The sequence below is a fragment of the Mus caroli genome, unplaced genomic scaffold, assembly GCF_978045245.1.
Source record: "Mus caroli unplaced genomic scaffold, Mus_caroli_1 scaffold_5, whole genome shotgun sequence".
NCBI lineage: Eukaryota > Metazoa > Chordata > Mammalia > Rodentia > Muridae > Mus > Mus caroli.
In genome coordinates this window covers 64,548,713-64,824,460 of record NW_028227260.1, presented here as the reverse complement: position 1 = coordinate 64,824,460, position 275,748 = coordinate 64,548,713, and the positions used below count along the sequence as shown (strand labels likewise).

At 40.1% G+C, this 275,748-nt stretch overlaps 2 protein-coding genes, 2 non-coding genes and 1 pseudogene across 8 annotated transcripts; all 5 read right to left on the bottom strand.

The window, feature by feature from the left end:
• Positions 1 to 9,878: 9,878 nt before the first annotated feature.
• Positions 9,879 to 10,235, bottom strand: LOC110287512 (small ribosomal subunit protein uS5 pseudogene; annotated as a pseudogene).
• Positions 10,236 to 43,748: 33,513 nt separating this feature from the next.
• Rlim (ring finger protein, LIM domain interacting) lies at positions 43,749 to 66,190 on the bottom strand. Of its 3 annotated transcripts, XM_085838070.1 has the most exons (7): positions 65,995 to 66,190; positions 64,182 to 64,243; positions 63,443 to 63,534; positions 57,460 to 57,506; positions 52,050 to 52,239; positions 50,741 to 50,827; positions 43,749 to 49,524 (listed from the first exon to the last, which is right to left on the bottom strand). In XM_085838070.1, exons 5-7 carry the CDS (start codon positions 52,213 to 52,215, stop codon positions 47,972 to 47,974), a joined length of 1,806 nt encoding a protein of 601 aa, XP_085694196.1. In that variant the 5' UTR covers positions 52,216 to 52,239; positions 57,460 to 57,506; positions 63,443 to 63,534; positions 64,182 to 64,243; positions 65,995 to 66,190; the 3' UTR covers positions 43,749 to 47,971. The 3 variants fall into 3 exon arrangements, with proteins under 3 accessions (XP_085694196.1, XP_085694195.1, XP_021008393.2); XM_085838069.1 differs by lacking the exon at positions 57,460 to 57,506; XM_021152734.3 differs by lacking the exons at positions 57,460 to 57,506; positions 63,443 to 63,534.
• Positions 66,191 to 85,432: 19,242 nt separating this feature from the next.
• On the bottom strand, positions 85,433 to 85,536 carry LOC147004610 (U6 spliceosomal RNA). Its single transcript, XR_015047206.1, has one exon. It is a non-coding gene; the product is annotated as a U6 spliceosomal RNA (small nuclear RNA).
• A 69,138-nt stretch (positions 85,537 to 154,674) lies between these two features.
• Positions 154,675 to 154,806, bottom strand: LOC115030182 (small nucleolar RNA SNORA17). Its single transcript, XR_003835802.1, has one exon. It is a non-coding gene; the product is annotated as a small nucleolar RNA SNORA17 (small nucleolar RNA).
• Positions 154,807 to 161,621: 6,815 nt separating this feature from the next.
• Positions 161,622 to 273,246, bottom strand: Nexmif (neurite extension and migration factor). Of its 3 annotated transcripts, XM_021153470.3 has the most exons (6): positions 273,044 to 273,246; positions 183,650 to 183,705; positions 173,745 to 173,870; positions 168,708 to 173,082; positions 168,006 to 168,135; positions 161,622 to 165,950 (listed from the first exon to the last, which is right to left on the bottom strand). In XM_021153470.3, the coding sequence occupies exons 3-5, from the start codon at positions 173,821 to 173,823 to the stop codon at positions 168,042 to 168,044; spliced, it is 4,548 nt and encodes a 1,515-aa protein (XP_021009129.1). In that variant the 5' UTR covers positions 173,824 to 173,870; positions 183,650 to 183,705; positions 273,044 to 273,246; the 3' UTR covers positions 161,622 to 165,950; positions 168,006 to 168,041. The 3 variants fall into 3 exon arrangements, with proteins under 3 accessions (XP_021009129.1, XP_085694194.1, XP_029329277.1); XM_085838068.1 differs by lacking the exon at positions 161,622 to 165,950 and having other exon boundaries at positions 166,555 to 168,135; XM_029473417.2 differs by lacking the exons at positions 161,622 to 165,950; positions 183,650 to 183,705 and having other exon boundaries at positions 166,555 to 168,135.
• Between the last annotated feature and the right edge of the window lie 2,502 nt (positions 273,247 to 275,748).

Sequence of the window (275,748 nt, the reverse complement as noted above, 5' to 3'; positions counted from 1 at the left end):
CTCCTCACCAAGAACACTGTCCCCCTGAAGCAATCCAAGGCTGTCAATGCAGCCCTAAAAGATGACTCTTGCTTGGTATGAACCCAACAATACCCATACAGCTCTTTATCTTTAATTCCTCCTGTACTCCTGTGGGGGCCCTTTACCAACCCCAGGATGTGTTGGAATGGCTCCACACCCCAATAGGTGGTGCACCTTGAATTTTAAATGAGGTGGATGTACTCATTAGTATGATTAAAAGTGGCAGGGACAGAGCCCTACAAACACTAGAAAAAGAACCTGACATTCTTGTCAACCCCTTTTCTACTCTCCAATATTCAATTTTTTTTTTAAATGAGTTTTGGCACAATCTTGCTGTTCTTTTTTTTTAAGATTTATTTTTTTTATTTATATGAGTGCACTGTAGCTGTCTTCAGACACACCAGAAGAGGGCATCTGATTTCATTACAGATGGTTGTGAGCCGTCATATGATTACTGGGATTTGAACTCAGGATCTCTGGAAGAGCAATCAGTGCTCTTAAACGCTGAGCCATCTCTCCAGCCCCCCAATATTCAATGTTAATCAAAAATCACTCCCACTTTGCTGTCAGCTTAATAAGATTCCCAGGATGAATTGACACCCGTTATACGAATGAAACTTGGGCCTTTGCCCTCCCTCTGTTGTGATGGCTGCCCCTCAAGTACTATTTTCAAAAAAGCCCATAGTTGGAATCCCTCATTATCTACTAATGGGGGAAAGAGAGGAGCTGCAGCTTAATATACTACTCCCCTGGGATGAACCCCCTATTCTAAAATTCAGAGAACTGCCCCACCACTGCCCCCAATACAAAGAATTATATGCTATCTGTTTAGCTCTATGAGAAGTCAAGAGCCCTCATAACCTCTTTTCAGACAGTGTATATGCTGTCAATTTGCTCCCCTGACTGTCAAGATCCTTTGTCAAACTAGATGCCAATCCACTTTCCCCTCTACTCATCCAGGTCTCCACACTCCTACAGGAAAGAGACTCCCTCATCTACATCCAGCATGTCAGATCTCACAGTCCACTGCTAAGCCCAATATCTGAGAGAAATGCTCTTGCTGACCAAACAGCCTCAACAGTAACATTCACAGCTTCAATTGAGCAAGCAGACCAATTCCATCACAGACACACACAAATATAAAGGGACTTCATGCCCACTTCCCTGACATCTCCCTTGCTCAACTCCAAAGGATAGTCCCTCATTATCCTCGTGCATCCCTCATTACCACCCCAGCCTTACAAATGATGGATGCCAATCCCTGAGGCCTCAAATCCAATGCCTTATGGCATATTAATGCCACCCATATTCCCCAATTCGGTAGACAGAAATATGTTTTTGCTACCATAGATGCATACTCGAATTTTATATGGCCTACTGTCCAAACAGGTGAAAACTCAAAAAGGTTAATTCACCAAATGTTCTCCACTTTTGCCACATGGGCATTCCTCAACAGATAAAAACTGATAATGGCCCTGCCTTCACTAGCTCTCAATTCAAAACCTTCTGCACACATTGGGAAATTGCCTATCATACTGGGATTCCCCACAACCCTCAGGGTGATGGAATAATAGAAAGAACACATCAAATCCTAAAAGCCCAACTTCTAAAACAAAAGGCAACCACCTACCCCCCCCCAATGTACAATTAATGATGACTCTGATTACACTAAATATATTTAACATCTACAAAAACTCCAAACACCCTCTTATCTCCCTTTACCAGCACACACCAAAATTAATCTCCAATCCTAGTATGATGGTGTGATCTTTTATGTGGAATTTGGAAGGAACCAGACCCTCTCCTTATAACTGAGAGGGATTTTGCTTGTGTTTTTCCACAGGACAAGCCTAAGCCAGAAATGTCTAACATCACCTCACCAACCAAGAAGATGGTCTGCCTCTCACTGGAAGATCAAGGACAGGGGAGGAGGAGGAGGAAGAAGAAGAGGAGGAAGAGGAGGAAGAGGAGGAGGAGGCAGAGGAATACCACATCCAGAGCACCTGGTGACTGCTGGCCAGGCCATGTGCCATCCACAAGCTCCCCTCTCCTCTGTTCTCTTGGCTGTTTTTTTTTCATTCTTCAGACTAACTCTGCTACTGCCCAGAATTTCCCTAACCTTCCCAACACTCACCACTGGAGATTCTTCACTAGGAAGACCTACAAAGGATACAGTAAAATCATAGGAACCCAGGATTGCCCACTTGAAGGATATTGGACCAAGACTGAGATCCCCCTACACCTGGATTCTATCTCCACTACCCCTAGCTCTTTCTTCTGCTTTCCTTACTGAAACACAGGTGAAGGTCTCCAGGAGGTCTCCACATATGGAGGTTGCAGATACTGGAGCTGCAGAATGGAATCCACTAGCCACAGTGGCACCATGCTGCTAACCTTAAAACTCATTTTCAGCTTTCCATAAACGATCCATGGGATGAACATTGTCAAACCGGAGTCATGGGCAAACTCTACCCTAATGGCTATGCCAAATACTCCATAGCTGACCTACATGTCTCCCATTAACTTGTTACCACCTCTAAATCAGTCTTTACCCATGTTAATATTCTTCAACAGGAAAATCAATCTCAGAAGTAACTCCAAGCTACCCTTTCCTTGCTACAATAAATCCAATATCCAGCTGACCTTCTTCCATTAACCACCCATCCCAACTCCTCCCAATGTTTTTTCAGTGCTTCTCTCTCCTGACCACTATTAGCAGCTGTTCCTATTAACATTTCCCTCCATGACCTCCATGGAACCCTACCCACAAGGAATGCACAAGACATTCCTCTCTTCGACCTACACCCTCCCTTTGCCTTGTAGGACCCTCCTCGAAAACCCTTCTTACATGTGCCTGTGACATCACCATTGCCAAATCAGTATGTGTTAACCCTCTTGCTCTCCTCTGGTTAAAAGGCACCCCATTCCCAAGGCTCCTGCACACACACACCCCGTGATAATTGTTCCCCAGGCTTATCTCTATGAACCTGAAGAATTCAACTTGCAGATGAGAAGACAAAGAAAGAGAGAGATCTTTATTCCTCTGCTCATTGGACTATGCCTTGGTGTCTCACTGGGGGGCGACAGAAACCATTGGAACAGCCCTTGTCCAAATACAACATCTGGCCAGCCACTTCCAGGCAAGCTTGATTAGGCAATGGCCTCCACTGGCAGACAGCCTTTAGTCTTTTCAATGCCAGATAAAGTTATCTTAGCAGGAGTTGTTCTCCAAAACCAGAGGGTCCTGGACTTACTGACTGCTGAACAGGGAGAGACACTGCGTTTTCTTGGGAGAGGAATGTTGTTTCTATATCAGTGAGTCTGGACTGGTAGAACAAGATGTACAAATATTCAAAGAGCTCTGGAGGAAACTCTGGGCACACTATGCTCCCAACACCCCACCCCCTTAGTACTCTAACCCTTTGGTAGCTTGGCTTCTTCCTCTCCTTGGCCCTGTACTAGCCATTGGGAGGCTTGCTTCTTTTGGCTCCATGCCTCATCCAATTTATAAAGCAGCAGGTGAGTAGCATTACAAAGATCACTACCAATCAGGTCTTGGTTCAATATCAAACTGTTCCCAACATAGTAGACAGTTATTCTGATGACATCTCTCCTTTTTTAAAAAGAAAAGAAGGATAATGGACCATGAGAGGAGGGCTGATAATGTTTAGCTGGGTTGGAAGCCCCGAGTACCCAAAGGGACAGTAGAAGTTTTGCCTGCTTCTGACGCTAGGCCCCTGTCACATAGCCATAGCCCCCATAGAGAGAGTTATGGCCATCAGTCACGTAGGGGCAGTGCCCAAAAGCTGTTCCAATTGTACATGAGGCATGAGGCATTCCTAACATCTCAGACCAAGCCAATAGAAAGCACCTGCTCTCAGACCCCAACCCATTCCAAAACTGTATATAAGATCCTATCCAGAAGGAATAAGGGTGTGTGAGATTTCCTCCATCATCTGAGAACATCTGTCATATATATAAGAGCTGTAACACTTCCTGGGAAAAGAACCTTCTCCTGAAGCTTTCACAGTTAGAAGCTCTCCTGCACCCCACTCACTAGCCAGCCCTCCAATGGCTCAGCTCAGCATCCCTAAGCAACAGTGGTAGCCAGGGCAGCAGTGGCACCAGAGTAGCAGCAGTTGTTGTACTTGCCCTCCCTGCTCGTACCCTTTCCCCTTTACTTGAATGTTCCTGCCGGGCTGGGCCAGATAACATCCAGTGCACAGATCAGCATCATATCAGTCAACAGCCTAAGCTTCCCCCACCTACTGCCTGTTCCTGAGTGGGAAGTGTCAAATGTAAGATTTTCCTTTAAGTTCTTAAACTTTATTCTCTGTCTGTAGGTTATAGCTCTCCTTACACATTTCCAGTCAGCTGATGGACACCATTCTATCCTAGAAACTACTCCAAAAATGGCCATTTGCTGAAAGCTGATGTGAACCAGATGTTTCTGACAGGATTTCCTACCAACTTGAGCCCATGCTTTGGGCCATCCTTTCAGACCACTCCAAAGTTGACTGTACTTCACTAACTTCAAATGGTCCAACATGATCTAGACAGCAAACCAGATGTACCCTGCCCCCTCCTGACCTTTGACTGGCATTCCAGCCTTCCAGGGTCTGACAGTAATATCTTAATTTCAGCTGAGAAGCAGTTACAGAAGAGAGGACACCATCCCTTATCATTAACAAAAGGCTGCGTCATTAAATCCAAAGGAAACTAGTTCCCCTCCACCAAAAGGAATTCCTTCCCTTCTCTCTGGCAAAAGGAATAGCTGTCTATGATGCCTATTACTATAGCAAAGCTCATGCTGTCCTCCAGGCTCCTTTGGTGTCACATTAACTGTTAAAAACTAGAGTTACAAAACTTGCAAAAAAAAAAAGGGGGGGGTCAGTGCTGGCGAGATGGCTCAGTGGTTAAGAGAACTGACTGCTCTTCTGAAGGTCCTGAGTTCAATTCCCAGCAACCACCATCTGTAATGTGATCTGATGCCCTCTTCTGGTGTGTCTGAAGACAGCTACAGTGTATTCATACACATAAAATTAAATCTTTTTTTAAAAGACTTGCAAAAAGGACTGCTCAAGATGAAGTCTGGGATTTGACTTCCTCCTTACCAAATTTTACCTGTCTCACTGCTCTGTGTATCCTAATTATCATTCATAGGTGTCAATATCAAACACTATGGATATTAGAGTTCTCAAAATTAAATTCCCAAGAATCTATTCATTCTCCTATGGCCAATGGGCAATATACTGGACTACTAAACTATAGTTATGTAAACTCAAAATAAACTCAGCTCTGTTAATATAGCCCTTCAGACTTGGTATCAGCCTCAAAACAAATCAGTGACTTGATGCAGATGATCTAGAGACAACAGAGAATGCAAAGTCTAAGGAAAACTTCATTTTATGCTAGGCATTTGTCTTAGGGTTTTGATTGCTGTGAAGAGACACCATGACCATAGCAACTCTTACAAAGGAAAGCATTTAATTGTGGCTGGCTTGAAGGTTCAGAGATTTAGTCCATTATCATTATGGCAGAAATCATGCCAGTATCCAGGCAGGTGTGGTTCTGGGGGAGGAGCTGAGCATTCGACATATTGATCCACAGGCAGCAGGATGAGAGAGTGAGCCATTGGACCTAACGAGCTTCTGAAACCTCAAAGCCCAACTCCAGTGACACATACTTCCTCCAACAAGGTCACACGGTACTCCAACAAGGCCATATGTCATAATTGTTTCAAATTGTGACACTCTCTGTGAGCCTGTTGGGGACCATTTTCATTCATACCACCACAGCACCATTCTATTTTATTTATCTATCATCTATCTATCTATATATATATATATATATATATATATATATATTTATTGTTTTTTTTCAAGACAGGGTTTCTCTTACACAGCACCATTCTAAATTCTCAAAAGATAAGCTCCTGGAGACTCGTCTCCTTGCCCTCATCCCCCAAATTGCAAACTATGAGATAATTAACCACTTGACACCCCAGGTACATGTACAGCAGGTGACATTCTCCCCCCCCCCCAGATATACCACTTCTTGAAGGGCTGAAAAGAGAGCCAAATCTTGAATGTGAATTACTTTGTAAGTTTATACACTTGAAGGAAGTACTAGGCGTCTTTTTACCAGTCTTTTTGGCATTTTAAAACTGCAATTGTTTTCTAAGTACCTTCCCTGTCTTAGAATCAGCTATAAGGTCTCTTGTATGCCAGACCATAAATTAAGCATAAATTATTTTTTTCAGGCCCTAGAAATTTTAATTAAGGACCTTGGACCTTAGTTAAAGAAAGTCCGTTATTGACAAGGGGTGAGGTTTTTTTGTTTTTTTTGTTTTGTTTTGTTTTGTTTTTTCTTTTGGGGGTTTTGTTTTTTTGTTTTTTGTTTTGCTTTTGCTTTGCTTTGTTTTGTTTAAATAGTTAAATTGCTGGGATAATTAAGTCAGATTGCACAAAATCCAGGTGGCAGTCAAAGCTGTCAAGATTTCCCCCTCTGGCTATGTGACCCTGTCAGGGCTACTCCTAAGAGCCAAGAGACAATCAACAACATCCAGGTGTTCCTCCCTGGCCAGGTGGCAGCTGCAGGAAGCTGCCATTGTGGCTCCTGGGGAAGCAAGTAAAACTACTTCTGCCTTTCCTGTAGCCTTTCCCATAAACCCTGCTTCTGGGCCTGGTCTCTGAGACTCGCAGTGTAGGCAGCTGGAAAGGAGCCACATGGCTTGTCTATGCTCCCCTATAGATCTAGGCTATCTAGACTGACTCCAAGGGGACATAGAGCTTGACTACTGTGTGTCGTTTGCTTGTATACTCCCTGAAGACCAAGTTTGTGCTTCCTGGCTGTGATGCGCTTTTTTTTTTTTTTTTTTAAATCTTAGTGCTACAGGTTTCCAAAAACTCCTTTTGTGGAGGTGCCTGCAAACGTGGCTGCCAACAGGAATGATCCATGAGAGGCAAGAATCAGATTCCACATGGCTTAGCTGGTGCTGACCCTGAGCAGTATGCTTTTTTGACATAGTTCAGCACTGTACAACTTTAAGAAAACTTTCCTCAGTACAAGGATCACAACAAAGTTTAAAGCATGACTACGCCAAAACTCCTTGGCAAAGTATCTGTACCATCTTCCAAAAGAAAGGTTTCTTTCTACTGAGAAATGACACTTAGAATAAGGGTCTAGGAAGGAAAGGTTTGTAATAAGCATTCTAGTAAATTCTTTTTGTAAATTACATGAGACCTCTTTCATAAGAATGGGTAATATTGCTGAGAAGCAATGCTCAGGAGTCTAGGATAAACATAATAATATGGGGGATTAAAGTGAAGCCCGGCCTTATAGATAGGACCCTCTACATCTCCCCATTTCTAAGTTTATTTTAATAGTGGCTATAATATAGAATACATTGCCTCTATGGGTAGTCTAGTTAATATAGACAAGCATAAGAGAATTGAAAGGATAGCTATTAGAGGACCAAGGGAAGGAAAAAGCCATCTTAACCATGATGGCCATTCAAAGGCCACTTCAGAGAGTTTGTCTATCTGTTTTTGAAAATCATTAATTTGACTATTAATAGTATAGAAAAGTCTGACAAATTAAAGCAACATATATCAGTAAGTTGTTGATAACCAAGATTATGCTTGAACAACAAATAACTTTTGGTTCTCAATTCACCCATTTCTTAATTTCTGCTAGTATCTTTGCTGTGGTATTAGTAATTTTACTACTCACACAGGCCATCTTTGAGACCTCTCTTTGTATTCCAGTAACCATTCCAGGGATAAAATTGTGGCCACAGCTATTACAGGATCCGATGAATTAAAAAAAAAATCATCACAATTTTCAGAAAGAGTTCTCTTGATTCTATTAATTGATTGAAAAGCAAAATGACTGTAGTTCAGCCTACCCTGCATAAACCTTTATATAACGTAGAGAAATTTGCACTATAAGTAACATTTTCACAAAAAATCCATCCCAAAGGCAGTTGTTTACATGAGGGAAGGGTATGGTTAGAGGTGGGATTGCAATAAGGAGGGCTATGAGTACATTTAAGGCATAAACAATGTGATAGAAAAACACCATCCACAGGAAGATCAGAAGACCTAGGAATATGGGTAAAAGTAGATTCTATTTTGTCCCATTATTTGTGCATAGTGCTTATGAGTGACTCCTATGCCAAATAAGCTTATTTTATTTTTTTCAAGACAGGGTTTCTCTCTGTGGCCATGGCTGCCCTGGAACTAGCTCTATAGACCAGACTGGCCTCAAACTCAGTGAGATCTGCCTGCCTCTGCCTCCCACGTACTATGTGTTAAAGGCATGCACCACCACTGCCTGGCATAAATTTATTTTTAAAAACCCAGGAATAGACAGGTCTCCTCTAATATGAAAAGATTGTTCTTGTTGACTGCCATGTGCCAAATGAAGCCAGAGGGTTTTTTTTTTCTTTTTTTCTTTTTAACAGACTTACTTCATTGTTGAGAACAAAAAAAGTGGGGCCCTGGGGAAAAGTGGGGAGGAAAAGGGGGCTAACGTCTGGCCAGAGTTCCTGTGTTCTGGGAAGGTGGGCACAGGCAGAGCTGCTGGACGCTTTTCCACTCAGCCCCAGGTGAGAATGCCTGACCCACGCAGTGCGGGGTGAAAAAGGGGCAGCCCCTGACCGGGGACCCTGGAGCTACCTTGCTAAAGCCCCAGGGTTGTAGGAGAGAGGGAATAGGGGAAGAAGTTCCCAACACTGACCAGAGTGCACAGAGGGTCTTGAAGGAGCAGAGACTCTCTATGGTTTAAGAGCTTTATTATAGAAATGCAGGGGGGGCAAAGAGAGAGAGGGGGGGTGGAGAAGAGGAGAAGAGGAGAAGGCAAAGAGATAGGGAAAAGGAGAGAGAAGTGAGAGGTAAGAGAACAAAGGAGTGAGAGAGCTAAGAGAGCAAGGTGGGGCTGAACAGCCCTTTTTATGGTCTTTACTGTTGCTAGATAACTGGGGAGGAGTTTAGCCTGAAGTCAGAAGCTTGGGCCATTGTCTACACAACTTCTAGCCATGCTTCTCTTGTGGAGAATTGTTGAACGTGCTCATTGCACTCTGAAAAAATTGCTTTTAAAAACAAAAAAGAGGGAATTATACCCCCCCAAGGTAACCAAAAGCACACTTTGCTTTTGTCTTACTTGTTTTAAATTTAAATTTTTTTTACAAACTGATGCTAAAGCTCAGTCTGCAGCAGATCGCCAGTAGCATCCAGTTACTTCTAGTGCATATGCCAAGAGGGCGTGTATGTTCATAATAATACCAAAAGGCTGTGTTTGCGCAAAAAAAAAAAAAAAAATACAAACAAGCTGAACGTGTTCTCCAGGATGTGTCAGAAAGAGTCCAATAGATACAGTCCTAAGACAGACATGGCCACCAGTCTGTATAATTCCCAGGCAGGACCATAAGTAAATGGAACATAAGTAAATCTTATTCCCCAGTCGAGCTAATTTTTAATAAATAAAAAGGGAGTAATTGTGCCCTGCCCCAGTCTTGAGCGGGCTGATTTAGACCTTGTTTATGCCACAGCCAGATAGCCCACCTACGGTGGAGTCTGACCTAGGCAAAGTCTATTGTCCCGCCATATCTGCTGTTTCCTTCAAGACACTGTTACCTGCTGAGAAGCTGAACCTGTTTTCCTGATGAAATCCTGACAAAACAATGAGATTCTGGTGTGGTGGGGGATGGGCTTCCCCCCTTTTAATTCCAGATTCAAAAAGTAAACTTTGGGCCTTGATCAGAAACTTTGTCTTGGTCTCATTCTTCTCTCATTGTCTCTCCCATACAGCCCCAGCTTTCCTCTCAGGAACCCAGTTCATGTAGCCGCCAGCGGCTATAACACAGAACCACAGTGGCCTGTCACTTTGCATAAAACAGTGTGTAGCTTGCCAATCTTGTTCCTCCAGTAGCCTCTCTTCACAAGGACGATGGAAAGATTGGCCAAGATGATGGCCCCTGAGATGGTAGTGGCAACCTCCTTGGAGCACTTAACACCAAGACCAATGTGACCATTGTAGTCCCCAATATCGACGAAAGCCTTAAACCTGGTCTGCTGGCCAGCCCGAGTCTGCTTCTGCACTGGCATGATTTTCAGAACCTCATCCTTTAGGGATGCACCCAGGAAGTCAATAATCTCAGATGCTTTAATGAGCAGGGAGAACAGGTAGATCTCCAAGGATTTGATCTTCATGTCCTTAACCAACCATTTTCAAAGTGAGTTCCCTGTCACTCAGATGTTTACTTCCAGGTCCTCGTTTGCAAACTACTTGCTGATACCCAGGAGCAGCAGTTCTCGACCAACCAATGGGTTGTGACCCATTTCAGGGGTCAAAGAACTGGTTCACAGGGGTTGTCTAAGACCATCCCGCATATCAGGTATTTATATTATGACTCAAAACACTAGCAAAATTAGTTATAAAGTACCAACAAAATGATTTTATGGTTGTAGGGGTGGGTCACCACAACATGAGGAAGTATGTTAAAACTTTACAGCATTAGGAAGTTTGCCCAAAAGGCTTGGGTACCCAGAAAGAAAACTGACAATAGATGGTAACGAAGTGAAGAAGAACAGACACACAAACACACATATAGTGAAGTTGGGATCCATCAGAGTTCTCTAACTGCTAACATTACCCCCACAATTTACAACTTGGTACAGCACAAGAGGAAATGGTTAGCTAGTCGCTACAGGAGGGCTCTGTAGATGAGTAGTCTGTGACTGTGTTAAAATACACATTTGTTCAAGACTTTATTCACTCAAGACTTCCTCTGATCCATACAACATCCTACTACATAGATACTTGCTCAGCCATGTTCATTTCTGTGTTAGTTACAATAGCTAGGAAATGGAAACAACCTAAAAGTCCTTCAACTGATAAATAGACAACAAAATTATGGTACATATACACTGTGGAATACTATTTCTGCTGTAGAGAACAATGAAGTCATAAAATTGCAGGCAAATGGGTAAAACTAGAAAAGATCATATTGAGTGATGTAATTCAAACTTTGAGAGACAAAACCACTCACATTGGAGTTTGTAACTCACAGTCTTCATATGTGAGTATATAGCCTACAGTAATTGTCAAATCCAGGAAAGTAAAACGGGACCATGGAGGTTGGGGGTGGGGAGGAATGGGGGGAGGAGAATATCAGAGTGAAGTAATTTAATGAGAAAACTAAGAAAAAAAGTAGAGTAGTTAATAGAGAGAGGGAGAGAAGGCAAAGGAGGAGTATGGTGGGCGGTGCTATAACAGTAAAGGTGCCCGAAGAAGTCATTGAAATCATATATTTTCCTAAATTACATATTGTAGAGTAAAGGTGCCCGAAGAAGTCATTGAAATCATATATTTACCTAAATTACATATTGTAGAGAGGATCTCTTGTGTACTATGTGAAAGCATTACCCGTCAGTAAAAAGCTGATAACCTATTGGCAAAAGGCAGTAAATAAGAGATAGGAGTTCTGGTCGAGAGGCTGGAACACTGGAAGGAGTCACATATGGGGAGTTTTTGCCCTTGATTCAGAGGAGAAAGAGAGATGAAACTGAGGAGAGGTAACTAACCAAGTGGCAGACAGTCTAGAATAAACATGTATAAGTTACGAGCTACTTAGGGAATGAGCCAAAGCTTATGGCCTAGGCATTTATTCATACATAAGTAGCCCTCAAATTATTATTCAGGAACTAGGGTGAAAAGCCCTTAGTTACAACACATAATATGTATAAGATGTGTTTACATACATAGTTTAAATGAAAATATAACCACCATGGTTAGCAATGCTCCTTCTAAAAGCCATAGACTAACAAAAAATAAGTGCCAGGCCTGAGAAACCTTTTTGAGTTGTGGTCAAGGAAGTCAAAGAGACTCCCAAAATAATGTAGGCTTCCATCTCTGGCTCCTTAAATAACTGGAATCTCAAATTAGCCATGAGGGAGAAAAAGACAACTATAAAACTCGTTCTTTATTATAAAAAGGAAGACAAAAACCCAGGAGCTGATATGCAGGGTAGAGGCTACTCCATTTGTCAGTGTGTTGTTGCCCTTGGTTTCCTCACAGAGGCTGAAGATCAGTCCCTTTTGCTGAAGACATGTATTGCAGAGGCAAGACTCAGAAGATTTGAGCTGTATCTGACAAGTTTTCGTGCTCCTAAAAGATTTTATGAGAGCTGCCAAAGTGACACAATCAAGGTTCCTACACAGCTGTGGTGCCAGCAAACCACAATGATCAGCATGGCAAAGCATTCCTAAGGATGTAATAGTGGCACTCATATCTTGACATCCACCAGAAGTTGTCTAATTGTATAAAGACCTACTCAACAGGAAGAAAATCGTACCTGGTAGTGGAAACCTAACCTCTGCCCAGGGCTAGTGTGGCTATGGATCTTAGAAGAGAGCTTACTACTGCCACTTGTCTGGATGAACTCAGTTCTTCCTAACCACATTCTAAATACTTAGCTTTATACCCACAGCTAAGTGCAGTTCTCACTCCTCAGCAATGAAGCCTCTCTTTGGAGCAGACAAAGACCAATGTAGAAAACCACAACTACTCAAAATACAACAGCAACAACACAAAACTGATAGTGGAGTGCCAAATGAAAACATCTGCACCACAACTCCTGAAACTAAGTGGTAGGTCCAAAGGAAACTCCATTTCCCCAAACTCCAAACCAGAGCCCAAATACCCAGAAATGGATTCAGTCTAGACTATAGAAGGATTTCTGGTGGTTATATAAACGCCAACATTCCTCACAACTCGTGAAACTGATTCTTATTTGCTAAAAGGAGCAATTTCCCTTACCTTTGGCAGAAGGGACAAATGGTACCTATCACCATATCAAGGCTTATGCTGGCCTCCAGGCTCCTACAGCATCACAAGTACCTGCTACATATTTCAGAGTTTAGCCCTTCTCATCTCCTGCATACCCTAAACTCCTTCCAGCTCATAGGCTTCTCTCCTGCCAGCTACTCATTCTCCTTATATCCCAGCTATTCTTGCTATTTTTATCTCTCTTCTCTGCTCCTGCTTTTCTCACTATGTTGTCTCCATTATTCACCCCCTGCTATTCTCCCCTCTCTCATGGATAACCATGTCCATGTCCGGTTTGCTGGCCTTATTCAGTCTACTTTATCTCTCTGCTCTGGACTCCTCCAGATGTCCCCTGGCTGTATTCTTCCTCATATCTACAATAAAAACATTCCCTCAACCATACCTTGGAATGGTCATCTCCTCAACTTATACATCTGAGAGCTACAATAATGAACTTTTTGGCAAGATATGCCCACTGAAGAAATACTAACAAGAATGCTATAGAGGTATCCAACTACTTTCTGAGTAAATTTAATACCTGCTACATGAGAGGGAGCCCATACCTAACTGTTGATGAGGCCAAGAACATGTATTTATATAGGTCAAGAGTCCTAAGGATAGCTGGAGAGATTGCTCAGTGGTTAAGAGTACTGACTCGCTGGGCGTGGTGGCGCACGCCTTTAATCCCAGCACTCGGGAGGCAGAGGCAGGCGGATTTCTGAGTTCGAGGCCAGCCTGGTCTACAGAATGAGTTCCAGGACAGCCAGGGCTATACAGAGAAACCCTGTCTCGAAAAACCAAAAAAAAAAAAAAAAAAAAAAAAAACCAGAGCACTGACTCCTTTTCCTGAGTTCCTGAGTTCAATTCCCAGCAACCACATGGTAGCTCACAATCATCTGCAATGAGATCGTGCTCTCTTCCGGTGTGTCTGAGGACAGCTACAGTCTACCCATATACATAAAATAAATAAAATGTTTTTTTAAAGTTTTAAAAATTAAAAAATGAGTCCTAAGGGGAAACTCCCTAGTATTATTCTGGTAAGTGAGCATAGCATGAAAATGGCTTCTAATGGATTGGAGGATCTCTCAACTCCCATCAATAAGCCCCTTCGTGTAGCAGACAGCAATAAACACAGAAACCCACAACTGGTCGACATACAGAGAATAAAAGATTTACAAGTGCTCATTAGATAGAATTTCTACATTACACCTATCTCCTCAAAGCTCAGGGATCATTGAAGAGGAAGGATGCAAAGATGGTAAGAACCAAATGTGGTAGATGACTTGGGGGGGTGTGCTGGACAGAGCAAAGCAGATATATGTATTAACCCACAGAGATTGTGATAGTATACAGAAGTTCACGCCAGAAAAATATCCTAGCTTAGAGATGGAGGGGGGTGGGGGGAGTTGGCCTGAAGTCTTACTCCTAGATGAAAAAACTATTGGCATTTGATAGCTGCTGGGGAGAGAGTCTGCTTTGTTTAATGCTGTGACTTCCAGTAGTTCAACTATACTTCATGGCAGCCTCTACACCCAACAGTAGTTGGCCAAAATGAACATGACTCCAAGGTTTTTAGGAGAGAGAACATGAAGGTGAATAGGTAGGGAACATAAAGGGAGGTAGGGGTGGATCTAGGAGGAGTCTGTCTTAGGAGTATATTACCTACTTTAAATTGTACTTCATGCCAGGAAAAATGATGTACGTCTTTAATCCCAGCACTCTGGATACAGAGGCAAGCAAAGTTCGAGGCTAGCTTGGTCTACAGAATGAGTTCCAGGACAGGAAGAGCTACACAGAGAAACCCTGTTTTGAAAATATAAGGAATTTAAATTAAATGTTGAATCCTAAAATGAATCCCTCTTAAAGGTTTTATGCAACTAGTGACACTGTCTGAAATGTACTTGTTAATATTAAATGCAATACTGTATAGTTTCTATTCTATAGTATAGAAAATCTAAATTATCTGAATATCATTTCAAAAATTGCAGTTATAAATTTAAGAAGACACTGATTCTATAAAAGGTATCTATATAATTGCACAAAAAATTATTTTGCTCTAGTTATTCTCAATAAATAATAGAGGAATAGGCAAAAAGAGACTATTCAGCTCCTTTGGTTCCTTAGCTAGGCAAGCCTGCCCCCTAGAGGTACAGTAAGGAAAAGCCAGAGCAAGGATTTCCGGCTAGTGAGAAGCTTGTTAAATTTTTTATTGTGATAATAGATTCCTTGATCTGAGAATGTCCTCAATGCTGACAGGAAAAGATCACCCGAACCACATTACACTAAAAGAACAAATAACCGTGCTGTTGTGCACACGAATCACACGAACCAACTTCCTTAGGAAAGCAAAGAACCCTGGGAAGAGAAATCAAAAGCCTAGGGCACTAGGTCTTAATCCAGGAGCCCTACAGCCATCCTCTCAACGCTTCCACCTGGACATAGAAAAGGATAGCTAAGGGAGGGGCAGTGCTTTTTCCATGGTGTCATTCGGCGGCTTTTGTGTCAGATATGTCTTCTAACCCTAATTTGATATTCAGCAGTTCCTGAAGTTGGAGCACTCTAGTCCCATTCATGTTTAAGGCACTCCAAACACCTCGTTTCAGAATAAACTTTTTTTTTTACTTTTTTTTAAAGATTTATTTATTTATTTTATGTATATGAGCACACTGTAGCTGTACAGATGGTTGTGAACTTTCATGTGGTTGTTGGCAATTGAATTTTAGGACCTCTGCTCACTCAGTTCCTGCTCCCTCCGGCCCAAAGATTTATTTATTATTATATCTAAGTACACTGTAGCTGTCTTCAGACACTCCAGAAGAGGGCATCAGATCTCATTATAGATGGTTGTGAGCCACTATGGTTGCTGGGATTTGAACTCAGGACCTTTGGAAGAGCAGTCAGTGCTCTTTCCTGCTGAGCCATCTCACCAGCCCCAGAATAAACTCTTACCTCTTCTCCCTGACCTGTGAAACCTCACAAACTGCCACACACCCCACCCCCCCACCCCACCCCGCTTTAGATTTTATTGATTTTCCTCTTCAGTCCACTCCCCTTTCTTCCTTCCAATTAAGGAGTCAAGCTCATTCCCAGAGGCATAGATGTCTTGTCTCCTTGGATTCGGTTAGATATCAACTTATGTCAGTTCAAAAAAGGACCCATCTCAGTCACTATAATATCACATTTTATTTTCCTTACCTCACTGTCTGAGTTTGTACTTACAAACTTGCTTGCTGCAGTAGAAATACATTCTATTGAAGGCAAAGGCCTCTGTTTGGTTGTTTTGTTTTGTTTTTCACCATATTACTCTCTGCACCAGTGGCAGTTCTGGGAACTTAGATTCTGAATATTTGTTTGTTTTTGAGACAAAGTCTCATGAAGTTGATTATGTAACCAAAGATGACCTTGAACTCTTCTTGATCCTCTTGACTCCAGTGTTTCAAATGCGGAGATTATAGGGGCATATCACCATGCTTAGATCTCCAATGTTTTCCTCAAGATCAATAATTTCAGGGAGACATGTTGCTTAACCTTTAATTTTATTTTGCTTATAGAGTACAAATATTCAGTTGCCTCCATTTTATTATGAGTGCTTTAAAAATGGCTGTGAAAAGACCCAATAGCTAACACACAAGTATCTGATACATTTCAGGATATGGCTCATTTACCAGCCAAGCCCCATCTCTCTGGCTCCCTTTCTCAATCAAGGCCACTCAGGAAGTTATCCTTCAATAGTAGTAAGATGAATCTGTCTTGGGGTGGTGAATGGAAAGAGTATCTGCTTTATATCATAGAATGTTCTCTATAGAACTCTTGTGGGTAGATATTCGAGTCATCCCCAAAGGCATCAGCTGGGAATCCCATCACTCAAGTTTCCAGGATCAAAACTTATATGTTTTTGTTGATTTATTAAGAGGGAGTCTTTACTATATAGCCTTAGACTGCCCTAAATTTGCAATCCTCCTGCTTCAACTTCCAAGTGCTAGAATTACAATGCTATGCTGCCATAGAACATGATCCCATGATCTGGGTTTAAAACTGGCGTTATTTTATCGGGCAATAGAGCCTAAACTAGGCAAATGGATAATGTATGCTAAACAATTACTTTTTATTTTTATTTTAATTTTTATTTTATTTCATATATGTGAGTACACTGTAGCTGTCTTCAGACACACCAGAAGAGGGCATCAGATCCCATTACAGATGGTTGTGAGACACCATGCAGTTGCTGGGAATTGAACTCAGGACCTCTGGAAGAGCAAAAAGCCAGTGCTCTTAACCACTGAGCCATCTCTCCAGCCCTACTTTTTTAAAATTAATTATTCCATTCATTTACATCTCAAATGATATTCCCCTTCCCAGTTACCCATCCACAACCCCCCCATCCTACATCCACCCTCCACCCTCCCCTTTGCCTCCATGAGGGTGCTCCCCCATCCACCCACACTCTATTGCCCCACTGCTCCAGCATCTCCCTACGCTGGGGCATCAAACCTCCACAGGACCAAGGGCCTCCCTCCTGTTTCTGTTAGATAAGGCCATCCTCTGTTACATATGTATCTGGAGTCTTGAATCCCTCCATGATACTCCTTGGCTGATGTAGACAATTACTTTTAAAGCACTGAAAAATCAAAGATACCATTAGCACGAACTGAAAATAACATGAGGGGAAGATGGAGGAAGACAACCAGGGCTTCTGCAGCTTATTTTCTCAGTCTTTCAAAAGGCAGAGAATGGCCTCAATCAGTGCCCATGTGTGCACAAGAGCTGGTAAATAGTCTGACTATAGCCCACCATTCTCACACTCACAGGCCTAACTGCAGACCCATGACCTACAAACTGGCTCTGCCTGATGGTCCCTTTTCCCTACTCCTGTTTCTCGCCCTTCTCTCTACCCTACTGCAACTTCCGCACCCACAGGCCTTTACAGTCCCAAAGGCTTACACAGCAGCTGCGCCTGCTGTAGATCCAATCAAGCAACCTACGCACTAGTTTTATCTGGCCTAACCCCTGTCATGCAACTCCTGCACTGGTCGAATCTACGGCATCATGGGTATAATCTCACATCAGGCACATAACCAAAGAAAGAAATCTATATGGCCAGGTCACATGGCAAACACAAAATTAATATGAATGTACAAGACAGAATGTCTTGAACCATTTCCCCTAGTCCTATAGAAAAGTTCTTTAATAAAAAATAGCAAGATGAACCCCAGGACACAGAATTTAAAAGAAGAATCATAAATTTTTCCAGAGAATAAAAAAATTAAAGCACAGTAAGAGAACATACAGAATATGTAGGACGCCATGACTATCAACCTAGACTACAGCACCAAACAAAAGTACCTGCCATAATGGAAAAAAGAAAAACTTTCCGTGATCTAAAGAGGCTAAAATAATTCATGTGTAGAAGACCAAACCTAAGCAAAATACAGGAAGCAACAGATTGAACAAAAGAGAGAAAAAAAGTATAGCCAAAAGCCTGTAGAAATGTGACGATGTGACGTACAAGACAGTGCAGAGGTCATCCACCTTTTGCCATTGCTGACGTCAATTCAGGTTTAACTAGGATTTCATCTCCTAAAGAACCCCATGGAAAATTCCCAAACTCTCTTCTAGAAACCAAAGGTCAAGCTATCTTAGCTACGTATCTCAACCTGTTTGCGCAGAAACCCCTCCAGCTAAACCATTACCTTAGCTTCTGTTAAATTGCTTGCTTCTGGGAAGCCCACAGCAGCTGCCGTGGGAGAGATATCCTGACTTGATTTTTGCCTTAAAAGTCATGTGCTCTGGTCACTCAGGGCCACACCTGGCTCTCCAGATACTTGGGTGTGACCCCAGTCATCTGGAATAGAGTCACTTGGTTATAAACTGGGTTGAACTGACCATCTTTGGTGGGGTCTGCACAACAGAAAAAAGACAAACGAAGTTGTAATTACTGAAACACAAACTATGACTAAGAAACATTAAAAAAAAAAAAAAAACTCCAATATCACAATGGCTACAATTGAAACATACCTCTCCATAATGATTTTAAATTTGGGGGAAGCTTTTAAATTTTAAAATTATAATCAAGGCTTTTATTAATTTTTACATACAAAAATACACAAAACGGAACATTCAGAATCTTGATTTGTTATGCTGGCTTTGAGGAAAGTCAAAAGATTTAATAGGGCATACTACGTTTTTAAAATTTTTTGAGATTATAATATAATTACCTAATTTCTCCCCCTACCTTTCCTCCATCCAATTTCTGTCATGTTCCTTATTGCTGTCATTAATTCATAGCCTCTTTTTCTTTAATTGTTGTCACTTCTATGTATAGGTATATGTATATATGCACATACATACACACATATATAGATATCTTGTTCAGTCCATATAATGTTACTTATAGGTATGGTTTCAGAGCTGACCATTGGCTATTAGATAACTAATTGGCATGCTCTTTCCTGAGGAAGACTATTTCTCCTACTCAGAGCACTCCTTGCTTTCCTGTAGTTCTTTGTCTAAGATTGAGGCCTATCAGTTTTTCGCCTTCCACATTATTTTCTCCTGAAGCTTTCAGTACCCTTTCTTTTTTTTAAATTTTTTCCCAACTTTTAATTAGGTATTTACTTCATTTACATTTCAAATGCTATCCCCGAAAGTCCCCTATACCCTCCACCCACCCCACTCCCCTACAGTACCCTTTTTTTGTTCTGTATATTTAGTGTTTTAACTTTGATATGCTGTAGGATGTTTCTTTTCTAGTCTTGTCAACTTGGTGTTCTGTGTGCTTCTTGTATTTGTATACTTATGTCTTTTCTTAGTTTGGGAAAGTTTGTTTTTTTCTTTGATCTTTCAGAAAAGCTGGTCTATGTCATTGACCCGGGACTCTCTCTGTCCCTTTAACTGAAAGCTTTGGTCTTTTCATTATTTTGCATATTTTATGTATGTACCCTATCTGTATTTAAATTTTTTATATTCTTTGCTTATTTTGCCTTGACATTCTACTTTGTCATTGAGTTCTGACATTCTCTTCTGCTTGATTAACTCTAATTGTAAAACTTTCCTTTGAGTCCTCCTTGGTTTTTTATTTTGTTTTTGAGACTGTCCTAGAACTCATTCTGTAGACCAGGATGGCCTGGAATACAAATATCTTCCTGCCTCTGTCTCCCAAATGCTGGGATTAAAAGTGTGTGCCATCACCACCTAGCTTTCTTTTAAAAAAAAAAAAATTATTAGCCAGGCAGTGGTGGCGCATGCCTTTAATCCCAGCACTTGGGAGGCAGAGGCAGGCAAATTTCTGAGTTCGAGGCCAGCCTGGTCTACAGAGTGAGTTCCAGGGTAGCCAGGGCTGCACAGAGAAACCCTGTCTCAAAAAACCAAAAAAAAAAAAAATTATTGATTCTCTGTAAATTGCATATCATGTACCCCAAACCCATTCATCTTCCAGTCCCTTCATATTTGCTGTCCACACTTGCAACCTCCCCCATAAAACAAAAACAAACAAACAAAACCTTGTCATGAAAGCTATAATGTGTCACACACTATATACTTTTGCTCACACTTCTTTCCTTGCAAATGTTCACTGCAATGAGTCATTGGTCTGGTATGATGCCTCTGGCTTCTGCTACACTATCAATACTGGATCCTCATAGGAACTCCTCTCAGATATCCTGTTGTTACTCTGTGTCATGGAAGTCCTGCAGCTTTGGATCTGTTGGAAAAGCCCAGCACCTTCATGCTCCAGCAGTTCATAGATGAGGTAGATGTTGGGGTAGGCCAACACAAAGCCAGGGTAGAATCTTGGCCTGGGTAGAAGCTGTGTTGGTCAGCTCACCAGCTCTTCTTCACCTCCATGCCACCAGGGCCAGCTCTCTTGCTTTGCCCACGGGAGGGACAGGACCAGCTCTCCAGCTCTCACAGCCTTGGGCCTGGCTCTCCTGTGTCCACATCACTAGAACCAGTTCTACTGTGCTGCCCAGGCACAGTGTGTGGCCTGTTCTTCTGAGTGTTGCACCTGGCAAGGAGTGGATTTTTAAATTCCTTTTTCTTTTCAGCTTTAGTTAGTCCTATTTGATGTTTTTATTGAGACCTAGATTTAGACAAAAGATAGAACTATTGAGGAGAAATCAAGCTGAAAATAAGATGGAGTTGATAAACTCCATGAAGAGTCCAACTACACAACTTAGGGAATGGTCTTAAATGTGGAGTGAATCATGTTGAAGATACAATATCAGAACTTGAAGACAAAGTGGAGGAATTGAACCATTCAATCAAAAAATATGAACAGGTTTTTTATAAAGCACAAAAGGAGTGTGCAGGAACCGTGGGATCATGAAAAGACCAAATCTTCAAATTATATAGAATGAGGAGAATTCAGGTCAAGGGATAGGCAATATCTTCAACAATATCATAGAGGAGAACTTCCCCCAAATTAAGAACAGATATTCCCATATAGATACAAGAAGCACACAAGACCCCAAACACACAGGACTAGAAAAGAAATTCCTCTCAGCATATAAACAGCAAATATATGAAACAGATAGTGCTGAAAGCAGGAAGAGAAACATCATAAGGCACACAGTACGGGGCACTCGGGGATGTAATGTTGGAGCCAAGGCTGGCGCTGAAAGAAACGAGGAGAGGTTGCAATAAAGGGAGTCATCAGAACAAGAACCCACCCAGTTAATACCGCACCTTGTAAAAAGAAAAGGCCTAAGGAATTATCTGTTACTGTGAGCAATAAACAAGGGAAAGTGCATGGAAATGTAATTCAAGGGGGTGGGGTCCAGGCTCCATCCTAAACAGACAATAGAACTTGGCAGCATCAGCCATATGATTCTGGCTTTGGAGTCATGAAGGATACAGGAATAAAGGGGTAATCTTTTGTGGTTTAGGACAGCATCTGAGTCCAGATGTGTGGCAGGGGAGACCCTGCATGGAGGCCTACAAAGGCTACCAAGTGAAGCTGTGACAGTGAAGTGTCTTCAGCATTTGTAACCCCAAGGTATTGGAGATGCCATATCTGTCTGGTGTCTCCTGAGGAGAGCTACAACATGAAATGGAATCAGTTCAAGAAAGAGAAGTGTGTTCCAATCAACAAGTCAGGAAGAAATGGGAGATCCGAAGAGCCATTTAAGCCCTTGGAGATTGGCCATAGAGCAACAACAGCTGGAGTTTGCCCAGGTGGTTTTCGGTCTTGCTTTGGTCCAGTATTTCCTCACTACGCTTCCTTTTCCTCTTTTGGAATGGTAATGCATATTCTATGCCATTGTATGTTGGAAGTACATAATTTGCTTTTGGATTTTACAAAAGAGTACAATGAAGCCGGGCGTGGTGGCGCATGCCTTTAATCCTAGCACTCGGGAGGCAGAGGCAGGCGGATTTCTGAGTTCGAGGCCAGCCTGGTCTACAGAGTGAGTTCCAGGACAGCCAAGGCTACACAGAGAAACCCTGTCTCGAAAAACCAAAAAAAACAAAACAAAACAAAACAAAACAAAACAAAACAAAAGAGTACAATGAAAGAGATTGCCTTGAGTCTCAAAAGAGACTTTAAACTTTTAAACATATTGAGACCATGAAAGACTATGTGAACTTCTGAAGGTTGATTAAATGCATTTTGAATTGTGCTATGGCGATAAGACTGTGGAAGCCAGGGAGTGGAATGCGCTGGTTTAAATAAGAGTGGCCCCCATAGGCTCATATATTTGTATTCTTGGTTTCCAGTTGGTGGACTGTTAAGAATGACAAGGAGGTGTGCCATGGGGGTGGGCTTTGTGGTGTCAAAAGTCCATCCCAGACCCAGTCTCACTCTCTCTTTGCCTTGTCCTTTTAAACTCACAGCTACTGCTCCAGTATCATGCTGGCTAGACTGCCATGATGTCCACTGTGGACTCTCTGAAACTGTAAGCGAAGTACTTGAAATGTCACCAATATTCTTGGATGTTTGATTATTTGACCTTTAGGTAGCAGTTGTTTGGGGAGGCTTTGGAGGTTTGACTCAGCTGGAGGAAAAATGTCACTAGGGGTGGGCTTTGATGTTCCAAAAGCTTGCACCATTTACAGTGTGCTCTCTCTGCCTTCTCCTTGTGGATCCAGATGTGAATGCTCAGCTTGAAGCTTGAAGCTTCAGCCACCATTTCTGCTACCTGCTGTCCCCACTATTAGGCACAGTAACAGTTTGCAACTATAACCCCAAAATAAACTTTCTTCTTTAAGTAGCCTTGGTATTTTCACAGCAATATAAAAGTAATTAATACAAGCCAAGAAAGACAAATGCAAATGTTTTGTATTATCCTATGTGATTCCTAGCTTTTTTTTTTTTTGGTTTTTTTTTTTTTTTGGTTTTTTGAGACAGGGTTTCTCTGTATAGCCCTGGCTGTCCTGGAACTCACTTTGTAGACCAGGCTGGCCTTGAACTCAGAAATCCTCCTGCCTCTGCCTCCCGAGTGCTGGGATTAAAGGCATGCGCCACAACTCCTGGCTTCTGAACCTTTTTTATAAGAATGTACAGGAAACATTATATTTACTACAAACACATACATAATGTATACACTAATGTATGTGTATAATACTCACACACATACACACACATACAAATGAAATTACACCTGTAGTGAAAATTTGGGCATTTTATTTCTTAAAAAAAAACACAAAAATATAAGAATATATTTTCATTTTAATCCCAGGTGTAGCTGGTTCTATGTGGCGCAATAAAAACTACTAATTCATTATGAGCCTGTCCTGGTCTCTGGAGAGAACAGCCCAGCTACACCAGAACTGACCCAGAAGCCTTCTCCCTGGGGTCTAACTCTCATAATATCTAAAGGTGCTGTGCAAGCTGCCAAAGGATAAAAGCAATCATTACTCCTACCCAGCTGTAAAACCTGAGAACCACAACAAAGACCAGCATGGCAAACTATCCCTAATGGTGCTATTATGGTTGGCTTTAATACCAACTTGTCACAAATTATAATCACCTCAGTAGGGAGTCTTAATAGATGCAAGATGACTCACCACAATTGTGAATGACACCTTCTAGTAGCAGTCCAGATAGAAAGTGTACAGAAGAACGATCCCCCTTTCGCTTTCCTTACCTTCCCTCTTCCAATGACTTGATTTACTCTTTTGCTGCTGTTGATTCTTTCACTGATATGAGAGCTAAGGACCAGTGGCTTTCTGGGAGGAACCTGTGCCCTTCCCCCAGCCTTGAGTAGGCTAAACAGACCCACAATGGTTTTACAACCTAGCTGGAGTCTCTGGGCTCCTAGGAGGACTTAAGACTCTGTTCGATATTCTCAAGGGGAATGCAAATTCTAATTCCTCTAGGCAATTAACTGGTGAGGGACAAATAGTTTTACAGAAAGTAGAGAAAGCATTAACCAACAACAGATACATTATATAGACTATAGATCAATTGTTGACTGTTTGTGTTATTATTACTCATATTCCCACAGCAGTTCTTTGGCAAAAGGGAGCATTAATGTGGATTTATCTTTCTTCATCTCCAAGTAAAGTTTGAACACCCTATTATAAAGCTGTTGCTGTGTTAATACAGAATTATAGGATAGAATCATGAAAATATTTTGGAAAGAATATCTTAAGAACCTGTTGAAACATTCATTCCTTATTCCAAAGAGCGATTAAATTGGTTATTGGATAATACTGATATTTGGCCTATTGCATGGCAAACTTTTTAGGCAAAATTGATAATCATTATCCAAAAGACAAGTTGTTACAATTTGCTTCTATGCATGCTTTGAATTTCCTGTAACTTTGTGTATATAACCAATAGAAAAGGTGCTCATTGTACTTACAGCCAGCTCATCTAATGGGAAGTCTATATATATATATATATATATATATATATATATATTCAATTGGATCACATGTTCATTCTCTTTGAGTTTACCTCCACTTCAGCACAGATTATTGAATTACATGCTGTAGCCACTGGTTTTGAAATGTTAAAAAATCAAGCTTTTAATTTGTATATTGATAGCCAATATACACCTCATGGTTTACATTTGCTTGAAACTGTTCTGTTTTTAAATACTGCTAATTCTCAATTTTTTGCAATTATTTATGCAAATACAACTCAATTTAAGGGAATGTACTGTTTCTTACTTTATAGGACATTTAAGAGCTCATACTGGATTGCCTGGATCCCTTAGTGAGGGCAATGCCACAGCAGATTTGTATCCCAGGCAGATTATAGGCCTTACACAAGGTATTGTGGAACTTTTAAAGACAATATCTCATAAAAAGGGGGATTATATCCCCGTGTAAGACTCCGGGGAGCCTTAGCTTACTAGGGACCCCCTGAGTGAACCATATGGAGCCAGGATCGATGCAAAAAGCAAGAGGAACTTACTGTTCCAGTGCACTGGGGTCGTCCCAGACCCGAAGGAGAGGCGGCAACATCCCAGCACCCGTTCGTTGAGTTTTTATAAGGTTTCCAGGGGCAGAACAGAGCACCAGCAACTAGGCACAATATGATTTGCAGAACAGTGCACCCTTTAAACTGATTGGTCTTTAGGGAATGAGGTAGCAAGGACTTCCCTTGTCTGAAGGTGAGCAATGGTCAGTCCTATGGTATGCGTCCCCACCCGCAGGTCAGTTCCCACCCTGTGGTCAGAGAAATGCTAATTAGCCTCTCCCTTCCGGAGGAGGGAGAGTGTTTCATGACCTTCCCAAAGTACCTATGCTGACCTTTTCACTCATACACCACATTATTTAAATCATGCCCTTTTTATTTAAAAATTTTAAAATTTGGATACCAAGGAACTCTCTGCTGATTGTCTATGGTACCCTACAACCAGGCATATTTATGCCTAGGTGAAATGGAAGGATCCACTTACTGGCATATGGTATGATCCCGATCAGGTATTTAATATGGGGAAGAGGACATGTTTGTGTTTTTTTTTCCACAGGATGCTACAGGAGTATGCTAGCTGCCAGAGTGATTAGTGTAACATGTTGATGCTGGGACAAAGAATGATGCTGACCTATGAGCTTGATGAATGCCCTGACAATGGTGACAGAAAAGCTTTATTGGATATATGTTCTTGACCCACCTTTGCTTGGACAAGTCCCAGATTGGACAAGTTGCCTTGATTCAAGCTTTTAGACCTTATGGGACAGAGAACATGGAGACTGTGGGAACTGACTTAAAAAAATTAATCAAAAGGAGAAGTTATAAGGACTTTTCTCTCTTTCCTTTAATGTGATCAGTTATTCTGACTCAATCATGGAATGGTCTAGAAATCAATCCAATATTGGAAAAAGGAAATGATAGTCTTCATTTGGAAGGCTGGTTCCGGACATTTTCAGAGACATGTTCGGAAGTTAGTTACAGTTCTGTATGAAGTTTCATTTGCAGTGGACACAATTGGACAGGATCTGGATTTCAAACAAGAGTTAGTGCATGTGCTTAAGCTCCTAATCTTTTCTTCCTTCAACAGGGAGGACTATGTGCAACCCTCCATGAAGAATGTTGCTTTTACAGCAATCATTCAGGAATAGTAAAAGGTTCTGTGGCTAAAGTTTGAGAAGGACTAGAACAAAGGAAAAGAGAAAAGGAACAAAATATGGGATGGTTTGAATCCTGATTCTCCACTTTCCCATGGCTTATAACTTTAATTTTTACACTGCTTGGACCATTAATTATAATCTTGTTGCTTTTATCTTAGATTGGTTGCCTTCAGACAGGATTGTTTTCAGCAAGCTCAGCTATTCACCATGGCAGTTATTCATCATTATGAAGAAATGCATTGAGTACATATTCATATGTCCTTTATGCCTTTGGTCTGAATGGGACAAAGTGTGCTTTTGAAGATCAGTACCAGAGATGAGTAAGAATGTTCTTGAGCTCCTATTGACCTAAGACAGAGACATACATCAAAAGACATGTTTGTCATCCATGACAGGTAAGAAGGAGCAATATAGACACCAGCCTAACACAAGCAGGGTCGCCTAGCTACTCTTTACCCTAGATGGGATTATGGAAAACAAGTAAATCTTTTGTCCCTATACAGCCCATCTTTAAAAAACAAAAAACGGGGGAAATGTGTTCTTTCCCCAGCCCTGAGTAGGCTAAACAATCGCACAGTAGTTTTACAACCTAGCTGGAGTCTCTGGCGTCTCTGCATCTGCAATTCCCTAGGAATTGACAACTCACTGAGCTTGCTTTGCAACTCAATCCAGCTGAAACAAAGGATGGCGTCTTTGGAGCCTCCCTATATAAACACAGTGCTAAATATTAAACTTTGAGCCTTGATCAGAAACTTTGTCTTGGCTTCATCCTTCTCTCGCACCCTGTTCCATTTTCATTTTCAGCCCCCCCTTTCAGGTAGACCCAGTTCATCCATGGCTGCTGGACAGCTATAGGAACCTTCCAGGTTTTCATTACAAGGTGAGTCAGTTACTGATGTCTGATAAGGGTCATGGTCACTAGAGGAGAACATACCTCAGTTCCTTCCTTCCTCCCTTCCTTCCTTCCTTCCTTCCTTCCTTCCTTCCTTCCTTCCTTCCTCCCTCCCTCCCTCCCTCCCTCCCTCCCTCCCTCCCTTCCTTTCTTTCTTCCTTCCTTCCTTCCTTTAAAGAAAGCTCAACTATAAAAATATAAAGTAGGACACCCGCCAGCTACCCACGACCCCCGCCGCAGGATTTTGGGACTGCTGGGGAGTGGAACACAGCTTCTGCTCCAGTCCAATCACGCGGGACCTGAGACTGCTCTGGTTGGGGAGAGAGAAATCCGGCCTACATAGGGCCACAACCCTCTTCCGGTCAGAAAAGCACCGGGGCAGCTGGGGCGCAGGGTCGGCTGACACTCGCCAGCTACCCACAACACCCTCCACAGGATCTTAAGACTTCTGGTGAGTGGAGCACAGCTTCTGCTCCAATCCAAGTGCTCGGGACCTGAGACTGCATTAGTTAGGGAAGCAGAAACCGGCCTGAGTAGGGCCACAGGCCTCATCCGGCCGGATCAGCGCCAGGGTAGCGGGAGAGCAGGGTTGCCTGACACCCGCCAGCTACCCACGACCCCCGCCGCAGGATTTTGGGACTGCTGGGGAGTGGAACACAGCTTCTGCTCCAGTCCAATCACGCGGGACCTGAGACTGCTCTGGTTGGGGAGAGAGAAATCCGGCCTACATAGGGCCACAACCCTCTTCCGGTCAGAAAAGCACCTGGGCAGCTGGGGCGCAGGGTCGGCTGACACTCGCCAGCTACCCACAACACCCGCCACAGGATCTTAAGACTTCTGGTGAGTGGAGCACAGCTTCTGCTCCAATCCAATTGCGCGGGACCTGAGACTGCATTAGTTAGGGAAGCAGAAACCAGCCTGAGTAGGGCCACAGGCCTCATCCGGCCGGATCAGCGCCGGGGTAGCGGGAGAGCAGGATTGCCTGACACCCGCCAGCTACCCACGACCCCCGCCGCAGGATTTTGGGACTGCTGGTGAGTGGAACACAGCTTCTGCTCCAATCTTTAAACAGTGACAACGATAACAACTAACCCCAGAGATTACCAGATGGCGAAAGGTAAACGTAATAATCTTACTAACAGAAACCAAGACCACTCACCATCATCAGAACCCAGCACCCCCACTTCGCCGAATCCAGGGCACCCCAACACACCGGAAAAGCTAGACACGGATTTAAAAGCATATCTCCTGATGATGATAGAGGACTTCAAGAAGGACTTTAATAACACACTTAAAGAAATGCAGGAGAACACTGCTAAACAGGCAGAAGACAATAAAGAGGAAGCACAAAAATCCCTTAAAGAATTGCAGGAGAACACTGCTAAAGAGTTACAAATCCTTAAAGAAAAACACGATAACATAATCAAACAGGTAGAAGTCCTTACAGAAAAACAGGAGAACACATCCAAACAGATGATGGAAATGAACAAAACCATACTAGACCTAAAAAGGGAAGTAGACACAATAAAGAAAACCCAAAATGAGGCAACACTGGAGATAGAAACCCTAGGAAAGAAATCTGGAACCATAGATACCAGCATCAGCAACAGAATACAAGAGATGGAAGAGAGAATCTCAGGTGCAGAAGATTCCATAGAGAACATCGGCACAACAATCAAGGAAAATGTAAAATGCAAAAAGATCCTAACTCAAAACATCCAAGAAATACAGGACACAATGAGAAGACCAAACCTACGGATAATAGGAGTGGATGAGAAGGAAGATTTTCAACTCAAAGGACCAGCAAACATCTTCAACAAAATTATAGAAGAAAACTTCCCAAATCTAAAGAAAGAGATGCCCATGAACATACAAGAAGCCTACAGAACTCCAAATAGACTGGACCAGAAAAGAAATACCTCCTGACACATTATAATCAGAACAACAAATGCTCTAAATAAAGATAGAATACTAAAAGCAGTAAGAGAAAAAGGCCAAGTAACATATAAAGGCAAGCCTATCAGAATTACACCAGATTTTTCACCAGAGACTATGAAAGCCAGAAGATCCTGGACGGATGTTATACAGACACTAAAAGAACACAAACTCCAGCCCAGGCTACTATACCCAGCCAAACTCTCAATTAACATAGATGGAGAAACCAAAGTATTCCACGACAAAACCAAATTCACACATTATCTCTCCACGAATCCAGCCCTTCAAAGGATAATAACAGAAAAAAACCAATACAAGGACAGGAACCACGCCCTAGAAACAACAAGAAGGTAATCCCTCAACAAACCTAAAAGAAGACAGCCACAAGAACAAAATGCCAACTTTAACAACAAAAATAACAGGAAACAACAATTACTTTTCCTTAATATCTCTTAATATCAATGGACTCAACTCCCCGATAAAAAGACATAGACTAACAAACTGGCTACACAAACAAGACCCAACATTTTGCTGCTTACAGGAAACTCATCTCAGAGAAAAAGATAGACACTACCTCAGAATGAAAGGCTGGAAAACAATTTTCCAAGCAAATGGCATGAAGAAACAAGCTGGAGTAGCCATTCTAATATCTGATAAGATTGACTTCCAACCCAAAGTCATTAAAAAAGACAGGGAGGGACACTTCATACTCATCAAAGGTAAAATCCTCCAAGAGGAACTATCAATCCTGAATATCTATGCTCCAAATACAAAGGCAGCCACATTCATTAAAGAAACCTTAGTAAATCTCAAAGCACACATTGCACCTCATACAATAATAGTGGGAGACTTCAACACACCACTTTCACCAATGGACAGATCATGGAAACAGAAACTAAACAGGGACACAGTGAAACTAAGAGAAATTATGAATCAAATGGATCTGGCAGATATCTACAGAACATTCTATCCTAAAACAAAAGGATATACCTTCTTCTCAGCACCTCATGGTACCTTCTCCAAAATTGACCACATAATTGGTCACAAAGCAGGCCTCAACAGATACAAAAATATTGAAATTGTCCCATGCATCCTATCAGATCACCATGGACTAAGGCTGATCTTCAATAACAAAATAAATAATAGAAAGCCAACCTTCACGTGGAAACTGAACAACACTCTTCTCAATGATACCTTGGTCAAGGAAGGAATAAAGAAAGAAATTAAGGACTTTTTAGAGTTCAATGAAAATGAAGCCACAACATACCCAAACTTATGGGACACAATGAAAGCATTTCTAAGAGGAAAACTCATAGCTCTGAGTGCCTCCAAAAGGAAACTAGAGAGAGCACACATTAGCAGCTTGACAACACACCTAAAAGCACTAGAACAAAAGGAAGCAAATTCACCCAAGAGGAGTAGACGGCAGGAAATAATCAAACTCAGGGGTGAAATCAACCAAGTGGAAACAAGAAAAACTATTCAAAGAATCAACCAATCAAGGAGCTGGTTCTTTGAGAAAATCAACAAGATAGATAAACCCTTAGCCAGACTCACTAGAGGGCACAGGGAAAGCATCCTAATTAACAAAATCAGAAATGAAAAAGGAGACATAACAACAGATCCTAAAGACATCCAAAACACCATCAGATCCTTCTACCAAAGGCTATACTCAACAAAACTGGAGAACCTGGATGAAATGGAGAAGTTCCTAGACAGATACCAGGTACCAAAGTTGAATCAAGATCAGGTTAATGATCTAAACAGCCCTATATCCCCCAAAGAAATAGAAGCAGTCATTAATAGTCTCCCAACTAAAAAAAGCCCAGGACCAGATGGGTTTAGTGCAGAGTTCTATCAGACCTTCAAAGAAGATCTAATCCCAGTTCTTCACAAACTATTCCACAAAATAGAAACAGAAGGTACTCTACCCAACTCATTCTATGAAGCCACAATTACTCTGATACCTAAACCACAAAAAGACCCAACAAAGATAGAAAACTTCAGATCAATATCCCTTATGAATATTGATGCAAAAATCCTCAATAAAGTTCTTGCTAACCGAATCCAAGAACACATCAAAACAATCATCCATCCTGACCAAGTAGGTTTCATCCCAGGGATGCAGGGATGGTTCAATATACGGAAATCCATCAACGTAATCCAGTATATAAACAAACTCAAAGACAAAAACCACATGGTCATCTCGTTAGATGCGGAAAAAGCATTTGACAAGATCCAACACCCATTCATGATAAAAGTCTTGGAAAGATCAGGAATTCAAGGCCCATACCTAAACATGATAAAAGCAATCTACAGCAAACCAGTAGCCAACATCAAAGTAAATGGTCAGAAGCTTGAAGCAATCCCTCTAAAATCAGGGACTAGACAAGGCTGTCCTACTCTCTCCATACCTATTCAACATTGTACTTGAAGTCCTAGCCAGAGCAATTCGACAACAAAAGGAGATCAAAGGGATACAAATTGGAAAAGATGAAGTCAAAATATCACTTTTTGCAGATGATATGATAGTATATATAAGTGACCCTAAAAATTCCACCAGAGAACTCCTAAGCCTGATAAACAGCGTCGGTGAAGTAGCTGGATATAAAATTAACTCAAACAAATCAATGGCCTTTCTCTACACAAAGAATAAACAGGCTGAGAAAGAAATTAGGGAAACAACACCCTTCTCAATAGTCACAAATAATATAAAATATCTTGGCGTGACTCTAACTAAGGAAGTGAAAGATCTGTATAATAAAAACTTCAAGTCTCTGAAGAAAGAAATTATAGAAGATCTCAGAAGATGGAAAGATCTCCCATGCTCATGGATTGGCAGGATCAACATTGTAAAAATGGCTATCTTGCCAAAAGCAATCTACAGATTCAATGCAATCCCCATCAAAATTCCAAATCAATTCTTCAACGAATTAGAAAGTGCAATCTGCAAATTCATCTGGAATAACAAAAAACCTAGGATAGCAAAAACTCTTCTCAAGGATAAAAGAACCTCTGGTGGAATCACCATGCCGGACCTAAAGCTCTACTACAGAGCAATTGTGATAAAAACTGCATGGTACTGGTATAGTGACAGACAAATAGACCAATGGAATAGAATTGAAGACCCAGAAATGAACCCACACACCTATGGTCACTTGATCTTCGACAAGGGAGCTAAAAACATCCAGTGGAAGAAAGACAGCATTTTCAACAAATGGTGCTGGCACAACTGGTTGTTAACATGTAGAAGAATGCGAATTGATCCATTCCTATCTCCTTGTACTAAGGTCAAGTCTAAGTGGATCAAGGAACTTCACATAAAACCAGAGACACTGAAACTTATAGAGGAGAAAGTGGGGAAAAGCCTTGAAGATATGGGCACAGGGGAAAAATTCCTGAATAGAACAGTAATGGCTTGTGCTGTAAGATCGAGAATTGACAAGTGGGACCTCATGAAACTACAAAGCTTCTGCAAGGCTAAAGACACCATCAATAAGACAAAAAAACCACCAACAGATTGGGAAAGGATCTTCACCTATCCTAAATCAGATAAGGGACTAATATCCAATATATATAAAGAACTCAAGAAGGTGGACTCCAGAAAGTCAAATAACCCCATTAAAAAATGGGGCTCAGAACTGAACAAAGAATTCTCACCTGAGGAATACCGAATGGCAGAGAAACACCTGAAAAAATGTTCAACATCCTTAATCATCAGGGAAATGCAAATCAAAACAACCCTGAGATTCCACCTCACACCAGTCAGAATGGCTAAGATCAAAAATTCAGGTGACAGCAGATGCTGGCGAGGATGTGGAGAAAGAGGAACACTCCTCCATTGTTGGTGGGATTGCAAGCTTGTACAACCACTCTGGAAATCAGTCTGGCGGTTCCTCCGAAAATTGGACATAGTACTACCGGAGGATCCAGCAATACCTCTCCTGGGCATATATCTAGAAGATGTCCCAACCGGTAAAAAGGACACATGCTCCACTATGTTCATAGCAGCCCTATTTATAATAGCCAGAAGCTGGAAAGAACCCAGATGTCCCTCAACAGAGGAATGGATACAGAAATTATGGTACATTTACACAATGGAGTACTACTCAGCTATTAAAAAGAATGAATTTATGAAATTCCTAGCCAAATGGATGGACCTGGAGGGCATCATCTTGAGTGAAGTAACACAATCACAAAAGAACTCACACAATATGTATTCATTGATAAGTGGATATTAGCCCAAAACTTAGGATACCCAAGATATAAGATACAATTTGCTAAACGCATGAAACTCAAGAAGAATGAAGACCAAAGTGTGGACACTGTGCACCTTCTTAGAATTGGGAACAAAACACCCAGGGAAGGAGTTACAGAGACAAAGTTCGTAGCTGTGATGAAAGGATGGACCATTTAGAGACTGCCGTATCCAGGGATCCATCCCATAATCAGCTTCTAAACGCTGACACCATTGCATACACTAGCAAGATTTTGCTGAAAGGACCCAAATATAGCTGTCTCTTGTGAGACGATGCCGGGGCCTAGCAAACACAGGAGTGGATGTTCACAGTCAGCTATTGGATGTATCACAGGGCTCCCAATGGAGAAGCTAGAGAAAGTACCCAAGGAGCTAAAGGGATCTGCAACCCTATTGTTGGAACAACATGATGTACTAACCAGAACCCCGGAGCTCTTGTCTCTAGCTGCATATGTATCGAAAGATGGCCTAGTCGGCCATCAATGGGAAGAGAGGCCCATTGGACTTGCAAACTTTATATGCCCCAATATAGGGGAATGCCAGGGCCAAAAGAATGGGAATGGGTGGGTAGGGAAGTGGGGGGCACTATGGGGGACTTTTGGGATAGCATTGGAAATGTAATTGAGGAAAATATGTAATAAAAATATTAAAAATCAAAAAAATATATAAAGTAGATAGCATTTATTTTACAAAGTCATGTTATGACACAGATCCATCTACATAATGAACAGGGAATAAAGAATTAGTGTCCGTGAACAGTAAAATATCCTATCTCCACTTAGAAAAATTACAGCAAAGGTGTTAGTGGTAGTTTAATTGCCAAGAACCATTTAAAAAAAACAATGGCTTTTATGAAAGACTTCAATGGAGTAGTACATGTTTTCAGCACTTACAGAATATCCCTATAAGGAGTTAACTGCCCACATGCTGCCAATTTCTCTGTGAAGATATAAGTTCTTTGGCTATAGCAATAAAATTGGCTGACCTTACTTTCTTAAAGTAGTAAAATTTCTAGTTGTATTATACCTACAGACAAGTGTAGCTATCACTCATCAAATAAGCCTTTTTTTTTTTTTTAGAAACCATTAAAGTCAGCCACAACTGATAAAAGTACAAGGAAGAACTGAGCATGTAGTGCCCAACTCCAGTTGACAGAGCTACAGCACAATCCATGGAAGAAGGTCCAGAAAAATTCTAAGAGCCTGAGGACCAGGATACCAAATAGCATCTTCCATATATAATAGGAAAGCTGCACCCATGAGCTTGAAACAATATGATCAACTAAACAAGACCTTCACAATGATAACACCCACTGACATGGACAAGGAAATCTCACAAGGCCCCACCCCTATGGATGAAGAGCTATAGACAATTAATGGCTTCAGAGAGAGGGAGCTTTGGCCTTTTCCAAGGACAACTGCTCCCTCCACCCCAACCCCTCCCCCACTAAGTTATCCAATCCCAAATTGTCATATCTAAATATATATACTTATGAACACTAAATAGACTCAGTAGATTGTATTTATATATAAATGTTGAGGTTTGGTCTTTTACTATGTATTATAATGCTAAATACTAGCTACCAAGGCATGGTTGCTCCCAGGGACACAAGAATCCTCACAGACACCAAGGGATGCTATATGGCCTTGCTCCTTAATTTAAAACTATTGGTTGAATTAAGATGCTGACAGCCTATAGCTGGGCAGAAGAGAGGTAGGTGGGGTTTTGGTTTCCAGGCTTAGGGTCTGAGGAGGACCATAAGAAGGAGAGAAGAAAGTGGAGAGGGGGAAAGACACCATGGGGTGGGTGAATCATGAAAACGTGGCCATGAGAGCTGGCTAATTGGTGTTAAGAGCTGCCCAGATGTAACATGGAAAGTCATAACTCAGGGTTATTAAGAGGGAAGTAGATACTAGTAGCTTAGAGGGTATCTGTCCAGCTCTAGTGCTTTAAAGGCTTGTCATAAATATAAAGATATTGTGTCTTTTATCTGTGAACTGAATGATATAAGGTGGGATATAAAGCCCTGATTAAGATTAAATATTTACATATATATGTACTATATATTGCAGTACGTATATATTTGTTTTATCATATTACTATATGTATTACAATATATTATAATATAATATATATTGTAGTAAATATACATGTGTGTGTTACTTTGAATATGTTTGGCACAGGGAGTGACACTATTAGGAAGTGTGACCTTGTTGAAGGAAGTATGTCACTTTGCTGGTGGGTTTTGAGACTCTCCTCCTAGCTGTCTGGAAGCAACTGTCCTGTTTGCCTTCAGAACAAGATGTAAACCTCTCAGGTCTGCCTGGGCCATGCCTGCCTAGACACTGCCATGCTCTCACCTTGATGATAATGGACTGAACCTCTGTACCTGTAAGCTAGCCCCAATTAAATGTTGTCCCTTACAGAGGTTGCCTTGGTCATGGTGTCTCTTCCCAGCAATGAAACCCTTAGACAAGTGTGTGTGTGTGTGTGTGGGTGTGTGTGTGTTTGTGTGTGCCACAGAAGAAGTTAGAGGAAAAGAGGCAGGGGAGGAACTCATGTATGAAATTCTAAAAAAGATTGAATTAAAAGTTAAATAAAATTATTGATCTCACCACACTTCCCCACATAAAACAAAAGAGAAGTTAAGTCATTGCCAAGGAAATATAAAACAAAATTTTCTCCATTTGGGCTTTTAGTTTAGATAGACCACACCTAAGGTTTTGAAGAGAGAGACAGACAGAGAGGAAGGGAGGAGAAAAGAAGAGAGAGGGAGAGAGAAGAAAATCTGGGTGAGGTAGAATAACCTTTTCCTTAAAAAGAAAAGTGTGGCCAGGCAGTGGTGGCGCACGACTTTAATCCTAGCACTCAGGAGGCAGAGGCAGGCGGATTTCTGAGTTTGAGGCCAGCCTGGTCTACAGAGTGAGTCCAGGACATCCAGGGCTACACAGAGAAACCCTGTCTCAAAGAAAACAAAAGTGTGGTGAAGGGTTCCTCCGGCTTCTTGCTAAGCAGTCAGAATTACATGGAGAGAGGTAGAATCTCCCACACCAAGACATCATCACGCCTCCATCACAGAATCAGCTTCTGGACACTTAAAAAGGGCTACAAGTGTTACAATATATTCACACACAAAATGCTAGTAAAGGCAAATGAAACAACTTTTTCTAAAAACTTAATTTCCAAAGATTCTTTCTTCATAGGACTGATAACACTTCACTCCATTTTGCCAAAACAAACTTTCGGCAATGGCATCAGAGATTTGGTGTTGGGAAACACTTGCTCTCATCATGGCTGGTCTGATCTCTGAAAGGTAGCCTTTATTTCTCCTGTTGTCTATTTCCTGTTGCCTTCCAGAACATTCACTTAAATGGATATATTATCACTTCCTAACTAACTATGAAGTCAAAAGACATTGTGAATGTATGCTTTCTGTTTCTAAGAATGGCAGATATGTCTAACTGTAGCTATTTCATATGAAACCTTGGAAATTATTTGTATAGTTTTACAGTTTAGGGAAGCGAGTTCCTGAGGGAACTGTAACAGCACTGTTGATTGGTTGCCATATTGTGCTGCAGTTGGAGTGGGTTTCCCGAACCAGCTAAGTTCTTTTTCTAGTTCTTTTAAAAATTTTATGTAGTAGTATTATTATTGTGAGGGTACGTGTGTGTACATGTGGAGGTCAGTTTTCCTTCTACAGTGTGCGTCCCCAGATCAAACTCAGGTCATCAGGCTTGAATGAATGTGTATTTTGACTTGGGCATAGACTGTCAAGTACTCTAAGACCAACTGGCCCATAATGAACTGGCAAGTCATTACCCAGGTTCAAGGCGCCAGCCTCAAGAGACACGACAAAGCATTCCTAGGGAGTCCTAGTGTGAGTGTTTATGAATGACTAATCAGTGTGCGCAAAGACTAACAACTGCAGTTTCCTTCTCCCAGATGTTTACAGCCCGAGACTGCTCTGCTTTGGAGACTAGCTAATCGCCTGCCTCCCCCGTGTAGTATACAATAAATACACTGACACTCCATGTTGTAGTTGTAGCAGCTAGGGAACATCGCCTTTACCCAGCTTCACTCTGAGCCTGTCCTTTCTTAGTCCAGGACTCAAGCAGAATTGATGGAGCAGATCCCCTTAAACTATTTGGTATTATTTTTCTGTCCCTTTGCTAGTGCCTCCTTTTGCGCTGGCATGGCCTCTGGCAAATTCTGGTAAAGAACTAGACTTGCTTGGTCTTGCAGCCCATAGCATTAATGACTAAGCCTATGTTATTTCCTTTCCCGAATGGACACATTTCTTAGTGTGTTTCTGCTCGGATGGAAGGGTATCCTGGGACACGGAAGGCCAGGAACCACACAGCTCTGAGGTGGGACAATGTCCCAATGGAAAGGCATCCTGAGACACTGGGGGCCAGGAACTGCACAGCTATGAGAGGAAGCCTCCTCAGCAGAGATGTTGCAATTGCGAGGGGAGGGTATCCCCAGCTGAGCCTTGCTCCTCTCTTCACTTTGCTTCTTCTCTTCATTGCTTCTTTTATTTTGCTTCCTTCCAACGAGAGTCATGCCACGCAGAAAATCTCATGAGATTTTTTAGAGGGTTCAGGATATGGAGGAACGAATTCAGTGATGGCTGCTCCTCTGCTCCCGGGAGCAGACAGTGGGGAATTGGACAAAGGGGCACTACTTATATAGGATTTCTGAGGGGGTGGAGCTTCTCAGGGAAGAGATTTCCAGAGTGAGGATTGGTGAGATTTCAAGTCCCTAAACTTGGGCAACTCAGGGATTGGTGGGTTTCCTGCTCAGGGACTGGTAGTTTTTTTTTGTGGGAAGCTGAGGGATTGGTGGCTCTTTTCACCGCCCCCCCCTTTCTCCTTCATCAGGCCCATGAATTAGATTGGGAAGTCCTTCTCAACTGCAGCAGGCTTTTTCGGAGGCACCATCTCCTGGGGCTACTGGGAGAGGCTGGAGGGGAGGTGCTGCCTCTGTGGACAGATCTTATGAGACAGCTCCTGCAGCTCCTGTAATGGCTAAAGAATGAGGAGCTTTTGTGACACGGCCATTTTAACCAAAGCCGCCATTTTGGATAGCTCCTGTGGGACATTTTACTGCAGTGGTGGATGTAGGCTGGGGCTGGAAGGACTGGCTTTTGGTGCACAGCAGCTTTTGTGACACAGAGCTCAAGGACTACAGAAAGACCGTTGCTAGAACATAAAAAAGGATTAGAAATTTTGTGAATGAAGTTGATAGGGATACAGAAGTAGTTAACTTAAAAGCCTTATCAAGACATATTTAGGCGAGCCGGGCGTGGTGGCGCACGCCTTTAATCCCAGCACTCGGGAGGCAGAGGCAGGCGGATTTCTGAGTTCGAGGCCAGCCTGGTCTACAAAGTGAGTTCCAGGACAGCCAGAGCTATAAGGAGAAACCCTGTCTCGAAAAAAAAAAAAAAAAAAAGACATATTTAGGCAAAGAGAAGACAAAAGGGTAAATGTGCCACTGCATCTGTCTACACAGAAATAAAAAGAATAAAGGGCAAGGAATTGTTTTAGAACTCTGTCCCCAGTCATTTAGCTCCATTGGACTTTCCAGCTGGTCAAATTTGCCTCCAAGGCACTGTTTCCAAAATCTTAGTGATCCTGCCTCTTTGGGGAAAGGTTCTACAGTAAATTCCTCGCTGGCACTTGAAATGTGGGGAAATGCTTAATACTCACCATTAGAAAAAGACATAAAGACACATTGAAAAGTTGGTCTGAGCCAGGCGGTGGTGGCGCACGCCTTTAATCCCAGCACTTGGGAGGCAGAGGCAGGCAGATTTCTGAGTTCGAGGCCAACCTGGTCTACAAAGTGAGTTCCAGGACAGCCAGGGCTACACAGAGAAACCCTGTCTCGAAAAACCAAAAAAAAAAAAAAAAAAAAGTTGATCTGAGGATTTGATAATGTGATGCCTAAATTAGATGATGTATTTAAAGGTTTTATCCAACTGACAACATCCGTTAAACACTAAAATAGAAGATCAAAGGGGGTAGGGTGAATGTTAGTTTTAGTTTGGCTAGGCACTCGAAGCCAACAGTGTTGGTGTCCAAATTAAAAATGACACTTATTGGGGCTGGCTATTTTTTCAGAGGACCTGGGCTCAGTTACCCCCATATGGCAACTGATAACCATCTGTAACTTCAGTCTCAGGGGATTGGACACCCTTTTCTGAACTGACGGTTCCACACACATACATGTGAAATATTTTTTCAAAAGCCCTCAGCATCACCATTATGAAGTTTGAAAATTGGTGAAAAGGATCCAGATACCTAGAGCAGCGTTTGGTAAATCTGGGACGATTATAGACGTCATTTTTTAAAAATCCTTTTTTTTTTTAAGATTTCTCATATATATATATATATATATACTTCTAAGGAATAAATTATTTTAAGATTAAATAAAACTCCAGTTATTGGTCTGTTTTGTGTATTCTGGCAATGGAACTGGGGGTCCTCGCACATGCTCGTAATTCTGTTATTTAGAATACTGAAACTATGGAGGCCAGGTTTGGGTTTCATTCATGCCCTTGAATACAATTAACCTTAGAACTTGCAGCTAGATTACTATCAGCTATCAGCCTATTACAAACGTAAGAGTTCTCAAGTGCTGTCAAGCTTTATATTAAGTGCTCCAGTGAGGTAAGCGAATCAGGGCTCCCGCATTCTAAGTGACACGGATTAAGTTAGAGACATTGGCTAATTTTCCCAGGACCACAGGACATGGCAGAGTATTTCCACTCATATCGTTCATTCTGAAGTTCTTCCTTGTACTCTTAATCCTGCTTCTTTATGACCTCGTTTGGTTTTTAGTATTTCTCCAAGCCCTAGGTTAGATTGTTGAGTGTGAATTTTTAAAAAGATTTATTATTATATCTAAGTACACTGTAGTTGTCTTCAGATGCACCAGAGGGTGTCAGATCTCATTACAGATGGTTGTGAGCCACCATGTGGTTGCTGGGATTTGAACTCGGGACCTTCGGAAGAGCAGTCAGTGCTCTTAACCACTGAGCCATCTCTCCAGCCCCGAGTATGATTTCTTAAAGACAAAAAACAAAACAAGAAAAAAAATTGTTTTTGACCAGCTGGACGATGGTACTTTTAAAAGGACAAATCTATATCTATGAATTAACACATATATAAATGTGTCAATTTGGGCAAATTTTGGTGGTTCTGGGAATTGAATCCAGGGCCTTGTTTAGGCAAGTACTATTACCATTCATTGAACATCTCAATTGTTTATTTTACATGTACTATTTATTAGCCTCAGTTATGGTTTAAAAAAGATTTCAGCCACCTTTTTAGTATGGCAGCCAAATTACTGGCATTCAAATAACTTGAATGTTAGTTGAATTGAGCTGCCATAGGTCTTTGAAGAATATTGTCATTTGCTTAGAAGATGATTGTTTTTAAATTGCTTTGGGAACACTTTTATGGAGCTCCAATAGAGCAACCCTATTCCAGCTGGTTCACTTGTTACTTTTCAGGTCAATCTTGCTGTTTCCAAGAATTACCTTTATCTCAATGGGTATTTACCACTTAAGCATGTGAAAAACATTCTAAAGGCAAGTGCAAACTATTTCCAAATAATTGGTGCAGCAGTTTGGACTAAGTTTGGCTGTTGAGGGAAGGACTTGAAGATCATGTCTCATTCAACATTTGAAACCCCAAGATGAACAGTCCCTAATACAAGGAAGCAGGCTTTTCAGTAGGAGCTGTGTAAATAGATGCACAGGCAAACCCTAAACAGATGTATGCATAATCATTCCCATCCAAATACATAACTGGGAGCTCACATAATTGAGTGGAGCAGTGAAAGATATGGGGGTGAACAAGGGCTCATCTGAATTTCCAGTTCCCTCAGATAATAGGAGGCAGCCATGTTGCTTTTATCTATATCCAAAGCTTTGTTTTGGAAGAGTATGACCTAGTCTCTGAAATAATGCTGAACTTCTTCTTACTGAATAGCCCCCGACTGTGGCACATCTATAGTAGGTGGTGACTATATTGCTTGGTACAGTTTTGGTGGGTATGATGCAATGGCACAACTTAAAAGCTGACCTGTGGTTATGCAGACATACCTTTTCTGCTGATCCACATAACATCAGAACTAAATAAGCCTCATTAAAAAATGTGTGTAGGATGCTGGGCGGTGGTGGCACACGCCTTTAGTCCCAGCACCTGGGAGGCAGAGGCAGGTGGATTTCTGAGTTCGAGGCCAGCCTGGTCTACAAAGTGAGTTCGAGAACAGCCAGGGCTATACAGAGAAATCCTGTCTCAAAAAACCAAAAAACAAACAAACAAACAAACAAACAAAACAAAACAAAACCCAAAAAGTGTGTAGGTGATGATGAGTTTTGAAGAATGCCTTGTGATGCAGGTCTATAATCAAAGCTACTCAGAGGCTGAAGCAGAATCACAAATCCAAGGCCAGCCTAGGAAACAGCCTCAACATTAAAATAAGAAGTCTGAGGAGTCAAGCTGAGCACTAGGCTGTTTGCCTAGCATGAACTGAGGCCCTGGGCTCAACAGCCAATTTCTAACAAATTGAATCACCACACACTAAAAACCCTAGAAAGTTGTGACACAAAGGGTGGACTTCACCAAAACTACTGACTACTGACTCTGAATATCAATAGAGTTCTGCAGGTGCCACGGAAAATTAAAACCTCAACAAAACACTGCCAGCTTAAGATGTGTAAAAGAAAAATTCTACCCACCTATCACTGTGTGATGATGTGCTTGGAAAGTCACCTCAATGAAGGACTTACACATTTCAGAGACAGGATGAAAGACGAACACTACACAAGCACACATGCACACCCATTCTGTCCACGAAGGTCAAGCAAGAAAGTAGTCAGGGCAGAAAACAGCAAAGACACATCTACTTCAAATGTTACTGATTTCCCAGATTCTTGGGATATACTTTCATCTTTTTATATAAAAGATTAAACCATCAACCAGAGACCGAAACCGAGGCCAAATAAGAAAACCCATCTGTCCACATGCAGCCAAGGCCATCAGAATCAAGACTGCAGTGAATCCTCCTTGAGTCTAAAAATTGCCCACGACCAGTTTAAAGCACCAGAACCTTAGTCAGTTTCCACCTTTTAAAACCCCAAGGATGAAAAAGCACAAATGATCACTTCATGCATTTTATTGATAGTCTATATTTTAAGTCTGCAGTATGACATCGTACATAGGGAAAAAGCGTCTTCCTAAAAGATAGCTATTAATAATCAAACCAGATTTCATGACTGACCTTTCAAGGTCTCTTTCTGCATTAAACAAGGTAAATTTTAGCAGGTGTAAAGCACTGTACAAAAAGTTGGGTACATTCTCAAAATTCAACACAGGGTTTCCCAACCAAGTTTGCTGGATCAGATACCGGAGAAGGGTGTTTCTTTCAGGTGTAAATGGTAAGGAAACGAGAAAGCAGACAAAGCAAGCCAAGCAAATTCACTTCCCTTGGTGCTCCTCTGTTGCCTTTTCAAAGTGTCTCCTGGAGGTCAGGCCCTGGTATGACAATCACTCCAGTCTTTTGACAGCATGCACACATGTGCTTCATGTTCAAAGACTTAAGCGCAGCCCTCTTCAAATCCTTTCTTAAGGGCTTTCCAGAGCTTTCCAGGATTGCTGCCCAGTTCTGCACAGGACCCCAAGTAAACATCTATTCCGAAGCAGCTTTTCCATAACCAGGCCAACTGCGTACCTACTCCACTGGACACTTCACAGGGCCCTATACCTTTAAAAGCAGCACCAGGGACAAATGGAACTAGCAAGAGGTAAAATCCAACGCTGGATAGTTTAAACATGTAGAAACCAATCTGTTAAAAAATGTTAGTAACAGGGCACTGAACAGAGTTAAGGCTGGGTAGCTAGCTGGCTTGCCTCTAACTTGCAACTGGAAACAATCTTGAGAATGAGAACTGAGAAAGACCTTGAAACAAGGCACAGTGGTATGTATGACAGGGTTCACTTTCACTGCGCATCTCTAGCTGCTTTCCCAAATGATTATAAAGCAGCTGTGGGACTTCAGTAAACAAATCCTTGCTGGGTTGGGGTGACACATACCTATAATCCCAGTCATCAGGAGGATCACTAATTCCAGGCCAGCCTGGGCTACAAAACAAGACCCTCTCAAAATACCCAAAGCAAAAAGTCCCATGTATCTCACAGTAATTTTGAGTGGTTGGTAACCTTTTTTTTAAGATTTGAATCCAGACATCTACATGGACATGGAAAAAATCATAAACCTGATACTTAAAAAAAAAAAAAAAATCCCCGGTAGTTCTATTCTAAGTTGTAGGCTTTTCGATATAAACTATGGTGAGTTACAGGAGGCCACTTCCTGGAGTGTTGGATAGTATTTTAGAAATGTTCCAATGAAGGTAAAGGAATTTGAGTGCTAAGTACCTGCATTCCTAACATTCAAGAAAGAGGCAGAGGCACAAGGACTGCCACAAATCTAAAGCCAGCCTGGTCCAGAGTTCCAAGCCAGCTGTGAGCACACAGCAAGACCTTACCTCAAGAAAGGTAACTCAATGCTAAAAAATTTAAAGGGTGGCTATTGATTGAGCTCACAACTGTTTTTATTAAAGTGAACTTAAAAATATTCTTTCCTCAGATCTTGCTCTTTAACTTCCCATGATACATCAACATACAATTAAAAATGTTTTTAGAAGAACCATTTACTAGTTAACTCAATAACAACACTGTTACTGTGCATTAAACATATTGAACTGTACTAAAGGGGAAACAGAAACCCCTTCACATGTGCCTTCCCCACCTCGTTACACAGGTATAGAAAGAATACTTCCAGAGAGTGAAAATCTTAGATTAGCCAAGAATCTAAGTGCCCTGCAACATGGCTTCCAGGTACTTACTGTATATTTTTGGTTAAGACGTGTGACACGGAAGCCAGTAAGAAAAAACATTAAATCAGCTAAGGCAGATTACAAATTATTTCCTTTCACAAAAGAACTATCCTCCATCTGTTTAAAAAAAAAAAAAAAAAGGTCAACCACAAGGTGCCACTGTATTCTAGCAAACTGTCAGAAATGGCCTTTAACAGTCATTTGGTAACATAGACCTCTTTATCACATGGTTATCTGAAGACTCAGTCATAGAAGCAGGTGGTTAAATACAAAGTGTGCTAAATGCTAACCCTTCATAACTATAAGACATTGACAAAAGCAAAGAATACTTGGCACAGAAACAAAGTTTTCCCAGGAGAAAAAAAACAAAAACACAGCAAAATATTGCTTAAGGTAACAGAGCAAACCAGTTCCCTAGCTTGGATGGAGTCTAACAACTGTGCCCTAAAGACCGAGCATCTCCTGGCACTAACCTTTTGTTATCAAACTGACAATTACCTGTTCCAACACTAGCAGGTGAGCCTCCTCCCTCTCCCCACCAAAGCCACCTCCATTGATATGGAGGTCAGGGCAGTGCAACTAACATGTTCTTTTCAGAGAAAATGTTCCAAATTCCCACCACAGCTTATTCTGCATGGTTACTACAAACAGCCTGCCATTCTTAACGTGTTAAATTTTGTTTTCAGCACTAATAAATCTCAACAATGTAAGCTGTGTGGAATAAACTAAAACACTGCAAACCTTTACACTAGAAAGTGGATTAAAACAATTAAAAATTCAAGGAAAATCAGGCTTTAGTACTTTCCCCTATGCTTTGAACAATGTAATCCCCCAACATTACTGCATGAAGTTCAAAGTAGGTCTTAAACACAGAACCTTTCTGTAATAAAGAAAAAGTGCGAAGATACAAAACGAAATGTAAAGTCTTTCGCAAGAAAATGTTCCCTCAAGAATAGGCATTTGGACACTGGTGAGGAAACCAAGATTCCTGTTCTTCATTGCACACCTGACACCTGCACCAACAACCTTATCTTTAACAGCTGCAACTAGTAATATAGAATAGCTGTGGACACTAAAATAAAAAAGCAACTCCCACTAAAAATACTTGTATCCATTCTAGACAGCCCAATGTCTACGAGTGCTTCTTGAAATAGTCCACATGCACATCAAACAAGGCTAGAAATGTAAAGGCTGACTTCCAGTGTTTTTGAATAGCTTCAACATCTACATTCATAACCAGTATCCTGATTGAGTTCCCTCTAACTTCAATACTTCAGAGATGAGTAATACATTGGGGAGGTTAGGGAGGTGCCTGCTGTCCATCACTGTGTTTAGAATGTGCTGCAGCTGTTTTTGAGCTATAAAAAATGAATACATATAGAAAATGGAACATTTTATCAAGAGGAAAATGGGATGTGTTTTTACTTAACCAGGACGATCCTGCAGATCGGAAAAGCAGAGAAAGGTGACAAGGAGGCTCACAAATATAAAGGAACCCTGACTTTTACATGGACAATTCTCTTTAAAAAGATAAAAATGTATTACATAAGCGCCATAAACAGTGAAATATGCTTCTATTAAAAAAAATAAGTGAAGCTTTGTTTGGACATTATTTCCTTGCAAGAGCAGTACATATCTTTTGTAAACAACTACGATATTTACAATTTACTTTCCTTAATACTTAGGTAGGACTGAAAGCCAGAAGAAAACATGAAAGAATGTACTTTGAAATAATCTTTACTGCTAAGGCAATATCAGTGAGGGTAAGCAGGTAATTCCTAAAGCAGATTTGTGTAAAACATTTTCTAGAGTACTGAACTAACCTGGGTAGTTAGCTCATTTGGTTAAAGACCAGGATTGTATATGCTCAATCCAGGTCTCTTCTGGCCTGTTAGCTTTCCCCAGAGAGAAACATTTTACATATCTGCTCCACAGCCAAACTAATCTTAACCCTAATCAGCCTCAAAAAAAAAAAAAGAAACAAAAAACAAACCCAAGGCAAGAGTACTGGGGTCATCACAATCTATTCTTCCTACAAAACAACAATAAAGTGCGTGTTCACAGATATGAGACAGCCACCTTATCTTCAAATACGGCAACACAATTAAAATTTGAATCTCAAATAACCCAACATGACTTACTTTCAATAAAAAATAAAAATCTCTTAATTCACAATAGGTCTTTGTAGCCCATTAGATCTGCTAGATATAACAGTGAAATAGCAACTAAGTGTGCACTGGTACCTTAGAAGGTCTCAAACAAGCAAATCTGAGACATTTCCAATAGCACACACATCTGTACCAACTGAAAACCTTACTTTAAAATTGGCTTAAGTCTCTTTACTTTTTTTTTTTGAGGAGCAGATTGTAAAGACATCAATTTAACTTGTACTAGGTAGTAGTGGCTTGTTTTTTCATACACCCAAGAAAGTTCTGCCAAATGTACTGATCTTCTGCTTCATCTATTCAAACAGAATAGTGGGTCAGGCTGCTGTGGCTCTCTCTCACTGTATGGATCCAGTTCATGTCTGTATTACTTACTGTCTTCATGAAAATGGTCCATTCTTCAGGGCCGTTTTCTTCACCACCATGTATCACTTCCTGCCTAAATCCAAGTTAAAATACATGCTCTCCGTTGGTCTTCAACGCAGCTGGGTTCTGCACGGTCCTTTCCTTTTCATGTCACAGTAGCTGTTCACAAATACACTAAATATAGATATGTTCTGCTCTTGACATCTACACACTTACAAAAGCAGCTTCGTACTTTGTTTGGTGTGTTTGTTTTACTATGCTGGCTCACAAAAAAGCAATTCTCATTTCTAAGCATGGTACTTTACAATTTTGAATGCATTAATACAACAGTGCATTGGAAAAGTACTGAGCCTCTACAAAATAGCTTTACATTTTTAAACAAATGAATGTGATTTTTTTCACTTACACAAGCATAGGCTTTTTAATATTTCCACAAGATAAATATCTCAATTAAACTCTAAATTCGCTCTATTGTGTGCCACAGTGATGGGCTTAGGACAGTTAATACATTTAGAAGATCCTAACTGTTTAGTGTTATTTACACTGATATGTCCATCATCACCTACTCTGGAAGGTGAACAAACAATATTCAGAATGTGAATGAATTTGTGTCAATAACTGGGAATGGTATAGTTTTAGTTAATCACTTGCAAAACAAAGAATGGAACTTAGTCTTGAGTGGAGACTTTCTTCATGCCACTCTTATGGCCTGGGAAACTTTCAAAAGAGGTCAATGGGATATAGAATATAGAAAGGAGCCACTGCTAAGGCGGCCCTTAAGACAACAAAGGAAAAACTGACAAGTGGACATGGGTAAATTATCAGTAACAGGTTAGCAATTCATCTGGTACCGAAATCAAATGCTTAAGTCCTAAAATGTTGCTTTTAAAATATTCTTTCCATCCTGAAAGAGAAACTAGAGAAAAGGCATGATACCCTAAGAAAGCAATGACTCAATTCAGCTTGTGACTTTATATTTTAAGCACCACTCAAAAAAAAAAAAAAAAAAAAGTGGACATAAAGCAGGTGATTTCTGTTTGCCCATCACTATTCCAGCTACACAGCCGAGAGTTCGGGTCTCATTACACAACACTTTCTCTGTTCCCAGAAGATAAGACTGCCCTGCGACAAATGGGACAGGTGGAATTCTCCGACAACCAGCGGTCGATGCAGTGGACGTGGTATTCATGGGAGCAAGGTAGTTTACGAAGTTTGTTGCCTTCTGTGTATTCTGTAATGCAAACACTACACGTTTTCAATGCATCATTTTCACCAAAGCTTCTCATTGCCAAGTTATCGATCTGTTCTTTGGTGAGTCCTCTAGGTTGGTCTTCATCATCTTCATTTAAAAGAAAAAACTGAGCCAGACTAAGGAATGGCAGAGAGCCACTTTCATCAAATGCGACTGGGGCCCTATGTCGACCATCTCTTCTGGATGGGCCAGATGAGCCTCCTTCACTACTGCCTTCGAACATCTCTGAGCTACTCTCGGAACTTTCACCACTTGAACTGGGGCTAGGACTTGAGCTGGAACTGGAACCAGAGCTGTTACCGCCACCAGAGCTCCCTCTTCCATTCCGTGACTCTACTCTCTCCACATTTCGGCCAGAGACTGAGGCACTAGGCTCTGAATCACTGTCACTGTACATAAAGTAGCTTAGCTCACCAAAACCTGTCATTATCTGCCTTAACATGGTTTGAATTGCAACAGATGTAGTTTCACTTAATCCAGTATTTAAGATTCTGCGAATAGGAATCCTGATCGTACTCACATAGGTTCTCACACCTGCACGTTCAGAACGGGAAAAGGTACGCCTAAAACCTCCACGTTCACTTTCATAAGTAACTGTGTTGTTTGGAGCCTGAGATCTTGATCGAGTTCTACTAGCTATACTATCTCTCTGCCGGTATTCTCCAGGACGAACTCTTCTTACTTGAAGATCAAGAACTATGGTTGGAGGTCTTTGGCCAGATCCTGAGGATTCACTATTGCTACCTGTGTCTGAAGAACTTGTCCCCTGAGAGGGATTTCTTGATCCAGAAGCTGCAAAGAGACCTCTGCCTAACAACTCTGGTCCAGATATCTGCTGTCTCAGGGTCACATGGTGCCGGGTTCTAGAACTTCCTTCAGGCTCATTTTCCGAAGACTGTTCCAAGGTCGGAGCTCTTCGTGGAATTTCATTTGTTGGATGCAGAGGGGATCTACTTCTTTCAGCTCTTGCTCTGGTTCTCCGGTGTTCTGGGCTCCGGCTTCTTGCCCTCCTCTGACCTCTGGTGGTTGGCACTTCTGTTAATGCTTCAGTTGAATTGCGTTCTGCTCTAGATGGTCTGGCAGATGTTGATTCAGATGCAGAATTTTCCATTTGCCTTTGGCTGCTGCTTTCCATGTTTTCTACACTAAGACGCCTAGTGGATGGTTCATTTTCATTCTCTGAAGTTTGGCTTCCATTATTACGGTTAACATTTATCTCTAAACTGAATCTGAAATCACCACTGTTTGGATTAGTCCGGCTCACTGCTCTCCAGGACTGGTTTCCTCTCTGACCACTTCTTGTTGTATTTCCGGTCTGTCTGACTGAGTTAAGCCAATCTATTATAGAATCACTGTTGGTCACATCATCTGAAGACTCTCCAGCTGTTTAAAACAAAGAAGGGGAGGGGGGAGAGAAAGGAACTACACGATTAGGACACTCATGGAATGCACATAAACATTAAAGAATTTTGCAACTCTGAACAAATTTTACAAATTTACATTGAAAAGAGAAAGCTAAAAGACACTTAGGCATCAGCAGTTCTCAACCTGTGGGTTATGACCCCTTTGGGGGGCTCAAACAAGCCTTTCATGGCTTTCATGGGTGTCAACTAAGACCATCTGCAGATCAGATATTTACATTATGATTCATAACAGTAGCAAATTACAGCTTTGAAGTAGCAATGAAATAATGTTATGGTTGGGGTCACCACAACAAGAAGAACTGTATTAAAGGGTCACATCATTGGGAAGGTTGAGAGCCACTGCTCTAGAAGATGCTGAGGCTGTGGGAAGGCATGGATTTTCCAGGCCACTGTCTAAACAAAATCAAACTACATCATCATAGTTGGGGGTGGGGGTTGGGGGGAATGTTGGGATTTTGGTCCAATTATATTTCTACCAAATTTTCATCAGTTTTAGCTGTCTTTGATACCATGAAGTTGTTTTAAAATGTAAGAATATTTATTATAGCCAGAGCAAAACTATAAACAAGGCTAACAGTTTATAATTACTTGAATATTTATCAATTATCAAGATTTTCAATTTCTATAAAACTAAAGACTATTATCAAATGAACAGTCTGAACCTAGAGTAATTTACACTTCCATCATAGCTCCTAGGTTCCTGCAGAGAGAAGAACCATTCCCCAGCATACTTGCTCTCTGTTTGATACTAACAGCAAACTCTCATCAGCTGTGCCACCAAACATGTCTCCAGTCATTGCTAATGCCCCCCAGGAGGAACAAACACCCAACTGAAAGGTGCTGGGCTAACAACAGCATTTCCTTTTGCTGATAAAGCCACATTCATAAATAAGGAATGAGTAGGAGAACATTTCAACGGATGTAGAAAACCAAGGGGAGGAAACTCAACTTAAATAGGTGACTTCACTGTTGCTCAATTAACAAACAATCCAAAGGTGAGGCAGACACAGCAGTGTCGCCCTCCTCCCCAAATTGCAAGAACGTGCCATTTCTCTTTTTATGAGCACTTAGCACCAGATTAATTTGTGGCATTTCTGGATAATCTTTGGTTGAAATTCACTATTAGAAAGTTCCTGTGTTTCCAAACCCGACCCACCTCCCCAAACGAAATGTACCTCCTCTATTTTCATCGGGGCTCTGTGGTGGTGGACCCTCTTTAATTTGTTGTAGTCTTCTGAGCAACTCTTCCTCAGTACTTTCACCTGAAAGTTGAACAATGTGTTGCAAAATTACAAATTAAGAACAGCAAGTCAGTTTCCCCCCCTCCATGATTCTTTTTAAAGAAGGGTCCATACAAGATGACCTCAAACTCAAGAACCTCCTGTGCAATTGGGATTACAGGCAAGTGCCACTGTGTCCTGTCTGGCTTTGTGATCTGCACTTTAAACTGTTTTGCCAGAAAGCAGGGTAACTGAGTAACAGCAGGGCCAGAACTGCAGTTAAGACCTTCTAATTAAAGTTTAGTACTGTTTGCTCAAAATGCTCCACCTAAGCCTTGCTAAAACCCTTACATTTGAAAATGAATGAAATCGCTCTTAAGTGATTACTTTTATCTCTAACTCTCCTTTCTCCCCCTTCCCCCCTTCTCTCCACGTGGCCATGGCTGGTCTCCCTCTTTCTACCTTCTCTCTGCCTTTCTACAATAAAGCTCTAAAATCATAAACAGAAAGAAAGAAAGAAAGAAAGAAAGAAAGAAAGAAAGAAAGAAAGAAAGAAAGAAAGAGAAAGAGAGAGAGGGAGAGGGAGAGAGAATGAATGAAATCGTCCACAGGTTAGTGAAATAGTCAGTTGTAACTAGGATCAAATGAGACCATTATCTCAGTGTCTCAGTGAAATTATAACTAAGGACAAGCTGTTTACCCACAGCTAACTCCGTAGGGTTGCAGGTGGGACACATTCAGAGAATAAGATGAGATGACAAAATAAGATGAGTCTATCCTTGACACCAAAGGCCCATTGGTTATTTTGTACCCAGATGCATAGCTAGCTAAAGTGTTCACCTCAATTCTTATTTGATCCATTTCACTAAAGATTTATAATTCAAAAATCACAAACATCTCTGACAGGAATACTCTAATTATGAAAAAATAGAATCAGGCAATAAATACAGTAGCAGCCGGGCAGTGGTGGTGCACGCCTTTGATCCCAGCACTCGGGAGGCAGAGGCAGGCGGATTTTTGAGTTCAAGGCCAGCCTGGTCTACAAAGTGAGTTCCAGGACAGCCAAGGCTACACAGAGAAACCCTGTCTCGAAAGACCAAAATAAATAAATAAATAAATAAATAAATAAATAAATAAATAAAGTAGCAACTGCCACTTTGCACCTCCTGTATTAGTAACTTTTCATTAAGTAAAGAAACATTATAAAACAAACTGTTCTTAGAAAATCCAGCAACTTACATATATATATTTACATGAAGCTTACCTGGGGTGCCCAGCAAATTGTTGTCTCTCATAAGTCTATAATCTTCTTCACTGAGATTATTTACAAATTGATAAAAAGCCTCTTCCCGATCCAAGCGATCCATTTGACTTCTGCGCTGAGCTGCAGACTGGTCACTTCCTTTATCGTTAGAATCTGAGTTCTCCATCTTGATGAACAAGTGGAAAATTATCTAAAAAGAAAAAAGACCAAATTGAAAACAGACGCCATTATGCATTGCATACCTTTATTTACTTGGAAACTAGAATGCAGGAATAGATGTGAATTTTAAGAAAAACAAATTAAATATAACAGAAAAACTTTGGGAAAACACTGGTACACTAGAAGTCTAGGTCAGGATAAGTTAGCAACCATAGTGTTTTGTTTGGGCCTAATTCAGTAATGTGGCCAGTTTTTTTTATCTTCTTTGTAATCTAAAAATGGCTTTTTACATTGACACGGTAGGAAGTGAACCTAGGGCCTTCCTTGAATACATTCCACCATGAGGATACACATCCAGCTCCTGGGTTTGATAGTAACTTCAGCCAGGGAAGTCTGTGTGGTCCAGTCAACTCAAACTCGGTTCTCCGGCTCTTAAGTGCTGGGCTTATAGACATGTGCCACAATGCCTGGCTACTTTCACATTTTAAAAAATGTTTGCCGTGTATGAAAACTAGGAAATACACACCAGTATTCCTAGTCTTACTGGAGCACAGCCATGCATGCTCGTGTTGTTATGGGCGAAATGAGCAACTGGGACAGACTGTAAGTGGGTCTCTCACTGCTTTGCACCGCTGCTCTCTGCACTTCCAGTTACCCCAATGCAATTGCAACTTGATATGATTTCAAGTATGGCACGTGTATCATCCTGTGACTTTTTAAAAACATGCAAGTATATACTCTTTGCAGTAACTGAGAAACACATTTGAACAACACGTATAAAAGGCACAGCAGAGGCTACCTACTTTTAACCGCATTAGATGACCAAGGTTGCACTTTGGCAGATACTATCAGTATGCTAAAGTAGTATAAAATTAGACTAAAATATTTGTCAAAATAGTCCCAATTCAGGAAAAATCTATGTTCTGCTAATTAGAAAACCCAAGGTGAAAGAGCTCATCTAAAACATTTCATTAAAAAAATACATTGGACTATTATTTAGCTGTTAAAAATGGAAGTTATGAAATTTACAAGTCAGCGGATAAAGCTAGAAAAACAACCTGAGTAAGATAATCCAGACTCCAAGAAAAATAATGTTTTCTCTTATATGTGGATGTTATTTTCTAAGTCCTTGATAGGCATGTTACAATTCATATAAGCAGAGGTTAGGTATCAGTAAGAAACTAGGGGAGGGGTTTGTGTGCCTCTGTTTTCTAACAGAGAGAAAGGGGTGGAGCTGGATGAGTGGAAAGGGTCACAGGAGTCAGCAAAGGAGACCCTTTGTTTTCTTCCTTTCTTTTCTTCTTTTTTTTTCTGAGGCAAGGTTTCTCTGTGTAGCCCTGGGTGTCCTGGAACAGAGAGATCTGCCTGCTTTTGCTTCCCAAGTGCTGGGATTAAATGCATATAACACCACCAGCCAGCCAAAACCTTTTTTCAATTAAAAAAAAAAAAAGCAAAAATGAAAGCTTATTCAAAAGTTTCCAAATGGCTCAATTCTTTTTTCTGAGCAAAGAAAGCCATTTTATCAATGGTAAATAAAATTTTGTTTAAGAGCAGAAATGTGTACAAAGGAAATTAATTTATTAGCACTATGTTTTTATTTACTATAGTTATATAAAAAGTGAGGAACTAGACAGAATGTCAATCTCATGCCTAGCTTTCTGAATGGTAGGATTAGAGGTGATTTAAAGTGGTAAAAATATATGGAGTAGGAAAAAAACTGGTTGACTTTAGTTTTATCTTGTTTTAAAGCCTCTGGTCACTCATTTTATTTTCAACAAATACTTTGAAGAAAATATGAATCCATCATGTTACTGAACCAGTAGTGTCAATATAAACCTCATTCTTGTGGCTTTAATCATCTTTAGTTGTATGGATTTGTTTTTGTCAAAAAAATTTTCTTTTCTTTGAGATAGGATTTCACTATATAGCCTTGGCTGGCCTAGAACTCACTCTGTAGACCAGTGCAGGCTCAGACTTAAGAGATCTGCCATCTGAGTCCTGGGATTCTTTCAGAAATCTACCAAATTGTTTTTGTTTTGAAGAGAGGATTTTACTTTGTAGCCTATGCTGGACTTGAACTCATGGCAATCAATTCTCCTGCTTCATTTGAGCCACAGGTTTAACCTTGGTTAGATTTTATTGTAATTTATAGAACTTGGGTCAAAGATCATTTCTTTTTCCTTAATGAGGATGACCTCAATTCCTTCAAAATACAAATGGCTTAAGGAATTAGGTTTGGCTATAACTTGATAATGTCTCTTAATGGCAAGAGGACATGCCAAACTTGAAAGAAATGCTGGTACAACAGGCTATCAAAGACATGGGAGCTCTACTCCTTTGATGTTTACCAGATCTCTGAACTCCAACTACACTTCCAAAAGCAAAAATAAACTTCATCACTGGGGCAACTGTTTGGTGGTTAAAAGTACTGGCTCCTGCAGGGCAGTGGTGGCACAAACCCTTAAAACCCAGCACTCTGATGGCAGATGGGCAGATCTCTGAGAGTTCAAGGTGACCCTGGTCTACAGAGCGAATTTTAAGATAGGACAACCAAAGCTACACAGAGAAACCCTGTCTCAAACTATGCGAATTTTAAGATAGGACAACCAAAGCTACACAGAGAAACCCTGTCTCAAACTATGCCCCTAGTCCAAACAAACAAAGAGCACTGGCTGCTCTAGCAGAGGATACAAGTTCTGTAATTACCAGCATGATAGCTCACAACCACCTGTAACTCCATCTCTAGGGGATCTGGCACTCTCTTCTTGGCCTCCAGATACTAATCAATCATTTGGTGCACACACATGCGTGTAGGCCCGGAAAAAAAAAAAAAAAACCAAAACCCAAAAAACATAAGAAGCGCATATATATATATATATATATATATATATATATATATATATATAATAAGTAAATCTCAAAATGAAAGTCATACAGCATATAACCAAACTTCTATTTGGCCTTGAAGGGGAAATACCCTAAAAGTTATACTTGGGAATTGAATCTTTAAGAGATGACTATGCACCATTAAAAAAAAATCAAGCCCATGGATTACTAAAGAGCTGGTACATGCAAGTGTACCATTTTCAAAGATGTAAAATGCACAACCCCTGCCCCCAAATCTATGAATGACACAAAACTAAAGATGACATGTAAAAAAAAAAAACTCATTTCAAGTCACTCAAAGTGGACAAACATTTACAAGTGGTCACTGAGGTATACTGACTTAGACTTGAGAACATTGCCCTAAAGAGAATGACCATCTTCTCACTGGTTAACTTGTATTAGGTGGCAATGTAATAAACTATTATTATTACTAAACATTGAGATTAATCAGCAACAACTTTATCAGGCCAATTGTAGCAGCACAAGCTTGTAATCCCAGATACTTAGGAGACTGGAGACAAAAGGGTTTTTTTCTTTTTTGTTTTGTTCGAGACAGGGTTTCTCTGTGTGGCCCTGGCTGTCCTGGAACTCACTCTGTAGACCAGGCTGGCCTCAAACTCAGAAATCCACCTGCCTTTGCCTCCCGAGTGCTGGGATTAAAGGCGTGCGCCACCACTGCCTGGCAACAAATGTTTTGGATATATTTTTAAGACAGGGTTTAATGGATCACAAAAGCTGACCCCAAACTCTGGATCCCTGACTCCAAGATCCAAGTATTGTAGACACAGATGTGTGCTATCATGCCTGGCTCTGAGAACAAAGGAGTTTGAATACCTGGCTAACCTGGGCAACACAGTAATATCTCATCCCCCCAAAAAGAACCAAAACCAAAACCAAATAACCGCAACAAAACCAACAGAAACAAGAAAAAGGGAGGAGTGACCCTTCTGTAATTTTAGCTTCTCTTTCACCTAAGGTTCCCATGCTGAAATCCTAACCGTCAAAGTTATAGTATTAGGAAGTAAGGATTAGTGCACCCTTCTTGGAGAAACCTTTAAGAGAGCTACCTTGACATTTTCTTTAACGGGACTACAGTGAGAACCATGAAGTCAACCCTCTTCAGACATCAAATTGCCCAGGTCTTGATTCTGACTACCCAGCTTCATGAGCTCTCTAAGTTTCTGTTGTTTATAACATATGCAGCTTAGGACGTCCTATTATAGTAACCCAAACCAACAATGACAGCATGAAAATAAATCTGTGCCGGAGAGTACTATAATTTACCCTCCTCCACATACACATGTAACAATGTACAGTATCTTCATAAATCAGTCCTGAAGGGAAAAACAAAACCTCCTCAGTATAGTAGCTCACATCTACAATCCTCATACTTGGAAGACCAAGCAAGGCAAGAGTTCAAAGCCAGCTCAAGATACAAGGACTATCTCTAAAAAATAAAATCAAAACCCTATTCCAGACTTTAAAAAGCACAAAGAGGCCTGTTCTTATTAAATATTGCCCAGTTACTTACTTGAGGCTAAACAGTGTAGGAATAGTCACACTCAGATTTCCATTCCACTTCCCATAAACCACTGTTCTCTAAACCATCCTTTTACTGTTTAAGTCAATAAAATGAGCATGAAAGGAGGCAGAGGGGTTTTCCGTTTCCTAGCTCATTACTAAGTTTCATTTTTATAGAAATTTCTGACAAATGTTTTCTGAAATTTCTGACCAGAACAGAGTGAACAGTCATAAAAGTACATGGGCCAAGAAGGATAAACAAACATAAAAAAACCCACACACACTGCTATTTTCCTTACAAGTAACACAAATTGGCATTGGTAATGGTAGCAGCAACTGTTTTTTTGTTTGTTTTAAAAAACAGAAAAACACAAAGGGAAAGAAAACAGAACCCTCAAGCCATAATTTCCTAAAGAAAACCACTGGGGCTAGAGAGATGGCTCAGTGGTTAAGAGCACTGACTGCTCTTCCAGAGGTCCTGAGTTCCATTCCCAGCTCACAACCATGTGTAATGAGATCTGATGCCCTCTCCTGATGTGTCTGAAGACAGCCACAGTGTTCTCTCTCTCTCTCTCTCTCTCTCTATATATATATATATATATATATATATATATATATATATATATATATATATATTAAATCTTTAAAAAATCACCACTAATGTTTAACATTCTTAAAGCAGTCAACATTCCAGACACTAAAGTTAGGAGGAAATCTACTTGTGACAAATCAGTAAACAATTCTGAAGATAACTTCCATGTGAATAGGTTTTAAAAATATAAGAAGGCAAAAATATCTGATAAGTTCTGACATTTGAAGGACATGAACCTAAGATAAAACTCACATGCCAAAAACAGTGCAGTCTTAAGAACAGCTTCAAGGAGATTAAACCTGGAAGAAGCAGAAACCTTTAGAAAAAAATGGAGATTTTAAAAATACTATCTAAACTCAATGGATTGACACACACATAATCCAAGCACTCAAGAGGCAGAGGTACACAAATCTCTGTGAGTTCGAGGCCAGCCTGGTTTACATAGGCCAATCAGGATAGTACAGGTGAGTTCTCAGGAGACAATGAAGATAGGCTAAAATAAAAATGAAAAAATACACTAGATCAAAGGTAATAAGGCTAAAAAATACAACAGAAAAAAAAAAGAGAAAGGCAAGGCATGGCAGTGCACATCTTTAATCCTGGCACTCAGGAGGTAGAGTCAGAGGCAGATGGATATAAGTGAATTCAAGGACAGTCTGGTCTACACACTAAGTTGCAGTCTAGCTTGGTACTATATAAGACTGTATTTAAAAAAGAGGCGGAGAGGGGAAGAAGGAAGAAACAGAAAGACACCTTCAAATAGAAAGGTGTAAAGCAAAGGACACCCAGTGTCAAACTAGAGCCAAGAATTAACACAAACAGGAAAGCCAGTAATTCTTTCTTGTAATATAACAAAACTGCTCCCAAATGGAGATGTTATCAGCACCTTAAAGCAGCACCTTAAAACTACCTAAATCTATAGTCATATTGTGTAGAAGTTAATAAAAAAAAGCAGTGAATTCAAAAGACCCTCTGCACTAAAATGTCATTAAGTACAGGTATGTATGTCTGGGAAAATGGTAATATTGAGCTGTATGTTCCAATGAAACAAAATTCTAACACCTTCTTGGTAAGGCCACAAAACAGAATAAAAGACCAGCTCACATTCCTTTTACGTCCATGATGTGCTGTTCTATAGTCCCCCTACATATTTGAAAAACTCTCCATACATTTCTGCAACATATTTCTTATTCCAACTTCAAGCAAACTAGCAAGGCCTTGCTAAATAGAAGTGTTTGCTAAGGCAGTGGCTTCCATCAGAAAAGTTTGTGGCTTGTAGTTATTTTGGGGACAAGGAGAGTAAAATCTGATTTAATTAATTCCCCACTACTACCCTAACTCTCCATCCTTTCTGCTTTAACTTTTCATTGCCTAAGAGTGGAGTAAGAGATTGCAGCACTGGGAAGGGACTTCCACCCTGTGGGGAAAGCCATAATGGTGAGTTACATCTCAGGTTCCAGAACCTGAGGTACCTGCTTAAACATTTTGAAAGAAAAGGAAATTCTGAATGCAAGCAGTGGTCTCAATACCAGGTAGAGGAGTCCTGTATTGGCCATGAAGAAAGGTAATAAAGCCAAGTCACAATTGTTTGAGAGGTAAAGATGTGTTGCAGATGTTAGGAAACCATGATCCAACCAACTAAAAGCCAGAATTTTCACCACTGCAGTATAATCAGCAAAAAATGTTGCTAGCCTTTAAGAAATGTATGATGAAAGGAATTATGATACATTTCCAGTTAAACTAGTAACAGGGAAAAAGAGCATAGTGCTCAGTGGCAGAGAACTTGTCTCACGTGGGAAGCCCTGCTTTGCTACTGTGAGCTGAGGGGGGAGACAAGGCCTACACATCCTTGGAATCCTTCCACATAACCAGAGAGGGTCTTTATTCTATCACCTCATTCTCAAGGTTTAATATTCATAACACAGATCATACACTTGTATATATAAGTAGCTTCAGACATTTTAAAACAATACTTTCCTCAAAAGATTACCAATACAAGTCAACTGTAGAAAAAAATCCAACTACTCTTAAAGCACTTAGCTCTTTTACCTACCTCTGATTATAAAACAATATAAAAACAGATCTTTTAAAACAATTGTCCACTTAGTCCTGACAACAGTCCCATTAAGTAGGAAACATGCCTCAATTTCAGGGTTTCACAAGTGAGAAGCTAAGAACAGGAAGGAATGATTGTGTGAAAGCCCCATGGATAGTGACTGGTCAGCAATTAAATACAGGTCTACTGATTCCAAAGGCAATCAAGCTTTCACTACATGACTACTACCTCCCTGCACACCCCACGGTGTGTGCTTTAAAATATAGTCCTTAAATCCCAATAGGCATAACTACTGAATCTCATACCATGTGCTTCTTTTATACCAATCCTTGTATAAAAGCTTTCAATCATGGGGAAAAAAGTTTTTGTAGTGCTGAGGATTGAACCTAGGGCCTTACATATGCAAGACAAGCACCCTAGCACACTGAGCTGCATCCTTAGCATTCTGAAGCATTTTGACTGTTAACCTCCTGCCTCAGCCTCCCAGGTAGGGGGAGGGATTACACTCCCATGTCATAAAACCCACTAACAAAACAGCTTTCAATTGATACTCACTCTTCTACTGAGTTATAACCCCAACCCACAAAACATTGTTTCCTGGCATAAACAGCTGGATTTTTTCTTTTCTGCTCTGCTTTTGGAGGCCATGGTCTCACTATGGAGCGTAGGCCCATGTTACCATGCTGGCTCTGTAATTTTCTGACAGTGCTGGAAATGGCTTATGCATATGAGCCAAACACTCTACCACTGAGCAGTACAGCTCAGCTTACATCCTACTTCTTAGGCTTTATTATTTTTATCAATAAAGTTCAATAATACTAACACCAAAAAGAAAAACCATCTGTTCATTTAACCATAGTCAAGTATGGTTATCCCAGCACTCAAGACAGTCAGATCTGAGTCTGAGCACAGCATAGTTTTATATAGTAAAACCTTGTCTCACAAGTTCAAGGCTTGTCTATGCTACAGTTAGACCCAGGGTAGCTTAAGCAACTTCATGAAACATGAATATAAAGTAAAAAAGGTCATTCAGACTACAAATCAGTAGTAGAGCACTTGCCTGGTATGTGTAAGGCTTTAGTTTCAACCCCCAGGTTCGTAAAAATAATATACAGAGTTAAATCAAATGATCTACTAGATTTGAAGTCGGGATAAAAGGTACCATTATGTACAAAGATACTAAAAATGTTAAGAATTTTTCTTAGTCAGGTGGTGCTGTTATATGCCTTCAATCTCAGCACTTAGGAGCCAGAGTTCAAGGCCAGCTTGGTACACATAGTGAGTGCCAGGACTGTGGGGGCTACCCAGAGAAACCCTGTTTCAAAAAAAAAAAAGGAATTTTCCTTTGTAGAATGTTGAAATTTCATTAAATATATAATATATGCAAGTAGATTGATGGTGAGCTGTGCTTTTCTGTCATCTCTCACTTTTAAAAACACATAGCATTATTTAAAAAAACAGGGCATAGTGCAACATACCTTTAATTCCAGCACTCAGGAGGCAGAAGGAGGCAGAATTCGAGTTCTAGGCTAGACAGTGCTAAACTATCAAAAACAAAAAGCAAAACCAAAACAATGGCAGAGGGGATAGAGATGGCTCCTTAGTTTAGAGTACTTGTTCCTCTTACACAAGACCTGATTTGATTCCCAGCACTACATGATGGCTCACTACCATCAGTAACTTTGGTTCCAGGGGATCCGACATCCTCCCTTGGCCACATAGGCAACAGACACACATACGATGCATATAATAATACATCGAATTGAAGAAAACAGAACAGAGTTGTGTTACTGCATTTATTTATGGGAAGATTCTGCTCACCGTTCACACAATTTGTTAATAAATTTCCAGCAGGACACTAGCAGTACAGTGCACTCAACACTCCTAAGACACCATATTAAGGAGAGATTACGTATTACCCAAATAGTAATGCACACTTAGCTTTTCCTGTAATTTCCTATCTTTACCTCTTGAAAGGGTAGTTGAGAAATCCAAACGGATTCGGGGATGTCCCTCACGCCCAAGCTCTTTGCAGAGGAGTACTAGACTTAATAGTCCACAATTCCACCTACAAGTGTCTAAAACAATTGAAATAACTACATAGTAAAATAAAGGACAAAACTGCGCTATGCTACCAATATATAGGATCAGGTTAGTGGGAAGCCACTCTGATGACACTCCATCTCACTCAAGTCATTCAGATAGTGAATTTAATCTCCAGCTGACAGTTATCAGTAACCACAGTACTACTTCAAGATTTAAGAGTCCTTATCAAGCTGGGCCTGTGAAACAAACACTCCTGTTAATTCTAGCAGTCAGAAGCCCAAGGTAGGACGATCATGAGTTCAAGGATGGCCTGGGCTACACAACAAATCTTATCAAAAAGCAAAGTAAAGCAAAACAAAACAAAAATATTTTCCCAAAATACTCAGATGAGACAAAGATTTCCATGAGGTTGTTATATAATTAGTTCCAGGACAGCTTATACTACAGAAGAAACCTTGCCTTAAAAAAAAAAAATTTTAAATAGGGGGCTGGCGAGATGGCTCAGTGGGTAAGAGCACTGACTGCTCTTCGAAAGTCCTGAGTTCAAATCCCAGCAACCACATGGTGGCTCACAACCACCTGTAATGAGATCTGACGCCCTCTTCTGGTAAGTCTGAAGATAGCTACAGTGTACTGAATATAATAAATAAATCTTTAAAAAATAAAAATAAATTAAAAAAACACAGCCAAAAAAGGACTGGCCTATCACCTATACTAACAAATTCATTTTAGTTGAGGAAAACAAGTCTTTAAGATCAAACATGATAACTCTATCCTTCCTGAGGTATTGTTGCTACACAGAAATCACGTGTGGGCCTTTAACCCTGACTCATACACTAATAAGAACCTTTTATGCCTGCACCTAAGTTATCATCAAACTAGTATATGTCCCTAACCAGAAAGAATCATTCCCATCAGACTCCTTTGGACTGCCACAGGTCACAAACAGTAATCTGTAGATGTGCAGTTATTACCATTAACCTACCTTAAGCACATGCAGACAGACAATTATGCTGCTGTCTATTACAGATATTTGTTCCTCACAGCTATTGATGCTGCTATAATTAATGGAATAAAAATCTCAAGTTTAATATGAGAAAAATCTAGAGTAAAATTGACAATTACAAATTTCAGGTGGAAAATCCTATGTTCAAAACCATATACACCCATAAACAAGATAACCATCTTTGAAAAACACCTCAGTTAACTGAAGGAGGAAAGATGAACTGCTTTATACACTATCTAGGAAATATCCCCATTCAGAGGTAAAATAAATAATGACGGAAAAAACAATGCAACTATTACTGTCTGAGCATTGGTTATCAAAACTTCAAAGTACTGTTGTAACTGGGCCCCAGGGATTTAGAAATCTCCATGTTAGATAAGTATACCTACAAAACAGAATGGCCTCCTCCTAGACAGTGACTTCAAAGTCCAGAACCTTATTATTTTTTTTTTTTTTTTACTTTTTTATCTGTTACCCACTCTAGAGTAAATCAGAGGAACAGGATGCTAGTCCAAGAGGTATTTCTATTTCCCAGTCCTCTAGGATTATGGAAAAAGTACATGGAATACAATTTTATAAATGCAAATGCTCCACTTGTCTCCTCTTCCTGAAAGCCTTATTACAATGCTAGTCAAGTGAAAAATATCAGCCTAACATTACTTTTTTTTTCTGGTTTTTCGAGACAGTTTCTCTGTGTAGCCCTGGCTGTCCTGGAACTCACTCTGTGGACTAGGCGGGCCTTGAACTCAGAAATCCTGCCTGCCTCTGCCTCCCAAGTGCTGGGATTAAAGATGTGTGCCTTTTTAAAGAATTTGTTATTAAGCTGTTTCTTTAAAAAAGACTCCTGATTATTTTTTTTTGAAACAAGATTTTACTATCTTGTCTGGAATTCACTATCTAGATCTGGTGGGCTCAAGTTGTGGTGATCTTCCTGTGTCTGGCCCTCCAACTGTCAGGATTCCAGATGTGGGCCACCATGGCACTGACTTACACCAAGAATATGACTAGATGAAATAGGAACTCTATAGCAAAACACCCAAATAATGTATACTGGTTGATAACCTCTCACCCGGTCCACTGAGGCAAATTACTTTAGCATTTATAGTTTCAGATACAAGATAACTTACAGATTATCACTTTTAATTTCCACTAGCTTTCTGGTAACTGGAGAACCAACAGGTATAGAGGTGAGTTTGGTGCCTTCAGTGCTGGGACAGACCTGAGATAAAATAAGTGCTTCAAAACCATAATCAGTTGGCTTAGGACAATCCAAGTTTGCATTTGTTTTCTTATTAAGTGTACTGGTTAGCACAAGTAATTTATACGCTTATCTTACAATGTTGATAATAATGAAAAAATTAATTCCAATTAGAGTAATACATACCAATATGACTTCTTGAATCTTGAAGAAAAGAAAATTATGGCACAGAAAGTAACACATATTCTATTGGTATTTCATTTATTCACTGAACATTTAAAAACAACTTCTTATACCCAGGTCTCTAACAACATCTTAAAAGCAGCATACTTCTTTCTTTCAGTGCACACCTCTAATCTTAGCACTCAGGAGGCAGACCAAGTGGATCTCTAAGTTCTAGGCCAGCCTGATCTATAGAACTAGTTCCAGGATTACAAAGAGAGACTGTCTTGTAAAACAGCATGATAGATAGACAGACCTACAGATGCCACAGATAAAGCACTTTCAGGTACTGAAAAGGTACCCTTTGAATTCACAGTAGAAAGTACCCATTATGAATAGCCAACACCAATGAATCCATTCAACCACATGGCTGTAGAATAGAATGTATATTTGTAAAATGCATTCTATTATTATAAATCACCAGGAGACAACACAAAAATAATTACCTGTCTTTTAGGACATAGTATTGAAATCCAATAATCTGGATTTTAATCTTCTTCACTCAGCTCTAGAAAAAAAAAAGCATTCATTATTCTTCCTGTTACAAAATCTATATTTTCTTTGAAATAAAACAAATTCTTAAGAACACATTTTGGTTATATATATCATAGCCCAACCTAACTCAATGTTAGTATTAGGATATTTGGACAACCAAGGTCAGAAGGAACCAGGAGTTAGATAAAAGATTTCCTTTAAAGGCCAAGAGGCAATCTACCTTTTAATATTAGTTTGTTTAAAATAGGCTTTTCCTTATCAGACTAATAATTATTTTCAAGTTCTACGAGCCACTTTCAAGGACTTATATGGTATACCACAGTAGCCTAAGGCAGAAATTAAAATAATAAAAATCATCAGGCCATTTTAAGCTAAGGGATGTTTGTGACCTTTTCAGCATGATTGTTTGCCCTAAAATAGTTATCTTAAAGGGTGCTTGGGTTGGTCTTTTTAGATACTTAACCTGTATTTCAGAAAGTGATTTGAGGAAAAGGTGGACCTGTAATTGTGCCTGCCTCCTAATTACAAAGACTCAAAGAAATGATTAGGACTACACTTCCTATTCTTTCTGTCTTCAATCATTCAAACGCACGGTGGCTAATTACAAGTCAAGAAATGTAAGCAACTTATTTCTAGAAAAAAAAAAAACATATATATAGTGGGGCCTGCCAGGAGCGCATGAGAATCTGATATAAAATCCCTTTCCCCTCCAAAAGAGGAAAAAAATGACCTAAATAACTAGTCTCCTAGGCCTCAGATGCCAGACGAACCTGTGGAATAAGTATGGTGAAACTGTCCAGGAAAAGAACGTGGCTGTCTCCTCCATCTTGAAATTAATCAGCAGAAGGGGGAAAGGGACTGAGTATTCAGGAAGCAGAAGCCCAACCGGTTAATACTAGTTACTAAGCTATGGCGTACGTGGCAGGTACCGCCCGCCCGCAGAAGCAGAGACCCTTAGGGTTTTTTTCTGAGTGGGGGAGGGGTAGGGCTGCTGGCAGATCACACGGAAATTAACTTGAAAATAGTCTGGCTCAATTCCCACACTTACCAGGGAAAACAACCCGCAACGTCTTTTCCCTCCGTTTTTTTTTTTTTTTTTTAATTTTTTTTCTTGTGAGGAGGAAAACCCTTCTAGTAAAATCTGGCCAAGGATACACTTAGGGCTAAAGGTGCAGGGACGCAAACCACGTTTGTCTCCGATCCTCCCGGAAGACTGTCACCGTAGCCCCAGAGGTTAACAAACTGGTTATGCCCTACAGAAGCGTTCAAAATGAGGCTCTGCGAATCCTGTGAAAATCTGAAGGCTCAAGAGTTCCCAACATCCGACTTAAGAGCACCTCCACCCCACTTCCCCAAACCCTAGCCCGATACGCAACGCGGGTCGACGACGATGGGGGGTGGGGGGAACCTCTGAGTAAGGAGAAGCACTGGAGCCATCCTCACGCCTGAGGCCCGGAGTCCAGGATCGCCTCCCCGGCATTCGTTCTTAGCTCGGGAGGGCCGGGCCCCGACTCCACGGCCTCGGAGAGGAAGTCCTGCCCGACTCCTTCCCCTTCTTCCACGAGCCGGGCCGACACACGCCACCCAACTAAAATGGCAGCGGCGACTACGCCACGGAGCCCCCCACAGCCGCGAGCCCAGGTCCGGAGGCCGTAGTGGGTGTCTCGGCCGCGGCTGGCCAACTCGGGCCATTTTGAGGGCCGCGGCCCCTGCCTGCCTCCAGTCCGACATCCCATCTCTCGGGGTGCCCGGACCTTCACTTACACGGTGTTTCGGCCAGGAGGGTACTCAACTGGACTCCACTGCCGCCACTGGGACCTCCGCTGAGCTGCTGTGCTGCCGCCGCCGCCGCGTTCTAACGCGCCTCTAAACCCGGGCAAGAGACCCGCCTCTAGAACAGCGCCAGCTCGGAGACGTAGCTCAATCAGCCATTATCTTCCCCATTGTTACCAAGCACTGACAGGAAATGACTGCCCACAACAGGAAGTGATGCTGCGCTCCCAGTTTCACAGGCCCCCGCCCAGACTGCTGGGCAGCCAATCCCAGTTGAGCCCTCGAAAAGGCCTGGTGGGCAGAGGAGGGGCCGGGCAGACTACCCGCCCGGGCGGGCAGCGGGTCGGGAAAAAAAGTGCTACTGGGACGCCCACCATGTGACAGGCCCCACCCTCCTTCGCCATTTTGAATTGTAGCGAGAAATTCGCGTTCTGCGAATTGTGGGAACCTTCGCTTTCCCATTTTGAAAGCTGAAGGACGTCACAGTCGGGCCGCTTGAAGCCTTTCTCAGAGAACAAGAATGTAGTATCGGTGTAACTGGCATTGATCCACACAGTCCAGACTAGTGTAGACGGCAGCCAACCTTTTATTCAACATGTATTTATCGAATGCCAACTGTAGATCAAGCACAGCTGTAGATGTTGAGGAAGTTGAATCATAAATTAAGTAGAAATAGTCCAAGAATTCTCAGTCCTTATGGGATTTGGTAATCTAGGGTGAACACACTTATAAAACAATTTGTTGCTAAATACTGGAGACTAAAAGTGGGGAAGTGGGTGGAGGCATAAACCATGGGGACAAAAGTGAATTTGCAATGTTAAAAAGTGGTGAGGAAGGACTCGGGGCTCTAACTAGAGTACTTTAAAAGGGTGCGGCGATTTGTAAATGGATGGGAAAAAGTGATAGTGGGAGAATTCGAAAAGGGCGGTTAAGGAAGCGTCTATTGGATGCTAAAACCTAAAGAAAGGAGCGGAGGGAATGCGCCATACACCTTTCAGTTCCCATTGTTCAGTTAAAGGGGAAAAGAACCCAACCACCCCCGCCCCGTTTTAAAGTACGCCTCTGTGTTCCCACCCTATTTTTCTGTTTTCTGATAAAAGAGCAGGTAGACTAACTTTTTTACTGTTGTTCCAACGAACCTAACTTATTGCTACATCAGTTGCTTAAACTGGGCTGGAAGCTGGTCGATGGTGGCTCGCCTTTAACGCCAGCACTCAGGAGGCAGAGGCAGGCAGATCTCTGTGTAAGTTTAAGGCCAGCCTGGTCTACTGAGTGAGTTCTACGACAGCCAGGGCTACACAGAGAAACCCTGTCTCGGAAAAACCAAAAAAAAAAAAAAAAGCACACACATAAATTACACTATAATATTTTTCTTTTGATATATTTTTACATGGATCATCTAAGCCTCACCTCACCTCCTAGAGAAACCCGTGACCACTCTATTTAACCTCCTCCAGCGCCATTACCTACGTAATTTTCTGTAAAGCACTTAATTGTTTATCTCACCGTTTAAGAACGCGGTAAAGGCCTCGAGAGATGAGTCAGCGGTTAAGCACACAGACTGTTTTTCCAGAGGCGCTGAGTTCAATTCCCAGCAACCACGTGGTGGCTCCCAACCGTCTGCCATGTGATCCGATGCTCTCATCTGCTGTGTCTGTAGACCGCGACAGTGTAATCACATACATAAAATAAATAAATCATTAAAAAAAAAAAAAAAGAAAGAACATGCCGGGCAGTGGTGGCGCACGCCTTTAATCCCAGCACTCGGGAGGCAGAGGCAGGTGGATTTCTGAGTTCGAGGCGAGCCTGGTCTACAGAGTGAGTTCCAGGACAGCCAGGGCTACACAGAGAAACCCTCTCTCCAAAAACCAAAACACACACACACTAAAAACCCAAGAACTGGGGAAGCTGAGACAGGAGGGTTGCTGAGAGTTGGAGGCCAGCTTGGGCTACATAATAAATTCCAGACCAGCCTGAGATTAAAGCGTGAGACTACATTTTAAAATGGAGAGTCTGTCTATGAGAGCCAGGCTGGCCTTGAATCTACAGTCAAGCTTCTACTTCCCAAGTATTCGTACTGGTATTTCAAACCTGCACCACTCTTCCCTGCTCAAAGGTCATGTGACTTTTAAAAGACAATCTGGTAATGTGTGTCAAAAGCCTCAGTGTAGCTGGGCACCACAGTGTTTGCCTGTTAGCAAAGTACCTAAGAGGATCAAGCAGGATTGTAACTCATTCAAGGCCAGTCTGGGCTACCTAGTGTGTTCCAGGCCAGCCTGGGCTAGAGTGAGACTCTGTCTTTAAAAAAAAATACTAGACAACATATAGAATGTTTTAATTTATAAATTACACCTTTTGTGTGTATGTTTGAGCCTGCTATGTTGCTCAAACGTTCTTACTTTCCACCCACCTTGTGGGCTGTCTCAGGGATTGAATTCAGAGCCAGAATGCCAGCTGAGGCCAAAGCTTAAAAAAATAAATATATCTATACTCTAGATAGAAGTCTACATTCCTTGGGGGGAGGGAGGGAGGGAGAGAGAGAGATTGATTTGTGGTTTTTCCCCAGTACTAAGGATGGGCCTTAGCAAGCACTTGACCACTAAGCAAAGTGCCCAACCCCTACAAGTCGATGTGGGCATACATGCAAGTAAAGTATAATCGTTATTAGCCATTTAACCTTCTTTATGTTTTTCTGTATTGTCTTAGAGATTTCACAGTGTCCATGTATTTAATAGATTTTAGCAAGGAGGACAGTCTTTTTTCATTCACTAAGTAAAAGCAGTAAAAATGTAAAACAAGAAAAGAAAAAGAGTTCCTATCCATTTATTCTTTCTATGGTCCAAATACATACCTTGCCTCTGTTTCCGAAGACCTATGTTCCCATGCTTGTTCATAAGCACACAGCTACTTCAGGTATTAAGGAAATTATTCAAATCATGTAGCCTATGATGCCATTTGAGTACACTCTAGAACCATCCAAGCAAACACTATTGAATATTTAGTTCCCATTCAGCCTACTTATGTGTCTCACGTGACAATGAAACGGCTGGGAAAAAAAAAAAACAAAAACAAACAAAACCTCTCTTCGTGTTCATTTCAGTGATCTGCTGACGACTGTTTAGATCTATCAGTAGCTATCATCACAAGACCCGCTCTGTAGCAAGACAGTCATTGAACCAATATTAACGTAAGAACATAGGAAAAGAGTGTACCAATGGAAGTACCAAGAACAGCTGCCATTTGTGCCTGAGACCTGAAAAGGTGGTTCTGGAAAGTGAGGGAAGAACTGGGAGAGACTGAACAGCCTTATTTACATTCCCTGGGATGAGAAAATGGAGCCTGGGGTGCTGAAGCACTAGACGGTTTTCTCCAACAAAGATTCTGTTTTATTTTCTTCACAGCACTCACACAGTAGAATTTAATTGGGCCATTTGCTTGCATATTGATTTATTTGTATGTTTATAATCTATCAGTCTTCCGGCTTTCTGCGTCCTACCCCTCTGAGAGTAAACACCATGGGAACTGAAGCTTGGCTCCACCCCTTCACAGCCCAGCCTAAAATACTAGCAATCACCCAATCAATAGTTTTAAATGAATCAACAAGCTAGCATGTAGTTTTTATTGCAGATTTCGAATTTCTCCTAATAGCAATGAAAATCGTTAGTTTTTTAAAAGAAAGATCAATGTTATCTGACTCAATATTGTCTTGTTTTTGTTTTGTTTGTTTTTTAAAGCTCTTTATGTATGCTATGTGTTTGATTTTGGTTTTTCTTTTTAAAAAATAATATTTAAATTTAGGGATATCATTTACAGCTGTGGTGTGTTCTAAGCTTCATTTTTCTTTCTAGAAATATCCCCACTATTTTAAGATATAATAAGTAAGTGCTGTTTTTAAGACAGTCCAAAGGTTCTGTGGAAAAGGCAGCTTCAGAATATTTACTTAGTTCTCATACTGCCTCTAATGTCTTTCAAGAATCTTTTGAGTAACAATCATGGACCTCTCTGACACGCCCAGTGAGTACAGTATATTTACCTTGCCATTCCACACACTAGACCTTCTTCAGCCTCTGGCTCTACCAGTGCCCCTCTCGCCACTGCCCTTTGACTCTGTCCTTGGTCAGGTTTCAGCACAGTTAAGATCACAACAGAGCTTTATTCTCCCCAGCAGGTCACCTCATCTTCACTTCGCATAACAAACACTCATTTTGCATTGTAGATAGCATGTCTACTTCATGAGAACAAATACTGCCTCTTTTGAAGATAGCTGACAGGGTAATAGATACTCTGTAACTATTTGAATAAATGGGTAGATGGGGAAAAAATCTGGGAACTGGAGAGGTGGCTCAGTGGTTAAGAGCACTGACTGCTCTTCCAGAGGTCAATTCCCAGCAACCACATGGTGGCTCACAACCATCTAAAATGGGATCTGATGCTCTCTTCTGGTGTGTCTGAAGACAGCTACAGTGTATGCATATAAATAATAAATAAATAAAACTTAAAAAAAAAAGAAAAAAATCCACTGGCCAAAATCTTTTACCCAGGAAACCATTTAGTTTTTAGTGCTTCCATTCCACTGCTTGCTCTTTTAGAAGTTCACTCTAACAGTTAAGATATAAGTGAACTGTAAAAGCCTTCTTCAGTTGGTTCCAAGGAAGTGCATAAAGATACAAAGGTAAATATTCACTAATGTTTTATTTAAACAAATAAATTAAGTATTAATTTATTTTGGCACCGGAGATCAAGCTGAATGTGTCTATGGTCTTAAGAACACTAAGCAGGAGCTCTGTCACTGAACCAGATCCCCAAGTCTCCTATTCATTTATTCCTTGGATTAAGTCACTCATTCAATAAATACTGTGAGCCAATGCTCTTCCTTACGCCTTGGGGCTTTGGGTACAGAAGTTACAAGCTCTGTCCTCTTCTCATAGTGGAAGAGAAGCATCCTGGGAGAATGTAGTTTCATTATTTTATAAAGATGTGTGCAGATTCCATGGAGAGCCCAGGAGTTCTCACTCGTGTGTGATTCGTTTGAGGGTACAGAAGGCATTAATATGATCGAAGTAACGTGTATGTGTGTGTGTGTGTGTGTGTCTGTCTGTCTGTCTGTCTGTGAAAATGGCACAGTGATGAAACAAGAAAAGGTCAAAATGAAGCCCGTTATTTTGCACAATTAATACATTGTAATAAAAGAGAACAAAGGAAAGATTAGAACGGCAAGCACACAGAGCACAGAAAGCCTGCAGAGGGCATTCCAAGCCCTAAAAGCTTTAAAAACACTATGCTGTGTGTTTGCCTCATCCCTGGCAAACATTACAATTCTGTTTACTTCTCCCAGCACAATGGCCCATTTTCACTGGGACTATAGGCACGTGCCTGTCAAACGTCCTGTTTATACTGGCATTGTTATTGAAAACTGCCAGTTCCCTCAGAACTATTATCTCTGCAAAGTTCATTGTGGTGCATATTGTTTCTCCCACAACCTCTCCAGTAATTTAATTAACTGGAGTTGTTATCCTCAGGAAAATAAATTCTAGGATAGGAAGTATTATTGCAAATGCTTGGCATACTAGAAATAAAACGAGTTCTGGCTAATTGCACTGATATTAAAGGGATCCAAAGTAGATTTATAGTCATAGCCCCCACCCCCAGTTGCTCTTGCAGCGGTGGCAAGGTTTTCCTTACACTCTGTGCTGTCTGGGAGTTTCAAAGCATTCTGCCTTAATAAAGCAATAAGATGTGGCTTCAGTATCCAAACAGAAAAGCTTAGACTCCGTTCACAAAGCTCAGAACACTTTTGCAATTCATACCAAAGCAACTAGAATTTTTCCACAACAAATTAAGAACAGGGCCATAGATAGAAGATAAAGGTGTGGATTTAGAGAAGACACGTTCTTGTTATTTCTTATTAGTAGCAACTCATTTTAACAGATAAATTCCTTTTCCACTTAAATTATTTTTACTGTGAAGAATAAAATGTTTAAAGCTGAGTCAGGTTAATTATGGATTATCATCTCTGTCAAATATACAAAGTGTCTCTCTGGAGACCAGATGCTCAGGTCTTTGCTTCTTCAGTCTCCACAGTCAAAAAAAAAAAAAGAACCTTGAGCATATCCACCTCAACTTTCCGCAGAGGTCACATGTCAGGCCTGTACCGTGTCCACCCACACAGTCCACCCACATTCACCCTATATGCACACTGCTTTCTCTGGGGAACCACATTCAACAAAAAGTTACTCCTCTGCCTTTCAGGTCTCTTCAGAGAAGGAAGTCCCCTCATTCCCAGCACTCTGACCGGAAAACGCCATCTCCCAAATGTCTACCCCCTCCCCCATAGAACTCCAGGGAAAAATTCCAAGGCCACACTAAGCTCTTTGACTCACATCCCTCCCGGGGAGTGAGAAAAGACAGTCGGTTAGAAGAACAAACTCCAGCCCCACCCTAAAGTTCTCACCCAGATGTTTTAGGTGAGAACCCAAGAATTTCCAGGCTTTAAATTTTATGTTTATTTATTTAAATTACTTAGAGGGGTTTGTTTTGTTCTGTTTTGTTTTTCCCAGCTAGGGTCTCTATGCATTCCTGAGACTTGGAACTTGCTATTTTAGACCATGTGGGCTTCAAATAAGCAGCTACTGACTGTCTTGTCTCCTCTTCCTGAAAGCTGGAATTCCAAGCGCTCAATGTCACCTGATTTTAGGAATTTACATTTTAAATACCGCTCTGGCCACCAACGAAGATTCAGATTAGGGTACCTGGAGAGATGACTCAGCGGTTAAGAGCACAGTCGGTCTGCTCTTCCGGAGGTCGTGAGTTGAATTCCCAGCAATCACATAGCGGCTCACAACCTTATGTAATGGGATCTGATACCCTCTTCTTGAGTACATGAAGACAGAGTACCCATATACATAAAAATAACTAAATGATAATTTTTTTAAAGAAGGAAAGGAGTTTGAAAAAAAGGTTCAGATTAGGGTTATTTGCAGAATGGTATTAGGAAGGCCTCCCCTTTAGTTGAAACAATACTGCCTGCCATTTACTGTATCCCTACCCTACCGTGTAATGGAAACAGATACAGCATCTTATTTAGTTCTCAGACAAAAACCTTGGAAGATGTTATGAGTATTTTAAGTGACAATGAAGGCCAAAACAGTGAGAAACAGCACCCAACCCCAAATCTACCTCCTGCTACATGACTAGTAAGAGATGGTGCTACTTTAAGACTTTGGCTCCAAAATCAGAATTCACGAGAATCATACAATAATATATACATGTATATTATATATTATGTCTCGGCCTTCCAATGGCTTTACCCCTTGAACCATCCCACCAGCACAGCACAGTCTCTTTTTTAGTGTTGTGTTCGTACATGTCTCATGTGCACATGAAGCCCACAAGACCATCTTAGGTGTCATTGTCAGGAAAACCATCTATATCCTTTGACACATAACCTCTCTTGGTCTGAGGCTCATCAATTAGGCTAGATTGACTGGCCAGCGAACCCCAGGATCTTTTCATTTCTGCCTCTCCAGTACTTGAATTACAAGTGTGTATCAGCGCACGTTAACATCTCCCAAACGACCCTTCCCCCAGTTCCCTGTTTTCACTCTAAAGACGCTCTGAGACAAAAATCTCACTTGAGATGTCTGGCCAGGCCTTCTTGCAGTCCTCTCAGTCTCTAAGTGAAAAAAAAAATCTCTGCTTTTTCCTCATATCATTTAGCCAAGTAAATTCAATTTTAAGAAATCCTAAAGAAACAAATGGGGAGCCGGGCTGTGGTGGCATACACCTTTGATCCCAGCATTCAGGAGGCAGAAGCAGGCTGATCTCTGTGAGTTTGAGGCCACCCTGCTCTACAGAGCAAGTTCTAGGACAGCCAAGGCTACACACAGAACCCCTGGCTTGAAAAATCAACCCTCCCAAAAGAATCTACGTTCGTTTTTCCACATGCAGCTATCCAATTTGACCAGCATCTTTGGTGAAGATGCTGTTTTCTCTACAGCTTACACTTTGGGCTACTTTGTCAAAAATTAGGTGTCTGTAGGTGTTGGAATTAGGTCTCTGTTCTCAGTTCCATTCCATTGATCAATGTGTCTGTATTTATGATAATACTATGCTGATTTTATTACTAAAGCTTGTCAGTACAGCTTAAAAACAGAAATGATGAGACTTCTAGCAGCTGTTGTATTGTTCGGGATTGTTTTGGCTAACAGATGGTTTTTGTTTCCATAAGAAGCTTAAGATTGTTGTTTCAATTTCTGTGATTTTGATGGGGGGTTGCATTATCTATAGATTAACGTGAGATAGCCATTTTTACAATACTGGTCCTACCAATCTACAAACATAGTGAGTCTTTCCATCTTCTAGTGTCTTATTCAATGTCTTTTCAATGTTATGAATCCATTATTATATAAGCTTTCCCCCTGCTTAGTGTAAATTTTGAATATTATTTTTCCTATTTATTTCTTAGTATGTTTGTCATTGTGTGTATATATGTGTGTGTGAAAATTACTGATTTTTGTATGTTAATTTTGTATCCTGCTATTTTACCAAAGGAGTTTATCAGAAGTTTTTAGAAGTTTATAGAAGAAGTTTTAGAAGTTTACAGAAGAAACTTTTAGAAGTTTATAGAAGAAGAAGTTTAAGTTTTATCAGAAGTTTATAGAAGTTCGCTGGTGGAGTCTTTAGGGTCTTTTAGGTATAATGTACTGTCTGCATAGTTTCTCTGATCCCAAATACTTCCTTTTGGGGCCTTTGCTCTCTCGCTCTTGTTTTATAGCTTTAGACAACACTTCAAGCAGTATACCGCACAGGTATGAAGAGAGGAGATATCCTTGTCTTGTTCCTGGTTTCAGTAGGAATCCTTTTCTTTTAGAATGATGCTGGCCCTGGTCTTATAAACTGCCTTTATTATATTGACTTATATTCCTGTATCCCTAGCTTCTCTAACACTTTTATCATGAAGAGGTTTTGGATTTTGTCAAAGGCCTTTTCTGCATCTGATCATGTGGTTCCTGTCTTTCAGTATGTTTATGTAGTGGATTATGTTTACTGATTTGCATATATTGAACCATCCCTGAATCTCTGGGATGAGCTTGAGCAAATGAATAATCTTTTTGATGTGCTCTTGAATTTAGATTGCATTACATCCGTGTTCATAAAATATTTTGGTCTATACTCTTTCTTTCTTTCTTTTTTTTTACTGAGTCTTTTTTTCTGGTTTTGGTATCAGGATAATTATGGCTTCATAGAAAGACTTTAGAAATGTTTTTTGCTTTGGGTTTTGCATAATATTGAGGAGTATTGCCATTAGGGCTTATTTGAAAGTCTGATGGAGGGGCTGGTGAGATGACTCAGCGGTTAAGAGCACTGACTGCTCTTCCAGAGGTCCTGAGTTCAATTTCCAGCAACCACATGGTGACTCATGGCTGGGGATCTGGTGCCCTCTTCTGGCATGCAGGTGTACATGCAGAATAACACTCATACATTAAAAAAATAGGTAAATAAATAAAAATGTTAAAAATCAGATGGAATTCTGTGTTAAATGCATCTCACTCTGGCCTTTTTCAGTTGGGAGATTTTTAAAAAATCTATTTTAAAAATATCTCATTAGCTATTATGAACCTATTTAAATTATTTGCTTATTTTAAAAAATTATTCTCTTGTACATGACATTCCCACCTCTGTTTCCCTTCCATCCACTCTTCCTAGTCTCTCTCCCGACCATTCCTTGCCCTCAGATCCACTCCTCTTCTGTTTCCCTTTAGAAAACAGCAGGCTTCCCAGGATATCCACCAAACATGGCACATCAAGTTTCAGTAAGACTTGACACAAACCCTCATATCAAGGCTGGGTAAGGCAACCCAGTAGGAGGAAAAGGGTCCAAAACTCAGGCAAAAGAGTCAGACACCCCCAACTCTCACTGTTAGGAGTCTCACAAGAATGCCAAGCTACTCAATCGTAACATATATGCAGAGGACCTAGGTCTGACCTGTACAGGCTCTTTGACTGTCAGTTCAGTTCCCATGAGGCCTGATTAGTTGATTCTGTGGGTAATACTTTCTTGGTGTCCTCAACTGCTCTGACTTCTACAATCCTTCCTCCGTCTCTTCTGCTGAGGTTCCCGTGGCTCCATCTAGTATTTGTCTGTGGGCTTTTGTATCGGCTTCCACCAGTTGCTGGATGACACCCCTCTGCTGCTAATTGTGCTAGGCACTGATCTACGAGTATAGCAGAGTATTATAAGGAATTATTTCATTGACTTTTTTTTTTTTTTTTTTTTTTTGCTGGTCCTGTTCGGTTCTATCCTGGGTCTCAGGCTGTTCTGCCTCTGGTTCCTGGCCATCCAGGAAGTGTTAGACGTGGGCTCCCTCTTGTGGTCTTAGTCTGACGTTGGACCAGTCATTGGCTGGTCACTCCCCTCAAGTTCTGCCTCACCTTTACCCCAGTGCGTTTTGCAGGCAGGATAGATTGTAGGTTGAAGGTTTGGTGTCTGGGTTGATGTCGCAGTCCCTTGCATAAAAGATGGCCAGTTTAGATTCCATATCCCCCATTTCTAGAAGTCTTCACTAGGGTCACCCTTATAGATTCCAGAGAATTTCCACTGGGTTTCTATATTGAGTACTGGGAGAGACAACTGGATAACATATAAAAGTCAAAGGGAAATCAGGTCTGATATTTTCTCTTCCACTCAATCCAGCTTGTTAATGAGGTTTTCCTTTGATCTCATTATCTATCTATCTATCATCTATCTATCTATCTATCTATCTATCTATCTATCTATCTATCGAGACAAGCTCTCTGGGAATTTGCTATGTAGATCAGGCTGGCCTATAACTCACTTTCTAGACCAGGCTGGCCTCAAACTCAGAAATCTGCCTGCCTCTGCCTCCCGAGTGCTGGGATTAAAGGCAAAGAGTCTATTATTACATTCTACTTTCACATCGTAAATTTTATTTATTTATTTATTATTTCATTCAACTATGTTTTCACCATTTTCATTTAGACATTTATTTATATCCTCTTTGAGCCCTTGAAGTGTAAGGACTTCAAAATAGCATTTACAAACAAATATTCAAAGTGCTTGATTCCAAGTGTTGGGGTTACATTGAGGTTCTGGATTCAGTCTCCAAGTGGTTCCAGATCAAAGCAGTAAGGCTGGATAATAGTTTAGCAGTGGGTGGGGATCTGCCTTTGGGTATCTCTAACTGGGGTTCAGCATCAAGCTCTACAATATCCCAGGGCCAAGAAGTGTGTTGGGTACCTGAGAGTTAGGAAGAATGGTGGGATAACTCTGGGAATGCCTTCCTGGAACTCAGATTCAGACTCAGATTTTATAGTCTAAGAGGTCCCAGCAAAGTGTGATGGGTCGGGTAGCTGGTATTCATTGGGAGGGGCTATACTGGCTCTGTGAGTTCCTACTTAAACTTATGGTTTAGACTCTCATTCAGACTCCATGGAGTCCCAGATCTGTATGGTGGATGGAGTACCTGATACATGATGAAGGCAGCACTGGCTATGGAAATCTCTAACTTGGCTTCTGGGTCCAGCTCCACAAAACTCAGGGTTCAACAATAGATGGGATGTCTAACAGTCTGGTATGTCAGTGAACTGAGAATTCCTACATGGTGTCCTGGTTCAGACTCTGGGTTTGGACTTCAAGCTCTCCCAGATTGGGGTGGTTGATGTGATGGCTGATGGATGAGCAAGCAGGGAGGAGCAGACTGGCTCTGCATGTCTCTATCCAGGGCTCTGGATCAGGATACTGGTCTAAGTCCTGCACTTGATCTTAGCCAAAAGGCCGAGAAGCGATCTGGTCTAAGTCCTAAGGGTGGATGGAGTGTCTGACAGTCTGGCAGCTCAGGGAATTGGCTCTGAGAAAATAATTTTTAGGATGATACACAGCTACAGTGAGTTAAACTGAGTACAGTTACAATTTGTTTTGGTTTTGTATGTTTCATTTACTTATTTATTTTATGTAAATGGGTGTCTTGTCTTCATATATGCTTGTATGTGGCTAGCCAGAAGAAGATGTCAGATCTCCTGGAAATGGAGCTACAGATGCTTGTGAGCCACCATGTAGATGTTAGGAATTGAACCTGTATCCTTTGGAGGAACAGTCAGTGCTCTTACCTACTGAGCCATCTCTCTGGCTTCTATTTGTTTAGTTTTGAGACAAAAATCTCCCTACATAGCCCTGGCTGATCTATAATTTACTCTGGAGACCTGGCTGGCCTCCAACTCACAGAGTTCTGCTTGTTCTTTCTGTCTTTTACGTGCTGGGATTAAACATATATGCCACCTGGTTTATTTGTTTTTGAGATAAGGTGTCATGTAGCCACCGCTGGCCTCAAACTCATTACGTAGCTGAGAGTAGCCTTGAAGTTCTAAATTCCTGTCTCTATTTCCTGAGTGCTCAGATTACAGATGTGCATCTCCCAGCTGGTATCCAACTGTTTAAAATACATTTTTGTAAGTCTCAGAAAGACACGTCTTTAGGATATAGCTTTAAATGCTAATATAGATTTCTGGGCACTGGTGCTACAGGTGATTACTTTCTAAAGTTTTTGCAAGAAATATGCATTACTTTTGCACTTGGTTGGGGAAAACGTTATAAAAGAGAAGCTGTTATCTCCAGAGTAATCAATTTTTGCTCATCATTCTATGCATCACAAATTGTCCATTAGACTGTAACTATCATGTGGGCAGAAATTAGTTTTTTTTTTTAATTTCCCCTGGTACCTCCTGCCACACAGTGTTCTGCATTCAATAAATGTTGACTAAGTCCACTCGTGCATACGCATACGTATAAGCCTATGTACCTATGCGGGTATGCATATTTAAATATGCCACCCTCTTTCTCATCAGTAATGAGAAAAAAGTAAAAGGCAGCTGTTTCAAAAGAGCTAATGGGCCTTTGGCCATATGTTGAAGGTACAGAGGCTGAGGGTACAGAGTGACCAATAATGATTTCAGGTAACCACAATCGAATTTGTCCATTTCTGCCCACATAATTATTTTCTTGTACTGTTTTTGGTGAGATTTGGTCCAGTCCTCCTACAGTTCTCCTAACTATCCTGTCTGGGCACTTTATTGAAAATGTTTAAAGGAAAAGCTATGTACCACAGCAAGTGGTAAATGGGCTGTCTGTACCCAATCTGGTCTACTTGTTGCAGTCAGTGTTTAATCAGCTGAGACGACAAGGACCTTGTCCTGTTGAGAGGCAGGCAAGCCAGACAGGTTCAGAGGTCTTCAGTCACACCTCATTTACTGTGTCTTCAGAATTCAATGCTCTGCATCAAAACTGAGATAAGAGTACAAAGTTTGTACTTTGGGTTATCAGCAGGTGCCCAAGGGAGAATGAGTGTTCAACTCCCTCAAACCACTAAATTATTAAAAAGCCCTCGAACAGGCTCTTCAGAATCAGACAGCAGGGCTGAAGGATTTACACATTTGATATCAGAAATAGAAGAGCAGGATAAAGACCCAATCTCAGCTCTTGATGATTTGATTTTTTAAAAATAGTTACTGCTGTGCAAAGGAAGGCACAGAACGTGGAGGACATTTTAAAGACAGATTATGGCTTATCCTTAATTATGGCCGCTGCAGAGCTAAGGAGATGGGTTGGAGCCTGATCATGACTCTGGTCTTCCCTCAGAGACCCAGCAGGCAACAGGGTAGGGTTTCTTTTGCTTCCTCAAAGCCGTTGATGGGGAATTATTGATTCTGAAAACTCCTGTAGGAAATTTTTACACAGTAAAGTGGGGAGTTTAGAAATATGAGCAGATCGACCAACTGTGAATTTATACTGCCTCATTATGTTAACCCATTGGCAGCTGTATCTGGGGACACACTAGTGCCACTGTCTTCTTACATATTTATTGGGCTGTCCAGGTATAAAATGCTACTATTAAAGTCAGAAGCACCATGCAGCGGACCATGGCTTAAAATTCCCTCTGCTAATCATACCAGAGTCCTGGCAGCAGCATCCCCACATTGAGCAAATATTGAAGAGGAGGGAGCACTGGGGTGGCCTTAGGAGACTTTGCTTTACTCTTTTATTGTTTTCCAAATTAACCAGAAACTTTCACTTGTAAATAATTAAAATCCTAACCTTCTTTGAGGCTTCTCAATCATGTAAGATCTTTCCTTGGGGGTATGGTCCTCAAAATATCTTTTATTTTGTGTTCTGTGGGGAGGTGCAAGAGGACTCTTGGGATGAAGAAAGGAGATTGGCAAAGGGTAACTGAAAAGTGTAGGATTTATAAGAAATGCATTTACTTTAAAGCCTTTCCTGGTTGAAAAAGTCAATGACATCATATGCTTATCCTCTCTACGCTGTAGGCAAAGTGTATACTCATAGAATATACTTACAGCACAGCTTAAACGCCACTGACTTTTTGTCTCCATTGTCTCTTTGCATAGCAAGCACTAAATAGACATTTATATGTTGTAGGAGTGAGAAACTGAATCTAAAAAGTTGTTACCTTTTCAGTGCCTCTGTGGTGGTTTGAATGAGAATGGCTCCCATAGACTCTATATTTAAATGCTAGATCCCTAGTTGATGGAACTGGTTTGGGAAAGATTAGAAAGTAAGGCCTTGTTGGAGAAGATGTGTCACTGGGGATGGGCTTTGAGGTTTCAAAAGCCCCTACCAGGTTCTCTCTGTCTCTGTCTCTGTCTCTGTCTCTCTCTCTCTCTCCCTCCCTCCCCCGACCCCCGTTTCTGCCTTGTGCTTGTGGATCAGAGTGTAAGCTCTTAATTAATGCTCCAGCACTATGCCTGCCTGCCTGTCTGCTGCCATGTTCCCTGCCACGATGACCGTGAACGCTAACCTTCTAGAACTGAAAGCAAACCCCTAATTAAATGCTTTCTTTTATCAGTTACCTTGATCATGGTGTCTCTCCATAGCAATAGAACAGTAACTAAGACAGCCTGCTAGTGTTAAACTACTCAGTATCAATGAGACTTGTAAATGTATCTTAAAATGTGTGGCCAGCTGCAGAGGGTAAATCCTGAACTGATCACTGAGCATATAAGTACCTGTCCAAGATCCTTATTAGAGGTATTGTTGTTTGCATCTGTTAATAAAAGTGGCAAATTATTCATGAAAGAAGGAATTTTCTTTTATCTCCTGATATAAATGAAACCTCAGACTAAAATATACTATTTTTTAAAATAAAATTACTGAGAGAGAGAGAGAGAGAGAGAGAGAGAGAGAGAGAGAGAGAGAGAGAGAGAGAGAGAGAGAGAGAGAGAGAGAGAGGACAATTTTTGGGGATCTGTTCTTTCCTTCCACCTTGGGTTCTGTGGATTGAACTCATGGATCTCAGGCTTACAAAACAAGTATTTGTTTTGTTGAACCATTTTGACAGCCCAGAAATCATATTCTTTCATATTTTGAACATTTTATTTGTTAGACCACATTCAAAATAATCACTTGAGGGATAAGTCAGGCAAATGACACTTGAGCTTGGGAGAGAGATGGAGATGACAATACGGAGCACAAATAGAAGTTGACCTGGAAAATTCACAATGTTTGCTGCTCTTTTTTTCTTTAACGTTTCAAAGTTAGATTTATTCCTTTTAATATATATATATATTGACTGCATGTATGTATGTGCATGTATGAGGAGGTTAGAAGAGGGTATGGAACTGGAGTCATGGATGGTTAGGAAACACCATGTCAGTACTGGGAATTGAACCCAGGTCCTCTGCAAAAGTAGCAACTCCTCTGAACTGCCAAGCCATCTCACAGCCCCCTATATTCTGCCCTTTAAGGACAAATTTCCTTAATTATTTGGGCCAGTATTAAATACATTTTCTTATAAAATAATGTCTTTTCTTTTTTCTTTCTTCTTCATGCATTTCTTCCCCGCCCCCTTTGAAGACAACATCTCATTCTGTAGTCCAGGCTTATCTACAACTCCCTATGTAGCCCACAGTGTCCTTAAACTTGCAAGCCTTCTGCTTCAGTCTCCCCAGTGCTGGGATTATGTGGGACAATGGACCATGTCAGGAAACTTGGTAAGATAGAGTGGGTCTGAGATTCCCAGCCTGGGACATATGCGTGCCACACTACCCACATCAGTCACATATCCCAAAACAGTTCTCCATGCTAATGAGATACCTGAGGGTTTAGCCAATAAGCTTCCCTTCCCAGACATTCCTTCCCGAAAAAGGTGTTTAATCTCTGATCCACCCTGAGAAGTTGGTATGCATCCATTTTTCACAATGACCAACCAATACATAGTTTGGAACCAAAGACCAGCTCTTTCATCTACCATCACCATGGGGAGCATGGAGAAGGCCTTCGCCTACAGAACTGTGCTGCCTAAGTCTTCCATAGAAGGCCTCTCTGTGCTTCCAGACAACCTCCACTACCTTTGCCCATGAGCTAAGTCAGAGATGCCAGCCCCAGCCCTGGGCTAGATGCTGTCCTCAGCCTACCGGCCCCCAATGTCCCTGGCCTCGTCACCGGCCATCCTGTGGACCCCTGGCATTTCATTCTCAACTTCTCTGTGTGATTTTCTAGCAGCAACTAGATGCCCGGGAGTCTGGGAATACCAGCCTCAGTTTCCTACATCTTAGACTGCATTTTCTCACCCCCTAATCGGTATCTAGACACGTCCCTAAAGCCCAGCACCCACTACCTCTTTTGCCTCCTTTCTTGCCTTCCTTCCTTTTTTTCCCCTTTCTTTTGGGGATTGAACCCAGGGCCTTATGTTCACACTAGGCAAGTTCCAGAAGATCTGACTTCCATGGCTAGCAGGTACTCATGTGGTGCACAGACATTATGCAGGCAAAATTCCTATACACATAAAAATAAAAATAAATATCAAATTATTAAAAATAACATCTAAAATAATAAAGACATTATGCCCCATCATGTTTGACAGTGCCAGTGCTTTTTAGGACATAAGTTCTAGATGTTATTCTTTTAATAGTCCAGCTTCTGAGTGAAGCCAGCCACTTCACATTTATTACTTATCCCAAAGATATTTATTTGTTTATTTATTTATTTATAGACAGGGCCTCACTATGTAGTCCTAGCAGTCATCAAACTCAATCTTGGTTTACCCTCCAAGGTATTGAGATTACAAACGTATGCTCCTCTACTGTGCCTGATACTTCTTTTATTTTATAGGTGTTCTTTCAAAGTGTGTGTGTGTGTGTGTGTGTGTGTTTCAGCATGTAAAAATGACATTGTATTATGTTTCTCATTCTCCCATCAGTGCTGTTTATATCTGGCCCACTCTTTCTTTCTGCTATATGGCAGTCCATGATACACATATACTTTCTGGCATCTAGAGCCTCACCACCACAAACTGCACTGCATGCCTGTATTTGAACCTATAGGAGGATCTTTTTCTTTTTAAACATTTTGGGTGTCATTGTGTAGCTCAAAAGGACCATAAACTGTAGGACAAGTGCAGCGCTGTCACCAGACAAAAACTAAGAAGGCTGAGTGGATTCAGAAACCCTGGTAAATTCTCATATCTAAGAACCGTAGGTGTCCAGACTCAGTTCCAGTCCTAGAGCAGGTGACCATGACAACACACATGAGGATCTTGACAGCTAGTCACATAACACAGAGCACAGAGTTCTCCATGCTAATGAAGTATCTAGATGGGCCCTGAGGGTTTAGCCAATAAGCTTCCCTTCCTGGACATTTCTTCCTGCAAAAGGTATTTAATCTCTGGTCCACCCTGAGTAAGTGGTATGTACCTATTTTCCACAATGAACAATGAATAAGCAGTTTGGACAAGCAAAGTCTGTCTCTCTTATCAAGAACTGCCATGGGGGGAAGCATTTGTCACACAGAACTGCTTACCTAAGTCTCCTGCAGAAGACCCCTCTCTACCCTCCAGACATAGACACTCACCCCTGAGTTAAATCAGAGTTCCTCCTCCCCTCAGCCCTGGGATCATCACTGGACCACACTGGCCCCTTGCTCCTGACTCTGTGAGGTTCCAAGCAGCAACTGGACATCCTGGAGTCTGGGAATCCCTGACACCTTGGCCCCAGCTTGAGTCATTTCTCACCTGGACTGGGGCCTCCATCTTAGGCTGTGTTCTACTACCCCCACACCCCAGTGGTGGTGAAGATGGAATGTAGTCCCTTTTGTCTTGCCTAAGCAGCGTTCCCACACCCGAGTGGTGAGGCAGAACACTGACCAACAACAAACAAGCTCAGAATCTTCCTACATGACCTTCTCAAGTGCCAACATGACAATCATGTGCCACTCTGTCAGTCAATTGAATTAACTGCTTTGGGTTAGATCTCTGGCCCAAATCTCTCCTATCTACATGAGAGTTCAAGAGGCTCAGTCTCCCCCATGTACTTAACATATCCCTGTTTTCTAATTTTTTTGTTAACTTAACAGGAACAAAGTGATATTTTATAGTATTTTTGTTGCTTGTTTTTCTTTGCTGTTGTTTGTTTCTGAGCCAGGATGTCTTTTAGTCTGAGCTTGCCTTACATTTTCTATGTAGCCAAGATAGCCTCAAATCCCTGATTCTCGTGCCTTCATCATCTCTCAAGGCTAGCATCTAGCATTGCTGCTTTTTTCCAAGTTATTTTATTTTTATTGTGTGTTATGGTATGTGTGTGAGTGCATGCATGAGCACGAATATGTGTGTGTGTATGCTTGCTTGTTTGTTTGTTTGAGACAGAGGATTTTTCTTATATAGCCAGACTGACTTTAAATTCTTCCTTCCTTCCTTCCTTCCTTCCTTCCTTCCTTCCTTCCTTCCTTCCTTCCTTCCTTCCTTTCTTTCTTTCTTTCTTTCTTTCTTTCTTTCTTTCTTTCTTTCTTTCTTTCTTTCTTTCTTTCTTTCTTTCTCTTTCTGTCTTTCTTTCTTTCTTTCTTTCTTTCTTTCTTTCTTTCTTTCTTTCTCTCTTTCTTTCTTCTTTCTTTCTCTCTTAAGACAGAGGATAGTTTATTAAAAACCCGTCAGTGAAATGGACTGTTTGCATCTATGGCAAATCATTCATGTTTAAAGCATGAGTTAGTAACTGTTGAAAGTACATATTGCCACATACAAATGAACTGGTCAGATCATGACTTCCTATGTTGGAACAGAATAAACTTCCCTGTAAAAGCAGCACCTTTGTGACATTTAATTTAGTATTCTTCTCCTTCTTCCTCACTCTCTCCTTCAACAGAATCCACACCAACCTCCTCATAATCCTTCTCTAGGACATCCAGGTCCTCATGGGGCTCTGAGACCTGCCCTCCTCCATACCCTCACACACATATCAGTGCACAAAGGCATGCTTGGCAAACATCAGATCAAACTCATGATCTAGGCAAGCCCAGGCCTCAGTAATGGTTGTGCTGTACACAGCACGTACACAGGCCTCTGGACCTTGGCCAGGTCTCCACTAGGTACCACAGTAGCAGACAATTCATCCAGTAAGACATCAGTCTACAAAAAATATCAAATGCTTTGAGATTTTGCATGTCATCCTTGTGCAGGGACCATGCTAATCTCTGCATTGTTCAAATTTTAATATATGTGTTGCCAAAGTGAGTATGGCTTTAAACTCTTAATCCTCCTACCTCAGCCTCTGGATTACAGGCTCCTGACATAATACTTATATTATTTGCTTTTAAGTTTGGTTATCTGCTGTTAGGCAGGATTCTCGAGAAAGATAGAACTGATAGCAAATACATATTATCAAAGGGGATGTATTGGATTGGCTTACTGAGAGGAGTTATACAGTGCAACAGTGGCCATCTGCATGCAGAAGCCGAGGGTTAGATTTCTTTTTTTTTTTTAATTAGGTATTTTCTTCATTTACATTTCCAATGCTATCCCAAAAGTCCCCCAAACACCCCCCCCACTCCCACTTCTTGGCCCTGGCGTTCCCCTGTACTGAGGCATATAAAGTTTGCAAGACCAATGGGCCTCTCTTTCCACTGATGGCCGACTAGGTCATCTTCTGACACATATGCAGCTAGAGACACGAGCTCAGGGAGGGGGGGGATTGGTTAGTTCATAATGTTGTTCCACCTATAGGGTTGCAGATCCCTTTAGCTCCTTGGATACTTTCTCTAGCTCCTCCATTGGGGGCCCTGTGATCCATCCAATAGCTGACTGTGAGCATCCACTTCTGTGTTTGCTAGGCCCCAGCATAGCTTCGCAAGAGACAGCTATATCAGGGTCCTTTCAGCAAAATCTTGCTAGTGTGTGCAATGGTGTCAGCGTTTGGAGGCTGATTATGGGATGGATCCCCAGGTATGGCAGTCTCTAGATGGTCCATCCTTTACTCTCAGCTCCAATCTTTGTCTCTGTAACTCCTTCCATGGGTGTTTTGTTCCCAATTCTAAGAAGGAGCAAAGTGTCTACACTTTGGTCTTCGTTCTTCTTGAGTTTCATGTGTTTTGCAAATTGTATCTTGTATCTTGGGTATTCTAAGTTTCTGGGGAAATGTAGAAAGCTTTCAAAGTTCCAATTCAATGCCAAAATCTCAGACATTTCCATGTGAGTTACTGATAGTGAATCCATTTTGAAGGACCAAAGAAGCTAGGATGTGAAATTGGCTGGCTGTGTGTATATGCAGACAGATTCAGTTATTCAGAACAGAAATAGACTTGCTGGATCACCTGCCTCTGTGACTCTTGCCCTCTTTATCCAGAAAGTTTGTCCACTCAACATTCCCACCCTCTTTAGAGTAGGTCCTTTATCCTCACTATCCTTAGATGCAATCCTTGGGAATACTTCCACAAACACAAAAATAGGTCTCACTAGACCTAGATGTACCTTAAACCCGTCAAGGACACGACTCAGACCAACTATCACACCTGTGCATATTTCAGAAAAAGATTCATTTATTCTTATTTTATGTGTATGAGTGTTTGCCTGCATGCATGTCTGTGTATCACATGCATTCAGGGCCTATGAAGGCCAGAAATGGGCATTAAATCTCCTGAAACTGGAGTTAGACAGTTGTGAGCTGTCATGTGGATGCTAATACTGAACCTGGGCCCTCTGGAAGAGCTGCCAGTACTCTTAATCATCGGGTCCTACAATTGTCCTTTTATCTTGACTTCTTAGATATACGTTTCTTATAAAGTATACTTTAGAACTATTTTGTTCAGCAGTCTGATGTTTTTCATTTTCTAAATGGTATCCTTTGAAGAACAAAACCTTTTGATTCTGACGTGTTTTCTCTCCCAGAATCCAGCACTATGAAATCTAGCCAGCAGGGAGAGTTTGTTTCCTGGTCATTTCAAGACTGATTTCTTTATATCCTGCAACCAAGGTCTGTGTGTGTGTGTGTGTGTACACGCTCGCACGCACATCTTCAACAATAAGTGCTCCTTTGTGTTGTTGTTTGAGGCAAAGTCTCACATAGCCCCAGGCTAACCTTGAACTTAGCATTTTAGTTAATATTTTACATAAAGACAAGTTGATAGACAGCTGATAATCTTTTCAACAAGTGGTGCTGCAATAAATGGATATCTGTATAGGAAAAAGGTATTTTGATCAATACCAAATATTATAAACACACAAAAATGAATTACTCACTAATAGAATAGTAAAGAGTGGGTCTTGAGGTGTAGCTCAGTGGTAGAGCATTACCTAGGATGTACAAGTCTTCGGGTTCTCTCCCCAGTACTGTAAAAACAAAGATGAAACAAAGTAGGAGCTAGACTTTTCAGGAAGATGGAGCAGGAACTCAAATTCTCTCTCCTTCCAGTTCATTCCATTACACTGCTGTATGGCATTCTCTGGCATATACTTCAGTTTATTTATTTTGTGATGTGTAAATATTATTCTCATAATGATGAGAAAGGTTGTATTGGGATTGAACAAAGGGCCTTGTGAACAGATATATACCACTGTAATGGGGCTCGAAGACTACCTGGCTTTCTTGCACTAATGGTTTAACCAACTGTGAATCTTTGTTATTTCAACTGTGAATCTGAGTTATTTGCTCTGTAGGAGACACTACTCCTTTGCATTCTTGTATATGTTATACCACAGGTGTTCATCTATAAGGGATAGGAGGGTAGAGCCTACTTAGACCTAAGTTCTGAGATTTCTTGTGTGCAGCAAGCTGTTCCCATTCTCGTTCCCTTCTTGGGGGAGGTAGGTATTGCAGGCTCTGATGTAGTTGAAACTTCAGCCCTAATTGTGGAGAATTAAAGCTTCAAGGAACTCAACACTCAAGCAAACGTAGACCTAAGTCATAAGGTAAGTTGTAGATGGATGCTGAGATAGATTCCTTAGTGGAAGCTGTTCTTCAGACTTGAAGAGATCTGGATCTCCTCTTCATGAAGCAAGGAAGTCTCTGTATGGCACTGGGAGAAAGTTGCTGCTTCTATGCCAATCAGTCAAGGACAATTAGAGAAAGTTTGGATATGGTCAGAAATTATCATAAGGAGAGAGAGAAAAAAGATGCTAATAAACTGACAACTATTATTAATTCTTGTTCTCTTGGTCACCCTGGCTAACTACTCTACTTATAGCGATTGCTGGACCATTAATCTTTTTGCTCTTTTAGACCCAATTTGTTCAACTATCTACTTAACTATGTAAACAGTTAGCAAATTCTGTTACGTTGTTTGTGCTAAGGGGATGGTGTAATTAAACCTCTGTTCCATGATGAGTCCACAATTTGACTTATGCCCAATAGAACCAGTGGGGAATGTAACAAGTTCTCAGACCTTACCACAACTGATGCCATGCTAGAGACACCATTCTGACCTAAGAACCCCAAATGCCGACCCCAACACATGCCAAAACAAGAACTTAATTCATCTTAGTCCATAGTTCTAGAAAAGTTCCTAAACTTACCAACCTTGTTTCCTTGAACCTTTGCTTATTGCTAACTGTTCTTTCTCACTGAAGTGTGTCAAATCAGGATGTAGTTTTTGTGTATAAAAATTTAAAAAATGACAAGGTTAACTGCTGCATGATTTGGGCAAGTTCCTTGTATAGCTGGACTTTCTTGGGCTCTCCAGTGTTAGAAATAATGATACAGAGGCTTCTAATAAAGTTTAAAGATTAGGCCTTTTGCTAGGGTAGTCTCCCATCTAACTTGACCTGATTAGCTCACAACCTCCCACATGGCTAGCTTTATACCTTTCTCTACTCAGCTATCTGAATCCCTGCATCTGCTTTCTTCTCCTACATCACTCTCTTTGCTTGGAAGTTCTGGCCCCTACTCCCTGCCCTAGCTATTGGTCATCAGCTCTTTATTATATCCAACCAGCAGTGAGATAACCCCTGATACAATTCTAGATTGCCTTTAGGCAGGAGAGGAAGGATGGATATTTACAAAATAGAAAACCCAGGATGGACCATAGAAATCACAATACTAGAATCCTGCCAGCACTTAGTTCTTTTCCAGTACAAAATTAACAGTTGAAAATTGTAGGGCTGGAGAGATGGTTCGGTGGTTAAGAGCACTGACTGCTCTTCCCGAGGTCCTGAGTTCAATTCCCAGCAACCAGATGGTGGCTCACAACCATCTGTAATGGGGATCTGATGCCCTCTTCTGGTGTGTCTGAAGACAGCGACAGTGTATTCACATACATGAAATAAATTAATTTTTTAAAAAAGAAAATTGTATGTTACAATTGAGAGTAAATAACTTTCTATTTGGCTTTAAGTGTGTGCCTGCATTCTCTGGTGAAGTTACCTTACAACACCACTACACCTATTAAAGATTTTTCTTTTAAAGCACAGATACTGATATACACAATAGGATGGATGAACCTTAAAATCTTCGTGTTGAGTGAAAGAAAAGTAGAAATAAAACAGCATATATTGTATATACGAACTTCTTGAAATTCTAGAAAAGGCAAAGTTTCCAATGGTCACAAAAACAGATCAGTAGCTTTGCTATAAAACAGGAAATCACTTTAATTTTTTTTTTTTTCGTTTTTTTCGAGACAGGATTCTCTGTGTAGCCCTGGCTGTTCTGGAACTCATTCTGTAGACCAGGCTGGTCTCAAACTCAGAAATCTGCCTGCCTCTGCCTCCCAAGTACTGGAATTAAAGGCATGCGCCATCACTGCCCAGCCACTTTAATTTGTAATACTGGGGACTGAATACAGGGCCCTGCTAGGCAAGTTTTCTACCACCAAGTCACATTACAGGCCTGAAACAACATTTTTGAATGGTAGAAACATTCTATATCTTGACAGGGGAACCATCTAATGCTGTGTAAAGCAGATCAGGATTCTTCGAGGAGTCACAGGAACCTGCAGTGCCTCTTTCTTTATGCCACATTTTTATTCACATGTTGACTTCCACATTTCCCTCAAGGCCTCACTTCCCAAACCTACCCAAGTATCACCACCAATTTGGACCCAAACAATCAAATTCCAGAGACTGTGGGGGACATTACCATTCAAATCACCACAGTTCATGAGGGTGAGAGTGGAGTGGTGGAGCAGTCCACATCATGCTCTCCAGGAAACAGAGAATAAGGGACATAGAGATAGTATTGAGGAAAAGAACTAGCCTGCAAGGACATGGCTCCAGTGACCTATTTCCGCCAATTCAGCTGTATTTTGTACCTTTCACCCCTTTCTACTAACGACATCATATTATGTACCCATCAAAGGATTAATCCATTCATAGACTGGAGCTCTCCTGATGCAATTGTCTCTGAAGATGAACTTGTGGAGTGGAGTGTATTTTACTAATCTTCTACGCATTTTGTAATCCAATCAGGCCAGCAATGAAGATTAACCTCACATAAGCTAATTTATTCTTTATCCAGAGCAGCAAGGATCTGCAATAGTTCTGTGAAGTCCTAGGGCTAGAACCCAGACAAAGTGTGCAATATTAGTAGTAGTAATATTTCAATATTGACCATTGTCCACAGAGGTCAATGACTTTGGTATTTCTCTCCCTCTCTTTCCTCCTCTTCTTTAAACTGTAGAGTCTTATATATCCTTAGCTAGCCTAGAATTAACAATGTAGCCAAAGATATTCTTGAGCTTCTGACCCTCCTGCCTCCTTACTTGAGTTACAAGAATGTGCCATATGAGTTGGTGGCAATCAAATTTCAGATTTCTTGCATCACTCTACTGCCTGCACTACATTATCAGCCCTTCTTTCTTGTTATTTGTCTGTCTGTCTGTCTTCCTGTCTGTCTATCATGGCCCTTGGCATCAAATGGTATCAAGAACTCTGTCTAGCCACATCCTCAGCTCCCACCTTACTCCTTTTTTTCCCCTCTCCCTAGCTCCTTTCTAATTTTCTGTATTTTTTTTAAACTGTCTCATTATTATGCCAGGCTGGCATAGAATTTGATATGTAAGCAAAAATCATCCTTCAACACATGAATTGTTTAGCTCAGATTCTTGAGTGCTGGGGTTATTAGCATGTGCCATCTTGCCCTGCCAATGACTTTTCTTTCTAAGACAAGTGTGAAAGTGTGGAAAAAGAAAATAATCTATCCTACTTACTCATTTTTAGTTCTTATATTTATGATAGTGTTTTCTTTTTTGTTGTTTTTCTCTAATTGCCAAAGAGAAGAAGCACTGCTATCCTGTCAAAGATATTATAGAAAAATTGGCAACTACAGGAAGGTGGATATCCACGTGTTCTCTCTCTCTCTCTCTCTCTCTCTCTCTATATATATATATATATATATATATATATATATATATATATATATATTCATATGTATGTATTGAAGATTTATTTATTATTTATACAGCATTTTGCCTGTATGTACATCTGCGATCCAGAGTAGGGTACCAGATCTCATTACAGATGGTTATGAGCCACCATGTAGTTGCTGGGAATTGAACTTAGTACCTCTGGAAGAGTAGACAGTGCTCTTAATCTCTGAGCTATCTCTCCAGCCCCTAGTTACCTCTTTTTTATGCAGTCCAGAAACCAAGTGTAGAATGCTACTGCCAAGTTTTAGGGTGGGTCTTCCACCTCAATTAACCCAATCAAGATAATTCCCTAAGAGCATGAAATGCCTGACAGTAGGGAGAGGGAACTTATAGAGCCCATCTTCATCAGGAAGACAGGGCATCAAGTGAGGGATGGGGTTGTCATTCCACAGTCACATCTCTGACCCATAATTGTTCCTGTCTGAAAAAATTACAGGGATGGAAATGGAGAGGAGCCTGAGGAAAAGAAGGTTCAGCAACAGACCAAAGTGGGATCCAGCTCAAGGGGATGGTTGGAGCACTCACAAAAAGGGAGCTATCATGACTGCCCTCCAAAAGACCCAACAAGCAGCTGAAAGAGTAAGATGCAGATATTTGCACCCAACCAGTGAGCAGAAGCAGCTGACCCCTGTTGTTGAATTAGGGAAGGCTGAAAGAAGCTGAGGAGAAGGGCGATTCTGTAGGATCAACACTCCCTGTAGGAGGACCAGCAGTCTCAATTAATCTGGACCCCCAAAGTCTCTCAAACACTGGACCACCAAACAGACAGCATATACCAGCTGATATGAGACTCCCAACACACATACAGCAGAGGACTGCTGGGTCTGTTTTCATTCAGAGATGATGCACCTAACCCTCAAGAGACTGGGGGCCCCAGGGAGTTTAGAGGTCAGGTGGGGTGAGGGGTGGGGACATCCATGTGGAGAAGGGGTGGAGTAGGGAGGAGGTGTGGGATGTGGAACAGTCAGAGAGTGGATGGGGAGGGGGAATAAAATATGGAGTGTAAAAAATAAGTTAATTAATTAAAAAAGAGCTTACCTAAAGGCTAATTTAATAATTCCTATAAGTATACCTACAGCCTTGTCTTATAGGTGAGCCCATGTCCTGTCAAGTTTACAGTCAACACTAGCCCTCACATCTCCTAAAGTACATATGTTAAAGAATTCATCCCAAGAGTGGTATTGTTAGGAGACAGTAGAACCTTGAAGCATGTCCTTCTAAGAGTTCTTATGTTATTAAAGGCACACGCTTGAAAGGAATTTTAGGACTCCAGCTCATCGTCTTCTCTTTGTTGTATGGGACTTGTTTTCTTTCTACCATGTGCTCCTGCCAGTACTGCTATGCACTCATTCAAAGCAAATATAGGAATTTTTTTTTTCAGGACAAGGTTTCTCTGTGTAGCCCTGGCTATCCTGGAACTCACTCTATAGAACAGGCTGGCCCCCAACTCAGAGATCCGGGTTCTACTGCATCCCGAGTTCTGGGATTAAAGATACGGGTCACCATAGCCTGGATGCAAATATGAGGAATTGATTATTGACAGAACCTTAAAAACTGTGAACCAAAATGATTCTCTGAGAGCCAGTAAGTGGCTGAGTGGTAGGGCACACCTTTATTCCCAGCACTCAGGAGGCAGAGACAGATAGAGCTCTGGGTTCAAGCCTATATAGTGAGTTCCAGGATAGCCAGGGCTATACAGAAAAAGAGCCCTGTTTCAAGGAGGAAAAGAAAAAAAAAAAGAGCCAGCGAGATGGTTTGATCAGCAGTAAAGGTGCTGCTTGTGGCCAAATCTGACTACCTGAGCTCAGTCTGCAGATTCCACAGAGTAGAAGAGAACAAACTGTTCCCAAGTTTTCCTCTGACATTCATACATGACATGCACAGGCCACCCAAAAGAATCAAACACACACACACACACACACACACACACACAAACCTTGAAAATTTATTTTTAAAGTATTTTGTTTCAACAAGGCAAAAAGTAACACAGGAAATTTGTACTGAGATGCAAGGTTATTGCTATAGCTATATACCTGATAATATACAAAGGCTTTGGCAACTGGTTTGGATGAGAAGTTTGGCCTTATAAAACAGAAAAGGCTACTGGTTTAGCGGGAGAATCTGATGTAGGCTCTGATAACAAGAATTCTGATAGAATTTATGAGTAATCCAGCCCATGCTAATGTGGTTCCAGGTGGAAATGAAGCCCCAACTGGGAGTTGCAGTAGAGGCCACCCTTGCCACCTGCCATAGCAAAAAATAATGTTCCTATATTTAATCCATGTCTTGAGACCTAAATGAGAAGTCAAGCATAAAGGTGAGAAGCTAGTATAACTGATGGGTGGGATTAGAAAGACAGCAAAATATACAGAAATCAGTATGAGTATGGCTGGCTGCCTTTAGCAAAGTCTACAGTGAGAATCAACAACCAAAAAGAACAAAGAAGTATTGGGAAATTGTAGAGCTCAACTAGAAAAAAGTCCTTGCAAAGACGTACACAAGAACAGTTAGGTTGTTAATACTGAAAAAAGAAGCTCGACACTTTGTCCTGGAACCAATAGGAAGAATGGCCCTAGAAATCACCTCAGCAATTGCTAAGGCATTAGCTATCCCTGGCTCGGGAATATAGAAGTGCAAATTTGGCTAGGTGGTGGTGCACACCTTTAATCAAAGCACTGGGGAGGCAGAGGCAGATGGACTTCTGTGACTCCAAGAGCCAGGTCTGTTATATAAAGAAACCCTGTCTCAAAAAAAAAAAAAAAAAAAAAAAAGTGCAAATTTGTTGCAAAGATAGTCCAGACCAGAATCTTTTTTTTTTGCATTTATTTATTTATTTAGTTAGTTTTTTTGTTTCCTTATTATGTGGGGAGCACTTGTATGGAGATCAGAAGATAGCTTGCAGGAGTCAATTTTCCCTGGGTCCTGAAGAGTAAAATCAAGTAGTTAGGCTTGGCAAGAAGTTCCTTTGTCAACTGAGCCATCCTACTGGCCCTGTGTGCATTTTCTTATATCCTCAGAGTGCCTGGTTTGCTCAGAAATGGCTATGGAATTGTCCTTTTAGCTAGACACTCAGAAAGAGCAGTGTAACCAGGGTTCGGGCAGGCTCAGGCACAACATTTTGTTATGTTCCACACAATACTGGCTTTGGAGAGAGACAAAATGCAAGGCTCATGGGGAAATGGAGGCTTCCCCTGAGATCTCAAAGGGAATCCTGGGGAGTTGGGCAGTGTGTTACACATTCCAAGTACCCGCGGGGCAGTTTCTCACAGGACAGAACAGTGATTGGAACCAGAGGAGGGAAGGCGGAAGCTCCAGCGATGACCTAAGGAGGACAAAGATGCTAGCAATGTGCACTGCTTATCATGGGAAGCTGCAGCTGGTGTGCAGACAAAGGTCACAGGGCAGCCTGTTTCCTGTCACAGTATCCCTTATTCCCAAATATGGACTTTTCAGATTTAACCTTTGTCACACTCAAGTATTTTGCCACTGAGGAAAGTGCCTGAAGATGGACCAACAACCCATTAATCAGTATTGCCTAAGACATGTGAGTCCTTCCCTCCACTAACCCTTTCTTGAGAGAGTGTTCAGGTATGAGGAAGTTGTGGTTTCTTTTTCAAACATTAACATCTGTTTGGAAGAAGGAAGCTGTATGATATTCTCAGATGTCTTCATAAGGACATGGAATATAGATAGGAGATTATTCCATATGGAATCTCAGATCTTAAGTTTTGGTCATGGATTACTGGTTGGAACAGACTCCTGTCTTGTCTTGTAGAATTTAGATATTTTTTGAGGTAGTCTTTTTTATTAATCTTCCCTTAAGGGCCCCCTTTTTAATTTTTTTATTTAGTCTTTTTTCACAGTTCAGATTTTACCCACCTCCCGGTCTACCCTCTGACTGTTCCACATCCCATACCTCCTCCCTGCCATCTCTACAAGGATGTCCCCCCACCCCCACCTCCAGATCTCCCCACTCCCAGGGGCCTCAAGTCTCTTGAAGGTTAGGTGTCTATTCTCTGACTGAGTCCAGACCCGGCAGTCCTCTGCTGTATATGTGTTGGGAGCCTCATACCAGCTGGTGCATGCTGCCTGATTGGTAAGGGCCTCCTCTTTACCACATCACCCACTGTTTTAGGGTTTCATTGCTGTGGGGAGAAACCATGACCAAGGCAACTCTTATAAAGGCAAACAATTGGGGCTGGCTCACAGGTCCTGAGGTTTAGTCCACTATTATCATGGTGAAAAGCATGGCACTGTACAGGCAGACATGGTGTAGGAAGAGCTAAGAGTTCTACTTCTGGAAAGAGTTACAGAGACAAAGTTCGTAGCTGTGATGAAAGGATGGACCATTTAGAGACTGCCGTATCCAGGGATCCATCCCATAATCAGCTTCTAAACGCTGACACCATTGCATACACTAGCAAGATTTTGCTGAAAGGACCCTGATATAGCTGTCTCTTGTGAGACGATGCCGGGGCCTAGCAAACACAGGAGTGGATGTTCACAGTCAGCTATTGGATGTATCACAGGGCTCCCAATGGAGAAGCTAGAGAAAGTACCCAAGGAGATAAAGGGGTCTGCAATCCTATAGTTGGAACAACATGATGAACTAACCAGTACCCCAGAGCTCTTGACTCTAGCTGCATATGTATCGAAAGATGGCCTAGTCGGCCATCACTGGGAAGAGAGGCCCATTGGACTTGCAAACTTTATAAGCCTCAGTACAGGGGAACGCCAGGGCCAAAAAGTGGGAGTGGGTGGGTAGGGGAGTGGGGGGGGAGTGTATTGGGGACTTTTTGGATAGCATTGGAAATATAAATGAGGAAAATACCTAATAAAAAAAAGAGTTCTACTTCTTGATCCACGGGCAGTACAAGGGGATTGTCTTCCTCAGGCTGCCAGGAGGAAACTGCAATTCCATGTTGGGCACAGCTTGAGCATATAAGACCTCAAAACCCACCTCCACAGTGACACACTTCCTCCAATAAGGCCACACCTACTTTAACCAGGCCACATCTTCTGATAGTGCCAGTGTCCATGGGCCAAGCATTCAAACTCATGATTCTATGGGGGTCAAACCTATTCAAACTACCAACCTGACTTACATATTTAAAGAAAAATTTCCTTTTTTGTTGTTGTTGCTTGTAACTCTGCTTGGCCAGGAACTCAGTATAAATTTCAGGCTAGCTTCTTCATACTTATAGGCATCCTCTTGCCTCTGCATCCTAAATGCTGGTATTCCAGGGTTATGCCACCATACATATGACTCTGACTCATGTCTTTGACTCATGCATTCTTATAAACTGAATGGATTTCCTCTTCTGAGAGGATAGCTCAAATCTACAACTTGCTTCTTTCCATGTAAAAGTCATGGTTCAGCATTCCTTATAGTCTCCATCACCTACTTATCTCTGTGCATCTGTGTCCCCACGAATATCCTAGAGGATTTATTCTGTCCTGTGGTGACGGCTAGAGATTATTTGTTCTTGTGTTTTATTTTGTTTTGTTTTGAGACAGGGTTCTCTTTGTAGCCCTGGCTGTCCTGGAACTCACTCTCTGTCTCCCAAGAACTGAGATTAAAGGCATGTGCCACCACCACCTAGCAATGCTCAATATTGTTGAGTTCTCCAAAACCTGCTGGTTAAAAGAAGTCCATTGATTGTCCCTACACACCTTACCTAGCACGTAGAGTACTCACAACACATTCCTGAACTAAAGTGGTTGTTTGCCTTTAGCCAAAAGAATGCTGTACTACAGGTTATCCAAGCCCTAGAAGATTTGAGAAGATAAAGAAAGCAGGGTCTGAGGAAACAGGATGTGGCTGAGGACTATTGAGCTACAAAAGCGCCAATAGTAGAACATGATTTGAAATGCTTTTTCTCTTCTTTTGCCCGTATTTATTTAAGGTTCCCTGTTTTTTTCCTTCTACCTGTGAAAGGCCAGCACTACTTTCAGGTTTATTTTGTTTTTCGTAGTCTTAATTTGTTGTTATTGTGGTTTTTGAGTTGGAGTCTTGCTATGTAGCCCCACGCTGACAGAGAACTCAAGTAGCCCAGGTTGGCAAGGGATTGACTTGCACTGGTTCTACTGCCTCTGTCTCTTGGGTAGTACTGGAATGACCACAACTAGCTCTTAACATTAGTCTCTCCCTCTCCCTCTCCCTCTCCCTCTCCCTCTCCCTCTCCCTCTCCCTCTCCCTCTCCCTCTCCCTCTCCCTCTCCCTCTCCCTCTCCCTCTCCCTCTCCCTCTCCCTCTCCCTCTCCCTCTCCCTCTCCCTCTCCCTCTCCCTCTCCCTCTCCCTCTCCCTCTCCCTCTCCCTCCTCCCTCTCCTCTCCCTCCTCCCTCTCCCTTCTCCCTTCTCCCTTCTCCCTCTCCCTTCTCCCTTCTCCCTCTCCCTCTCCCTTCCCCCTCTCCCTTCTCCCTCTCCCTTCCCCTCCCCCTCCCTCTCCTTCTCCCCCACTCCTCTGTCTGTCTGCCTGTCTCCTCTTCCTCTCCCTCTCCCTCCTCCTCCTCCCCCTCCCCCCTCCTCCTCCTCTTCTTATTCTTTTTTTCATAAGACAAGGTCTCTCTATGTAGTCGCAGCTGTCCTAGATTTCCTTCTATAGACCAGGCTGGCCTCAAATACAGAGATCTACCTGCTTTTGCCACCTGATTAAAAGTGTGCACCACAGAAATGTCTCAGCTGTTAAAGATCAGGCTCACAACCAAACATATAAGACATTAATTTTCTTAAGAGAGTTCTTCAGGTTTTGCCTTTCTCATAGTGAGAGCTACAAATAAAAAAATTCATGACCTACTGAAAGCATTCACCATTTTGAAAAAAAAACTTTGACCATTTTCACATTCATATGCAGGGTAATTTCTTCTGGGAGATATGTGCATCATTTGTTCATTCAAGTCAGAGCTGACTCATAGATCTTGAAATCCAGCTTTACTGAGTGTGTGTGTGTGTGTGTGTGTGTGTGTGTGTCTGTGACTATATATACCACAGTACATGTGTGAAGGTCAGAGGACAACTTGCACATGTTTCTTTTCTCCATCTACCTTGTGGGTTCCAGGAATTAACTTAGGTTATCTGGCTTGACAGGAAAAGCTCATAGCCACTGAGCCCTCTTGCAGGCCTTCTTTCTGAATGTTTAGATATACAGGGAAGCTGGGTAGTCTGCTTTTATTGTTTTTTATCACCACCACCACCACCACCATTATTATTGATTTTAAAAAGACAGGGTCTCATTATATGGCCCTCAGTGGCCTAGAACATCCAACCCAGACTTCAAACTCACAGATAGGATCTGTCTGCTTCTGCTTCCTGAGTGCTAGAATTGAGGCTTGTGCAGCCATGCTCAGGCCTGTCTTAAACTTGTTATGTGGCTGAGATGTCGCTGAAGTCCTTCCTGATTCTCCTGCCTCCACCTCTCGAGTTCCGGGATTACAGGTGTGCTCCACTACATCTGCCAATGATCTGAATATTGCCACCTTTGGTGGTTTTCAGAGAGCACCTTAAAAACTTTCTGAATTTGGGTTTCCTTGTGGGAAAGTTTATAATTTTATGTTTTCCTTTATTTTTCATCAAGTCTCAGAGTTACCCTTTCTAGATGTAATAACAGGAAAATATATTCTTTTCCTTAATTAATACCAAAACATCATTCTTGACCTTAAATGTACATAAATACATTTAAATAAATATGTAATAATTATCCTTATAATATTTTAACAAAGAACCAATACAGTGATCTGTAGGTACACACGCATTGCTTTTAGACTTAGGGCTATCTTCTAGGGTGCATCCCTCTTTTCCCTTTCATGAAGGCAGACTTTGACCTCTAAGATCTTAAGCCTTCACTACTTTTATTTCTAGATAATCCTTTGGTTTGCCTTCTGACATTTCTAAAGCTAAAATAGTCTCCTGGGCTGTGGTTCTCTGTTCATTTAAAACACACTGTAGTTGCTCTGCCTGCTGCCAAGGTCCTTAAGCTGTTGCTGTGCCAACCAGATTCTCAAGGCCAAGGCATTACTGCCACAGTCTATTCTAGTGCACTTTCTGTTCGGATGTTTTCCTTTGGATTTGCTGTAATTTATTTCACTGGCTTTCTCCCCTCCCACACCTTCTCAGCCCTAAGGGAAGCCACATTCCTTGTGTATTCCTGGCTCTCATGCCTCTTGATCTGCTTTCTAGTCCAAACCTTTTGGACCTTTCAAATTGACAAGCAGGATCAAGGTCTACCCGAGGAACAATCAGAAGTAATTCAAGAACTTGTGGTAGAGGAAAGGGCGTCAGAAGCAAGGCAAAGTGAACCAGTTAGATCTCTAGGTGAGTTGTGCTACTTTGCCTTCTTTGACAGTGGATGCATTTCAGAGTAAACTAAAGAACAGCATAATATGTGAAGTTAGCACAAAGGCCCAGTCGGTCTTCGCCTGCCAAAGCTCAGTCTGCAAGTATGCCAGAGGAATATAATGATAAGAGAGAGGGGTGAGCTGCGGTATCCAAAATCATGTTACTATATTAAAAGTAAAGAGTTGTCCTGTAAAAATACATAAAGTCTTTCTTAATAGTTGTCAAATACTAGAACTCCAAATGTCCATTGAAAGATGAATGGCTAAATAAATGACCGCATTTTATTACATGGAAAATTTAGCTTAAACCTTTTTTAAAGGTTAAATGTTTTCAGAAGACTATTTCATAGATATCTCTGTTTCATGTGGAGCCAGGGTTACTGATAAGTTATTCTCCACTGGAGAAATGAGCCAATTCAAGCCTAATTAAAGTATATAAAGGCAGGTTTATTAGGGGGCAGATCTCGGGTAGGTTTACTGATTCCAAGGATCAGGGCCAAGAGAGAACTAACTGAGGTGGAGAGATACTAAATATGGATGGCAGTAACTCATAGGAAGGGGTCTTGGACTGAATGAAGAGAGGATTTCTGTTTCCAGATCCACTGAGATGTGAGCAGCCAGCCTTTTGCTGCCACCCCTCCTTGCCACGATAGACTATAGTCCCTAAATTATGAGTCAAAGTGCATCACCCCACCCTTGGTTTGCTTCTTGTCAGATATTTGATCATGAAAAGGAGAAAACTGACTGCTACTTCTCCTGGGAAGTTAATCACAGCCTCTGGATATAACTTACCTCCAAATCCATGCCCAACCTTAATGAAGTTCAGTTAGGCAGACAACTCCATTCTGACAAATAGGCCTTACATCTCCCGCTTGCTAACAGAAACATTTGAGATGGAGTTAAAATGATTTTTTTTTTTTTTACTCTAGAACATCTGGCTTGCACAATGAAGGAAAAGGAATGGAAAAGAAAGCAACACACACTTTTGGACTAGACAAGTAGTTTTAGAAAACACAGTGAATGTTTTCTGAGCTTTTAGCATGAGAGTGGAATAGGTGGCCTGCATCACTAAGAAATAGGTGACAACAAGCCCTGTGCCTGAGCTGAGTTGGATGCTTCACTAGGCACTGAGTGTAACATGAGAGACAAAAGAATGGCACTCTGCTCCTTGACTTCTCCTTAAATGGCATATTGTGTTTCAAACCTATATGACTTTTCCCTCTCCCCTTATATTTGTTAACACGTACTCTTTTTCTATAGAAACATTGTAGAAATAATTTAGTGTGTGTACCAGGCACACACTAAGTCCTTTCATGATCTTTACAGAATGCCCGCAGGGATAATATTCTTGCCCTCATTGATTGACAGAAAAGACCTGCTTGGGCAGATTCAGGGATCTTTATGTGGATATTAAGGAGTGAGATGCACCCCCCACGTGGCTCCTGCCCTTCAAGAGGAGCTGAGGCACAGCGGCATGTTCACAGGGAGAAAGCCACATGATGATGGGGGCAGCAGTCAGAGTGGTGGAGATTTCCAGTAATGTCGGAAACCAGGAAAAGCACACAGAATTTAATATTCCCTATGGCTTGCAGGGAAGAATATGGTCTGTTCATAACTTGGCTTCTACTTTCAACATAATACCATAACTTTCTATCATTTTAAGCTATCCAGTTTGTGGCATTTTGTTATAGTAGTTTTAGGAAGCCATGGTAGCTCAGGATTTATTGCCCCTAAAAGTACTCATTGATATATTGCTAGGTAGTTATTGTAAGAAATTATAGATGTAGTGGTAGTAAGGTGACTTCACATTTATAAAGGAGATTCTCCCAACTACAGGTCCCTATGCTGAGAAGAACTGCTCCTCAAAGGGTGTTTATCACTTTAGAGACTCTTAGCTGCTAACATGCCAGTCTTTATTCACTACATGTGTTCTTATCCCAGACATACACTCAATATACATATACAGCCTGACGCCGCCACCTCCAGACTGAGTCTCATGCTTAGATGGCACTCCTTTGTACATAATTTGAGTTTCTTCTTTCAAGCTGTTTTATGTTTATTTTGATTTGTAACTCAGCTGAAAAGTTCAGGGCTGACAGCAGGGTATGCCAGTCATGCATTGTAGCAGGTAAGGACTGAAGGATGCTGGGAGAACTTGGAGGCCAGGTCTGCTTTGTTTTGTAAAATCTGTACCTCAGCCGCTTGTCTGGGTCTGAATCCTGACAGTTGCTAGTGTTTTCGAGGACACTGGCTTGTTACACAGGTGCTGAAATTCAAATTCTTAGCCGTTGAGTCATCTCTCCATTCTCTTGTTTAATTGTTGATGGCTATGGTGTACACTGTAATACAAGAATAGGAAATTTTATTTAACTGGGTTTCATGGTACTCATTTTAATCCTTTGTTAACAAGGAAGTATAAAAGGGTAGAATGGTAGGTAGAACACACTTTTAAGCTCAGCATTCAGGAGACAGGCAGGCCGCCTCTGAGAATTCAAGGCTAGCCTGGTCTATATAGCAAGTTCCAGGTCTGACAAAGCTATAGAGCGAAACCAGCCCTGATTCAAAACAACAAACACACAAGCAAACAACATGCTTTGTGCTTCCCCAACCCCTGCTAAAAACCAAACCAAAACAATGAGTACAATAGAAGGTATCTATACCCAGGCAATGCTGGCCTTCCTTTAATCTGAGCACTTGAGAGGCAGAGGCACATGGATCTCTATGCATTTGAGGTCAGCCTGGTCTACAGAGTGAGTTTCAGGATAGCTAGGGCTACACAGAGAAACCCTGTCTCCAAAAACAAGCAAGCAGAAAGAAAGAAAGAAAGAAAGAAAGAAAGAAAGAAAGAAAGAAAGAAAGAAAGAAAGAAAGAGAAAGAGAGAGAGAGGGAGGGAGGAAGAAAGGAAGGAAGGAAGGAAGGAAGGAAGGAAGGAAGGAAGGAAGGAAAGAAGGAAAGAAGGAAAGAAGGAAAGAAGGAAAGAAGGAAAGAAGGAAAGAAGGAAAGAAGGAAGGAAAGAAAGAGGAAGGAAGGAAGGAAGGAAGGAAGGAAGGAAGGAAGGAAGGAAGGAAGGAAGGAAGGAAGGCAGGCAGGCAGGCAGGCAGGCAGGCAGGCAGGCAGGGAGGCAGGCAGAATTTATCTATGTCCTGGGATGTGTCACTGTCACTTAACTTTGTTTTAGATATTATCACACTAAACATTGTTAGGGTTATGCTGTCAATGTCAATACAGCATTAGTTTCCTTACAATCTCATAATACAGCATGCTGTTATGTTAAAAACAATCTTTGTCTATTTGGTTGAGTATAGTGTTGTTCCCTGTAAACCCAGCTGAAATGATCAAGGTTGTCCTGAGTGAGCACTTTTCTCGAAAAAGAAAAACATAAAAATAAAAAGAGGGAAAAAAAATCAAACATGTATCTGAAAGGCACAAATGTCTTGATAGCTTGCAATTACATTTATTTTATTATGATTTTGTGTGCCTTTTCATTTATATGAAAGCCAGATTACTGTACTTTATTCTGAGTATCAAGTCATACATTTTGTTCATATTGCTACTGCTATTTTAGTCATTTCCTTTATTAAATATATATAAAGGAAATAACTAGCTATTCATTTTGCACTACATTTTTTCTTAGCCTCTCCTTTGTGCTTTCGTTTTTTTCCAATTTTCCCTAGAGAAAAATATGTACATTTCTCTTTTTTTCAACTACATTTGTTTGTTTATTTTCTGTGTTATTTTATTTTATTTGAGACAGGGTTCCTTTCTGTAGCCCTGGCTGTCCTGAAACTCACTCTATATATGAAGCTGCCATCAAACTCATAGAATTTTGCCTGTCTCTGCCTCCTGAATGCTAGGATTAAAGGTTCAGGCCACTACTGCTAGGCTTCATTTTTATTAGTTAGGCAGAGTTTAGTGTATCCCAGGTTGGCCTTAAACTTGCTATAGAGGAGAACAGCCTTGAACTTCCGATCCCCCTGACTCCACTTCTGACACACTAGTATTCTAGTCATGCACCGCCATAGCCAGTTTATGCTGGGGATCAAACCCAGGCCCTTGTGTATGCTAGGCAAGTAGTTTACCAACTAAGCTAAATCACCAGTCTGTTCACCAGCCCAGCTTATTTACCGTGTGTGTGTGTGTGTGTATCTGTATCTGTGTTACATATTCTCTTCTTGCATCATGTGGGTGGCCATTGAGTTCTTTTTGTGTTGGCCATCTACTGCTGGTCATGGGGCATGCCTTTAAGACTAGGTTTTATACCAAGGGAGACTGTTGAAGAAGACTAACTTCCTTTGTGAATGGTTATCAACTGGAGACAGCTTTTGTTTTACAGACAGGGGCATGTGTTCACTTCCTCTCCCAGTCCTGGGATACCACCCGTCGCAAACTCACACAAACCCTGTTCATACTGTCAGTTTCTGTGAGTTCATATGTGCATCAATCCTGTTGTGTCTAGAAGTTCTTGTTTCCTTGGTGTCTATCCTAAATCCCCTCTGGCTCTTACACTCGTTCTGCCTCCTCTTCTGCAGGGTTTTCTGAGCCCCTGAGGAGCAGGGTTTGAAGGAGACATCCCATTTAGTGTTCCAGGGCCATTGCCTGGATGTGGGTCTGTATTTGTTTCAATCTACTGCAGGAGGAAGCTTCTCTAATGATGGCTGAACAAGACACTGGTCTTTGAGTAGAGCAGGATGTCTTTAGGAGTCATTTATTGCTACATTCCTTTAGCAGAACAGTAGTGTTTGGTTTTTCACTAGGTCCCTAGCCCATTATCTAGTCTTAGGTTCTTGGCCACCTGAGCAGATTCAGGGATTGGCTCCGTCTCATAGAATGGATCCTAATCAGATATTGGTTGACTACTTTTGTGGGGAATTGCAGGCTGGTATCCAGTTGAGCTGAGGTCTGAACCCCGATGACATAGTAGGCATTCCCTCATGCTCCTGGAACTCTGGCCCCTGTCTAAGTTACCACCTCCCACAGCCCCCACAAGAGAAGCATGGTCAGTAGTCATATAGACAATGGCCCAAGCTTCTGACCTTCAGGCTAAACTCCTCCCCAGTTACCTAGCAACAGTGATGACCATAAAAAGGGGTGTTCAGCCCCCACCTTTCTCTCTTATGCTCTTCTTACCCCTCACTCTCACCCTCTCTCCCCTCTCCTTGTCTTCTCTCCTCTCTCCTTTCTCTTTGTCCTCTCCTCTCTCCTCCATCTTACTCTTCTCTCTAGCCCCTCCCCTCTCTCTCTCTTTCTCCCTGCATTTCTATAATAAAGCTCTTAAACCATAGAGAGTCTCTGCTCCATCAAGATCCGCTGCACACTCTGGTCAGTATTGGGAACCCCTTCCCTTCTCCCTCTCTCCTATAACCCCGGGGCTACAGGGTGTGACACTGGGGTACCCAGGTCGGGGGCTGCCCTTTCTCCATCCCTCGCTGAGTGGGTCAAAGGCTTGAATGCCCACCCAGGGCTGAGTGGAAAGCATCTGGCAGCCCCCCCCCACGCCTGCGTCTGCCTGCCCAGAGCACAGGAACTCTGGCCTGACGTTGAGCCCCTTTTCCCTTCCCCCTCTTCCCCAGGGCCCCCCCCGCCCCCCTTTTTTGTTCCCAACATACTCTCACAAGCTTTGTGCCACCATTGCACTGGTACATCTTGCAGGAAGGTTTGTAGTTGGGTTGGTGTAAACTTTTTTTTCTTTTCTTTTTTTTTAGCATTCAAAATACCTTCCAGTACCATGGGCCTAGCAGTAGAGGTGAAGGTGCTACATAAACACTGATTCTATTTCCTCATATTTGATGTTATGTAGGTGCTGTCTTCAACAGTAGCCATGGTTGTTTGGGGGTTCCTATGGAGCCCCTTTGGCAAACAACTCTATTAGATAAAACCCATGTTGGGCACTGGAAGCTTCATTTGATGATGAGATATATCCAGTTCAGGCTCCATCTCTGCTGTTATTTGGCAATTTCATTTAGATCATCTTCATAAGCTTTGATTGCATTAAGTTTTCATATGACCTCTCAAATGACCTTTAGTTTTAGTTTTCCCTTCCTATATTCCCTCCCTCAACCCCCTCTTCCCTCCCTATCTCCATTTGTTCTTCCAGATCCAGTTCCCCATCATGTCCACCCATAACTATTTTCCCTACCTAGGGAGATCTTTTCCTCCACCCTAGTCCTTTATTCTATACCTAACTTCTGTGTACGTAGATTATAGCCTGCTTGGCAAAGATTTAACAGCTAACATCTATTTGTAAGTATACATACGATATTTGTCATTTTGAATCTGAGTTACTTCATTCAGGATTATTTTTTCTAGTTCCACCCAATTAACTGTGAATTTCAGCATTCAATTTCTTTAAACAACTGAGTATTCCATTGGGTAAATGAACCACATTTCTTTATTCATTCATCCATTAATGGACATCTAGGTTGTTTACAATTTCTGGATGTTATGAATATAGCAGTAATAAACAGAGTTTAGTGTCTCTGCAGTAGGATGTAGCATCCTTTGGGTATGTGCCCAAGAGTGGTAGAGCTGCATTGTGGTAGATTGATTTCCAGCTTCATGAGGACCACCACACTGATTTCCATAGTTTTATGTGCGTTTGCACTCCCATTAGCAATGGCTAAATGGTCCCCTTATTCCACATCCTTGCCAGCATCAGGTGTCAGTAGTTGTATCGACTTTTGGCTATTCTGACAGTTATAAGGAGATCTCAAAGTAGTTTTGATTTACATTTCTCTGATGACTAAGGATATTGAACATTTCTGTTTCTCGGTCACTTGAGAGTCCTCTATTGAGAATTCTCTGTACCCTGTTTTTAAATTGAGTTATTTGTTATCTTGATATCTGGGTCTTTTTTTTTTTTTTAGATTTTTATATATGTTAGATATTAGCTTTATATCAGATGTGGACTTGGTAGAAATCTTTTCCCATTGTGTAACGTGCCACTTTGTCCAAATGATGGTGTTCTTTGCCTTACATACAGAAGCCTTTCAGTTTCATTAGGTTCCATTTATTAATTATTGATCTCAGTACCAGAGCTATTGGTGTTCTGTTCAGGAAGTTGTCTCCTGTGCTAATGCATTCAAGGCTATTCTCCACCTTCTCTTTTCTCATGTTCAGTGTATCTGATTTTATGTTGAGGTCTTTGATTCACTTGGGATTGAGTTTCATACAAAGAGATAAGTATAGGTCTGTTTGGATTCTTCTACATGCAGCAATCTAGTTTGAGTAGCATGGGTTTGTAAGATACTGTCTTTTTTCCAGTGTGTATTTCTGGTTTATTTATATAAAAAAATTCAAGTATCCAGAGGAGTACAGACTTATGTCTGGGTCTTCAATTTGATTCCATTGATTAACTTGTCTGGCTTTGTGCCAATACCATGAATTATTTTTTAAAAATATTACTATAGCTCAGCAATACAGTTTGAGTGCTACCTCCAGCAGTTTTATATTACTTAGTAGTGTGTGTGTGTGTGTGTGTGTGTTTCCAAATGAAGCTGAAAATCATCTTTTCAACATCTGTGAGAAATTGTGTTGGAATTTTGACAGGGATTACATTGAATTTTTAGATTACATTTGATAGAATGACAATTTTTACTATATTATGGAAGATCTTTCCATCTTCTGATATCTTCTTCAATTTCTTTCTTCAAAGCCTTATGTTTTTATAATACAAGTCATTCATTTGTTTGGTTGGAGTTATCCCCAAAATATTTTTTTGAGGCCACTGTGAAAGGTTTTGTTGCCTTCATTTCTTTCTTAGTCTATTTGTCATTTACATATAGTACAACTACTGATAATTAATACTATAAAATTGCACCACTATTAATTTTGTATCATGCTACTTTGCTGAAAGTGTTTAAGGTTATTTGCCATCTAAATAAGAATAAGAATATTTTTCCTTCTTCATTTCATACTTATACCCCTATAATCTCTTTCAAATGTTTTATTGCCCTAGCTTCAAGCACTATATTGAATAGGTATGGAGAGAATAGACAACCTTGTCTTGTTCCTGATTTTAGTGGAATTGCTTGAATTTCTCTCCACTTAAATTGATGCTAGCTCTGGGCAAGCTGTAAACTGCTTTTATTGTGTTGAGGTATGTCCTTTGTGTCCCTCATCTCTCCAGGACTTTTTTAAACTGGTTATTTCATTTGCTTACATTTCAAATGTTATCTCCTTCTTGGTTTCCCCTTAGTAAACTCCCTGTCCCATTCCTCTCCAGAAGAGGGCATCAGCTCTCATTACAGATGGCTGTGAGCCACCATGTGGTTGCTGGGAATTGAACTCAGGACCTCTGGAAAAGCAGTCAGTGCTCTTAACCGCTGAGCCATCTCTCCAGCCCTTGTTCCCCCTTCTAAGTAGGACTGAAACATCCATACTTTGGTTCTCCTTCTTCTTGAGCTTCATGTGGTCTGTGAATTGTATCTTGATTATTTGGAGCTTTTGGGCTAATATCCACTTATCAGTGAGTTTATACCATGTGTGTTCTTTTGTGATTGGGTTACCTCACTCAGGATGATATTTTCTAGTTCCAGCCATTTGCCTAAGAATTTCATAAATTCATTGTTTTTAATAGCTGAGTAGTACTCCATTGGGTAAATGTACCACATTTTCTGTATCCATTCCTCTGTTGAGGGACATCTGGGTTGTTTCCAGCTTCTGGATATTATAAATATGGCTTCTATGAACACAGTGGAGCATGTGTCCTTATTACATGTTGGAGCATCATCTGGGTATATGCCCAGGAGTGGTATAACTGGGTCCTCAGGTAATAATATGGGGAGCACTGTAAGTCCAAGAGGCATAATTTGTTTAAATGGTATATTTGGTAGAGTCGGTTGGGTTCCCTGTGTGTATTGTGTATGGCGTACACACAAATACACTTATATGCATTAAGTATAATTAAAACAATATACTTCCTTGAGGGTTTATCAAATATAAAAATAAAGTTTTACATCCTGCCTCTGCAACTGTATTAATCAAGGCTCTCTAGAGAAATAAAACCAACAGAATTAATATGTATTATAAAAGTGGGTGTACTAGATCGATTACATCATATGGACTCAGAAGTTCAGCAGTGACTGTCTGCATTCTAGAGAGGCTGAGAACTCGGTAGCTGTTTAGCCCATGATGCTGTATAACCTGGTAATCTCAATCTTGGAACTGAAAATTTGAAAGATTCTTGGAGAGTCCTGGAGAGTCTTCAGTCTATGTTGGAAGACTGGGATGTGATGTCAGCAAAAGATATGGTGTGACATCATTAAAAGATGGTGACTGTGTCAGCTGCAGAAGCAACAGTAGTAACAAGGAACAACAATAGTGGTAGAGTATAAGTTTAATTTTTTTCAAAACCTATTTTTAATGATGGTTCTTGAACACTTTAACCTCCCTTGTAACTCACCACCCATAGTGGAAAAGAAAGGATACAGGGGAAGTGGATGTGTTTAGAAACATTCTTTGGAGCAACTCCCATCTGTGTTGTCTGGAAATCAGCAGTTCAGTTCACAGGTTAGCAGGCAGCCTCGGCAGCAGCTCGATCCACTCACAAACACTTCATAGATACACCATCTGTCCAGTTTGGTAGAGTCAGTTGGCAACAGCAGTGGCATGACCTAGCAGAGACAGCCAGGCCTCAGCCTCTGCTTGAGTCAGCAGAAAGGAGCAACAGGAACACCAGGAGAAAGAAGTTCTCGGCTATATCTCTCTCAGGGAAGCAAAGATAAGCAAAGACTCACAACAGTAGCACAGCTAGCTCTGTCACTCAGTGGCAAATTATAAACTTCATAGGAAAACTTCATTTTATATTCATTTGACAATAGTATTCTGGAACCCAACAAAACATCTCTAAGGTATGTCTTTTGTCCTATTGACTTGTCATTGCAGGTGTTTTCACATGGTATGACAGCATTTAGAGAGTCTCTAAAGGTTATACCAAAAGACAGGCATTCTCACCCTTGCCTCCCTTGTGGGATAGAAACCTAATGTAGAGCAAGCTTTGCTTTTGGTAATCAAGATCAATTCCCACAGCTAATATACTAACACCCTTCATTGCTGTGTACGCAGAAACACAAGGGCCTAAAGTAATTATCTTGGGTTCTAGTTCAATGAAAACCCCGTATCTCTTGATGGAAGCATCCAACTCTTTGGAATTAAGATCTCTGAGCTAGAACTCATAAGATCGTTGTGATGGTTAATTGATCCTCAACATGATGAAATTTGAAAATAACTACAAGAAAACTCTGAGCAGATTTCTGAAGAAATCTTCAGAAAGAATTTGCTGGGGGAGATCATACAGGGGAATACACTTTTCCTCAGAGTGGGTAACACCTTCCAGTGACTAGCAAAGAAGGAAGATGTTGCTTGCCGACCTTCTTTCACTTCTTGTTGCTGAGTAGTCTACTAAAGAGGAAACTTAAGGATTCTTTGGAAAGTTGGTTGAATGGTGTTTTGCTAGGGCAAACATGTGAAAGAATGTTTAGCTGAAGTGGAAACAGGTGAAAGACTAAGGCAGACTCATGAAGGAACATTTAGCTGAAGCAGAAAAGATGTTCTGCTAAAGCAAGCACGTGAAAGGGCACTTGATGAAGGATTCTTTGCTAACAACACTCATTTATTTCTTGGTCCAGCTTACATTGTGTAGTTGAGTTGCATTTGTCAGTACTCCATAGAGAGAAACATACCGAAAGACTTCCAATGGTGAGCTGCAGTTTCTTGTTGCTTCCACAGACTTGGGCTGATTGGCAGAGTGATGTCAGCTGAGACAGACACATGTGCTGAAGCAACACATGTGCTGAGGCAAGACCCATAGAAGATATGTGATGTTTGAAAGGTATAAATAGGACTTGACCGACAGTGATGGAGGCTGAGCCTGGCCTATAAGCTGTGAAATGCTTGTAGGTCTTCTGTCTTCGATGATCTTTGCTTCCCTGAGAGAAGTACAGCTGAGAACTTCTCCAGGGGTCTCTTTTGGTCCCTTCTGCTGACTCTAGCTGAGGCTGAGGCCTGGCTGTCTCTGCTAGGTTGTGTCAATGCAGTTGCTAACCCAACTCTACTAAACTGGACCGCTGATGTATCTGTGAAGTATGCAAGTGGATCAAGCTGCTGCTGCTAACCTGTAAACTGAACTGCTGATTTCCAAACAACACAGATGGCAGTTGCTCCAAAGAACCTTTCTAAACAGGTCCACTTCCCCCATATCCTTTCTTTTCCACTACCTCTGGTGTGTGGTGGGCTAGAAGGGAGGTTAAAGCATTTAAGATGAGATTTAATAAGATTTAAAAAATTAAAGTTACACGTGTCTCTCCTTTTCAACTATAATTTTATTAATTTAGATCCTGTCTCTTTTGGTTAATTTAGCTAAATGTTTGTGAATTTTGTTAATTGTTTTCAAGGAACTAATCCTTTGTTTTATTGATTCTTCGTCTTATTGTTGTTGTTGTTGTTCCTATTTTATTGAGTTTGATCTTGAGTTTGATTATTTATGTCTTCACTTTTTGGATGTTATTTCTTTGTGTTTTTCTAAAGCTTTCAAATATATCATTAAATATATTTGAGATCTTTCCATTTTTCCTTATTTAGTTTTTGAGGAGGCACTTCCTGTTATGACACTGTATCTTAGAATTGCCTTCCTTGTGTGTCACTGATTTGGGTATGTCGTGTTTTCATTTTCATCTGATTCTGAAAAGGTTTTTTTGTTTGTTTAGTTTGGTTTGGTTTCGTTTTGGTTTTCGAGACAGGGTTTCTCTGTGTAGCCCTGGCTGTCCTGGAACTCACGCTGTAGACTAGGCTGGCCTCGAACTCAGAAATCCGCCTGCCTCTGCCTCCCGAGTGCTGGGATTAAAGGCGTGCACCACCACGCCCGGCTGAAAAGTTTTTAAACTCCTTACTGATTTCTGCATCGATGTAAATTTCTTTCATAAGCATATTGTTTAGCTTCCAGAAGTTTCTGTACTTTCTGCCATTTCTACCATTTTTGATATCAGCTTTAATCTGTGTTTGCCATAGAGTATGTAGGATGTTATTTCAATTTTCCCATATTTGTGGAAACTGACTTTGTGTTCTAATATGTGGCTACTTTTACAGAATATTCCATGGACTTCTGGAAACCAAGTATATTCTTTAGTTTTGAGGTAGAGTGTTCTGTAGTTATACCTTAGGCCCATTTAATTTATGATGTTCAACTCCAGAATTTCTCTAGTTAGTTTTTGTCTGGATGAGCTGTCTATGAGTGTGAGGGGTTATTGAAATCATCTACTATTACTTTATGTGGATTAGTTTGTGATTTTAGATGCCACCGTTTCTTTTATGAATGGGTGACCTTGTGTTTGACTTGTAAATGTTAAAATTTGAACATCCTCTTAGATTTTCCAATAATGAGTATGTATGACCTTTGTTATCTTTTCTAATTAGTTTTTGTGTGAGGTTTATTTTGTCAGATATCAAAATTGCAATGCTTGCTTTTTTGTTACTTCTGTCTTGCTTGTCCTTTTCTATTCATTTGTCCTAAAGCAGAATCTATCCTTGACGGAGAGGTATGTTTCTTGAAGGCAGCAGTAATGTTTATTGGGAATTGAAACTGTTAATATTGAATGGTGCTTCGTCCCTCCTTTTATTTTGTTGCTTTGTGTTTTTAATCTCTTTTAGTTAAGAGTATGGTATTATTTATTCTTTGTGTCCTTTTGGGTTAGTTAACATTTGGAAACCCAGAAGGTGAAAGTAGGGTGATCAGGATAGTAAAGGTGTCCTTAGTTATATGTGTACTCAGAGGCCAGTCTGGACTGAAATCATCCCTTAAAAAAGTAAAGAAAGAAAAAAAAGAAAAGAATTCCCCTGCTAATGGGCATGGCATGATGGCACATACCTGTAACAGGTCTTTGGGGGCTGGTATCAGAGGATTAAGGATGCGAGGCAAGCCTGGCTACATAGTGAGTTTCAGACCACCATGGGGCACATAGAAAGACTTCAACTCAAAAGCAAGAAAACAAAAACCAAGAGCTGGAAGCATAACTCTGTAGTTAAGCATGTGCCTAGCATATACAAGGATCTTGGCTCAATTCCTAGCACTGGCAAAAAAAATTCATAATTTAGTGTGGCTACTTTCAGAAATGATTTTAGCTAAATTTTCTGGATAACTTGAAATTTCTAGGTTGGCACTTAACGCTTCTTGAGCTTTTATGACAGGGAGACTGCTTCTTAAATTTCATCTACCAGTCTCTGCTGGTTTCAGACATTTCTTCTGTCCTTTGCTAATTTACCCTAATCTTAATATAACTAAGGAAAATGCTCGCCTTGCTCCAGATTAAGCTTTATCTGAGGGAATGCTGTGTCTGGCTTGGTCTTCTATCCAAAGCACCACAGCTTTCTCTGTATTGACAATGTGATTGTTTCCTTTTTAAAAATAGTTTCTCTATTCACATAAGTGGAACTTTAAATTTTGTTCAAGACCTTCACTTTTTAGCAACTTGGCTATCTGCTATTCCAGGTCTACTATTTGGTTTCTCTCTCTCTCTCTCTCTCTCTCTCTCTTTTGTTTTTGCTTTTCGAGACAGGGTTTCTTTGTATAGCCTTGGCTGTCCTGGAGCTCACTTTGTAGACCAGGCAGGCCTCGAACTCAGAAATCCACCTGCCTCTGCCTCCCGAGTGCTGGGATTAAAGGCGTGTGCCACCACACCCAGCTGTATTTGGTTTCTCTTAGCATTTGATATGCTTTTCTTGAAAAATGAGAAATGTACAATTCTTCCACTAACATTCTTAGAGACCACTGTAGTGTCACATATTACACTAATTTTAAATTTTTTGTTTTTCAAGGAATGGCAAGATTCATGGAGGGAGGGAGGGAGGGAGGGAGGGAGGGAGAGAGAGAGAGAGTGCTAGAGAGTAGAGCTGTCAAAATATACACATTTGTTAAGGTCCTTTTCTTATATGAGTGTGTTTATGGTATACCAAAACAATTGGAATAATGTCAAAGATCACCAATCATAAACCATCACTACATATATAATAAGAATGCACAATGCAAATATGAATAAAATATTGTGAAGCTCACTAAATAAAATGACATGAGAACATGCTATTGGAATAATGGTTTCAAAAGATTTGCTTAACAGAGTTGCTACAGAACTTCAAGTAAAAGATGAAATGCCTGAAATGCACAATAAATCAAAGTCTGGCTGTACTGATGGCTTACATCAGGCAAAGAACCATGACCCTTTGAGATCCATGCTGAGGGAAAGGGACCAGGGACAAGAACAAGGGAACAAGTAGTGGAAGAAAGTCACTTTAAATATCATCTATGACCACATGAACAGTTGCAGAAACCAAGATTATAATTATTCTGCATATGTTTGTCTTTCTTATTTTTAAAAAAAGATTTATTTGTTTGTTTGTTTGTTTATTTAATGTATGTGAGTACACTGTAACTGTCAGGCACACCAGAAGAGGGTATCAGATCTCATTACATATGGTTGTGCGCCACCATGTGGTTACTGGGAATTGAACTCAGCACCTCTGGAAGAGCAGCAGTCAGTGTTCTTAACCACTAAGCCATCTCTCCAGCCCATCTTTGTTATTTTTTAATGAATGTTCAGTTTTGGGAAAATTTGTAAAGAATATATTTGTTTCCTTCTCTTATGTACAATCTGATTCATTTGATCATCAATGTTAGGAAGTTTTACACCGTAGTATTTACTTTTCAGAATTTCAAAGAGAAGAATGACTGTCATTCAGGACTCTGCATGTTCCCTTGTGTGTGTGTGTGTGCACATCTGTATGCAAATGTGAATATCATGGTGTTAGATTCGTTTAACTCACCTTTGTGTGCATGTCAATGGGCAGAGGTCAATATTAGGTGTCTTCCTCTATCAACTTCCACTTTATTTTTTTGAGACAGAGCCTATTACTTAACTTGGAGCTCACAATTCTGGCCTGATTGTTTGGCCCCTGAGATCTACCTGCCCTCCTCCTCCCCTCCAGTGTTCAGGTTATACCCCTGGTTTTCATGTAGGCTCTGGAGAGCTGAACTCAGGACAGTGCTTACACAGCAAGTTCTTTACCCACTGAGCCAACCTCCCCAACCTGAGAGATTTTAAATTTAAATTACTGCTTCTATTTTGTTGTTAGTTACAAATCTATTTAAATTATTTGTTTCATCTTGGTTTAAATGTTGGTAGTTCACATGCATCTAGAAATTCAGTCCTTTCAGATTCCCAGTTTTTAAGATATATACATTTGATTTTTTGAATTTCATGTGTATTTATTGTAATGCCTTTCTTTCTATCTCTAATTCCATTAACATAGGTCTCCCTTCATTAGTCTGACTAAGGGTTTGTTGAGCTTGTTTATCTTTTCAAAAAACTAACTCTTTATTTGAGTGTTTCTTTGTACCTTCTCTTCAGTTCTGTTTCATTGGTTTCTCCCCTGCTGTTATTTCTTTATACCTACTCCTACTGATTTGGAGGTTTGGCCTGTTCTTTTTTTTTTTTTTTTTTTTTTTTTATGCTGTCTTTGTTTGTGGGTAGTGACTCATGGGTGGCATGTCAGATCTAGTCACTGTCCTGGGCGTTTCTTCAGAGCTTTGATGGTGAATGCTGGCTCTGCCCTTGTACACCTCTTGCCAATGTCCTGTATGACACATAGAGTCTATATGCAAGTCTCCATGGAAAGTTTGAATCCCGTCAAGTTTTCAGATCTGGTTTACAGTTTCTTTCTTTCTTTCTTTCTTTCTTTCTTTCTTTCTTTCTTTCTTTCTTTCTTTCTTTCTTTCTTTTTTTTTCTGTTTTCTTTTTTTGTTGTACCACATGCATTCTGTTTGTGAAGTTTCAGTGTAGAACAGTCAGAGTTCCCCTGACTCTGTGCTTTCTTAAGGGTCTTAGGCTGCAGAACTATTGCAGCAACATAAATCATTTTAAAACAGCATGTTGCTCCTGTTCTGCCTCTTGCCAGTTCTGAACATCCAGTACCAACGGGACCAGAGTTCTCCCTGGATTCTCCTTCTGCTTTTGCTACTGCTTCCATAAATATGACCTTTCCCCCTAGCTGTGCCCAGTGTCTGTTTTTCCATTTCTCCCAGATTATTTCCTGGATATTCTGGAGGATCAAGGCTGAGTGTCATCTGCCATTTGGGGTTTTTCTCCTTTTTGACATAGACTCACTGAATACTGTTCTGAGATCCATTTCTCAGCACAAACATCTATTGCTATACATTTACCTGTCAACACTGATTAAGTATCTATATTGAGACAGGGTCTCACTATGAAGCTATCTCAGGCTGGTCTTGAGCTCACTTTTCTGATTCAGTCTTCTCAGTTACCATATCTAGTGATTTTCTTTTTATTTTGTTGTTGTTGTTTTAAGACAGGAAATCTCTGTGTAGTCCTGGATATCTTGGAGCTCATGCTGTAGACCAGGCTACCGTCAACCTCAGAGATCTGCCTGCCTCTGCCTCTTGACTACTGAGATTAAAGGTGTGCACCACTGCCCAGCTTTATATATGTACAGCTCTGACTGTCTTGTAACTCACTATGTAGACCAGATTGGCCTCAAGCTTGCAAAAATGCCTCTGCCTTTCAAGTGTCAGGATTAAAGGCATGCACTACTATGCCTGGCGAATATTAAAATTCTTATTTGTATGGAGTTCAACTTTTTTTCAGGAACCACCATTACTGGATTATTTTAAAATGTTTCTTTCTAATCACATTTTAAAAACTGATCCTTTCTTTAAAAGATTTTAAAAATGTATTTACTATGTATGTAGTGTTCTGCCTACATGTTCATAGCTACACATCAGAAGAGGGTAGCAGATATCATTATAGGTGGTTATGAGATACCATGTGGTTGCAGGAAATTGAACTCAGAACCTCTGGAAGAGCAGCCAGTGCTATTAACCACTGAGCCATCTTTCTAGTTCCCACAATTTTTCTATTGCCTTTCTATTATTGCATTTTAGTTTGATTACATTTTGGACAAAAAGAGCACACTACATTGTTTCATTTCAGTTCTTTTACATTTGCTTGTGTTTGTTTTATAGCACAGGCTATGGTTTAACTAGAGGAATAGTCCATATATACTTACAAAAATATATACTTCACTGGATGTGGCATAGTCTCAGTACTTAGGAGGATGAGGCAGGAGGTACAAGACTTAAGAACTTTTCTGAAACAAAACACACCTAATAAATATGCAAACAAAAGGCTGAGGATATGTATAGCATGAATGAGCAGCACAGAAATCTATTCTGCTGTTGGTGGATCCATTGTCTTATATATGTCAATTACATACCAGTAGTTTTGATTGTTATATCTTCTTGTTGCTGATTTTCTTCCTTCCTTCCTTCCTTCCTTCCTTCCTTCCTTCCTTCCTTCCTTCCTTCCTTCCTTCCTTTCTTTCTTTCTTTCTTTCTTTCTTTCTTTCTTTCTTTCTTTCTTTCTTTCTTTCTTTCTTTCTTTCTTTCTTTCTGCTATATTTGCTAAGGTTTTCAGAAGTTCATACAATGTATTTTAACCATATTCCTCCTTTCCTCCATCTCCTTCTCTTATTTACACTCTCATCCTATCCCATCCCATCCCAATTTGCGATTACTTCCTTTTTTCATCTTTCCCTGTCCATTTCAGATTGTGTTTCCTAGCTTGTTTTGGGAGTAGGACCTTTCATGGTGTATGGCCACCCTACCAGGGATCACAGAGGTCACATCATTAAAGAAAACTGACTTTGTCTCTCACAGAAGCTATCAAGTGACAATTGGTCCCCAGTTAGTGGTGGGATTTCATGTCTACCATTCCTGCATCTTCATTCTAGGATTTTGTCTGGATGGAGCGTACACAATTCTTTTTTCCCCCAGAAACAATGGTAACTCAATTGCTGGGCACAACAACTGGAGGCCTAATCTTGTAAACCATATTAAATATAATTCCTCTGGTGGCACTAGGACTCACCATCTAATTCAGAAGATACTAGTAGCTACATCTTGTCCTCTCACTATCCCTGTCCAAAAAGCCCCTATCTCTCTCCTGCCTACCCTCTTCCTTTATCCAACCCGAAAGTCCTGCCTACTCACCCAGTGATTGGTTCCTTTATTCATTAGGGGATGGTTCACAAGAAGTCACCTGAGTTTGCAACTCATTCCTCTTATTCTTCGTTCCAGACAACCCCTCCTGGGAAAGCAGAATTAACATCAAGATACAGACAACACTAGGGCCATCCACAACACTTGCCCCTTTCTGTCCACTTAAAAGACTCTTATCTCAGATATAAATTGAGCATAACTATTACCATTTTGTAATTTATAAAGTACAAGATAGAACTAACACCCAGTCCATAATTTTTGTCAATAAAATAGAACACTCTTTCATCTGGCCTAACTTAAAAGACTTATATTTCTACACCTGACATGCCCTGGCTTTAGATAGCATGTCATCTGAAAACCATCCTCTCAAATTTGTTCCCTCAATGTAAATAGCCTGGGTTGGCTTTGAGACTATAAGTAGTCTTCCAACCCCATCAGAAATCTGAGAATGACCAACATTTTCTGAAAATACAGGAAGCCTAACTCAGCTTCCAGAACTGAGACAAGTTGTAGAGACAGCTGCCTACCCATACAGCCCCAGAAAGTCAGGAAGTTGGAGCATCAGTCTTCAGCCTTCATGCCCAGGGTCTTCTGACAGGCCTTGAAAAACAGCAATTATTAAGGACTAGCTTATTCTGTTTCATCAGAACTAAGCTGTCCTAACCTGTAACTTGTATCTTCTTAAGGACGGTATAGGTCTGCAGGAGAGAGGCAATTTCTGCCCAGTGGCCACCTAGCCACAATATACAACCTCACCTGGAAGTAGAGATGCTCAACTTCTTCTTTGAATCCATGAATGGGAAGCTGTTAGGAGCATATTTGTCTCAACAACAAGTAAATAACATTAAATTTCACATTCTATGGATTTCTAATGGTTTTGAAAACCAACTATCTATGTAAAGTAATCTGGACTGTTGTCCATTAACTATTCTCAGCTATTTCTAATTAAAATATCTGAAAACACCCTAACAATAAACTCAGAGCCATGGATTTTCTATTTGGCCCTTAATTCACAGGCTTAAACATCTCAGATCAGTTTATAATGGCATTTATAGAAGGACTGGGTCCAAGCCTTGTACTTTTAAATTTTTTCTATCAATAGAAGAAATTTATACCAATGAAACCTTGATTTTTGTATCAAAGTAAATTCTGTACCAAAATAAGAAATTATGACTTTAACTTAGTAACTATTGTAAAGATTTCTACCAAATGAGATTATGGCTATGCGCTCAATTCTAGCTATTTCCTCACTGTTACAATTATGACCCTTTCTTATTTATTTATTTATTTATTTATTTGTTTGTTTTTTTTTCCCCTTCTCTTCTTGCTCTGGCCTGGCTCACTCTGGGCCCCGCTTGCTCTGGCCCAATTATGACCATTCCTAAATTCCCTAAAAAGGCAACCTTAGAATAATCACCTCCAGCCCCCAAAACCAGGAAACTGGGATGACAACTCTTCACAACTTCTTTAAGCTGAATATAGGCATTGAGATATCTTTGTGGGGGAAGGGTAGAGAAAATAGGGGAGTTGGTTGGCCTTAAGAAGGCCACACCAACAATTGTATTAGTCTCTGATGTCTGTGTCCTGAATGGATCTGACTGAAAGTCCAAGACATCAGGAGTTCAAGCAGGTTAGTTTAGCATGTCTGATGATTGATCTCATCAAAGCTGTATATTCAGTAATCTACAAATCTCAAAGCAAAATTTTTGTATCATCAAGATAACTTTTTTGTTTGATTCTCTGGAATCTAGTTCTTTGGGGTTTCCCGCTAATCAATTCTGATCCATATAGCTCCGGAAGATGTCCAGAGCCTAATCACCTTTTCTAAAAACACAAAGACAAAACTTTTCTCCCAAGTCAGCATATCCTTGAGCCAGTAACCAGAAAAATCTTTATTTTGACCTCTCTCCCAGAAGAATAATATAACCACAAAACTCAAAATCACACTCATTTTGAAAATCAAAATAATCCAAAAAAAAGAAGTAAACTAAAATACTGTATGTGCCTATACTTATGCCTTTTCTATTTTTCCATGCAGGATAATAACCCAAAATTCCCATGGAGCCTATGTTAGACAGAATTTGAGTATCCTGTAAGACTTGTTATAGCAATATATCTTTACACCATCTTTAAAACAATTGATCCACACTTCTATCTATACCTGCTTATAAGCAGGCAGCTAGTCAAACCAGGATTAAAACCCAGAATTCCTATGAAGGTCACATTAGACAGAATTTGAGTATCCTGTAAGACTTAATAGAGCAATATATATTTATACCATATTTAAAGCAATCAATTCAAACTTTCACTAATATCTGCCTTTAGGAAGCAGGTAGTTTTTACTTGTTAAGCTCTCTGCCTAGAGCAGTCATCCTGTTATACCATCTATCTGTTGGGCTCTCTACCTGTAGCCACAGATATTTATTATTTAATACCTGTTCATAGCAGGTAATTATCACTGTTCTCTCTACTTGTAGTCAGTGACTCATTTTCCCTATTCTAGTTCTGAACTACAGGTGGAATTTCCCACGTGATTAGGACAAAATCTGTATATAAATGTATCCTAAAAGCAAATAATCCCAATATTATAAATTCCCAGTTAAATCAATATCTGCCTCAAGAAGTAGGCTGTTTCCACTCTCCGGCTCTCTGACTCAGAGCAGCCATCTTGTCTCTTTCCACAGCAGGGGGCCTCAGAGCCCTCTTTCTTTGTTTCAAGGTTCCCACGCTTGAGTCCATGTGACTCATCCCAGCACCACCTTCTTTCACTTAGAAAATACAACTCTAACTCTCAGGCTAATAACCTTAAATTTCTAGTGGATTCTAGTGCCCCATGTTGGGCACCCCCTGTTGTGGGAAATATTAAAAAAAAATCCATGCTATTGCTGGTATGCATCAGCAGGCTGGCTGGCAGGCCAGGCACTGGTGTGTAATGGCCAGCCTGCTCTCGTCTCATAGAGACTCTCTGACTCAGAGCTCTGAAATCTCCATCCAGCTCACTAGTTCCCACTGGCCAGTCACTACCACACCAGCTCCATGCTTCAAAACTCCCACGGCCTTTTGTGATGCACATCTGGCAAACCCATGTTTTGCTGCCATACCTTTCTCTCTGGGACCCAGTTGAGCTATGGCATGAAGGAAAACACCACACAAACTTAGTTCAGAAACAATGATAACTCAATTGCTGGGTGCAACAACTAGAGTTCTAATCTAAGTCATATTAAATCTTAATTCCTCTGGTGGCAAATCCTGGTGACAAATCCCCAGGATTTGCCATCTATTTCAGAAGACAGTAGTAGCTACATCTCATCTTCTCCCTATCCCTGTCCAAAAAGCGCTTGCACAATTCTTATGCATGCTGTCACATCACTATGAATTAACAAATACATCTGCCATACTGTGTCTGGAAAATACTGTTTCCTAGATGTTCTCAACCACCTGTGACTTTCCACCCTGTCTTCTGAAGAGATCCCCAACCACTGGGAGAAGGGGTAGGATATGAATGTCTCACTGAGAACTGAGCATTCTATAGTATTCTATTTTCTGCATGTTTACCAGTTGGCGATCTCTGTATTAATTGCCATCCAGTGCAAGGAGAAAGCTTCTCTGGTGAGGGTTGAACAATGCATTGATCTATGTGTATAGTAGTAAGTCGTTAAGAGTTGTGTTAATGTTATGTCTATTTATCAGAATAATAGTATTGAGTTATTTCCTGGGACTTATGACTCATCTGGTCAGATTCTTGGTCCCATTCTTGGTTACAATGTGTGCATGCACACACACACACACACACACACACACAAATACAACCTGTTGAGTCTGTTTTTGTTGTTTGTGTATATGTGATTTGAAGGCTAACCACTTTATATTTTAAAATCATTTAAGGGGCTCATCCCTGGGAGAAGCTAATTCTCGCCCCCTTAAAAGTGATTAGATGTAGCTTTCTCAGCTTTGAGTAGGCCTTTCCCAGCCTTGAACAGGCTGAGCAGTTTTCCCAGCCTTGAGCAGGCTAAGCAGACCTTGAACATCTGCCATGACAGGTCTTATCAACTTGGACAGAGATCTGTCTTGGCTGCAGTTGCAGTTCCCATGGGAACTTTGATGTTTTGGCTGCCTGTGCTGGCCTTGCTGCTACAATGTATTCCATCTGAAGAAGGGATGGATTTTGTGGGTTTTTTTTCCTTTATATACACAAAGCTTATTATTAAACTTTGAGCCTTGATTAGAACTTTTGTTTGGGCTTCATCCTTCTCTCCCCCCCCCCTTACCTTATTTCAATCCCCCATTTCAGGTAAACCCAGTTTGCCTGTGGCTGCTGGATGGCTACAATTAGATGCCTGTACCTCTTGGTCCAAGGATGAGACCCCATGAGATTTTCTTCTGTTTTGTTAGCATGTTTATTGGTATTGTTATTATTCTTGTCTTACTTATATGGGCATTTTTTTTTATGAGTGACTGTTTTGCAGCAGACTTCTTGGTATTCTGGTCCTTATAATTTTCTGTCCCCTCTTCTGTGATGTTCTTTGAGCTATAGATACAAGAACTGTGATGCAGATGTAACCATTGGTGCTGGGCTCTCTGTAATCTGTTGATCCCTGCATTTTATCCAGTTCTGTTTTTTTTTTTTTTTTTGATGGTCTCCATTTACTGTAAAGAGAAAGTTCTTTGAAGAGGTGGTAGCTACACTTAGCTGTGTATATAGAGATAAGACTTAGAATGTAGTAAGGAAATATGCTGCCCTAGGAAAGTAACAGTAATAAATAGATTCTTTTCTAAAGTCCATGATCTCACTAGCTACAGGAAGTTGGCTAGGTTTCCCGTATCAGGCATGATTTTTATACTGTTGAGTGGTGCTTAAATCAAATTAGACAGCTGTTGGTTACCACCAACACATGAGTGCCAATTATTGTACTCAGGAATATTTGGCTATGCTAGTGTTTGTTGCGGTTCATAGGTATCATAGCTGGGTAGGATTAGTCATTGCTTGCCCCCCTTTCTGGTACCATGGAAGCTTTCAGGTCAGATTTAACTAAAATCATCTTAAACCTTGTGTCCTGAGTGTGTTCTGACTTCAGCAATTGGGGCTTACCTTAACCTCTAAGATGCAACCAAGGATTACATCAATAGTCTGTATTGTTTTGGGAGTCACTTAGACTATCCTGACCAACCATTTGAAAGGAGGTTTCTTGTTCTTGACATGAGGGATTTTGTTAGTCCATGGTTTTTGTAAGGAGCGTTGTCAGTGCAAGTGACATGACTTTCATATATATATATATATATATATATATATATATATATATATCTTTATTTGCATTTCAAATGTTGTCCCCTTTCCTAGTTTCCCCTCCAAAAATCCCCTGTCCCCTTCTCCCTCCCCCTGCTCCCCAACCTACCCATTCCCACTTCCTAGCCCTGGCATTCCCCTATACTGGAGCATAGAACCTTCACAAGACAAAGGGCCTCTCCTCCCATTGATCACAAGCTAGGCCATTCTCTGCTACATATGCAGCTAGAGCCATGAGTTCCACCATGTGTACTCTTTGGTTGGTGGTTTAGTCCCAGGGAGCTCTGGGGCTACTGGTTACTTCATATTGTTGTTCCTCCTATGGGGCTGCAGACCCCTTCAGCTCCTTGGGTACTTTCTCCTTCATTGGGGACCCTGTGCTTAGTCCAATAGATGGCTGTGAGCATCCACTGACTTTCTTTTATTTATAACATAATTTTGGGTGAATATAAAATAATATGACTCCTTAAGGCTTTATCAAAACAGCCTTGGTATTATCTGTCCCTCATCTCTTCCTCTCTTTCTGTATTGACTGACCTCTCTCCTCTTCAGATGGGGCCCCCTCCACATTTTTCCATTTCTCACTTCATATCACTTGTATCCTTTTATTCTCCTCTCAAGGGCCCCCCTCCCTTCCTTTTTTTGGGTTTTTGATACTGGGTTTCTTTGTGAAACCATGGCTGTCCTGCAACTTATTCTATAGGCCTGGCTGCCCTTTAATTTCGATATATGTTTGCCTCTCCCTCCTGAGTACTGGGATTAAAGGCATTGTGCCACCACCTCCTCACAAGAGAGTTTCTTATAATTTGGCATCTCTCATTTGCTTTTTGTTTTTATGACAGAGTCTTTTGTGTAGCCTTCAAGTGGATAATTGTGAACTTCTTTCTGGTCCTGCTTCTACCTCCTAACTTCTGAGATTACAGGGATATGGCACCATGCTTGGTTTATGTAGTTATAGGACCTATACTCAGGCTCTGTCCATGTTAGATAAGCACTTTATCTACTGAGCTACATTTTGGCTCCATAAATAATAAATTTGTTGGGTATTTGTTTTCTTCGATACAGTTTTAAGTAGCTGAAGCTGGCCTTGAACTCTTTCCTAATCTAATTCTGCTTCAGCCTACCAAGTGCTATGATAACAGATACGTGCAGCCCCAACTGGCTTTAAATTTTTGTTTCTTGATTGCATTTGATTTCATCTCACAGGTTGCTGCCTCACAGCATGGCAAACATGATGCCTGCAGGTTTAGCCCTTCTCCCTTCCCTCTCCTTTGCTAAATCAGTAGACTATATTCCTAAAGCTAATCCCCAAGATTTATTCCTTTATTTGGCCACTTCCTTTTTTGCCTGAATGAAACTCCAAGGTCCCAGCAAATCAAAATTCATATTTTGCCTATACTGGCTAACAGGTCCAATCAGGACTTACCAACTCATCATAACATAGACTTCCCCCTTTTTTCTCTTTAAAAATCTATTCCCGCAAAAAACAAAACAAAACAAAAACAAAACAAAACAAAAAAAAACATGCTGTCTACCTTTGTCTGATCCAGAGGCCACCCCCCTGGTCCCTCTAATGTAATAACTCCCCTTTGTACCAGTGTCTGGGTGTGGTCTGTGCTGCCTCTGAGGGTGTGGTCTGTGCTGCCCCTTACTTTTGGTGTCTTGTGCTTGGATAAGGACTCATTTGGTCTACAGGATCTCCAACCCAGTTCTTGCACTTACTGGACCATCCAGTGCCTGCTCCCTTCATTCAAATTGGCTAATTGGTGAGTTTTCCCCAGGACATTGGATTGGGACAGTTGAGTGTGCAACCTCCCCACTGTATTGTGGGGCTGGGAAGAATACACCCCACCATGATCTTAAGAGGCTATGATGGACTCCCATCATGGCCAGTAGGCACATTTCATCCAGTTCAGCTTGGTTGGCAGTGTGCCCTTTTACTTTTGGTGGCTACTATGCAGGAATCCAGTGTCTTTTCCTGTCAGAAAATCCTATCAACAGGTCCCAGATTCCCCCTGGGACTACTGTGTCCCTTTCGTGGTGACAGAGCTTGGGTGAGGACCCCTCCCTTCGGCCATGTGAGACCCTAGAGGAAACCCTTGGCTACTTGACACCACTAGCAAAGGGTTTCTGCCTTCTCCATCCTGACTGATATACCTCTGGGATGTCTCCTAAAGACTCCAACTCACACACAACATTACTGGTGCATCTTAGCGCTCAAAAATGGGTCTTATTCACCCTAGATATCAAACAACAACAACAACAACACTTTACAATATTGTGGGTGCGTGGATAGAAGGAAGGAGATACGATACCCTTCCCTTCTTGCATCCCCTCTCCTCTACCTGTCCCTACCTGCTTCTATCTCTGCTCCATGCTTCCTCCTTACATTTGCGCTGCACTATAGGAACACCATGGCTGACAGAAGGTCCAGAGCTCTGGGCACGCCCTTTCAGCTGGGTGTCCCGCTTCCTATGTCCCTGCTGCCACCCGAAGGCATTCAAGGCCTCCACCTGCCTGGCTATGCAGATACAAAAGCCCTCCCCTGCCATTCTTCCTGCTGAGCAGCTCCAAAGCCCGCTGCTGGAGATCGCTGCCTCCTGCAGCTGCTACTGCTCCCCCTCCCATCCTGAAGCCAAATTCCCCACCTTTGATACCCACTTACTACCCCACAGCTGCTCTTAATTGCCTTTTCAAATCTCTTCTTCCACCTCCCTCCACTTCACAACTTAACCCTTGCCCTGCAGACCAGACCTACAATCAAACATAGTAGATAGATGGTCCTTAAACTCTTCAAAGAGCTGCTGAACATGACATTTAAAATGTTTAAGCTTTCTATTATGGAGACATGCCTAGAAAAAACCCCTATGGTTTCCAAAGAAGACAGATAGGACACCACTTGGATTGTAATAATACTAACCACTGGGATAAACTGCCCACACCTCATCTGCTGCCAGAGCTTTGCTCAAACTATAAGCATTTTTGGGTTAATTGATCTACTCTGCCTAGTCAAAATAAGGTCAATTTCCCCAAGTTCTTCTAAAGGAAAATTCTCTCCAACTTGGGTCTGATAGCCGCAGGCCAGCTGCCCTGTATGGGAGCTGAAGACTTACTACCACTGCTCAGCCACTGAGAACATGGGAACCTAGGGCAACTATTGTGGATAAGCCCCTGTTGTTTAACTGACATTGGATTGTACCTCCTACTATAATTTTTCCTTTTCAGATCTCTGATAATATTGACCCACCTGCCTAAACCCACACCAAACACTCCCCAGGAGCCTAGGGTTTCACTTATGTCAGGCCTTGTCATGCTTCTCACTCACCCCACCCACACCTCCCTCTTCCATAGTTGTGGATACATAGCCCTCCAGACCCATCCAAACTTCACCCTTAATTGGCTCCTTTAAAGGCTATCTTTTCCCTACTCCGTTTTCCTCATTCCCTCATTGAAGTGGGAACTTAAGGGCTCTTTGGGAAGTCAGTTGAATGGTGATTTGCTGGGGCAAACATGAGAAGGAATGTTTTGTGAAAGTGGACACAGGTATGAAAGGCTAAGGCAGCTTCACTGAAGCAGACACAGGAGAGAGATGTCCTGCTGAATAAAACAAGCACGTGAAAGGACACATGATGAAGGATTCTTTGCTAATGACACACATGACTTGGTCCACCTTACACTGTGTCATTGAGCTGCATTTGTCAGGACAAATAGAGAGAAATGCACCAAAAAACTTCTGGTAGTGTACCAGAAATGGCAGTTTCTAACCATTTCTGTGGACTCAGGCTGATTGGATACAGGTGCTAAGACAAGACCTGTGATGAAGCAAGACATGTAGAGGACACATGGTGTTTGGAGGGTATAAATAGAACAAGCCCACAAGTATTGCACAGCTAACTGTACCAATAAGCTAAGTTCTTTCTCTGTCAAGACTTATTTTTTTTTTAACAGAACTGATCCCAAACCTGCAATATGCCAGTGAACTAACCCCACCTCCCTCCACTCTAGGACTCCCTACCTTTCCCACTCACCAAGTTATAAAGCTCTAAAGTTGTAAGAGTCTAGGAAAATGTTTTAAGGTGTGTAAATAAAATTATAAAGGTCTGAGGATGTAAAACCTCAATTGTAAAAGCCTGTAAATACAAGTTATAAAGGGCTAAGTTCCGAGGGTAGGAAAGCTTAAGTGAGGGTCTAAGAAAATAATTTAAGACTGTAAAAAGTTCCTTAGACTTTTTTCCTTCTCTCCATGCTATTGCTTGGGTCTCCCAACTTTCACTATAACTCAAAACCATGTGTCTACTGCTTTTTTTACAATGTTGATTTCAGTCTAATATATCTAAAAGTTTTATCTCTTTTTATTTTATTATTATTATTATTATTTGGTTTTTCGAGACAGGGTTTCTCTGTGTAGCCCTGGCTGTCCTGGAACTCACTCTGTAGACCAGGCTGGCCTCGAACTCAGAAATCCGCTTGCCTCTGCCTCCCGAGTGCTGGGATTAAAGGCATGTGCCACCAGGCCCGGCTTATCTCTTTTTATAAACTTAAAAAATTCTTATAAACTTCAGGAAATCAACTTGAAACCACTTGTCACAGGTTAAATGGACTGCAGATAAGTACTCCTGTTAACCAACAGCCTACATTTCCCTACCTATCTATTCCTGAGAATGGGATATCTTCCTCTTTCCCTTGTCTTCTTTCCTTTCCCTGGTCTTGGTCTTGGGACTCCTTCCCCCAATTGCTGGGACTATGGTCCTAAAAGTTTTAAATGGATAACCAAGATAAAAATTTTCCCCTAGCCGGGCAGTGGTGGCACACGCCTTTAATCCCAGCACTCAGGAGGCAGAAGCAGGCAGATTTCTGAGTTTGAGGCCAGCCTGGTCTACAGAGTGAGTTCCAGGACAGACAGGGCTACACAGAGAAACCCTGTCTCGAAAAACAAAAACAAGACAAAACAAAACAAATCCCCTAAATTCCTTTAACTTTACCTTCTGTCCCTAGTCTATCTGTCCCAGCAGGTTTCAAATCAACTATTGCTCCAGCAACTTGCCAGCCCCAGTTGTTCCTTCAGAATCTACATCCTAGATACCTCCAAAACTGCTAACCCTAGATGGTCCAGTCTCACAAACTGCTCCAACACTGCCTGTATTTCCCTAAACTCAGATGGTTCCACAGAGCCTGGATAGCAAATGATAGCCTGTTCTTCTAGACCTTGACTAACAACATTCCAGTTTCCTTGGGTCCCTAATACCAACACTCCCTGATCACCAGAAAACCAGAAGAACTATGTCTACTTACCCAACACCCATTGGTACAATAATAAAATGAAAAGGTGGAAATGAAGGGCTCTAGAACAGGCCCGAGCATGGCAAACATGATGCTGGCAGGTCTTGCCCTCCCCTCTTTCCTCTTCTTTACTAAACCATTAGATTACATTCTTAAAGCTAGCCCCCAAGGTCTATTCCCTTATTTGGCCACCTCCTTGTGCCTGAATAAAATTCCTAGGTCCAGCTATCAAAACATCAAGGTCCAGCAGATCAAAATTCATACTTTGGCTACACTGGCTAACATGTCCAATCAGGACTTGCCTGCCTACTCACACTAGCACAGAATTCCCCTTTGTCTCCTTAAAAACCCACTCCTGGAAAAAAAAATACATGCTGTCTGCCTTTGTCTGATAACAGAGGCAGCCCCACCCACCCTGCTTGTCCCTCCAGGGTAATAAAACTCATTTTGTGCTGAGAACTTGTTGTCTGAGTGGGTTCTATATAGACTTTAATCTCTCTCCCTTTCTCTTGTTCCCCTTACACGGATTTCCTAGAAAATAGTTCTGCATGCAGTCTTAAACTTTCCACTGATGATATACATGAACAAATACAGTAGAAGGTAGACTGGACCGTTAAATAATTAAGGGCAGGGCTAGGAAATTTGACAGTCTTGATTCAAATTGTGACTCTAGTTTAAAACCTATGTGACTCCAGACAATTTAACCTTTGCATGCCTCAGTTTCAGCATCTGTAAAATTGGAGTCCTGAAAGACCTGATTTCTTTCTTTTTTCTTTTTTCTCTTAGATGTTTTCTTTGTTTACATTTCAAATGCTATCCCCTTTCCTAGTTTTCTCTCCCAAAATCTCCTATCCTCTCCCCCTACCCTGCTCCCCAACCCACCCACCCTCACTTCCTGGCCTTGACATTCCCTTATACTGGGGCATAGAATCTTCACAAGACAAAGGACCTCTCCTCCCATTGATGGCTGACTAGGCCATCTTCTGATACATATGCAGCTAGAGACATGAGCTCTGGTGGTACTGGTTAGTTCATATTGTTGTTCCACCTATAGGGTTGCAGACCCCTTTAGCTCCTTGGGTACTTTCTCTACTTCCTTCATTAGGGGCCCTGTGTTCCATCCAATAGATGACTGTGAGCATCCACTTCTGTATTTGCCAGGCACTGGCATAGCCTCACAAGAGATAGCTATATCAGAGTCCTATCAGCAAAATCTTGCTGGCATATGCAATAGTGTCTGGGTTTGGTGGTTGTTTATGGGATGGATCCCCAGGTGGGACAGTCTCTGGATGGTCCTTCCTTCCGTCCCAGCTCTGAACTTCGTCTCTGTAACTCCTTCCATGGGTGTTTTGTTCCCTATTCTAAGGAAGAATGAAGTATCCACCCGTTGGTTTTCCCTCTTCTTGATTTTCTTGTGTTTTGCAAATTGTATCTTGGGTATTCTAAGTTTCTGGGCTAATATCCATTTATCAGTGAGTACATATTGTGTGAGTTCCTTTGTGATTGTGTTACCTCACTCAGGATGATGCCCTCCAGGTCCATCCATTTGCCTAGGAATTTCATAAATTCATTGTTTTTAATAGCTGAGTAGTACTCCATTGTGTAAATGTACCACATTTTCTGTATCCATTCCTCTGTTGAGGGACATCTGGGTTCTTTCCAGCTTCTGGCTCTTATAAATAAGGCTGCTATGAACATAATGAAGCATGTAAGACCTGATTTCATATGTGAGGAATTAAGTGATACATATAAAGAATGTGGCATGAAGATTGTTAAGCGAGCAACTGGTCATTTGTATAGCTCAAGGGCCACTTTTGTCCACTTCCAGAGAGCTCCCTATGTGAATCTCTTGCTGTAGTTCTCCTGAGTATACCAACACTTCTCAGGATATTTCCTGTTATCCCTGTCCCTCAGTCTTAGCCTACTCCATACCAATTGGTCCATTTTACCTGTCTTGGGACAAATGCATATAAATAGCAATCACTTTCTAGCTCCATAACTCCTGGTATCATCTGTTTCCTGGAAAACAGTTTCTGTTGACTTGTTTTCTGGATGAGGCAATGCTCCCCCCTTACCCCACCCCAGAATCTCCCTTTGGATTCTGCTGTGGAATATGAGACACCACAAGGACCTGGCACCTCTTATCTCACATTTGAATTATACACAAGTCCTGTGTTTTCACAAACCCTAAGGGACACTATTTTGCAATGCATCCCTTTGGCTTGAGGTAAGGGAAAGTACCCCAGTTTGTTCCTTTTGAGAGGCAGAGAAGAGGAACACTCACCCACCATTTTTTCCCAGAGAATGACTCCTCTTATGTATAGGCCTCTCCAAACTCAACTAGTATGAATAGGAAGTGGATAATAGGCTTATTCTCCGTCACAGTCCTCTTAGTGTATGTTTGTGGATAATTTTATAGTTCATTTTAGAAAAATGTTGTAGTAGTGATACTCATTTATGTTCTCCATAATATTTATATTTTTCCCCTTCCTTGGCACAGAAATATGTTGCACATCTGTTTCTAAATTGAGGTCCAAAAAAAGCCATATGCCTTGTGTTATCCAATTAAGTCTAATCAGAAACTTGAACCCATGGCTTCCAGTGTCCATGAAATGAAGTGGTATGATTTGTCATCATTAAGTCTGGGACACTAAGTGAACAGGATGATCAGAAGTCCTTGCTGATAATCACTAGTAATGCTATATGAATGAGAAAACAGTTTTGTGTTTCAAACGGCTCAGATTTGGGGATATTTCCTGGTCCATGTAGTCAAGAATGTAGTTAACTTCTATTTTTTTTCTTTTTTAAAGGCCCTCTTTGTGACAGTCAAGATGAATGTTTTCCATTCGGTTTAGTTTGTCTTACAATTTCTTCTTGTTACGGCTATCATCTTTACACCTGGACTCGTGAAATTGTGTTATGTCGAAAAAACTGATCAAAATATCAAGGAGACAGAAAGTCTGGTTTTAAGTCTTGGTTCCAGCATAGTGTGCAAACTTGTGATCACAGATGAATCTGTACAGCAGAATGACCTATAGGGCATCTTCAGAGGCAGATTGTAAAGCACTGAGAGGAATATGATGATGAAATGTTCAGTCAGAAACTTTTTGTACGCCCAAGCAGTTATTTGTGCAGTAAAGCATATTAATTTCACATTAGACCAAATAGTCTCCAGTTGCTTTCGTGTGATGTAAAAAATCTCTTAGGCATTTCTGAACTCTGTTTAATACTATGCTGGTCTGTGTGAGAAATAACAGTCTAAGGCATGGCTTGTGACATATTTTTTCTTGTTTTACTTGAGGGAGGGTTCTCATATAACCCAAGTTGGTGTTTAGCTTATGATTCTCTAATCTGTACCTCCCTGAATTGCTGGGATTACAGACATGTGCCATTATGCCTGCTTAACATTTATTCTATTTTTTACTTTAAACATTATTTTAGTTTTTGAGAACTTCATAATGAGCATTGTATCTACAGCACCCCATCCTTCCCACCTCAAACTTCTCCCATGAACCCCAACCGAAACTCAAGGACTCTTTAAAAATTGCTATTGTTACATGTATGCAGAGCCTACAATATCCATTCAGTGTTGCTTGTATGTACATGTGTCCAGGGTTAACCACTTGGGATCAGAAAACCTTATGTAGGAGCTCATCCCTAAAGAAAACAAATTACTCCTCTCTCTTAGCAGTCATAGACTTCCTGTAGTTTATCATTGAGGGATGAAACCATGAGGCATTTCGCCTGTTCTTGAAGGGTAACAACTGATGTTTTCATTATGCTGGTCTTACTCAGGCAACCGTACTGTGGAAATTTCCTGGGTACAGCTTCCCTGTCATTCAGCATCTAACAATAGGCTTCCTAAAACTCTGGCTCTTCTAATCTTTTATTTTTATTTTTTTTTAATTTTTAAGATTATTTATTTATTATATGTAAGTACACTGTAGCTGTCTTCAGACACTCCAGAAGAGAGAGTCAGATCTCATTATGAATGGTTGTGAGCCACCATGTGGTTGCTGGGATTTGAACTCAGGACCTTCGGAAGAACAGTCGGGTGCTCTTACCCACTGAGCCATCTCACCAGCCCTAATCTTTTATTTTTGAGAAATACTAAGAGTTGATGTTAACTATTCTTACCACAAAAAGCATAGCTTTATGACATAATACATAAATTAATAAATGATGTGGGTAGCCATTCTATTATATAAAAATTCCTTAAAATATTATACTGTATAAACAAATACACAGGTTTTGTTTTGAGACAGAGTTATGGAGCCCAGGCTGGTTTCAAACTCTTGATCTTTCTGTCCCAGATCCTCAAATGCTAACATTCTATGTATGTGCCATCATGCTTGATTAAATATATACAGTATCTTTAATTAAAAGAAAATGAGAGCTGGAGAGATGGCAAATTTCTCCAGCAAGTTAAAAGGCAGTTTATTTGTTTTGAAGAGGATCTGGGGATCTGGGTTCAATTCTTAGCACTCACATAGTGGCTCACACCCAGCTGATCTGACATGCACGTTCACACATATAGCACGTATACATGTACCCAGGGAAAACACTCATACACATAAAATATCTTTAAAATAAATATGATTAAAATTTATATTTGCTTGCATGTATGTTTGTGCACCAACTGCATGCTTGTTCCCCCAAGAGGTCAGGAAAGGGTTGATCTCTTGGGACTGAAATTACAGGTGGTTATGATCCTCCATGTGGGCACTAGGAATCAAACCTAGGTCATCTGGAAGAACAGCCTGTGCTCTTAACCACTGAGCCATATCTCAGCCCCATAAATAAGGTTATTGAGTCCAGAAAGGATACACTTTAATAAATACGAACGAGATGAAACAAAAGACCCAATTCAGGCAGAATGAGCACTTGGCAAATCTTATCCTCTGAAAAATCAAACTGATAAAATTATTTAAAGAGCTACTTCAGAACTCTAAACATTAACCAGAAGTATGCAATTTAGTGAAAAGTATTTGCTTAGGAGAAACTCTTCAGCCCTAGTTAAGAACGTTGGGATTGTTCCGCTTGAGGCACCCTCTCCTTTTCTTCCTACCCACTTCACTGAGGTGTGCTTTATGATAATCATTGGCTTTGATGCTGGGTAGAGGTGGCTAACTTGATTTAGAATTTTGTTCAAACCCAAATGTCCGGGGTCTTTGTTGTAAATAGTGATGACTTGTGTCAAAAAAAAAAAAAAAAAAAACTCAAAAGACCAGCACTATACTTGTGAGAGCTGGGCTTGGTGTAATTTGAGTATTTGGAAGAATGAAGCAGGAAGGTCATGAGTTTGCAGGCAGCCTAAGTTACATAGCAACCTTTCCCCTGTTTATTCCTTGTATCAGTAGGTAAAACAAATAGTATTCTCCAAGTGCTGACTTAGAGGTGTTAAGAAGTCCCAATAAGTTTCACAAAAGGAATATTCAGTGACTTTACATACAATTTTAATTCTTATTATAAGCGAAGGACAATAATAATTTAATGCAATAGGCTAAAAGGACACAAACGTCTGCATATGGTGAATTACAAAAGTGGTTCAAATATCCATATATGGTTTTAACAAAGTGTGCACTTACACAATGAATGCACTTATGGGTATGTCAATAATACTACCCCAAATACTTGTCTTGCCATCAGCTTTGTAAGCAGTACCCTTCCTGCTATTGAAAACATATATTCTTAGAAGGTTTAATTTCATTGAGGAAGATAGGTCCACTAAAATTGAACAAGTATGGTATAAGCCCCAAGAGGTTTGAAATAAAAAACAAAACAAAACACTTCAACATAGAAGCATTAACTTAAAACTTTTAGTTTCTTAAAAAAGAAAAGAAATATTGCTCATTATAACATAATATTAAAACAGATGATCTATTAAGGCAGATAAACACGCTTATAAAGATGTAGTTCTTTAAAACACAAATGTTCTCAGGCCATTGTTGTCTAATAATTTCAGAATACTGCATAATCAACCCTTAAACATGGTAAAAGAGGCAAAAATCAAAAGTAAAAGCAGCAATACCAGTGATGACTTCCTCAGCTCCCTTACTGGAGCCTCTTTTTTTTTTTTTTTTTTTTGATATGTATCTTCTATTGCCTGAAAATGACTGTGAAGCACTGGGTGAGGAATTTGATAATCAATCAAATCTTGAACCATTTCTGCTTTTTGATGAGGACTTAGGAAAGCCTATGAAAAAGCTAACTTTACAACCAAGGCAAGCTAGGACAGAGAAAGGAATTTGTTTAGCAATCCAGATTAAAAGGAGCAATTGTATATCATACTTATTTTCTCCACTAAATTGTCTCCTACAGGTATTATAGCACAAGAGGATAAATTTTGGGGATAGATTTATTTACACCATAAGGGCCATATAATACAAATTGCTTATCTTACTCTTCTTGTTAAATTAGTAAGTTAGGAGATGACCCAATGCAACAATTATAGGATTTGATCCTTGTTGTATTCTTTTACTCTTAACCTGCAGTTGATTTTTAAAACCTGTGGCCTCCCTTCCCCCAGCCTGGAACCTGCCTGCTCAAGGGTGGAGCTACCGGCTCATTCGTCCTGCCACGCCCACTGCTGGAACCTGCCTCTGCTGCCTGGAGTCACACACGTGTTCGTCCTGCTACTGGACCCCGAGTTACTTGGCGGGAAATTGGGTTCCCTCCCCCTTCCTTTATAAACTGAGTGTCTGGAATTAGTAAAATTGAGTCTTGATCAGAACTGGTTGTCTTGACTCCATTGTTTCTTCCGCCCCGTCTAGTTTCCTCTCTTTCAGCCTGAACTGCCATTTTCAGTTGAACCGTTCAGAAACGACTGCTGTGTGGAGCTCCACAAGAAAGGAAAGAATCTTCGTATCAGAGGAGCATCAGAGCAACGGACAGGTACACATGCTAGCGCTAGCCTAAAAAATTTCAGTTTTGTAAAGTGTTGCTGAGGATGCGGTAGGATACGAATCAAGTTTGAAGCAGTGCTGACCCAACACTGCTTCTGCTTGGGGTCAGCAGTTCGTTAATCGGAACTAGATACGGAGACAGGCGGTGTGCCGCAGTTTTTTAGAAAACTGCTTAGGTGGAAGAAAGAAGGGTTCAAAATCATGGATCAGGCGATTGTTTTTAGTTTTCAGGAGTTGCTTAAGGAAAAAGGAGTAAGGCTTGAAGTACAATTAGTAAGAAATTTTTTAGATAAGATAGATAGCTGTTGTCCATGGTTCAAAGAAGAAGAAACGATAGATTGTGGAACCTGGGAGAAAGTTGGTGAGGCCCTGAATATCGCTCAGACAGATAATTTTACCCTAGGTCTCTGGGCGCTTGTAAATGATGCTATAAAAGATGCAACTTCCCCAGGGCTAAATTGCCCTCAGGCGGAACTTGTGGTATTTCAGGAGGAGTGCCTATCAGAGAAGGCCTCCTCAGAAAAAGATCTTCTTAACTCAAAAATTGATAAATGTGGAAACTCTGATGATGGACTGAATTTTAACAAAAATCACTCAGATAGAGGAATTGCCCACTACCCTAATGAGAATTGGTCCTCTTGCGAATCTCCCGCCTCACCTATAGTCACCACTTCGGGAGGTGCTACGCATAGGGACACACGGCTAAGCGAGTTAGAATTTGAAATTAAGCTTCAGAGGCTGACTAATGAGCTTCGGGAACTAAAAAAGATCTCAGAAGCGGAGAAGAGTAACTCTTCTGTAGTTCACCAGGTGCCGCTAGAAAGAGTTGTGAGTCAGACTCATGGGAAAGGACAGAATTCGTCTAATACGCTGGCCTTTCCTGTGGTCGAGGTAGTTGATCAGCAAGATGCTAGGACCAGACATTACCAGATCTTGGATTTCAAGTTGTTAAAAGAGTTAAAGGCAGCTGTTGTGCAATATGGTCCTTCAGCCCCATTCACTCAAGCATTACTGGACACAGTGGCGGAGTCAAACTTAACCCCCTCAGATTGGAAGACTCTGTCCAAGGCTACCCTGTCAGGAGGAGATTTTTTGCTTTGGGATTCTGAATGGCGAGACGCCAGTAAGAAAACTGCTGCTTCTAATGCTCAGGCTGGTAACCCAGACTGGGATAGCAACATGCTTTTAGGAGAGGGTCCATATGAGGGACAGACAAATCAGATTGATTTTCCCGTTGCAGTGTATGTGCAAGTGCTTGGGGAAAGTTGCCAGTTAAAGGAGATACTAGTGGAAGTTTAGCTAGCATTCGGCAGGGTTCTGATGAACCATATCAGGACTTTGTGGACAGGCTGTTGATTTCCGCTAGTAGAATCCTTGGAAGTCCAGACACAGGTAGTCCCTTTGTTATGCAGCTGGCTTATGAGAATGCTAACGCAACTTGCCGAGCTGCAATTCAACCGCATAAGGGACAGACAGATTTGGCGGGATATGTCCGTCTTTGCGCAGACATCGGGCCTTCCTGCGAGTTCTCGCAGGGAACCCACGCGCAAGCAATGTTCTCGAGGAAACGAGAAAATAATGCATGCTTTAATTGTGGAAGTTTGGATCATTTTAGAAGTAATTGTCCTAAGAACAAGGGCACCAAGGGTAGACAAACAGGCCGTACCCCAGGAATATGTCCCAAGTGTGGGAAGGGCCGCCACTGGGCAAAAGATTGTAAGCATAAACCAAGGGTTTTGAGCCGCCCGGTGCCGGGAAACGAGGAAAGGGGTCAGCCCCAGGCCCCGAGTTACTCAAAGAGGACAGCTTATGGGGCCATAAATCTGCTGCCCAGCCAACAAGATCAGTTCTTGAACTTGTCAGGTCAAACCCAGGAAATGCAAGACTGGACCTCTGTTCCACTGTCCACGCAGTATTAACCCCAGAAATGGGAGTCCAAACTCTGCCTACCGGAGTCTTCGGACCACTGCCCACAGAAACCTGTGGCTTTCTCTTGGGACGTAGCAGTTCTATTGTAGAAGGCCTGCAGATTTTTCCAGGTGTTATAAATAATGATTATGAGGGAGAACTTAAAATCATAGCCGCTTGCCCTCGTGGTGTTATAACTATACCTGCTAATCAAAAAATTGCTCAACTTACTTTGATCCCTTTACGCCAGTCACTGTATAGATTCTTTGAAAGTGAGGAAGGACAAAATAATTTTGACTCCTCGGGCGTAAATTGGGTGAAATCTATCACAAATCAGAGACCTAACCTTAAATTGACTCTTGATGGAAAAGGCTTTGAAGGATTAATAGATACCGGGGCCGACGTAACAATTATTAGAGGGCAGGACTGGCCCTCAAACTGGCCCTTGACTGCTTCCTTGACTCATCTTCAAGGAATTGGGTACGCCAGTAACCCAAAACATAGTTCCAAATTGCTAACCTGGAGAGATGAGGAAGGGAAATCAGGAAAGATTCAGCCGTATGTTATGTCAAATTTGCCTGTGACCCTGTGGGGAAGAGATCTGTTGTCACAGATGGGTGTTATTCTGTGCAGTTCTAAGGAGATGGTGACTGGACAGACATTCAGGCAGGGACTCCTGCCTGGTCGTGAACTAGTAAAAAAAGGACAGGGAATTAAGACCTTTAAGGATCTTAAACCCCACTCTAACATGAGAGGTTTAAAGTATTTTCAATAGCGACCACTATCTTGCCTGCATCCCACGCGGAAAAAATTCAATGGCGTAATGATATTCCGGTGTGGGTAGATCAGTGGTCTTTACCTAAAGAGAAAATAGAGGCCGCTTCTTTGCTAGTGCAGGAGCAGTTAGAAGCAGGACATTTAGTGGAGTCTCACTCTCCCTGGAATACACCCATTTTCATTATCAGGAAGAAATCTGGAAAATGGAGACTGTTACAAGATTTAAGAAAAGTTAATGAGACCATGGTACTTATGGGAACCTTACAACCGGGGCTCCCCTCCCCAGTGGCCATTCCTAAGGGATATTATAAGATTGTTATAGATTTGAAAGATTGTTTCTTTACCATCCCTTTGCATCCAAAGGATTGTGAGAGATTTGCTTTTAGTGTTCCTTCTGTAAATTTCAAGGAACCCATGAAAAGATATCAATGGACAGTCCTCCCACAGGGGATGGCTAATAGTCCCACATTATGTCAAAGGTTTGTGGCGAAAGCATTCAGCCTGTTAGACAACAATGGCCAAATATTTACATCGTTCATTTCACAGATGATGTCTTGATGGCGGGAAAGGACCCCCAAGAATTGCTTTTGTGTTATAAAGGTTTACAAAAAGCCCTAGCTGATAAGGGATTGCAAATTGCTTCTGAAAAGGTACAAACTCAGGATCCTTATAATTATTTGGGTTTTAGACTCACTGATCAAGCTGTTTTTCCCCAAAAGATCGTTATTCGTAGAGATAACTTAAAGACCTTAAATGATTTTCAAAAATTGTTGGGTGATATTAACTGGCTTCGCCCCTATTTAAAGCTTACTACAGGGGAGTTAAAACCTTTATTTGATATTCTTAAAGGGAGTTCTGATCCCACTTCCCCTAGATCCCTAACCTCAGAAGGATTGCTGGCCTTACAACTAGTGGAAAAGTCTATTGAAGAGCAATTCGTTACCTATATAGATTACTCCCTGCCGCTGCACCTGTTAATTTTTAATACGACTCATGTGCCTACGGGACTGCTATGGCAAAAATTTCCTATAATGTGGATACATTCAAGGATTTCTCCCAAACGTAATATCTTGCCATATCACGAAGCAGTGGCTCAGATGATTATCACTGGAAGAAGGCAGGCATTGACTTATTTCGGAAAAGAGCCAGACATCATTGTTCAGCCTTACAGCGTAAGTCAAGACACTTGGCTGAAACAGCATAGTACAGATTGGTTGCTTGCACAAATAGGGTTTAATGGAATTATAGACAACCACTACCCTCAAGATAGGTTAATAAAATTTTTAAATGTACATGATATGATATTTCCTAAGATGACTTCTTTACAGCCTTTAAATAATGCTCTATTGATTTTTACTGATGGCTCCTCTGAAGGGCGAGCTGGATATCTTATTAATGATCAACAGGTTATCGTAGAGACTCCTGGTCTCTCGGCTCAGCTAGCCGAATTAACAGCAGTGCTAAAGGTCTTTCAGTCTGTACATGAGGCTTTTAATATTTTTACTTACAGTTTATATGTTGCTCAATCAGTACCCTTATTGGAAACCTGTGGCACGTTTAACTTCAATACGCCATCAGGATCCTTATTTTCAGAATTGCAAAACATCATTCTTGCCCGGAAAAATCCGTTTTATATTGGCCACATACGGTCTCACTCTGGTCTTCCTGGGCCTCTGGCCGAGGGTAATGATCGCATTGACAGGGCTCTAATAGGAGAAGCTTTAGTTTCAAATCCTGTGGCTCTGGCCCAACGTGATCATGAAAGGTTTCACCTCTCTAGCCACACCCTAAGGCTCCGCCATAAAATCACCAAGAAGCAAGCAAGAATGATTGTAAAACAATGTCCTAAATGTATTACATTATCCCCAGTGCCACATCTAGGAGTCAATCCTAGAGGCCTTATGCCTAATCATATTTGGCAAATGGATATAACCCATTATGCAGAATTTGGAAAACTAAAATATATACATGTTTGCATTGATACCTGTTCAGGATTTCTCTTTGCTTCCCTGCATACAGAGGAGGCTTCAAAAAACGTAATTGATCATTGCCTACAAGCCTTTAATACCATGGGGTTGCCTAAGCTCATTAAGACAGATAACGGGCCATCTTATTCTAGTAAAAACTTTATTACATTCTGTAAAGAATTCGGTATCAAACATAAAACTGGAATTCCTTACAACCCCATGGGACAAGGAATAGTTGAACGTGCTCATAGCACCTTAAAAAATTGGCTTTTTAAAACAAAAGAGGGGCATCTATATCCCCCAAGGTCACCAAAGGCTCATCTTGCCTTTACCTTATTTGTCCTAAACTTTTTGCAAACTGACATTAAAGGTCAGTCTGCAGCGGAACGCCACTGGCACCCAGTTACTTCTAATTCTTATGCATTGGTAAAATGGAAGGACGCCCTGACTAATAAATGGAAGGGTCCAGATCCAGTTCTAATCTGGGGAAGAGGCTCGGTTTGTGTTTTTTCACGAGATGAAGATGAAGCACGGTGGCTACCAGAGAGATTAATTCGTCAGGTAAACACAGATTCTGTCTCTCCTCGTAAGTATCATTCTAAAGACTAAAATTCCTCTTGTGCTGGGAGTGGAAGCTCTCAGAAAAAATTGTTTTCCTCTGAGCCAAATCCCCTACAGGAGGCCGGAGACTAGCTTTAGCTTTACAATTTGCATCTAAATAAAGTACCTTGACTTCTCCGAACAGAAAATTTACATTGCTACACTCTCATTGTTTAGAATTCTTCCTTCTCTCAAGCAGGTCAATCTACATTCTCCGGTTCTCCGCCCCTATGAGCAAACAGGTGGTATTGCTAATCTCCCTTCCAGGGACATCCCAGCATGTGGCTTTTCAGTCTAGAGAAGATTTAGATTTAACAGGAGAGCTAGGGAAGTAAAAATTTCTTATATATTTACAAAGATTAGTTCTTATTTTGATAGATATAGGCTTAGTCCCTTAGCTGGCCTCTGGCTTTTCACCCTTGCTGTTACTGCAAGGTGTCCTTAGTTCCTCAGGCTACTGGGAATAACAGGGACGAAGAGGAAAGACTTTCAGCTCCTATTTTAACCAAAATTAACGGTGTTAATACTGACATAATTCTTGTCTAGGCCTTGCTAAATCTGAGGTTGACAAGTCTCATATAGAGACCTCGCAATAACTCAGAATTGCGCTACTGATTCATAATCATATGAATACGGTATGGGTACCGCTTGGCGCAGGAGATTACTGCGGAGGGAAGGTCCAGTTTGACCGTTTCTGAGTTCCCTGTGCGACACACCTGATTTGAAGGAGGTTGGTATCCGATTCCAGCTAAAAACCAAAAATACTTAAGGCTCTGCCTCCCCTCCCCAAAAGATACCAAGAGCCACAGATGTGAGTTGTTACAATGCTCACGGGAGGAATCAGGCCAATGTCCACCCAAGTCAAGGTTAAAGGCCCACTCATCTACGGATGAGAAAATCATTTGATCACCTCTGTTAAGCATTGCCTATTTAAACTTAATTAATAGGGGGGAGAGAGATTGGAGACCTTGCTGTCGTAAGGGCAAGCCCTTCACTGCCTCCCACCCAAAAAATAAAAAAGCCAATTGGCCTTGTACTAAAGAGCTGGTCTTAACCCCTTCTCACTGTTCCCCTGCCTTTTACCCAAAATTGCAGAGGATTATCAGTTCAGTGTTATTCTAAAATTGTTTAGTTAAACTCAGCCAGGGTTTCAACGCCCTACTTAAAATGCAAACAGGTAGCTACCTATTCAGCACTAATTAGCATTATAAAGTCAGAGCCTACAGCCCAGCGCTGCTATTCAGTCAGTGCTTTAAAGACAGCCTTAGCCAGATACAGTTTACCATTAGAATAGTTAGGGAATCCCACGGAAATAGGTTTTTTCTTTAGCCCTAGGAACTCAGGCAGAACTATTGAACATAGATAATTTTTCTGCCACAGGCCACCCCCTTTTTTATTTTTGTTTTGTTATCTAATGGGGGGAAATGTGGCCTCCCTTCCCCCAGCCTGGAACCTGCCTGCTCAAGGGTGGAGCTACCGGCTCATTCGTCCTGCCACGCCCACTGCTGGAACCTGCCTCTGCTGCCTGGAGTCACACACGTGTTCGTCCTGCTACTGGACCCCGAGTTACTTGGCGGGAAATTGGGTTCCCTCCCCCTTCCTTTATAAACTGAGTGTCTGGAATTAGTAAAATTGAGTCTTGATCAGAACTGGTTGTCTTGACTCCATTGTTTCTTCCGCCCCGTCTAGTTTCCTCTCTTTCAGCCTGAACTGCCATTTTCAGTTGAACCGTTCGTGTTGTGGACCGCGGGCGGGCCGCAACAAAAACCATCACAAAACTCTATGGATTTTCAAACTTTATTCCCATATAACTATGGAAGGATAGAAAATCATTATCCAGCTATAGGCTTATGTTTTTCAAAACCTACTTTTACTAAGGGTCCTTAAATGCTTCAAAGTATCTTCTATCCCACCACCCTCTGGAAGTAGTGGAAAGGAATGGTTAATATAGCAAAGGAGGATGTGGACCTGTTTAGAAATATTTCTTTGGAGTAAATCCAATCTTCATTGTCAGGATTTCAGCAGTTCAGTTCAAAGAAATTAGTAGGGACAGCTCAATCCACTCACAAACACCATTCACTAACCAACAACAGCAGGTTGATCTAGAAACCACAAGGTTCTGCCAATTGGCCCGAATTCGCAGAAGCAGCAAGAAGCCACTGGAACACCACCAGAAGTTTTTTTGGTGCGTTTCTCTCAATACCATCCAATGTTGTCAGTGAAGACAGTGTCAGCAAAGCCCAATGATGACCAGTAAAGAATGGCAAGGTGTACCAACACTACCTAGCATCATCCACTGTTGGTTAGGCTATATTTGTATTCTTTCCAAACATCACATGTTCTCTCAAGCATCCACTCTAGCAAAACAGCACATGCCTTTTTTCCAGGCTGCCTCCAGAGAACACCACGTGTCTGTTTCTAGCAAAACATCCTCCCATGTGTCTGTTTCAGCAAAAACATCCTCTCATAAGACAGTTTCCAGAAAAACATCACATGATGCAACTGAGTGTCCAAAGAAACCAGAAATTTCCACTTCATCCAGAAGTAAGTTACAGGACTTTCTCATATTAACTATATTTGTGATTACAAAAATTGTCCAACTTTCTCCTATTCCAGAGACAGATACTTATTTTATCGGTGGCTCATCCAATGGTATAGGTCCAGATATTGATCAACCTATTAAAACTTGTTTTTCATCATCCCAACAGGTGGAACTGGCTGTTTTGATTCTTCTATTATGGCTGATTCATAAACCCTTAACTATCGTTTCAGATTCTGCTTATGTTGTAGGATTACTTCCAGTAATAGACTCATACTTGTACACTCTAACCTCTCTGGTTTTGTTACAGAAGGAAATAAGAAAGCTGATGTATTAACCTGTCCTATTTTTATTTCTCCAGAAGAAAATTTGGAATAGGGTATACATCTGTCATTGTAGTTGGATACACTGAAACATTATGCATTCCTCTTTGGCTCTTCTGGCCCAAGGTCATCAAGGATGATAGAAGAGAGTGAGGAGACAGTATAATTCATCAGAAATATAGCAAATCTTTGGCTAAGGGCAAAGGAGATATCTACCATCATCAGAAGTCAAGTCTGCCCCACCCCAGGCCAAGTTATGGCCCTATACACCAAGGGAGAAGTTATCTTTACTAATGACTCAGTGTTTATGGCTGGACCTTGAGACTGTAATAGACTTGTTCATTTATTTAGAGAAGGGACTGCATTGAATTTTCCTTGGGATTTGAATCACTTTCATTTGCATAGGACATCATGATACTTATATTCTTATAAATGGCAAGTATCAGTTTGTGTTCTACAAGATACTAGAAACTACTAATCATATGGGTTTCCTTTCATGCTATTCTCTATATTTTTCTAATCAAAATAATAATGATATCAATAGTAATGGTCATATTTTGGATATTTGTTCTTGGTGGCAGAGTATTAGACAATGCTGTCACTGTTCTAATACTATCCATTAATAATTTGCTTGCTTATAGGACACTCATGCATCAGATGGACTCTGTTTTCATGTCTCGCTCATCTGTAGAGGATAAGAGTGAGCTCACTTCAGATTATTCATCACAATTGGATATTGCTATTTGTTTATTTGCCTCTATGGAGAAACATGGCTTTGCCATGCATGGCTTATACATTTTAGTCTCATGACTCATCTTAACCCCCAGAGTACAAATACTCTGAGGCACTGAATAAAGTTGGCTATTAGCAAGACCATCTCATTTATAGCCTCCATTCTCCCAGGTTCATATGATCCATTAGAGTGGTAAGTGCCATAGAATCAAGAAGACAATATCTTCAATTTGCACTTGACCTTGTCTTCCAGTTGACATTGTGTTGTGTCATTTCAGTGATAAATTCTTTGATAAGCTCTTTAAGAATATCCATCAACTCAGTGTAAGGATTATGCTCATCCCTAAAATTATACATCATATAACATGACCTTAAGGGAAGAACGTCTTTCTTTTATCCTATCTACATCCTGCTAATAGTCCAATTTCTTTATTTCCCTACTCAAAGTTGAGGGTCTTCCTTCTCATTTGCCATTCTAGCATCCTGCCAACCTGTCCAGCATCTATATAGCAAGCTTGAGGCTAGCTTGGCTACATAGAAAGACGTTGCTTCCAAAATAAATGAATAAAAAATAAATAACCACCTGAGGCCATGATACTGATTCTCAAGCTAGAGACTAACTAAAAATCTTCAGTGGAGAATTCTCTAAGAGCTAAAAATAGATCTACCACATGACCCAGCTATATTCCTCTTTGGCATCTGCCCAACAGACTTGAAATTTTGTTCCACAGATACTTGCTCAGTCATGATCTGTGGGGCAATGGGCTACACGCAGACAGCCTGGTTTCCAGTAGAGGCTAGATCTTGAACCCGGGGGACCTGGTAGTGATAATTCACTTACATGGGATGGAAGGAGTTCTCTCATGTCTCCTGAACCCTGGCTCCTGTCAGAGTTACTGCCCCCACAAATCTCCTCCCCCCCCTCAACAGGAGATGTGTAGCTATCAGCCACTTAGGAATAGCACCAAGCCTTCCCACATGCAAATAAGGTTTCCCCCCAACTCTCAGACCAAGCCAATGAGAGGTGCCTTCTGTCAAACCCTAAATCACCCCCAGAACTGTATATAGAGCCATGCAGGGAATTAAAGGTATGTGAGAACCGAGCCTTTTGTTCCAAGAGCTGTAACACTTGGGAAGAGATCTTCTCTCCTGAGGAGCCACCTGAGGTCCTGAGGTTCCGCCGTATTCTTCACTGGATTGTTGCCTTTTCGCTGACCCAGTCTGACCTGACTCAGTTCAAAGAGGCTCAGAGTTAAAGAGTGACCTGGAAGGCGTGGCAGAGGCTTTGTCTCCCTGCCTGCATTCACTTCCCCTCGATGGGGCCTTCCTACCCGGCCTGGATAGAGATCTCCGTGGAAAACCTCTGGTACCCAGGCCCACAATGATCATTGCTGCTCTGTTTACCAGGGAAATGGAAAAAAACCTAAATGTCCTTCAACTAATGAATGGATAGTGGAACTATAGTACATATACAAAATGGACTACTATTCAACTGTAAAGAAAAAAATGGAATGAAAATTTCAGGTCAATGGACATAACTAGTACATATATATCATAGTGATGGAAGTGACCCAGACCCAGAAAGAGAAACACCATGTTTTCTCTTGTGATTCTAGCTTTGATTCTTTAGATATGAGTATATAACCTGGAGTTACTATAAAAACCAGAAAAATAAAGCTATAAGAAAGTAGGAAATGTCAGAACATAGGTTCTATAGAAGGGGAAATGGGAAAAGCAGGGAGAATTTAACTGGAAAGGGAAGGGGAAAATATAGAGAGGGTGATGGAGGGAGAAAGGATAAAAAACCCACTAGGGATGTTTGAAAAAACTACAGGAAAACATGTTATATCTACTTAAAATGCATATATTTTGTGTGTGTGTGTGTTGAATTACGTTTTTCCTCTTGGAGTGATAATGCTCCCTGTCCTTGAGGGACCAAAGACTAGCTAACAAAAACTTTAGTGTCAGGGATGGACAATCATCTTACAAGTTATTGATCAGGAAGTCCAAGAGACTCCCTAATGATATAGGCTATTGATATTGTCCTTGGTTGCTTCCTATAATGTGAATGTAAGACTATTGGTGCAGATACCATACACTTTGGACACAGAACTTAAAGGAACTGAGTTGAAACTGACCTGGAAACCTCTTCTCTGAGGACTAACTCACAGTATCTGAAGATGCTATCTATGCAAGCTTCCAAAGAAGAAAAGCAATCAGTAGTCCTGCCCAGTTGTAAAGCCTATGAATAACAATGACCAACATAGCAAAATATACTGCAGGATGCAATAGCAGCATGTATAACCTCTGAGTAACCAACATCTGTTTAATTGCACTTAAAGCACACTCAATAGTAGGGAGTTTATGCCTGATATTGTAGCCCCCCCCAAAAAAAAAAAAAAAAACTATCTATGGCTGGATAGGTCATGAACTCTAGAGGAGAATCTACTACTGCCACCTTTCTAAACCAGTATAGCATATGACTGCATCCTAAACAGTGTTCCTTATAGCTACAGGTAAGTGTAGCTTTTTTGCCTCATCAAAGAAACTTCTCTTTGCAGCAGATGGAGACTATCATGGAAATCTACAACTGGTAAAAATTCATAGACCAACAAAGATGGATGCAACACAACTCCTTAAAGTTAGTCTCAGGAAACATTGTGGAAGAGGGGCTAGAAAGATTGATGGGGGAGGGAATATAGGTCAGGAAGGATTAAGGTAGGGGGATGGGAGAGTAGGATAGGTCAGTGTCCTAGTTAGGTTTCTAACATTAGCAAAATCAATTTGGGGAGAAGAAGGTTTGTCTTACATATCCCAAGTCACAGTCCACTGAGAGAAGCCAAGACAGGAACTTGGAGACCATGCAGTAATAATGCTTACTAGTTTGATGGCCAAGGCTCACTCAGTCTGATGAAGACTACCTGCCCATGTGTGACACTGCCCACAGTAAGATGGGCCATCCCACACCAACCATTAATCAAGACAGTGCAACATGAAGTTGCCTACAGGCCAATCTCACTGGAGCATTTTCTCACTTGAGGTTCTTCTTTCTGTGTTGTTCATGGCAAGTTGACAAGAATCTAGTCAGTACAAAGAGGGAGTATGGGGAATGATAACTAATACTAAAAGTATTTGAAAAATCCATATGGAAACTTACTGTTGTAGAAGCTTTCTCTAACACACACACACAGAATTTAAATGGAGTCATCTTATATAGGGTGACACTAAGTATTCCAGATATATAGATCAAAGTGGCATTAATCTGGAGGCATCATTCCTACTGAATAGCTTTTTTGGTGCTGGAAGGCCCTATGCATGCTATCGGGAGTAGGTTGGGTTGGGGTAAAATAACAGTCTTTCCCAGCTGGTTGTGATTTCAGCCAACTACAATAGAAAGTGGGCTGACAAGGTATCTCCACTGATGCAATAGTGGCACAAATATTATCAGAGTAACAAACCACTTTATAACTAGATTTAAAGCCCACTGCATAATATGGAATTTATGTCTGGCTCTACTAAAGGGCCAAGAACCCATGGGTAGATAAGTCATAGGATATATGGGAAAAACAAGAAATAACAGGCAAGGCATGGTGTCACCACCAGAATCCAGCTATCCTACTACATCAATCCCTGAATATTCTAGAACAATAGAAGCACAAGAAAAATAGTTCAAAACAAGGTTTATAAAGATGATTGAAGTCCTTGAGGAGGAAATGAATAAATTCTTTAAGGAAGTTGAGGAAAACACAAACAATTGGAGGAAATGAATAAATCCCTTAATGAAAGAGAAGAAAAAACAACAATTGAAGGAGATGAAAAAAAATGTTCAAGACCTGAAAATGGAAATACAAGGAATAAAGAAACACAAATCAATGGAATTCTAGAAATGGGAAATCTAGGTACATGAACCCACAGATGCAAGCATCATCAATAGAATACAAAAGATGGAAGAAGCTGAAAAGAACGCAGATATTCCTCAATAGAGGAATGGGTACAGAAAATGTGGTACATTTATACAACGGAGTACTATGCAGCTATTAAAATCAATAAAATTATGAAATTCTTAGGTAAATGGATGGATCTGGAGGATATCATCCTGAGTGAGGTAACCCAATCATAAAAGATCACACATGATATGCACTCACTGATAAGTGGATATTAGCCCAGAAGCTCAGAATACCCAAGATACAATTCAGAAAACACATGAAACTCAAGAAGAAGGAAGACCAAAGTGTGGATACTTTGATCCTTCTTAGAAGGGGGAACAAAATACCCATGGAAGGAGTTAAAGAGACAAAGTGTGGAGCAGAGACTGAAGAAATTACCATTTAGAGAGTGCCCCAGCTGGAAACTCTTATGGAAGAATAGGAGAAAGGGGATAGGAACTCCACAGGAAGACCAAGAGAGTCAACTAACCTGAACCCTTGGGACTCTCAGAATCTGAACCACCAACCAAAGAACATACATGAGCTGGACCTAGGCCGCCCCATACATATGTAGCAAATATGCAGCTCTACCTTCATGTGGGTCCCGAACAACTGGAACAGGGGCTATCCCAAAAGCTGTTGCCTGTACGCATGATATGTTCTACTAGCTGGGCTGCCTTGTCTGGCCTCAGTAGGAGATGGAGCACCTAGCCTTGCAGAGACTTGAAGTGTCAGGGTGGGGGATACCCAGGGAGACTCCACCCACTCAGAGGAGAAGAGGAAAGGGGATGGGGGAAATACTCCTGGAGGGGTGACTGTGAGGGGCACAGTGAGTGGGATGTAAAGCAAATAAGTAAAAAAAAAAATTTTTTTTAATGTACTAGAAGCTTACAGAACACCAAATAGATGTTGGGATCAGAAAAAGGAAGTCCCCTCACCACATAATAATCACAACCCTAAATATTCAGGACAAAGAAAACATACTAAAAGCTGCAATGGAAAAGGAGCAAGAAATATATAATGGCACACCTATTAGAATTACACCTAACTTCTCTTTTTTTATTAAATATTTCTTTATTTACATTTCAAATGCTATCCCCTTTCCTAGTTTTCCCTTCGAAAATCCCCTATCCTTCCCCCCCCCCTGCTCCCCAACCCATCCACTCCTACTTCCTGGCCCTGGCATTCTCCTATACTGGGGCATAGAACCTTAACAAGACCAAGGGCCTCTCCTCTCATTGATGACCAACTAGGCCATCCTCTGCTACATATGCAGCTAGAGCCACAAGTCCCTCCGTGTGTTTTCTTCGATTGATGGTTTAGTCCCAGGGAGCTCTAGGGTTACTGGTTAGTTCAAATCGTTGTTCCTCCTAGGGGGCTGCAAATCCCTTCAGCTACTTGGGTACTTTCTCTAGCTCCTTCATTGGGGACCCTATGCTCCATCTAATGGATGACTGTGAGCATCCATTTCTGTATTAGTCAGGCACGGGCAGACCTACACCTAACTTCTTTTTTTTTAATTTTTAATATTTTTATTACATATTTTCCTCAATTACATTTCCAATGCTATCCCAAAAGTCCCCCATAGCGCCCCCCACTTCCCTACCCACCCATTCCCATTCTTTTGGCCCTGGCATTCCCCTATATTGGGGCATATAAAGTTTGCAAATCCAATGGGCCTCTCTTTCCATTGATGGCCGACTAGGTCATCTTTCGATACATATGCAGCTAGAGACAAGAGCTCCGGGGTTCTGGTTAGTACATCATGTTGTTCCAACAATAGGGTTGCAGATCCCTTTAGCTCCTTGGGTACTTTCTCTAGCTTCTCCATTGGGAGCCCTGTGATACATCCAATAGCTGACTGTGAACATCCACTCCTGTGTTTGCTAGGCCCCGGCATCGTCTCACAAGAGACAGCTATATTTGGGTCCTTTCAGCAAAATCTTGCTAGTGTATGCAATGGTGTCAGCGTTTAGAAGCTGCTTATGGGATGGATCCCTGGATACGGCAGTCTCTAAATGGTCCATCCTTTCATCACAGCTACGAACTTTGTCTCTGTAACTCCTTCCCTGGGTGTTTTGTTCCCAGTTCTAAGAAGGGGCACAGTGTCCACACTTTGGTCTTCATTCTTCTTGATACACCTAACTTCTTAATGCCAGACGAACCAGCACAGATGTCCTGCAGACTCTAAGAGACCACTGATTCCAGGCCAGACTATACTCCCAAACTTTTAATCACCTTACATGTAGAAAAGAAGATATTCCACGAAAGAGCCAAATTGAAACAATATCTAGCTATATATCCAGACCTACTAGAAGAAAAACTCCAACCCAAGGAGGTTAAGTACACCCATGAAAACACAGGCATTAAATAATCTCAAACCACTAGGAAGGGAAACACACACACACACACACACACACACACACACACACACTAACACCACCATCACCAAAATAACAGGAATTAACAATCATTGGTTATCAATATCTCTCAATGTCAATGGACTCAATTCCTCAATAAAAATACACTGACTAAAACAGGATCCAGCTTTCTGTTGCATACATGAAACACATCTCAATATCAAGTAGACATCACTTACAAGTTAAGGGTTGGAAAAAGATTGTCCAAGCAAATGGAGGGAAGAAAGAAGCTGGTGTAGCGATTCTAAAGTCTAACAAAATAGACTTCCAAACAAAATAATCAAAAGAGATAAGGAAGGATATTTCATACTCATCAAAGGAAAAAGACATTAAGATGATGTCTACTGTGCCCCAAATGCAAGGGTACCCATATTTTAAAAATAAACATTATTAAATCTTAAATCACACATTGAACCCCATACATTAATAGTGTGATACTTCAACACTCTACTGTCACCAATGGTCATCCATCCAAACAGAAACTAGACATAGAAATAATGAAACTAACAGAGGTCATGAATCAAATGGACTTAACAGATAGCTACAGAACATTTCACTCAAACACAAATAAATACACCTTCTTCTCAGTACTTCACAGAACAGTTTCCAAAACTGAGTATATACTGGTCAGAAAGCAAGTCTCAACAGATACAAGAAAATTGAAATAACTCCATGTCTCTTATCAGACCACCAAGAATTAAAGCTAGAGTTCAACAACAGAAAGCCTACAAACTCATGGAAATTGAACACTGAATACTGAATAATAATGTTAATTACAAATTGATTTTTAAAGATTTATTTATTTATTTTATGTATATGAGTAAACTATTGCTCTCTTCAGTCATACCAGAAGAGGGCATCAGATCCCGTTACGGATGGTTGTGAGCCACCATGTGGTTGTTGGGAATTGAACCCAGGACCTCTGGAAAAACAGTCAGTGCTCTTAACCACTAAGTCATCTCTCCAGACCCTACAAATTGTTTTAAAATTATTTTATTTATTGTTGTATGCATGTGCATGTTGTGGGCACACACCTGCTATGTCATGTATATGAAGTTCAGAGGACAGCTTGAGGGAGCTGATTCTGTTTTATCATGTTCGACCCTGGATCAAACTCAGGTTGTCAGGCTTAACAGCACATCCATTTACAGCAGAGCCATTTCAATAGCCACATCCTCTTATTTTGTTATCTCAGGTATTTTATGCTTAAAATAAAAAGAAAGAGAATTTTCTTTTCTACTAAGAACATGAAAATTCATTTTCAATCCCCAATACTTTCCTGAGGGCATCTTATAAAATGGAAAATGATGAGTTGGCTTCCTATCTAGCACTGAGAGAATTAAAAAAAAACATTCATATTTTAAATATTTTAAGTTTTGGGTTGCCAGGCAGTGGTGGCGCACACCTTTAGTCCCAGCACTTGGGAGGCAGAGGCAGGTGGATTTCTGAGTTTGAGGCCAGCCTGGTCTACAGAGTGAGTTCCAGGACAGCTAGGGCTACCTTGCCCACCAAAAAACAAAGAAAAAAAAGTCTTGGGTTAAGTTAAAGCCTGCTAAGTTAAAGTGATATTAGTCACTGTACATTAAGTGGTTATGTATGGCTATAAAAATGCTTGAACTAGAAGGAGACTTGGAAATCCAACTTTTAGAAAGTAGAAATTAGATCTATTGAGGTTGTTTCAAAGCTACATATAAGTAATGTCTGTCTGAATTTTATGAGAAGATCATACTTGTGTAATACAGCACTGATAGAATTCTGAGAAAAGACACAGAGGCCATTTCTATTTAATATATAAATTAAAAAGAAAGGTTAAGGATAACAAAACTTATTTTTTATATTCCGGCTTATGTTGAAATCCACTGTGCTTGCTTCTGTTTAGTCAGTTCTTTATTTGAACTGTTTATAAGGTTGTACACAGTCAAACTCACAACATTTTGTCTTCTGTATGTTAGATCTGTAGTTTCAAATGTTTCCCCCTGCCAAAAGACCACTCTTCCTCATCTTACTTATCTGAGTAAGTCCTATTGATCATTACAGTCCAGTTCCAGTATCAGACCAAGTTTTTTTCATTTTCATTTTTAAAAAAGTATGTGTGTATATGTCTCTCTGTTTGTATATACCACATGAGTAAGGGTGCAGAAAGAGGGCATTGGTTATGGGCTCCAGCCATGGGTGCTGAGAATTGAACTCAGGTCCTCTAGAAGAGCAGTAAGTGTTCTTAACTGCTGGGCCATTTCTTCAGCCCCAGGCCAAATTTCTTTATACTTTCATAGAAGTATGTCCTTTTACTTTAGGGTTTCTATTTTATTTTTAAATTATACATTTGTAACCGAGTAGCATCCCAGATCAGGGACATCTGCCTGGTCTTTGGTGGCAACAGACACCTGCTTCTGCAGAGCCACAGACCCAAACATGGCCCCCAGTGTCAGCACAGACCAGGACTTCACCATGGTCCCAGGTCGCATCACTGGCTACTCACATCAGGCTGTTTCTCACTACCCTCGAGTCTCCAATTCTACCTCTCTTCATTGTGCCCACATGCTTCTCTTTCTCTTCCATTTCTCCACCATTTGCTTGCTCCTCTTAGTGGCGCCTGGCGTCTCTGAGTGTCTGGGGTAATTCCAGGAGTGACTTCAGGAGTGCAATGTTCCACCAGGCAGGGGTATTCTTGAGCATGGTCTGCCCTGCCCACCAGGCCTAAGGGGTACCAGACTAGTGTTCATCTCCAGCTAGCTCCCTGGACCCCAGTGTACTAGTCTGGTGGTCATTTCAGGATCGGTCCTCTACAGGTCCATCTGAGTGACCATCTGTTTCAGGCTTATTCTTGCCCAGGTCCTGTGTTCCCAGTTGGGATTCTTCTAATGTCAGGCTTGCCTATCATTCTGGGAACGTATACAGGCCTACCTGGCAACCGAGTGGTGATTGTGGGGCAATGAGCTGTGCACAGGCAGTCTGATCCCTGGTCAAGTACAGGCTTCGAATCCCATTGACCCAGTAGGTGACTTCTGCCTGCAAGGGACGGCAGGTGTTCAGCCATGCCCCCTGGTCCACTGGCTCCTGTCCAGCTATAGCCTCTCACAACCCCCCACAGAGAGATGTGTGGCTATTAGTCACGTAGACTATCTGGACTCCACCCCCACGGTTACCTGCTAATAGTCAGGTATGCTCCTCCCCACAGTTACCTGGCAATAGCCAGGTAGGCCGGCCCTCAATATAAGGGGCTGTTTGCCCCCTCCTCCCTCTTACTCTCTTACTCTTTCTCCTGCTTCCTGCTTGCTTCTCTCTTACTCTTGCCTCTCACTCCCTTGCTCCCCCTCTTTTCGCCTTCCCTTCCCCCCTCTCCACGTGGACATGGCTGGCCTCTACTTCTCTACTCTCTCCCTCTCTCTGCCTTTCTACAATAAACACCTTAAAACCATGGACTGCCTCTTCTCACCGGGATCCATCATGCTGGAGTAATGGAGCAGGTCTTCTAATTAGCCGTGTGTCTAATCTCCCATGGGAGGCCTCCCTGTGCTCCCGGACAGGGCTGCCAGCTAAGCTGCCCACCTGAGCAAGACTCTCCTCCACAACAGGACCCAGCTGGAGCTCTCTCCTCCCTGCCCTTTTCCTTTTGGCCCCGGGCCAGAGCCTGCCTGCAGGCCCCCACTCTGTTCTCAGCTCTTCTACAGCATTCAGCAGTGTCTGCAGTGCCCAAGAGCCTGAGAACCTGTCCTCCCTGGCCTCTGTACAGGCCCGGGGACCTGAGCCAATTCCGGCAGTTCTGCAGGGACCTCAGACTGTGCTTCCCCACCTCCAGAGCAGGGTCCTGGGGCTTCTCACAGCCCAACGCCCACCCAGTGGCTGCGTGGGGTATGTATAGTCAAACTTCCCATGTCCTGCCTCGCCCAGCGGCCCAAGCCTAAGCAGATGTGGGACACCATTTTTAACCCACAGGTGGTCTTCTCAGGCTCACTTTCCCCCCCAGGAAATGGTAGGCTACTAACCATTCAGGTGCCCATCGGTTAGAACACTGAGCATAGACATAGCCTCTCTCCTCTCTGCCACCTACTGACACACATGTGACACAGCAATCAAATCTGCAATGCTTCCAGAGGCAGGGCTTTTTTTTTTCCATTTTTTAAAATTAGGTATTTTCCTCATTTACATTTCCAATGCTATCCCAAAAGTCCCCCATACCCACCCCCCCCACTCCCCTACCCACCCACTCCCCCTTTTTGGCCCTGGCGTTCCCCTGTACTGGGGCATATAAAGTTTGCAAGTCCAATGGGCCTCTCTTTCCACTGATGGCCGGCTAGGCCATCTTCTGATACATATGCAGCTAGAGTCAAGAGCTCCGGGGTACTGGTTAGTTCATAATGTTGTTCCACCTATAGGGTTGCAGACCCCTTTAGTTCCTTGGGTACTTTCTCTAGCTCCTCCATTGGGGGCCCTGTGATACATTCAATAGCTGACTGTGATCATCTACTTCTGTGTTTGCTAGGCCCCGGCATAGTCTCACAAGAGACAGCTATATCTGGGTCCTTTCAGCAAAATCTTGCTAGTGTATGCAATGGTGTCAGCATGCCTTTAATGCTAAGCCATATAGTCCAATCTTATTTCCAGATGGGAAAATTGAAACATGCAGGAAAATGATTTTGATGTGTTTAAATTTAATTTAGTAGCAAAGCCAGGAGTAGAGTCCAGGTTTCATGATTAATAATTTGCAGCTTTATCTCACCCTGCCACCAACATTAAATTAGTTCTAACAATAATGTTTCATACAATAGCTTTTCTAATTTTATCTTCAAAACTGCATCTTTCTCCAAATGAAGATCTAAGTCTTTTTGAGGTAGTTTACTAACTTTCTTAGTTGGAAGCCAAATAAAAAAAGATATATTTGCAACATCTGAAGTGACCTCCAAAATCAAAATAAGAACCTTAATGCTTGGGAGGCAGACATAGGTAGATCTCTGTGAGTCCAAGGCCAGTATGGTCTACATAGTCAGTTCCAGGACAGCCAGGGCTGTTACACCATGATACCTTGTCTTGAAAAACCTAGAAAAGGGGAAAAACACCAAAAGAACTATGTAGATGTGTGCTTGTATCTAATAAACAACAGTAGTTGTTAAGTAAAAATTGACTGTTTATTGCTATGAAAACTTCACAAGTGTGTTGTTCAATCTTCATGACAAGCCTGAGAGGGATAGAACTGTTAACCTAGAACACTAAGTTGTGTAGTTAGACAACCCAATCCTGCTCCCCCATTCTCTCTCTCTCTCTGTATGTGTGTGTGCTGGGCTCAAATCCAGGGTTGTGTGCTCAGTCACTGGGTTGCACTGCTAGCACTATACTTTGGTTTTAGGGCAGAGATTTTGGAACACAGTGATTAAAGTAATTAATCCTAAATACCACTAGCATGCTCTGACACCCGATTCCAAAATGAGAAGACGAATAGAAGACACGATATTTGGGAGTGACATTTAGTGACATTGATTCTGCTATTACAGTGGATAGTGATTTTTCCATTCCAGGTTCTGATGGACAGTAGCAATTTCACTTTATATGTGATTGTTATTTTAACGTGCTACTGGCAGATGGGTGCTATGGTGCATACCTATAATCTCAGTACTTTAGAGACCAAGGCAGAAGGAGTTCCAATTTAGTACTTCAGGCTACATAAGGAAGCACATCACAAAACAAAACCTAGAGATGGAGATATGGTTCAGTGAAGGACCTGGTTAACTATAAGAACTCACACTGAGCAACTCACAGCTGCCTGTAACTCCAGTTTCAGAGAATCCAACACCTTATTGTCTCCTCAGGTACCTGGGCATATACAGTGCACATCCAGAAAAGCATGTACATGGTTGAACATATAAAAATAAAAATGAATGTCAGTGAAAATGTAGGGGAAAAGGAACTCTCAAATGAGTGTGGATAAGTCTCAAAAAGCTAAAAGTAATTTTGATTGTTATTAAGGAAGAAGTAAAAATGAGCAAAGAATGCATAACCCTTGATTTCAAAGAAATATTTGTAGTTTAGTGAGTCTGAGATGTTGGTTTACGATTTCTTGTGACTAGGGGATCATAAGAGAAATAAATTATGTGACACTAAACTAAACCAATCTAAATATTAATCTATGGCCTAGCTTTACTACATCCTACTCCACAGATACTTACTCAGCCATGTTCATTACTGCCCTATTCACAAAAGCTAGGAAATGAAAACAAACTAAATGTCCTTCAACCAATGAATGGATAATGAAAATGTGGTACACATACACAATGGAATTTTACTCAATTGTAAAGAGAGATATGAAATCATCAACTCTTCAGGTAAATGGATGGAAATAGAACATATTCTACTTAGGGAAGTAATGCATACTCAGAAAGTCAAACATTGCATGGTCTTTTTTGTGGTCCTGTTTCAAAATCCATAGATGTGAGTATATAACCTGGAGTAACCACAGAAGCCAGGAATGTAAAAAGTGACCAAGGGAGAGAAACATTAGAGAGGAGGATAGAAGGGTAAAGTGATATGAAGAGGAAAGTAGGGGGTCTTTAATGGGTGAGAAGGGAGGGAAGGAACTATAGGGGGCGGAACCCATAGCACTAAGGATGTTTAAAAAGATAAAGGGAATCACATTACCTAGTTTTATCAAAATTAAATAATAACACACATATACAGTTTGAATAACTATATCACTTGAGGATAATAATGTTTCCTTCAAAGCTATAAATTATTTTTTATAAAAATCCCAGTGAATGCCGGGGCCTAGCAAACATAGAAGTGGATGCTCACAGTCAGCTATTGGATGGATCACAGGGCCCCCAATGGAGGATCTAGAGAAAGTACCCAAGGAGCTAAAGGGATCTGCAATCCTATAGGTAGAACAACAATATGAATTAACCAGTACCCCAGAGCTCTTGATTCTAGCTGCATATGTATCAGAAGATGGCCTAGTCGGCCATCACTGGAAAGAGAGGCCCATTGGACATGCAAACTTTATATGCCTCAGTACAGGGGAACGCCAGGGCCAAAAAGTGGGAATGGGTGGGTAGGGGAGTGGGGGGGGGAGGGTATGGGGGACTTTTGGGATAGCATTGGAAATGTAAATGAAGAAAATACCTAATAAAAAAATCCCAGTAATAGGCATGGAAATCTTCCTCTCACATTATTGGTTGGGGAGTCCAAGACCCTGCTAACAATATAGGCTATTGCTGTTGCCTTTGGTTTCTTCCCAGAGACTAAAGGTAAGTGCATATTATTGAAGATACCCTTTGGACACAGGGGTTGGAGGAACAGAGCTGGAAGTGGCTTAGAAGCTTTTTACCTAAAGAATGGCTCTCATAGTATAGGAGGGTATAGTGCAGGCTGCCAAAAAGGAGGGGAACCATCAGCAGTCTAACCTAGCTGGAAAGCCCATGAGCCACAACAATTGATAAACTGGTTAAGATATCTGCAATAATGCAATAGTATCACTTTTATTGGGGGGGGGACAAATATCTATCTAATTGGACCTGCTCAACAGAAGGGAATTGTCTGATGCTAAAAACCTAGCCAACTAAGGTCTGGTCATAGACCTTACTACCATCAGTTTCCTAAACTGCTATGATTTCTACTTTCTAAATAATTATCTTTATATCTGCAGATGGGTATAGCTCTACTACCTTATCAAAAAAGCTTCTTTTGCATCAGATTGAAACTATTACAGAGAGCCACAAATGGTTAAAAAAAAAAAAAAATACAGTGACTGCAGGATGCCCAGCCACAATTGATACATCTGTAATGCAATCCCTACCATTAAAGCTCAATGCAAATCAGGTAAGAGGGGACAAAAAGATTGTTAAGAGACAGAGTCCCAGGACACCCATTAATAGATCATGACCCATAGATATGACAGGGGAAAGTACACCCATGAACTCTCAACAACGTGGTTTCCTGAACAAGTCTAGCATAATGACAATACCAGTTGGCATGTCAATGAGAACAGGGAAAGTTGACATGATCCCAGACCTAGATGAAGAGCCACAGGTGGTCAATGGCTGCTGAGAGGGAGATAATTCAGGGGCAAATGCCCACTAGAGTCAGTAGGTCATATACATATGTATGCATGAATACATATATATGTATATTTATATACATTAGTAATAATAATTAAAGAAAAGATCATAAATTTGGGATGGTGAATATGGGAAGAGTTGGAAGGGAAAAGGAAGGGCAGGAATGATGTAGATGTAGTACACGTGTATGTAATTCTCAAAAGAAAAACTGTAAAAATGGGGCTGGATGGCTTCATATTTAAGAGCCCTGGCTGCTCTTCCAAAGAAGCTCAGTTTTGTTCCTACTTTTGTTCATATGGTGGCCTATAATCACCCACAACTCCAATTCCAGGGTTCCTAATGCCTTTTTCTGACTCTGATTTATTCCTATATTGTTCCTAATGGTGTTTTTCTCCTCTTAGATCATGTTCTCAGTTAAAAATCAACTTTATTTTTTTGACATATTCTTCCTCAATAATCTTGTGATTCACGTGTCACAAATTGATTCCATTGTTGCATTGCATGTTACTGGAACCATCTGATCATGTATTTTCCCCATGATCATAAAAAATGCAAACTCCACTTTTTGTAATCACTTGCTTGCTCATTATAAAAAGGCCCTCCTGCTCTTAGTCTGGGCAGCTTTCTGTAAGTTTGGGCTGACCATAAAAAATAAAATTTTTACCTTGCAACATCTTGGCATTAGCTCCTGAATTTTGACACATAAGCATTCATATCTCCAGTTCCAGGGGACCATCTCTGATCTCCATGGGAACCAGGTACACAACCATACATTTGAGCAGAACACTCAAACACATAAAATAATAAAATAGAACTGCCAACAACTGAAATAACACCCATAAACAAATTGACCATTGGGTATTTCTCCATTTAAACTATTAAACTGAACCTGTCTATTTCATTTGTGGACTACTAGAGAAAAATAGGCACTTTACACTTAAATTACTTGTTTTCATAAAATTTAACACAACATTCACCACAAAGCCAGCTATTTATTTCATATAATGAATGTCAGAATTAATATTTATCATATTTGTAATGTGTTGTACGTAGTCAGTATGGTTTTTGTTAGAATGGTCAGTATGGTTTTTGCTATAAATAAGTATCTTGATTTAGAAACCTGGGCTCATAAAGGGACAGACACAACAAACTTTCATGGGGTCCTTTGAAGATTATGTCATCTTGAGGAAGTGAACTGTAATTCTCTGTCTTAATTTTCTTATATGTAAGATAGAGAAAATACCTTTGCATGGTTTTGAGAAATTGTTACTTGAATTGCTATCACATAGTAGGCAATAATAATGATAGTTACTGTCTTGTATCATTGTAGAAAGCAGATTAAAAGGACTTATTATAAATGAGGAAAATGCTTTATAGGATTCATGCTCACTCAGTATAGTAATTACAAATCTGCAAAACTTCTGACATTCTATCAAATTCTGAGTGCATTAAAATTTGTGGATAAAACTCACGGACATAATTAGATATCAAGGTGATTGTAGCCTGAAAAGTTTAATAACTACACTCTCAATTATTTTCAAATGTAAAACTATTAGAAACAGTGCCATAATAACCTGCTATGGACTAATCTGAATTATCCAAAGGCTCATGTATTAAAGACTTGTTTGTTATCTAATGGGCTTTTGAGAAGTCACCGGGTCATATTTCATCGGTGGATGCATCCATTGGTGAATTCTCCCCATGATAGTATTGGGAGGTTGTAGAAACTAGGAGGTAGAGCTTATTTGGAGGAAGTAGGTTATCAGGAGTGTGTACCCAAGAAGGATAAATGTTATCTTCAGGTGATTCTGCATCTGTTTCTTGGCTGCTATGTGATGAGTAACATTGTTCTGCCATACCCTCTCCATAAAGATGTTCTGAAAAAAAAAAAAAAGAACAAAACAACAACAAAAGAAGCCAAAACAAACCGCACCAACAATAGGAGCAAGTGACTATGGACTGAAACTTCTGGAACCTTGGTTTCAGTCTCTCATGACACATGTTGAAGAGAAAAAAAAAACAATATAATGTATTTGAAATAGAGACTGCCTCATCATCTTTTGATGCTAAACTAATCTCTGAACTAATAGTGAAGAGTTTAATTCTACAATATTTTTACTTAGCAAGTTAAATTTTCTGCAATTTTACAAAATTTCTAGATATAAAATCCAGCTGAAACTCACTAAATTAAGACAACAATGAAATAGCACAGGTAAAATACCATTTAAAGCTTAACTGAAGTAGTGACAATGGACTTAGAAAGGTACAAGTATTTAAAGTAACCAGGTGGGCATTAGATCAGAGGTGAAGAGTTGCTGACATGGGTTACTAGGTGGATGGCAAGACTAATTCGCTGCGATAAGGCACACTCAGATGGTAAAAAGATTATAAAATAATCTTGAATAATTCGGTCTGAGGATGTTGCAGAATGTTCAAGGAGATAGCTGGTCTATAACTAGAAATGTATATGCAGGAACTTGGGAGACATTTGTGAAAAATCAGTGTAGTCGGAGTGATGAAGATGGATCTGTTCAGGTGAGAGGAGGGGCATTCATTCATAAACATTTTTCAGCTTCTTTGAATAATGATATTCAAAGCAAAGGAAGTGGCTATTGGCTTTTGTGTGCCACAATGACTTGTGGTTAGCCAGAGCTCTAGGCTCTGATGACCAGTTCAAATGTCTGAGGACATAAAAGCCTAATTTTTTTTTTTTTTAGACACAGCAAGCATCAACATATTGGGAATACTGTAGTGGGACAGAAGCTGGGAAGTCCTGATTAAAACAATTAGGGACCATGGCTGAACAGTAAATAGGATAATGTGGAAACTGTAGGGAATTATGGAAAATCTGACATTCTTAGGTACCAGGCAAATCAGAATTTATTACTTTCAACAAACAGCTTTTACACTTTGAGAGGAATGTTTCTTTGCAGACTCCATCTGTACCACAAATGAAGAATATTATTCATTTTCACATTACTTGAAGAAGGAATAAACTAGAGAATAATTCCCAAATTTGAGGGGCACACAAAATTCTAGCCCAGTGTTTCTCAAATGTTTCCATGTATACAAATCACTTAGGGATCTTGTTGAAATCCATATTCTGATTCAGAATTGGCACAGATCCTGGCATTCAGCATTCCTAACAAGTTCCCAAATGATGGTAATGATGTTGGTATTACTCAAAGTGTTAGTGTGTTTCAGATCTATGGCGACTTGACACTGATTTGTGCATTTGTTCTTCAACAGGATACCGACTTCTGGTAATTCATTTCTTTTCCTCTATGCTGTTTTGAAAGGTAACTTTAAACCTTGATCTAAATACAAATACACCTGGACTTTTATTTTGCCTATTTTTCAATTTACATTTTCAGAAATTCAAATTTTTTATAACATTCTGAGATGGATTGTAAGAAAAACTGCTCTCACTAGAGACAGTTTGAGAAACACTGCTCTAGACATCGACAAACTGTTTAAGATATAAATTCAATTAGAAATGTTTTTAATTCTGTTACATATGATTCTAAAGCAGTATTTTAAACTTTTCTTTTATTTATTCCATAAACAATAACAAAACTCAGCTAGGTAACATTATGACAGTTTCACCATACATTCAGTCACAAATATTTAAAACTTTTTTCAACAAGAACAACAAAACCAGAGGTGTTACAAGAATAATTTACAAGAAATTCTATAAAACAGCAAGAAGCTCACAAATGTTCATTTTCTTTTCACAAGATCACTACACTCTTTCACAACATATTTTTTGTTACAAAATTCCCAACAAAAGTGTTTTTTCTTTGTATTGTGGTTTCTAAAACCAGAAACTTTGAAGTAAATATCCTTTTATTAGCACATAGTGGTGCAGAAAAAAGGAAAACTCTCACATACAGACACTTCACAGCACTTTTCTAAGAAAAATATACACTTACAAAATATGTTACAAATTGGCACACTTAAAAATATACAAGATTTTGTAGGCGTCTTAAGAGTGATCCTTAAGCTTTATACTTCAATTGACTCTACAGATTATTTATAAAGCTTAATTCTAAAAGAAAAAGGCAAATAATTTCCTAACTTTAAAGTTGCAGTGTCATGTGTCAAACAGAAACAGGTTACATTCATAAAAAGGGTCTCTAAATGCTTTTACTTTAAATTTTCTTAAATGCTTAAGGGGCTTGGCGAAGAAGAAAAATGGGGATAATCATTTTCTTTAGCACCATAAAGCATTTCACTTACTGAAGAGGTGCATTCAGTTCTATGGAAACTAAAGTCTAGGAAGTACATTCAAAACTCTGTAGGCAGCAAACTCCAGTCAGTGCTACAGCTATCCCAGTGGAGACTCTGAAGCTCTCCACCTCCCTGGGAGTGAAAAACAAAAAGGCCCCTTTTAGTTTTCATTCAAGCCTTTTTCTTTTGTGCTGTAAAACTAGGCATCTCTCAAAGAGGCAGAATGATTTCAGTATCTCCTTCCTCCCTCCCTCCCTCCCTTCCTTCCTTGATTCTTTCATTTGTTCATTCATTCATTTCTCCCTTCCTTCCTCATCCTCCTTCTTTCTTTTATTTTTTTATTTTTCAGACTGGGTCTCACACTATAGACCAGACTGGTCTGGAACTCCCAACAATCCTGCCTAGGGTTCCTGGCATGAGCCTCCATGCCTGGTTACCTTTCTTCATTTTCAGTGGGCCCAGAGAACCCTGAGCTTGTTGGATACACAGACATCCTTTTCATATTGTACGGGTGAGTGTTTCTTTAGTGTATTTAGTATTGATTTACCAAAACACTGATTTTTAAAAGCCTCATTCATTCCTTAAAACTTTCTACTAAGCCACTCTCTTATAGTGTCTTTCCCCAGTGTTTTATCATTTACCTATGATTCTCAAACCAAGAGTACACCTCAAGTATCATATAGCTGCAATGGGATCTCTGCATCATGACTGTAGCTACTGTTTAATGTTGAGTGAAAACTGTGTCTTAAAGGGTAGCCTGCATAGTCACCAAAATAACTCCATGCTGGCTGAGGACTCTTAATCTGATGGTAGTGTTTCCCAAACTAAACATCTCAACTAATTTCTGTCCTTAACTTGGGTCTTTGAGAAATCTCTATAAAATCCCTGGCCTACATTATGTTGACAAGATCTCTGTTTGTCATGAAAATGTTTGATTTTGGTACTAAGCCTTCTAAACATAATACTGGCTTAGAGAATTTTATGATTAAAAAACAAAACTTGCATTAGTTTTATTTTACAAAAGGAGATATTTCTGTTATGACTGGCAGCATTAAAAACCCTAAATGAAAATGAAAACTCTTTAAATTTGACAACCTTTCAGTCAAACAGGAGAAAACAAACATTTCTAGTTCTAGCAACAGCTAGGACTAGCTAGTGTTCCATTTACCTCTTCAGCATAGAAATTCAACTCTAACTCTCCTCATTTCTCAGAACTGTTCTGAGTGCATCTATAAATTGTAGATCTCCAAAACACTAGTTCAGTTTGGTAAGAGCAAGGCAAAGAGGTCCTTGGATATGCTTTTCTCCTTTACGCAGTAAACACTATTTCAAACCCACTAAAATGGAAATTCACTAGAACTGCAAGACCTCACGTGAAATAACACAGGATGGGAGTTGATTACAGCATTTGAAGCATCCTTTATGCTTCTCTCTTACACACACATACCCTCCTTTGTGTTCCCTACCCCCCAACGATTCTTCCCAGCAAAGAAAAGAGTCAGAGAAGGTGAAAATTTTTGTCACAAAAGCCCACCTAGCACCAAGGACTTCAGAGAGATGGCTAAAGAAGTGATGAATGAAGTAGTGCAGAAAGTTTGAAAAGATATAGGAAAAGATAAGGCCTTAACATATAATTGCACAGAGCAGCAAGAAGTCAGTAGGGAAAGCTGTGAGGGAGCAGCATATGTGAAGCAGCTGAGATCTGAGACACTGGAGAGGCATAGAGGATGGCCACAGGTTCAAGCTATTTACTGTAGTCCCAACACAACCCTCAATGTCTTGAAGACCCTTAGCTGGGGCCATTGTATCTGCACTCTGCTCCATGTAGTACAGCACCTGACCACAATAAGAGATTGGACCTGTTATCACACACCTTCAAGAGAAAGCAGTTTCAGTCTTTTCTCAATGGTATGTGTGCATGTGCTCGTGCATTTGTATTTTGAGTGAATAAGACAGGAAAGGTAGTTTTCTAAACTTCCAAAAGAAAACCTCTAGCTGTAGTTCTTAGACTTTGACAGTCTGGGATATTGAATAGAATACTACACAAGAAGAAAAATTCTAAGACTGATAAAAGTCAAGAAAGAAGAACAAGGGAGGATATAATTTCCAGGAAAGTAAAGATTAAATGAGACTCCAAAGAGGAGGCATTAATAGGATGCAGCTTCTCAGAAAGGAGAGGTTAGAAGGGAGTAGTCAGAAATTTCAGATCAAGGAAAATCCAAGGTTTTTGAGTTGAAGAAATCAGTGATAGGGCAAAACACTATTTTCATACATTGGTCCTCACTCCACTAAGGCAGCTGGTTGAATAAGAGATCTCCCAGTAAGTTTGGCCTACTATGTTGTGACAGAAAGGAAAATAATTCTGAGAGCAGAGGCAGGACCAACAGAATGCAAAGTGCTCAACAATGTAGAGCATAGTGTACAATAAGCATCTCTGCCTTGGTCTATTGCACACTCCTCAAATTCACTTTCTTGTTATGTTTCAATACAAAATGACTGGTTACAAGTCACTAGTTTATATGTTAAGAACATACAATGCATGGCAGGCCGATAAAAAGGTGCTTCAAAATGGCAGTTCTCTTTGGAGAAAGATATGAACCATGCCCTAAAATTGGCCCCTAGTGGGCTCCATAGGAGCAACTGAAAGAGTATCCACTCCAAAGGACTGATGATCAAGTTCTGACAATGAAACTGTTAGAAACAGTTTCAAGCTATCCTACCCCAGTCTTACCCCATTCTCCAAAGCTGAACATCATGATGCTTTAAAAAAATCTGGGACAACTGCTCCCATATTTACTTTTATAAAAACACATTATACTCATAGAACATTTTCTTTATTTCTTCTTTAATTTCCACTTTTTGGTTACATAGAAAGCACTCCATTCCTAAAACCAAGCAAGATGAGTTTGAGGTCTGGAGTCTTGGGGATCACAATACAGGCTGAGGTGGTGATTCTAAGCAAAAATTCAGCTGCAAAACAAGACAAAAACCAAAACTGAACAAAGACCAGTTCCTAGGAAGTAGCCATCACATTTAATACAAACAGCTAGCTATTAGAGTATCAAGAAACAAAAGAAAGTGTTCTAGTTTGATTATTTTCTCTTTTGGATGGTCATTGTAGGGCAAGAGACTTGTTTCAGTTGGTGCCTTTCCACTAAATCATTTTCCAGGGCTCATTGAACACAGTGTCAAAGCCTAGGAATGTGCCTGAACTCTCCTCACAGATTTCTCCTCACCCACTCATCCCCACAGACAAAAGAGACTGATGCTGAGAACACACACAATCTAGATCATGGGCTTGTTCATTTTCCTACCTAGCTGTAAGTAGTAGAGTAAGCTGGTGAAAGGAATCATGGGCTGGGAAATGTGTATGTTTATATACATGATAGGCTCCCTTCCATTTCTCTCTGACTACTTGAAAACATTGCTTCTCTGTTTGTGAATATATTTAGGTGTCAATGACTAGGTAGGTTGCTCATATTTTATTCAAAAATGTCTTTTGAAACATCTTCCCTGTTTTATTAAGTCCCCTTCTCCCACCCCCTTATCCTCCTCCCTCCCACCCCAGCCTCTATATTCACAAGTTAATAGGTTAGTAACAATATTAGTAAGAATAGTAACAACAACAACAACCAACAACATTAATAATATTAGTCCCCTATATTGGTATAGCACTTTATGATCTACAAAGCGCTTTCACATCCATTATCTCATCTGTGCCACAATGCATCAGTCATTAGGCACATAGGCCTTAACTGTGCAAGGAAAAGAGATCAAATGGTATAAGTCAAGTGGTGAAGAAAGGGGAAGAAAAGGCTAGTAGTGAGGAATGTGGGAACCGTGAAGTTTTTAAGTAGTGAAAGGGAGGGTTGAACCAAAAATATGAATTTAAAAAATAATTAAAATTTGAGATTTATGTTTAGTGTGTGATATCAAAAGAGTAGTCATCCTCAGACTATATGTAGATGGCCTAAATTAGTTATATCCACATATTGTTCAGCTTTACCTGGTGGTATATGTATTTAATCATAGGAAGAAAAATTCTGTCAATCTGAGATGCCATTTTTAAAAATGACATTGGCATTGCAAGATCAACATTTAAAGAACACTAAAGCCATGTTGTGAGTGCACTTTTGACATAACTGGAATAAAACATTTAGGAAACTACTTAAATAAAAGCAATCTATGTATTTTATTTATTATTAGTGTCAATTTTATAGCTATTTTATAATTTATCCCAGACTATTATAAAATATATAAAACTGAGATATAAAGTATCAGCAATATAACTTTGCACTTTAAATTCTTTTCTGCTACAGATTTTGCTTTGGAAAACCAACTTTCAAAGCAGCTGTTTGATTTCCTTGTGCAAGGTTCTGTAAATGTGTATACTCTGTCCCTGATGGACTTAGCTGTTGTGACCTAAGCTTTTCCAACATTTTAATCCTTAGATGATGGAACAAACACATCTTTATTGTGCCTTGTTTAACTGTTCATATTTCCACACAGGATAGTAGAGTTTAAAACATTAAAAGAATGTATGGATGGATGTGTATATATATATATATTTAATAATCATGAATGAGTTTTAAACTGTGGGGTGAATCTGTGAGATGAAGTAAGAAAATTTGGCACAATTCAAACATTATCCTTTGTTTTGGTAAACTGTATAACACAACATATTTTTCACTGTGATCTATAGGTGCTATCCACAAAAGTGGGGGTGGTTAATAGCAAGAATCACTGGAATGTTTCTAGTAAATTAACAGGGACAAGTCCCCCAAATACTCACATCCAAATGTTGATATAGAAGTAAAACTATATACAGTACAGTTACTTATTTGTAGTTTGGCACAAAGTTTTCCATTTTTTTCCTTGTGGGCAAACAGTGCATAAACTACTCGTGCAACTGTATGACTTTTAAAGTCTTTTACACAGAACATCAGATTAAAGTTTGATTTCAAAGACTTATTCCCACGATTTAAAATTCTTTTCTTTTAAGCACTTACAGGTCAACATACATACCACAAAGCTTATTTTGAAAGAAAGAAAACACAAACATCAAATGTCTTTCTGGAAAATGTGAGTCTCTTCTTCAAACACAGGTAAAACCCCAAATGCTGTTTCTGCTTTTAGGAGATTGTACTTGGAATCCCTGCAGAAAAATCAAAGAATTTATGCCATCTTAGTAAGTTTTAGTGTATGTCCCACGAAGGGATCATACCCTGTAAATATAGTAACACCATACGAGATGCTGTATGATGCAGAAAGGTAGAGAAAGCACTCCTAATTGTCATGTGCTGACAACTAATGCTCTTTTGTTTAAATGATCTTGGCTTTTTGTCTACATGACTTTTTGAATATGTTGTCCAGAATCTGTCTTTATTGCAAAGCCCTTCCATTCCAAAAATCATTCAAGAGCATGTTTTAGTTCTATTTTCTTAATAAGCAAAAATTAACGCTGAATAGAAGAAAAATGTAGCCTTTGTTAGAACTTATCCCTAGCTAAGCCACAATAAAATTGCCCAATATTTTGGGTGGCTTAAAGGTACAGGGATTTCCATGCATTTTTTTCTTTTCTTTTTAATTTGAAAAAAGAGGAAAATGGGAAAGAGTCTCTCATGCAAAACTTCTGCTTTCAAGAGGGAAAAATAGGAACTCTGGGCTCAGCAGGTAGTAGGAAAGCCAAGGGCGCATCTCATCTGAGCCATTTTGGTGCAGTATTACCTCAGTTTTTCAAAAGAAGTTGTTCCAGCCTCATCCTTGTGGGCCTGTTCTCGTTCCACGCGCTTTCCCTTATATTTCTCATCTCGCAGGGCCTTGGAGCTGGATTTGTGACGATATAATTTTTTGTGTGTTGGTCCATTATTGCCTAAAGTGTTCACATTACTGTACTTTTTATCAAAGAAGGCAGAGCGAGAGTCCTCACTGGACCCAGGCATATCTGCATGACCAGGCTCACCAATTGCCGCTTTCCCGTTGCTTTTGCTCACAGCTTTGACTGACCTGTGATTCTTAGTAGCTCCTGAAGACCCATTAGTAATCTTTTTCTTAGATTCTTGTGGTGTTCCAGCCAGTATTTTGAGGGTTTTTAATTTTAGGCTATTGGAATCAGGGGAGTAGAATGTGTTGGACTCCCCTTGGTGCTCCATGGGTTCCCAAAGGGGCTCCATGGAGGCCATCATGAATCTTTGCACATCTGCCATACCAGAGGCAATATTGGATAAGATATAGGAAGGCTCTTGAAACTCTCGTTGGTCATCATCCAGAAGGTTGTTGGTATTAGTGACTACACTCATGTCATTCCATCCTGGCCTGCTTTCCTTTCCCAAAGCCCAATCTCCAGAAAGTCCCTTCTGACTTGGTATCTTCATAGAGGCAACAGGACCACCATGTTGAATACATTCAGTCAGTGTCTTTGCATTGGAGGATGTACTATTGGGTTGGCCCCCACTATGGCCAATCCCAATTTGCATTTTCTCTCCATTGACAGCAGCCACATATTTCCCTTTCTTTGTTGATTTAGGAACCTGGCGGGAGGTTTTGCTAGGTGGCTTTTCAACCCCTTTGTTGCTTGCTTTTGGCGATTTTTTCCTGGAATTTTTCTGAGAAGAACTTTGGCTTACAGCCCCACTCTTGCCAGGTGAAGTTTTCTTTCTTGATTTTGACACTTTGCTGGTAGTATTAATTTGCCCAGCTGACTCATCAAATGTTGACAGGCAAGGGCTTTTTTGGAGCAGGCCAACAGAGTCCTCATCATTGAACATATGGAACTGAAACTGATGGCTATTTAATGTAAAGCCATCATCTGCTTGGGCCTGTTGTGAAAGGGTATTACAGTCCCACTTGACTTTTTCCACGGTGCTCAACGATCCTGGGACACCTTCTTGGAATCCTTTCATTGTTCCTAGTGTTTTGATACTCTCACATCTGGTACTCTGAGGAGAAAGACTGGGGGTGTCTGGGGGAGACATTTCTAAGAGAGAAGAGTGTCGGAACTTGTCAGGAGTGAAGTTGGAGATGTCAAGGAGGTCAGTGGACTCCTTTAGTGGTGCTATTTCATCAATGCTCTGCTGGATCACCAGTTTGGGGCTGCAGTGGGCCAGAAAGTCATCATTGATTTCATCATCACCATCCTTTTCACAGGATTTCAAGCTTAAGGAACAATAATTGCTTGAACTAACAGTAAGGGAAGTCATCGAATCAAAGCTAAAGAGCCGGCCATCATCATCTGTACTGAGTGGGCCCTGCTGGAACGGAAAGCAGATCTCTCCATTATTAAAGTGACACAATTGATACAAGTCGTCAGGTGGGAGATGTGAGTCCTGCACAGAGGCATACAGAACCTTGTTGCAACCACTGGCATCACTATTGAGGCATACAGGACTGTATGTTATAGCTGTGAGGTTATTCTCCATGGAGACAACGTGGGAAGCCTCAAATTCACTAGATTGGTTTGTGGCTATCTCCCTTGAGACTTCAGTCATGAACTCCTGGGAGCCAGATGTATCCTTGTCGGGCCACAAACTTCCATAGTTGCTTGCTTCCATTTTGAAGGTCTGAGATGATTGCTGCAGCTGAGAATCAGAAGATGAGGACAGCACACAGTCTTGAGCAGACTGGAGAGGTACAAATTCTTTTTCCGTTTGAGTGAGGCTGCCTTCATTTTGCTCTGCAGAATGGTTGGTGAAGTATGAGATACTAGTATTATTTGATAAGTCAGAAGCATCTAACAGTGTTTGCAGATACCCTCCAGGAATAACAGGTATATTAGTGGCAACATTAGCAGATGATAGAGGCATTTCAGAAGAGCAGGTGGTGGGTAGGAAAGTGGAATTCTTAACTTTTGTCTCGTGAAATTCAGACATATGGGAACTGTTTGAGGTTCCAGGAGTGACTTCATTTTTTAAATTAGCCTTGGAGGATGTGTCTTCTGAGACAGGGCTCATTTGAACAACTGGTTTGTTTTCTTGTCCAGCTTTGATTTTTTTGGATTTTAACCTAGCTTCACTTTTAAATTTAATTTTGTTAAGCACTTTCCTCTCTGGGCCCTTGAACTCTGTATCTTGAGCTTTGACTTTCACTGAGTCGGGGACTATGAGGCCACGTAAATGTGATCCATTGGCACAGCTTGGGTCAGTAAGAAGTGCTGATTTTGGTGTCCCTTTTACACCATCTTCTTTGCGATTACAAGCTTGTTTCTGATCACTGCAGAATGAAACCTGCTTACTACTTGCTGAAGTTTCCACGGATTGGATCCTTTGAATCCTGTGTCTGCTGCCAAGCTTAGATTTTCGTTTACGAGCAGGAGGCAGGAATGACACCTCAAAGCTACCTGGTTCAAAGCTTTGCTTTTGGCATAAGGGTGTTTTGACTGAGTCTGTGTTGCTGTTTTTCTGCTTTTTCTTCTTTTGCCAGAATCCTTTCAAAGGTGATAACTTGGCATACTTACTGAGCTGATTCTCACTCAGATTTACTGTTGTTTCACTGGCATCTACTTTACTTAGCTTCACCAACATGTTCTTCTCACCTTTAAAACGGTTGATAATGATATATTTAATAATAACAGGGGGCTCTTTACGTGTTACTTTTCTTCTCTTTTTGGGACACCATTCATCATCATCTTCTTCTTTGGAACCACCTGGAGGCCATTCCTTTCTCTCATTTACTTTTTCCCCCTCTAGAGAGTCAACATCATATAGATAATCTTCGCTGTATCTGACTTTTCTCTTGGCTCGCAGCCCATAGTTCTGCTGGGAGGATGAACTTCCAGAATTAGTGTCCCGAGCCATATAGCGGCTACAGTCTTTGATCTCCCCCATGGCATCATATGAGACCTCAATGAAGGAACTGTCATCACTGAAATTCCCTGATGTCTCCAGGGAATTAGTAAGTTGGTCAGGCTTTAGGTTCTTAAACTGCTCTACCTCAAGACCACTACATGGTTTATTGTTTAATGCAGGCTTTTCTCCATTATCTTTTTCATCTTTTGTCTCTATGCTTTTGTCTTCATGTACTTCCTCTTTGCCTTTCTTCTTGTCCAAGTTTTTATCTTCTTCTCCCCAGATGATGCTCACATCAGGGACCTTGAATTGAGAAAGATCACTGCTCTGCTTGAGGATTCCACTCTTAGAGTCCCGCTTGGGACACGTAGTAAAGACACTGGGGAAAAAATTGAATTGGGCATCTTCCTGCATCAGAAGAGTGGTCTTGTCTCGAACATTGTCCTGAAAGGACTCATATCGAATTTTGAGGGAGCAGACATCACTGCCCAGGGTTGACTCATCATCATCGAACATATAGTTTTCCACATCTTCTTCAGAGAAAAGGTTAACAGACAGTTCATTCTTGGAACAGAGGTCAAGTAGCTCAATCTTACTCTCACTAATAAAAGTCTCAAAGTAACCCCAATCCTGATTGGAATTTGCCAGCAAAGCTTCTTCCGTGTTGCACTTATCTAATAGTAATGCCTCATAATAACTTTTCTGAGTTGGATCTTCCAAGTCGATGTCAGGTTTCTCAGATTCTCGTCTATCTCCTGCCCTTGACTTATGCAGGGGGAAGCCTAACAGCTGGTCTGAAAGCAGCTGCTCTCCATACTTAATGTTTTCCCCAGCATTAATGCATTGAATCCCTATGTCAGAGACTGCACATGTTTCATAATCTCGATTTAGATCACTGACTTTCAGACTGATCCCTGGTTCAGGATCTACTGCTTCTTTTGATTCCATGAAGCAACCTAAGCAAGTCCGGCTTGGCTGCATGAGGCAGTCTCCGTTCAGAGCTGACATGCCTGCAGGTTCCATTATGGCAAATGGAGCTTTCTCACACTCATTGGGCAGTGACCATGTGTTCAGGCCTTTTGCAACTCCAGATGTGAGGGAGATGGCATTCACAGAAGCACTATTAGCAGAATGATCGGGTGCTTCAATCAGGGCCAAAGGAGATGGAGGGCTCTGCATACACGGCTTCTTAGATGGCAGAGGAAGAAGACCCCTGGGAAACATTGGGGACTCTTTTTGTACCACTGGTATAGGCTGGATTGGAGTAGTAGCTTCTAGAGCTACGAATGACTTCATTGCCACATCCTGGTCCTCTGAGTCTAGAAAAAAGGGGTAAAAAGGCAGGAATAAAGTTAAGGCTCTTAGATGAGACTCAAGTCTCTTTCCCTTGATTAGTTTCTGATATGTGGACATCATATAATAAACTAAGCTTCTGTTTCTTAGCTTTATGAATTACCACTTAAACATTATAAAAACAATTCTAATTTCATACTGAAACATTCATATATGTGAAAAACAATCATTTTTTTCAGCCCAGGAAAAGGTAGATAGAGTCCCTATCAGAAGTCAGAAAAGAACTGGACTGATCGGTCAATTGGAAAGTCAAAGCTTTCAGAGGGGAAGATGCACAGTGGGCTATTCATGATTTACGCTTTAAGACACATGCCCATACTTGAAAAGTTAAGTTAGAGAAGTTTATAGTGAAACTATAAAAGTCTCACATCAGAACATACTTATAATTTACTAGTAATTTTGACAAGTTTCTTTTAACAAATGAATCTGACAGAGCAAGAGAATTTATCTGAGATCTTTCAGAGATTCTTCTAGTTCAGTTAAAGATCTGGTAGAATAAAGTTTAGATTTACATCAACTTCAGATACATTTTGGATTCAACCTGTCTCAGGTTTCTGTACTCAAAATCCACATTAATAAGAAAAGACTACCAGAAAAGAGAATGTATATCATCATTAAACTTTCTTACCATTTTCTTTGACCCCATTAATCAGATTGTTTTCTCCATTGGCTGAGGCAGCAATAACTTTATCTTGTTGGTTATCCATGAATGTATCCTCTTACTGTTTCATTCCAATTTCAAATGTTGTCCAACCTGCACATTTGAAATATACAGCGTCAGTCATTCAGTTTGTCTTAGTTTGTATTTTACGTGTTATTTCAGCTATAGGGTTTGTAAAATGCTTCCTGGGATCTATTTTCTAGACTGGCTTCATTACTTCTGTTTTTATTAAATAGCTTACACCTACTATGCAAGGAACATATTTCCTATTAACAACCATATTATTCAAAGTTGCCCAATTAGGAAAGATGCAAAGTAAAGTCTAGGATAATTTTAAATTATTTCTGAAATTGAAAGAGGTAGAGGATACCTTAATTTCTTGACTTATATATATGACTTCAATAGAATTTTGACAACCATTTCTCTTAAAACACATCAAGATTTTAAAAATGTGACCATAAATAAGATCTAGATTTTATGAAAAGAAGCTTGTAGTTTTTTCCCATTTACTTAGATATTAGGTATATTGAACAACTGGTGGTAACATGTAGAAGAATGGGAATTGATCCATTCCTAAATCCTTGTACTAAGGTCAAATCTAAGTGGGTCAAGGAACTCCACATAAAACCTGAGACAGTGAAACTTATAGAGGAGAAAGTGGGGAAAAGCCTCGAAGATATGGGCACAGGGGGAAAATTCCTGAAAAGAACAGCAATGGCTTGTGTTGTAAGATCGAGACAAATGGGACCTCATAAAATTAGAAAGCTTCTGTAAGGCAAAAGACACCGTCAATAAGACAAAAAGGCCACCAACAGATTGGGAAAGGATCTTTACCTACCCTAAATCAGATAGGGGACTAATATCCAATATATATATAAAGAACTCAAGAAGGTGGATTCCACAAAATCAAATAACCCCATTAAAAAATGGGGCTCAGAACTGAACAAAGAATTCTCACCCGAGGAATACCTAATGGCAGAGAAGCGCCTGAAAAAATGTTCAACATCCTTAATTATCAGGGAAATGCAAATCAAAACAACCCTGAGATTCCATCTCACACCAGTCAGAATGGCTAAGATCAAAAATTCAGGTGACAGATGCTGGCGAGGATGTAGAGAAAGAGGAACACTCCTTCATTGTTGGTGGGATTGCAAGCTTGTACAACCACTCTGGAAGTCAGTCTGGCGGTTCCTCAGAAAATTGGACATAGTACTACTGGAAGATCCCGCAATACCTCTCCTGGGCATATACCCAGAAGATGTTCTAACTGGTAAGAAGGACACATGCTCCACTATGTTCATAGCAGTCTTATTTATAATAGCCAGAAGCTGGAAAGAATCCAGATATCTAGACTGATTATGTTGAGTTATAATTGAAGCCTCTCTGTCTAACATTTCTATGGGCTGTCATATCCAAGGATCCATCCCATAATTAGCCTCCAAACGCTAACACCATTACATACACTAGCAAGATTTTGCTGAAAGGACCCTGATATAGCTGTCTCTTGTGAGGCTATGCTGGGGCCTAGCAAACACAGAAGTGGATGCTTACAGTCAGCTATTGGATGGATCACAGGGCCCCCAATGGAGGAGCTAGAGAAAGTACCCAAGGAGCTAAAGGGATCTGCAACCCTGTAGGTGGAACAACAACATGAACTAACCAGTACTACCCGGAGCTCGTGTCTCTAGCTGCATATATATCAGAAGATGGCCTAGTTGGCCATCATTGGAAAGAGAGGCCCATTGGTAGTGCAAACTTTATATGCCTCAGTACAGGGGAATGCCAGGGCCAAGAAGTGGGAGTAGGTGGGTAGGTGAGTGGGGGGGGAGGGTATGGGGGACTTTTGGGATAGCACTGGAAATGTAAATGAAGAAAATACCTAATAAAAAATAAAAAAAGAGAAAATGATAGATGGATGAGTCCATTTGCGAAGGTGACTACTAGGTGCCACCATGACATCCAGAAATCCCTATTAATTTTAGCTAACCTCTATCCCTAACCACTATTCCCAGTCAAGTTTTTATCCCACACACTAAGACCATGTGCATCTCACCTGAGATCTCAGCATTCAGGCGGCAAAGGTTAAATGCAAGGTCAGTCTGGTCTACATAGTAAGACCCTGACTCAAAAGCAAAGCAAAATAAAATGGCCTTCACCGCTTCTCTGGAACAACCATTTTATGAGACACCAGGCATACCCATTACTTTCAACCTCACAGGCCTGGAGAGGCTCTTTGAAGAAGATCCTAATGAAAAATGATGGTGCTTACAGTTTGTCCTAGCTCAACATGTGAGCCTTCCAACTTGATCACTTCCTTTCTCCTCTAGTCTTATCTGCACTATCTTTGTGTCATTAAAGAGACTTCCAAGTAGACTACATTTGTTAAGAACAGAAATCAATATGAAAGTAGATTTAAAAAAATGAACTGCCTATGTTAAAGGGTTATACAAAGGCTAGAAAGTAAAATATTTACTAAGATCTAAATGAGATAAAAAAGGAACAGAAGAACTTATGGGAACTTATAGGAAGTAGTTTTCATTTCTAGATATTTATATTGTATGTAACTCAACTTTACTGGGACATCCTAGAGTTTTATTTTCAGAACTATTATTTTCTCTCAGGTTCAAAAAATGATAGAGGAGTCCTATCATGATTTGTCAGATGGTAGATCCACCCATACAAGTAGTATAATAGCACACTAAAACAAACCAACCTATATACATCTATTGGTATGTACAAGTTGTTGTGCCCTGGAAGGACCTCATCATTGGGTGTGGTACTTTATGAGAATGAGTTTATATAAGATATAATCAGAGTGACTTTGTTGCCAGGCAGCACTGAGGTAGATTTAAAGCCTGAGTTTGATAGCTTTGGGTAAATTTTTAAAAACTTTCTCCATATGGTTTCTAATCTCTTTTTAAAATACTGATATTTCCTGTTACTAACATTTTAAATGTTATTAAATTATTTTCAGAAATATAGTTATTGAACTGTATTTCTTGAAGGATCTTGGAAGATAATTTAATCCCAAATTCCCCACTTTACAGACAGTAAACAAGTTCCAAAAGGAGAAAGTATTTGCCAATACCAAAAAGTATGTTGGTTTTATTTACACATCACTATATGTGTATTAGCTTCAAGTCTAGAAGTATCCTCAGCTGCATCAAGTTTTGTTAGGTGAGATAAATTACAAATAAAAGAACCACTAATCATACTTCTAATTTCTTGTTTTCCTTTATTGGCAGAAATGTTGTCACAAATCCAAGAGCCATCCTTGTTTATCTCAAAATGAAATAAAGAGGGATGGGAGAAAAAAGTTCTCATTCACCTGGGACAAAGGTTCTGCTAAATCCAGCTTTCAGATTTTAGAGTTCTGTGTTGTACCATAAAGCAGACTAGTTCCTATTTTACACACACACACACACACACACACACACACACACACACACACACACACACACACACAGAGAGAGAGAGAGAGAGAGAGAGAGAGAGAGTTGTATATCCTGAAGTAAAAGCACAGTATGTTTTTCCCAGTGTGATATCAGGTTACTATACAGAGAACCAAAAGTTGGAAGATGACTAGACCATTCATTTATTTAATTCATTCTAGACCATTAGATTCATTTAATCTCAAAGTGCTAAAATGAATTCAACTATTTATTTAGTAAGACCAAGTTAAAACATCATTGAAAAAATTTTGGAGTGAGAAGGACTAGAGACAACATTACAAATAAAAAATGTTAAGAGTTTTCAGTGATCGTTGGAACACAGTTCAAAAATGAAGTAGTGTGCGATTTCTGAGTGCTTGGGAGAAAACTCCAAGAACTTAAGACAAGAGTCTTGTGACCTCAGTTTCTTTAAACACAGGGAAGAATAGTGAGGGACTAGGCTTGTAGGTCACTTATTAATGAGAAAAATAGTTTCTGAGAAAGCAAGGACAATCACATTCTTCCTGGTTTTCTTACATTCTTTTATTATCCACTTATCTATCAATAGAGCCAAGTATTATAATGACTTTTTTTTTTTTAAACTGTAACATCCATCTACTTTTCTGGAACATCTAAATTTTACCTTTTGACACTGTGGCTAGTAGTCAGCAGTAAATTTAAATTTAAATGCGATTAGATTAAAAGCAGCTCATCAACCATTCCAGTCATATTTCAGATGTTCAGTAATGCCATGTGGTTAGTGTAGCCAAGACAGACCATTTTCATTATCAGACAGATGCAAACAGGTCAGCACTGCTCTTCTTACTTGCTAATCACCTAGTCGTTTTCTCTGTTTGTACAGGCTTGCATGATTTTTATTATTTTGTTGGTCTCAATGAACCAAGCAAAACTTTCCTCTCGTATACCACTCAGCTGCTCACGCTTATTCCTAATCTCTGTCACAGGTAACCCTACCAATGTGCTAAATGTGCATGTCCACATACCCATTTAAAGGAGTGCTGTTAGATGTTCATGATTCGAGTTCACATGTGAACGGCATCATGTTATAGATCTCACCATTTAAGTTTTTTTTCCTCCTCAAGATAAGGTCTCACTATTCATTGCTGACCAGGCTGGCCTCAAAGTTGCAGTGGTTCTTCTACAAGTGCTGAATTACAGGACTGCACCACCATGCTAGGCCTCATTATTTTCATTGTTATATAACACATTTGTAAGATTTGTTCACACTTCTATGCAAATATTGCATGCTTTAAATTTTTGTCTGCTACAGAATGCTCTATGGTATATACTTACCAGAGTTTGTACTTCTACTTTCATTTTGATAGATACGCAGAATACACAGCCTAGCATTGTATGGAAATTCTTTATTTCACATACACACACAAAGACTTTAAGAGACTCATAAGTGAAAGCATTTGGCTATATGATCTCACTTTTAACTGAAGGTATTCTAACCTGCCCTGCCCTTTATTATTTTAATTTACTGGTGTTATTTATTGATTGTTGCTATCACCGTCAATTTTATTTGTCTCAAATGGGGTTTATTTCCCAATCTTAATTTCAAATAATGGGTTTCCATTGTTCTTTGGTTCTGATTCTCGGGACTCAGATTATGAGTTTATGAAGTATCTCATATCTTTTGTTTATTTTAGACTTTTTTATGTCTTGTTTCCTTGGTCTTGCTGCCATTCAGCATTCACTCTGAAAGGTAGCTTACTGGCTAAGGTTTTTATGGAACAGCAGGGGTTAGGGACCTACTGGAGACAGGGTTACTACACTGACAGCCAGAGATGTCCAAAGCCTAATGGGAAGTTTCATGTTGTCTGTTAACTTGATACACTAGGGAAATAACCTTTTAATCCAGTGCAGCATATTTTATTTATTGTAGCATTATCCAGTTCAAAGATGTTATGAAAAACATCTCCAGAGAGATTTAAGATTTCAAAAACATCCTGAGTTTGAACTTAATTCAACCACTCTGGAAGGCTAAAACAGTGGAAGATGACCTTTTAGGTACTTCATATTCCAGGCACTGTTAGGCCAGATAATGTCATGCCAAATTAGAATGTTTATCTCTTGAGAGAGGGAGGATGGGTAGAAAGAAGGTGTTGATGGCAAGTGTTTTAACTAAAATAATTTGTCAGTGCTAATGATCTAACATTAAAAATACCAACAATCTCTAAAAACTATATCAGAAACTAGGACAGGAATAGTGAAGCATGCCTTCTATCACTCAGGAGAAAGAGGGAGACGATCACTGTGAGTTCAAGATCAGCCTCATCAATATAGAAAGTTCCATGCAGATCAGGGTTACATAGTAAGATTCTGTCACAAACAAACAAAAACAAATAAATCTACAGAAATATAAATAAGTAATTGAACAAGAAACACAGGTTGTCATTAAGTTGGCAGAAAGGAAATGAATATATGTTCTGATTAGCTTTGATGAGCAATGCAGGCAAACTAGAAATTATTAAGAAGGAAAAGTCTAGAACACTCAAAATAGTAGTTTAGGGGAGTAAATTCAAGAAATGTGATTTCTGTCTTTAAATATATCTATCACAAAGGTTGACTTTGTTAGACCACAAAAAGGACTAACTTGAGGGAGAAAGATTAGCTCATAATACTGACTAAGAGAAAAATATAAAGATAAAATGAACTCTAAGGGAGAGGCATAAGGAGAAAGTAAGCTTTCTGTCACTAGCTGGGCAACAATTTGACAACATTAAAGAACAGATTTAAGTAATGGATGGAAAAAACAGACTGGTGGGCTTTATGTGACATCAAGAGAATCAGTTGCACAAATCTAAAATAAATTTGGCCAATTTCTAAGAAGATATACAAAAAACCCACAGCAAAGCCAATCAAATTTGGTCCTACTCAAATTGTTCAGCCATGAATGAGAAAGGGAATAACAGGAGCCATTTGCATACTGTGCCATATTTGGGTTACATTATTATAAAGGACAGGGAGATTCTGTCAAAGACAAGAAACTGTGGGCGGTGGAGGAGCGTGGTAGGTTACAAACTTCTTAAACACCCAATCCATAGATAGTTCTTCTCCCCTCTTGGCTGAAGTCATGGAGATTTTTCGATTAAAATATGTGTGAATTGGCCAAGGTAGATGAGCATTCTCCGCCTTTGGTATCTCGGTCCTATATTTTCTCCATCTTAAAAAAGGCATGCTTTGGGCTGGAGAGATGGCTCGGCGGTTAAGAGCACTGACTGCTCCTCCAGAGGTCCTGAGTTCAATCCCCAGCAACCACATGGTGACTTATAACCATCTGTAATGGGATCCAGTGCCCTCTTCTGGTGTGTCTGAAGGCAGCTACAGTGAACTTATATATATAAAATAAATAAATAATTTTTTAAAAGGCATACTTTTTCAAAAATGAACGGCCACAATATTCCAAGTTTCTGCACAGTTTGAAAGCCAAATGAAATGATACTTCACTCCACTAGGCTGTATTTTATTGCCTGTGGCACTCTACAATTTCCCTTCTAACCTAGGCTAGATTACAATCAAGCCTTGTGGAAAGCAAACAACATGTAGCCAACCTGCCACAGCACTAATTAAGTGCAAACACACCATGAAAATTAAAATGAAAATCAAATGCCAACTCTATGAAAAGAAACTAAGAGCTTCTTCAGATATGAAAAAAAAAATAAAGGCAGAAAGAAAAATAGAACCTTCTTTTAGGCTTAGCTATGTATCCTCAACCTTGTAAGCTTCTATCATCTGCCACATCTGCACATGCTATACTTCTAGCACAGTTTATGTTTCAACACATTTATAATCAAGATGTCTTAACAGTGATTTCACAAATTTTATTTGGTGGCATATGACTTTTAGGTTTCCTAGACAACAAATATATTTTGCCCAACCTATCCAGAAAATTATATCCACAAGTTTCAGATCTTGTGTTAACAGGTCTAGAGGCACTTCATGGCCCAGGGAATGGCTCCAACATAAAGGATACTTAATTAGAATTGACTGGTTTTAAATTCTTGATTTCACAACCCTATTAAGTCTGGGCTGTAGAATCAAAGATCCCAAATCAACCTTAGGGGGCTATGGTCCAACAACAGCTACTTGTTACTGTTATACATCCCTTTAGTGCTAAGCATAGAACTTAGTAAATCCATCTAGTTTCTTTTTCCTCCTGACCCAACAAGTTCATAAAGCTAGTGATACATGATATAACAATGGTGATACATGATATAAAAATACTTAAGTAGTATTTTTTATATATAGGTAGAAGCAAGAGTATGGAGAAAAAGGAATTAGTCTTGAATGAAGTCAACAAGTTGGTTTCTGAGTCTTAGCACAGGTGAATGGGTTATATATACAATGAATTCTCTTTTACCTCTGTATATATTTGTGTATGGGGAGAGAGGGAGAGAAAGAGAGAGAGAGAGAGAGAGAGAGAGAGAGAGAGAGAGAGAGAGAGAGAGAGAGAGAGAGAGAGAGAGAGAGAGAGAATGGACATGTGCGCATGCACACGCATGTATATGCACATACATATACATGTGTATGGGCATGCACGTGATACAACTTCTATTTGGACATCAGAGAACAACATTGGACAAGGGTCTTCAGATTTTACTTTGTTTGAGACAGAGTCTCATTTGCTTCTGTGTACACCAAGCTAGGTGGCCTGAAAGCTTCCAGGAATTTTCTTGTCTCTGCTTCCCTGTGAGAGCACTGGGGTTACAACCTGCCTATTGCTGAGCAGCAGTAAGGGAAGGGAAGCTGTGGATTGTAGAGGGACATGGTTTAGGATACACTGAAAACCTTTGCCCTCTCAGTAGTGAAGCTTCTTCATGGTTGAAGCCTTAATGCTTTCACATAGCATCCCCAGAGCTACCCTGAAGACCACATTTGGTTCCTGTCCTCAGATCTTTATAACTCTATGCTATCAAATTTCAAATCCCAAGGTAGAATCTAGAATGAAAAGTTTTTAGGTGGAAGAGAGAGGTCAGAAGAACCAATGGTTTCTGTCCCAGAAATCTGCCCTGTCTTCCAGCTCCTACTACTTGAGGAAAGAAAAATGCTTCTAATTCCATGGACACTTCTATCATCCTCTTATACTCTATAATAGCTTCTTTCTTGACTATTAACTCACCTAGTTATTCAAACAGGGAGAAATAAGGTTCGGATGTGGTGTCTCTACAGTTATCTGTTCCTCATGGGCATTAAAGAAAAAAAGGCATTAGTCACTAAAGTTTTTACTCTAAAGTCCTCTTCAGGTATCCACTTATTGCCATGTCTTTCAAATATTTACACATTGTCATATTTAGGCTTTTTAAAAGGCAGCTTTTTCTTTGGAGGATGGCAGAAATTTGTGTATATGGAGGGGGAAAAAAATCAAGCTACAATTACACTTTTTATCCAGAAAAAAGTAAATCAGATGGTGCCGAAATCCAAAGAGAAAACACAGATTAACGTCTGCACTTTCTAAATCTGTTCCTTAACTAAACACAGCTGCTAAAGATGGAGTATTTACTTGCTTGTATATCTGTAATAATGCTGCCATTAGTATTCAGATAGGATGCTGGAAACCCTCTCCATTCTTAAGATATGTTCTCAGAAGAACTTTCTATAGGAGTGGGGATGTATTCTACACTGATCCATCCACAAACTCACCTGGTTATACTTTACATTCACAGTGTGATAAAAGAAGATTAACATGTATTGAATGATACTTTACTAAGCACTTTAAATATATTTATTACCTTGTGCAAACAGCAGCCTTGTTAAACATATATTATTATTTCCTTTAATAAATATGGAAAAAATCTCAGAAAAAGTTAACTCATTGAACTCCATCTAACTAACAGGAAAGAAATCAGGGTTTAGATCCAGCACTAAGTTATTCCTGGTAAAGCTCATGGTCCTATCTTGTATTAATATACTAGGGCTGAGGGCAAAGGCTCTTTGATGGGGTCATAAACATAGATTCAGTGGATCATTTATTCTACTACCATTTATGATACACAAATACATTGCCATATCAATGTGAGTGGCACATCATTCCCAGTATGAAAATAAAACAATTCTCTCATTCTCTCTCTCCCTCTCTTTGAAAGTAGAAAGGGTACTATGAGAGGTGAGGAAGAAGAAGGGTAGGAAGAACAAGATTAGATACAGGAATATGTGTGCCATGAAAATAGAAAGTGGGACTATTTGAATGGATAAAGGACCAGCAAGAACAAGCAAAGAAAGTGGTGGGCAAAAATAAACAAAATATAATGGATATGTCGCAATGCAACTCAATTCTCTGTGTGATAACCAAAAGATTAATAACAAACATGTGGACTAACTGATTATAAGAATTAAACGACAATCTTGAACTCATTAACATGCTGCTGTAGCAAAAACAATTCCATTGAACTCTTTATATATATAATATCTACTTACAGGAAACTAATAAAAAAGTAGAGGAGACTGAAGTCAGTTCTCAGCTTGCAGAGCACCTGAAATCAAGAGTTAGCATTATAATCAATATATTTTTGTCAGATGAAACTTAATCAAAAGAAATACAGTAAGAAGGATCCCATCCCCAAATTCTGGTGTGCTTTGTTTGGTTTGGTTTTGAGGGAGGGTCTCAGTCTGCTTTTCTAGTGTCGCTTTCAGTTAAATTTAAGGAATAAATAAATAAATAAATAATTACAGATGGCTTTACAATTTAACAAAATGGCCACATACATTCTTACACTTGAATATCACTATACCATGTGTCAGTAAAGTAACTGTCATCTTGGTTTATTGATGAGAAAAAGCAAGGGCCAGGGAAACAATAGCATAAAGTTGTTGTAATGGGGTTGCTTGGGCCCTGAGGGCTTTGAATCTTGTAGTTTATTCAATACAGTTTTTGGTAGAAAAGATAAGTGATCAAAGTGGCACTTTAGGTTAGTCAACTTAAGTTGAATCACAAGAGGTCATAGTGGGAAACAAGAGGAATGCTGGACTAGCAGCAAGGGCCCAAGTTTAAATCATGGCTTTATCTCATTATTCTTATGCAATTATGCAAAATGAAGACAATTCCTGCTTTTAACATTTAAAAGGTGTTGGGAGCTCAGATGAGAGAAACAATGGATTCAAGAATGCTTAGGTTCAATCCCCAGGACCTCAAGAAAATAAATAAACAAGATACTTTGGTCTGAGAGTGCAGTGAGCTTGACTAACATGCATGACATGCTTGGTTTAATCACCCCCATGTCACACACACACACACACACACACACACACATACACACATACACACACACACACTCACACACACACACACACATACACACATACACACACACACATACACACACACACATACACACACACATACACACACATACACACACACACACACACATACACACACACACATACACACACACATACACACACACACATACACACACATACACACACACACACACATACACACACACACACACATACACACACACACACACACACACACACACATAGAGCATGATTGGTTTTCTCGAAATAAATCAAACCTTTGTTACATAGTTATAAATTTTAAATAAATATTCAATGGATCATCCATTCTATTGTCATTTATGATAAATATATTGACCTGTAACATTCTCAACGCAGATATAAAATTCACCATACAATATGCTCTGTAAATAAGGTAGGTACTATGCTTGGATTAGAAGGGAAGATGAGTGTGGTGACATTAGACTTTTCTTATTGCATAACCCATTTCCTTTTTACTTCCTGAAACCATTAGGGCCCAAAGATTCAGCCTCACTTAAAACTAAGATACCAGTAAGATGGCAGGAATATGGGTTATGAGTCATAGGAGAGAGCTGTAGCAAAATGTCTTCCAATATTTTCCATTATGGGTTAAAGAAAAAAAAATTTACATTTTGGCCTTTTTTTTTCCAGTGTAAAAGACAGCCTAATTATCTCTTAATATATACCTAGATAAAAATCTTACTAGATCAAATGAACCTACTATATAATGAGACAACCTGTGGATTATAGACAAGTTATTTTGACACATATTAAAAGATTGGAGGGGGACTATTATTCTGGCTCAAGTTATTTTTGTTCACTCTTTCTTCTCCATTTTTATTGGCCTCTTTTCATTTTTGCTCCAATTTTCTAGTTTTCCCAACTAGTTCTGTGCTATCACTCACTTCTTTTGTTCTCAAAATATTCCAGTATATTTATATAGTTCTGGAGAAATTGTACCATATTCAGACAAGATATTCCTATCTTTACCCTAACTACAATATGTATAACTGGTAGGCTTTTTTTCCCCAAGATGCTGGCTCTTGAAAAGGTAAAAAGCTAGCATTATAAAGATAATGCTCTAAATATGATCCTGTAATTAAAGATCCATAGCCCCTACAGAGACTATTTAATAAAATGTGCCTTGTTATTTGCAAACACATCACAGAATCAGTTGGTAATTTTGCTAATACTGGAAGGAATGAACTTACTTGCTAGAGAAACAAACGTATGGCTTTATAATATGAAGAAATGAGACCAAGGAGCTGTTTTTCCATAAATAGGAATAGAGGGCTGAAATCTATAAAATTTTCAGGTGAGTTAACATGACAAAATTGAATGCTAATTTTTGTTCACAATATTAGCCAGAGTATAAGGGTTCAGTCTGCCATGCCAACTCACAGCTATAGCTCTGACACTAAAATCTTGGTGGTTATCCAAATAGTTGTCACCAAGAAACTATGGGATGACAAGGTAATGCAAGGTACCATAGTAATTTGATTCGATTATAGTGGAATAGCCAAGGTAGGCTAAACATTTTATCACTTGCTAAATTACTCTGGAGAATATTGTGACATCTTAGATTCAATTATCCACAAATACCTAATAGTAGCTAAAGTCTTAGTTATTTTTGTTTAATTTATTTATGCTTAAAAAGGACTATTTGTTTGTCTACATAAAAGTGAACAAAGGTAAAGGAGCAAGATGTACACATAACCTCACCTGGAAAAGTCATAGTAGTATTTGTACTTCTTTAGATTAAATCCCAGTCTTGCTGAACAAAGAAAGCAATTCATGCGAGAACCCAAGCATAGCCAAAAATATAAGCATGCCATCACATGTACTGTATATGAATGGACAGTATCCTTGTGTTTGGTATGCACCAATAGATTCCACAGACAGCATATGCAGGTGAATGGCAATAAATAGCTCTTATTTTTAATGATTTCCATATGGTATCTTTCATTATTTCTTAAGTTCTCTCAAGTGAAGCTACATCATAAGCAAACTCTATGAGAAAATGCATATTTTGTACCAGTTAGATTAAAGTCACATTACCCTTAGGAGTAGACTTATTTTATTTACAGAAAATATGATTACAAACAGGAAGGGTAAAGATATAGTATTTCACCAAGACAAGTTGCATACTAGATTTATTAGCTGCTGACCACTCATCCAACATAACCTCTATTCAACTGTAGGTAGTCAAATAAACTAAAACCCAGTTGCTATTTAAGCAGCTGCTATCACACTAGGTTAAATTCTACCCTTTAGCCACCACTTAACAACAAGGCTGAGAGAAATGTTTGCTGTTTGTAAATGAACTCAAGTTTAAGAATCAATAATAAGCTGATCAGTATCCTCTTAATGTCTAATAATTATACTAAGTTTATCAAATTCATGCTATGTTCTAGAGACGTTATATTGAATTGTATTATTTTACCCTTACACAAAATCCTCTGAAGTAGAATGGAATTAGCATTTCTATTTCACAAATGAGAAGCCTGAGGTTTCTTAGAGTTTTAAGAAACCTTCTTAAAGTCACACAGCCTTATCATTCTAGTCCAGTATCTGATGTAAGTATGTTAGGGTAGGGAACAGATGCATCTGCTTGAGTACGATTGTGTGTGTCAAAGTGAACATTTTCCTGAGTAAAAACAGCTTGCTACTTAACTGACTTTTCTCTTGTTTTCCTTTAACTTCTTTGTGTATCGTCTTTTGGTAGTGAGTTTGTTCAGCTTTTCTTTGAACTGTCTTTCTTTTCAGACAATAGAGGTTATTTTGACCCAGTCACACACACTAACACAAATGTTGAGTTCATATGCTTTGAAAAAGTCTGGAGAGGAAAGATTGTTGCACATTTTGGGTCCTGGAAGTTGGTCAGATCTAGAAGCCATTCACTGATTTAGCTCTAGGAAAGTATTGAATTTCAGGCTCATCTATAGCATATCTAAAAAGTCCCTATTATGCCAGACTTCTGACTTATTGATAAGAATTTTCTTACCCCCAGTGTTCTTATTGTTCTCTCTTTTTGACCATATCTTGCTTGAATGGAACACTACCTTCTTTATACCTACTATTACATCACACAATGAAAGCTTACAAGCGAGTTTTGATAGTAAGTGCTTATGTCTACGATAATATGCCCTGGGCACTGCTTAACACATTATTTCCTCTTCAAGTTTCTGACTCAGGAATTCACAAAGGGTCACCACTGCCTACCATATCCAACTTAGTCTTCTCTGTCAGAATTTCAAGAACGGTCTGTCGAAAGTCTGTCCCTGCCATATCTCAAGAGCCTTACCTGGAATCACGCACCATACCTGACATGATCCCTCTATTTGGAAGACATTCTTACTCTTTCTGTCTGAACATACACAAAAATCCCCTTGCAGTCTTTCTATCAGTCGTCTGAAATCACTTCTCCAGAATGCCTTCTGTTCCATACCATTTAATACAGGATGCTACATTACCTTAAACTTTTACGTATACTACTAGTAAGCCCCTACACAGTGATTTGAATATATGTTGTAGAAATGTGGTACTCTAAAGACAACAGCTGCTACTTTCATCGGATGAGCTGTACCTGCTTGCAGGCGACCATAAAGACATCAAGACTGGCCTTTTGACTGTTGGTGTTCTCTCAGAGAAGGTGGGGATAGGGAGAGTCATTGCACTCTCATTGAAAATCCTGGTTCTTTCCTTCACTTCCCAGTTATTTGTATGAAATTCTACCTTAAAGATTTATTTATTTATTATATGTAAGTACACTGTAGCTGTCTTCAGACACTCCAGAAGAGGGCACCAGATCTCGTTACGGATGGTTGTGAGCCACCATGTGGTTGCTGGGATTAGAACTCTGGACCTTCGGAAGAGCAGTCGGGTGCTCTTACCCACTGAGCCATCTCACCAGCCCCGAAATTCTACCTTAATTGCATGTGCCATTAGGGTTTGGGATTATACAGACTGGGAAATGTTGAAGTATGTGTGTGTGTGTCCTCCATCTATGTATCTCTGAAGCGTTCATCATCTCTGTTGGGTGAGACTTTCTGAAGTCACCTATTCTCTGTAAGTAAAAAAATACTCACGGGTTGTCTAAGTTAGACTTTGATAGAAACTTACTTTGGTTTGTCCTGGGAGTGTTAAGAGGAAGGTAATCCTTTGCTTATATCTTCCTAGGAAGGAATTCTTACAATGGTATGCAATGAAGGATTATTCAATACTTTCTTGTCACCTCCTTAAAGATACTTCTACATACTGGGAGATTTGGAACACAGATTTATGTTTTACACTTAGAAGTAGCTAGGGGAAGCCGGGCATGGTGGCGCACGCCTTTGATCCCAGCACTGGGGAGGCAGAGGCAGGTGGATTTCTGAGTTCGAGGCCAGCCTGGTTTACAAAGTGAGGTCCAGGACAGTCAGAGCTATACAGAGAAACCCTGTCTCGAAAAACAAAACAAAACAAAACAACAACAACAACAAAAAGAAGTAGCTAGGGGAATGTAAATTCAGTTTTCATCTAATTTTCTTACATTTTACTAATTGCCTATAAAATATTTCTTCTGTTAAAGGAAGACTGTTTTAATCACTCTTCATTAGGTGATTCATTAGGCATTCATTAGGGATTTCAGTAAGATACCAACTGAAAAAAATCTAGCTATAGCCATGTGATATAATCGCTACTGGCCTTTGTATCAATCAGAAAAAGATTGGATTTTTTTCTCTACTGTTAACTTTATTCAAATTATCCAAGTGAACTGAACTTAAGCAAATCTGTGTCTATAAATAGGCTTGGAACAATATAACACATGATCTAGTGAAAAAATCATGGTTCATAGATGGGATAAAATTTTGTGCCCTTTGGCATTTCTTGACTAACATGATAAAACTACCTTTTATTTTCACAGTATTTATAGGCTATAAAGATGTCACATCTGTCATTTTATTTGGTCTGTGCAATAAAACTATAAATTGGGCATTATCTTTCATGGGAGGAGAAATAATCTTAAGAATCAGATGAATTAAGAGACCCGACAAATCCTAAAAGCTAGGAAGTCGAAAAAAACAAGATCTGATTCTAGTATGGAAGGAGGGAAAGAGGGAGAGATGACCGAGATAGGGGGGTATTTAGTGGGTAGAAATCTAGTGCAACGGAAACTTCCTGAAACCTATGAGGGTGACCCTAATGGGGACTCCTAGTAATAGAGGATATACAGCCTGAACTGGTCATCTTCTGTTAACCAGGCAAGGCTTCCAGTGGTGGGACTGGCACACCAACCCAGCCACAAAACCTTCCACCCACACCTGTCCTGCCTGCAAGATGTGCTGTGAGAGAATGGCCCACCAATGACTACTCTAACTTGAGGCTGAAGCCACAAGGAGGAGCCCATGTTCAGTACTGCCTCGATGGACAGAAACTGAAAGCTGGATGGTGCAGAGACCTAGGGTAGAACTAAACAGGACTTACCAAAAAAATCAATAAAGTGACTCCTAATATTCTACTACACTCGTAGATTGGTGCCTAGCTCAATCATCATCAGAAAATCTTCCTCTGGCAGCTGATAGGAGCATATACTGAGACCCACAGCCAAACATTATCCTAAGCTCAGGGAGTTCTGTGGAAGAATGGGAGGAGTGGTTATAGGAGCCATTTGAGTTTGGCCTTGGTGCATCAATAAAAATAGTGTGAGGATCCAATGGAAAGCATTAGTATAAAAATTATGCAAATTCTATTTTAACTACTAGAAAAGGGTAAAAGAAGCAGTTGTAGTAAGACAAGGAATGAGTCAGTCCCTTATTTCTTTATGCACAACCTCAAAATACTTTACTTCAAAAGAAGTTATGAGTTCCCTTGATTTCAGGGTCTCCACACCTTATTTCTTCTGTCTTCTTCCTTTAGCAATCTAAAGAGACCATATTACTTTATATATGAAAGCTTTCCAGGGCTGCTAAGGTCTGGCAGCATAAGGCCAGTCAAAGAAGAATCACTGACATTGCTCTGACATACTGAGTAAAATTAATGTATCAGATAAACAAATGAGCCAATTTAAGCTCATATGCAAACTAAAGGAAACTGCCTCAAGATCCACTTTAGGGATGGGGCTTAAAGCAGAGGAAGAGACTGAAGGGAGATAAAATATATTTGACACCCACTTTCCTAACATAGTTCCATTAGGATGCTAGTGGTCCCTCTGGAAGCTGTTTAACAATCTTGTTTGCCGTTGTTACTTGGGTTCAGACAGAAAACAGACTATCCTTTGACGTGTCACTAATTGCATGGATTTTCTTTTTATGTTCTTTTTCTTCATCCTTAGAGCACACTCCACCTCCATCCCCTGCAAACCTCGCCCCCTCCCCACTTCTGCCCTTTGGAAGAACCATCAAGGCTGGCTGGAAATAAAGTCCAGTATTTAGCTCAAAAAAACCCTGTACACTTCATCCATATTTAGGGTCACATTAATTCATTTTCGTTTCGATTCTTTTTCAAATCTCCTACAGGTACTAGTCACCAGAGTAACCAACCGTTCTTCACAGAGACTTCCCTGAGGTTTGCTGGGAAGAATCTGGCTGTGCTCTGCTCCAGTATTTCAGTTCTGTATGTTTTTTGAGAGGTCTACATCTTTGCCAACCCCCAGCCCCGTTGTTGAACAATGTAGGTTGTATGAAAAATAATTGGAACAAACAATACAACAACCCTACAATACAATCCACCAAGAAATATAGTTACTGATAAGAAACTGCAATGTGAAAGTAGTAAGGAACACAATGGTACTGTTGATGAAATTATTTCTAATCACAGAGAAAAGTAAAATCCTCAGATTTTTTTTAAACAGTTACTTATGGACACTTGATCTTTGACAAAGAAGCCAAAAATACACAATGGGGAAAAAAGCGTCTCCAATAAATGGTGCTCGTCCAACTGACTGTCTGTAGGTAGAAGAATGAAAATAGGCCCATATTTGTTACCTTGCACAAAGCTCAAGTCCAAATGGATCAAGGACCTCAACATAAAACGCACGCCTTTGATCCCAGCACTTGGGAGGCAGAGGCAGGTAGATTTCTGAGTTCGAGGCCAGCCTGGTCTACAAAGTGAGTTCCAGGACAACCAGGTGATACAGAGAAACCCTGTCCCGAAAAAAACCAAAAAATCAAAAAACAAACAAACAAATAAACAAACAAAAAACCAGATAAACTGACTCTAATAGAAGAGAACGTGGAAAAGAACCATGAACTCATTGGCACAGGGGGAAATTTCCTAAACAGAACTCCAATGGCTCATGCTCAAAGATCAAGAATTGATAAATGGGATCTCATGAAACTGGAAAGCTTCTGTAAGGCAAAGAACATAGTTGATAAGACAAATCGGCAACCTACAGAAGAATGGATAAAGAAAATGTGGTACATTTATATAATGGAATACTAATCGGCCATTAAAAACAAAGACATCGTGAAAATGGATGGAACTAAAAAGTATTCTTTTTTTTTTAAGATTTATTTATTTATTATATGTTAGTACACTGTAGCTGTCTTCAGACACTCCAGAAGAGGGCATCAGATTTCGTTAGGGATGGTTATGAGCCACCATGTGGTTGCTGGGATTTGAACTCGGGACCTTCGGAAGAGCAGTCAGCACTCTTAACCACTGAGCCATCTCGACAGCCCAAAAGTATCATTCTGAGTAAGGTACCCTAGACCCAGAAAGACATACATGATATGTACTCACTTCATTAGCCATAAATTACAGAATAACTATGCTATAATCCACAGATCCAAAGAAGATAAGTAACAAGGAAAGTCCAAGGGAGGTTTCTTGAATCTTGCTCAGAAGGGGAAATAAAATAGACATTGAAGATGGATAGAGGGAGGGAAGTTAATGGAAGGAGGTGGATGGATGGGAGAGTAGGTGGGGAGGGAAACTGGGGTAGGATTAGTTGTGAGGATGGCTGACTGGAACTGGACAACCAATTGGTATGCTCTTCCTTGGGGAGGACTACCTCTCATGCTCCCAGCTTAACTAAGTTGCCTGTGCAGATCTTTGTGTAGAGTTGAAGCCTCCTGGGCTTTTCCCATCCAGTTTGGCAATTTTGTTGATTTCAATCTTGTTTAGCTCGCATTTGGTAGACATGTTGGTAGTGTGTAACTTATGGGTGTAGCTTCTGAAGTTATTAGAAGACAAAAATTCCACAGCCAAGTCCCTGATCCTCTATACTCCTCTCCCTATTCTCCTTGTCTTCCACGTGCCCTGCTGCCCAGATCCCTCCTTCCACTTTCATATTACATGTATTCTGATGCTTTCCTCATCCTTCCCCCTTATATAGCTCCTTCTTCCAGTTTCTAGTTTTCTGGTGTTTATACTCACTCATTCTCACATAACTACACATAGAGAAAAGCTAGAATCTAGAAGCTAGGATCTGAATACTGAGTTTCTGCCTTTCTGAGAATGGGTTGCTTCAATTAATATTTTTTCCTAGTTCTGTCAATTTTCCTGAAAATTTACTCAATAATTTCATTTTTCATGACTGAATAAATTCCACTGTGCATATGTACTACATTTTCATTATCCATTCAGCTTTTGATGGACATGTATGATGATTCCATATCCTTGCTACTATGAATAGTGCAGCAGTAAACATGGATTTTGTGCATATATCTGTGGTGGGATATAGTCTTTGGGGTATATGCCCAGTGGTGGTATAACTGGGCCATGCAATCGTTCTATTTTCAGTTATTTTACAAACTTCCAAGCTGATTTCCACAGTGATTGTACCAGTTTACATGTCCATCAATGGTGTTAATGTTCCTCTTTTCCAACATCCTCACCAAGATTAGTTGTCATTTGTTGTCTTGATGTTATCCATTCTGATTCAAAGTAGTTTAAATTTGCATTTATCTGATGACTAAGGCTGTTGAACTCATTGAAAAGTTAATTTTCTGTGAGTTCCCTGTTTCTCTTTAGCTAATTTTTAAAAACTCTGAGTTGTTTGTTTTCTAGTTTAATTGTTTCAGTACTTTGTATATAAAATGACCAAATTTTAATGCTTCCATAATCTTGTAAAGATTTATGACTTTCTAGATATTAGCAAATACTTGGTCATTTTACAGAAATTTCATCATTCTGGTAAATGCAGCTATCTTCCTGTGGATATTGTATTTTCTATCCATACAGAATATGCTTAGAGAATGATAATTATTCCAATCAGCTTACAAGCAGAGATCCTATTACACCCTACAAACAACTTCAACCCAAACTTCTTGGAAATATATGTTAAAAGCTCAAATGTAAATAGGCTTATAGTATGATCCACCAACTACACTGCTAGGAGTCTACCAAAATAAATTAGAAATGTATATTTAACACAAAACACCTACAAGTACATGTTTATAGTAACATTATTCATAGTTTCCCAAAGTTAGAAATACTCAAAATGACTTTTAACAAAATATTGGCTAATTATTCCTACAATGGAATACTAGTCAATAATAAAACAAAACACTTGGTGAGATTAGGCGTATTCGGGGTAATATGGCCAAAGACAAAAGGGAGGATTTTTTAAATTGTCTTTCATCATTATTTTTATTAGCTATTTTCTTCATTTACATTTCAAATGCTATCCCCAAAGCCCCCTATACCCCCTGCCCTGCTCCCCAAACCAAAAGGGAACATTTTAAATGCATTACCAATTCACACAATATGAACTGTACCTTAAATTAAACTTTGCTGAGAAACAGAAACTATACCCAAATAGGCCACATATTATATTAATATGCCATTCTGTAAAACAGATTGGAATATAGGGATGGAAACCCATGAGTAGTTTCAGAATGTTAGGAGAAGGAGTCCTGGTTGGCAACAACAGAAGTTTAAAAATGATAGAACTCTTCTCAATGATGCTGGACTAAAGAGTATATAACACTCTATCAAAAATTATGTATCTCCTATTCACAAAGACTTAGCCTTAGTATATGAAAATTTAAAAATCAACCAAAATGTTGGAAGATCATAAGATGGAATGAAAATTATGAAAATGAATTTAACTATATAAAACATAAATGATGTAACTGCACTGAGGGATATAAAGCAGATTTAACCTGAGAAAATTATGTTTTGACACAAAATTGTTAGGATAAATAACTGAACATAAACATTATTCTTGTCCATTTGGTTCTCATAGGGAAAATAGGTCAATTCTGAAACTGGTTTATATGTGTTGGTATTGAAGAAATAAACAAATGTATAGTAGGTGTTAGAACACAGTTTTCTCACTGTTAGAGAAGAAATTTATAGGTAAACAGGAATAGAAGACTAGTTAGTACTGGATTCATTCATGGTATTGATATGAGCTCATATTTAGCTTAATATACATAAAATAGATTGATATACAATTATAGATGCATATGTATATATAGAATAGTTCAGTTATATATTACTTAAGTTGTCCATTGAGAAAGTACAGAAACAATGATAGTTGGTAAGATTGGCTCAGATCTTGGTTTTCAAATACAGTCCCCTCCCCCAAAATCAATTAATATTCCTTGAAGAAACTGCTGGTTCTAGGTCTATGGAAGGGAAAATACAATGTGAGTCTGGAGTATTTTGAAGTACCAGAAAATTATCAATCTAAGAAGATAAAATTCAAGCTGCATGTCAAAAGGCTACAGAAGCTAATCTGAAAGAATCACTTATGGTCAAAGTAAGAACATTGTGAGCAACAGAACAGATAAGCTAACATCCAAAACACTTCTACCTTCATGCACAGGAATCAAATAGCAGTCAACAAAAGTTGATATTCTTTAAAAAGAACTCCAAATTATATATTTATTTTTTATAAATTGCTTTAGACAAAGCTGGGTATAGCGTTGTACACTTTTAATCCGAGCACTTAAGAGGTAGAGGCAGGTGGATCTTTGTGAGTTTGAGGCCAGCCTGGTCTACAAAGTGAGTTTCAGACAGTAGTGAGTTCCAGGACAGTCACAACTATACAGTAAGACATTGTCTTAGAAAAACATGAATTATATTTCTCCACATGTAAATATATACAAGTATTCTTTATTTCAAGGAGGTTGAACTTAGGTGTGGGTGAATTTCTGAAGCATAGAGAACAGAAAAGAAAAAAAACTTCAACTTTCTATTGTGTGAACATGGCAAACCATATCATCAAAGTTAACTACTGATACTTCTTATTAATATTGTGTACCACTTTATATATCTTGATAGTAATGACACTTCATCTCTGTAGTATTTTTTTCCAAAACTCATAACAAATTGAGGGACATTGTACGAAACATCTTACAGGTAAACCTAAGAAACTGGCACAGATGAGAAAACTAAGGAAATAGGAAGATCAAAGGTTTTCAGTTATCTGTGATCCTGATTTTCTAGATGCTAGCATAGAAAACTGATAAAATCTGGGGTTTTATTTCGAAATTATACCACAGCAATATAAGAGAAAAGAGACAATGATCATGATTTTTGTACATTGCAATTTTTTATAAATATAAAATTAGTCCAATTATTAAAAATTAAACTATAATGGCATAATGAAACATTCATACTCACAAGAGTTCATAGCTTAAACAGTATCTGTTAGATTCCCCCTTTGCATAGGAGGGAAGAATAATCTCTCTTGAAGCCATAAATTCACTATGTGACTGTGACCTTGAACAATATCCAATTCTAGGCTTGAATTTTCAATATGTACCATAAGGGATTGAACAAAAATGTCTGAAAGGCCAATTCAGCTCTATCCACTCTGGGATTCTTTTTGGCTATGTCAGAAGCTGGAACAGAGACCCAAATCTTCCCTAGGGAGTTGTTTAACAAAACCATCTGCTTTACTAATACAAGATCAAAGTAGAATGTTCAATTTGCCTTCCAGCCACCAGGAATCCTATAGAAATGATTTCAGTTAAGAAGCAGAATGAAACTATCTATGGTTTTAAGTCTCCTATCTGGGCAATGTTTTGTTTTCTCTAGGTGTCTTAGTCAGGGTTTCTGTTCCTGCACAAACATCATGACCAAGAAGCAAGTTGGAGCCGGGTGTGGTGGTGCACGCCTTTAATCCCAGCACTCGGGAGGCAGAGGCAGGTGGATTTCTGAGTTCGAGGCCAGCCTGGTCTACAAAGTGAGTTCCAGGACAGCCAGGGCTATACAGAGAAACCCTGTCTTGAAAAACCAAAAAAAGAAGAAGCAAGTTGGGGAGGAAAGGGTTTATTCAGCTTACACTTCCATACTGCTGTTCATCACCAAGGAAGTCAGGACTGGAACTCAGACAGGTCAGGAAGCAGGAGCTGATGTAGAGGCCATGGAGGGATGTTCTTTACTGGCTTGCCTCCCCTGGCTTGCTCAGCCTACTCTCTTATAGAACCAAGACTACCAGCCCAGGGATGGTCCCACCCACAAGGGGCCTTTCCCCCTTGATCACTAATTGAGAAAATGCCTTACAGCTCAATCTCGTGGAGGCATCTCCCCAACTGAAGCTCCTTTCTCTGTGATAACTCCAGCCTGTGTCAAGTTGACACCCAAAACCAGCCAGTACACTAGGAAATGAGAGCAAAGTGAAAGCCAATATATAAGTGTGGTTTAAGAAAGGAAAATGGGGAGCTGGAGAGATACTCAGCGGGTAAGAGCACTGACTGCTCTTCTGAAGGTCCTGAGTTTAAATCCGAGCAAACACATGGTGGCTCACAAATATCTTTAATGAGATCTGATGCCCTCTTCTGGTGAGTCTGAAGACAGCTATAGTGTGCCACACCCACTCCAGTAAAAACTGCCTGACAGGCCCAAAAGCTTGGCTACAGTCATGAGGCATAAAGTTTTATGGAAACTTGTCTCCTGGAAAGTTTCTGGCGTCCCATAAACAGATGTGTTTCAGATTCGTCCTTGCAATAGTTGGCGAATGGTTCTGTGTGCTTTCTTTCAGTATTGTTTTATTATAGGTGCCTCCAAGGAATGATTTGACAAATACCTAAATTAGGTTGAACTTTGCTTCCTGGTCTTCACCAAATTCCTAGGCAGTCCTTGAGCTGACCCTGGGCTTGGAATTTAGTAAGAATGTTATCTATTCAAACGAATTGCCTCCAGTATTGAAAGAGAGATAGTGAAAGAAATTGGGTGTTACTATCTACTACATATAGTTAGAAATTTCAGGGCAAGCTTAGCAAAGTAAGTTTAGAATTCTTATTATAGTTATATATGTCAGACTACATTACTTAATAGAAGAAAGTCCCTCACAAAATCACTTAGAGTAACAGGCGAGTAACTCCCTTATACAGGAATTTACAATTGTTTAGGAAGAAGATCGGGCTGTGATTTAAGGAGGAACTAGAGTGTTGCATTATTCATGAGAAGGTTAGCTAGAGGGGAACTCCCTAGCACATACTTTCACTAGCCCAGGGGAATATCATAGTTAGGTATTTACTAAGAGCTGGCTGGTGGTGGGTTAAACAATAAATCAGAATTAGAACTATAGCTTGGGCGTGAAAGCCCTTGCCCCAGGAGTGCAACGACCTCACACCTGGCTTCTAAGAATATAGCTGACCTTAGATAGAGCTGACCTTGTCTCAGTTGTTATATTGCCTAGGTCCGGCCAGTCTTTCTGTAGGCATTCTTCTGTTTTGTGTGAAGAGTCATTAAGCATTGGGTAACCTCAAAGTACCTTGGCTGATGTGTCACCTAACTTCCTTATTTTCTCCTGTGCTGCATAAGAGTGAGGACCTGAGCTTGGGCTCTCAGCATGTATACAATAAAATCCAGGCATGGCTGGGAGGAAGCCAGAAACCCTAGTGAGGTAGGCACAGGAGAATCAGTCGGGTTTTCTGACTCTCATCCTGGCTCTATGGTTCTGTGAGAGACATTACAAAATGGGAACAAGGCAGAGAGTGATAACACAAGTCATTTGATGTCCTCCTTTGGCCTCTGTATGTGTGTATATACACACACTACTACTACTACTACTACTACTACTACTACTACTACTACTACTACTACTACTAAATTTAAAAATGAAGGTCTTTCTCTGCTCAGGCTAAACTCAGTTTATTCCAAGGAAAAACTCGACGTTCTAGAACCAGAATGTGCTAGCTTCAGATGTTAGCATTACTTTAATGGCTTAATAAGAGATGGCTGAGAAAGATGTGCACCCTCACTTTCGAAGATAGTGACTGTGTGTGATAAATATGTATACTCACACACAGTACACCAACCTCAAAACTAAAGGGCTAGATCACCATCTTAAATATTTTTATTGTATATTTTCTTTATTTACATTTCAAATGTCATCCTTGAACAACATTTAAAGCACCAAAAGTTTTCTAGTCTACTCTAGCTGCCTATAGATTAGATTAGAAAAGGAAATAAGTCTAAAATTCAGCAGAGATGTCCAAATCTTATCAGCCTGCAAGAAAATGAAAAGAGGCTCTAAATACAGAGGGGCATGGTGGAGCACTATTGTAATTCCAACACTCAGGATGGAGGAAGTGAGTTGAAGATAGAGTGGGTTACACAATGAGTTAGAGGCTAGCCCTAGGCTGCATGATGAGATAATATATTGGAAGGGAAGGGATGGGAAAGGAAGGGGAGGGGAAGGAAAGGGAGGGGAGGAGGAAAGCCAGAAAAGAAACATAAGGTTATTACTTAAACTTAGTAACGCTTACACTACTATTACATTAAACTTAGTAACGCTTAAACTCAACAGAAACAAAAAAGAAAGATAATAAACTAAGGGACAGTGAAGAAACGTGTTACATGTCGTGAGTTGCCTCATGTGAGTGCTGGGAACCCAACTTCAGCTCTTTGCAACAACAGCAAGTTTTCTCCTCTTAATCTCTGAGCCATCTCTCTAGATCTCTAAATTCCACCTTTTACTTATTTAGTTATTCATTTTTTGAGACAGAATTTCCCTATGTAGCCCTGACTGTCCTGGGACTCATAGAGATCTGCCCATGTCTGCTTCTCAAGTGCTGGGATTAAAGGCATGCACTACTATGCCAGGGATTTTATATGTTAAAACATTTGTGGTAACCTTGTAGGAGGACCAGCAGTCTCAATTAACCTGGACCCCTGAGATCTCTCAGACACATAGCCAACAACCAGGCAGCATACACCAGCCGATATGAGGCCCCCAACACATATAAAGCAGAAGTCTGGGTCTAGTCAGAGATGATGCACCTAACCCTCAAGAGACTGGAGGTCCCAGGGAGTTTAGAGGTCTGGTGGGGTAGGGGGTGGGGACACGCACGTGGAGACGGGGTGTGGTGGGGAGGAGGTATGGGATGTGGAGAAGTCAGAGGGTGGACCAGGAGGGGGAATAAAATCTGGAGTGTAAGTAAGTAAATAAATAAATAAAACCATTTGTAATTCTTTAAGAATTTCATATATCTACACAATGTATTTTGATCATATTCATTCCCACTTGTCCCCCTAAAGCCCATCCACCAGCCCATCCCCTCCCAATTTCATATAATGCTAAAAAAAACCCCTACTTTAAGTTCAATTCGTAAGGGCATCCTCTGAAGTACGCACACCCCTAAGATCTACAGCTTAATGTTCACTCAATCTAACAGCTTTGACATATGCCATGGACCTACTTTCCTATGACTTCACTGTCCTAAACTTTCCCTGTGCAGCATTTATTCCTTCCCCCCAAATCCTGCAATTATGAAAAATTTTTATTGTCACCACAGTTTTAGTTTTCAAGAATATTGTATTAGTTGGAATTATACAGTATAAAGACTTTTCAGACTAAATTATTTTATTCAGTAATATGTATTTAAGATTTCTTTGTGTCATTTTGGCTTGAAAGCTTATTTCTTTTAAAGGCTGAATAGTCTATTGTGTGTATCCAACACATTTGTTTGTTTACTCACTGACCCATGAAGGACATCTTAATGAACTGAATAAGATGTGAATTACTGTGTAGGCCTAAGCTTTCAAAAACTCATTTGGATAAGTACATATAGCATGATAACTAGGCCATTTAATGTGGGTACACTCAATTTTATGAAAAAACTTTCTTCCAAAATGGCTGTACCAATTTTGTATCTCCAGCAACAAACAAAAATTCCTATTATTTGATATCTTCATCAGAATTTGGTCCTGTCATTGTTTTTGGAGTTTGCTCTTCTAATATTTGTATAATGTTTTTATGCAGCCTTAAAATACCTTGGGTAATTTGTGAGTAACAATGTATTTCTTACAGACCTGGGGGATAAAACAATCAAGGTACAAAAGTAGACTTATTGTGTGGTGAAGGCTAACTTCTGTTTAATAGATGATAGCTTGTTCTGTTTCTGACATGATAATACAAAAGGGATTAAAGAATGAACTTACTGTTTAAAGGCATTCTAATAATTTGTTTTTATTAAAATATATTAATTATACACAGTAATGGGTTTCATTATGTCATTCTATATTTTGTTGCTGGGTGATGTAATCCTTAAGTGGCCCGCCATGCTGCCGAAGCAGTCAAAGGGATGACTGGCCCCACCCTTCCCACTCAGCCCAAGGCTGTGGTGAGACGCCCCAGCAGGAGCTGTTAAAATGGTGGCACCAGGACATCTCCTCAGCCTGCAGAGGTCACAGGAGCTACCTGTAGTGATGCACTGCCTTTCCTGCCTAAGCAGGGTGCTCCCCAGGAACACAGTGGCAACACCTTTCCTGCCTCAGCCTACTGCAGCTGTCCACGGTGACAATACCTTCTTGGTGAAACTGTAGGCACTGTCCCACAGGAGCTATCCACAGTGGCAACACCTCCTCTCCAGTCTCTCTGGAGCAGCCACACATAGATGGTACCTCAGCAAAAGCTGATTGCAGTAGACAAGTACTTCCCACCTTAACCCATGAGCCTGATGCAGGTAGAAGGGAGTGAAAAAAAAAAGCCACAATCCCTGAACAGGAAAATCCCCCAATCCCTGAGTTGCCCAAGCTCAGAACTTGAAATTCCACCAATCTTCAATCTGGGAATCTCTGCCCTGAGAAGCTCCACCCCCTCAGAAATCCTGTATAAGCAAGTGTCCCTTTGTCCAATTGTCTGCTGTCTGCTCTAGGAAGCAGAGGGCATCCATCCTTGGATTCCGCCCTTCATACCCTGGACCCTTCAATTTCTTTCATGAGATTATTTTGCCTGTTGTGACTCTCTGGCGAGGGTCCTGAGTTCCTCAGCTTAAGCTGGTGGTACCCTCTCCTGGGCGCTGCAATGCCTTTGCTCAGGAGGCTTCCTCTCAAAGCTGTGCGGTTCCTGAGCTTCCATGTCTCAGGATGCCCTTCCACTGGGACACTGTCCCACCTCAGAGAGGTGAGGTACCTCTTCATCTGAGCAGAAACACAGCTGATGGTGGCACATGCATTTAATCCCAGCACTCAGGAGGCAGAGGCAGGTGATCTCTGTGACCTCAGCCTGGTGTACAATGAGTTCCAGGACATCTAGGGATACAGAGAAACCATGCCTTAAAAACAAATATATGTAAAGTCTCTCTCTCTCTCTCTCTCTCTCTCTCTCTCTCTCTCTCTCTCTCTCTCTCAATACATATATATATATATATATATATATATATATATATATATTCTTCATCAGAATATATATACACCCCCATTATCTATCTTACCTCCCTCTTATTTCCCCGTGTTCCCTTCCTCTTCCTAGCAAGTATCAACTCTCTTGGTTTGGGTGTCTCCATCACTTTAAATAGGGTTGCTTGGATGAGGGTTATTTAGAGGAGCAAGTTATCATCTATGAAAAAAAGTCTTTCCATCCTTCAGCAATCAAACTACCAATAGTGCTGCAGGGAGGGGTGAAGCCTCATTATCCCTTCCTGATAGCAACTGTTATAGCCAATAAATTCTCTAGGAGGGGCGGGCCCTTGTGATCCCTTTCCCCACCCATGATGAAACTTGATAGGTCCAATCTTGTGCAGTTATACTTCAATAGTGCTACAACCATGTCATAGTCAGGAGAGAGCAGTCGACAACACTCTTCCTTTTCTTCTAACTGCTACATTCCTTCTGCCCCCTTTTCCGCAAAGTTCCTCAAGCCTTGGGGCAGATGATAGAGATGCTTCCTTTAGGGCTGGGTAGTCCATAAGTCACTTATTCTCAGCACCTTGAGTACTTTTGAATCTCTGCAGTAACGGTGCCCACTACAAAAGGAAGCTTCCCCTATCAAAACAGACGACAGATTTTATGTATGAGCACAACCATAAGTCTTTAGATAACTCAATGGATATAACATGTCCATTTAGCAAAATAAAAATAAACATTTACCTTCTAGGGCTTATGGCCTCCACAGCTACAGACTTGTTACCAGGTTTACAGTAATAGGCATGAATTTCCTCCTCAAATCAAATGAGAATGTGGCTGGATATACTCAACAGTTATGCCACTATTGCCACAGTGGGCACATTTTGTCTTGTAGGTCTGTGGTATAGCATGCAGGCCTAGCATGCTAGGCTCCTCTAGCAGTCTACATAGTTCTTCTGGCACTATGAAAGTTATCTAGCATAGAGGAAGTTTCTAGCTCAGTTGTAGCTTGATTTTCAAGAGCAGTAATTCCATCTATAAAGGTACAGCTCACAGCTGAATCATTTCCTACGGTATATACTTTTTAATACAATTGCACTGCAACTAAATATTTTTATTATCGCTAATTTTAAGGTTTACACATAAAATAATGGCTCCATTATGGCATTTTCATACACATGTATGTAGGCCTATATTTTTCAAAACCTACTTTATTTAGGGTTCTTAAATGTTTCAACCTCCCTTCTAGCCCACCATTCAGAGGTATCATGAACATTTTTACCCCTTCCTTTATTATCTTCCTTTCCACCATCATACAACACTTACTGTGTTATATAGTTGGGTTATTTCACTTATCCCAATATCGTCAATGTCCATCCACCATGTAGCATGTGACTGGACCCCCTTTATGAAGCTGCATATACCAGTTCATTACAGATATACACTATGTTCTATTTATCTATCACACAGCAATGAACATTTGAGTTGCTTATACCTCCTTTAAAATACATGTTTTTGTTGCTAATCACTGATGTTTATACGATAATATGGAAATATATTTATGCCAAACTTTTGTGTTAGAAGCAAACAGAATTTTTAGACTTTTCCCAGCTAGAAATCAGAACAGTCAGAAAATAGCTTCTTCAGAAAGTGACGGACACCCAGTTGGGGAAATGCAGAGCCTCTGGCTATTGGAGCAGAGGGTGAAAAGGTTGCATCCTGACTGAGCCTGTAGTGGCTTGGCAGTATGTCAGAGGTACTATCAGAAAAGGAGAAAGATTTAGTGGGCATAACTTGCACAGAGACAGATGCAGAGCAGAAAGTCTGAACTTAGCTGCTGGGAGCTACATAGCATGTTGGTGCTTGGGAAGTGTTCCACATTTCACATCTTTAAAAGGTCATGTTCAAGCTGCTTGCTTTGAGAAATATGTCCCTACAGTTTCCTTCCCTATAAAACTCTCGGTGAATTTTTCCACTCTGTCCCTTGCAGCATCCAGTGTAGCCCCAGCAGAATGCTGCTAAGGAAAGCTCATTGAAAAATACATGTAGTACATTCAGGTGGGAGATGTGGAATGGAATAGAGCTCCTTTCCCATTTTAGATAAGCAGTGCAGTGGTCAGATAAAAATGCTCAGTGGCTGAGAAAGCACATATGTAGACTGGTACTCGGGAAACTACAGTTGTGAGTAAGGAAAACATGAGATTTGCTCTATGACTCTACCTTGTATAGTTTGTTGCCCCATTATCTATGTGGATCTCAGGGTCAGGCAGGCTCTGGCTGGGGGTGTGGAAAGTATGTTCAACTAATATATTTGGAGGAAATTCTGACTGAGGGAACTTTGGTTCATACCACCTCATACTAGCAAGCATGGAACAAAGGTATTCCAGTACTAAAACAATTTATGCAGTACTAAAACACTCACATTGTCAGATTGGCTGACAACAGAAAAGGAAAGGTAACCATCACCTGCATTTGCTTTTTCCAATAAGCTTATTGTTCTAGACATATGGTCATAGAAGTGCCAACTGGTAGACATAATGAACAGCCACTATTGTTCACATGACTACCCAGAGGACATAACATTTTAATTTCTAAAATATTTCTTTGGAACATTTTAACAAGGTAGCTCAAGTTGGCTTAGAAATCACGTTGTAGGCCACACTGATCCTCAAACTGGTGATCCTCTTAGCTCTACCTTTATAGTTCTGGTTTTACAATAGTGTGCTACTGTGCCCTTTCTTCCTAGTATTGCTGAATGGTGTGTAATACCTACATACGTGCATGTGTATGTATGTAAATAGATATATTCATTTTGTATTTGTAATAATTTTCTTTTATTATTTTGTGTTTTTATTTCTCTCCTTCATCTTCTAATAGTCATTTTTTTTTTGAGACAGGATTTCTCTGTGTAGGTCTGGCTGCTGTCCTGGTACTCACTCTGTAGACCAGGCTGGCCTCGAACTCAGAAATCCGCCTGCCTCTGCCTCCCGAGTGCTGGGATTAAAGGTGTGCGCCACCACGCCCGGCTTCTAATAGTCATTTTTTATTCTCTCTCTTAATTTACATCCATCACTTTTCACTTTTATCCTTTGCCCATTGACTTTTAGAATATTTTTTGGTCTTTTGGAGAGTAACTACAAAAATCACAGAGTTTGACTTAAAATATACTCCCAACAGATCAATTGGTTATGGAAAAAATGAGGAAGGAAATTTTAATATTCATAGAATCAAATTAAAATAAAACTATACTTTATCAGAACATTTGTGATACTGCAAAGGCAGTTCCTATAGGGAAGTTTGAAAGTATGAGTGCCTACTCTAAAAATTCAGAGAGAATTCATAATTTTATGATATACCTCAAGGTCAGAAAAATAAGAACAAGCTAAACCAAACTTGGTAGGAAGCAAGAAATGAAGCTCATTATAGAAATGTAAAGTAAATGAAAAATAAAGTCAATGAAGTAAAGAATTTTTAAAAGGACAAACAAGAGTTATAAACTTTTAACCAGTTAAATAACAACCAAAAGAATGAAGGGAGAGGGAGGAAGAGGGAGATGGGGAAGGAAGGAAGGAGGAGGGAGAAAGAGGAAGCCCCAGATTAAGAAAGAAAATGAGAACATTATACGGGATATCAATGAAATCCAGGGGATTGTTATAGAGTACAAGGGAAACTTGTATTCCAATACATTGGAAAATCTGAAAGAAATGAATACATTTCTAGAAACATATGGCCTTCCAAAATTATACCAAGAGGATATAAACAACTTAAACAGATCTATATAAGTAATACGTATGGAGAACTGAGCAAACAGAAGCCCAGAACCAGATGGATACTCCGCTGAATACTATCAGTCTTATAAAAAAAAAAGAACTAACACAAATACTCATCCAAATATTGCATTAAATAGAAGAAATGGGCTAGGAGTTTGTGGTGCCTGCTTGTGATCCCAGGACTTCCAAATCCTAAGGAAAAGAATTATCATATCAGTTTGAGGCCAGTTTGAGTTAGATAATGAATTTGAAAGCTAGCCTCAGCTACAGAGTTATACTCAATACTCAAATCTCAAAACACTAAAAAAGAATTTTTAGGTAAGATGGTAGACTAGATGCTACCTAGGTGTTACCTGGAGAAAAGAACATCCAGAATAAGAAAAATGTAATTTCAGGTAAGATGGTAGACTACAGGCTTCGGAGCAATGACAGCTGTTAAGTAGAGTCGCAAAAGGAATAAATGAGAATACTCCAAAATGACTGAGGAGAGCTTCACTAAAAGCATATATATATATATATATATATATATATATATATATATATATAAAAGAGGCCTTGGGAATTTGGGAGAGGCTATAAAGGAGAGGTGGAGTATGAGGAAGAAGACAGAGGTGGCAAATAATGTAATTATATTTCATTAAAATTAAAATAAGAAACATATTCACAAGTGACACTGAATGAACCAGTTGTATTTATGTATTTATATGTATATACTTATAATAGTAATAATTAAAGAAAGATGGGAGGTAGGGATTGATCTGGGAGTTAAGGGAAGGAGTAGGGTACAAAGTAAATATGATCAAAATAAATCGTATGAAATTATCAAAGCATTAATATAAATATTACATTTTTTTAATTTTTAATATTTTTATTACATATTTTCCTCAATTACATTTCCAATGCTATCCCAAAAGTCCCCCATAGCGCCCCCCACTTCCCTACCCACCCATTCCCATTCTTTTGGCCCTGGCATTCCCCTATATTGGGGCATATAAAGTTTGCAAGTCCAATGGGCCTCTCTTTCAATTGATGGCCGACTAGGTCATCTTTCGATACATATGCAGCTAGAGACAAGAGCTCCGGGGTACTGGTTAGTTCATAATGTTGTTCCACCTATAGGGTTGCAGATCCCTTTAGCTCCTTGGGTACTTTCTCTAGCTCCTCCATTGGGGGCCCTGTTATCCATCCATAGCTGACCGAGAGCATCCACTTCTGTGTTTGCTAGGCCCCGGGATACTCTCACAAGAGACAGCTATATCAGGGTCCTTTCAGCAAAATCTTGCTAGTGTATGCAATGCTGTCAGCGTTTGGAGGCTGATTATGGGACGGATTTCCGGATATGGCAGTCTCTAGATGGTCCATCCTTTCATCTCAGCTCCAAACTTTGTCTCTGTAACTCCTTCCATGGGTGTTTTGTTCCCAATTCTAAGAAGGAGCAAAGTGTCTACACTTTGGTCTTCGTTCTTCTAGAGTTTCATGTGTTTTGCAAATTGTATCTTGGGTATTCTAAGTTTCTGGGCTGATATCCACTTATCAGTGAGTACATATCATGTGAGTTCCTTTGTGATTGAGTTACCTCACTCAGGATGATGTCCTCCAGGTCCATCCATTTGCCTAGGAATTTCATAAATTCATTCTTTTTAATAGCTGAGTAGTTACTCCATTGTGTAAATGTACCACAGTTTCTGTATCCATTCCTCTGTTGGGGGACATCTGGTTTCTTTCCAGCTTCTGGCTATTGTAAATAAGGCTGCTATGAACATAGTGGAGCATGTGTCCTTCTTACCGGTTGGAACATCTTCTGGATATATGTCCAGGAGAGGTATTGCAGGATCCTCCAGTAGTACTATGTTCAATTATCTGAGGAACCGCCAGACTGATTTCCATAATGGTTGTAAAAGCTTGGAATCCCACCAACAATAGAAGAGTGTTCCTCTTTCTCCACATCCTCACCAGCATGTGCTGTCACCTGAATTTTTTATATTAACCATTATGATTGGTGTGAGGTGGAATCTCCGGGTTGCTTTGATTTGCATTTCTCTGATGATTAAGGATGCTAAACATTTTTTCAGGTGCTTCTCAGCCATTCAGTATTCCTCAGAATTCTTTGTTTATTTCTGAGCCCCATTTTTAATGGGGTTATTTGATTTTCTGGAGTCCACCTTCTTGAGTTCTTTATATATATTGGATATTAGTCCCCTATCTGATTTAAGATAGGTAAAGATCCTTTCCCAATCTGTTGGTGGTCTTTTTGTCTTATTGACGGTGTCTTTTGCCTTACAGAAGCTTTGCGGATTCATGAGGTCCCATTTGTCAATTCTCGATCTTACAGCACAAGCCATTGCTGTTCTTTTCAGGATTTTTCCCCCTATGCCAATATCTTCAAGGCTTCTCCCCACTTTCTCCTCTATAAGTTTCAGTGTCTCTGGTTTTATGTGGAGCTCCTTGATCCACTTAGATTTGACCTTAGTACAAGGAGATAGGAATGGATCAATTCGCATTCTTCGACATGATAACCTACAGTTGTGCCACCACCATTTGTTGAAAATGCTGTCTTTTTTCCACTGGATAGTTTTAGATCCCTTGTTGAAGAACAAGTGACCATAGGTGTGTGGGTTCATTTCTGGGTCTTCAATTCTATTCCATTGGTCTATTTGTCTGTCACTATACCAGTACCATGCCGTTTTCATCACAATTGCTCTGTAGTAAAGCTTTAGGTCAGGCATGGTGATTTCATCAGAGGTTCTTTTATCCTTGAGAAGAGTTTTTGCTATCCTAGGTTTTTTGTTATTCCAGATGAATTTGCAAATTGTTCTTTCTAATTTGTTGAAGAATTGAGTTGGAATTTTGATGGGGATTGCATTGAATCTGTAGATTGCTTTTGGCAAGATAGCCATTTTTACAATGTTGATCCTGCCAATCCATGAGCATGGGATATCTTTCCATCTTCTGAGATCTTCTTTAATTTCTTTCTTCAGAGACTTGAAGTTCTTATCATACAGATCTTTCACTTCCTTAGTTAGAGTCACACCAAGGTATTTTATAATATTTGTGACTATTGAGAAGGGTGTTGTTTCCCTAATTTCTTTCTCAGCTTGTTTATTCTTTGTGTAGAGAAAGGCCATTGACTTGTTTGAGTTAATTTTATATCCAGCTACTTCATTGAAGCTGTTTATCAGGTTTAGGAGTTCTCTGGTGGAATTTTTAGGGTCACTTATATATACTATCACATCATCTGCAAAAGTGATATTTTGACTTCTTCCTTTCCAATTTGTATCCCCTTGATCTCCTTTTGTTGTTGAATTGCTCTGGCTAGGACTTCAAGTACAATGTTGAATAGGTAGGGAGAGAGTGGGCAGCCTTGTCTAGTCCCTGATTTTAGTGGGATTGCTTCCAGCTTCTCATCATTTACTTTGATGTTGGCTACTGTTTTGCTGTAGATTGCTTTTATCATGTTTAGGTATGGGCCTCAAATTCCTGATCTTTCCAAGACTTTTATCATGAATGGATGTTGGATTTTGTCAAATGCTTTCTCCACATGTAACGAGATGATTATGTGGGTTTTGTCTTTGAGTTTGTTTATATAGTGGATTACATTGATGGATTTCCGTATATTAAACCAACCCTGCATCCCTGGAATGAAACCTACTTGGTCAGGATGGATGATTTTTTTGATGTGTTCTTGGATTCGGTTAGCGAGAATTTTATTGAGGATTTTTGCATCAATATTCATAAGGGAAATTGGTCTGAAGTTCTCTATCTTTGTTGGGTCTTTCTGTGGTTTAGGTATCAGAGTAATTGTGGCTTCATAGAATGAATTGGGTAGAATACCTTTTGCTTCTATTTTGTGGAACAGTTTGTGAAGAACTGGAATTAAATCTTCTTTGAAGGTCTGATAGAACTCTGCACTAAACCCATCTGGTCCTGGTCTTTTTTTTTTTGGTTGGGAGACTATTAATGACTGCTTCTATTTCTCTAGGGGATATAGGACTGTTTAGATCATTAAGCTGATCCTGATTTAACTTTGGTACCTGGTATCTGTCTAGAAATTTGTCCATTTCATCCAGGTTTTCCAGTTTTGTTGAGTATAGCCTTTTGTAGAAGGATCTGATGGTGTTTGGATTTCTTCAGGATCTGTTGTTATGTCTCCCTTTTCATTTCTGATTTTGTTAATTAGGATGCTTTACCTGTGCCCTCTAGTGAGTCTGGCTAAGGTTTTATCTATCTTGTTGATTTTCTCAAACAACCAGCTCCTGGTTTGGTTGATTCTTTGAATAGTTCTTCTTGTTTCCACTTGGTTGATTTCACCCTTGAGTTTGATTATTTCCTGCTGTCTACTCCTCTTGGGTGAATTTGCTTCCTTTTGTTCTAGAGCTTCTAGGTGTATTGTCAAGCTGCTAGTGTGTGCTCTCTCTAGTTTCTTTTTGGAGGCACTCAGAGCTATGAATTTTCCTCTTAGAAATGCTTTCATTGTGTCCCATAAGTTTGGGTATGTTGTGGCTTCATTTTCTTTTAAAATCAAGAAAGTCTTTAATTTCTTTCTTTATTCCTTCATTGACCAAGAGAAGAGCATTGTTCAGTTTCCACATGAATATTGGCTTTCTATTATTTATGTTATTATTGAAGATCAGCCTTAGTCCATGGTGATCTGATAGGATGCATGGAGCAATTTCGATATTTTTGTATCTGTTGAGACCTGTTTTGTGACCAATTATATAGTCAGTTTTGCAGAAGGTACCATGAGGTGCTGAGAAGAAGGTATATGCTTTTGTTTTAGGATAAAATGTTCTGTAGATATCTGTTAAATCCATTTGTTTCATAACTTCCGTTAGTTTCACTGTGTCCGGTTTTAGTTTCTGTTTCCATGATCTGTCAATTGATGAAAGTGGTGTGTTGAAGTCTCCCACTATTATTGTGTGAGGTGCAATGTGTGCTTTGAGCTTTACTAAAGTTTCTTTAATGAATGTGGCTGCCCTTGCAATTGGAGCATAGATATTCAGAATTGAGAGTTCCTCTTGGAGGATTTTACCTTTGATGAGTATTAAGTGTTCCTCCTTGTCTTTTTTGATAACTTTGGGTTGGAAGTCGATTTATTAGATATTAGAATGGCTACTCCAGCTTGTTTCTTCAGACAATTTGCTTGGAAAATTGTTTTCCAGCCTTTCACTCTGAGGTAGTGTCTGTCTTTTTCCCTGAGATGGGTTTCCTGTAAGCAGCAAAATGTTGGGTCCTGTTTGTGTAGCCAGTCTGTTAGTCTATGTCTTTTTATTGGGGAATTGAGTCCATTGATATGAAGAGATATTAAGGGAAAGTAATTGTTGCTTCCTTTTATTTTTGTTGTTAGAGTTGGCATTCTGTTCTTGTGGTTGTCGTCTTTTAGGTTTGTTGAAGGATTACTTTCTTGCTTTTTCTAGGGCGTGGTTTCCATCCTTGTATTGGTTTTTTTCTGTTATTATCCTTTGAAGGGCTGGATTCGTGGAAAGATAATGTGTGAATTTGGTTTTGTCGTGGAATACTTTGGTTTCTCCATCTATGGTAGTTGAAAGTTTGGCTGGGTATAGTAGCCTGGGCTGGCATTTGTGTTCTCTTAGGGTCTGTATAACATCTGTCCAGGATCTTCTGGCTTTCATAGCCTCTGGTGAAAAGTCTGGTGTAATTCTGATAGGCCTGCCTTTATATGTTACTTGACCTTTCTCCCTTACTGCTTTTAATATTCTATCTTTATTTAGTGCATTTGTTGTTCTGATTATGTGTCGGGAGGAATTTCTTTTCTGGTCCAGACTATTTGGAGTTCTGTAGGCTTCTTGTATGTTCATGGGCATCTCTTTCTTTAGGTTTGGGAAGTTTTCTTCTATAATTTTGTTGAAGATATTTGCTGGCCCTTTAAGTTGAAAATCTTCATTCTCATCTACTCCTATTATCTGTAGGTTTGGTCTTCTCTTTGTGTCCTGGATTTCCTGGATGTTTTGAGTTAGGATCTTTTTGCATTTCATATTTTCTTTGATTGTTGTGTCGGTGTTCTCTATGGAATCTTCTGCACCCGAGGTTCTCTCTTCCATCTCTTGTATTCTGTTGCTGATGCTCGTATCTATGTTCCAGATTTCTTTCCTAGGGTTTCTATCTCCAGCATTGCCTCACTTTGGGTTTTCTTCATTGTGTCTACTTCCCTTTTTAGGTCTAGTATGGTTTTGTTCATTTCCATCACCTGTTTGGATGTGTTTTCCTGTTTTTCTTTAAGGACTTCTACCTGTTTGGTTGTGTTTTCCTGTTTTTCTTTAAGGACTTGTAACTCTTTAGCAGTGTTCTCCTGTATTTCTTTAAGTGAGTTAATAAAGTCCTTCTTGATGTTCTCTACCATCATCATGAGATATGCTTTTAAATCTGTGTCTAGCTTTTCAGGTATGTTGGGGTGCCCAGGACTGGGTGGGGTGGGAGTGCTGCGTTCTGATGATGGTGAGTGGTCTTGGTTTCTGTTAGTAAGATTATTATGTTTGCCTTTCGCCATCTAGTAATCTCTGGAATTAGTTTTTATAGTTGTCTCTGGTTAGAGCTTGTTCTCGTGATTCTGTTAGCCTCTATCAGCAGACCTGGGAGACTAGGTCTCTCCTGAGTTTCAGTGGTCAGAACACTCTCTGCAGGCAAGCTCTCCTCTTGCAGGGAAGGTACACAGATATCTGGCGTTCAGACCTGCCTCCTGGCAGAAGATGAAGGCCTGAAACAAGGCCTGTCCCAGAAGCTGTCAGCTTCTGTAGTCCACACTCTCACCTGCGCAGACTACTCTCAGCAGGATCTGGGAACCAAGATGGCTCCACCAGGTGCTCCAGCAAATCCCTCCCAGGTGGGCTGGACACTTCTCCTCTGGCAGGGAAGGTGCCCGGATGTCTGGAGCCCAAAAAGGGGTCTGCCTCAGAAGCTGTCCTCTAGGGACCTTGAGGGTGTCCTCCAACTCTGCGCCCAGATGACCTGGTGCTGGCGCCGAACAGAAGGGACTTGTGACCCTGGTCAGGCAGGGTTTTCTGCTTCCCTAATGCTGTCTCAGGTCCTGCGTGATTGGAATGGAACAGAAGTTGTGTTCCACTCACTGGTGGTCCTAAGATCACATGGAGAGTCCTCTCAGGACATTGGGGGTGTCCACCGACTCCGTGCCCAAGGTGACCCGGTGCTGTCTTAGAGTTTTAATGCTGTGACAAAGCACCATAACCAAGACAACTTTTTTTTTTTAAATCCATTTAATTATTGGCTTGCTTAAAGTTTCAGAGGGTTAGTTCACCATGGCATGGAGTGTGGCAACAGGCAGGCAGCCATGGTGGTACATCATTAGCTAGCAGCTTACATCTTCATCCACAGGCAGTAGGCAGAAAAAGAGCAAGATTGGGCCTGGGGTAAGGTTTTGAAACCTCAAAGCCCACCCCCCCCACCCAGTGACACACCTCCTCCAACAAGGGCATACTTTCTAATCCTTCCTAAACTTTCCATCATACCCATTGGGAACCAAACACTCAAATATATGAGCCTTTGTGGACCATTCTTATTTAAACCACCACATTAGGTAATAACTTTACAAACTAAGATATATAACCAGATGATAAGGCAGGTCTAAGAAAAAGTTGGCAGCTATGGGCACATAGAAAATCAGAAAGACTACATATAAACTACCTAATAATGTTCCCTCAAGCTCTTAGAAAAAAAAAGAAGAAACCAAAAAACAATGGCAAGAAATTTTACAAGTCATCACAGAAATTACTGAAATAGGCTTTGAAAACTGTATAGTTTGGAGATCCCTGTCTTCCTGCTGGGTTGCTTCACCCAGCTTTAATATGAGGGGAGGTACATAATCTTCTTGCAACCTGATATGCCATGTTTGTTTGATATCCCTGGAGGACCTTCTCTTTTCAGAAGGGAAATGGGAGAAGGAGGAACAGATGGGGAGGTGACAGAGATTGAGAGGACAGGAGGGGGGAAAACTGTGGTCAGGATGTAGGAGATGAGAGTATAAATTAGTAAAAATATCAAAAAGAACCATTCACAAAAGCAATTAATTTAAAGCAATTAAATTAAAATATAATTGTTTGGAAAGGTAAGGAAGTTAGGAAGAGCATAGACGCAAACTAACTAAAAGGAAAACAGAAAAATTCAAGTTAATAAAATTAGAGGTTAAAGGAGGGATGTTTCAACATTTTTGATGGAATTCAGAGGACTTCTTGGGAAATACTTTCAAAATTTATGTTTCAAAACACCTGGAAAATATAGAAGAAATAAATGGGCAAAGTCCTAGACATATACTACCTGGTAGAATTTAGTAAAGAATATACAAATATTCTAACAAGCAAATTCAAGTATTAATTAAAGTACCCCCCCCAATGAAAAGTCTAGGGTTGGACACCTTTATTACTGAATTCTACCAAATCTTTAACAGAGTAATATTCCTAAAAGATTGCCACAAAACAGAAGGCTAAGGAACACACTATCAAACTAATTCTGCTTAACTGCATTAATGCCAGCAAGAGTGCCAGATGTGGCCCCTGCCTGATCTTTCAATTCTAGAGAATTTTATAACTTAAGAAAAACTATGTACCAATTTACTTGGTAAACATAAATGCAAAAATTTGCAATAAAAATGGTGCAAATTGAATTCAAAAACATATTAAGACCATAAACCATGAAGAAGTTGGTTTCCTCACAGGGATTCAAGATTGATTTGAAATATGCAAATCAATAAATGTAATATAACACGTAAATATTAAGGTCAAAATTAAAGAATCATCTTATAGATGCAGAAAAGGCCATTGGCAAAGTTCAAAATCCCTTACTGATAAAAGTCCTGAAGAAACTAGGAATAGATAAAACATATCTTGGCATAAAAGACTACCTGCAGCCAACATTTTACAAAGTGGAGAAAGCATGAAAGCATTTGCTCTAAAATCAGAATTGAGGCTAAAATGTAAATTGCCACTCTTCTTATCTGACATAATGCTCAAAAGTCTTAGCTTCAGCAATAAGAAATAAAATTGATCCAAATAAGAAAGGAAGAAATCAAAGTACTCCTATTTGCAGATGACACAATTCTATATTTAAATAACCCTGATGACTCCACCATAAGTCTTGAAGGGTTTATTTTAACAGCAGGGTCCACAGTCAGTATATAAAAACCAGTAGCCCATGGCGAAACCCATTATTTTGCATACTAATCTGACATCTCTCCTTAGTAGGAAAGAAAAAAAAAAGTCAGGTGCCTTTCTATATACTAATAGAACTTGTCCAGAAAGAAATCAAGAAAAGGAAAACACTTTCACAATACTTTCAAATAAAACCCCTAGGGTTATTTAACCAAAGTGACAAAAACAAACAAACAAACAAACAAACAACAAGAAAAACCTTACAATGAAAAAATTTAAGATAATGGAAAAATTGTACAATCGGTCACCTTGCAAATTTCACCTTAAAAGTTCAATGGATCCAACTAAGAATCATAGAGAAACTTGGTTCCACAAATACAGAGATGAAACTAGCTGAGTTTAGTGGCCTCTCTTAACAGAGGGAGGAAACTGAGTTATGTGACATGCTTAAGTATGAACCCGGATTTTCTATGCTAAAACCAGGGTTTTTCCTATTGAACTATAAAACATTACTTTTGCAGCACCCCCTCTAAACACACACAGTGAAGATTAATTTTGATTGTCGTCGTAATGGGATTTAAAAGTCACCTATGAATGAGGCCCGTCTGTGAGAGTTTCTAGAGAAGTTTAACTGAGATGGGAAGACCCACCCTGAATGTAGGTTGTACAACATTCCATGGGTTGGAGGAAAAAGCAAGCAAGTAGGGAGTACTATTGTTCATCCTTCTGTACTGTCTTAGTGTAGACACAATGTGACCAGTTGTTTCAAGCTCCTGACGCCACACATCCCATACCATGATGCACTCTACCCTTAAAATTTGGAGCAAAGGTAAACCTTCTCTCCCTTAAGCTTCCTTCTGTCACAGCAACAAGAGTAACCACTATTCACACCAGTCACCAAACCCATGGAATTCTGGTGTCAGTTATGCTTGTATCTTGTGTGATATTTAACAGAGTAGTATTTGTAAATTGCATTGAAGAAAAAATAACATAGCTAAAATAATAAACAGGGGGACCCTGAAAACCAAATTCCATGACTGGTACACTTACACTGACTCTTAAACAAGATCACAAAAAAATAATTCTAATAGACTGGGATCTGTCAAGAGGAAGGAAATAAATCCATATGAATTTAGTATTTTTTTTGAAAAGAAGAAACTTTCAATATGTTTTCTTCTCTAGATAGAGTAAGATAGTGATTACAAGTTATAAATTGAACCAGCTTTCTATTGCTTTACATGTTTATTTTATTTTACCATTGGGCATTTGTATTCCTCCAATATTCTCTTTCTTTCTTTTCTTTTTTATTAATCATTTTATTCATTTACATTTCAAATGATATCCCCCCTTCCTGGTTACCCATCCACAAACCACCCATCCCATCCCCTCTCCCTCCTCCCCTTTGCCTCTGTAAGTATGCTCTTCCACCTCACCCATCCACTCCTGCCTCACCGCTCTAACATCCCCCTATGCTGGGGCATCAAGCCTCCACAGGACCAAGGGTCTCCCCTCCCACTGATGTCACATAAGGCCATCTTCTACTACATATGTGGTTGGAGCCATAGACGCACTCAGTTATACTCTTTGGTTGGTGGTTTAGTCCCTGCCTGGGAGCTCTGGGGGGGGGGGTCTGGCTACTTGATAATGTTGTTCTTCCTATGGGGTTACAATCGCCTTCAGCTCCTTCATCCCTTCCCCCATCTCTTCAACTGGGGTCCCAGGCGCAGTCTAAAAAATGGCTGTGAGCATCTACCACTGTATTTGTCAGGCTCTGGCACAGCCTCTCAGGAGACAGCACTATACCAGACTCCTGTCAGCAAACACTTCTTGGCATCAGCAATAGTGTCTGGGTTTGGTGTCTGCAGATGGGATGGATTCCTAGGTGGGGCATTCTCTGGATGACTGTTCCTTCAGTCTCTGTTCATTTTTTTGTCCCTGTCTTTCCTTTGGACAGGAACATTTCTGGGTTAACAATTTTGAGAGGGGTGGGTGGCCCCATCCCTCAACTTGGGGACTGTACCTATCTACTGGGGGGGGGTCCCCTTCTAATCAGAATTTTTAAAAAGAAAAGTACAAAAGCTTGTCTCAAGAACAAGGGGTAAGACTGGAGAAATGGCTCAGAGGCTAAGAGCACTGATTGGTCTTCCAAAGGTCCTGAGTTCAATTCCTAGCAACCACATGGTGGTTCACAACCATCTGTAATGGGATTTGATGCCCACTTCTGGTGTGTCTGAAGACAGTGACAGTGTACTCACAAAAATAAATAAATAAATCTTTTTTTTAAAGGACAATGGGTATTTTGTTCACTTAATTTTTAATAAATACTAGATCTCAAGGATTTGACAGGGAAAGATGCAGGTGTAGGGACTTCTTACATACAATACTGGATTGGGAGTATATCTGTAACAACCTTGTTCCTATCAAGTACATTTACTTATTCATTAGTGTATTTATTTACTTATTTATTCATTATTTTGAGACAGGGTCTCACTCTCTAGCCAAAGTTGACCTCAAATCCACAGCAATAGTCTTACCTTATCTTCCTGGGTACTGGTAATTGCAGTCTTGAGCCACCGTGCCTAAGTATGTAGTTTTAACTTTTAAAACACCCAATATGATTTACCAAAAGTTTGTTAGAGACAAATCAAAGTAAAAGTAGTATAAACTCAGTTTTTGGAGTATTGTATAATAAAAAGAATACCAATTGAACTTTAAATAATCTGGATTCTATCCTAGCTCTGATATTATTTTATAACTAGAGAAACCCTTGGCCTGGGTCTGTTTTCCCTAGTATAATAATACTAATGAACTCCATAGATTAGCATAAAAATAAAATAAAATAATATATGAAGGTTAACAAACTATTCTACATTTCATATTCATTAACAATTATCATTATCAAACTAGAGTCAAAGGGATTATTCATAACATTTATTTATTGAATAGGCAGGCATTCAGTTTTATATACATCATTTCACTTTATATTTATAACATTTAAGACTGAAAATTATCTAAGACAATTACTGTTATCTATGCTTTAGAAAGGAGGAAAGTGAGGCATGAGAAAGAAGCAGCAGTATATTTAAGGTCTATCAGTAAGCATTAGGGAAAGAAATTCAAAGTCACTTTTGTTTAAATTCTAAGCCTGTATTGTTCTGCCCCTTTTAGTTCAGACCATAAGACTTTCTCTAGGTGTATTTATACACAGTAAAGTTTCAATCAACTCAGTTCAGCACTGAAGGTCTTCCAAGATAAGGTTTATTACTATTTTCCCAATATTATCTCCAAATATGATTTTCATTTTCCCTTCTTTCCCATATGCATTCTATAGGTCTTTCTCATTCTTTCCCAAAAGAAACACACAACCAAGTACTCTACTCATGCTTGTCTCCATTTTGAAGTCTTATTGATTGATTATGCCATTTTTCCTAAGTTAAAACTACAATTCATATTTTTTGCACAATGCATAGATAAACAAAAATTCTCTATTAGCTTAAGGTATTCTCTTGCATCTATATTCTCAGCTAGCAGTAGTTGTTACTTAGCCTAGACTGAAAAGACTAATAAATAGAAGTTAAGAATGTTGATTTGTAGGGCTGGAGAGATGGCTCAGTGGTTAAGAGCTGCTCTTCCAGTAGGTCCTGAGTTCAATTACCAGCAACCACATGGGCTCACAACCATCTGTAATGGAATCTCATGCACTCTTCTGGTGTGTGTCTGAAGACAGCTACAGTGTACTTGTATAAGTAAAAATAAATAAATACTATTTAAAAAATAAAAAAAGAAGTTCAAGGTAATCTTCAGCAATGTAGCATGTTTGAGACCATCCTGGAATAGAGACTCTTGAAATAAAAATAAATGCCATAAAAAGATAAAAAATTCAAAGATTGTTCATTTGTTCTTAGAAAAACTCACCTATTCCTTTAAGCAAAATGATGTCACTTAACCATTCCTCTGAACCTTTAGGCATAGGCTAGTTAGGATTCCTCTAATCCACACTCTCCTAACTTGAAGAATAAACAAGCTGCTTTATACAGCCAGCTTCCTCCTTATTTGCTTTCTTTGGGATGATAACTGGATTCTCTTGTTCCTCATAGAACTCTAATATGCTACATTCTTGGGTGATGTGGTAAGATAACTTTTGCACTCTTTGTCCTTGATTTCCAAGCATGGAGAAAAAACAGTGTGGGGTGCATATAATATATTCCCATCTGAACATAAAAGAAAAAAATATAGCTTCAAGGAGAGCATTTGCATGATTCAAGTATTCTTTCCTCTCCCGAACAGATTGTCTAAATAATAATTTGCTGAAAAGTAGGCTGTTATGATTTAGTGAAGATTAGATAGAAGGCAGAATTGGACCCTGGGAGTAATTAGAAAGGAGTGTTTCATTTTATCAGTATTTCTACTATTCAGCCTCAGTAAATAGTAACTAGCACATCTGAGAAGCAATTTTACTCACTATTAATCACAAGCAACAACTCATTTGGTATACACAATTAAGATATCCAATCCAAACACTACCCAAACTTAACCACACACACACACACACACACACACACACACACACACACACACACACACACACCATACCAAATTAACAAGTAGTTTCCACAGCTTGATAGCCTCTTCATTAAAAATAATTTAAATGAAGTTCATTGTTAGCTATTTAGGATTTTTAATTGTCTTTGTATTTTGTACTTGATATTCTTCCAACAAGTAATGAATTAAGTTATAGTACCCTACAGGCTGTAGAGATGGCTCAGTGATTAAGAACACTGCTCTTCTAGAGGTCCTAAGTTCAAAGCCCAGAAAGCATGTGGTGGCTCACAACCATCTGTAATGGAAGCCAATGCCCTCTTCCAGTATATCTGAAGATGGCATATTATGTTCACTTTCTCTTACTTCAAGGAGAATGCAGGAAATTACATAGGACAATGTAAGACTGAAATAAATATGAGATTGGTCCAAGATAATAGGTGTCAGTACTGCAAGGGAGTGGACATCTCTGAAGGAAAAGGAATAAAAGCTGAGATTAAAAGTAGTGGAGAAAAGAAGATAAGATGGGCAAAGACTTCCAAAGAATAAGAAAATATGGGAAGCTTAAGAAAAGCTATCTTTTATCTAGTTTTATAGAAACCTAGGGGGCTTAGATGCTTGTTCAAGGTCATGAAAGAAACAGACTCAGGATCAAAGAACAAGTCTTCTGACTCCAAGTTCAGAACAAATGTAGCTTTTTCTAATGTGATGGCTAACTGAACTGACTGAATTCTGGGATAGTGAATAAGGTCCAAGACCAAGAGGAATGAACACTCACTATTTTAAATTCTGGAGAATATAGGCTTAACTATTTTCTCCCCTTATGCCTTAGTTTCTCCTGCAGTCAAAGAGCAATAATAGTAATAGGCCTAATATTCCCAGGGAGGATGTGAGTGTAAGAAAAGAGGTAAGAAAACATTAGAAAGAACGCATCCTTTCAGTGAGGGAGCCTGTAAAGAATTACAGGAATTAGATGGCATAGCCTTGATTAAACAGACAGAAAGCAAACGACTCAGACTCCACATTACTCTGTATTAAATTCAAGATTTAAACAGAACAAAAATTAAAACAAGAAGCAGATGAATAAGCTAATATGCTGAAAAGTGGTAAATAATTTTCTTGGGTCTCTCCTTGATATAAATTGATTTTCTTTTTCTTTTTTTTAAATTTTATTTTTAATTTATTTTTTATACTCCATATTCCATCCCCACCTCCATCCACCCTCTGTCTGCTCTACATCCCACACCTCCTCCCCACCCCACCCCTTCTCCACGTCGATGCCCCCACCCCCACCCCACCTGACCTCTAAACTCCCTGGGGCCTCCAGTCTCTTGAGGGTTAGGTACATCTGGTTTCTCTTCAGATTGTATAAAGTGATTTTCTATGAGACACAGCAGGTGCTACCAAACAGAGACCACAGAAAATCTATATTCTGAGTGAGCTTTGAGAATGAGTAAAGTTAAACTATAATTAATTTGCAACAATATATGCCCAATGAAAACATCTAGGTAAGAACATGTGCAAATAGAAAAACACACACACACACACTTTCTCTCCTTTTTTGGTTTTGTTTTCAAAATTGGTTTATTTATTTCATTTTAAAATTTTATTTATTCTCTTTACATCCTAATATCAGCTCCTGGTATCCCCTCATACAGATAGATTCTTCTCTTTCCTTCTCCTCTGAGAAGGGGAGCTCCCTCTGGGTATCACCCCCTCACCCCACACCACCACTTCCACCAGCACACATTTTTTTCTTAATGTTAAGTTAGTAGCTACATCAGGACTAGAATTCAGGTTGCTTCACTCAGAATTCAATCCACCAGAATGTAAGCTCCATGAAGACAAGGACCTTCATCTGTCTGTGTCTCTGATATATCATTGCTAGCACTTGGTCTTATTGAGCACACATTGTTTATGCAGCTGCTAGAGTATATGCTGAAGTTTAGAATATATTAGAGGCTCAACAAATAAATATTTTCATACTTTTATTTCTAGCTTGAGGTTCAAATGAGGTAAGTGTAAAAGCTTTTTTATCATAAATATCAATACACATGAAAAAGATTATGGATGTTATAATTAGAGCATTGACAGTAACTTGAGTATCATCAGTTATGGCTGCTACTACATAGAACTATAACTTTTCAATGGATTTGTCAGAAAGAGTGTCAACGCTCTAGCATATCCCCTCTCAAACAGACAATGGGTTACCTATTCTTTCAAGAAATTGGTACTGTAAGGATATTTACATATAATTTTATTTTACCATCACAACAGTTACCAATGTATTAATTACTGTCTCATTTTTCATATAGGAAACTCTGAAGTCAGAAAATTTAATTGGAAGACTCAAATGGAAAAGTAAAAAATAATCCATTAGCCAGTCTGATCTCAATTTTCAGGTAATTATTTGTTTCTACTTTATAGTTTGAATCTTAAATTATAATATTCTAACAACATTTCTGGAACATCTATTAGGAATATAACATCATGTTCTGGATTCGAGTCAACATTCACAGTACTACCATGGAATCTAAAGTGTTATAGAGGCCCACAATAGTACAATGGATCTAGACTCAAATATTCAGAAATATCTTATTTTGGTTGTAAGTGTTTCATGACACTTACTGGTGGGACTAAAAAGAGAAGTATACTCTCAGTCCCAAGAAGGCTTCTGATTATCATAAGGATGCTATGTCTGGTGTGCATGAAACAACTAGACAAAAATATAAGGAAGAATATGTAACTAACACAAACTAATTAGCTAACAACATACAACTAAATATGCAATTGACACAAACAGTTACAAAATATGTGAGACTCGAACCAGTAAGATGGCTAAAAGAGTAACAGCAAGTGCTGATTTATATATATATATATATATTCATGCATACATATATACATATATGTATATATATGTATGTATATACGTGTATATATATATATATATATATATATATATATATATATATATGAATGAATGAATGAATGTAGTATGTCCCATTGATCCATGTGCTTATTTTGTACCATAACCATGGTGGTTTTGTCATTATGGTTCTGTGGTATAACCTGAAATTATGTGTGGTGATACTTATCCTGTAGTGTAGAGTGTCTAGGTATATATATTCTACTTAAACAAAATGTAAAACAATGTACAGTAGCTAATGTATATAAGAACCAAAACTATTGCTGGAGAGATGGTTCAGTGGTGAAGAGCACTGGTTGCTCTTGTATAGGACTCAGGTGGGTTCAATACCCAGCACCTTACATGTTTGCTTGAAGCCATCTGTCACTCCAGTTTCAAAGGACCTGATGCCCTATTCTGACTTCCTCTGGCACTGAGCACGCACATGGTCCACATACATACACTCAGGCAAACTATTTCTTAAAGAACAAAAAATAGAGGTGATCTGTGGTTTAAATAAAGAGGTCATTTGAGCTATAGTAGTTGAAAAAAAACAACTCTTTGAAAATGATAGGACTTGAATAGGCTAGCCAAAGGTAACTTGTAAAATTGAATTCCATCTGTGGCTAATGAATGAAGTTAAGACAGAAATAGAAATGCAGACATATGGGACAAAAGTTAATGGAACAGTTTATTAGAAGACAGAAATTCCTCTGAAGAAATAATGATAGAGGATGGTAAAATGTACTAGAGTTGGATCATGAAGTTTCTTAATGCTAGTGGTCGTTAATGGTAGTGGGAATCATTGGTAGTTTTTTAGTGAGAAATAAGGGCATGTGCAAAGAGGATCTATCTTTAAGGGATGTTCTGTTAGCAAACAACTACTTTAAACTAAATATGAGATGAGAGATTTGCAGATAGTATTGCTAGTATTTAAATCGATTACAGTAGATAGTGGAACTATAGTTGTAGTATAATAAAATGCCTTAAGGATTCCTCCCAGTCAATTATACTTGTTGTTCTGAAATCATCATGCCTTTACAAACTACAAATGGGCCTTTAATTGTAGATCTTTTCTGCTGACCGTGAAAACATTTGTTACCTTTGGACTTGCTTTTTAAAAATTATTCATTTTGACACACAAAATAAGAAATTAAATATTTTCATGAAGAAGCTCAAGATTTAAAAATGTAACCAGATGGGTTTAGTGCAGAGATCTATCAGACCTTCAAAGATGATCTAATCCCAGTTCTTCACAAACTACTCCACAAAATAGAAACAGAAGGTACTCTACCCAACTCATTCTATGAAGCCACAATTACTCTGATACCTAAACCACAAAAAGACCCAACAAAGATAGAGAACTTCAGACCAATTTCCCTTATGAATATCAATGCAAAAATCCTCAATAAAGTTCTTGCTAACCGAATCCAAGAACACATCAAAACAATCATCCATCCTGACTAAGTAGGTTTCATTCCAGGGATGCAGGGATGGTTTAATATACGGAAATCCATCAACGTAATCCATTATATAAACAAACTCAAAGACAAAAACCATATGATCATCTCCTTAGATGCGGAGAAAGCATTTGACAAAATCCAACACCCATTCATGATAAAAGTCTTGGAAAGATGAGGAATTCAAGGCCCATATCTAAACATGATAAAAGCAATCTACAGCAAACCAGTAGCCAACATCAAAGTAAATGGTGAGAAGCTGGAAGCAATCCCACTAAAATCAGGGACTAGAAAAGGCTGCCCCCTTTCTCCCTGCCTATTCAACATTGTACTTGAAGTCCTAGCCACAGCAATTCGACAACAAAAGGAGATCAAGGGGATACAAATTGGAAAGGAAGAAGTCAAAATATCACTTTTTGCAGATGATATGATAGTATATATAAGTGACCCTAAAAATTCCATCAGAGAACTCCTAAGCCTGATAAACAGCTTCAGTGAAGTAGCTGGATATAAAATTAACTCAAACAAGTCAATGGCCTTTCTGTACACAAAGGATAAATAGGCTGAGAAAGAAATTAGGGAAACAACACCCTTCTCAATAGTCACAAATAATATAAAAATACCTTATCGTGACTCTAACTAAGGAAGTGAAAGATCTGTATGATAAGAACTTCAAGTCTCTGAAGAAAGAAATTAAAGAAGACCTCAGAAGATGGAAAGATTTCCCATGCTCATGGATTGGCAGGATCAATATAGTAAAAATGGCTATCTTGCCAAAAGCAATCTACAGACTCAATGCAATCACCATCAAAATTCCAACTCAATTCTTCAATGAATTAGAAAGGGCAATTGGCAGATTCATCTGGAATAACAAAAAACCTAGGATAGCAAAAACTCTTCTCAAGGATAAAAGAACCTCTGGTGGAATCACCATGCCTGACCTAAAGCTGTACTACAGAGTAATTGTGATTAAAAACTGCATGGTACTGGTACAGGGACAGACAAGTAGACCAATGGAATAGAATTGAAGATCCAGAGATGAACCCACACACCTATGGTCACTTGATCTTTGACAAGGGAGCTAAAACCATCCAGTGGAAAAGAGACAGCATTTTCAACAAATGGTGCTGGCACAACTGGCGATTATCATGTAGAAGAATGAGAATTGATCCATTCCTATCTCCTTGTACTAAGGTCAAATCTAAGTGGATTAAGGAACTCCACATAAAACCAGAGACACTGAAACTTATAGAGGAGAAAGTAGGGAAAAGCCTCGAAGATATGGGCACAGGGGAAAAAAATCCTGAATAGAACAGCAATGGCTTGTGCTGTAAGATAGAGAGTCGACAAATGGGACCTCATAAAGTTGCAAAGCTTCTGCAAGGAAAAGACACCGTCAATAAGACAAAAAGACCACCAACAGATTGAGAAAGGATCTTTACCTATCTTAAATCAGTTAGGGGACTAATATCCAATATATATAAAGAACTCAAGAAGGTGGACTCCAGAAAATCAAATAACCACATTAAAAATGGGGCTCAGAGCTGAACAAAGAATTCTCACCTGAGGAATACCGAATGGCTGAGAAGCACCTGAAAAAAATGTTCAGCATCCTTAATCATCAGGGAAATGCAAATCAAAACAACCCTGAGATTCCATCTCACACCAGTCAGAATGGCTAAGATCAAAAATTCAGGTGACAGCAGATGCTGGCGAGGATGTGGAGAAAGAGGAACACTCCTCTATTGTTGGTGGGATTGCAAGCTTGTACAACCACTCTGGAAATCAGTCTGGCGGTTCCTTAGAAAATTGGACATAGTACTACTGGAGGATCCAGCAATACCTCTCCTGGGCATATATCCAGAAGACTAAACAAGTAAGTAAATAGATAAATAACCTGGGCATATATGCAGAAGATGTCCCAACCGGTAAGAAGGACACATGTTCCACTATGTTCATAGCAGCCTTATTTATAATAGCCAGAATCTGGAAAGAACCCAGATGCCCCTCAACAGAGGAATGGATACAGAAAATGTGGTACATTTACACAATGGAGTACTACTCAGTTATTAAAAAGAATGAATTTATGAAATTCCTAGGCAAATGGATGGACCTGGAGGGCATCATCCTGAGTGAAGTAACCCAATCACAAAAGAACTCACACAATATGTACTCACTGATAAGTGGATATTAGCCCTGAAAATTAGAATACCCAAGATATAAGATACAATTTGCTAAACACATGAAACTCAAGAAGAACGAAAACCAAAGTGTAGACACTTTGCCCCTTCTTAGAATTGGGAACAAAACACCCATGGAAGGAGTTACAGATTCAAAGTTTGGAGCTGTGATGAAAGGATGGACCATCTAGAGACTGCCATACCCGGGGATCCATCCCATAATCAGCTTCCAAACGCTGACAGCATTGCATATACTAGCAAGCGTTTGCTGAAAGGACCCTGATATAACTGTCTCTTGTGAGGCTATGCTGGGGCCTAGCAAACACAGAAGCAGATGCTCTCAGTCAGCTATTGGATGGATCACAGGGCCCCCAATGGAGGAGCTAGAGAAAGTACCCAAGGAGCTAAAGGGGTCTGCAACCCTATAGGTGGAACAACAATATGAACTAACCAGTACCCCCTGGAGCTCTTTACTCTAGCTGCATATGTATCAGAAGATGGCCTAGTCGGCCATCAGTGGAAAGAGAGGCAATCCATTGGTTGTGCAAACTTTATATGCCTCAGTACAGGGAAACGACAGGGCCAAGAAGTGGGAGTGGGTGGGGGAGCACGTGAGGGACTTTTGGGATAGCATTGGAAATGTAAATGAAATAAACACCCCATTAAAAAAACATTAAAAAAATAATAATAAAATATAAACATAGAAACTGGCCTGAGTAGGACCACAGGCCTCATCCAGCTGGATCAGCGCCGGGGTAGCTGGAGCGCAGGGTTGCCTGACACCCGACAGCTACCCACGACCCCCGCCTCAGGATTTTGGGACTGCTGGTGAGTGGAACACAGCTTCTGCTCCAATCCAATTGCGCGGGACCTGAGACTGCATTAGTTAGGGAAGCAGAAACCGGCCTGAGTAGGGCCACAGGCCTCATCCGGCCGGATCAGCGCCGGGGTAGCGGGAGCGCAGGGTTGCCTGACACCCGACAGCTACCCACGACCCCCGCCGCAGGATTTTGGGACTGCTGGTGAGTGGAACACAGCTTCTGCTCCAATCCAATTGCGCGGGACCTGAGACTGCATTAGTTAGGGAAGCAGAAACCGGCCTGAGTAGGGCCACAGGCCTCATCCGGCTGGATCAGCGCCGGGGTAGTGGGAGCGCAGGGTTGCCTGACACCCGCCAGCTACCCACGACCCCCACCGCAGGATTTTGGGACTGCTGGTGAGTGGAACACAGCTTCTGCTCCAGTCCAATCACGCGGGACCTGAGACTGCTCTGGTTGGGGAGAGAGAAATCCGGCCTACATAGGGCCACAACCCTCTTCCTGTCAGTAAAGCACCTGGGCAGCTGGGACGCAGGGTCTGCTGACACTCGCCAGCTACCCACAACACCCGCCACAGGATCTTAAGACTTCTGGTGAGTGGAGCACAGCTTCTGCTCCAATCCAATTGCACTGGACCTGAGACTGCATTAGTTAGGGAAGCAGAAAAACGGCCTGAGTAGGACCACAGGCCTCTTCCGGCTGGACCAGCACCGGGGTACCGTCAGCTACTCACGACCCCCGCCGCAGGATTTAGAGACTGCTGGTGAGTGGAACACAGCTTCTGCTCCAATCTTTAAACAGTGACAACGATAACGACTAACCCCAGAGATTACCAGATGGCGAAAGGTAAACGTAATAACCTTACTAACAGAAACCAAGACCACTCACCATCATCAGAACCCAGCACCCCCACTTCGCCCAGTCCAGGGCACCCCAACACACCGGAAAAGCTAGACACGGATTTAAAAGCATATCTCCTGATGATGATAGAGGACTTCAAGAAGGACTTTAATAACACACTTAAAGAAATGCAGGAGAACACTGCTAAACAGGCAGAAGACAATAAAGAGGAAGCACAAAAATCCCTTAAAGAATTGCAGGAGAACACTGCTAAAGAGTTACAAATCCTTAAAGAAAAACACGATAACATAATCAAACAGGTAGAAGTCCTTACAGAAAAACAGGAAAACACATCCAAACAGATGATGGAAATGAACAAAACCATACTAGACCTAAAAAGGGAAGTAGACACAATAAAGAAAACCCAAAATGAGGCAATACTGGAGATAGAAACCCTAGGAAAGAAATCTGGAACCATAGATACGAGCATCAGCAACAGAATACAAGAGATGGAAGAGAGAATCTCAGGTGCAGAAGATTCCATAGAGAACATCGGCACAACAATCAAGGAAAATGTAAAATGCAAAAAGATCCTAACTCAAAACATCCAAGAAATACAGGACACAATGAGAAGACCAAACCTACGGATAATAGGAGTGGATGAGAATGAAGATTTTCAACTCAAAGGACCAGCAAACATCTTCAACAAAATTATAGAAGAAAACTTCCCAAATCTAAAGAAAGAGATGCCCATGAACATACAAGAAGCCTACAGAACTCCAAATAGACTGGACCAGAAAAGAAATACCTCCCGACACATAATAATCAGAGCAACAAATGCTCTAAATAAAGATAGAATACTAAAAGCAGTAAGAGAAAAAGGCCAAGTAACATATAAAGGCAAGCCTATCAGAATTACACCAGATTTTTCACCAGAGACTATGAAAGCCAGAAGATCCTGGACGGATGTTATACAGACACTAAAAGAACACAAATTCCAGCCCAGGCTACTATACCCAGCCAAACTCTCAATTAACATAGATGGAGAAACCAAAGTATTCCACGACAAAACCAAATTCACACATTATCTCTCCACGAATCCAGCCCTTCAAAGGATAATAACAGAAAAAAACCAATACAAGGACAGGAACCACGCCCTAGAAACAACAAGAAGGTAATCCCTCAACAAACCTAAAAGAAGACAGCCACAAGAACAAAATGCCAACTTTAACAACAAAAATAACAGGAAACAACAATTACTTTTCCTTAATATCTCTTAATATCAATGGACTCAACTCCCCGATAAAAAGACATAGACTAACAAACTGGCTACACAAACAAGACCCAACATTTTGCTGCTTACAGGAAACTCATCTCAGAGAAAAGGATAGACACTACCTCAGAATGAAAGGCTGGAAAACAATTTTCCAAGCAAATGGCATGAAGAAACAAGCTGGAGTAGCCATTCTAATATCTGATAAGATTGACTTCCAACCCAAAGTCATTAAAAAAGACAGGGAGGGACACTTCATACTCATCAAAGGTAAAATCCTCCAAGAGGAACTATCAATCCTGAATATCTATGCTCCAAATACAAAGGCAGCCACATTCATTAAAGAAACTTTAGTAAATCTCAAAGCACACATTGCACCTCATACAATAATAGTGGGAGACTTCAACACACCACTTTCACCAATGGACAGATCATGGAAACAGAAACTAAACAGGGACACAGTGAAACTAAGAGAAATTATGAATCAAATGGATCTGGCAGATATCTACAGAACATTCTATCCTAAAACAAAAGGATATACCTTCTTCTCAGCACCTCATGGTACCTTCTCCAAAATTGACCACATAATTGGTCACAAAGCAGGCCTCAACAGATATAAAAATATTGAAATTGTCCCATGCATCCTATCAGATCACCATGGACTAAGGCTGATCTTCAATAACAAAATAAATAATAGAAAGCCAACCTTCACGTGGAAACTGAACAACACTCTTCTCAATGATACCTTGGTCAAGGAAGGAATAAAGAAAGAAATTAAGGACTTTTTAGAGTTCAATGAAAATGAAGCCACAACATACCCAAACTTATGGGACGCAATGAAAGCATTTCTAAGAGGAAAACTCATAGCTCTGAGTGCCTCCAAAAGGAAACTAGAGAGAGCACACATTAGCAGCTTGACAACACACCTAAAAGCACTAGAACAAAAGGAAGCAAATTCACCCAAGAGGAGTAGACGGCAGGAAATAATCAAACTCAGGGGTGAAATCAACCAAGTGGAAACAAGAAAAACTATTCAAAGAATCAACCAATCAAGGAGCTGGTTCTTTGAGAAAATCAACAAGATAGATAAACCCTTAGCCAGACTCACTAGAGGGCACAGGGAAAGCATCCTAATTAACAAAATCAGAAATGAAAAAGGAGACATAACAACAGATCCTGAAGACATCCAAAACACCATCAGATCCTTCTACCAAAGGCTATACTCAACAAAACTGGAGAACCTGGATGAAATGGAGAAGTTCCTAGACAGATACCAGGTACCAAAGTTGAATCAAGATCAGGTTAATGATCTAAACAGCCCTATATCCCCCAAAGAAATAGAAGCAGTCATTAATAGTCTCCCAACTAAAAAAAGCCCAGGACCAGATGGGTTTAGTGCAGAGTTCTATCAGACCTTCAAAGAAGATCTAATCCCAGTTCTTCACAAACTATTCCACAAAATAGAAACAGAAGGTACTCTACCCAACTCATTCTATGAAGCCACAATTACTCTGATACCTAAACCACAAAAAGACCCAACAAAGATAGAAAACTTCAGACCAATATCCCTTATGAATATTGATGCAAAAATCCTCAATAAAGTTCTTGCTAACCGAAACCAAGAACACATCAAAACAATCATCCATCCTGACCAAGTAGGTTTCATCCCAGGGATGCAGGGATGGTTCAATATACGGAAATCCATCAACGTAATCCAGTATATAAACAAACTCAAAGACAAAAACCACATGGTCATCTCGTTAGATGCGGAAAAAGCATTTGACAAGATCCAACACCCATTCATGATAAAAGTCTTGGAAAGATCAGGAATTCAAGGCCCATACCTAAACATGATAAAAGCAATCTACAGCAAAACAGTAGCCAACATCAAAGTAAATGGTGAGAAGCTTGAAGCAATCCCTCTAAAATCAGGGACTAGACAAGGCTGTCCACTTTCTCCATACCTATTCAACATTGTACTTGAAGTCCTAGCCAGAGCAATTCGACAACAAAAGGAGATCAAAGGGATACAAATTGGAAAAGATGAAGTCAAAATATCACTTTTTGCAGATGATATGATAGTATATATAAGTGACCCTAAAAATTCCACCAGAGAACTCCTAAGCCTGATAAACAGCTTCGGTGAAGTAGCTGGATATAAAATTAACTCAAACAAATCAATGGCCTTTCTCTACACAAAGAATAAACAGGCTGAGAAAGAAATTAGGGAAACAACACCCTTCTCAATAGTCACAAATAATATAAAATATCTTGGCGTGACTCTAACTAAGGAAGTGAAAGATCTGTATAATAAAAACTTCAAGTCTCTGAAGAAAGAAATTCTAGAAGATCTCAGAAGATGGAAAGATCTCCCATGCTCATGGATTGGCAGGATCAACATTGTAAAAATGGCTATCTTGCCAAAAGCAATCTACAGATTCAATGCAATCCCCATCAAAATTCCAAATCAATTCTTCAACGAATTAGAAAGTGCAATCTGCAAATTCATCTGGAATAACAAAAAACCTAGGATAGCAAAAACTCTTCTCAAGGATAAAAGAACCTCTGGTGGAATCACCATACCGGACCTAAAGCTTTACTACAGAGCAATTGTGATAAAAACTGCATGGTACTGGTATAGTGACAGACAAATAGACCAATGGAATAGAATTGAAGACCCAGAAATGAACCCACACACCTATGGTCACTTGATCTTCGACAAGGGAGCTAAAAACATCCAGTGGAAGAAAGACAGCATTTTCAACAAATGGTGCTGGTACAACTGGTTGTTAACATGTAGAAGAATGCGAATCAATCCATTCCTATCTCCTTGTACTAAGGTCAAGTCTAAGTGGATCAAGGAACTTCACATAAAACCAGAGACACTGAAACTTATAGAGGAGAAAGTGGGGAAAAGCCTTGAAGATATGGGCACAGGGGAAAAATTCCTGAATAGAACAGTAATGGCTTGTGCTGTAAGATCGAGAATTGACAAGTGGGACCTCATGAAACTACAAAGCTTCTGCAAGGCTAAAGACACCATCAATAAGACAAAAAAACCACCAACAGATTGGGAAAGGATCTTCACCTATCCTAAATCAGATAAGGGACTAATATCCAATATATATAAAGAACTCAAGAAGGTGGACTCCAGAAAGTCAAATAACCCCATTAAAAAATGGGGCTCAGAACTGAACAAAGAATTCTCACCTGAGGAATACCGAATGGCAGAGAAGCACCTGAAAAAATGTTCAACATCCTTAATCATCAGGGAAATGCAAATCAAAACAACCCTGAGATTCCACCTCACACCAGTCAGAATGGCTAAGATCAAAAATTCAGGTGACAGCAGATGCTGGCGAGGATGTGGAGAAAGAGGAACACTCCTCCATTGTTGGTGGGATTGCAAGCTTGTACAACCACTCTGGAAATCAGTCTGGCGGTTCCTCAGAAAATTGGACATAGTACTACCGGAGGATCCAGCAATACCTCTCCTGGGCATATATCCAGAAGATGTCCCAACCGGTAAAAAGGACACATGCTCCACTATGTTCATAGCAGCCCTATTTATAATAGCCAGAAGCTGGAAAGAACCCAGATGTCCCTCAACAGAGGAATGGATACAGAAATTATGGTACATTTACACAATGGAGTACTACTCAGCTATTAAAAAGAATGAATTTATGAAATTCCTAGCCAAATGGATGGACCTGGAGGGCATCATCTTGAGTGAAGTAACACAATCACAAAAGAACTCACACAATATGTATTCATTGATAAGTGGATATTAGCCCAAAACTTAGGATACCCAAGATATAAGATACAATTTGATAAACGCATGAAACTCAAGAAGAATGAAGACCAAAGTGTGGACACTGTGCCCCTTCTTAGAATTGGGAACAGAACACCCAGGGAAGGAGTTACAGAGACAAAGTTCGTAGCTGTGATGAAAGGATGGACCATTTAGAGACTGCCGTATCCAGGGATCCATCCCATAATCAGCTTCTAAACGCTGACACCATTGCATACACTATTAAGATTTTGCTGAAAGGACCCAAATATAGCTGTCTCTTGTGAGAAGATGCCGGGGCCTAGCAAACACAGGAGTGGATGTTCACAGTCAGCTATTGGATGTATCACAGGGCTCCCAATGGAGAAGCTAGAGAAAGTACCCAAGGAGCTAAAGGGATCTGCAACCCTATTGTTGGAACAACATGATGTACTAACCAGAACCCTGGAGCTCTTGTCTCTAGCTGCATATGTATCGAAAGATGGCCTATTCGGCCATCAATGGAAAGAGAGGCCCATTGGACTTGCAAACTTTATATGCCCCAATATAGGGGAATGCCAGGGCCAAAAGAATGGGAATGGGTGGGTAGGGAAGTGGGGGGCGCTATGGGGGACTTTTGGGATAGTATTGGAAATGTAATTGAGGAAAATATGTAATAAAAATATTTTTAAAAAATATAAACATAAATAAATATTTAAAAAAAAGAATCCCTGGGCCTGTGTTTCTCAGGACTGTTTCTCTTCCAGTGAGATTAAAAAGGTCAGAGAGAATTAAAGCAAGTTTCCTGGATGAAGATTCCCATGGCTGGATATGAAAGATGTAAGATTGGAGAAGTCACCTCCACTATTTGAGGGAGATTGGTATGTTTACAAATACATTTGCAGATGGTTCCCCACACCTAGCCTCTTGAGCATCATCTCTCACTCATGCTGAACAAGCCCCACTATGAGCCAGTTGGGAAAGCCAGAAGCTACACCTCTGCTCCTATTGTTGGGACTTTGCTGAACTCCTCCTCCATCTGATTTCAACAGGGCTCCTTACAAGCTAGCTTTATTTTTCCCCATCCTTATCTTGCAGCCAAGAAACTGGGTCCCATGGCTTCCAGACAGAACTCACAAAACACTGTCCTGAACTAGATCTGTTTACAACAAGCCATGGCATATCAGAAGTGGAAAGTTTGCAGCATACTAGCCTCTGCTCTAATTATGTGACCAAACCATCAAAGACATTAACAACACAGTACCCATGCTCCACAGCGCTGCCTTTTTGATGGAGACACACTTGATTAACAAATTCGGGGTAATAAATTAAAAAAAAAGTCTACAAATAATAGGCTAGGAGGATCACGTGTATTTGGATAATTGAGCTATGACCATAGGCAAGTCATTTATTTCACAAACTCTGTGTGTGTAAACCAGGACTCCGATTTATTAATTTACGCCTAGAAATAAATGTACTGCCATGTGCCCCCCCCAAAAAATGTAAAGTATAAATCACTACTTTATTTGTGTACTCCCATATCTTCTAAACATAAAACCCACCTGTCTGAATTATTAAGCTTATTTGTTAGCAGCAACTCAAACAAGTATATATTCTTTATAGAAAACTGATTAAATAGACTCTTCCTGATTAGTGACTTAATTCAATGGGATTTAAATGTTTTGGGGGATCTATATGGAAAGTTGAAGCAACTCATTGACTAGAATGAGGACTGGCTTATAAAAGAAAGGATTTAATGAGACTTATGCTTCCTTTGGGTTAAAGTCTAGAGTGGTGAAGCAAAAGCATGGTGGTAGGAATAGCTAAGAGCTCACATCTCAAACAACAAGCAGGAGGTAGAAGCTAACTCAAAACTACACAAGTCTTTGGAAACCTTCAAGTCCTCCCCCAGTGACATATTGACTCCAGCAATACCACATTTCCTAATCCTTCCTAATAGCCACCAACACTAGGATTTAACTATCCAAATGCCCAAGACTACCACAATGCACTCTCTGGCCCCCATATTTTCATGGCTATATCATAATGTAAAAGGCATTTAGTTCAACTTCAAAAGTCTCCATATACTTTCAGTCTTGACACTGTTTGAATTTTTAAAAATCCAAAGATCAAAATCTCATCTGAGACTCAAACCAATCTATTATCTGTAACATACTTCCAACATACAAAGGGTCAGAATATATCTATACACACACACACACACACACACACACACACACACACGCACACGCACACGCACACATGCACACATTACCAATTCAAAAGGGAGGAATCAGGGTATAGTGTTGAAATACTGGACTATAAAACAAGCCCAAAACCCAGCAGGGCAAACTCAGTATGAATCCTGTAGTTTCATGTTTGTGTTAGGAGGCTTAGATGGCTCTGCCTTTCCAGCTTTGTTGCCAGCAACATGTATATATCCCTGTCTCTCTCTGTCTGTTTGCACTCCCTGTATGTTTGCCTTGGCAGATGTCTCAAGGCTGTGGCACCTCTAACACACTTTGGGGTCTCTATTACAATCCAGAGTTCACTTTCACAGTTTACACAATGTTCTCTCAGAGGGATTCTATGCATGGATTCCTCAGCCATGGGCTTGGCCTAGGCAGCAATCAATAAACTGCAGAAGAGTCCACAAACCCTTTATTCACATATCCTTTATGGCTGTAAAGCAAAAAATCTTGTGAATGACCCTGCCAAGTTCAGTTGCCTGCTTGCAATGAATCCTTGCCCTATTGCCCTATCATAGTTACAGAAACTTTATTAATTCCTTAGGCATTTTCCTTTTACAAGTCAGACACTTAGCTGGGTGGGGTCTTGCCCCAAGGGTGCCTAAGATTTGGCCTCTCCTTAATGTTCTTTCTTTCAGCACAAGGCTTGCTCCTTTTCAAACTGTTAATTTTTTCATTTTCTACTGTACCATATGTTCTTTTTCACTGTAGTCCTACATATGAGTAATTATTAATAATCACATGACAAGAGTCAATATTAGGCTACCTTGAAATCTGCTCCACCAAAAATAATTAGTCCATTTCTTTTAAATTTTATTTCAGGTAAGTTATTAAGACAAGGATATAAAACAGCCACATTCTTTGCCAAAATATCACAAGAACAATATCTATTCTAGTTGCTAACGTGTTCCTCTCTGGAACGTCTTGAGCTGGGCCTCCACAGTTTGTGTAACTCTCAGCACTACAGTCTTCTAAGCCCATACTAAGATAGTCCAGTAATCTCTGCTTGCATTATTTAATTATTTTCTAGTCCAAAGTCCCAAAGGCTTCCACATTCTTAACAATCAAACAAACAAAACAAAACATCACACAAATATGGCAATGTCTATCACAGAAACATACCACTCTATTGTACCAACTTCTGTACTAATCACTTTTGTATTGCTATGACATAACACTATGACCAAGGCAATTTATTTTTTTAAAAAAAGCATTTACTTGAGCTTACAGTTCCATGGAGTTAAGGTCCATGATGGCAGACAAAAGCATGGTAACAGGAATATCTGAGAGCTCACATTTGCAACCACAACCACAAACAGAAGGCAATGAACACACTGGGAATGACACAAACCCATTGAAACCTAAAAGCATGTTCCCGGTGACACACCTCCTCCAGGAAGATTCTACCTCCTCCTACTCCCTCCCAAACTGATCGGCCACCTGTGGACGAAGTGTTCAAACATATGAGATTATGTGGGTCATTCCCATTCAAACAACCACATTGAATTTAGGATAAGAAGGTGAGGGTGAAAGACAATATGGATAAGGGAAGAGGAAGAGGAAAAGGAAGAAGAAAGATGACAGTCAATAATTTTCAATGAGGACAGGAAAAATGATACCTAAAAACCACAGTAGAACAGATCAGGAGTATTTTGTCCCTTCCCTCACAAATAAACTAACTTATGATTTGTTCTGGGTTTAGCAATCTTCAGGTGTAGCAAGCAACTATGAGACAATATGTAGAGGCTAAGTGTACGTGTACAAGAGGCCACTCCCTGAGATCAGGGTTACCCTGGCATTTTCATCATCCCAGCACTCAAAAAGGAACATAAAATCTTCAGGTTTACATGTCCTGAAATCTTATTCTAATTAATTTATTTACTTATACTATGGGTTAGCAGCTAACAATCAACCTTAAGGATCATATTTTTCTCCTATGTATCTAAACTAAAGCACTCAATATAGACAATATCTATATGTGCTTAAAAAAAAAACCTACCTTGCACAAATATCCAGAAAAGGTGGTAGATAATAGCACAAGACATAACAGAATTCGGCATACCCAATTGTTCTATATATTCTAATAGTTTTATATACCAGCAAACATAAGAAATGTAATTTTCTTCCTTCTTGGACAGACAAGATACTCTTCTTATTTACCCAAGAGGGACCAAGAGCTCACATTATATAATATTAACTAATAAAGATCATACATTTATAATCTTTTTGTTTTCGCTTTTGACATAGTCTACAGTTAAGTTGCCCCAAAAGGTAGATTATAAAAGAGCAATCTCTTTACTCTCTTCCTACTATTTACACATTTTCAAGGTCTTTTTCAAAGGCACCATTAGATAGTAGTCCCCTGGGAGACAAAGACTGTATATAACTACCAGATCAAGTTCTTATGAGAGTGAGGAATAAATTCAACATCGAACAGAAAAAGTCATTCTTGAGTTAATGGAAAAGACATTGCAATTTCCTATTTAAAGGGAATAGCACAGTTGTCTGTAAGTAGTCTGTGAGTATGCACATATATGTGTGTGGGGATGTGAATTTTCCAGTAAGTGGTGAAAAAGAACGGAAGAGAGTGATGCTGTATATGGAAGAAGTAATCTAAACAGACCTCAGATAAAATATCATGGTTTTAGGCCTTAGACCTAAAGGAAAAACTGTAATAATATCTAGCAGTAAATCCAAAACTAGTTTCTAGTGAAACCAGCTGGACATTCACTTTTCAAATGAGCCAGAGTTTTCATTGATTGGTTACTATTCACATTTTTAGCAGTGGTTATAGCTAAATAATTATTTTACTAAACAAGCTCAAACAGAGAAGCCATTTGTATGCAGAATTAATGGTCATAGACACATGTCATCTGTTAGCTAATTGATGCTCCCTGACTTTAGAAAATAAAAACCCTAAAATTTGAATAGTTTTGAAAATAAGTGTCCACTATACATACATTAGTAATCAGTACTGCAGAGAAGGAGAAATATTTAAAAATAGAAACTATGATAAATAAAAATAATCAAATAACATTTTCACTATGGTATAAAAAAAGAATCTATGCCTTTTCCTTTATCTTGTTTATCTTTCAGAATATTGACAATCTACTATGAGGATATACCTAGCTGAAAAATATACAAAGTAAGGTGTGTTTTTAAAATCTAAACAAGCAGATGTCTCAATTGAGATGTCATCAAATTACTCATATTCTATGACTTTGTTTTAGGTGGTGGCTAGAAACTCCATGGGATTCAAAAACTTCATTAGCTTATAGGCCAAGATCTCAAGTTATATTTGAGCAGAAAAATGAGGTGAAGGTGAGCAAGAGGGGAAGACAGAGAGTGAAGATGCTAACTTTTACTGGGCCTGTATGGCCAATCAAACAACAAATGACCTGCAATCTACTACTGTCAGTACATATAGAGATAATCTAATACCATCCAAACATTGTTGCTATTGTTTGATATTTTTGAGACAGTATCTCACTATATAGATCTGGTTGTCCAAAAACTAACGAGGTTGTCCTCAATCTTGTAGAGATCTGCCTGCCTGCCTTCCAAGTACTTGGATTAAATGTATAAATGTATATGCCATCACACCCACCCCATTTGTGTTATAACTCAAGAATACAAGTGGATAATATACTTGGTGAGTTTTGGCAACTGATATTCCTCCAAGTGAGTCACTGAAAAAATAAACATAAAATCTCAAAGGAAAAAAAAGCTGCAAGTCACAACTCCAGAACACTAATTATAACCTTTTCTCTTAAAACATTTTCAATTATCAGCTCCCAAGAAGAGCATAATAGAAGAGGTGGTACCAAGCTCATTTCCTTATGCAACTAAGTCTTTTCACACTAGTAGTAAAGAAGAGACTTTACTGGCAGTGATTTACTTACCAACCTAATGCTCTCTTAATGTGTTTCAGAAAAACCACTGTAAGAATTTTCAAATAGAAACAATTAGCATCCACAGTAATTAGTATCCCTTTTTTTCCCCAAAAGCAAGAGGATCTACTTTGGCAGAAACTACTGATTCTCCTCAGAGCCATCCTCAGCTCCTATAGCTGCTACAGGAGCTAGTTAAAGGGCATAGCCTTAAAGAATGAGATTATTTACAACTACCTCCACTCTTAAAAATCTCTCTTCTTTTTTTAGGCAGAGAGAGCCAGTAATAAATATTCATCATTGCACCCTTTCAAAGCTCTTTAAGCGCATATAAAGGATGAATTCAAGTCCTTTTTCAGTCCATCTGAATTCTACTTATATTTTAAGGTCCAGATAGATATATTTTACTTTCATCACTCAACCTTTTCAAGCTCATTATGCCATATGGATATCTGGTCTGTGTACTCTAACAAACTTTTGGTACTACTCATTTCTCCCTTAGAAATACATTATCTATAAATCCTGACGTGTGAGGATGACAAAAGGACCTGATTGTGTTGATCTTGGAGGAGAATTATTTTAATGATTAGAACATTTTTAATATAAATGAAGCTTCATGATATAGATAAAAATAATAATTCGCGGGGCATGGTGGTACACGCCTTTAATCCCAGTACTCAGGAGGCAGAGGTAGGCAGATTTCTGAGTTCGAGGCCACCCTGATCTACAAAGTGAGTTCCAGGACAGCCAGGGCTATACAGAGAAACCCTGTCTCGAAAAACCAAAAATAATAATAATAATTCATTTTGTTGCAGAATGGGGTACAATTAGAAATTAGCTACATTTTATTCCACATAAGCAGAAAATAAATATTTATCATATATTTGCTCTATGTTTCATGTACTATATTGGCCATGTCCACATTTTATCTGATAGCTATACAGGACTGTCTAACAATATAAATGGTTACTAGTGGATTAGTTGTGTCTCAGATATTAATTGGCTCTTTATATTTTGTTTTGTTATTTTAAATGAATATGTTTGGGGTAGTTTCTTATGCAACAAAGACTAAATGAAACAGAAATTTGTACCTAGTACAGTGTTGCCATAACAAACAACTGAACTGAGTCAAACTAATTTATAGAATTAGGCAGGAGGCAGAGGCTGGAAAAGTGGTAAGAAGATGTTATTAGAATATGTATGCAGATGAATTCTTGCAAACATTGCTCCTTGGAAACAATTCTTCTGGGCTGGTGAGATGGCTCAGTGGGTAAGAGCACCCAACTGCTCTTCCAAAGGTCCAGAGTTCAAATCCCAGCAACCACATGGTGGCTCACAACCATCCGTAACGAGATCTGACTCCCTCTTCTGGAGTGTCTGAAGACAGCTACAGTGTACTTACATATAATAAATAAATAAATCTTAAAAGAAAAAAAAGAAACAATTCTTCTGATCCAGGGACTTTTGCCTAAACATGCAAAATACATGACCCATACATATACCTGATATACAATGGTATATTGGCCAGAAAGTTCTTTAATTTAAAAATAAAGAGATTAGGAGACACACAGAAGATATTGATCCATAGCAATTTCTTTCTAATCAACCCTTCTCATCAGAAATTGGAAGCAAGGAAGCCATGTATGCTGAGGTAAATGGCAATAGAAAAGTCTAGATGTCCCTATTTCAATACTGATAAAATATGTTCATAAAGCATTGAAATAAACTTGTCTTTAGAAAACAAATCTGAGAGCCGGGCGTGGTGGTGCACGCCTTTGATCCCAGCACTCGGGAGGCAGAGGCAGGTGGATTTCTGTGTTTGAGGACAGCCTGGTCTACAAAGTGAGTTCCAAGACAGCCAGGGCTACACAGAGAAACCCTGCCTCAAAAAAACAAAAGAAAAAGAAAAAGAGAAAACAAATCTGAGGTTTTACACACATGTGCTCTACTTTAAAGAGGTTAATTTATAAAGAACAAGCAGGCAGGATCCAAGTGACATAGCTTCTACTCATAGAGTTCTGAGCAACATATTGCAGTATCTGAAGAAAATATTACTGGACAATTCCAAAACACTTTTAAGTAATGTCAATTTTGTGAGACTAATGTATATATTTCCTAATGTGACCAATTTAGAAGACAATATCCATTTTAATATTTAAGTGCTGATTTATTTTTTATGGTAAGCATGGTAAAATTGAATGTATATGTATAATATATATATATGTATATATATATACATATATATATATGAAACATTAAAATGCAGTTGGCCTGTAATGGGGGAAAATACCCAAAGTAGACATCAGACACTACGAAAAACGACAACCAACCCTCTACAAGGAATGGGTTACCAGATCTGAAGATGCTAAGCAATGGGTTCCCATAGACCCCTCTATAAAATATAAAATATGTAGACCCATATGCTACAGGCTATTGCCCCTGATATAGGTTACCCTCTATAAAATGACTTGCTGAGGACACTATATTCTTGAATCATGAAACATGGAGAAATTTCACTGGTATTCTACTAGATATTTCATCCCTACTGGATAGCTTTGAAAGTGCTGAAAGATGCTACACACACTACTGAGAGAAAACATAAACTAAGTGCTGATTTATTAAAGTGAATATTCCTTACTTCAAAATCACAGTCCACAGGCCTCACTCCCTCAATTACAAGTGCATTTTGGGAAATATAATTTTAAGAGTGCATACCTTGTATCATCCTTTTCTGGCCTCCACAGGTACACACCCACACCCACACGCACACACACACACACATTATTCTTTCAAAAAATTTGTCTATTCAAGACTACACATTATTTACAATAACAACATATAATAGAATATTAATATGAATTAAAATTGAGTACACACTACATGTAAGTTCACTTTATTCATCTCATCAAATGGCTCTTATCAATGAAAATAGTCAGACAATTAAGTTCCAAGCTTGATTGAGCACTCCTCCTATCAACTGAATACATTCTAAGGAAGAATTATTTGTCTTATAATCACCAATAGATAGCTCATGTTTGACCTAGACTGCTTACTTACTAAATTTTTTGTTCACAGACAAAATATTATAGCTTATTAAATAATATTCCAGGATTATTAATTTTTTCATATTTGTATTTTTTCTCTTGTGGTAAAAAAGTGCTCTTATTTGCTTAAAAATTATACTATCAGGGCTGGCGGGATAGCTTAGTAGTCAGTAGTCAGTAAGTCTGAATGACCTGGGTTTCTTCCTGGAGACCCACATGGTAGAAGGAGAGAAGTGACAATTGTGGGTTGTCTTCTGAGTTTTTTCATCTGTTATGTGTGCCTCTTCCCACATGAATCAATACAAATGTAATAAAAGCAATACTTTTATCAACACTACAAGCTATTTTTCTTCCATGATAAACAAATCAAATTCAAACAAGCTGACAGAATTTTCATGGTTTTTGTTTGTTTTGTTTGTTTGCTTTTTACTGGATATATGTTAACCTCAAATTATTATGGATTTGAAACATTAATTGTTTTTATTTTTATGGTTTTGTAACAAATTCCTAAAAACATGATGGCAATTTATTCTTCACAGTTCAAAAATCCAGAAGTCTAAAATCAAGGTAGCAGAGCAGGGCTGCACTCTCTGCAGACCTATGGAGATTCTTCCTTTCTTATTAACACACACACACACACACACACACACACACATGGCACACACAGGACACACAAAAATAATTCATAATAATCTTTTCATTTTGACATTTTTTAATTTCATTCACAAGGACTTTTCTTACAAATAAGGTACACTTCAAAGTTGGCTGTGAACCAGAAAGGAAGCCCCCATCAAACATTCAATCTGTTGGGGCTTTGATCTTACTATTTCCAGCATCCAGAACTGTAAACTTTATTGTTTATAAGCACTCAGACTATGATAAAGCTTTATAGTAACCCAACCTAACATACTAATTGAAATTAGGAAGAATCCGGAGCATCTTTGTTTTAAATATGTCTTTGTAATAGGTGAATCTTTCATCATGTTAGGCTGAATATGGTGGGGGTCTTCAACCCACCTTGGTGGTGATGATTCAGCATAAAAATATTCATAGTTTAATTCCATTTCACAGTTCTAACAAATATAGGCATTCATCCATTTCTTTAGAGCATTCAGCAAACACAGTATGCCAAATAGAAAAATTTCAAAACTGTGGCCCACATAATTAAGTTTTTTTTTTAAAGAGCTATGGACAGCAGGACGGTTTTAAAGGAGTCCAGCTTCCATATGAACACATTCCTAAATTTGATCTGCCTGAAAGGTAAAAGGGATACAGAATTTTGGATAACAAAACCACAGCCACTTGCAGTAAGTCTTCTTTTTTCAGTCAATCCCCAATATCTCATATTAATGTTAACATCACAATATTATTGTGCCAATAAACACAAGAACATCACAAAACACAAATAACTTTAAAAGTTCCAGTTTAAATATTTAAACATGCTAAAAAGTTCAGTCTCCTTAAAATATCCATGTCTCCTTTAAAGTCCAAAATAAATTGTGGGATCTTGTAAAAAATGAAAAGGAAATTACATAATGTCTTATTACAAGAGGGAGAAGTCAGGGTATAGTCACAACCAAATCAAAGCAAACCAAGCTTCACCAGTGTAAAAGTTCAGTGCTTTGCATCTGGTACCCACTCAAAATCCTCTAAACTCCAAAGGCACTGAGCAGCTCCACTTCTTTGGCTTTCCCATCCACAAGACAGTTTTTGTCCTATTGGCTTGGACCAGTTCCACTCATAGGTACTGCTATCCTTGATGGTTTTTCCACAGTTATGTCATCTCCAATATGCTGGGGTCCCCACTGGAACTCGGTGGCACTTTCACCAACAGACTTTCTAGTCTCTCAAACAGTGCTAAAGTTCAGATGTTCTCCATGATCCCTCTTATGCCTTCAAAACTAGTACCCCACGGGAGATTCTTTACACATTATCAAGTTTTTATACCTCCATTATTTGCATCCTTTGTCTACTCTGGACCACAGCTTCTACGTGCTGATCCCAGGGAAATACTCCCAGAAGAATTCACCTCATGATGTAAGTCTGCTCTTAATAGCAGCTGATTTCTATGCCCCAGTGAACCAGCATCAATTGTCCCAGCAATGCAAGTTTCACTTCAATTACGCTTGTCTCTTGTTAATCACAGATGATTCTTTCAGCTACAGCTGAGAGACACCACAGATTCTTATTTCAAATATATCACATGACCCTAATATAGTCTTTGCCTCCCTCTGAAACTTCACAAGCCAGGTCCCCATCATCTACATTAATCTCAACACTTGTATCTTCCAAGCCCCAACAGAATAGCCATTATGATATGACAGATTTTCCACCCCCAAATTCCAAACTCCTGCTACAATCCTCTCCAAAACAACAAGGCTATGTCTATTACAGCAATACCTCTTGACCACTTTCTTTCTGTCCAAAAGCAATTTGGGAGAAAATGCTTTATTTCATCAGACAGGTTACACTCAATCTCTGAGGAAAGTCAGAACAGGAATTCAAGCCAGGAACCCGGAGGCAGGAACTGAAATAGAAGCAATGCTGCTTACTGGATTGCTTCTGTGGCTGACTCAGTCTCCTTTCTTAGCACCATCTGCACAGGAGTGGAAACCCCCACCTTTAGTGTGCTGGGCCTCCCATACCAATTATTGATCAAGAAAATGCACTAAAGACTTGCCTATAGGCAATCTAATGGAAGCATTTTCTCAACTGAGGTTTCTTCCCAGATAATAGTTTGTGTAAGTTGACAAAAAAGAAAAGACAATGATCAAGAAAAGCTTCTTGGATGCATAGTTCATCTTCTCTTTATAAGTTAGTTATGTAATATTCATTTTTTAAAGTTTAGTGTATTCAGTGTCAGGGCATTATTTAGTGGCATAAATTAAAAAGTCTTTGTCTTCTCAAGATATACACTTGCTTAAGTAGGATAAGAATGGGGAAGATTTGAATATGTAGAAATAGAAGGTAGGTATGGAGTCAATAGGCAGAAAAAGGAAAAGAAATGATCAATAGAGAGCAAATTATCCAAAAAAGAAATAGCATTTAGAAATGTTCTTGAATTTAGTTGAAAATTTTTTATTTCAACCAAAGCATATAATTCCTTAGATTTTTTTAAAAGTATAGTGAACATAATGCCAAGAAATATTTAAGTTAAAAGAATTCTGTTAACAAATTTGTACTGTTCAACCAAAATTATGTAAAAAGAAAAAATAATTTTAGAAGACACTTTAACACAAAATACATAAGTAATGTTTATCAGTTGAAATAAATTAAGGAATTAGAAGGTTATGGTAATGCAGATAAGTAGATAATAGGCTCCTGGACCAAGAAAGTTTTTGGTTTAGGACACAAAAATGTGTATGTGTGTGTGTGTGTGTGTGTGTGTGTGTGTATGTGTGTGAGACTAAAGGTAGAAAAAACATTTAGAGAACTAGGTTATTCAGCATAGGAAAGGGGTCTATTGTACTATCCACTAGAAAATAACCATTTCAAATATATTTTAGGTGGGAATGCATTTCAGTGACAGAGCACTTACCTAGTATATATGAGGTTCTAGTTTTACTCACATATACACACAAAATAACTATTTGTTGTAGACTATTCAAAAAGAGAATTGAAAGGCAAAAAAGTGAAGGCAAACTTTTTTCTCTTTATGTTAAGGTGTAGACTTTCATTGTGACAAATGATTTTTTTTAAAGGAAAGCTATTTCATAATCATAACACTAATTGATTTTCACAGAAAAGCCCATAGTTGAGGTCTCTGGGAAATTCTTACAACTTTTGGCTTGGAAAAAAAGATGTTTCTGGTGAGTCTTTATATAAAATTTAATTAACAGGGTCTTTCCTGCAAGGAAATCTCTTTGTGGTCCCCAGCTATCCTGTGATGCTTCTCCCTTAGATGTACTTTGACAGATTAAACCCAAACAATTCATATCTGTCGCGTGTTAGGTACCAAAGGGATACTACTCAGAAGAAAAGAAGACAGGCTTGAGACATTCATTAAAGGAGACAATCAAAAGAATGCCAGTGTTGGGAAGGATTCTGAGAATATAACTGAATTCAGAGGGCTACATAGTTTCCCCTTTTAACCAACCTGCTAATTTGTTTTGACAAATTTGAAATGAAGGAGAAATGGAGTCCATTTCCTAGGCCACCATTCAGCTAATCTGTTCTTTTAGTGCTGGGGATCTAATGAAGGGTCATATCTATATCTATATCTATATCTATATCTATATCTATATCTATATCTATATCTATATCTATATATCTATATCTATATCTATCTATCTATCTATATATATATATATATATCAAGAAAATGTTCTACACAGAGGACCTGGTGCAGACCTGTGCAGGCCCTGTACATGCTGTCTCAGTTTCTCTGAGTTCATATGGGTTTTGATTCTGCTGATTTAGAGGACCTTGTTTTCTTGGAGTCCTCCATCCCCCCTGACTCTTACACTCTTTCTACCACCTTGTGATAGTTTTCGGATAGGCATTGTCCCCATAGATTCATGTGTTTGAATGCTTGGCCATAGGGAGTGGCACCATTAGGAAGTGTGGCCTTATTGGAGTAGGTGTGGCCTTGTTAGAGGCAGTGTGCCACTGTGGAGGCAGAGCTTTGTGGTCATATGCTCAAGTCAGTCACATAGTCCCCTTCTGCTGCCTGTGGATCAAGATGAAGAGGGGGGTGGAGACTGGGATGGCATGGACTTTTGTAATATCGAATCCCACTCTCAGTGACATATCACCTCCAATAAGACCACTCTTCCTCTAGAAAGGCCACACCTCCTAATCCTTACCAAATGGTTTCACCAACTGGGGACTAAGCATTCAAATCTATGAGTCTATAGGTCCCATTCTTGTTCAAACCATCACACAGGGTATATGCGCATGTGGAGGCCAATAACCCATTGGTGTCTGGTACTCAGGCACCAGTAGACCTTTGCATCAAGAGCAAAGGATCCTAGCTATCTAGTAATGATTCTTCTTTGTGATGACTCAATCAAGGTTTGCCTTGGTACTTTTTTTCCATGGGAAAAAAAAAGTAATGAATGAAATGATCAATGCTGTATAGAGCTTCTGTGCATTGAACTATACAATGTACACATCTCAGAAATAAGAAACAAGAAGTAGGAAGTGTTGTTTGGTGATGACCATAACTAAGTACACAGTGCTTTTCAGCCTGCTTTAATTGTCTTCCTTCTAGGTCAGCAGTTCTCAATCTGTGAGTTGCAACACACTTAGGGGGCATATATCAGATATCCTGCATATCTGATATTTACGTTATGATTCATAACAGTAGCAAAAAAGTAAATTACAGTTATGAAGTAGCAATGAAATAATTTTATGGTTGGGGGTCACTACAACATGAGGAACTACATTAAAGGATCGTAGCATTAGGAAGGTTGAGAACCACTATTCTAGGTCCTTGCTACCCAATACCACTTCCCTTCAGGTACCTAGTTCCTCTTGGAGGCTCACCATCGTCATATATATTCTTACTCTTCTCCCACCTTGGGTGCATATCCAGTGACCTCAATCATCTTCTGGTATTTATGCCTCTCTTCACCAGCTGGAGAGGTATTTATCACATGTGGGGAAGTTATACCCGAATGTGCACAGGAGGGTTTTCATGGAATGTATTAAAGCCAAATGACCATCCACCATTCTTAAGAAGGTATAATTTAATTTTTTGTTTGTTTGTTTGTTTCGAGACAGGGTTTCTCTGTGTAGTCCTGGCTGTCCTGGAACTCACTCTGTAGACCAGGCTGGCCTCAAACTCAGAAATCCACCTGTCTCTGCCTCCCGAGTGCTGGGATTAAAGGTGTGCACCACCACTGTCTGGCTTAATTTAATTTTTATAACCAAGAACATACCAGAAAAAAACAAACAAAACCAAAACCAGAGTCAGAAAACACCAAGAAAATGCCAAAGCACTGGTTTAGATAAGTTGACAATTGACTACTGACTTGAAAATTATTAATGGATTTTGGTACAGGCACTCTAAAGACAAAAAATTAAAATTTAAAGAGGAAAAATTTAAAATTTAAAGAGGAAACTCGAATTTAAGTCATGCAATTGTAGTTTAAAATGCATTATTTGAATTATGTATTTGTTTTCAAACACATTCTTATTCCTTAGGTTAAAAACATGTTCTATTCCTTTTCCAAAAGTTCCCAACAGATCCTGTGTCCACAAGGGCAAACCCACTGCACAGTCACACTCAAGCTAAGTTTCTGACTAAAGTCAGAAACTAAATCTCCAGCTCTCTCAAGCCATATAGCAGAGGGTTTTAGTGGTTGGACACTGAATGAGCACACTGCAAACCACAGGGTACATTAAAAGTGAACACACTTGTAGCTTGGACTCTGCTCACCCAACCAGAGAGTTGTACAGAAGAAATGGAAATGAGCACAACACTGGCATGATGCCACATGGCGACTACATTCATCAATAGATCTGCTGCTGCTGCTGCTGCTGCTCCTGCTGCTGCTACCACCAAGTAAATGTGGGGAAGAAAAAAAATCCCTTTCTCAAAACAGGCCTACAGTGGGTGTGTAGCTTCAATCGAATAGTCTCATTTCACTTTGGTGCTGTTACAAAGTAAGGATGGAGGAAGGAAAGGAGAGAGAGAGGAGGAGGAGGTGAGAGAAAAAACACAGCCATCTTCTCCTAATTAAATTTCAGAATCCTCTCAGTATGCAGTTTTAATTCATTGAAAGTTTTCTTTCCAGTCCCCTTCCTTAAAACTCTACTCACTCACTTCTTCTGTGTGAACACACACACACACACACACACACACACACACGCACACACAAAGAGAGAGAGAGAGAGAGAGAGAGAGAGAGAGAGAGAGAGAGAGAGAGAGAGAGAGCACTACCCTTGATAGGAATCAAACCAGGCAAAGCAGTTCTGCCTCAGTACTTGCCTTTGTAACCATGCATGTAAACAATATTCAGGAGGTTTTTAGCCTTGAGAACAGTTCAACAATAATGGGTGCCATTCTACTTTTACTCAGGAAAAGCTCAAAGGAAACTAAAAGGCTTAATAGATACAAATACTGTGCTCCTGCTACAGTCAATAAATAATGCCAAAGTGAAAGAATAGCAGTATATGGCAACACACTGAATGATGCAGCTTCTGGTAATCCTCCAGCGAAAGCCTTTGTGAAGTTTTATGCTGCTAGTCACATTAAATTGACCTCTGAGGGCCAGGACTAAATGTTCTCTTATTATCCTCGTATTTGTTTGTTTTGCTACTTAATGGCTTTCATTTTTAAGTTTAACTTAAATTGGGGAATGGTGAAAAAAATAACTCTAAGCAACTCAAGGTTTGCTTGCTGAATCCATCCAGGAAAGGATATGAGATTTGGACACAGATGCTTAGGCCTCTAGCCAAGAAGAAATTGCTGCCATGGAGCAAGGGGCTGGGGAGGCTAGACCTTCAGTTTCAAATCAATCAAGCAGTGTTCTCTACACATTTCATTCAATCTATTCTACTTTTCAAAAAATGGCCACTATCGTCCTCATCTTTTCACAGCTTAACCCAGTGTGATGTAATAAAGAACACAGTATAAAAAGGTATGTTTTGTGAGAGTTGTTCCCAACCTAGTCTACGACAAAATATTTCCACTAGGTCAGCAACACTTCAATTTTCAAGGAGATATCGTGAAGGGAGTTTCACTAAGTATGATATTTCTTTTTCCTCTCAGAAATTCTACAAAGCAAAATTAGTTGACTTGGCCACAAGCCATAAATACTAATTAGGTCTGTAAGATTGTTTAATGTTTAAGCCTAAACATCAGCGGGCAGTCCTACAGACTAAAAGAGGGTTTCTCAATTGACAGCCTGAATGCAGAAGCACAAAAGCTAAACACTGCCTATAAAGGAATCAATTTCTCTTTAACCTGGCCACCAGAAGAAAACCTGATTAGGAAAGAAAAAAATATTATAGGGCTTCCAGGACTTGGCAGGGCTCAAAGGAATTACCGAAGATCTTACACAGGGCTCAGGAGATACCCACTTTTTCCTTCTGAGTACATTGGCTCCTTTGCATGTTTTTTTTCCACATTTTTCTCTCAGCTTGGAAAGCAGAAGAGACAGGTATCTTCATCCCCCAACCCTAACATAATCTTAGCAGCTTTGTCCTCCTCATGTCAGGGGTTTCCTATTGAGTTATAGATACATAGACACATACTGCATAAGCAGGGTTGAAGGGTTGCCTCCAATTCAACCTCTTCACCAAAGCTCAGACCCACAGAGCAACAAACAACTTTGCATTCATTTTCCAATATCAGCCACCTCATTTGAATGACACTATTTTAATGACAATAAATGTCGCCTGGGCACCATGAAGAGAGAAACATCTCCCTGCATTAATCTCCCTAAGATCCCGAGGCATGTTTCAAAGCAAGCATAGGAGAATTGACACCTAATTAAAACCACGGGGGCAATGGAATATCAAAGAACGAATCTAGTTCCTTAGAATTAGAGTATTTTTGCCGGGCAGTGGTGGCACACGCCTTTAATCCCAGCCCTTGGGAGGCAGGGGCAGAGGCAGGTGGATTTCTGAGTTCGAGGCCAGCCTGGTATACAAAGTGAGTTCCAGGACAGCCAGGGCTAAAAAAAAAAAAAAAAGAAAGAAAAAAGAATTAGAGTATTTTTGAGCTGTCAGTCCGTCCATAATATTAGCAAAGGAGGAAAGGAGAAACAAAGAGGAGAAAATATTTATGTATAGGAGTGAGGATAGGCAAGGAGGGAAAGCCAAACAGTTTTTTTTTTTAAATACCAGAAAGGAACTGATTAGTTTTTAACCCTTGTAATTTTTGCTTTGCCCCTACATACCTAAGAGCAATGACTACTCCTCTGATAGAATCAGGCGAAAAACCATATGCTTTGTTAGATGAGGCACTGAACAGTTGAGGAGTAAAGATAGAGAAGACCGAATAATCCAAAAAGCAGAAAATTTCTGGTAATAGGAAAAGTGAAAGTGTTTTATTTCACCATTAGAGAAGATAAAGTAGACATAGTTCTTAGGCCTCTTGGTACAAAGCAAATAGAAGACTAAAAATCCAGGCATTTTGTTTTTGTACCCTCATGTGTCTATAGACATAAAAGATACATCTGATTAGTAAGACTTATATATACTACCGCATGTCTAGCTGTAAAGTCACAGCTAGGCAAGCCAAGTCAATAAAATTATTCAAATTAAAACTACTATACTTAATTTCATCCATTCAACACATGAGGCAGAATGATGAGGTCAGAGAAAGAATAGGAAGATATTTCATCCAAGAGGAAGATATGAAAACTGTAATGAAACAAGTTGGAAGAATTTTTAACTACTCAGCATATGTCTATACAAAATCTGATAGCATCTACAAGTAGTGTGGATGCTTTCCCTCAAAGTTTCATCTTGGGCTCATCAGACATTTTGTAAAGATTCTAGCTGCCTAAACACAAGATCACTCAGACCCATCTGAATTTATATTCACAGATGAGCTGGCTGTGCCATTAACTTCCTAATTTAGGGGAAAACCTCATTAACCATATTTCCAAAAGCTAATAATTTGGAGGTATAACATTTATTATTTATTTATTTATTTATGTTCGAAAGGACTTAGTTTTTTCTCCATATTGGCAAACAAAAAGTGCTCATACATTTTGATAATCAAAACCCTGCCTCATTTTCCCTTCCTCTCTAGGAGACTCAATTACATCATCACAATTCCCAAGTCCTCTGTCTTAGAGATCCATAACACATTAAAACTAAGACTTAATATAAATGAGGTGCTCCCAATTGTCAACAAGCTCTACTCTCCAAGCAGGGATAGATAGAGTCCACATTCACCTGTTTCTTCCCACCATTTGTCACTGAAGTTGAAAAGGCCAACATGGACTGGAAGGAAATTCAGTCCTTCCCATTTGCTCCTTTCTCCTTCCTATTCTGGCCAGTAGGTGGCACCACAGATAGATGGCTATTTCGTTTCAGCACAAGCCACCTTAAAAGCCTCAGGTTCTTTTGGTATGGCAATCTTTTATCCCGAGGAGCTGTGATTTGAAATAGTTTGTACACACCACAATTTATACTTTGTCCAAATTGATATTAAGATTTATGGAGTGGCCAGATAGTAAAGGAGAAAAGTTTTCTCTAGATTTTTTGTTCTTCCCAGATCACTAGAGCACATATAAAGGAAATGTGACAAGACAGTTACAAATTTCTTACCCTGCGTGTGAATAAACACAGACAGCCCAGCAATAAAAGTTGACCCCATTTGCCAAATCTCTCAGTGCAGTCTCCGAATCTTCTAAAATAGAACAGCGGGGAAGGGGCACTGGGGTGTGGATGTATGACAGGATATTACAATAAAATGATTTGGGGATTATACACTATTTGGGATTAGCGACACCTCAGCACCTTTCCATTAGTATTTGATAAATGTTTTTTTTTTTTTTTTAAATACAGAGCTAGCTGCTTAATATCTGCAGCAGGCAAGGACAATTAGAAAACATTAATTTTTGTTCTGTTCACACTTCTATTCCCAAAGCTAACCATTCTAAGTTCTGGCTTCACTAATCAATCATTATCTACCACCATACAAAAAAAAATGAGGTTTTATTTTAATTCTTGCATTTCAGACTTACTTTCTCACATATGTTATGCTTCATGTGATATTTGACCCATAAACATTTCCTATTAAAACCTAATTTATGTTAAGTCAAGATGTAAGCTGTCGTGCTTTCCCATCATGATGGTTATGCCTCTGGAACCATGAGCCCAAATAAACTCTTTCTTCTAAAGTTGCCTTGGTCAAAAATAACTAATGCATCTCCATATAAATTGTCATAGTGGCTACATTTATTTATATTCCCACCAGCAGTATATAAAGGTTCTTCTTTCTCCACACCCTCACCAGTATCTGTTATTTGTTTTCTTGGGGACAGCTATTTTGACTGTAGATAGAATCTCAGTGTAGTTTTCATTGATGGATAAAGATAAATATGTATTATCCTTTGCGTTTCTTTCAAGAAATGCGTGTAGTCCAGTCTTTATGTGGGACTCCTAACAGCTGGAGTGCGGACTGTCTTTGACTCTGTTGCCTGCCTTTGGGACCCTTTACCCCTATTGGGCTGCCTCCTTTAGCCTTAATAGGAGAAGAGGTGCTTAGTCTTGCTGCAACTTGATATGCCAAGGCTGGTTGGTATTCATGGGAGGTCTTCCCTTTTCCAAGGAGAAAGGAAGGAGGAGTGGAGGGGGAGAAGAACTGGGAGGGGGGAGGGGAAACTGAAGTCATAATGTAAAGTTAATTATTTATTTAATTTAAGTCTGTTCAATTCATAGCCCACTTATCGGTTGATGTAAGCTTTGACACCTTTGAGTTCCTTATATATTCTAGATATTAATCCCCTCTCTGAAATTGTCTTAGCTATAGCTTCTACTGCTGTGATAAACACCAAAACTAAAAACAACTTGGAGGGGAAAGGGTTTATTTGACTTACATTTCCATATCACAGCCTATCATCAAAGGAAGTCAAGGCAGAATCTGAAGGCAGGAACAGAAGCAGACTATGAAGGAATGTTGCTTACTGGTTTGCTCCTCATGGCTTGCTCAGTCTGCTTTCTGATATATTCCCACAAACCAACCACCTTGGGTGTACCACAAACGATGCGATGGGCCTTCCACATCAGTAATTTTTTAAATGCACTATAGACTTAACTACAGGCTATCTGATGGAAGCATTTTCTCAATTGAGTTTAGCGTGTCAAGTTGATTACAAAAAAAAAAAAAAAAAAAGACAGACATATAGTTAGCAAAGATTTTTTCTTTCTGTGGGCTGTTTCTTCACTCGCTGTTTATTTCCTTTGCTTTTAGCGAAATTTTTACCTATGCCTGTATCTTCAAGTGTTTTACCTACGTTTTCCTCAAGCATTTCATTCTTTTATTAAGGTCTTTTATCCAGCTTAAATTGGTTATTGTGCAAGCTAAGAGATATGTATTTAGCCCTATTCTTGCACATGCAAATGTTTTCTCAGCATCGTTTGTTGAAGAGGCTGTCTTTTTCTGATGTATATTTTTAACACCTTTGTCAAAAAGTAGGTGGCTGTAGCTATGCAGTTTTAGAAATAGGTATATTTAAACAAAAAAAATCTTTTTTAATAGGAAATATGATTCTGTATAAAGGAGTCTTTTTAATTTTATTTAAAACTAGAATGTGGATGAAATGTGTGATAGAATAACTAAAAATAAATAAATTATATTAAAAAATAAAAGCATGATGTTCTCAATCCTGGGATTCTCACTGATTTACAATAGTAAACGAACACCATCCCCTTCCAAACACAAACCATTATTGGACAAATTTGGGGTCAAAATGTAGCTACCAACTAGCTTGACTCTAGCACCTTTCCAGCCCTGCCCAAAAGCTGGAGATGAGAACAGAACTATTAAAATTGGCAAGGCTTCATGACAACTACTGTGAGTTGCCATTTGGCCAAAATTAAGACAGTCAGGGCAGCAAGGACAAAGCAGCACCAATTTAAATTGATTAACGTACAACCATGGGTGAGTTGTCGTGGGCTAAGATGCAGCTTTACAAGGTCCAAGACCTGGGAGGAGAACTGCCAAGATGGCTTATTGGGTAAAGGTGCTTGTTGCCAAGCCTCAGTTCCATCCCCTCATATGGCAGAAAGAGAGAACTAACTCCCAAAAGTTGTCCTCTGGTCTCAACATACTCACTGTGGCACATACGTGGCCTCACATAGATAGATAGATAGATAGATAGATAGATAGATAGATAGATAGATAGATAGATAGATGTGCCCAACATACAATAGAAATAGAAGAAAAAATAGAAATGTAAGAATTAAGAGACAAAAGATAATAGCACTTTCATTTTTATTTTAATTTTTAAAAAAAATATGTGTATATGTGTATGTCTAAGTGTGGGTTTGTACACATGGAGGCAAAAAGAGGGCATCAGATCCCTTTGACTTGGAGTTACAGGCAGATGTGAGCCACCTGAAATGAGTGCTGAGAACCAAACTCCAGGTCTCTACACTCTTAACCATTGATCTTAACCACTCTGTACCCCCCTTATTTTATTTTTTAATATCAACATCATACCTTTTTGCTGTGCGATACTCAACTTGCTCAGTTTCTCCATGCTTTGTTGTCTCAGTATGTTCAACTGCCTAAACCAAAAATCTATCACCAGGTGTGAGTTGATGGCTCAGCAAGGACTAGATTTCCCAGAACTCATGTAAAAGTCAAGTGGGTATGATTCTACCTGTCTGTGTATAATAGCCGCAGGTGAGAGCAGAATGGCTTTTTTTGTAATGCCAGTACACAAAGGTGGAACAAACAAGGAACAGATAATCCTTGGAGTTCACAGATGACCCAGAACAGCCTAAATAATGAGCTCTGCATTTAGCAAGACCTCACTATATAAGGTCAAACATGATTGAAGGTGACATCTGATGGAAACTTTGGGCTTCCATATGCACACATGTGCACATGTACCACCACACACATGTGAACATGCATGCACATGTACATGCATGTACATCACACACACACACACACACACACACACACACACACCCCAAAAACAAACAAAATAAACTACCACTCTCCCTTCTTCCAGAAATTCCTGACAATTGAATGCACTTTGCATGGATTACAATTAAATGATAAAAACAAAACTGTAAACAATTTTAATTGTGTGTATATGTATGCATACAAGTTGTCTAGACATGTACCTCTCCTCTCTTAGTACGTGATAAAGACATTTTAATGATTTCCATCCCGTTTATTCTCCTGCTGTGGAGAAATTAAGCATCCCAGCCCACTTAATGGAGCAGAATAAATCACTAGTATTTATTCCCCAAGGTAAGCTTCCACGGAACCGGCAGCTCGAGAAGGAACTCCCTTTGTGCTCCAAAACGTGCTTATTTTAGAGGTGAAAGGATCTCCTTCCATGTCATTGGTCAGACCTCAAGCACTCCAGATGGCTATCTAATTGTCCAGAATGATTTTTTCAGGAATCTAAGGTTTGATGTCAGCTTTTAAGGAACCAGATCTGGGATGGGAGTTAGAGTGGATTAAGCAAGCTTGTTACTCTTCTTTTGAAAATTTAAGTAGAATTAGATAATTTCCCCCTTTCCTTTTCTCCCTCCAATCCCTATCTCTACCTCCTCGCTTCCTTTCAAATTCTTTTTCTTTTTTTTAATACAACCTTCTGGGTCCATTTAGTGTTGTTTGTATGTATATGATTTCAGGGTTGACTACTTGGTATTTGGTAACCAACTAGACAGCTCATCTGTGTGGTGACTAAGTCTCCCTCTCTTGGCAGTTCTTAGTTATCTATAGTTCTTTGTCAAGGGACCCATGAGCTTGGCCCCTTCCATGATAACATGTCTATTGGTATTGTCTTTGTTCAGATCTTGTTTAGGCAGCAGTATTGCTGATGTATCATGAGTGAACCTTCCCTGCCATTTATAGGAGACGTCAGATTCCCTGGTCCTCTACCTCTTACAATCTTTCTGCTCCTTTCATTACCAATGTTTCCTGAGTCTTAGGTACAGGAGTTGTGTTGTAGACGTATTTGCTGGAAGTGGGCACCCCAGAGATTAGTTGTTAACTGTATTTTGACTGAATGTGGTTTTCTATAATGGTCTCTGTCCATTGTAAGACAAAAGTTTCTTTGATGAAGGGTGAAAGCTGGACTTATCTGTGGGTCTAGAGATAAGTGTTTAGAATTCAGTTAGGAGTTATTCTGGTTTATTAAAGTAGTTGTAGTAGGTTCTCCTCTAAGATCCACGACTTCACTAGCCCCAGGGAGTTGGCTAGGTTTACAGTATCAGCCATGATTTCCCTCCTGTTGAGCAGGCTTTAAGTCCAACTAGACAGCAGTTAGTTACTGCCAAGATATGAGTGGCACTATTTAACCCTTAGGAATATCTTATCATGGTGCAGCCACTCTGGAAATCGGTATGGAGACCTCTCAAAAAGCTAAAAATAAATCTACCATCTGACCCAGCTCTATCACTCTTTGGCATGTGCCCAAAGGACTCAACATCTTATTCCACATTCACTGCCACTCTAGTCATAAGAGCTAGGAAATGTAAACAAACTAAATATCCTTCCGTCAATGAATGGATAATGAAAATGTGGTACCTATACACAATGGAATACTATTCAACTGCAAACAAAATTAAAATAAAATCATGAAAATTTTAGGTAAAGAGGTGGAACTAGGAAATATACTGACTGGGTAATTTAGAGCTAGAAACACAAACATCACGTTTTTTTGTTTTTTGTTTTTTTGTTTTTTTTCTCATCTGCATTTCCTAGCTCCAAATCTTCAGACGTGAGTAGATAACCTGGTATAAATGTAGAAGCCATGGAAGTCAAAAGGTACCATGGGTTGTGCTGGAGGGGAACAGCAGGGTACAGGTGATGTGAAGAGGTATATGAGAAAAGGTTAGGGCTTTAATTGGGGCGGGATAGGAGGGCAATACAGAAGAAGAGGAAGAAAAGAGGAAAATAACACTAAGGATGCTTGAAAAAGCCAGAAAGACTCAGAACTTTGTTTACCCAAAATTACATATACTATATACAAGTTACATGTATACTTATCCAAGTATAGTTTAAATAAAGTTATGTCAATTGGCCTGATAATGATTCTCCCTGCCCTAAGAGCCACAGACCATCTAACAAAAATCTTATTACCAGGCACTAGAAACCTTCTTTTGAATCATTGGTCAGGAAAGTCCAAGAGACTACCAAACAATACAGGCTATTGCTGTAGCCCTTGGTTACCTCCCAGAGGTAAAGCTCTTATTACTGAAAACATTATGTACTTTGGACACAAGCCTTGAAGGATCCTAACTGTATCTCACCTGAAAACCCTGGTGACTAACTTTCATAGTAGCAAAAGGTGCTATGCAAGCTTTCAAACAAACAAATATATTAATGTATATATATATATACATATATATATATATATCTTTACTATTACATGCATATATATATATAAATGAGCAAAAAAGAAAACTTGTTCTTCTTGCATAAGTTCTGGATTCATTTCCTGGCACCCTCATAGTGGTTCCCAATCATCTATAATCTCAGTTCCAGAGGATCTGACAGCCTCTTCTAATACCTGCGGATACTAGACACATGTGGTGCATACTCATAGATGTAAGTAAATACTTCATACTACTACATACTTCAGTAATGTTAATGGATTTCTTTTGCAGTGCTAGTATCAAATCTAGGACCATTTATTTACATAAAATAAATATAATTAAAAACACACATACAGATAAATTATAATTAAAAATTAAAGTAACCAGATCTGCCCAATGAACAGGAATAAACAAACAACAGTACAGATAAGTATGATCAGGTAGTTACTGTCTATATCATTGCAATAGCTAAATAGTACACAAATACCCTAAAATATTTGCTGACAAGATTTCAATGCATAAAAACCTTTCTGAAAATATGCTTTCTGAAATTATAATCCTTTAAACTATTCTATTTAAGACATATATTAATTAATAAATATGACCTATATCTATTTAAGAAAAAATTAGCAATTACAGAAACATGGAAACTGTATAGGGAAAGAAATAAAAATACTAAAATATAGCAAGTCCCTGATTTCATTTTTCTACATTTCTGTATTCTTCATATTTTATCAAAATAAATCATTTTATAATTAAAATTGTAATTTTAAGTTTCTTTTTCTATCTATCCTGTTTGTTTCTTTGTCTGTTTGTTTTTCGAAACGTTTCAAGTATAGAACAGGGAACCAGGGAGTCTCAAGTATAATACTGGATGTATGTTCTTGGTAAGTTCTTTTTCCTTCTATTTGGTCCATTTGTTCCTTCATAAATGTGTTAGAAAACTGGCAAAGAGTTATCTCTCAGGACCCTTCTCATTTTGCTCTTCAGTATTTTATTGCAAGAACCACTGGGCTAAATGAGCTGTCTAGAATCTTTGCAAGTTGAATTGGTCAATTGGTTGAATTTTTCAATTTTTGTATAACAATATTGTGCGTATTTTTATAAAGAAAAATAATGTACATGCATCATTGACTCTAAGGCACAAAGAAGAAATAGAACATTTTAAAAAGGTAATCTTCAAATAAATTGTTGAATAGAAAAAATACAATGGCACATAATTTAGGATTTTGCTTACATAAAATTAAAAATACTGAACAGTTTTATATATTATATGGTTATAACTACATGTACAGAGGTATAAAAACAAAATAGAAAATACACACCAAATTTATCTTTATGCTTGTCCCTGGAAACCAAGGTAAATATGATTAGGCTTGGGGACAGAATTTAACTTGCCTGCTATGTTTCATTTTCTGTTTCTGATAGAAATTGAAAGCAAGCTTACAGCCTGGCAGTGGTGGCGCACACCTTTAATCCCAGCACTTGGGAGGCAGAGGCAGGTGGATTTCTGAGTTCAAGGCCAGCCTGGTCTACAGAGTGAGTTCCAGGACAGCCAGGGCTACACAGAGAAACCCTGTCTCAAAAAACCAAAAAAGAAAGCAAACTGACATTCAAAGTATTGAAGTTTGTCAAGCTGAGGATATATCCAGGTTTGTTTGTCATGTTATCGATTCTCAGTGTTTTGCAATACTTTTGATTATTCAAAACAAAATTACATATATAAGTTTAAAAGAAAAATGTTGGAATTTTTCTACATACTTCAGTAATGTTAATGGATTTCTTTTGCAGTGCAAGTATCAAATCTAGGACCTTGAATGCATTCTATTACTGAGCTACACTCCTACCCTTCAGGGATTATTTTGATAAATGACAAACGAACTTAACCTTAAAGCCAGAGAACTTGAAAAGACGAGAAAAAAATAACAAGAGAAAAAAAAAAAAAAGACACAGTCAGTGAGATAAGATAGCGCGCCTGGAGCCTTGATACATCAAAGTCACCAAAGAAACTCAACACATTTCTGCTCTGGTCTGTAAGCCAGAGACTGAACAAATGTGTCTCTTTCAGGATTAGGGCTCCTGGATGGCCCCACTTTATTGTCGTCTGACTTTTAAATTCCTTTGTTTAACTGAGTTTTCCAGACAATGCTTATCTCCACTAACCTTTTCATGGTATCTGTTACACACCCAGATTTATTCTGTCATTACTTTTTGAACCAATATCACACTGGTTCCCGGGAATCATATAGGGAACATAGTTTCCTGAATTCACTTTCTCACAATAACTTAAACTTGAGATTTTTAAAAACTTTGTTCTGATATGAAAGTTGAACCTAAGTTTACTTCCTCCCTTAACACTCTCTCCCAAGTTATTACCATAGTCAAAAATAATCTTTATTATCTCAATTTGGAAGAAATCTCTATAATCTTGGCCTCTTTGTTGCATATTTATTGGTCATTGAATTCATTTACTTTTATCAATCCAGTGTCTTCTGGTTTCCTGTCCTGACCCCTTCTGTCATTCCTTTTCGCTTATGTCTCAGGTATAAACTCTAAGCTCTCTTTGCTTTTTGAGGGTACCTTATAATATAATGGTGGTTTTTAATGTTTCTTCCCTCTCTGATCCCCTTTCCCACAAAGGAGCTCAAGCCTCTCTTGTCTAACCTTGCTCCAGCCACACAATAAACCAGGAAAACAGCTGCAGTCAAACAACATCAAAGGTAAAGTTAAAGGCTCTATTGAGAACCGAGAAGGAGCAGGTTGGGAAATGAGTCAGGTGAAGCTGAGTATTAAATGCAATGGGTAAAAACAGGGGTCATGCATTTGGAAGTAAGATGATGGATGGTCTGGCCTATAATCATCACTATGGCTCAAAGTAGTGTGTCGTGTGGCTCTGAGAAACTCACTTGAATGTTTCTGAGACTCGATTCTTCAAAACGGAAAATGTTGCCATTGTGCAAAAGTCAGAGTGAAGAGGAAGCTGCTTCCCTTACATGGTCACCAATATACACATGATGCACATACAGACAGCAAAACACCTGTACATGTAAAATAAAAAGAAATAAAAACAATAAAATAAATTGTTCATCAAGCTCAGTAATCTTAGCACTCTTGTGGTCAATGCTGGAGGACTGTGGTGAGTCCAAGGCCAGTCTGAATTTCACAGTGAGTTCCACAGGGACCTAGACTACAGTAATGGAGCTTTGGCTCAAGAACAAAACAAAACAATTTAAATAAGAAAAGGCATCCCTCCCTTGTACTAAGAAACAAGAAGGGATGGGAGGAGAAACTGCAGTTGGGATGTATTGAAAACAAAAAATAAAAAAAAAAATAAGAAAATAAAAAAAATAGAATTACCAAAGACTTTAAAGCTCCTGTGATAAAAATGGTTCAATTAGCAATTATAAGTACTTTTGGAACAAAGAGAAAAATACAATAAAAAAACAGAGCATATAAAGAAAAGAGCAGAATTTTTGAGATAAGATACAATAATACAAAAAAACCTTCTCTTGGGCAAAATGGAAAGAGCCAAGAAATGAATCAGTTAACATGCTAGAATGATGGGAATCATTTCATCCAAGTAAGAAAGAATGACTTGACTCAGGAAAATGTCCAGAGCCTCTAGGAATTATAGAACTAAAGCAAAAAGTTTCCTGTCATCAGAGGAAGCCAAGAATGATAGGAGGTGGGTCAGGAATTTAAAATGATATTCCTTTTCTTGTCTTTTCTTTTTCTTGTTAAGTCTTAAAATTGGCAAAGCACACAAACCTTCATACTCAAAAACCTAACTATATTTCAAAGTAGGTTAATTCAAAAACTCCATGCCAAGCCACATCATGGATCATGGTCAAACTTCTTTAAATAATAATAATAATAATATCTTGAAAGCAGTAAAGAGAGAAATGCAACCTTACTAACAAGGGAAAATAGTTACAATGACAGCTGATTTCTCCTCAGAATCCATGGAAGCTAGAATAGAATGACATATTTCTCAAGAACATTCATAAAAGAACTGTCAACCTTGAACCTCAGGTCCCATGAAAATATACTTTACGGAAAATATACTACTACTGTGGAAGAGCAATAAAGAAATTTTCAAAGGGAAGAAAGTTAGAATTTCTTGCTTGTAAACCTGCCTTGAAATAATTGTTAAATGATGTTCTCTAAACAGGAAAAAAAAAAAAGTGCAAAAACACGATCTTGGAATCTCAGGAAAAAAATAACAACAGAAAGAGCAAGGTTAACCTGTCTCAATTATGTTTTACAGCTGAAGCAAAAATTATAATATCTGATATAGCTATAAATACATAAAGAAGAAATACTTAAAACCATTAGGTTATAAATAGGGAAGGATAAAGTAAGAAAGGCATGATTTCTAAAATTTACTACAGCAGCCAAAATGTCAATCTTCCTAAGCTATAATAAGTTATAGACCGGCACTCTATAAAATGGTTTCTCTCTCTCCTCTCCTTTCCTTGCCGCTTTCTGAACCAGTGTCTCCCTATGTAGCCCAGCCTAGACTTAAATTTATCATGTAACTCAGGTTGTTCTCCAACTCAAGATCCTCCTACCTCGGGCTCCCAAGTGTTAAGATTATAGCCATGTGCCACCATGCCCAACTTGGGATAGTTTGTTCAAAATTAGTTTTGCTTTTAAAGAAACTAAACATGTACTTACCATACAAACCAGTAATCATACCTGAAAATTCATCACAGAAAAATGAAAATTTGTGTTCTCTAAAAAAACCTGTACATTAATGCTCATAGCAGCTTTGTGTGCTGATAGACTAACGTGCAGATAAGCAAAGTCTCTCAGCAAGTGAAAAGCTAAACTGTGATATAGTGATACTATACAAAACTTTTGAATTGCAAGAAGGAATGAACTATTTACATACAAAACAAATTGGATGACTGGGCCTGATGATGCACACCTCTGATCCCAGCACTCAGGAGGCAGAGAAAGGCAGATCTCTGAGGTAGAGGCCATTCTACTCTACATAGTGAGTTCTGGCTAGCCAGGGTTACATCGTCAGATCCTTTCTTAAACAAACAAACAAACAAACAAACTGACAAGAACAACAAAAACAAAAATGTGGGTGAGGCTGGGGCATTATGTGCGTGAAAGGAGTCAATGAAAAGCTCATGTCATTTATGACTCCGTCCATGTAACATTCTTGGAATGAGGAAACTATAGATATGGAAAATGGAATATTGACTATGAAAGTTTGATATGGATTGAGTATAAGTGCAAAAACTACAATGGGTAAAGCACAAGCAAACCTCTTGTGATGAATAATATTTGTCTTGATCATGTTGGTAGTTATGCAAACATGCATATGGGATATGATGGGATGGAATTGTACAGTCACTATGACAAAGGCAAATTCATGGTTTTAATATTATGCATGGTTATGCAAGGTTGAACAACTGGAAGAACTGGACAAGTGGTACACAAGGACCCTTTGTCTTTTAATGTCCTATCAACCTACTAATCTATTAATTATTGCAAAAAGGTCCACATGCTACTCCCAGAACCTGTGAATACTCTAGGTTATATGGCATAAGAGGAATTAAGGTTGTAGATAGTGAAGGTGGCAAATCGACTACGCTGAGTTGGGGAGACTGTCTAGTCAGGCAAGTGCAATGCAATTATAGGAGTATTTATAAGTGGAAAGCAGAGGAGGAAGAGTAAAAATCAGAGATGCAGATAGAAACAATATTGAAGTGATGAGATGTAGGGAAATCAGTTCTCCACTGGAAGGTTTGAATATAGAAAGTCTTCACAAAATGTGAAATATAAGTAGCATCCAGAACCTAAACAATGGCTGGAAATAGAGTTTGCTCTTATGGTTTCCGAAAGGAACACAGCTATTTTCACACCTTGACTTTAGTCTAGTGAAACATAGTTTAGACTACTGACATCCACAGCAACTGAATACCAATTTATTTTATTTTAAACCACTAAGTTTTGGGAAAGTTTTTTTTTTTTAAATAGCAGCCATAGCAGCACATCCACCAGCCACATAGTTAAAAACTAACTCAGTCAAAGATAGGCAACTAGGGCACTGGGGCACTGGGGCACTGTAGTCACTCAGAAAAGTGCTTAGTGCACAATCCTGAGGACATGAGTTCATATCTTCAGCATCCCCATAAAAAGTCAGGTGCGGTAAAGCCAGCACTGAAGAAGAGGTGACATAAGGATCCCAGAGAGTTGCTGGCAAGACCACTTAGTGAACTGACAAGCTCCAGGTTCAGTGAGACCCTGTTTCAAAAAATAAGGTGCACAAGAGGGCATAAATGTGAAATAGGGACTTTTAGAGAGTGCATGGCAAGGATGATAGGGAAATAATATAGGGTGGAGGGTAAGTGTAACCAGAACACAGTATATATCTATAAAGTTGTAAAGAATAAATTTAAGCCGGGCGTGGTGGCGCAGGCCTTTAATCCCAGCACTCGGGAGGCAGAGGCAGGCGGATTTCTGAGTTCGAGGCCAGCCTGGTCTACAAAGTGAGTGCCAGGACAGCCAGGGCTACACAGAGAAACCCTGTCTCGAAAAACCAAAAAAAAAAAAAAAGAATAAATTTAATTTTAAAACGTAGACACAACAAGGTGGGGAAGGATTGATGAAGACACTCAATGTCCATCCATCTCTGTCCTTCTCATACCTGCATACTCACATGCATCTGCATACACAAACATGTATAGATTGTACTCTCAGGGCAATCATCAATATATAATGATGAATGCTATTTTTGCAATCCCACATCACCAATGAAATCAAAGATAGCACATCTTCCTCAGAACTGCAAGGAAAAGAAACATGTTGCTCTTGATTAAATGGAGCCTATTAAACCAAAGGTTTAAGAAGCTAGAATTCAGAGCTGAGTGTGGTGGCGCATGCCTTTAATCCCAGCACTTGGGAGGCAGAGGCGGGCGGATTTCTGAGTTCGAGGCCAGTCTGGTCTACAGAGTGAGTTCCAGGATAGCCAGAGCTACACAGAGAAACCCTGTCTCAAAAAACCAAAAAAAAAAAAAAAAAAAAAAAAAAAAGAAAAAAAAAAAGCTAAGAAGCTAGAAATCTTGTCTCGGTCCAGTCTGGGATCTATTTGCCGAGGAATTTTCTGCTCTGTTAAGAAAACTGTACTTATTTTTCAAAGATATAGAATACAGAGACAGTAGAAAAGGTGTACTAAATTTAAAAAAAAGGTAGTCAGAAGACACAATCACCTAATTTCCTATGACAGGATAATTCATTTTATGTTTTTTTCTCTTGCTATCCCCAATATCCCCTTAGCACACAGTAGATGCTCAAAAACATTTGATGAATTGTACTGTAAATGATAACTAATAGACCCATTCAGTGTTAGATTCTACTAACCCTCATACTCTATAATAGTCCAAACTGCTAAGACAAAAATGCCAGAAGCATTTATTCATAAATAGGGATTCCATATATTACCATTCCTACTGCAAAGCACAGATGTGCCATATGTTTGTTTTTGCAGCACTTACAGAGATTGGCATTTAATATATGATACTAGAGTTCCAGGATGAAATCTTTTAACTCACTCCAGGATGACTAATAGTCCAAAAAGCCCATGAATCCCAAGGGTCTCATGAACATATCTATCATTTCCGTCTCTGACCCTATCACCATACCTAACAGTTGGTTCCAAGAACAGTCTTCTATTTTTCTGAATCCCTTGGCTAAGTGAAATATATAGACAGCAAGGCACAAAAGAGATACAGATAGGAGAAAAGTAAGCAAGGTAGAGCTTTTATGTAATATAATGTTAATAAATGTTATATTAATTAATACATTAATAATTAAGTTGTTGGGGTGAGAGCTGAACATGCATATTTTGTTTTCACCTTTTTTCTTTTTTGAGATTATAATATAATTCCATCATTTCTTCCCAGCCTTTCCTCCCTCTCATAGCTTCTTTTTCATTAATTGTTATTATATGCATGTATATGAAAAAGCATTTTTAAGAAGCCTAGAATTGAAAAGTCTAGAATTTGTTAAAATGAGGCAACTTATTTAGAGTAAGGACAGTAATGTTCAAATGGGTATTAAGTGGCTCTTTTTCAAAATAAAAATGCCTATGAAAGTTAATCAGAAAAAATATTTGGAACAGTAGCTGAGGGCTACAGACCATGAGTATACAACAACGTGCATTTTTGAGAATCCTTTCCGTGGCTTTCAAGTTGCTGTGACCATGACAGGCATATAGCAGGATCTCTGTAACAACTGGGGAAAAGGTTTTTTGTTTTTGTTTTTTGGTGTTTTTTTTTTCCATTTGTTTTTTCTTTCGTTCTTATTTAAATTTTATTTTGTTTTTAATTTATTTTTTTTACACTCCATATTCCATTCCCTGCCCCCCCTCCATCCTCCAACTGCTCCACAACCCATACTTCCTCTTCACCCCACCCTGTCTCCACATGGATGCCCCCACTCCCCACCTCACCTGACCCCTAAACTCCCTGGGACCTCCAGTCTCTTGAGGGTTAGGTGCATCATCTCTGAATAAACACAGACCTGGAAGTCCTCTGCTGTATGTGTGTTGGGGGCCTCATATCAGCTGGTGTATGCTGTCTGTTTGGTCCAGTGTTTGAGTGATGGGCTTCCGTTTGTTTTTTGTAACAAGGTTTCTCTGTGCTTCCTTGGCTGTCCCAGAACTGGCTCTGTAGACCAGGCTGGCTTTGAACTCAGATCTACCTGCCTCTCTGCCTCTCAGGTGCTGGGATTAAAGGGGTGTGATGCCACCTCCTGGTTATGCAGAGGTTTTTTTTTTTTTTTTTGATTTTTCGAGACAGGGTTTCTCTGTGTAGCCCTGGCTGTCCTGGAACTTACTTTGTAGATCAGTCTGGCCTCGAACTCAGAAATCTGCCTGCCTCTGCCTCCCGAGTGCTGGGATTAAAGGCGTGGGCCACCACGCCCGGCTTATGCAGAGGTTTTTTTAACTCACAATGCCCGACTGGACTTCCTGAAATGTATGCATATGGTATATATGTAGGTAAACATGCAGTTCTCTGAAGAGCCTGCACTCAGTGGCCTTCAAATTTTCATACCAATTCATGCTGCAACTAGAGATCACTGGTTAGGGAACACTGATCTAAATGGTATTGGTCCTTTTTCTACTCCTCTACTTAGTAAGGCAGTGTATCTTCTGTGTGTGGTTCACTTATTAACAAATAAAGAAAGAGAAAGTGAGTTTCTGCTTATACGAGTCATCAAGACCAGCTTCTGGGTTAATAAATCACATGTGCCCAGAACAACATGGCAAACAATGGGAAAGGAGTCGGAAAGAACTTTGTCGTGCCACAAAACTTAGGTTACTGCAGAAGAGAGAAAGGTGATAATTAACGATACATCAACAGTAACAAAATTCACTTACCAGTTTGGTTGTTTAGGTAATCCCCTGCAATTCTTCCTGACTTTAGACAATCTCTCATGTATTAACAATGGATCTTGTAAAGCTCAACTAAGTAATAGAAGCTTGAAAATATTTACAAATATCACTTCTAACTAGCTTCATTTTTTTCCTTCTTGATTACATTATTATTCCATGATAGGTCAGATTTAAATTGGGGGGAACCACCTTTTCATTCACTCCTGCTCCCGATTAATGAAGTCCATCACAGAGACTTAGGACTGGGAGGCAGACAACTTAAAAGAGCATCTTGTCTCTTATCATACTTCCCTTAGTGCTACAGATTTTCTTCATGAATACGGTGGTCAGGATGTACTTTCTAACCCTAAGGTTTTCCAGATAAACTTAGAGCTTAGTATTTATTTCAAAAATTTAAAATTATTTTACTTCATGTGTGTGGTGCTCTGTTTACACATATGTCTGTGTACTATGTACATGTCTAGTGCTTTAGGAGACCAGAAGTGTGTGTCAGAGCCCATGGAACTAGAGTTACAGATGGCCATGCACTGCCATATGGCTTCTGGGAATCAAACTCCGGTCTTCTAGATAAAAATAGGCAGTGCCCTTGACCTTTGAGCCTTCTCCCCAGCCCTAACATATTCCCTCTTAACAGCCTTTCATGAAAGCAAGAAGCACTCTCCAATGTGTAGAGGGTACCTTTTTGAGTACATGTGTATGTGCAAACATAGACTTCCATTTTGTGGTGATATCTTTGAACACAATATTCCAATTCTGTCAGACACAAAGCATCAATCTTTCTGAGGATCTTCTACAGAAAGACCTCTTGGCTGACAAATGTAAGATGAACTAGGTTAAAGAGTCATTGTCTCTCGGAAGCTCACTAGTCTATCAAGTTTTGAAAATTAACTATCAACTCAAATTAGGAAATATAATGTCTTTTAAAGGTACCTGTACTTTAAGTAATCATAGAATTTTTAAAACAAATAATCCCAAATAAAAAAAAATACTTTAACTTTGTTCAAATGAAATGAATCTCTTCCTTGTCATCTTTCTGTGGGAAGGCTCTTGTGTATCCCAGGCTGGTCTCAAATTTGCTATCTAGTTGAGGATGACTTTAAACTTCTTGTCTTCCTACCTTTTCTTCTTGAATGCTAGGATCATAGCTCCACACCCAGTTTAGGTGGCGCTAAGAATTGAACATGGAGTTTTATGCAGCCCGTCTCTGAAACAACAAGACAGGGTCTCACTACACATCCCAAGATTTCCTTGAACTCACTGTTTCCAAGGTTGGCCTCAAGCTCGGGATCTTCTTGCCTCTCAGCCTCTTGTGTGGGGGATTATACCACATCTGGGTTTATGCTTGTTTTTGATGGAGGGTGGGTCAAAATTCCTATGTTTAGATGCAGTGTACAAATCTTGTTCTCCAGCCTTTAGATAATTTGCAGATAAACAGCAGAGGCTTCTTTCTCAAGCTAGTTTGTGGGACACTTGAAAAAAACAATGGGAGAATGAAACTGATAGTTTTCATAGGATTGGGGGACACTTGAGGAAAATGGTACATAATTGCTTAAATCAAAGTCATCTTACTGGAGAGAAATAAGATGATCTATAGACATGCCATTTTGGAAAAAAAAATGTGTGCGTTGTGACTGCTCTCAAGAATTCAGCCAGGGGTTTTTGGAACATGTATGTAATGCCAGTACTTGGGAGGTGGACGTATGAGGATCACAAATCCAAAAGTAGCCCGGGCTACACACAAGACCCTGTCTAAAAATGAAAAACAAAAGCAAAAAACACTCATGGCTGGAAATGTAGCTCCGAGGTAGAGTGCTTCTCTAGCGTGTCCAAGGCCCTGTGCTCCATCTTCACCTCGGGAAAAGGGAAAAAAGCTTGGAACAGAACACAACAGAAGCAAAACAAACGCTAGAAATCCTTTCCGGCTGGAGAACAAGGAAAGACATTAGATCATAGCATTTACAAGAAAAAGGGAGCACATTCCATAGCCAAAGTCTGTGAATCACTATTCATGACAGAGGGAAGAGACAAAAGATCCTTGCCTCTACCTGGAGCAGGCCTCAGAAAGGCAGCTTCCCTGAACTGCCCCCTTCCCTACGTTGTGCTATGCTTACTGCTGCAGGAGGCCGATGTTGTTTCATGTCTGCCTCAAAATACATTTTCTGGATAGCAGTGAAGGCACAAACTTAAAGGTCGCCTGAAGTGCTCCTGTCACGGCTCTTTGTTTTGTTCTCAAAGCGTCCTGGACAACCAGCTAAGTTCTTTATGTCCAACCTTATGACCTTGGATTTGAACTATTAACTAGAGAGCTCGACTCTTCAGAGAAAGTAAAATAGTAAAGGAAAATATAAAGTTTAAATCGGAAATCCTCCAACATGGGAAAAACAATGAAGCCAAAAATGACCTGCTTCTCAGTGAATCATTCTCCTCTGGATCACTTGTTTGATCCTTCTATCTTCTTTTGCTTACTGCCAGCAGGAACATTTTGACCACGGGTATGATAACAGATAAAAAGTTTACATATAGCAGTCAAAGGCCAACTAGAATCTCCTCTTACTACAATGGAAGGGGCTTGCAGAAGAAAAAAATCTCTAGTACTGAATTTAGGAACAGAGAAACTGCAATAAATGCTTCTTTGGTTAAGACAGTTCCTCCCCTAAGCAAATACTTCAGTGAGACTAGAACCTCCACAGTGATTGTGTTAGAGTGCCATGAGCACGTCTTTGAGTGTTTTAAATCCGGCTGTTAGAGCTTTTTCTTTCTCTCTTCTACCTCCGTAAACAGAAGCAAAGCGAAGTGACAGCACATCTTTAGTTCGCTTTGCTCTCTGGGCAGCTTACAGGTAATCAGATTGTAAAAAAAAAAAAAAAGAAAGAAAGAAAGAAAGAAAGAAAGAAAGAAAGAAAGAAAGAAAGAAAGAAAGAAAGAAAGAAAGAAAAAAAGAAAAAGACAGGAGAAAGACAGTGAGTAAAACAGAAAGCAGCAGTGTTCTGCAGTTGTTTGACTTTGGCAACAGGGATATTACAGGTTTGCACGTGTGCCTGCATGTGTGTATGTGTGTGTTAAAAAACATTGATGCATCGAAGATTTATTCATTGAACAGACTGATTTATTTAACAGACTTGACATATGTCAAATTCTGCTATGTGCTTATATAATTGTTACCCATTTATCAGAGCTGTAATTTAGGCAAATATTTGTTTTAAAAGTATTTTCTTTTAAATGGCTTTCTCTGGCCTGCTGCACAATCAATCAGTGGTTCTTTTTAATTATGTTAACAATAGCTATTTGGTTGGAGTCTGTGAAATCTAATCTTTTCCCCAAACTCTTTTCAGTTTTTTTTTCCCAAGTAATTACTTTCAAGTTAAAAATCATACCACAGGAAGAATTTAAATATGCACAATATTTTATGTTTTCATATTCTGAATGTTTGGTCTTCAAAAAAAGTCAGTTTCTTGACACATTGTTAATAATCACAGATCTGGTACTATTGAAGTAAAAAAAACTGGCTAAAGGGACAAGAGTGTGATTTTTCTTAGCCTAGTTCTGTGGGGTATAGGGGTATGGAGACAGGAAGACAAGCTGCGGGGGGAGGGTGTGCTCTACAAAGAATTAAGTAGAAAAAGACAAAGTAAATGAAATCAAATTTCAAGTCTTACAGATTTTCTTGAATCACCCCACCCTATTTGAATACATGGGCACACACACAAAAATTATGTCTTTTCAACTCAAATACATGCAATCTATCTAGGTTCTGTGGGAGGCAATTTTTGCTAAGTATTTCCAAGAAACAACAACAACAACAAAAAAATGTCTAATCACTAGCTGCCAGAGGGGCTTTGAATTCCCCTATTGTAAATATGTTGCTTGCAAAAAGCCCGAGGTTTATTTTGACCTCCCTGGTCAAGGAGTATGGAGACTACATAAGATGTAAGGGTGGGGATAGAGGGAACTCCCACCACCACACAAGTACATTTCTGACCTAGTAAGCAAATACGCTTCTGTTGTTAGTGCTGGGTAAAATGTACAAGTCTTCCAGAAATTAGAGACTGTAATAAAAATGTACCAGCCCAAATTTAAATTGCTCACTAGACAGATGGTTAATTATATTCACAGCCACATATTTCACTGGGATAGAGTTTCAGACACTCAGCCAGTTTTATTTGATTAGCCGGTTTTCTAGTTAATATGTAAAATGACAGTTTCTTAAGGTTTTTTTGTTCCTTTCTAAAAATATTTTTTAATAAGTGTAAATTCTCCTTAGCCATGAGAACATCACTGCTGTAAATAAAATGTTTGGTCATTCTATCCATGCATAAAGATGTGCGACTCACCCCGCAAGCCCCAAATGGTCTCTTGCAGTTCAGAGGAAACCATTAGAGCACCTTTCACTCAGCTTCTTCAATGAAAACAGTTTTTTAAAATCCCAGCGCTAAAGTATTTTATAAAGATACTTTTAAAAAAAGTCCTGCCAACCCCACACACTATTGTGTATTCTCAGACAAGTCTACAAAATGAAACGTTAGAAAAAGCCACACAGTTAAGTATGCTGTTGCACCTAAAATTTAACAACATGTTGGAAGCCAAAGCCCAGAAGCAAAATACGAGACTTGGTCATTCCAAAATGCTACCAGAAGCTAGACAAAAATCTGAAGTGCTGGTGTCAAAATGGGAATGTCAACTGATTTTTTTTTTTAACTTCAGAAAAAGACTAAAAGCCTTGCGCCCGTGGTTCGGTGTCTCACTAATGAGACAGGAGCAGTCATGCTGAAACCACTGGATTCTTCAGCTGAGCAGCGCGGGCTGCACACTTTCGGGGAGCGGGGCCGCCCCACGGCCTCTGAGACCGCAGGGCTGGATAAGATCGAGCCGCAGCAGCGTGCCTGCAGGCGCGGCAGCGACGAGCTCCAGGAGTCCCGGAGGAAAGCGTCAATCTGACGGCAAGGGAGAGCGGGAAGGGGCAGCGGGCCAATTTCCTGCAAAGGTGACAAGCCTGGGCGAGGCTCGCTCGGGCCCCTAACTTCTCGTCGGTCGCCGGCGGCGGCTGCTCGGAGCGGGTGCTGCGAGCCGCCCGTGCCACCGCGGGGTGGCCAGAGGCGCCCGGGGTGCGCGGGAGCCTCGGGCGGGGGAGGCGTCCGTACGGCGGCGCCTTCGCACCTCTACAGCTTCGGCTGGGACGCCAGCCGGCGCCCGCCGCGTGCCTACGTTTTCCCGCTCCCTCGGACGCGTGCCTCGGACCATGCCACGTTCCCCAGACGCCCGAGGCTCCCCCGGGGTCACCGAGCCGATGGGAGGTGGCAGGCGGCTAGCGGCCGCTGCCCTGCAGCAGGCAGGCGTGTGTGAGCGGCGGCGGCGGTGGCGGCGGCTCCGGCCCGCTCCCTTCCCCTCCCCCTCCCCCGGCGGCGGCACACAGGCCTTTCCTAGATTGCAGCGCACGCTCGGCGGCGGCGGCGGCGGCGGCAGCAGCGGTGGTGGCGGCGGCGGCGGGCGAGCCTGGCTCCCTCGCCCCGGCGGCCTCGCTGCCTCCCGCACACAGACAGCACCCGCACGCCATTCGCACACTCTCCCACTCACACACACTCACACGCACGCGCATACACACACACACACGCACACACACACACGCACACGCTCTCCCCGCCGGCATCCCTTGCTCGGCTCCTCGGCTCGGCTCGCCCTCGGTTCCTCGCAGCCGCCACCCCCCACCCCCAGCTGCCGCCCGCCGGCTCGAGCCGGCCCGGGGAGCCAGGGAGAAGGCCCGTGGGGGGGAGGGGGGAGGCTGCATGGCAGCGCTCAGACTCACCTCGCAGGCCGCCTCCCGAGGCGCACGTCGCTGGTGGGTCCCTGCTGCCGGCGTCCCGAGCTGGGACGGTCGCAGTCAAGGCTGGGCTGCCGCCGTCGCCGGAGCTGCTCGAGCTGCCGCTGCTGCTCCCGCTCACTGCCGCCTCCTCTGCCTCTGCTCCATGCGCGGGGCCCGCCAGGTGGACGCGCCTCGCTCCGCTCGCTCACTCTGGCTCCGCCGCAGCCGCCGCACTAGATGGAGGCAGAGCTGTCGGGCTCGGTCGCCGAAACTCAGAGGCTCCACAGCCGCCCGCCGGCTCCCAGGACAGCGCTCCTCTCACCGCGCCGCTCGCCCGCGCCAGCACTGCCCGGCTCGCCGGCTGTGCGCGGCGGTGCCCGGAGCCCGCTCTGCACGCGGTGGCTGCGGCTGTCCGCGAGACGGAGACGCGGAGGGCGGTTGCGACTGCCGCTAGCGCTGGGAACACTACTGCTAAACGCTGCCACTGCCGCTACTGCCACTGCTGTGGCGGTGGCGGCGGCGGTGGCTGCTGCTGCTGATGCTACTGGTTTTCCTTCCCGGGTTCTCCCCCCCTGCCTCGGCCCCCTCCTCCCCCTTTCTCCTCCTCCTCCTCTTCCTCCTCCTCCTCCTCCCCCTTCTCCTCCCTGGGCTGCTTGGCTCAGAGCCTCTGCGGGCTCTGCCTGCTCTCTTCTGCTTCCAGAGCTGCCTCTGCCCATTCAGAAAGGTGCCCAGAGTGGGGCTGCCTCGGCTGCCACCATCGCTATTGCCCCTGCCATTGTTTCCTCCAACACAGCAGTTCTTGTTGGACGCGTTCCCCTCCCTATCCTCCTTCCCCACCACAGCCCTCCCTATCTTGCTCGCTCTTTCCTTACCCTCTCTGCGGTCCCTTCCTCATGTGTGCCCCCTCCCACCCTGTCTGTCTGTCCCTCCCGGCGGTCCCCTCAGACGTCCGGGAGCGCGCACTGCGCGGCCACCTGTCATAAAGGGCGCGCACCCCCCTTCCCCACCCCCACCCCGCCCCCCACTCACATTCTCGCAGCCCGCCCAGTCCACAGCGCCGCTGGCTTGTTCTTCCCCTAGCAGACACGCAGCCGGACACCACTCTCCCACGCCTTTGAAGGCAGTTATGTGTTCAGAGAGGGGCGCTCTGAAGTTTCAGGAAGAATATCTGAATGGCTCCATGTATTAAGCCTCTATCCATCCAACCTACCCTTAACTTCAGGGCCAAAGCCCCAGGAAGGTGGATTGTGCTGGAAGGGTTGTAACAAGGCAGAGAATTGGAAAGGGATGAGTTTTTTTAGGAAGTGAAGGAGAGAAAAAGGGATTCTGAATATGGCCGGGAAGGAAATGGGATCTGACTGCTGTCACAGGAAAATTCCTTAGGTGGTCATTTCCCTTTTGACGTCCTGGGAGTCAACAGTACAGGAATGGAAAGCGACACACCGGGGAACACGTAGTATTCAATGAAGCCCAGGGTGTAGGGTTGGGGCCTGAGAGCCACAGTCATTGCCACTAGAAACCAGGGTGAACAATTAAGTGTTGACGCTAGAGCGGAGAGAATAAAGCTAGCTACTTTGTGTGCACTTGCTCCAGCAAGTCCTTGCCACAACCCAGCTTCCCAGTCACGGAGAGCTCAATTTCAGCTTTCTCTGCTTCCACCCTACAGCCTCGTTTTCTAAGGTCAGACTTCGAGATCTGCAGTGTGTAAGTCCTCTAACCCTTCCCAGGGCCTCTAGGCTGTCACCTAACCCCTCCCCAGAAACAGCACAGACATGGATAATGTGTATGGCTCTGGAGGGTAGGGGGAGAGATTTTTCCAGGCAAAGTAAAAGACACAGGGGCCGGGTTTAAGTTAAAGGAACACAGTCCTGACACTTTCATCCTCTTGCCATGGAGTGTCTGTGTGGGGTGGGGGCAGGTTTTTAAAACTTAGACTCACCTAGGGGACACACTTCTGGGTGTGTTTTCAGGGAGGTTTAGCTAAAGTCCACCTACCATTTCACCTTCTTGGAATACTCCTTGTCAGTCCCCTCTTATATTACAGAAACTCATCCCTCAATAATGGCTCATTTCTCAAAGAATCCAAACTTCCTGAGTGTTTACCTTTGTGACAACCACTATGGTGAGCAACCTACACCAATTCTTTTGTTTAATCCTCATAATAAACACATTTCCATTACACATTACTTCCATTTTGCAGGTTAGAATATTGAACCCTGACAAAATATACACATCTTGAAAAGAGGAATGGTGCTTTATGTACCTTGCTTACTGTGCAAGTACATTTGCCTCTTTTAGGCCATGAGATAAATAAAAAATAAAATAAAATTTGACATCCACCCTCAAGTGCAGAAACAAATGTCAAACATATAAAAATGCCACCATGTATGGCTAGATTTCAATTGCCAGAATGAATTGCTCTTTGCCATTTGATTTCACCTTGGCTAACCACATATGCTATTATTCTTTTTGAAAGTTAGTTGCTAGCCAGTGAGATGGCTCACTGGCTAAAAAGCAGATGCTTCGATTCTGATGCTCCAAGATCCCCCTGAGGCTTCCACATGGTGGAAGAAGAAAATCAACACCCAGAAATGGCTGTTGATTTTACACATGTGCCATAGTATGTACAAGTGCGTGCCCACACACATGCACACACAAAATGAATGTATAAAGGCCGTTTGTTAACTATCAGTTATTATTTTTGTCAG

Coding starts and splice junctions, on each gene's coding strand:
- Rlim (XM_085838070.1), bottom strand. CDS start 52,215: ATGGAGAACTCAGATTCTAACGATAAAGGAAGTGACCAGTCTGCAGCT. Junction 50,828..52,049: donor CAATTTGCTGGGCACCCCAG/GTAAGCTTCATG, acceptor TTCAACTTTCAG/GTGAAAGTACTGAGGAAGAG. Junction 49,525..50,740: donor CCCCGATGAAAATAGAGGAG/GTACATTTCGTT, acceptor TGTTTTAAACAG/CTGGAGAGTCTTCAGATGAT.
- Nexmif (XM_021153470.3), bottom strand. CDS start 173,823: ATGGATAACCAACAAGATAAAGTTATTGCTGCCTCAGCCAATGGAGAA. Junction 173,083..173,744: donor TAATGGGGTCAAAGAAAATG/GTAAGAAAGTTT, acceptor CCTTTTTTCTAG/ACTCAGAGGACCAGGATGTG. Junction 168,136..168,707: donor ACTTCTTTTGAAAAACTGAG/GTAATACTGCAC, acceptor ATTTTTCTGCAG/GGATTCCAAGTACAATCTCC.